The sequence below is a fragment of the Desarmillaria tabescens genome (assembly GCF_030435595.1).
Source record: "Desarmillaria tabescens strain CCBAS 213 chromosome Unknown EV420scaffold_1, whole genome shotgun sequence".
NCBI lineage: Eukaryota > Fungi > Basidiomycota > Agaricomycetes > Agaricales > Physalacriaceae > Desarmillaria > Desarmillaria tabescens.
Genome location: NW_026848300.1, coordinates 1123843 through 1331301, shown reverse-complemented (window position 1 = coordinate 1331301; position 207459 = coordinate 1123843). Strand labels below are relative to the sequence as shown.

General features: G+C 49.3%; 58 protein-coding genes and 1 non-coding gene across 59 annotated transcripts; 26 read left to right on the top strand and 33 right to left on the bottom strand.

Annotated features, from left to right (window-relative positions):
• Window positions 1-8776: 8776 nt before the first annotated feature.
• On the top strand, window positions 8777-9409 carry EV420DRAFT_1243324 (uncharacterized protein; the record flags this gene model as incomplete). The annotated part of the gene is made up of 1 exon (XM_060466659.1): window positions 8777-9409. A coding segment is annotated over one exon (633 nt), but the record flags the coding sequence as incomplete, so codon positions are not given.
• Window positions 9410-11906: 2497 nt separating this feature from the next.
• EV420DRAFT_1472691 (uncharacterized protein) lies at window positions 11907-13346 on the bottom strand (the record flags this gene model as incomplete). Its single annotated transcript, XM_060469076.1, is given in 6 exon segments — window positions 11907-11989; window positions 12009-12116; window positions 12259-12386; window positions 12463-12687; window positions 12775-12943; window positions 13052-13346. The coding sequence occupies 6 exon segments, from the start codon at window positions 13344-13346 to the stop codon at window positions 11907-11909; spliced, it is 1008 nt and encodes a 335-aa protein (XP_060339257.1).
• A 1268-nt stretch (window positions 13347-14614) lies between these two features.
• On the top strand, window positions 14615-15626 carry EV420DRAFT_1472690 (uncharacterized protein; the record flags this gene model as incomplete). Its single annotated transcript, XM_060469075.1, has 2 exons — window positions 14615-15085; window positions 15141-15626. The coding sequence occupies 2 exons, from the start codon at window positions 14615-14617 to the stop codon at window positions 15624-15626; spliced, it is 957 nt and encodes a 318-aa protein (XP_060339256.1).
• Window positions 15627-17196: 1570 nt separating this feature from the next.
• Window positions 17197-18021, top strand: EV420DRAFT_1472689 (uncharacterized protein; the record flags this gene model as incomplete). Its single annotated transcript, XM_060469074.1, has 5 exons — window positions 17197-17388; window positions 17448-17576; window positions 17632-17709; window positions 17764-17919; window positions 17974-18021. The coding sequence occupies 5 exons, from the start codon at window positions 17197-17199 to the stop codon at window positions 18019-18021; spliced, it is 603 nt and encodes a 200-aa protein (XP_060339255.1).
• Window positions 18022-18382: 361 nt separating this feature from the next.
• Window positions 18383-19901, bottom strand: EV420DRAFT_1633884 (uncharacterized protein; the record flags this gene model as incomplete). The annotated part of the gene is made up of 6 exons (XM_060476245.1): window positions 18383-18732; window positions 18805-18885; window positions 18932-19278; window positions 19329-19568; window positions 19717-19746; window positions 19804-19901. The coding sequence occupies 6 exons, from the start codon at window positions 19899-19901 to the stop codon at window positions 18383-18385; spliced, it is 1146 nt and encodes a 381-aa protein (XP_060339254.1).
• Window positions 19902-20077: 176 nt separating this feature from the next.
• On the top strand, window positions 20078-20931 carry EV420DRAFT_1472687 (uncharacterized protein; the record flags this gene model as incomplete). Its single annotated transcript, XM_060469073.1, has 4 exons — window positions 20078-20141; window positions 20190-20388; window positions 20491-20847; window positions 20898-20931. The coding sequence occupies 4 exons, from the start codon at window positions 20078-20080 to the stop codon at window positions 20929-20931; spliced, it is 654 nt and encodes a 217-aa protein (XP_060339253.1).
• Window positions 20932-21550: 619 nt separating this feature from the next.
• On the bottom strand, window positions 21551-21769 carry EV420DRAFT_1244567 (uncharacterized protein; the record flags this gene model as incomplete). Its single annotated transcript, XM_060466668.1, has 1 exon — window positions 21551-21769. A coding segment is annotated over one exon (219 nt), but the record flags the coding sequence as incomplete, so codon positions are not given.
• A 57-nt stretch (window positions 21770-21826) lies between these two features.
• On the bottom strand, window positions 21827-22108 carry EV420DRAFT_1256931 (uncharacterized protein; the record flags this gene model as incomplete). Its single annotated transcript, XM_060466799.1, has 1 exon — window positions 21827-22108. A coding segment is annotated over one exon (282 nt), but the record flags the coding sequence as incomplete, so codon positions are not given.
• Window positions 22109-30939: 8831 nt separating this feature from the next.
• Window positions 30940-31185, bottom strand: EV420DRAFT_1243120 (uncharacterized protein; the record flags this gene model as incomplete). Its single annotated transcript, XM_060466653.1, has 1 exon — window positions 30940-31185. A coding segment is annotated over one exon (246 nt), but the record flags the coding sequence as incomplete, so codon positions are not given.
• A 558-nt stretch (window positions 31186-31743) lies between these two features.
• On the bottom strand, window positions 31744-32166 carry EV420DRAFT_1258580 (uncharacterized protein; the record flags this gene model as incomplete). Its single annotated transcript, XM_060466899.1, has 1 exon — window positions 31744-32166. A coding segment is annotated over one exon (423 nt), but the record flags the coding sequence as incomplete, so codon positions are not given.
• Window positions 32167-32490: 324 nt separating this feature from the next.
• EV420DRAFT_1245575 (uncharacterized protein) lies at window positions 32491-33435 on the bottom strand (the record flags this gene model as incomplete). The annotated part of the gene is made up of 1 exon (XM_060466684.1): window positions 32491-33435. A coding segment is annotated over one exon (945 nt), but the record flags the coding sequence as incomplete, so codon positions are not given.
• Window positions 33436-33561: 126 nt separating this feature from the next.
• On the bottom strand, window positions 33562-33897 carry EV420DRAFT_1258614 (uncharacterized protein; the record flags this gene model as incomplete). The annotated part of the gene is made up of 1 exon (XM_060466903.1): window positions 33562-33897. A coding segment is annotated over one exon (336 nt), but the record flags the coding sequence as incomplete, so codon positions are not given.
• A 9533-nt stretch (window positions 33898-43430) lies between these two features.
• Window positions 43431-44216, bottom strand: EV420DRAFT_1257275 (uncharacterized protein; the record flags this gene model as incomplete). Its single annotated transcript, XM_060466822.1, has 1 exon — window positions 43431-44216. One exon carries the CDS (start codon window positions 44214-44216, stop codon window positions 43431-43433), a length of 786 nt encoding a protein of 261 aa, XP_060339246.1.
• A 2168-nt stretch (window positions 44217-46384) lies between these two features.
• On the top strand, window positions 46385-48818 carry EV420DRAFT_1494612 (HCO3 transporter family-domain-containing protein). The gene is made up of 7 exons (XM_060470811.1): window positions 46385-46817; window positions 46868-47148; window positions 47197-47666; window positions 47719-48089; window positions 48134-48321; window positions 48371-48492; window positions 48544-48818. The coding sequence occupies exons 1-7, from the start codon at window positions 46564-46566 to the stop codon at window positions 48571-48573; spliced, it is 1716 nt and encodes a 571-aa protein (XP_060339245.1). The 5' UTR covers window positions 46385-46563; the 3' UTR covers window positions 48574-48818.
• A 32-nt stretch (window positions 48819-48850) lies between these two features.
• EV420DRAFT_t33 lies at window positions 48851-48981 on the top strand. The gene has a single exon. It is a non-coding gene; the product is annotated as a tRNA-Leu (tRNA).
• Window positions 48982-50149: 1168 nt separating this feature from the next.
• EV420DRAFT_1633871 (uncharacterized protein) lies at window positions 50150-50898 on the bottom strand (the record flags this gene model as incomplete). Its single annotated transcript, XM_060476244.1, has 4 exons — window positions 50150-50295; window positions 50344-50391; window positions 50440-50593; window positions 50779-50898. 4 exons carry the CDS (start codon window positions 50896-50898, stop codon window positions 50150-50152), a joined length of 468 nt encoding a protein of 155 aa, XP_060339244.1.
• Window positions 50899-52362: 1464 nt separating this feature from the next.
• EV420DRAFT_1257274 (galactose mutarotase-like domain-containing protein) lies at window positions 52363-54028 on the top strand (the record flags this gene model as incomplete). The annotated part of the gene is made up of 9 exons (XM_060466821.1): window positions 52363-52425; window positions 52481-52534; window positions 52586-52742; window positions 52797-53131; window positions 53178-53255; window positions 53312-53438; window positions 53491-53667; window positions 53724-53831; window positions 53883-54028. The coding sequence occupies 9 exons, from the start codon at window positions 52363-52365 to the stop codon at window positions 54026-54028; spliced, it is 1245 nt and encodes a 414-aa protein (XP_060339243.1).
• A 286-nt stretch (window positions 54029-54314) lies between these two features.
• EV420DRAFT_1659822 (Galactokinase) lies at window positions 54315-56530 on the top strand (the record flags this gene model as incomplete). Its single annotated transcript, XM_060478897.1, has 10 exons — window positions 54315-54481; window positions 54534-54541; window positions 54593-54876; window positions 54928-55098; window positions 55148-55235; window positions 55291-55306; window positions 55358-55833; window positions 55886-56137; window positions 56190-56348; window positions 56399-56530. The coding sequence occupies 10 exons, from the start codon at window positions 54315-54317 to the stop codon at window positions 56416-56418; spliced, it is 1641 nt and encodes a 546-aa protein (XP_060339242.1). The 3' UTR covers window positions 56419-56530.
• A 33-nt stretch (window positions 56531-56563) lies between these two features.
• EV420DRAFT_35272 (delta 9-fatty acid desaturase protein) lies at window positions 56564-58358 on the bottom strand. Its single transcript, XM_060481809.1, has 6 exons — window positions 58002-58358; window positions 57926-57937; window positions 57467-57876; window positions 57050-57410; window positions 56821-56996; window positions 56564-56770 (listed from the first exon to the last, which is right to left on the bottom strand). The coding sequence occupies exons 1-6, from the start codon at window positions 58168-58170 to the stop codon at window positions 56642-56644; spliced, it is 1257 nt and encodes a 418-aa protein (XP_060339241.1). The 5' UTR covers window positions 58171-58358; the 3' UTR covers window positions 56564-56641.
• A 1800-nt stretch (window positions 58359-60158) lies between these two features.
• On the top strand, window positions 60159-61439 carry EV420DRAFT_35087 (Plectin/S10 domain-containing protein). The gene is made up of 4 exons (XM_060481808.1): window positions 60159-60425; window positions 60483-60550; window positions 60603-60789; window positions 60841-61439. The coding sequence occupies exons 2-4, from the start codon at window positions 60499-60501 to the stop codon at window positions 61040-61042; spliced, it is 441 nt and encodes a 146-aa protein (XP_060339240.1). The 5' UTR covers window positions 60159-60425; window positions 60483-60498; the 3' UTR covers window positions 61043-61439.
• EV420DRAFT_1659816 (Clavaminate synthase-like protein) lies at window positions 61259-63068 on the bottom strand (the record flags this gene model as incomplete). Its single annotated transcript, XM_060478896.1, has 11 exons — window positions 61259-61533; window positions 61592-61704; window positions 61757-61819; window positions 61870-62041; window positions 62090-62171; window positions 62231-62338; window positions 62389-62465; window positions 62521-62573; window positions 62628-62670; window positions 62731-62962; window positions 63015-63068. 11 exons carry the CDS (start codon window positions 63066-63068, stop codon window positions 61424-61426), a joined length of 1107 nt encoding a protein of 368 aa, XP_060339239.1. The 3' UTR covers window positions 61259-61423.
• A 222-nt stretch (window positions 63069-63290) lies between these two features.
• EV420DRAFT_1494581 (MFS general substrate transporter) lies at window positions 63291-66236 on the bottom strand. Its single transcript, XM_060470810.1, has 25 exons — window positions 66048-66236; window positions 65903-65995; window positions 65826-65850; window positions 65769-65774; window positions 65688-65710; window positions 65629-65637; window positions 65508-65579; window positions 65420-65453; window positions 65276-65369; window positions 65129-65223; window positions 65033-65077; window positions 64929-64977; window positions 64817-64882; window positions 64646-64761; window positions 64551-64596; window positions 64488-64498; window positions 64306-64441; window positions 64189-64253; window positions 64055-64138; window positions 63935-64007; window positions 63834-63883; window positions 63772-63785; window positions 63694-63723; window positions 63597-63643; window positions 63291-63540 (listed from the first exon to the last, which is right to left on the bottom strand). The coding sequence occupies exons 1-25, from the start codon at window positions 66107-66109 to the stop codon at window positions 63398-63400; spliced, it is 1488 nt and encodes a 495-aa protein (XP_060339238.1). The 5' UTR covers window positions 66110-66236; the 3' UTR covers window positions 63291-63397.
• A 422-nt stretch (window positions 66237-66658) lies between these two features.
• Window positions 66659-68325, bottom strand: EV420DRAFT_34781 (carbohydrate esterase family 4 protein). The gene is made up of 11 exons (XM_060481802.1): window positions 67865-68325; window positions 67789-67811; window positions 67666-67733; window positions 67536-67608; window positions 67438-67484; window positions 67355-67381; window positions 67181-67304; window positions 67024-67130; window positions 66945-66954; window positions 66775-66895; window positions 66659-66719 (listed from the first exon to the last, which is right to left on the bottom strand). Exons 1-11 carry the CDS (start codon window positions 67985-67987, stop codon window positions 66702-66704), a joined length of 741 nt encoding a protein of 246 aa, XP_060339237.1. The 5' UTR covers window positions 67988-68325; the 3' UTR covers window positions 66659-66701.
• Window positions 68326-70161: 1836 nt separating this feature from the next.
• On the bottom strand, window positions 70162-73993 carry EV420DRAFT_34775 (uncharacterized protein). The gene is made up of 5 exons (XM_060481801.1): window positions 73243-73993; window positions 73012-73186; window positions 71252-72957; window positions 70791-71199; window positions 70162-70734 (listed from the first exon to the last, which is right to left on the bottom strand). Exons 1-5 carry the CDS (start codon window positions 73809-73811, stop codon window positions 70483-70485), a joined length of 3111 nt encoding a protein of 1036 aa, XP_060339236.1. The 5' UTR covers window positions 73812-73993; the 3' UTR covers window positions 70162-70482.
• Window positions 73994-75150: 1157 nt separating this feature from the next.
• On the top strand, window positions 75151-76673 carry EV420DRAFT_1742143 (ribosomal protein L4 domain-containing protein). Its single transcript, XM_060480040.1, has 6 exons — window positions 75151-75223; window positions 75278-75352; window positions 75407-75549; window positions 75603-76168; window positions 76220-76413; window positions 76472-76673. The coding sequence occupies exons 1-6, from the start codon at window positions 75181-75183 to the stop codon at window positions 76561-76563; spliced, it is 1113 nt and encodes a 370-aa protein (XP_060339235.1). The 5' UTR covers window positions 75151-75180; the 3' UTR covers window positions 76564-76673.
• A 112-nt stretch (window positions 76674-76785) lies between these two features.
• Window positions 76786-77274, bottom strand: EV420DRAFT_1257827 (phosphatase inhibitor-domain-containing protein; the record flags this gene model as incomplete). Its single annotated transcript, XM_060466857.1, has 2 exons — window positions 76786-77012; window positions 77064-77274. 2 exons carry the CDS (start codon window positions 77272-77274, stop codon window positions 76786-76788), a joined length of 438 nt encoding a protein of 145 aa, XP_060339234.1.
• A 101-nt stretch (window positions 77275-77375) lies between these two features.
• EV420DRAFT_1659790 (uncharacterized protein) lies at window positions 77376-78713 on the bottom strand (the record flags this gene model as incomplete). Its single annotated transcript, XM_060478895.1, has 4 exons — window positions 77376-78106; window positions 78170-78438; window positions 78494-78511; window positions 78570-78713. The coding sequence occupies 4 exons, from the start codon at window positions 78711-78713 to the stop codon at window positions 77821-77823; spliced, it is 717 nt and encodes a 238-aa protein (XP_060339233.1). The 3' UTR covers window positions 77376-77820.
• A 1559-nt stretch (window positions 78714-80272) lies between these two features.
• On the top strand, window positions 80273-81007 carry EV420DRAFT_1494529 (uncharacterized protein). Its single transcript, XM_060470809.1, has one exon. The coding sequence runs from the start codon at window positions 80404-80406 to the stop codon at window positions 80638-80640; it is 237 nt and encodes a 78-aa protein (XP_060339232.1). The 5' UTR covers window positions 80273-80403; the 3' UTR covers window positions 80641-81007.
• A 455-nt stretch (window positions 81008-81462) lies between these two features.
• EV420DRAFT_34724 (Indoleamine 2,3-dioxygenase) lies at window positions 81463-83227 on the top strand. The gene is made up of 3 exons (XM_060481800.1): window positions 81463-81591; window positions 81650-82035; window positions 82086-83227. Exons 2-3 carry the CDS (start codon window positions 81742-81744, stop codon window positions 83160-83162), a joined length of 1371 nt encoding a protein of 456 aa, XP_060339231.1. The 5' UTR covers window positions 81463-81591; window positions 81650-81741; the 3' UTR covers window positions 83163-83227.
• A 65-nt stretch (window positions 83228-83292) lies between these two features.
• Window positions 83293-84360, bottom strand: EV420DRAFT_1257048 (uncharacterized protein; the record flags this gene model as incomplete). The annotated part of the gene is made up of 5 exons (XM_060466808.1): window positions 83293-83362; window positions 83411-83507; window positions 83557-83653; window positions 83699-83900; window positions 83945-84360. 5 exons carry the CDS (start codon window positions 84358-84360, stop codon window positions 83293-83295), a joined length of 882 nt encoding a protein of 293 aa, XP_060339230.1.
• A 34-nt stretch (window positions 84361-84394) lies between these two features.
• On the top strand, window positions 84395-85187 carry EV420DRAFT_34295 (PIG-X; the record flags this gene model as incomplete). Its single annotated transcript, XM_060481778.1, has 1 exon — window positions 84395-85187. A coding segment is annotated over one exon (697 nt), but the record flags the coding sequence as incomplete, so codon positions are not given.
• Window positions 85188-85640: 453 nt separating this feature from the next.
• Window positions 85641-87494, top strand: EV420DRAFT_34317 (Indoleamine 2,3-dioxygenase). The gene is made up of 3 exons (XM_060481780.1): window positions 85641-86224; window positions 86284-87296; window positions 87349-87494. Coding segments are annotated over exons 1-3 (1230 nt in total). The 5' UTR covers window positions 85641-86008; the 3' UTR covers window positions 87350-87494.
• Window positions 87495-87840: 346 nt separating this feature from the next.
• On the top strand, window positions 87841-90183 carry EV420DRAFT_1494510 (chaperonin GroL). The gene is made up of 5 exons (XM_060470808.1): window positions 87841-87984; window positions 88210-88369; window positions 88426-88476; window positions 88532-88592; window positions 88648-90183. The coding sequence occupies exons 2-5, from the start codon at window positions 88210-88212 to the stop codon at window positions 90098-90100; spliced, it is 1725 nt and encodes a 574-aa protein (XP_060339227.1). The 5' UTR covers window positions 87841-87984; the 3' UTR covers window positions 90101-90183.
• Window position 90184: 1 nt separating this feature from the next.
• EV420DRAFT_34215 (uncharacterized protein) lies at window positions 90185-92071 on the top strand. The gene is made up of 4 exons (XM_060481775.1): window positions 90185-90457; window positions 90507-91292; window positions 91339-91834; window positions 91911-92071. The coding sequence occupies exons 1-4, from the start codon at window positions 90236-90238 to the stop codon at window positions 91913-91915; spliced, it is 1509 nt and encodes a 502-aa protein (XP_060339226.1). The 5' UTR covers window positions 90185-90235; the 3' UTR covers window positions 91916-92071.
• Window positions 92072-101200: 9129 nt separating this feature from the next.
• EV420DRAFT_1472666 (uncharacterized protein) lies at window positions 101201-103505 on the bottom strand (the record flags this gene model as incomplete). Its single annotated transcript, XM_060469071.1, has 7 exons — window positions 101201-101282; window positions 101334-101857; window positions 101909-102039; window positions 102116-102238; window positions 102270-102399; window positions 102447-102883; window positions 102935-103505. The coding sequence occupies 7 exons, from the start codon at window positions 103503-103505 to the stop codon at window positions 101201-101203; spliced, it is 1998 nt and encodes a 665-aa protein (XP_060339225.1).
• Window positions 103506-104442: 937 nt separating this feature from the next.
• On the bottom strand, window positions 104443-105651 carry EV420DRAFT_1633848 (uncharacterized protein; the record flags this gene model as incomplete). The annotated part of the gene is made up of 2 exons (XM_060476243.1): window positions 104443-104861; window positions 104913-105651. The coding sequence occupies 2 exons, from the start codon at window positions 105649-105651 to the stop codon at window positions 104443-104445; spliced, it is 1158 nt and encodes a 385-aa protein (XP_060339224.1).
• A 186-nt stretch (window positions 105652-105837) lies between these two features.
• Window positions 105838-106437, bottom strand: EV420DRAFT_1257401 (uncharacterized protein; the record flags this gene model as incomplete). The annotated part of the gene is made up of 1 exon (XM_060466828.1): window positions 105838-106437. A coding segment is annotated over one exon (600 nt), but the record flags the coding sequence as incomplete, so codon positions are not given.
• Window positions 106438-115311: 8874 nt separating this feature from the next.
• EV420DRAFT_1472664 (uncharacterized protein) lies at window positions 115312-118582 on the bottom strand (the record flags this gene model as incomplete). Its single annotated transcript, XM_060469070.1, is given in 6 exon segments — window positions 115312-115362; window positions 115382-116615; window positions 116670-116871; window positions 116929-116971; window positions 117432-117664; window positions 117829-118582. The coding sequence occupies 6 exon segments, from the start codon at window positions 118580-118582 to the stop codon at window positions 115312-115314; spliced, it is 2517 nt and encodes an 838-aa protein (XP_060339222.1).
• Window positions 118583-118781: 199 nt separating this feature from the next.
• Window positions 118782-122839, top strand: EV420DRAFT_1633843 (uncharacterized protein; the record flags this gene model as incomplete). The annotated part of the gene is made up of 6 exons (XM_060476242.1): window positions 118782-119631; window positions 119688-120083; window positions 120783-121076; window positions 121130-121491; window positions 122387-122589; window positions 122638-122839. The coding sequence occupies 6 exons, from the start codon at window positions 118782-118784 to the stop codon at window positions 122837-122839; spliced, it is 2307 nt and encodes a 768-aa protein (XP_060339221.1).
• Window positions 122840-131856: 9017 nt separating this feature from the next.
• EV420DRAFT_1633840 (uncharacterized protein) lies at window positions 131857-132894 on the top strand (the record flags this gene model as incomplete). The annotated part of the gene is made up of 5 exons (XM_060476241.1): window positions 131857-132220; window positions 132282-132434; window positions 132489-132626; window positions 132681-132756; window positions 132810-132894. 5 exons carry the CDS (start codon window positions 131857-131859, stop codon window positions 132892-132894), a joined length of 816 nt encoding a protein of 271 aa, XP_060339220.1.
• A 540-nt stretch (window positions 132895-133434) lies between these two features.
• On the top strand, window positions 133435-135020 carry EV420DRAFT_1472660 (uncharacterized protein; the record flags this gene model as incomplete). Its single annotated transcript, XM_060469069.1, has 4 exons — window positions 133435-134323; window positions 134473-134602; window positions 134639-134926; window positions 134975-135020. 4 exons carry the CDS (start codon window positions 133435-133437, stop codon window positions 135018-135020), a joined length of 1353 nt encoding a protein of 450 aa, XP_060339219.1.
• A 113-nt stretch (window positions 135021-135133) lies between these two features.
• Window positions 135134-137273, bottom strand: EV420DRAFT_1472659 (uncharacterized protein; the record flags this gene model as incomplete). Its single annotated transcript, XM_060469068.1, has 9 exons — window positions 135134-135369; window positions 135419-135550; window positions 135630-135768; window positions 135789-135850; window positions 135929-135992; window positions 136098-136254; window positions 136304-136630; window positions 136675-137181; window positions 137236-137273. The coding sequence occupies 9 exons, from the start codon at window positions 137271-137273 to the stop codon at window positions 135134-135136; spliced, it is 1662 nt and encodes a 553-aa protein (XP_060339218.1).
• A 2289-nt stretch (window positions 137274-139562) lies between these two features.
• Window positions 139563-140315, bottom strand: EV420DRAFT_1472657 (uncharacterized protein; the record flags this gene model as incomplete). Its single annotated transcript, XM_060469067.1, has 2 exons — window positions 139563-139636; window positions 139913-140315. 2 exons carry the CDS (start codon window positions 140313-140315, stop codon window positions 139563-139565), a joined length of 477 nt encoding a protein of 158 aa, XP_060339217.1.
• Window positions 140316-150018: 9703 nt separating this feature from the next.
• Window positions 150019-151874, top strand: EV420DRAFT_1659747 (uncharacterized protein; the record flags this gene model as incomplete). The annotated part of the gene is made up of 4 exons (XM_060478894.1): window positions 150019-150046; window positions 150161-150480; window positions 150540-150708; window positions 150763-151874. 4 exons carry the CDS (start codon window positions 150019-150021, stop codon window positions 151872-151874), a joined length of 1629 nt encoding a protein of 542 aa, XP_060339216.1.
• Window positions 151875-157281: 5407 nt separating this feature from the next.
• On the bottom strand, window positions 157282-159030 carry EV420DRAFT_31998 (uncharacterized protein). The gene is made up of 3 exons (XM_060481701.1): window positions 158502-159030; window positions 158243-158420; window positions 157282-158186 (listed from the first exon to the last, which is right to left on the bottom strand). Exons 1-3 carry the CDS (start codon window positions 158668-158670, stop codon window positions 157631-157633), a joined length of 903 nt encoding a protein of 300 aa, XP_060339215.1. The 5' UTR covers window positions 158671-159030; the 3' UTR covers window positions 157282-157630.
• Window positions 159011-159190, bottom strand: EV420DRAFT_1224039 (uncharacterized protein; the record flags this gene model as incomplete). Its single annotated transcript, XM_060466493.1, has 1 exon — window positions 159011-159190. A coding segment is annotated over one exon (180 nt), but the record flags the coding sequence as incomplete, so codon positions are not given.
• Window positions 159191-162910: 3720 nt separating this feature from the next.
• On the bottom strand, window positions 162911-165012 carry EV420DRAFT_1472653 (uncharacterized protein; the record flags this gene model as incomplete). Its single annotated transcript, XM_060469066.1, has 11 exons — window positions 162911-163137; window positions 163174-163270; window positions 163515-163633; window positions 163680-163931; window positions 164042-164149; window positions 164193-164278; window positions 164303-164374; window positions 164499-164630; window positions 164773-164802; window positions 164870-164934; window positions 164974-165012. 11 exons carry the CDS (start codon window positions 165010-165012, stop codon window positions 162911-162913), a joined length of 1227 nt encoding a protein of 408 aa, XP_060339213.1.
• Window positions 164892-166880, top strand: EV420DRAFT_32924 (uncharacterized protein). The gene is made up of 4 exons (XM_060481725.1): window positions 164892-166016; window positions 166066-166205; window positions 166265-166388; window positions 166449-166880. Exons 1-4 carry the CDS (start codon window positions 165328-165330, stop codon window positions 166528-166530), a joined length of 1035 nt encoding a protein of 344 aa, XP_060339212.1. The 5' UTR covers window positions 164892-165327; the 3' UTR covers window positions 166531-166880.
• Window positions 166881-167711: 831 nt separating this feature from the next.
• On the bottom strand, window positions 167712-169391 carry EV420DRAFT_1257137 (farnesyl-diphosphate farnesyltransferase; the record flags this gene model as incomplete). Its single annotated transcript, XM_060466816.1, has 5 exons — window positions 167712-168026; window positions 168078-168203; window positions 168255-168840; window positions 168891-169105; window positions 169161-169391. The coding sequence occupies 5 exons, from the start codon at window positions 169389-169391 to the stop codon at window positions 167712-167714; spliced, it is 1473 nt and encodes a 490-aa protein (XP_060339211.1).
• A 208-nt stretch (window positions 169392-169599) lies between these two features.
• Window positions 169600-173031, bottom strand: EV420DRAFT_1494471 (fungal-specific transcription factor domain-containing protein). Its single transcript, XM_060470807.1, has 12 exons — window positions 172810-173031; window positions 172676-172705; window positions 172570-172619; window positions 172486-172516; window positions 172119-172435; window positions 171464-172067; window positions 171258-171349; window positions 171106-171208; window positions 170852-171055; window positions 170598-170803; window positions 170410-170541; window positions 169600-170359 (listed from the first exon to the last, which is right to left on the bottom strand). Exons 1-12 carry the CDS (start codon window positions 172916-172918, stop codon window positions 169727-169729), a joined length of 2511 nt encoding a protein of 836 aa, XP_060339210.1. The 5' UTR covers window positions 172919-173031; the 3' UTR covers window positions 169600-169726.
• A 2009-nt stretch (window positions 173032-175040) lies between these two features.
• On the top strand, window positions 175041-177572 carry EV420DRAFT_1659690 (BRF1-domain-containing protein; the record flags this gene model as incomplete). Its single annotated transcript, XM_060478893.1, has 7 exons — window positions 175041-175043; window positions 175100-175277; window positions 175329-175400; window positions 175451-175659; window positions 175710-176673; window positions 176726-176766; window positions 176843-177572. 7 exons carry the CDS (start codon window positions 175041-175043, stop codon window positions 177197-177199), a joined length of 1824 nt encoding a protein of 607 aa, XP_060339209.1. The 3' UTR covers window positions 177200-177572.
• On the bottom strand, window positions 177356-178229 carry EV420DRAFT_1633827 (inorganic phosphate transporter; the record flags this gene model as incomplete). The annotated part of the gene is made up of 7 exons (XM_060476240.1): window positions 177356-177429; window positions 177479-177677; window positions 177726-177794; window positions 177843-177862; window positions 177920-177956; window positions 178009-178118; window positions 178181-178229. 7 exons carry the CDS (start codon window positions 178227-178229, stop codon window positions 177356-177358), a joined length of 558 nt encoding a protein of 185 aa, XP_060339208.1.
• A 124-nt stretch (window positions 178230-178353) lies between these two features.
• Window positions 178354-182046, top strand: EV420DRAFT_1494430 (CAS/CSE protein). Its single transcript, XM_060470806.1, has 12 exons — window positions 178354-178612; window positions 178667-178837; window positions 178889-179293; window positions 179351-179413; window positions 179465-179581; window positions 179635-180195; window positions 180250-180383; window positions 180438-180553; window positions 180607-180763; window positions 180817-180908; window positions 180961-181264; window positions 181318-182046. Exons 1-12 carry the CDS (start codon window positions 178409-178411, stop codon window positions 181949-181951), a joined length of 2958 nt encoding a protein of 985 aa, XP_060339207.1. The 5' UTR covers window positions 178354-178408; the 3' UTR covers window positions 181952-182046.
• A 726-nt stretch (window positions 182047-182772) lies between these two features.
• Window positions 182773-184434, top strand: EV420DRAFT_1494424 (uncharacterized protein). Its single transcript, XM_060470805.1, has 4 exons — window positions 182773-183154; window positions 183205-183268; window positions 183319-183889; window positions 183938-184434. The coding sequence occupies exons 1-4, from the start codon at window positions 182999-183001 to the stop codon at window positions 184365-184367; spliced, it is 1221 nt and encodes a 406-aa protein (XP_060339206.1). The 5' UTR covers window positions 182773-182998; the 3' UTR covers window positions 184368-184434.
• Window positions 184435-184454: 20 nt separating this feature from the next.
• On the top strand, window positions 184455-185427 carry EV420DRAFT_1659658 (uncharacterized protein; the record flags this gene model as incomplete). Its single annotated transcript, XM_060478892.1, has 4 exons — window positions 184455-184797; window positions 184849-184962; window positions 185025-185104; window positions 185158-185427. The coding sequence occupies 4 exons, from the start codon at window positions 184455-184457 to the stop codon at window positions 185278-185280; spliced, it is 660 nt and encodes a 219-aa protein (XP_060339205.1). The 3' UTR covers window positions 185281-185427.
• Window positions 185428-185945: 518 nt separating this feature from the next.
• On the bottom strand, window positions 185946-187799 carry EV420DRAFT_1633823 (uncharacterized protein; the record flags this gene model as incomplete). Its single annotated transcript, XM_060476239.1, has 7 exons — window positions 185946-186311; window positions 186369-186782; window positions 186842-186919; window positions 186968-187120; window positions 187187-187249; window positions 187296-187442; window positions 187494-187799. 7 exons carry the CDS (start codon window positions 187797-187799, stop codon window positions 185946-185948), a joined length of 1527 nt encoding a protein of 508 aa, XP_060339204.1.
• Window positions 187661-189579, top strand: EV420DRAFT_31109 (26S proteasome regulatory complex ATPase RPT4). The gene is made up of 8 exons (XM_060481654.1): window positions 187661-187879; window positions 187932-187974; window positions 188024-188143; window positions 188203-188438; window positions 188489-188824; window positions 188876-189225; window positions 189284-189351; window positions 189406-189579. The coding sequence occupies exons 1-8, from the start codon at window positions 187808-187810 to the stop codon at window positions 189426-189428; spliced, it is 1248 nt and encodes a 415-aa protein (XP_060339203.1). The 5' UTR covers window positions 187661-187807; the 3' UTR covers window positions 189429-189579.
• Window positions 189580-191531: 1952 nt separating this feature from the next.
• Window positions 191532-195729, bottom strand: EV420DRAFT_1258099 (phosphatidylserine decarboxylase-domain-containing protein; the record flags this gene model as incomplete). The annotated part of the gene is made up of 15 exons (XM_060466872.1): window positions 191532-191668; window positions 191719-191908; window positions 191965-192271; window positions 192323-192347; window positions 192399-192536; window positions 192588-192618; window positions 192669-192767; window positions 192813-193062; window positions 193177-193767; window positions 193820-194195; window positions 194255-194419; window positions 194468-194915; window positions 194968-195152; window positions 195200-195453; window positions 195518-195729. 15 exons carry the CDS (start codon window positions 195727-195729, stop codon window positions 191532-191534), a joined length of 3408 nt encoding a protein of 1135 aa, XP_060339202.1.
• Window positions 195730-196245: 516 nt separating this feature from the next.
• On the bottom strand, window positions 196246-197556 carry EV420DRAFT_1257482 (uncharacterized protein; the record flags this gene model as incomplete). The annotated part of the gene is made up of 5 exons (XM_060466836.1): window positions 196246-196771; window positions 196821-196906; window positions 196959-197200; window positions 197252-197375; window positions 197428-197556. The coding sequence occupies 5 exons, from the start codon at window positions 197554-197556 to the stop codon at window positions 196246-196248; spliced, it is 1107 nt and encodes a 368-aa protein (XP_060339201.1).
• Window positions 197557-207459: the final 9903 nt, after the last annotated feature.

Sequence of the window (207459 nt, the reverse complement as noted above, 5' to 3'; positions counted from 1 at the left end):
TTCGATATCCGTGACGCAAGGGGTTTCTGGTTCATGGTATGTGGTCCCAGCGTTTCGGGGTATCTTACTGTCTATTCCGACCGTTTGCCCGTATTTATTAACTTCCCATTGAATCCTCTGAAGGCGAGCCTCGTACTCATCTACCAATTCTTCAGCGTTAGCCATGTCGGAACGTTTGACCCAGGAGTTCTCCTCTCTTGGGTATCCCTTCCATTTTACGAGGTATTCTGTTATGGTGCGACGGGTTCGTCCGTGCCCTATAACTTTATCTTGTTGCTCCATGATTTCCTCAATCTCGTACTCTTCTTCATCGTCTATTAATTCTGGAGGTGGCCATTCGGGGCATGGTTGATTTGGGAAAGCAGGAGCCACGTAAGGCGTCAGGAGTGATTCATTGAAACGGTTATGAATCCTCCATCTGACGGGTAGTTTTAGTTCATAAGCCGAGGCCCCCTTCTTAGCGATGATGATGAAGGGGCCAACACGACGGTCCCCAAGCTTCTTGGTAGGACGAGGGAGGTTTAGGTTGGTTGTGTCTAACCAAACCTTGTCCCCCGGCTGATACTCCGCTGCCTGGCCCTTGTGTTTGTCGTAAGCCTTCTTCATTGACTCTGCCGCCTTTTCCAAGGAGGCCTTCGTCTCCTTCTGCGCTTTCTCCATCTCTGCTACTAGTTTTGCCGCTGCTGGAACTACCGTTGGTTTTCGCGAGGCGGTGATAACCTGCCCATCTCTTCCAAACACCACTTTATACGGGGAGTATCCAGTGGACGAGTGCTGGCAATTGTTGTGGGTGAAGGCTGCCAAAGGTAACCACTCGCTCCAATCGTCCTGTCGGTCGTTGACGAACATTTTCAGGTACTTTTCAATTTCCTGATTGACCCTCTCTGTCTGTCCATCCGTCTGTGGGTGGTACGTGGTTGAGGGATTCCCTTCGACGTGAATGAGAGTATAAAACTCCTTCATAAACTTGGAGATGAACACCGAGCCGTGATCCGAAATGACCTTCTCGGGCATTACCCCGTAGGGCACGTAGATATAATCCCTTAAGATTTTAGCGAATCCCAAGGAGGTGAGCTCTTCAGTACATGCAAGAGGGATAATTGTCTTGGAAAATCAGTCGACAATAACTAGGATGGAATTGAATCCTTTAGAGTTCGGCAGTTTGGTGATCATATCCACCGAGATGTGAGTCCACAGGCGATCTGGAACCTCATTGGGGTGGAGGGGAGCTCTTTTTGGACGATGATCGACCTTGGTTCGTTGGCAAGTGTCGCATCCTTTGATATAGGCCTCTATGTCTTGGCGCATTCTGGGCCACCAGTAATCTCGAAGTACCAGTTCTTTGGTCTTCTCGATACCCGGGTGGCCAGCTGTGATATGATCGTGCTTGAAGGCAATAATCTGCCCCCGCAGTTCGCGGTGTAGGGGTACATAAATGCGTCCGTCGTACCAGAGCATTCCTTGGTCACGGGAGATTCCTTTCTCGTGATTCAGGGAATCGGAAATCCCTCTATCCCAATGTCTAGGATCGTGCATTGCGACTTTGATCCTTTCATGTAGCTCCTCTGCAGTAGGCATGATTAGTGCTCTGAAATGCTCGGCTTTTAGAATTACGACGTCCCGATTATCCTCCTTTCCCTGATTGTGGTCCGCCCTCCGCGACAAGAGGTCTGCCTTGCGGTTTTGAGCGCCGGGCTTATGGTGCAGAGTGAACTGGTATTCTGCCAGTTCAGTTACCCACCGCGCCTGCCGCCGATTAAGCTTCTGGGGCTTCCGGAAGTACTGGAGATTGGAGTGATCAGTCCAAATCTCGAAGTTCTCCCTTGCTCCCATTAGGTATTGTCGCCATTTGTCAAGGGCAATCATGATCGCCAGGAGTTCCTTATCGTAAATTTCATAGTTGCGCTCCGTTACCGATAGGGCTTTGGAAAGAAACGCGACCGGTCGCCACTTGTCGTCTTGCCATTGGGATAATACGGCTCCTATCGCTCCCTCGCTGGAATCGGCTTCTATGCGGAATCGCCCCTCATCCAGGGGAATAGCGAGCACTACATCTTCGCGGAATAATTCTTTTAGCTTGTCGAATGCCTTCTGTTGGGCCTCTCCCCACTGCCACTCCTGCTTTCCAGTGAGGGCGGTCAGTGGTTTAATGTGCTTGCTGTAATCCCAGATGAAGCATCGGTAAAAGTTGCAGAACCCTAGAAAAGACTGTAGTTCTTGCTTCCTACGGGGAATCGGCCAGTCTAGGAGTCCTGCAATCTTCACCGGGTCCATGCGAATTTTTCCTTCACTGATGATCACCCCTAGGTACTCCGTCTCTTCCACTTCAAACTCACACTTCTCCACCTTGAGGAAGAGTCGGTTCTCGCGAAGGATCTGGAGTACCTTTCACACAATACGTCGATGCTCCGTTTTGGTCTTGGAGGCAATGAGAATGTCGTCTAAGTATACAGATACTTCTCCCGCTGCTATGAGGTCCTTAAAGATGTCGTTCATCATCCATTGGAACGTTGCGGGAGAGTTGGTGAGCCCGAAGAACATCACCAATGGTTCGTAGAGGCCCTGATTGGTTCTGAATGCGGCCTTCCATTCATCCCCTTGTTTGATCCGTACGTTGTTGTACCCCCACCGAACGTCCAACTTAGTGAAGTACTTGGCTCTTTTCAGTCGGTCCATCAGTTCCCCTATAAGCGGCAACGGATAACGATTCTTGATAGTCATTTCGTTTAGCTTGCGGTAGTCTTGTACTGGGCGAAGTTTCCCATCTTTCTTCTTTACGAAGAAGAAGGGGGAGGCCATAGGGGATTTCGACACCTGAATACGTCCGGTGGACAGGTTCTCGTCAAGGAACTTGTCTAGTTCCTCTTGTTCGGTAGGGTTGAGCGGGTAGACTTTACAGTCTAAGTTAGCATTGGCGTTAGGGGTGAGTTCGATGGCGTGGTCCCAGGGTTTACGCGGGGGCAGCTCATCGAAACTCTCCTTATCGAAGACGTCTTTAAACTCGCGATACTCCTCCGGCACGATTTCTTCAAAGGACTTGGTGGCTTTCTTGGCATTAGCCTGGGCCGCTAATTCATTGGCTTTAGTCCCCATAGCCCGTACATGAAAGGCTTCTTCGAAATCAATGACCAAAATGGTATCTCCTTCCTCGTATTCCTCCCATCGTGACGTCGGGTCGGTGTCGGGAAGGGAGAACGGGATCTTCTGACACGTGCATCGGGCCAAGGTAACGGCCCCGGTGTCCCAATCTATCAGGGGGTTGTGGCGTTGGAGCCAATCATGTCCTAGAAATAGAGGTGTAGAGCCTAGATCGACTACGGCTAGTTCGATCCACTCCACGTGGTCTCCAATGTGCAGCCGTACCTCGGCATACTCCGTGATATCTCCGCCTTTATTCCGGGTGCCGTCGGCATTGTACACTGGAACGGGTCGCGCCGCTTTCTTCAGATTGAGGTTATGGGTTCGAGCCCAGGCGCTGTCTATGGAGCTTCCCGTAGCGCCACTATCTACTAGTGCGCTCACGGCGTGGGTTTCCCTCATGTCCAGAGTTTCTAACTGTACTTTTATTGATACGTTTTGTCCCTTCCTACCTCGTATATACATCGGGGGCTTCTGCAAATCTTCCATCCATTGCCACTTTTCCCTTGCTTGTGCCGCTGTCTCTGTCTGCTCCTCCAGCTGATAGCATAGCTTGTCCGTCACCTCTCCATGTCGTTGGGGGTGTACCCATCCGTTAAGAACGGCGCGGGCGGCCGCGTCCCCTTGGGCGATACGCAACGCCCGACGAGTCCATAAGATGCCATGCGGTTCGTAATACATCTCCGCGATAACCTTCTTGTCGGTGGGGGTCGCTGTGAGTGACACCGCGGGAGTTGTCACGCTCCTGGGGGTCACGACCGGTATGTCGGACCGTAAGTGGGCTTCTTCATCTTCCACTTCTTCCAACGTTACCTGGGGGTTCTTTCCTCGAAGTGGCATTTGGTCACCAGGACGAGAAAGGTCCCGAGGCGGCACTTGGGCACCTTTGGTAATCGAGGCGGTGGAGGAGGGCTCGCTGCCCTGTGTTTGGCCCTGGCCACAGGCGCTTGTGCGCGGCGTTGTAACCTCCACCGTGGATCCGTACTTACTGCTCTTCCTGGACCCGGCGGTACTTCGGGTAACCCTTCGCGGAGGCACACATGTTGGCTCCCTCGAAAGGTCCTCACTGTTTGCCGGCGTAAAGGCTACTGGGTGAGGGTGGTCATCCGAGTTCATCGCCTCAGCTGCTTTTCCGACGCCTCCCACTGGAACAGACGCCCCCACACACGAGGACGCAGGCCCAACGGGCTGGGTTGTCAGCCTTTCTCCCTCTCCGGGGTGACCTCCCCACGTCTGGGGTGCAGTCGAGACTCGACCTAGGGGGCTCCGCCCTCGAGGGGCTTTCCCTGTACGGTGAGCTGGGGGTTCCTGAGCTCGGACGGCCCCTAGGGGTTCAGTACTGAGCGCAGGCTGCGCGGAGTGGTGGAAATCCCCTCCTACGCCGTTGGCGTTGTGCGATTCTTCATCCTTAGTTTCTTCGACCGGTAATGCAGTGAAAAAGTTGGTATATTGTTCATACGGAGTACCTACATACGTAGTATAAGTCTGGCTAGAAATACATGAGTGTGTACCAGTAGAAACTAAGTCCTTTGCCGACGTCGTCGAATCGCTTATTTTGACGCCGGCTCGTCTTTTGACGACTTATTGTCCTTGACCTCCTCGATCTTTGTCTCCTTTCCGTTCTCTTCTTTCTCTGCTTCAGCAAGTAGTTGGCGGAGTCGTTGTGCGGGGATCTTCTTGTGAGGTGGGAGTTTGACAGGTAGCCACTTCGCTTTGTCGGTGGGGCATTTATGTTCTCGGCTCCACCCCGTATTCCCACACTTGAAGCACTGCTTGTCGCTTCGAAGCTTGTTGATTTCCATCGGCTGTCCGGCACCACCATATGTAGTCCCCATGGCATCCTTCTTATCACCACTGGACCCTTGGCCGCCGCTCTTCTGCGATGATTGATTGCCTCGACCCGAACTTCCTTGGTTCGAGGAGGACTTATTGCCCAAACCTTGGGCGACTCCGTATCGATAATTTGCGTCGATGCGCAACACTTGTGCCTTCCACTCGGCATAGGTTGTGGGGCGCTCATTGTCCCCATGCATAACCGTGTTGTGTACCATAGGTCGTATCGCCACCTCCACGGCCTCGAACATCTGCTTTTCGTCACCAAATTCTTCGCACTTGTGAGCCAGCCGTTCGAACTTCGCGAAGAACTCGACAGCTGACTTGAAGTCCGATTGACGGACCTTCTTCCACTCGGCTTTCCATATGGTCAATTCTGCTACTTCGCGGAACTGTACCGTGATGTCATGGGAGAACTCCGCCCATGTGGGGAATCTCCAATGCCCCTGTGGGTCTCGGTAGCGATAGTATTGGTCGACCCACCACTGCTGGGCCTCTCCGCGAAGGTAGCCTTGCGCGAATGTAATGCGATAGGGATTTTGTCCCTGGTCGTTCATGGTGTAGTACATTGGGAACACCTGGAAGTACACCTCGCAGTGGTGTAAAAACCTGGTAATGTCCGAGGACACCCCCGTGAAGTACTCTGGCTGGGTGATCAACTTGGGCTTTACGTCGTTCCACGGGTTATTGACCGCCCCGGGCGCGAGTTGCCACGGCGGGATTGGGTCCGGTGGCGATGGTACATGTGGGGGAGCAGGCGGCTTCGGAGGTCGCGAGAGTGACCATAAGTGTCGGTTTTCTCCAGGCGGAGGGTACCCCCCAAAGTCCCGTCCAGGCGGTATTACCGGCGGCATTGGGGGTACCGTAGAGCCCTTCCCTTTATCAGGGTGCGAGGGGCCTGCCCCAGGGTCGTCCATGTCGCCGTCGTCTTCCCCGGCGCCTGCAAAGAAGCCCGGACCGAAGAAATCCTCCGTCTCCAACGGGTTCGGCATGGGTTGTGGTTGTCGATACGGTTCGCACCCTTGCCGCGGATCTTCGGGGTGGACCTGACTCCACACATCGGCTGCTCGATGCCAGGTCTCCACCTCTAGGATGTTCTTCATGAGATATACATCGCCCATTCTGCGAGCGTGTCGATAGTCTTCCCCCGCCTCCGTGAACAACCACTGCGGGTCCTTCTCCATGTTCTCCATCATTATTTCATATAGGCCGTGCCATGGTAGGAGGTCGAAGATAGCGGGCCTCGGGTTAGGTCCGTTAAGAAGGACCTGCTTTACCGCCGCCATCACCGTCGGTTCAAGGGTGCGGTTGGGCGGACGACTCAGCATCCTTACCCTCCTCCCTCTCTCTGGCGAGGCGGTCGATCTCTCGGTTCCTTCTCCACCTTCCGATATCTGAGTCCTCGTCGGTGATCTCGCTCTGGTAGGCATTCCAGGCCCTGGTTCGGGCCTCCAGATCTGTGCCAGCTCTTCTTGCTGCTCCTGTGTATCGGACGGCAGCGGCTCGTATTCGGTTTTCAACCTCGGCATCGGTGGCGTCGGGCTCGAGGGGTAGGTCCCACCAGCCTCTGGGTCCTTGGAGGGCGTCCTCTTCTGCTCGACGGATGCGTGCGTCATGCGCTCGGCCTCTGTCCATTCTGGCCTGGACTTCTGGGCGCTCCCGGGCAGCTCTAGAGAGTCCGAGGGACTCGACGTACGTGTGATAGAGGAGAGGCCACGGACGCTGAGAGGCGGGGGACGGGTGTGGCGAAGGCTCTTGACGGGACCGACGGCTCCCAATTGGAGACTCCAGCGAGACGCTCGGAAACGGTAACTGTTCCAAGTTCTTCGGAGTCGTACTCTGGGAACTCGCCCCAAAGCTCCCCATTTGTTGGCTCGTGCGAGGGGACAGGGGGAGCGACCGTTGAGGCCTCGGCCCTCTCAGGGACTGGGTCGGGCTCTGATCCTTCCGCGTCTCTGGCCAAAGGAGTCTCTTGCCGGTCGTCGGCGTAGACCCAACTGGTGTGGGGGTACCAGGCGACTGGCTCCCCTCTATCGGTTGGCCAGGGGCCTGAAACAAGGTGTGGGCTAGCTGTACTGGTGGTAGCTGCGGAGGCTCCGAGGCTAAGCTCCCCAGAGTCCTCGTCGAAATCGTCTCGGGCTTTTCCCTTCTCGTATCGTCTTTTTTCTGATCCCCACTCTGCATCTGTCCACCGGTTTTGGGAGCGTCCGCTCCAGTTATCTCCGGTATAGGTTGCATCTTCCTCCTCGTTCGGATAGAGGTCACCGAGGAGGGCTTCGAGTCGGACTCTTTCGAAGTCGGTGAGCTCGTCGCCTTCGAACTCGGTGTCAGAGCCTTCTTCGCCCGGCTCCAGATGCCTGGTGCCTTGTCTTCGGCCTCTGTCAGCACTTGACTTGCCCTCGACTGGAGACTGGTCGAAGAGGCCTGGTACGGGCGAGTCTCCTCTGTCGAGGAGTACCCCCCGGGTATCTGTGATGTCGACTGATTCGTCGGACTCGGCGGTGGCGCTTCTGTAGGAGTCTGTGCTCGACTCTGAGGTTCGTGAGCTGGATCGCGACGATCTGTAAAGGGATCCTCCAGGTCCCCTGGGTGTGATGGGTCGGCCATCGTGAAGAGTTTGTTGAGACGCTGCGGGAATGAAGATCACCGGCGGCGGGTATGCTGGAGTCGCTGGAACGTAATGGAAGGGTAACTGCGCTCGTACTCGCCTCTGCTGGCAGCAGCACCGTTGGAGGTAATACAAGGAGGTGAACAATAAAAAGGTGATGAAAAGCGTGGAGATTATGGGAATGGCGTCGGATAAGGGCATCCGTCCGCAGGCTTATTTTCGTTGATAGCCGGCAGTAAGGATTGACCATACGACGGTCAATGCAAGGAGTGTAAGAGCTGTGAGGGTCACAATAATCAGGTTGAGGTCGGTCTCGTAGTCGGGACCGGTCATCAATATGTTATCGTCGTCGAAGGATGGGTCAGTCAACGCTAGCAGTGTGACCGCTAGCAATGAAGCTAACTTTAGGGATAGATTAAAAAGGTTCGTGGTGCCTCAAACAAGGGGGAAGTATCCGCCGTACAAAGCTGCTAGCAGTCCAGCTAGGAGGGGTGCGGCGATACAGACTCATATGAGGGCCAAGGTAAGGAACACAGTTACTAAAACTGCGAAGATGGGGTCGTTGATGATGTAGGGGACGATCCAGGTGATGACGGCAGCTTGGAGCAGTAGGTCGAAGGGTATTACCCAGAGGGCCACTGCGACAAGGAAGTGTATCGGGTGAATCTTGATAAATCGTTGGTGAGGGTTCGCTTGTTACGGCCAGCAGTATTACCACTTGGTATCGCAAAAAGGAATAGGCAGAACAACAGTATAACCGTTGGTTCAAGTGGGGAGTTATTTCTTCAAAAGGTTGGGCAGCGTTCGTTCTCGGACGTAGCGCTGAGCAACGTAGGTCAAGCTTCGGCTAAATGTTAGCCACTAACTCTTATCGACTTAGATCAACTCCAGATCGCCACTCGCACTTCGGTGGACGATACAAGAGGGGTCAAAGTAGATGGAAGAGAGCCAGTCGCGAACTTAGATAGTCACGAAACAAGGAGCTGTGAGTTAGGTAGATTAAACCTTAGCCGAAGCTGGGGTTTAGGCCAGCTGAGGCTCTACTTAAATACACGTTCTGTGAGCTAAAAATAGTACTGTGAGAGTGTCCGATAGGAATCGCATCATAGGATAAGCGTGAACATGTAAGAAAAGAAAAAGAAAAGAAAAGAAAAGAATAAATCGTAACATTTTCACCCTATCACCTCATTAGCAGCGGTTCTTTCAATGGGTCAGTCCACCATTCATTACCATACACCAATTCTCACGAGCCTCTTCTTAAGTATTCTACATAGCTGGGATCTTAGATTCCTATCCGCGATGAACTTAAAAAATGCCAACGTCAGAGTTCAGCCTCTCTTTAGATCTTGCCACGATCCTACCATTGCAGGAAAGAGTACTAGGCCTCGTGGTATTGTCTCTATCTCTCAAGGGAATATGGCTACAGCACCGGTATTCTTCGCTCTCGCCATGAATTCCGAGATTCAGCTTTATTCTCGAACAGGGTTAGAGCCTTTGGGTAATCTGTATCGGCACCCTAACATGACAGCGAATTCGTTTGATATCGGTCTATCCTCATCTCCATGTGGTCGTTGGGTGGCAGCTAGCTCTTCACAATCAGAAGCTCGAGTGTATCTCTTTGATGTCGAGAATACTACTAGAGCATGGGAAACAAGGCACATCAGAGTACAACTATGGGCACCCTTCCAACGCTACAGGAAGCTTGATTGGAGTGGGACGTCGCTAGCTATCTGTAGTACAGCAGGACTTGTGTTGGTATGGTATCCTGACATTGAAGTATATCGCAACTGTCAGGAAGCTCCAGTACACGCTTCCACCAGATGGTCTTGGTATTCTGCCGAGTAAACATGTATCTATTCCGAATGTCCGCATTGAACCTGACTGAATATACGTCAATCTAAAGACTTCCTATGGTGAACCAAAATAGCGGATAGTCGTTTTTCCTCTTCCTTTGAACTATAACACACTAACCCCCCTCGAACAAGTTTTGATTTCAAGATCTCCCATACCACCGACACCATAGAATGGGATCAATCGCAGCTCAGCAGTTTCTTCAAGCAGAAGAACTGGTTCTTTTGACTATGCATCACTGCGACATCATTATGCTTGTTTCCTGGTCTCATATTGCCACATCCTTTCACCGTATCGTGCAAGGCGTCATACATACCCACATTACCTGTCTCTTGACCGACGTTATTCCCTCAGAACATCTCCTCGGTTTCTTCTGCATGCTGGATAAAACGGAAAGCTTGATTGCTGGCTCATCTGCACTCTCCGTTTTGACTCCCCATTGTTACTGGAAACTGGCAGATGTGAATATTATCATCTCCCGTGAACAAATTGGGAGGTGGAAAAATTTTTTCTCCCTTCTCCGCTACAGCATTCATGTCATCGGAAGAAAAGATTCCATCGTCCACAAATGTTACCCAGTGAAGCAGAAGGGTGTGGTGTCTTCTGTCATGATCTTCTCATCATCAAGTAATGTGAGTACAGCTGTATGTATTATTTGTGTTAGCTCAGTCTTTATTCCTGCAGCACGAAGTCATCGTCCTTGAGAGCGTCGATCATTCACCATTCAGGCCACTCTTACATTCTCAAGCGACATCACAGATGAATGCATTATCAAGCAGTCATATATACTGTTTATACCCCTCCCTCACTGTCAACAAGGCTTCATTCAAGGCATACGTCGGAGATCCTACATGCAGATCACTGACTGCCGTCGCGGATCTACTACCATCCCGTAAAACGCGACTTCAAGAACAAGGCCTCACTCTTTATTATAATGGGGAAGGCTACCCATATCCATGCGGAGGAGCGTGTGTAGAAAAAGAGCGGTCATTGGTGGGATATAGGGGAGTGGGGATTTTTCAGTGGGGAGGGTATCTTAAATCACAGGCTTCAGAGAAGGAATTATTACCAAGCAGCATATGTGAATTTGTGTGGAGGTTAGGGAATTCATGCAGTAACAGTAGATGCTCGTTATAATATTCTACATATCTTCTACCAGATCAGCCACAGAGGATAAGATAAAAATTTGATGACTAGGCGTAAAGAATTTGAAGACGATCTCCCTAAATGCAATGAGAAAACATTTTAATATGAACCATACAAAGACTTACTTCATGATTAGTTTATGAAACACATCATTCATAATCATCGGATTAACATCACTGACTACCTCATCATCATCATTTTTGACAACGAGCACGTTTCCGCGTAGCTTGATAATCCCTCGAGACATCTGTCATAGAAGGTTGTTCGGTTGACTGTTGCCGGGAAACATGAATGGGAGGTGGAATACAGTATACGAGTCTTCCAACACGTCATCTATTTCAACAACAAAATATGTAGTCTGGGAAGATCGGACACTGCCAATGCGAAGGTACTCCGGGATCCAAAACGGAATATCACAATCTTGCACGGATCTAGGTATCCCATCCCTCACCGATCGGAGTAGCGGTAAAGGTACTAGCTGGGGTGTACTGCAATCCATGCCGTACAAGACAGCTCGATGCAAAGCCCAACCCTATCCCCGCTGTAAATATGTGAACAACATATACACTCGAAACTTACATTAGCAATCACTTGCAATGATTTTACTGACACTTGTGCTTCGCTGGTGTTCATAGTGATGACGGACAGTTTATGGTTAATTCAGCAGTTGAAGTTCATTTATTCACTCGTATCTCGTGATCATGAGTACGTTCTTCCCTCTTTGGCATTGTGACTGTGGCATGTCAAACTGAACTCAAACAGAGCATATCCACATGATAAGATAGCCATAACAACGATATAAAACAGCGTGACACTCTTGGGGTTTTACAGGTCAAGGATCCTAGGAAACTTCAAGCTGCCGATCAGAATACCAGGGAGAAATCTGAGCATTCTAGGAACAGGTCGACGGGAAAGGTGATGATGATGAGAAGGATTAAAGTAAATGTGCCCACAATGACTGAAATATCTGACTTAATAACCATCGTGTAACAGCAATTGACACGTCTCTTCCTCTACGTCACAGGCCTACTTTACTTCTTTTTTTTTTTTTTTTTTTTCCCGACAGGCACCTGAAAGTGCGATACATTCGAGACTCAGCCCCTACCCTCAACATCTGAAAGTCAGACGTACATGGAGATACCAAAAAACTGATTCTATAAAACGTGTGTCTATGTATACATGAACTCTAAAGAAAAAGAATGGAATCGTATGCAGTCAGGATTACTACACTGCGGACTCAGTTGCCATGAATACGCCCATGCCTGGTCTTCCCCATCCTCCCAGCTCGCTTCCTCACCGGAAACTCATCAGTTTTGGTATAGATCCCATTTTAAAATATGTTGAAATCCACACACATTCCGATGGAGTGCAGGGCACCGGTTGCCACAAGGGCTTCCTTGAAAGTGCCCATTGCTGTAATGAAATGTAATACCGTAACGCTCCAACGCCATGATGTAGTGAGGGTTCACCTCCCACGGGCTACGAGCTATGGCCTGAGATTCTGACATGAAGGTGGGATAGAAACAAACAATTGAGGAGCCTGTAAAACAATTCATATCCAACGTCGACATTTCAGAAAAGACTACACCCAAAGGTGATGGGCGTTCACAGAAGAACAAGCGTAGGGGCAACTTATTGTGTTAAAGTATTAGCTATAGCATCACATCATAATCGAAACCTACTCACAAGATTTCCCATAGCCCAGTCTTCATACGTGACAGTTTCCGTGGTACTGAAACTTAATTGATGGGACTCCAAACCCCCTCGGGGTCGACAGTTATTGTCTTTTAAGTATTCCGTCCAAGCGGTACTGAAAAAAATAAAATATAATAAAGTAAAAACAAATCAATTATTTAGCAAGAGAAATAGACGAGAAGAAAGCTGACCATTTTTCATGTGGGACTGATATGCAAAGTCGAGGAGGCATAGGCCAATCTTGATTATACCGAAGAACGGAGGTGATAAACCCCCCAAAAAGAATGGATTTGAAGGTGTTCAAAGCAAGAATAAAGTTTCTGATTTCTGATCGCGAGATATACCGAGAAAGACCTGACCGAATGCGAATCCTGATCGCTTCATGGACGTATTGTTGAAAGCAACGTGCGCTTTCCCTGAGAGTGACAAGGGATGGAAAATCACAATAATGGAAGATGATCACCATTACCGGTCATATGTATGCGATGCAGTATCCCGATGACCATTCAGCACCTCTCTGAGCAGCAGGAACAGCGTTGCTGACGGTTTCCGAACTATGGCCAGCCAACGATTGACAGAAACAGGTTTCTTCGTTAAGGCTTGTCCCCTCATGAGTTAGCGGTGAGGGTGGTGCGAGTATAGGCTTGAAGGCTGAGCCGGTGTTTTCGAGTACTTGAATCATAGTGGTGATATATCTGTTACTGAAGTCAGCTTTGTTGGACAAGGGTGGAATATGCCATTGTTACCTATGAACTCCAGCCTGTACAAACGATAAAATACCTTCATTGATATCAATCAGACGCTCCGCCAATGTGGTATGTGCTACCACCATTAGACTTCCTTGCCAAGAAACTCTGGGCCAGAGTTTTGCAATGGTGTTGTTGTGAGCATACGTATCGATTCTGGTAATGAGACGATAGAAGCTCAAAGATATGTCGTCACTGAGATAAAAGGTGTGTCGGAAATCCGGGAGGAAAAGAGGATGCCTTTCCATAATTTCCCAGCCAAGGAATGGGATGTCTAAGTCGTCGATAGTGCGAATATTGGGGACATAGTTGACTTTTGAAACTTTCATAGTGAGATTTCCGAGGTAATCCACCGGAAGAAATAACGTGATGACACTATTCTGAAACCAGATAAGCACTCAGAAAAATTGAATATGTAGACCAATATACCATGTCTTTTGATTTTTGTTCATGTTCCGTGCGAAGAAGTGGTGCATCAGAACTCTTGATTCAGTCTGATCCTGAAGAGAGGTTTTGGCGTCTTATGTATCAACAGTGTAGAGCGGTGACCAAACCAACATTATTCTTCGGATAAATTGACCCGTAGCTCGACATGCACCCCAGAATATAGGAACAACTTACACACGTAAATGATTGTGGACCATAGCAACTCAAGAAAAGGTGACAAGGCATGCAGTAGGATTCATAAGAAATGATACATGGATAAAACAAGAAAGTCGGAATTCTCAGAAGCCACCAGAATATCATCTGGTTGAATTACGTTTATAGCCACCGCGAGGTCTGTGACTAATGACAGTCCCCTACAAATTATTTTATCATGTTTTATTTGCAGAGTGATCCTCGGCACAGACACGAGTAGGATATACATAAATGTATTGAACACAGAGAACATGCATAAATCAAAACAACGTTCCAGCCTGAATTTACTGTGAGATTGTAACTGCCAAGATTAGATGGCCATCACTATCCTCGAAGACCATTCTAACATCTATCTCAATGTTAATTAACAGTGGCAAAATGACACTTCGACCCATTTTGATTGGAGTGCATCGGTTAGCCGTCCGTAGTACAGGTATTTATTAAGGTACCAGGTTTTAGAAGTTTCGTCGCTTTGATGGTGCTGATTTCATCTATGCTTTTCATCCTCGAAAGGGATTCAATACATTATGAAGCACGAATCAGATGCCACTGCACACTGTCAATTTTCTTTAGGTAGTCGCTGCATGTATTCCTCACATGAAGTTGAGCACAGATGCCTCTAGAGGAGGAATGAATGACATACCTCAGTACGTGTGGCGTTACCATCACTGGACACAATGGTTGAGCCTTCGTAGAAACCTGCCTCCGACTTACCGCATACCTCAACCAATGATGCTGCGTCATATGTACACATGTCTGATTGACAAAGCTGCTGCAGGAAACGCCCTACGTAAGTTGGGTCCAGAAGGTGAGTGGAACGATTTGCTGCCGGCGAGATTTGGACATGTTAATCCCTGCGTATTGTCGGATTAAGTTTTGCTGGTACAGAAACCCAATCCTGACGTGATATTGAAGACGTACATTTGTTCTACAACTTCCCGAAACTCCACAACCCACCATGGAACAACCATCCGCTACCAAGCAATGGCTGATGACTGAGGAACTCGTCCATGCAGCCATGTCCATTGCCAATATCACCGAATTAGCACGCTGGGCGTCAGTCAGCACTCGTATCTGCTCCATTGTGAAAGGGATTCTTCAGACACGCATGAAGAAACAAATTGATAAATTTATCCCTCATTCCGACCTCCTCGCCTTCTTTGTCCTGCTCGACAAAACGGATAGTGCAGTCGGAGGTTCGGTTGCTCTGGCAGTCCTGACACCCAAATGCAACTGGGAGCCAAGGGATTTGAACATCGTGGTGCCCCAGCATGCTGCCGACCGCTGGACAGATTTTTTCGGTTATCACGGGTATGACGGCGGAGAAATCTGCCTGCACGAGTATGGCACACGCGAGCATCCCAGATATCCCATCCTACATACTGTTGTAGCAAAGACAGTGTTTCTCTTTACGCACCCAATGCTGAAGGTGCGAATTCTAGGCTAACGTATCGTGATATACACTGACAAGACTACCTTTACAGCAAGATATCGTTATCATTGTCAGCAATAGCGACACATGCATGACCCCCATTATCAGAGCACAGACTACAAGCCAGATGAATGCTATCACTAGCAGCCATGTCTACTGTCTCTACCCATCTCTAACCGCTCAAAAGATCGCGTTACGCGGTTACTACCCCCATCCTTCCGACAAATATTTTCTGACTGCCCTCCTTACCAACCATCACGACCAACTCAAAAAGCAAGCCCTGACATACTATGAATCCAGTGCTGGTACAGGACAAAAATGTGGCCTTGCATGTGCCGATATAGAGCGTACTCTTCACGGATGGAGGGGCGTCGGAGTAATTCAGTGGGGGGGGTATATGGACTCCAAGCGATCGGAAACATCCCTTCTACCATCCAACACCTTGCACGTTGCATGGCAGCTGGGAGAATGGTGTGATAATGTCTTGTGTGACATGGCTAGATCTATCGTAGTACCGTCCATTCCTCCAGTTTTGTAACCAGTTCAACATCGCTCAAAGATAGCCACTTCTCCCAAATTTCACCAAAAATAAAATAAAACTCTGCCGTGAATTCACAAACAAGATTCTAAGATATGTAGTCACTGGGCTGTAACGTTCTTTCCAACTGACACCCACGAACCACCTTTCTAAGTAGACCAAGGAGTTGCTCCGGAGTTCTGGAAATTCCGTCAACAGGACAATTCCGAAACCGAAATTCTATCACTCACAAATTTCTTAGCGATGATGATCCCAGATGACGCATCATTGAGTTCGTTTTTCCTTCCACAAAACAAACTGAAGTCTCGGGGCAACGAAGATGTCGTAGGATCTGATACCTGAACATGAATGCTGTTTCGGGTTCAGCGAGTCCCCACGAGTTGGCAAACACCAGGTCAATTTTTGGGGAGCGAGGCAGTGGCTGCAATGTATGCAATGGCAGAATCCAACAAAATCTATCCCCAACCCGACGCTGGAACCTAAACTCTGGCCTATTCAGCGCTTCATCCCGGCCAATGAACGAAAAGCCTCTGTCGGAATATTTTTGCAGGGCAGCGCTGTCTGTGGGTTTAGTGGGAGTATTGTGATACGCAACTCCGTCAATGAAGGTCGCATGCAGGTATAATGAAATCGCATGCACGTAAGTGATCACGTTCATAACACATGCTAACACAGAATAAGTTAATGTTATTAACAATAACAGAAGATCACACACTGCTGTGAAAGCCGAGAATGCCCTGAAAAGCAGTGTACACTGTTGTAACCACGTCTATCTTCAAACCACCAGCTCTTTTGTACGACAACACCGCGAATATCGCTGGACCAGAGTAGGTCCACCCCTTTCACCTGTTAAGCGGGTTCCTACTGTTGAAATCCTTGTCTAAGCAGTCCTTAATGGAGGCGTATGATTCCCCATCGATCTCTTTGTAGATGTATCCAATTCCTGTCAGGAATTGGTTGATCTCGAATAGATAATGATGATTAACGTAGAGATCCAAGTTGGAATTTTCGTAGCGAGAACGAGCGAAGAACTGTAGGGCGGTCGACCCCGATATGAGCATTCCAGTTGCAGCCTGTAAACTACGAAACTGAAAGTACTCGCTCTGCGTAAAGAATGGAGACAAGAATAACTCTATTCTATAAGAGCACCTGGTAAAGCTTGCAACAGCATCGCGACCTTCATGACAGGAAATGGATAGTCTATACAGATCTCCTGGAGATAGACAGCTCAGTAGATGATCACTGGTAGGACCTAATCTGAATACAGCGTTGACTTCAACTGATACAATAACATTCGCCAGATACTCACAACAGGCTTGCGCACACCATTTGTGTCTAGCAGTTACTGCGAACCAAAGAGTCAGTGTACAAGACAGAGCGAGAAACTAGACCGATTCTATCCAACGTAAAGTCAGGATCGGGACGTCGATATTCCTCGACAGGGCATCCTTCCTCCGAACATTTCATAAGAAGAAGCCTCACGAATAATAAGCGACGTCAACCGGTTGCCTTCCTCCCCTCCCCCAAAACCTTATAAGATGCCTGGCCTCGCTGTAGAAGCATTACCATCATGCAACAGTTTGCATGCAACCTCTATGATCTTGATGGCGAGCGTGTCCTCACCCATGTCGTCTCATCTCTGCACATTGTACGGCCCATTCAAGACAACGAGTTTACATTCCGAGATGCCTATATCAACAAGAACAGCGTTGTTATTTTCGGACGCATGGAACCTAACACGTCTGTCGCTCTACATTTATTGGTGAGTGCCTTTTACGTTTTATAAGCCACACCCACTGCATCAAACTCATTTCACCTCAGCGCCCCGACTACAAGGCCCACGGCTGGTTCCGTCTGACGTGGCCTATGGAATGTGGATTTGGTGCAGCCCGTATTTTGTATGACACCCAAATACAAGTTTTGAAAGAATTTGTCGCCCGAGATGCAAAGGTACGTATCGGAATATCCGACACAAGATATCGCCCTCTCACACCAGATCTCACAGGATACCCAGAAAACCTTAAGCTGGATTGCAGGAGAGACGGAGAAAGATGTACTGATGTACATCGATTTGGAGAGAGTCGTGCGTCATACTTGTACTATCATTACTTTCAAATACTCAGATACTTTATGACAGAATGTCTATGCCCCATGGGAGGAGGCCAGCGGTATTGGTTTACTTCCTTCTGACAGCGTCAACATGCAAGATAAACTGCTTCGCCAAGCCACACACCATCCAGTCCAAATCACGGCGATGTTGCAGCATATCCCCGACTTCTTGTCAGGTATAGAGGTGTGTAAAAAAGTTTCTGTTCATTACTTATCAACAATAAGCTGACGTTCGTAGGCATTTATCGTCAAGGCAAATAGGGTGGACATTATTCCGGTAGCATAGTTACAGATTTACCCATATTAACGTGTGTAACCAAATAAATATATCATTGTTAAACATGCGCACAAGTTTATCGGAGTTTCTTAATACCGACAACAAGGCTTCATTGAACAATGGTATGTGCTCGTTTACACTATGCGAGTTCTTCCCATGATATGTTTAAGTTAAAGAACAGGCAACAATGAGCTCTTGGTTTTTAAAATTGACCAGCACTCGGAATTAGTGCAATCGGCCCCGAACATACCACAGAACTTTCCTGCCAATTCCGATACAAGTTTACCTCATGGAAGGAAGAGTAACGTGAACACAGGCAACGATCACTGTTAGAACAATATACCAAGATTAACAACACGATGAGAAGTATCTACAATACACCAACATCACTGTCATCTTCATCCGACGGCTGTCCCTCGTCCTCATCATCCTGAGTGAAGTCGTAATCCACCACATGCGTGACTCCCAACGCACTCTCATCCATCATGCTCTCGTGCCACTTTGGATCTAGATCCTTCGTCCAGTCAGCAGAAACCCAGTCCACGAGAGCAACAACACTCTGAACATTAAATCCGATGCGCATCCCATGCTTCAATTTGAATTTGGATATAGTGAAAATTATGACAGCGGTCGAGTACTGGGCAATCTCACCACCACGCAACTTCGGAAGAAGGAAATAATCCTTCAGCCTGAAGTTTGCACAGCCATCAAAAGCAGGTACTAGAAATTGAGATGAATGAATAAAACACCAACGTAAATGGAGTCGTGTTCCACGGAACAGAATATACTTACCATTACTTTTCCAGCTTCTTACATCCAGACCATGGTCACCTTTACGAGGGAAACACTTAGAAGACTTGTAGTCCACGATTCCTGAGATATGTCAACACCACAAACCAAAGGAAAGACGATGCATTACCTTTTTTATAAGTGGAAAAGCACAAACCACCGTCCTTCATGGGTACCGCAAGAATGTCTACATTGGCAACTTCCGCAATAAACGCGGCGATTTGGGGCCAAAACCGTTCGATGATATGAATACTGATGGTTTTGGTGTCATCATCGAGTGTAAGGTTACTCTGAAGGATGCGTCCAGTCACATAGAAAGTTGCCGTATGGGAATCAGATTCAGTGGTACCAATATGCCAACTCTTGTTTTTAGAATTACGTCCAACGACGTTAAGCTGAAAGTCTTTGGGATTGGAAGTAAAGATATTGCTGAGCGTGGGATAGGATGGCATCAGGATGTAGGAGCTCAAAATCCGTCTGTGTGGCGAGAGTTAGATTCCATGCATGATCCAATGATAGGCACTCACTTGATTTTGCTCAGAGTGGCGGCACAATGTGTTTTCATAGGAACGGTGCCAACCGCCACCTTCTCGCCAGTGTCGACATCTACCCCGTAGTAACTGACTCCGGGAAGGGCTGTCACTTCGACAGGCAACTGCACACCCGTGACGGCAAAATCGACAACCTCCTTGCTTGGTAAAGCTGACGGTTTCATTGGCGTAGTCTTCGGGTTCGAGTTCGGTGTGGTCTTCGAATTCGACTCCACCCTAGAAGACATGTATGAGAACAAGAAAATAAAGCAAGACGAAGAAAAGGAAAGAAAATGTTCACTTATCTCCGTTCTTACTAGGTCTGAGACATCGGAGAGTGTGCTTATTCTTGAAAGGCTGACGTGGACAAAAGAAATGTACTTACTTTTGGTCGGTGTCCTGTTCATCACCCAGGCTGTTCGCAAACCCAATCAGTTTAAATCAAAAGACAAGGTCGCTTGGGATAACATACATTTTCGGCTTTTTCGACTGTCCTCCATTCTCTGGCTCTTCGAGAGTCCTCTTCGCCACAGAGCGAAGTTCCCTTGGATCTTGAGAATGATGCACCATCTAAGGATGAAGAATGTATTTCTATGACTGTATGGTCAATCTGTCCAGTTTTAATAGACGGAAGAAAAGAATTCTGATGGAAAATCCAGCTTCCAACATAAATCCAAAGCCTCATCAGCACTCCAGTTTCACACAGTCTATAAAAAGAGAAGCAGCAGATTTTGAGGCTCTGTAACATGCCTCTCAAACTAGCAGTCGCCGACTGTGATATTTTGAACAAAGTACTTCCCGAGTGCAAGGGTAAGAATTTACCATGACGGATGGCTTGTGTTCACCCCCAGACTCTAGATGCCATCAGAAAAGCTCAAGTCCTAGCGCAGAGAAACGAAGAAACCCAAAACATACAGCTGTCTCGCTTCGTCAACGTCGTTGATATCGAGAGATCATTCAGCGTGGAATCCTTCAATCGCAATGATCGGAAATACCTCATGTGGAAGGATGATGGGGAGGAGGTGGTATTGCATTTTCAGGGTATCGTATCCCAGGTGTGCGTAACACCGTACATGCCAGATACACCCGGTTGATCATACACAGATCCAATCACTCCTCCGTCTCTCTTAGAGGTGCTTATGAACACAATCTCAACCAGGTTACGACCAGCAAATATCCGACAGTTCATCCAAGTTGTTTCTGATGACGCAGACGGGGTATTCGAACAAGCCCGGGCAGCTGAAAAGGCGTTACAAAAATTTATGTGGCAGTACAGAGGAAATCCCGAATGGCTTATCTTGCACGACAGTATCTTTGGAGGAATCCATGCTCTGATGGCGGATAGCAAATTATTAACAGCACCTTCCCAGCCTGTTGGTACAACTGTTCCGATTACAGCTGACATGGAGGAGAGAGGAGCTCTAACTCGCATATGCATGGATTCGAAACACAGATATACCGATGACAACGCTGTCCAGTTTTTGGAATGGCAGTTCCTGGACAATAAAACCATGACGTGAGCTTTTGACTGTCAAGTTGGATATTTCACTGACACCTTGTTCATAGATTATTACCTCGAGAAAGCGGTTGCGTGCTATGACCCGGACACTTAGTGGACGTTGGAGTATCCTTCCGCCTCCTGTTTGGCAAGCGAGGTGACGCGCGATTTGTATGCAAGCTGGACAGCGTAACAATTGTGGACCGCAGCCAGGCAGATGTATGTCAAAGTGTTCATCTCCACTTCAATGTTCTCATCGGCAACTGCATCAGAAAATGGATGAAATGAAACGTGCTGATCATTCCACCGCTCATCAAAGTGGTCCAAAGAGAAGGAAGATTGTGACAGAAACGATCGACACGGAGATGTTGTTTACGGAAAATCAAACTTAGATGCACGTGATTATCTAGCTCTTCTTGTGACGCTTGTTTGGTACCTTGATAGCTCTATCAAAGGCCTCTCTTGTTCGTTTACAGACATAGGACCCATTTTTATTCTATGAAAACCCTTCTGCATTACTGCTGGCTCGCAGAGTAGCATGCCATCTTTCAGTGTCCTCTTGTAGCTTTTCCAGCCTGCGAGTGCTGATGTCCATAGTGGAACTCTCACTCAACTCAACTCCAGTCATCAGGGAAGTCCAAAGAACAGGTCCACTGTCACCCAAAGACTTTAAAAACTGACTCGCAGCCACTTTCTCTTCGTCAGTGCCATGAACTAACTTAGTCTGCTCACAAAAGACTCTGAGGCATGTGTTTTCAACACGTAGATCCTCTGAAGGTCTGACCTGTATCTTCTTCTTTGGGAACCAGCGAACAACTAGCAAGCCTTTGAGTGATTTTACACGAGATGCCATCACATAAGGAGCTTCAGTACCGGTACAGGACTCGAAATCGATGATAGCATGGCTTAATGTTTGACCTTGAGATTTATGAGCAGTCATCGCAAATGCCGGGCTCACAGGAATCTGGGTGCGTCTTATCATACATTTCTTTCTCATGTACTGATCTGTGAATGTCAAGTCGACATCATCTTGAAGGGCAACAGCCTGACTGACACTGAGACCAGGTAAAGGCTCAGAATTCATATCGCTGACACAAACCACACACAAAACAGCATGCCTCAAGCCTTGGTCGTCTACCCAATATCGGATTTTTTCCAGGATACCAGAAGTGCCGTTCACAACACTGCCATCGACATCATAGTTGTGTGCAAACATGACTGGCATGCCAATGATGAGAGGAATTCTTCCTAGACGATGCTGTGTTTGTCCTGAATTCATGGCCCATAGACGATTCTGTAAGTTGACATCCGTAATCCTCTCACCGCGATGCTTATCAACAGAATAATACCAGTGCAACGGTCTCCCTGTACTCTGAGCAAAAGAAACCGCAGCCTCCTCATTAATGGCATCTTTAATCGCGTTTTCGTATACGATAACCGGTGCGTTTTTCCATTCAGTTGCAGACCAATCCAGTTTAACAGAAGATACGGTCCTTCCTAATAAGGCTTCATAATCACTGTCAGTGCATTTTCCGACGCGTAGATGACCAAGAAGTTCCACAAATGTTTCATTATCTCTCCCAGACTGACGCATAATCTCATGAAGCAACACCATGGTATCTACAGAATTCCATAATATTTTGCCGATTATATTTATCTGCTGCAACTGACCACTCGTTCGCGTGTTCATTTTTGCATACAGCCTGGTCTGGCCGACAGGGGGCAATTGAGCAAAGTCTCCCACGAATATAATGTTAATCCCACCAAACGGCTTATCATTTTCTTTCACCACCTGCAACACTATTACGATTTCGCGCTTTATCTTATCTTATCGAACTCATCGTAATCCTGCTATGCTAACTTTCCGACTCTGATCGCATTATACCATGTTGGTACCGTGTGCTTACCGCACCGTTACAGACTCTTGTAGTATATTTAGAACAGTCCAAACTGTATTTAAGTAGCTCGACTGCAGGTCTTACACCTCAGTCTCGAACTAAAGTTTATTCACCCGATAACTTAGTCTGAACTCACTCTCGCTCACTAAGCGATAGCTCCCTGCACATAAACCTGCGAGCAACATAAGGCGCCTGACCGAAGTGCGAGTCACACCTAGTTGTTTGATCTTGTTTGTGTAATCGGTCGCTAACAATTAGTTCGAGACTTTCTTGCTCTTCATCAACGACCCCGTTGTTGAACAGTAACAAATGAACCCTATCGAACAAACTATCACCGACTTCATCAGACTACAAGGCCTGTGCGCCCTAGTCTATCTCGCGTTCCTATATGGATACGAATACCGACGAAACCAGGAGCCAGCCTCCGAAGAAACTATCCCCGTCGAAGCCCCCAACGAGGAGGCTAGACGACCGAACACACCCCCTCCCGAATACGTCGATGACAGGGACAGGGGAGACCTTACCTTCATCCAGTTCATCTACATCGCTGACGAGTCCGACTCAGACTCCGACATGGAAGGATGGCCCACACAAAGAGGCCCAATCATTGAAGACGAAGAAGAGCCAGGACTCTACGAGCAAGGGGTGGACCAGCGTGTTCTCTCTCCCATTACCGAAGAGGAAAGCGAAGGGGAAAGCTCGGGAAGCGATCCCTGGAACGCTCCCTCCCCCACATCAACCGAGAACTCCGCCGCCAACCCTGGGTATGATTCAGATGGGCAGCGCCTCTATCAGAGAGGACTTAGATACCGTCTGGGAGAAAGAAGAGCGGCTGAAGATGGAACTGGAAGCAGTTCAGATGAGGAAGGCAGCTATTCAGAAGAGGACAGTGACAGCAACGAGCTCCCGGGACCACGAAACCATTGGTCCCCTCCAAGGCTCGACTCCAGAGGCGAGACGTGGGGCTACTACTATGCCCAAAGCGATTCCTCAGATGACGAAGGGCAGTACCTCCACCTCGTCACCCACCCTAACACCCCAATCATCATCAACGATAGGGCTGGGGAAGCCACTACCGAGCTCGACCAATGTGAGCCCACGTACGACGCCGATGCCAGCTGCGATATATGCAGACAAATACAGGACTACGCCGACGCCTGGCTCATGTACGAAGGCATCGAACCCCCTTCCTCAGTCATCCCCTACGCCATCTACCCACTTGCCCCAGAACACCCCCTTGCAGCCCCCGTCCCCTTCATTGCACCCTGGGTATGGGACAGACCCCGCCGACCTGACTTCGACCTTGTCGTTCTCAGGGTCAACGAGTGGGCATGAATCATTCGCAACTGGAACCGAATCGTCACAGGAAGCGAAGAGCCTTTCGAGCGAGTCCGACCAATCGGACTTAGAAGAAGGAGAAATTTATGAGAACCCTGGAATCGGGCAGCCCTCGATCTGGAGCGGCTACACTGGGCAGGAGAGTACGGAGACGAGGACGTCATCCCGGAATTCGTGGAAGGATCTAGCTCGGGAGCCTACTGAGGCCGAGCTCGAGAACATGACATACTTAGAAATGCTTCACTGGACAGAAAAGAAGCTGCCACGAGAGATCTCGTGGAATGGATCGCCTCAAGGAAGGCATTACTGGAAGAACAAGCAGAACCCCGTCGGTGGCCAAGTGCTATACTGGGAAACCATATTCCATACCAATATTTTGTGGAGCCAGGTACACCCCGACGACTACACTGATCCAGGAGAACGGTACCAGGTACCAGAACCATCGGAAACATCCCATGGAAGCACGGTAGACTTAAGTCACCTATCGATTTTACAACGAACTGGGTATGTGGACCCCAGCCGACTATTCGCCGCCGCAGGCACACCAGGAAACGGAGGAGCAGCAGCGGCACCTGTACCTGCAGCCCCCGCAGCACCCGCAGCACCCACGGGACCATTGTCCCCGCATCACAACCCGGCCCTGAGGTCACTTCCACAACCCGCGGCAATCCCCATACCCGCAGACCCAGTACAACCACCAAACACACCGCCTCCATTCCTAGTCGGAACCGCGAACCCCAATCCATGGGCACTAGTAAAGCCACAACTAGCCGACCCCCCAGAAAAGTTCGCAGGAGCATCCAACGATGTAGACAGGTTTTTCAATCAGTGCGAAGACTACTTCACGGTATTTCCCCAGTTGTTCACAATGAACGCGCATGGACAAAGCCCGAGCAGGGTCGTGTTCTGCACATTCCGATTCACAGACAAAGCACTGCATTGGTGGAATCACGCCAGGGACAAGTACTATGACCCCGTCTGCGATCACCTGAGGTACCCAGCCTATCATGTATTCAAGCAAATCGTCGAAGACCAATTCCGAACCGACGCGGAGGTAGAACTCAAGCTACAGGAGTTCAAACGCCTCCGCCAAAACACGTACAAATCGGCGAAAGAATTCTTCCACGACTTCGAACGACTAGCCAAGGAATCCGGCAAACGCCACAACGAGGAATACATGATCGAAATCCTCAAACCGGCAATCCGGAAGAATGTGAAGACGGCGATACATGCCACGGGCACCGCACTACCTCGCACATATGCAGAATGGAAGTTCAGGGTGGAACAAATGGACTATAACTACCGCGTTGGACTAGCTGAAGATGCGGGAAGGAGCCAAGGGAATCAGGGGCAGCAGAACAAGGGAACGGGAAAAGCCGGAAGTTCCGGGAATTCCCAGGGTGATAAGAAGATGGGCACTGGCACCACGTACGGGGGTCAGGGACAACCTATGGAAATAGACCACCTCCGAAAGGAAGGGCGATGTTTCCGCTGCAGTCACAAAGGGCACCGAAAACAGGACAACAAATGCCCCAAGGACCAAAGCACTTGGCTCATCAAACACCAGCCCAAGTTCTCGTGCGCTGAGATTCGAACAATGTACCAGCAAGTACTGAAGGCCGAAGAAGAGGAAGCGTCTACATCGAAAGTCGAGGAGGTAAAAGACGAGCCGGCGGCGTAAGCAACAAACGCACGTCGGCTAAGGACTTAATTTCATTTAGTGGTGCGTCATCAGAACCCGCAGGCCGGACTAATCTACCGCATGTAGTATCTCGAGGCAATGGCACAATTTTCACGCATTCACAAAATGAAATTACTCAGTCGCATAAAAGAAGGAACGGTGTACAGGGGATTACCACCGTGCTCGAAGAAGAACCCCATTCAAGATCCTTGGCCACCGGTGCAAAAGCACAAGCGGCTAACGCTGCGCAAGGCAGCGGGACACTTGGGATCAACCTCACTCCGTCGAGGGCAGGTGACGGCACAGGGAACAGAGGAAGAGCGGCCGAGCCCAAGGCGAGCAGTGAAGAACCCCACTCGGGGGCGGAATGTACGTGCCAGCCACGAGTGACCGACTGCCCTCATCGAGGAACGGAGCCGCAAGAGGGAACGCAAATCCCCAGCAACAAAACCGCTGCCCCGCAAAGAACAGTCCAGACGAACGGGGACCCCATCCTTTCCGAATCCAAGTATACGGTGCGTCTTCCATCCTCATCGCTAACACATAATGGCACCGAGGGCTCGTGTTCCTCGGTGGGCGGGTCGGTGGGACCATTATGTGCTTCTCCCCCTATGACCAATAAAAATACCGTTTCTCTTGAGGAAGTGCCCGATGAAGAAGACGACTACAGTTACCAACAAAGCCTCAAAAATCAGCCAAAAGGGGAAGACCCGGTGGTTCACACCGAGGAGTACCCAGAAGATTATGAAGTAACCGAGTTGGAAAACGAATATTACAACGACAAATGGGACCAAGGATGGATGAAACCCCACAGCGCTGAGTGGGTACGAAGGAAAATGCATCAAGAAAAAACCATGGACGGGCGACTCGCTACCCTACGCATGTGGGTTCACCCCAGATGCCTGATTGAGGTAGATGAAGACCTGGTCTTAGACCTTATAGGGTCAACTCAGGAAACCTACCGACAACGAGAAATGTGCCTGCAAAACATGCAGGACCTCTGCGTTCCGCCCCAGTACATACAAGGAGGGAAAGAAAGAAGTGTCAACATCAAGGTACAACTAGAAGCCTTAGACATGGGACGGGAATACGCCACCAATGCCCTTGTTGACAGCGGCTGTACCGGAAGCTGCATCAACAAATCCTTTGTACACGAGCACCAACTCAATATGGTAAAACTAGCCAAGGCGCAAGCAGTCTACAATGCAGACGGAAGTCGCAACAAAGGAGGAGATATAACCGAAGTAGTGGAACTCTGAATGACCATCGGAGATCACCACGAAAAGGTAGACCTCGCCGTCGTCAACTTAGGAAATGTAAACATGTTCCTAGGCCACGACTGGCTCAAGCGACACAACCCGATCATTGACTGGAAAACCGGAGCCGTGTCTCTAGCACAATGCTCGTGCCGTAAAATCCCTTTCTTGTTACCAGACGAAGACCCGGAGCAAAACTGGGGGACGGAGGTGGAGGAAGGAGATACCATCCTAATCATCGACTTCGAGGAAGCATTCCATGTTCGAGCCATGGGAAGTAAAGCCAACGAGCTGGCAGCCAAAGCCAATCAAGCCAAGGAAGCAAAAACGTTCGAAGAGATGGTCCCCGAAGCATACCAGGACTTTCAGGACATATTTGCGAAAGAAAACTTTGACGAACTGCCACCCCGCAAACCATGGGACCACGCAATCGAATTGGTACCCAATGCAAATGCCAGTCTAGACTGCAAAGTCTACCCCCTCAACCCCAATGAACAAGAAGAGTTAGACAAGTTCCTAGACGAGAACTTGGAATCGGGAAGAATCCATCCATCCAAATCCCCGATGGCCTCTCCATTTTTCTTTGTCAAAAAGAAGGATGGAAAGCTTCGCCCTGTACAAGATTATCGCAAGCTGAATGAGATGACCATCAAAAACTGATACCTGCTCCCGCTCATCGGCGAGCTGATGGATCAACTCAAAGATGCCAAGTACTTCACCAAGCTGGATGTGAGGTGGGGATACAATAACGTACGAATAAAAGATGGAGACGAGTGGAAGGCGGCTTTCCGCACCAATCGAGGACTGTTTGAACCAATGGTGATGTTCTTTGGACTCACCAACTCCCCGGCCACCTTCCAATGGATGATGAACGACTTGTTTAAGGAGCAGATTGCACGAGGAGACGTCACTGTGTACCTAGACGACATCCTCATCTGCACCAAAGACAAGGACAGACATCAAGCCATTGTACGAGAAGTATTGGCCATTCTTCGTGCCAACAACCTATTCCTAAAAGCGGAAAAATGTGAATTTGAGGTACTAGAAACCGAGTACCTCGGAGTAATCATTAGTCAAGGATTGATCCGCATGGACCCCGTGAAGGTCAAAGGAATCACGGAGTGGCCGCAACCGACGAAGAAAGGGGAACTACAATCTTTCCTGGGCTTTACCAACTTTTACCGAAGGTTCATCCGAGATTATAGCAAACACGTACGACCTCTAACCCAACTCACGGGGAAGACCGAGTGGACATGGGGAGCAGCCCAGAAACACGCATTCGAAGAAATCAAAAGGAAGCTAGCAGAAGAGGTAGTACTGGCGATACCCACCAGAACTGGAAAGTATCGCGTGGAGGCAGATGCAAGCGAAGGAGCGGTAGGGGCAGTCCTATCCCAGGAACAGGAAGGAAAATGAAGACCGGTAGCGTTCCTGTCCAAGGCCCTAACCGTCACGGAACGAAATTATGAGATATACGACAAGGAACTCCTAGCCATCATGCTGGCACTGGAAGATTGGAGGCACTACCTTATGGGGGCCCATCAAGACTTTGAGATCTGGACGGATCACCAGAACCTCCAATACTTCCGAAAGCCACAAAAGCTCAACCGTCGCCAGGCTAGATGGGTAACCGAACTCGCTGAATATCAGTTCACCCTCCATCACAAACCAGGTACCGCCAACAAGAAAGCGGACCTGTTATCTTGTAGAGCAGACCACGACCAAGGAGGAGACAACAATCGAGAGGTAATAGTGCTCAAACCCGAACACTTTCGTGCCCTCATCATGCCAGGAGTGGAAGAGATACACAAGAAGATCCGAACGGCACTAAGAGATGTTTCCAAATGGGACAAAGGGATAGAAGCGTCCCTACATCACCCTCGCGGCGTAACTCAGGAGGACGGACTAATGTACTACGACGCCCGCCTCTACGTACCCCGTGATGCCAAGTTACGAGGAGAACTGATTGTGTACCACCACGATCACATCACTGCAGGACATCCCGGGATTGAAAAAACCAAGGAACTCGTACAAAGAGAGTACTGGTGGCCCAAGCTCAAAGCCAATGTGGAAAGATACGTCAAAGGATGCGAAGCATGCCAGCGAACCAAGACCAACACCCAGAGGAAGCGGGCCCCTCTACATCCTCATGCCGTACCCACCAGACCATGGGAACACATCACCATAGACATGATAGGCGAGTTACCAGATTCCAATGGGTACAACGCCATACTAGTGATTGTGGACCGATTTTCAAAAGAAGTCATCCCAGTACCATGCTCCACCGAGCTGACCTCCACCGGGTGGGCCAGAATTCTCCGAGATCACGTATGGGCAAAACATGGCATGCCGCAGAAGATAATATCTGATCGCGGCCCACAATTCGTATCCAAGTTCATGAAGGAGCTGTATGAAATGTTGAACATTCAGGGGAACCCCTCTACCGCATATCATCCCCAGACCGACGGACAGACGGAGAGAGCCAACCAGGAGATCGAAAAATATCTCCGAATCTTCATCAACCATAGGCAAAACGATTGGAGCGAATGGTTGCCACTCGCCGCGTTTCAACACAACAACCGAAAGCATTCGGCCACCGGGTACTCCCCTTTCGAGATAAACCACGGACAGAAACCTCATCTCGCACCCCTTACAATCAAAGAGGGAACCAACCCGGCGGCCCGAGACTTCGTTGCGGACATACAAAAAATACATGAGCAAACAGCCCTAGCCCTGGAGAAAGCAGCAGAAGCAATGAAACGGCAGTACGACAAACACCAGAAGCCGGCCAGGGAATACCAACCAGGCGACAAAGTCTGGTTAGATTCCACCAACTTACACCTCCCCCGTCCCATGAAGAAACTCGGAGACAAACGCGTAGGACCTTTTGAAATTGTATCCAAAAAGGGGATTTCTGCCTACGAGCTAAAATTACCCCCCGCTTGGAAAATTCACAATCGGTTCAACGAGACACTTCTTACTCCGTATCATCCACTGGAATTTCCAAACCAAGAACAACCTACAGCACCACCGCCGGATCTGATAGACGGACAAGAACAATACGAAGTAGAAGAAATAGTAGACCGCCGAGAACGTACAACAGGAAAAGGCAGGCGAAAACGCACAAGGACCGAGTACCTCATCAAGTGGAAAGGATATCCACGGGAGGAAAACTCCTGGGTAAATGAAAAGGAACTCGACAACGCCAGGGAGGTGATAGAAGACTACAAACAAGTCTCCTTCATCACACCGCCCCCAGCGGATTGGTGGGAGGACAAGGACGAATCCGACTCTTGGTCAGAAACCGAGTCCATAACCGAGTCGGAAGTCGATCATCCCCTGGTACAAGCAATACAAGAGTACCTGATCAAACCAAATCCCGAGACACTAGTAGGCGCCTACCTACCAAAGTCAAGCCGTATCGCAGTCGGGACGACTGCCTTAACAGGGGGGTAATATTACGATTTCGCGCTTTATCTTATCTTATCGAACTCATCGTAATCCTGCTATGCTAACTTTCCGACTCTGATCGCATTATACCATGTTGGTACCGTGTGCTTACCGCACCGTTACAGACTCTTGTAGTATATTTAGAACAGTCCAAACTGTATTTAAGTAGCTCGACTGCAGGTCTTACACCTCAGTCTTGAACTAAAGTTTATTCACCCGATAACTTAGTCTGAACTCACTCTCGCTCACTAAGCGATAGCTCCCTGCACATAAACCTGCGAGCAACATAAGGCGCCTGACCGAAGTGCGAGTCACACCTAGTTGTTTGATCTTGTTTGTGTAATCGGTCGCTAACAAACACCTCACAAATATCATGCAACAATTTGCAGCCTATCATCGAAACTTCATCAACAAACAAATAATCGACACCTTGCCACATGGTTATCAAGTCAGTGGTCGTCTTTGTTGGCCTTCCCCTCCAGGGATGCTGGGAGAGCATTAGTAGTGCGTGCAATGTCGATCCTGATATATTTTTAGCTGCAACACCAGTGAATGACGACAACCTGAAACATCTCTCTTGCTGGCGACGAGCAAAAAAATCAGTCAAGGCTTTGATCACAGTGGATTTACCTGTACCACCAGGTCCACCCAAAAACATGTGCAGCTGATCTGGGCGATTCTGCAAACTATGCTCAGCTACAATAAAGAAAGCCCACCTCTGTTCTTTATTCAGATTATATTCCGACGTGATGCTTTCCAAATCAACATCATGGTCTGGATTACACGCTTCAACATCCTGTCTCATTTCAGTGCCCGCGAGTGGAACAGACTCGTAATCATCGGTGTCTCTCATATCCTGACCATCCGAAATATCTGCGCCTAAATCTGACTCACCGATACCTCGCCCGGAATCTCCATTGCCTTGTCTGTCAACTTCCATGGCTAATTGGTTTTTATGACGCCAATCAGAGCGACGCTGCTCATACGTCTTTTCCCAAATCCGCTCCTCGGGCGGTTGTATACTGGTCACTAACTCGCAGGCGTCAGACGGAAATTCTGCACTCTCATGATGTTCAGTTGACTGGCTAGGCAAAGAAAATAGCCCCGCATTAGCAAGGGCGTTCAAGCACTGATTAACCCCTTGTTCACGATGCTCTACTCTCTGAGTCCTTTTAGTATCAATGGTATCCAAATGGTCAAGGATATCTGTCTGTATATCTCCTTCTCCACTAAAGTCATCGTCAATTTCCTGTCGACGCGCATGGACCGAATCTGTATTTAGAGCAGCTTTTCGCCTCCGCTCCTCAAAATGATCATTCCGACTATCTCTACATTCATGCAACATCTGCATATTATCCATCTGATCATTCCACCAAGGATGTTCTTCACAAAACAATGAAAAAACCTCTGACCAACTTAACCCAGATACTCGTAGGTCTTTCCCGTGTTTCCACGGCTTGAAAAAAATTAACATCAACCTACAGTACCTTTGATACATGCTTGACCTGTCTCTCCTAGGAAGACTTCCTCCCCATGGAATGGGGACCAATTTTTTACTCTCTGGTAAAAGAACTTGGGTATGTGTTTGAAGCTCTTTGTGTGGCCATTCAAAGGGCACATGTACGACATCTTCAATATTATCGTCTCCTTCATCGTCGACACAGTCATCGTCTTCATGATCATTACGGCTCTTTCGTTTTAAACTGGCCTTCATAACCTTCCACACTCGAGACACGTACTCCCATACAGACATGTGACCTAACTCCGATCCTCTGTGTATATAATCCTCAACCAATGACGATCTAGCTACCAAGGAACCACTGCGATTTTCAGAAATATAAACATCCTCATTTTCATCCAGAACAAACAAGCCATCAACATCCTCCTCGTCGGGTCCAATACCATTCTGCTCGTCGGCACCACTCACATCCTCAACAGCATTTTCTGTTGCACCACTCCTCGCAGTATCGTCATCTAACAGGGAGTCACCCCCTTCACAAGCAACACCCTCACCACTTCCCATCCTTGCTTTGGTATTGCATTCAGGAGACAGATCCATGGTATCAACTGCCTTCTCGAAATTAGCCCAGTAAACATTGCGAAACAAATGGCTGGTGTAATGATCCTGGAATCCGGAAAGATACATGGCAACCTCTTGTCCTGACAACTCCTGCTTTGATATCATGGAGTATGCGCACCTTTGCAGCAAACACTTCGCTCGGATAGTCACACTATCCTCGTTCAGATCGAATTGTCCCGGCTTCTTTACTGATAACTCTAAAGCTGCGTAAGCCACATTAGCCTTCAATCTAGACTTCGTAATATAATCTGTGATATAGTATAGCACAGCTTTCGTGGATGCACCTGACCCTATGAATTTTATATCCATGTTACATCGAATACTCCTAATCATCGTCTCATTGAAATTGTTGACCCACCCATCAAGCCGTTGCAGGTGAATTTCTCCGGTTTCACGATTGACGATTGTTTCTGGATGTCGCTTGTCCTCGCCAAGTTCAAAATGACACTCCAGAGACGTCCCCTTACAATACTTATAGCATGTATTGGAATGTTTGTGCAACTGAGACTTCACTACCAGGTTTCGAAAATCTTGTTGAATTGTATGATCACGCATATCCGACAGAACTGAATTCTGGATGCCTCGGACAGAACTCAGGTGATACTTTGACGAAGGTACCTTAACTCTGACTGGCGGGGGATCCGGTATGCATGTAGAAATGGTATCGTCCAAAAATTCCACAAGTCTCTTCCTAAACTCATTTTCATCGTCTTTCATTACACAATCCCTGATTTTATTGGGATTCAAACCACCTTCAACCCATACGAGCATGTGGCAGTGAAGAGTACCTCTGCCTTGGGCTTCAACACATCCATAATAAGCTTGTACCACACCAAGCGCACCACCCTCCAGATCTACATTGTCGGGATCATAACCCAAAACAGTCTTGATAAAGGTCTTCATATAAATATCAAAAAATTTCGCTGCTATAAACGGATTCTTAGACACCAACAAACTCTGTTGCCTGTATCCAGACATCTGAGACGGTAGTATGTTATCCACATCGATCTCATCACCCGCAAGGAAACGAACCACTGGGTTGAACACATCCACAGGATTTATAGTGATATAGAAACTAGGCATGCCCTTTTCAAACATCAAACCACGGATTTCATTTCTCATCCCAGATTTCGAAGAAGAAGAGGCTGCAACATGAGAAGTCACTGCTCTCACTTCATTCATAAGGGTGAGCACTCGTTTCTCTTCTGGAGAATACGAACTCTTATAATCACCACAGGAAATACATTCGAGCACAATATGAACCGCTTCCGGTGACACATCTGCAAAACGAGATGCCACAGATGGAAATGCCTTACGTTTAACCTTTAACCCTGTATGCAAAAGCATTGCTCGGCATTGGAGCATGTTAAACACGGAAAAAAGAAACGAATGATGTTCCTGAAACCGTCTATCTTGAAGACGGAAAAGATGCTTCACTCCCCTCTCAAAAGAAACAACCTGAGTACGACCCCTGTCCTCCAAACCACCGACGCCATATGTGTAAGCCACTAACTCTATCGACTTAGATCGTGTTAGGGTCGCTACTCGCACTTTGGTAGACGACGCTCTAACAGGCCAAAGGCGATGAAAGTCGATGGGACAAGTAGTCACGAAGAACGGAGTTCAAGTTAGGTAGAATAAACCTTAGCCGAAGCTGGGGTTCAGACCAGCTGAGGCTCTACTTAAATACACGTGAGTATTCTAAAAATACTACTGCGCAGTCAGTCCGTGATGATCGTGCACCGCGTAATCCGGCTGACTAAAGAAAAAGAAAAGAAAAGAAAAGAAAAAAGAAAAAGGAAAAGAATAACCGTAACATTACCCCCTCCTTAAGACTCATTCGTCCCGAATGAGAATATGTCTCCTTCCTTCCACACAAGCGAGTTGAGGGGCTCCCTTCTGCTTTAAAACAGGATCGATTGGGCCTCCGCTACACCTGAAAAGAGTCACTCCGTGTGTTCGGCTTCCGACCCGCTCTCCCCCTGGACTCTGGCATCCGTTAGAGAACCAGAGCCACCTTGCGCCGGTTAGGCCTCAACTGTCTGTTGGGATCCGCGATCCCTAAGGGTTCAATGCTCGTAATTGAGCGGTGGAAATCCCCTTCTACACCGTGAGCGTCGTTACGCTTAATTTTCGTTCGTGGAGAGTGAATTATTGGAACAGGCGTCGTCACTGGAAGCCGAATGGTTTGATTCCGAATAGAAAGACCAGGTATCATCGTCGGTGTCTTCCTCGTCGTTGGTATCTGAATCCCAATTTTCTCGTATGCGTCCTAGGTTCTTTAGATTTACCTCCTCTTCTTCGTCTGGACGGTCATCGGAGAAATGAATAATGTCGACGACCTCGGAAGAGGCATGGGAATTCTGTTGAGTATCGGAATGTTTTGGATTCGTACACTCGGACGAGTAAACCGTTTCAATATCAGTGACACACGGGGTGTCCGGGTCATGGTATTTGACTGGCAGATTACGAGGGATTTTGTCATCGAACCCAATAGTCTTCCCGTTCTCGTTTACTGTCCACACGATTTTCTGGATTCGTGCTTCATAGTCGTTGACAAGTTTCTCGGCATTAGCCATGTCGGACCGCTTTACCCAGGAGTTTTCCTCCATCGGGTATCCTTTCCATTTTACCAAGTACTCGGTAATGGTACGGCGGGTGCGTCCTCGGCCAACGACGCGGTCTCTCTCTCCCACGATTTCTTCTATCTCGTATTCTTCTTCATCGTCAATGAGTTCTGGGGGTGGCCGTTCCGGACGTGGTTGATTGGGAAATTCTGGAGCGTGGTACGGGGTGAGTAACGACTCGTTAAATCGGTTATGGATACGCCATTTAGCGGGGAGTTTCAGCTCGTATGCTGACGCTCCTTTCATGGCCACGATTGTGAATGGTCCTACTCGCCTGTCCCCTAGCTTCTTCGTTGGACGAGGAAGGTTTAGGTTGGTGGCGTCCAGCCACACCTTGTCGCCGATTTGGTATTGTATTGACTCCCCTTTTCGCTTGTCATAAGCTTTTTTCATCAAGGCGGCGGCTCGTTCAAGGGACTCCCTTGCCTTCTCTTGTATCTCCTTGATGCCTTGGACCAACTTGGAGGCGGCTGGAACCGTGTCTGGGCGTTGAACGGTTTTGATTACTTGTCCGTCGCACCCAAAGACTACTTTATACGGGGAGAAGCCCGTGGCGGAGTGCTGCCGATTGTTGTGAGTGAAGGCCACGAGCGGTAGCCACTCGCTCCAGTCGTCCTGGTGATAGCTGACGAACATCTTCAGATACTTCTCAATTTCCTGATTAACTCTTTCGGTTTGTCCGTCGGTCTGCGGGTGGTAGGCGGTCGAGGGGTTCCCTTCAACCTGAACGAGAGCGTAAAACTCCTTCATGAATTTGGATACAAATACGGCTCCTCTGTCGGAGATGACTTTTTCGGGCATCACCCCGTACGGTACGTAAATGTAGTCTCGCAGGATCTTGGCGAACCCAAGGGATGATAACTCCTCGGTGCACGCTATGGGAATGATGGTTTTAGAAAACCTGTCGACGAGGACGAGGATTGAATTGTTGCCTTTGGAGTCCGGGAGCTTAGTGATCATGTCGACCGAAATATGTGTCCATGGTCGGTCCGGGACCTCGTTCGGGTGAAGTGGTGCTTTCTTGGGGCGACGATCTGCCTTCGTCCGTTGACAGACTTCGCATCCTTTCACATATGCCTCCACTTCAGAGCGCATTCTGGGCCACCAATAGTCTCGAAGAATGAGCTCCTTTGTCTTTTCTATCCCTGGGTGTCTGGCGTTTGCGTGATCATGCCGTAGGGCAATGACTTCACCTCGGAGTCGTCTGTCTCGGGGTACATAAATGCGCCCGTCGTACCACAGTAACCCCTGTTCTCGAGAAATTCCTTTCTCATGATTAAGGGAATCCGAGATCCCCCGATCCCATTTACGAAGATCATGAGTAGCGAGTTTGATCTTCTCATGTAATTCCTCTGCTGTAGGCATAACGAGGGCTCAGAAGTGAGCCGGCTTGAGGACTATAATATCCTCGTTGTCCTGCTTCCCTTGGTCATGGTCCGCTCGTCTAGAAAGTAGGTCCGCTTTGCGATTCTGCACTCCTGGTTTATGGTGCAGGGTAAACTGATACTCGGCCAGCTCAGTTACCCATCGGGCTTGTCGTCGGTTGAGTTTCTGAGGTTTACGGAAGTACTGGAGATTGGAGTGGTCCGTCCAAATCTCGAAGTCTTCCCGAGCGCCCATTAGGTATTGTCGCCACTCTTCCAGCGCGAGCATAATAGCGAGGAGCTCTTTGTCGTAGATCTCGTAATTACGCTCCGTGACGGACAGTGCCTTGGATAGAAATGCGACTGGTCGCCACTTCTCCTCTTGCCACTGGGACAGTACGGCTCCTATGGCTCCTTCGCTGGAGTCCGCCTCCACTCTAAACCTTCCCTCGTCGAGGGGAATGGCCAACACCACATCCTCGCGGAAAAGTTCTTTGAGGTTCTTGAACGCCTCTTGTTGGGCCCTACCCCACTTCCACTCCACCTTTCCCGTGAGTGTAGTAAGGGGCTTGACGTGTTTACTGTAGTCGTGAATAAACCGTCGATAAAAGTTACAAAAGCCCAGAAACGACTGGAGCTCCTGTTTTTTGGCGGGCACCGGCCAATCTAGTAACCCGGAGATTTTAACCGGGTCCATACGAATCCTCCCTTCGCTAATGAGAACGCCCAAGTACTCTGTCTCCTCTACCTCGAATTCGCACTTCTCCGCCTTGAGGAATAGTTTGTTCTGGCGAAGAATCCGTAGCACTTCCCGTACGATACGTCGGTGCTCCTTCTTGGTCTTCGACGCAATGAGTATGTCGTCGAGATAGACTGATACCTCCCCGGCGGTAATGAGATCCTTAAAAATGTCATTCATCATCCACTGGAAAGTAGCGGGGGAGTTAGTGAGACCGAAGAACATTACAAGGGGTTCGTAGAGGCCCCGATTGGTTCGAAAAGCGGCCTTCCATTCGTCCCCTTGCTTTATCCTGACGTTATTGTACCCCCACCGTACGTCCAGCTTGGTGAAATATTTGGCTTGCTTCAGCCGATCCATCAATTCCCCGATAAGAGGCAACGGGTACCTATTCTTGATAGTCATCTCGTTGAGTTTTCGATAGTCCTGGACTGGGCGCAGCTTACCGTCCTTCTTTTTGACGAAGAAGAATGGCGATGCCATGGGGGATTTGGATGGTTGGATACGCCCGGTAGATAGGTTCTCATCAAGGAACTTATCTAACTCCTCCTGCTCTACGGGATTAAGAGGATAGACTTTACAGTCCAAGTTGGCGTTGGCGTTAGGGATCAGTTCAATAGCATGATCCCACGGCTTTCGCGGCGGTAACTCGTCGAAGTTTTCCTTAGCGAATACATCCTCAAACTCCCTATACTCCTCGGGTACTATTTCTTCGAAAGACTTGGTGGTTTTGCGAGCATTGGCCTGGGCGGCTAGTTCATTGGCTTTAGTCCCCATGGCCCGTACGTGGAATGCTTCTTCGAAGTCGATTACTAAAATAGTGTCCCCTTCTTCGTACTCTTCCCATCGGGATGTTGGGTCCGTATCAGGGAGTGAAAAGGGGATTTTTCGACAGGCGCAGCGGGCTAGAGTAACAGCCCCGGTATCCCAGTCTATCAACGGGTTGTGCCTTTGTAGCCAGTCGTGCCCGAGGAAGAGAGGAGTGGATCCTAAGTCCACTACGGCTAGTTCGATTCGTTCCACGTGGTCCCCTATGCGAAGCCGCACTTCGGCATATTCGGTGATGTCACCGCCCTTGTTTCGGGTGCCATCCGCATTATAGACGGGAACTGGTCGGGCCGCCTTTTTGAGATTAAGGGCGTGATTTTGAGCCCAGGTACGATCTATAGAGCTGCCCGTGGCTCCGCTGTCCACTAGCGCTTTTACGGAGTGTGCGTCTCGGGTATCTAACGTCTCCAATTGCACGGTAATTGATACATTGCGCCCTTTCCTCCCTCGTATGTACATGGGCGGCTTGGTGAGATCCCTCAACCATTCCCACCTGTCCCTGGCTTCCGTAGCAGTCTCGGGTTGCTCTTTAAGTTCTTCCCACAACTCCGCCGACACTTCCCCTACGCGTCGGGGGTGTATCCATCAGTTTAGGATGGCATACGCGGCCGCCTCGTTGGTGGCGAGTCGCAGCGCTCTTCGGGTCCAGTGCGGCCCGAAGGGTTCGTAGTACATGTCGCGAACGGGAGTCCGCTTCGCTGGTGATGACTTCGGATCTGGGAGTCTGGGGGACTTTCTTGTCGGTAGTCGGACCGGAATGTCGGACCGCAGGTGAGCTTCTTCGTCCTCTACTTCTTCCAATAAGACCGATGGGGTCTTCCCTCGAAGTGGCATTTGGTCACCGGGACGAGAAAGGTCCCGAGGCGGCACTTGGGCGCCCTTGGTAGTCAAGGTGGTGGAGGAGGGCTCTCTGCCCTGTGTTCGGCCCTGGCCATGGGCGCTTGTGCGCGGCGTTGTAACCTCCACGGTTGTCCTAGACTTACTGCTCTCCTCAGACCCGGCGGTACTTCGGGTAGCCCTTCGCGAGCGCACACATATCGGCTCTCCCTCGGGGTCCGCACCGTTTGCCGCAGCATTGTCCTTGGCTACTAAGTGCGGGTGGTCCCTCGGGTTCACAGCCTCAGCTGCTTTCTCGACGTCTCCCGCTAGAACAGACGGCCCCACAAACGAGGACGCAGGCCCAGCGGGCTGGGCTGTCGGCCTTTCTCCCACTCCGGGGTGACCTCCCTTCGTCAAGGGTGCAGTCAGGACTCGACCTAGGGGGCTCTGCCCTCGAGGGGCTTTCCCTGTGCGGTGAGCCGGGGGTTCCTGAGCTCGGACGGCCCCTAGGGGTTCAGTACTGAGCGCAGACTGCGCGGAGTGGCGGAAATCCCCTCCTACGCCGTTGGGGTTTTGCGATTCCTCATCCTTAGTTTCTTCGATTGGTAACGCGGCAAAAAAGTTCGTGTATTGTTCATATGGAGTACCTACATACGTAGTATAAGTCCGACTAGAGTTACAAGAGTGCGCACCAGTAGAAACTAAGTCCTTAGCCGACGCCGTCAAATCGCTTATTTCGACGCCGGCTCGTCTTTTGACGACTTCTCCTTGTCGCCCTTGACCTCTTCAACCTTTGTAGTGGGGGCCAATTCTTCCTTCTCAGCGTCTGCGAGTAATTGGCGAAGGCGGGCGACGTTGGGCTTCTTGCGAGGGGGAAGTTTGACGGGGAGCCACTTCGATTTGTCCTCGGGACATTTATGCTTTGGGCTCCACCCCGTGTTCCCACACTTGAAGCACCGCTTGTCGGACCGCAGCTTGTCGATCTCCATTGGCTGCCCGACGCCCCCATACGTGGTTCCTGTGGCGTCCTTCTTATCGCCACCGGAGCCGCTTCCCTTTGATTGGTTGCCTCGACCCGAACCACCTTGGTTCGGGGAGGTCTTACTGGCGAGGCCTTGGGCCACGTCGTACCTATAGTTGGCGTCGATCCTTAGGACTCGCGCCTTCCACTGTGCGTAGGTGGTGGGACGTTCGTTGTCCCCATGCATCACCGTCTTGCGCACTGTCTGCCTTATCGCCGCTTCGACCGCTTCGAACATCTGCTTCTCGTCTCCGAACTCACCGCACTTGTGGGCCAGCCTCTCGAACTTCGCGAAGAACTCGACTGCGCTCTTGAAGTCCGATTGGCGGACCTTCTTCCATTCCGCCTTCCAGATGGCGACTTCCGCTACTTCTCGGAATTCTTGCGTGATGTCGCGAGAGAATTCCACCCAAGTGGGGAATCTCCAATGCCCCTGGTCGTCCCAATAGCGATAGTACTGGTCGCCCCACCATTGCTTTGCCCTTTCTCGTAGGTACCCTTGCGTGAACGTGATGCGGTAGGGGTTTTGTCCTTGGTCGTTCATGGTGAAATGCAACGGGAAAACTTGAAAATACATTTCACAGTGGTGGAGGAATCGATTGATGTCCTCCGACTCCCCTGTGAAGTATTCGGGCTGAGTGATCAGCTTGGGTTTGACGTCACTCCAGGGGTTATTATCTTTTCCTGCCGCCAGAGCCCACGGTGGTATGGGGTCCGGGGGTGACGGCATAGGAGGCGGTACCGGGGGGTTCGGTGGTCGCGGAAGCGACCGTAGACGATAATTGTCCCCAGGCGGGGGATAGTCGCCTGGGTATATGGGTTTCCGTGGCGGTTGCATCGGTGGTCGTGGCGGAACGGTGGACTGTTTCCCCTTGTCCGAGGGCCCAGCTCCTGGGTCGTCCATGTCGTCGTCGTCGTCAGGACCGGCCCCAGCCCAAAACTCTTCGGTTTCGAGCGGATTGGGCATTGGTTGGGGGCGACGATAAGGCTCGCACCCCCGCTGAGGCATGTCCGGGTTCATCATGTTCCAGATGATGGCAGCCCGATGCCATGTTTCTACTTCGAGTATATTTTTCATGAGGTAGACGTCCCCCATGCTTTTCGCGGCTTGATAGTCGACCCCCGCGTCAGTGAATAGCCACTGGGGGTCCTTTTCCATGTGTTCCATGATTATCTCATATAGTCCGTGCCAGGGGAGAATGTTAAATATGTCCGGTCGTGGCGTCGGACCCCGTAGCATGACCTGAGTCACTGCTGCCATCACCGTCGGTTCGAGGGCCTGGTTGGGCGGACGACTCGGCATCCTTGGCCTCCTGCCTCTCTCGGGCGAGTCGGTCAATTTCTCTATTCCGCCTCCACCTCCCGATGTCGGAGTCCTCATTGGAGATCTCCTCCTGATAGACTCTCCAAGCTCGGGCTCTGGCCTCGAGGTCGGTTCCCGCCCTTCGGGCATATCCTGTGTAGCGGATGGCGGCGGCCCGGATTCGGTTGTCCACCTCGGCGGGGGTGGCGTCGGGCTCGAGGGGGAGGTCCCAGAAGCCATTGGGCCCGTAGAGGGCGTCCTCCTCGGCGCGTCGGATGCGTGCATCGTGCACTCGGCCTCGGTCCATTCTGGCCTGGATTTCTGGGGACTCCCAGGCATCTCGAGGGAGTCGGAGGGACTCGACGTACATGTGATAGAGGAGCGGCCACGGACGCTGTGATGGAGGGACGGGATCGGCGAAGGCTCGCGACGCGACAGACGGTTCCCAGTTGCTGACTCCGGCGAGTCGCTCGGCAGAGGTAACTGCTCCAAGTTCCTCGGAGTCATAATTTGGGAACTCGCCCCAAAGCTCCCCATCCGTCGGCTCGTGCGAGGGGACGGGGGAAGGGAGTACTGGGGCCTCGGACCCCTCAGAGATCGGGTCGGGCTCTCCCCTGGTCGACTCTCCGGCCACAGGAGCCTCTTCCCCGTCGTCGGCGTAGACCCAACTGGTGTCGGGGTACCAGGCGACCGGGGGTCCTCTATCGGTTGGCCAGGCCCTTGGAACAGGCTGTGGCTGAGCTGGACGGGTGGTAGCCGCGGAGGCTCCAAGGCCAAGCTCTCCGGGATCGTCGTAGAAGTCGTCTCGGCGACTCCTGTTGCGCGCCATTCTTGCGCGATCTCTTGCATTGTCGGCCGCGATCCTCCTGTCGCGGACCTCCTCCCATGTTCCTTTGTGTCCCCACCCTGAGTGGGTTCTCCCACTCGAAGAGCCTCCAGTATCGGTGGCATCTTCCTCCTCACTCGAGTAGAGGTCGTTGAGGAGGTCGTCGAGTCGGGTCCTTTCCCACTCGGTGAGCTCGTCCCCTTCGAACTCGGTGTCAGGGCTTTCTTCGCCCTCGACCAGATTCCTGGTGCCTTGTCCTCTGCTTCCATCGTCGCCAGACTCACCTTGGACTGGAGACTTGTCGAAGAGACCTGGTAAGGGCGAGTCTCCTCTGTCGAGGAATACCCCCCAGGTATCGGTGATGTCGACGGAGTCTGCTGGTGCGCTGGAAGCGCTTCTGTAGGAGTCGGTGCTCGACTCTGAGGATCGCGAGCTGGGTCGCGACGATGTGTATAGGGACTCTCCAGGTCCCCCGGAGGCGTTGGACTCGACATCTCCTATCGTCTGTTGGGAGGCCGAGGGTATGTCGATTACCGGTGGTGGGTACGCCGGTGCGCTGGGAATATAGTGGAACGGAAGTTGCGCGCGGACTCGTCTCCGCTGGCAGCAACGGTGAAGCTGGTACAAAGTAATGGAGCAGAAAAAGAGTATGAAAGTCGCGAAGACGGCGAGAATGGATTCGGACCAGGGCATCCGTCAGTGAATCGATCCTTGGCGTAAGTCGACGATTGACCATGCAAGCTGGTATACAGCGAGGATGGTGAGGACAATGAGAAGAGCGATAATCAAGCTAAGGTCGGACTCGTAGTTGGATCCGCTCATTAACTGGACTTCGCAGGTTTCGTCGGAGGGAGAGCTCGTCACTATCAACAATGCGATTGTCAATAGGGACGCGAGCTGGAGGGCGAGGATGAAGGGTTTAATGTTTTTAGAAATGGCGTAGAAATCCGACCCAGAGTAGCAGGAGGAATCCTGCAAACACTGGAGATGGGACGTATACGCAGGCGAGGAACACTCGGAGGATGGTTACGACAACCAATCCTAGAGGGTCGTTCAAGAGGAATTGCAGCACGGAAAGTGCCACAACGGTGAAGAGAATGAAAGGAAATATGTTGGGCAACGACACGTCGTTGGGCAACTAAAGACGAGCTTCGGCTAAATGTAAGCCACTAACTCTATCGACTTAGATCGTGTTAGGGTCGCTACTCGCACTTTGGTAGACGACGCTCTAACAGGCCAAAGGCGATGAAAGTCGATGGGACAAGTAGTCACGAAGAACGGAGTTCAAGTTAGGTAGAATAAACCTTAGCCGAAGCTGGGGTTCAGACCAGCTGAGGCTCTACTTAAATACACGTGAGTATTCTAAAAATACTACTGCGCAGTCAGTCCGTGATGATCGTGCACCGCGTAATCCGGCTGACTAAAGAAAAAGAAAAGAAAAGAAAAGAAAAAAGAAAAAGGAAAAGAATAACCGTAACAATATGGAAATAAAGTCGGATACATCTTTGGGAGCAAAGTCGGATTGTTGAACTCGTTACTCGGATCTGGATCATGCGGAAAACGAACATACCCGAGGCCATTCTTCTTTACGTGATTCCACGCAGCAAGTTTCAGGTCAGCATACGACGCGTCACCATCCATGTCAGAAATAACGACGTTCTGAAAAGGGACTTTGTCTACAGGAATGGCTTGCGTATCGGGCGCTTCATTTTCTTCAGGATGCTGGTTGTCATATCGAGACGTCGAATCCAAAGTAGCTTTTGTTGGTATAATATGCTGGATGTGTATAGGCAATACGGGATCTTCATCCAATCGTTCCAATACCTCCTCGTTCAAATGAATGTCTTTATACAAAGGATTATTAGCACGCAACCAATTCAATGCTCGACGAACACGACCACCATTCACCCAAAGAGGCTTAGCTTTATCTCGCAGCCATTCCTTGGACGGAAGCTTAGAACCAACGAAAATTACACACAAGGGTGAAGTAATCTCTTCAACACTCGGGGGCAGCATCTCAGCAATATTACCAGGCCTCTGTGGATACACGATCATATGCCCCTCAACACCACGCTGATAAACCGTACCTTTAGAATCAGTCTCTCCCTCGTCTTTTAACTGAACCACGAGACATTTTGTACAACACAGAGCCACCATGGACTCTTCTATAACAGTAAATGAAGATAATTCATCCGGGATTGGACCATAATAATTCATATTCGCCGTTGACAAGGGCGGCATTTTACCTTTCTTGAGACTAGTCTTACAAGACTTACACAACAAAAGCTTAGGCGGTTCTGCAGTCGCATCATCCACGATGCCATCCGGATGCAATAACGCACCACCCCACGATTTGTGCCCTTCAAATCTCGGAATATCATCAATCGGTCGACACGGTCTAAGAAGCTCTAGATTGATGTTGCTAAAAGCAACAAGTTGTTTACTAGTACAAAAATGTTCTTCGCCACAGGATGCACAAGTAAATCGAGCCAACGCTTGAGAACTAGTTTGTTCTTGGAACAGACGAATGATCCTCTCCTTGAGATCTCGAGGAGGAATGTGAGGCCAGGTATCCCTGATTTCTAACAGCTTCTCATTCCTTTCCCGTTCCAATCGCTGCTTAGCTTTATCCCGAAACGCACGACGTTGTTCGTTCACGAAGTCGTTACTGTGCCTGTCCTCCCACGTTCCGACCACACTATGCAACGCAACATCCTTCCCCTTCTCAATCCGACAGATGTGTCTCTGTAACTCCAATCTAAGCTGCCCCACTGATGACTTGTGTTCAAACGGAAGCCTTAGGATGGAGAGAATACACCGCAATAAATGCAAGCTCCCTTTCTTCTGCAGTGCGCATAAAAGTTGAGTCTGATAAGATATATCAGGGTAAGAAGGCGACTCGTGAGCTGTGGATGTTACGGGCTCGACAGGTGTGTGGGTACACAAACCTGACAAAAGATGCTCTAATATCAGCTGCGTTAGCACATCAACCCACGCCTTCGCATCAAACGCAAGTCCGTGAGATTTACATAGAGAAGCCAAAACAGATCGTTTAGCAGAGTCCAAGGATAACATTAAGGTGACTATACTCTCGGAAACAGAAGTCTGACGTCAGTATAGAAGTCGACGTAAATGACCTTCCAAATTCAAACAAACGGATACACTGTCAAAAATACCCGACAAAAGCTGTAAAGTCGGAAGACTACCGATCTCATTGTCGACAGAATGCGACATAACAATATCCACAACATCAATAACAAAAGCGTGCGGGGATGAATAATGCTGAGCCAATGCTACACAGGCGGGATAAGACTCGGCACGATGCTGAAGCAGACAGGCACCGGTCAATATGTGTGATGCATAGACCAAACGACACTCTTCCATCGAAAGTCCTTCACAATCCAACCCATGAGAATCAAGAATCTCATGAAACACACTCTGAGAAGACACAAATAGATGTGGTATGTGCTGCGACAAACCAAACAGAAGATCTCGCAGAAACGCCAGATGCGGTCTCTCCTCATACGGAAGGTTTAGACTGCGTGAAAAATCGGTAGCATAATCATTTTCATCTTTGGCATCGAAGGGCAGTGGATCAGACTCAACAGGAGCTATCGTAGCTGGGTTCCGCGGTGGAAAAGAACATCGTACATTGTCGGAATCGGGACAACGAGACATAGAATGAGACGAGGAATAAAAAGAGGCTGATGTCATCAACAATACAGCAACACCTAGAGCAAAACAAAAACTCACCAGGCAAATTTATTACATCATCCAAAAATAGTCCCCCAGAAAGAACGATATCTTTATCAGGATCATCTATCCACGAATCAGAAGACAAAACACGCGTTCCCAGGAGAATTGTAGTCACCATGCAGGAAACAACAAGGCCCTCGAAACCACATCAGTAAACGAAAGCGAAATAGAGGGAAGATTTACCCATCGGATGCAAACCCGAAGGATTCAATTCACAAAGAAAGGTGAACCAGTCAGACCCAAGACAGATGTCTTCAGGAAGATCTTCGGCCACAAAGAAATCGATGAAAGATACACCACAATTACAGCCACTTTCATAGGCAGCGACAAGAAACCGATGACGAGTGCTCGGCGATATGCCCCGGGAATGGAGCAAGCGAGTAGACACGTAAGAAGAAGACGTTCGACGAAAGCGAGTCGAATGGACAACAAAACCATCCATGTTAACACTGAACATCACGAAAGACAGAAAACAAAAAAAAACATCCTTTTTTTTTCCGACACTACCCCAGCATCACAAGTAACACGAGTCACAGTAAACAAAGTGACAAACAAAGAAACTGCCACACCGAGAATCTGACTTTAACAGAAATTTATGTGTGGCGCGCCGTTCAAATTTACCACACATAGAAAGTCCGATGACATTCGGCTCGGGGAGCTGTCAAAAACTCGGCTACCATCCATCCCCTATAAGACCTTCTACTAACGTAGCAGGAATACTTTAAATTTCATCGGTGTGCGGTAGACCATGTATAATCAAGGACATACTGGAGTGACATCGAGCGTTGACTCGCATTCAGTACATGCAAACGAGGAGGAGGGGCGCAGTAACACCGTAGGGTCAACAATGGCTATTCGCAACCCTATCCTTCGCTGGTTAACGACATTGGGCTCCGGTATTATTCTTGACATTCGCGCCCGAGCACCCCATTTCGCCAGCGACTGGACCGATGCTTGGAATTATCGAGTTATTCCGGCCACAGCGTTGATATTCTTCGCCAAGTGCGTATCCAGTGTAGTCTGCCGATTGTAGAACGTTGACGGCGGTGTAGTGTTCTTCCCGGAATTGCTTTCTCTCTAGATCTTATAGAAACCACTGGACAGTATGGCGTCGCCGAAGTTCTCATCTCGTCCTTCATGGCCGCATTCATTTTTTCCGTTTTCGGTGCTCAACCCCTCACGATTGCAGGCGTCACCGGCCCCATCACGGTGTTCAACAAGACGATTTATGACATTATAGAAAGACAGGCCGATGCTCCGGTATACCTTCATTTTATAGGATGGGTTTACCTTTGGGCAGCTATCATCCATTGGGTCACCGCGATTCTCAACTGTACGTCACTAGTCGACCTCCATAAACCTTGCTCCCAACGCTGAATAGGGTGTAATTTCCTCAAATACGTTACTCTCTTTTCCTGCGATACTTTTGGCTTTTATGTCTCCTGGGTGTACCTCCAATATGGCATACAAGTCATCACGAGGCAGTTCAAGGATAGCACCTCATCCTCTGTGCAAGGGACTTTCGTCTCCATCATCCTTGCTCTACTTATGCTCGTGGTGTCTTTCTTATTCCAAATGCTCTCCGATACGACATTATTCCATCGCCATGTTCGCCGTTTCTTAGCAGACTATGGCATGCCTATCTCCTTGGTTGCAACTTCTGCCATGGCGTACTGGGGGAGGTTCAATGCTGCTAATCCGTTGACCCTGCCCATCAATGGCGCGTTCGAAGCCGCCGGTGGGCGAGAGTGGCTCGTAGCGTTCTGGCAGCTGGAAGGAAAATGGGTGGGCATCGCACTTCCATTCGGAATCGTGCTGTGGATCTTGTTCTTTTTTGACCATAATGTTTCGGTGCGACATCTCTCATAATTTACCTTGCCTGCATGACACCAATGTTCATTAGTCTCTCATGGCGCAAGGTTCCGAGTTTCCCCTCCGCAAGCCTCCCGGTTTCCATTACGATTTTTTCTTGCTGGGAGTAACGACGTTCATCGCTGGACTCATTGGTGTTCCAGCTCCGAATGGGTTGATTCCTCAAGCTCCCATTCATACGACGTCGCTGATAGTAATGGGTCGGCCGGTCAAGAAGGCTGATGAGGAAGAGCCCTACAACGAGAAGAGTCGAGCATTGTCTAATGCAGTCGAAGTGCCTGTCGCCGTTGTGGAGCAGCGAGTGTCCAACCTTGCTCAGGGCGCCCTGTGTCTCGTTCTGCTCACAGGCCCGTTCCTTCACATACTGAACCTGATTCCTCGAGGAGTTCTTGCTGGACTCTTGTGAGCATTCGACTTGACCGTGATGATCCATCTAATATGTGTAGCTGGTTCATGGGTGCAGATGCCCTTCGTGGAAATGGGATTACACAGAAAATCCTGTACTTCTTCCGGGACAAGACTTTGACTCCTCAAGACGAACCTTTGCGTAAAGTCAGAAAGTCGCGCATCCTCATGTTTGTTGCTATCCAACTTGGTGGTTTTGGGGCAACGTTTGCGATTACTCAAACGATAGGTAAGCTCTGGTCCATCTTTGTTTCTTCTCCGGTGCTAATGCCCCTCAGCTGCCATCGGATTTCCGGTGATTATCTTGCTGCTCATTCCTTTGCGCACGCTGGTCATCCCACGATTACCCTTTACAAGTGAAGAGCTAGCCATTTTGGATGGGCCAACGGCGTCTCCGTTCGTGAGTCTTTTGTAGCTCTTAGGCCCTCATCTTGTTTTAATCATGGTACAGACAATGGAGTCTGTTGGGGGTTCGCTATGAATGGTGATCATAGAAGAACATTTACTTGGGCGTCTGCAATACATCTTGCTCACCTACTCTTACTATTTAGAGCTCATTGTACAACGCAGGTAGACTATCACTATTAGAAGCTTGTGTCTCAAGTTCAGCGCCTTGTCCAATTCAGGGGAACATCCATCGATCGACATTCAGAGTATCCACTTTTCACTGAGCTTCAATTTTCAACATTCCTACTGTGACGGTTTCTTCTCGATGTGGATATTCACAACATTATGATTCATATCTCATTACCTTTCATGGCGAGATGGCCGAGCGGTTAAGGCGTGTGACTCAAGAAAATCTAAAGCGGGCTGACCGCCGGGTTGTCTTACCCTGATTAGGGTTTCTCATCATCGTATGATGGCAGGGGTTCGAGTCCCCTTCTCGTCACTCTTTTTTGGCGTCTTCCTGGTGACTCGAGTCTTAAGAAAACCTGAAGCGGGTTTCCTGCCGGGTTAACTTACCCTGACTAGGGTTTCGAGTCCCCATCTCGTCAAGCCTTTCTTTTGTTTTTCCCTTCCGTCTCCCGGATCCCCTTCCCCAAGAGTCAGGACCCAGACCTGTACCGGTTAAGGTTGCGCACGAAACCTCCAGGTAAGTTACGGTTAAAAACAGTAACGGCTTCTTATCGACCTTTCTGCGAAGGATGTTTTGATACGGTATTTTACTGTTACTTACTTACCATGCAGAAAAGGGCACATATGCAGTGCCGAATTCAATGTTTTGTTGAACTTGCCATCACATAGCGACCGGTATGTAACCTGGGTATACTATGAAAACTTAGGTTTCGTGCATAACTACTAACCCTAGTATCGATAAAGCTAGCTAGTACTAGCCACCACGTATACGCAACGCCTGACTTAATACTACAGTGGTGTCCAAGCTGGCTTTGTATAATGTAGGGACCACGGTACGATAATCCTCCAACTTGACTCATGTTCCCTAAGTTCTCTTGGGAGATTTTCAACATACTCTAAATCGTGGCAAGTCTAATCTCTGGATTGGATGGTACCTAGATTGTACAATCAATTAATGCACACCTTGTTGTTTCTTACTACGTCCCGACAATCTGCAGTTCTCTATGGGGATCTCAGGTCCCAGTCTTATCATTTTGAGAGGGCAATACCATTTGGAAGTGGTTAGACAGCACGGTGAGTCGCGCTCGGATATCTCACCGCTAGCACATAACGTCGACTTTCGTCTGTAGTCTGTGAAAAAACCGATATAACTTTACATCTTAATGTCAGACTTGAAAAGCTCAAGAAAACTTGATTAATTGCAAGAATTATATATTAAGCGCTCCGATTTCATTACAAGTGTACTTGTAGCCAAGCAGATCCAAGTCATCCAAACTGAAAGATGCCTTCAAGTTCTGTCTACATGCACGCAAGTGGCACAGCACAAAGTCAGGTTAACCTCGTGTGCGTTCCCTTGAGAAAGGTCCATTTTCTTTCCTTTTCATTGAAACGCCTGACAGCAAAAGGGAATACGCGGTTTGAATTCAAAGAGACAACAAGATATACGAAATGTCCTATAACATTCTCATTGCATCTCACACTTAGAACTGAACGTTCCAGCAAGAAGTGTCGTAGTACTTCTCGCCACTCTTATCATCATCACAATCGTCCTCCCAAGTCGAAATGTCGATGATTTCCTCAAAGAGTGCACAGATGAACTCCTCTGCGGCTTCCTCGAGTGAGAAGGCTAGCAATGCATCAGAAAACGTTAAAAAGCATATGTCATTTATCGTACCTTGGCAAGAGCTGCATTTCTCGTGAGCCAAGCAAATATTCTTACAGTCTGATTCAAAATAAGCGAATGGAAAAAAAATGAAAGTGGTGTGCTCACCGAGCTCAAAGGTATCCTTGGAAACGTATCCAGTAGTGACGGGGGTGTACTTGCCCGACTTCCATCCACTCCAGTCACTCTTGTTCTCAAAGACTGGCTCCCAAGTAGACTCAGTGTCAGGCCATTGTTGGGGGCACTTGAATCCGCACTGGGACTATTCAAAATCAGCCAGAATTCGCTCCAAAGTAAGGTTAGGAAGAGGCGTACATCCGTCAAACATGGGCAGTCCTTTTTGACGTCCGAAGGACATGGTTTGCCGCTCCCGAGTCAAGTCCATGTGGGCTTCCAGGGAGTGTTATCCCCGCCGTCGTCCCTTCCCTTATGGTGGTGTCCCTTGACGTGCTTGTCTCCCTTGTGTTCGTCTTTGTGTTCGCCCTTGTGTTCAGCCTTGACGGCGCCGGAGAGCACCGGGGCGACGAGCACAGCGAGAGGAATGAGAGCAGCGAGTGAGAAACGCATGGTGATGGAAAGCCAAATAGGTAGCAGACGAAGATACTGAGTTGGTCTGGAGGAATTCTGGCATTTATGTAGACTCTTATCCTTCAGCGCGAGTAAGCGTTCAGCAGAGATTTACGGTCATGGGTGTCCATCGGCAGCCTTTGACTTAGAACTGCGGTGTCAGAGCTGCGCGACGTAGATGAGGAGGTTGCAGTAAAAGACACTTCACGCATTCTAGTCGCACTATAAGAGGCTTACGGGTCAACGTCCATATGGTGAAGTAAAAAGTCGGTAGATTCGCCACCATTCTCATCTAATAGTATAGCGCAGCTTGAGTTGATATGCCCTTGTTCGAAGGAGAACAGCCCAAAGTTCAAATCACGACGGTGGATTCAACGTCGAATTTTACAATCGTTAGCGGCAGAGTCAAGTTTCAGTCTGAGCACGTAAGATAGGGCCCAGGGAGATGAAAGCTGACATACGTCCGGACGATATGGTTTCTGGCCATGAAATGATTAGTGACTTGAAGTCGTTGAAGAGAAAAAGTCAGACCGGCAACTACTCGGCAAGCGGAAACTTGATCGGCAAAAGCCGTGATGAAAACTCGAAGTTCGACAGTTTCGTCGTCTCAAGCAAGTCTCTAGTGGGGGGTGGAACGTCTTTCCATGTAATCATCCATTCTCTCGCTTCTTCTGAGACCAATTTCAGTCGTTCTTCATCTTGCTTCCCTCCTTTGAGACAGACGTCGCTGGCTGCATCGTATCTGGTTATCATCACAACTCGAGACAGGTTTACAGGTCTTGGAGTTACGCATGGCCGCTCAGTATAAGCAAGATTTATAGGTAATCCGATGCCCTTCACTACGAAAATGCTTCTCTGCACCGCTCTTCTGCTGCTTTTGTCATTCTGGACTGCGTGTAACTAGTTCCAAGCTTAATCAACAGCTCTGGCAGCTCCTCAGCAATAGGCCATATCAAACTATGTGGATCTCGTTGTCTTACCTATCATGGTTCTAACGTGGATCTATGAGGTAGCGGACAATGGCTGACGAATCTGTTCGACACTGAATTCTGCTATCAATAGGTCAATATATTGACTGTTGTTATGTAGGTGGGATGCGTGATTAGTCTGTCTCACTGAATCCTCGTGACGACCCTACGCTGCCAACGAGGGGTCACAGTTATCAGAGGAGTAGCGGCATCTACAGCTGACGGAGAAACAATCCGGATGATACGGATGAAAGTATGCTCTTTCTGGGACAGGTACACTCATTGATAACAAAAACCTTCTGGACATGCCATGCCGCTATACCATGAGTCGATGATCCGGTCTAGCGAGGTAATTTTCCGTCTACTTTGCGTCCACCCAATTCGTTCAATTGAAGCAAATCGGAAAGACGGTCCGGCACAAGAGTGATCAACTGATCACCCCGTCCTAGCGAAAATGCACCCGGTTTCCTTTGTTGCTAGCTTTGCTCCGACGTCCATGGCTGAATTTACGCCTCTTCTGTTGACTTTGCCCTCGTTCACCCCTTCGCTTGCAGTTGAGGTACGGTTTCGTCCAATAATTATCTAAGTACGATCACTAACTCGCCCTGGAATAGGTTCTGCCTCACGGTTTGACCATTCATCGTTTCATCATACAAGCTGACGGTCGAGTGAGTTCTCTCTAAGGTTTCCCTAGGCATGGCTCGACCTTTTCGTATCAGACTCACGACATCGTGGTAGGCCCAGAGGCACCTGAAGACCACACCACGCAGAAGTATACTAACACGATCATTGGTCGTTACGCGAACCGCGTGCCTACAGGAACACATAAACTGCAGCGGAATGGATACGAAGGTGTTCTTGTCGCTCAGGCAAACGGTCTGTCTCCTTCGTTACTGCTGCGGTTCCCGATTTACCAACTATCTGCCACAGAAAGTGCCAGGGTATCGCTGCACGGCGGTCCGATCGGATTCGATTCACTCCCATGGACACTCCTTTCTGCAGATATGCCGCCTACACTCTTCTCCAAGGCGGAACTCGGACATTTTTCGGGGGAAGAGAATAACTCACATGCTGTATTCCGTCTAGTATCTCCGGACCGCGATCAAGGCTATCCAGGCGAGCTTACTGTTGAGGTTTTGATTGCCCTCCTTGCTCCATCGGAGTCTCAGGTGGCGGAGGCGGGCAAGGAACTCAATTTAGGGAGCCTAGTGTACGTGTACAGAGCAAAGGTGAACAAGGACGTGACTCCAGTCAACTTGACGCAGGTGAGTGACTTTAATGCGGCGGGGATTATATCCTCAAGAAGCGTAGCACTGGGGATTCAATCTCGATGCTAGCATGAAAGAGCGACCGGGATCTGACGTCAAGAATCATTATTTGACCTTGAAGGTACGCGCGTTTTGCGCATAGGTTGTAACGACGTTTTGAGGAATATGATGCTACAGGCCGACCGGATCGTCCACCGAGATTCGGATAGTCTTCACAGTGGGAACTATATTTCAGTCGCATCAGCACCTGAGCACAATCACTCCGGAAAGAAGATTGGCGACAAGTATCCCGAACCGGGTTATGGTGGGCATATGCTGCTGCAGCTGTAGTTTTCTTGAATCTGATCGGATACCAGATGACTTCTATGTCTTTGAATCTCGACCCATCGATGTTCCCAAGCGCGTACCAATCTCAACGTTCTCGGATGATTTTGACCTCGTCAAGGGCATCATTACACCTTCCAACGTTCATTCCCCTGTTGCCCTACTTTCGTCTGAAATCTCCGGATTGAGCTTGGCGTTTGATACCAATCGTGCGTATTTCATTACCATCTCATCAATGTAAGGCTTTATGTAGTGTGCGTTACAGAATCTGGGGTAATGTTTTATACCAACATCGGTGCAGCTCCGGAAAGAGATGCCAGGAAGAAGATACATGGAGGGTCTGGACTTAAAGGCGATGGCCTAGCTCCCGGAAGTGCGTTATTACCTCCGCTCCAAGTTGTCTCCCATTAAACGATGTATCCAGCTGCGGCATTCCTCGAATTCCACGACGTCCTGAGTGCATTCCTAGAACCTTCGAACAAAGATGGAGAGGATGGCCTACTAACCCAGGATGAGTTGTATAATAACTACGTCCGTTGCGACGTGCGGTTCAAGGCGCCGGCGAAATGAAAATGAATATGTAACACAGATGTATTGTACCTACAAGCTTGGATGTAACCTTTGAAAAATACCTGAAATGACGACCTTCGTGATTATCGCCCTGATCTTTTTCATTACCACGACGTCCACCTGGTACCGGACCGCAACGGCATGAAAATTACCGCTTCGCAGACTTATCTCTGCACCCCAGTCTGCTTTTCTCGAGGGCCGATAAATGGCATGGAGATCACATGGCGACGTTGAAAACGGAACTTGGGTGCCATAAATCAGCATCCGCAATCTAGTACACCCATCGATGGCCGCCCTCGAACCAATCCCAGTCTTCACCCAGTTGAACGACCTATACGGCAATCTAGGAACGACGATAGACCATGCTGCCCAGTGGAATAATCTAGCAGAAGAGTTCCAGAAGAGATTTGGCAGGAAACCGGCATACATTGCCAGAGCACCAGGCAGGGTCAAGTGCGTATTGTTACTATTCTTGTATCTTTTGCGGATAGTAACACTCTTCTAGCTTGATAGGTGCTTGATGTCAGTATCAAAGGTAGACCATTTAGTGACCGTTGCTGCTAGGCGAACATATCGATTATTGTCTCTTTGGTGTCCTTCCAGCAGCGATCGAGCAGGATATCCTCATTGCATGTGCCCCCAAGACTCATGCAGATCCGGGCTATGTCGTAGCAGATAATTTACAAGAGAAGTATACTAAGCAGTCCTTCAAGCCGTTGTCTAAACGCAAGGACAGTGTGTCGAGCATCTCGAGTATAGACGACGAGGATGTTCATGCAGAAGAGTGGCATTTGGAGATCAATACGACAGAACTGAGGTGGGAGAGTTACGTGAAGGCGGGATATTATGTATGACATTGTCTTTGCAAGTCCGAGTGTGAACTGATATTTTGAATACAGGGCGTCCTCAATAACTACTTTACTCCATCCCAAAAGGGAGATTCCGACTCTGCTTATCCTGTTCCTGTCGATCTTCTAGTCACTGGAACCGTTCCTGCAGGATCAGGACTTTCATCGAGCGCAGCTATGGTTGTTGCCTCCACCTTGGCTTTTTTGGCTGTCAATGGAAAGGTCTGACTTTGTACACGATCAATAACCGCTCTTCTGATCGCGATTTAAGCTGGATGCCAACATCGCAAAGGACGGTACAAACAAAATCAGCAAAGGTGATTTGGTGAAACTGGCGGTAGCCAATGAGAAGCGCGTCGGTAGGTCTTTGTTTCATTGTTTCACTCGGGGCCTATCTTGATTTATGCGACGTAGGCGTGAACAGTGGAGGGTATACACGCACAACCTTGATTCTCTCGATAGGTTCTAATTGATATTCCAGGATGGATCAGGCGGCGTCGGTAATCTGCACTCCCTCCTCCGCTCTCTATATAAGTTTCTTCCCTACCCTGTTCGCATCTCCGGTCCCTTTACCTTCGGGCGCCGTCTTTGTCTGTGCAAATTCTATGGTCGTGTCGGACAAGGCCCTTGGCGCAAAGAAAGGTTATAACCTCCGCGTGGTTGAGACACTTGTAGGGGCCCGTGTCCTGGCTCGACAGTTGGGTCTACCTCTAGGCGAAGGAGAGAGGATCACGTTACGCGAAGTCGCCGGACGGCTTGTGGGTGAAGCGGCAGACCAGGAAATGAGTATCGAAAAATTGAGTGAGGTGTTAGAGAGGATGGATATGGAAGTAGATGGATTGAAGCCAGTAGGCCGCGATGAAGCTGAAGAGCTTGGTGTTACGATGGAAGAGATGATTCGTATGTCTGGGCTGTCGGAGGAAGAGTTTCATGAAACATACTTGTCTTGGGTTACAGGTATGTGACACCGATAATACTGGTATCCTGATTGACATCTTTCCTTCTCTAGTGGAAGCAACGCACTTCCAGCTGTACAAACGAGCTAAGCACGTCTTCTCTGAAGCGTTGCGCGTGCTCAAATTCCGCCAAGTATGTCTCGATGCTGCGTCTTCACCACCGGAAACTGTCATGCAGACATTGGGGGACTTGATGAACGAGTCTCAAACGAGCTGCCGGGATTTGTATGAATGTTCATGTCCTGAACTTGACGAATTAACCCGATTGGCCCGAGAGGCGGGTGCAGTAGCTAGTCGCTTGACTGGTATGCGCAACCTGCTGGATACATCTTTTGGGAGTCTCACATCATTGATTAGGTGCTGGATGGGGCGGATGCACTGTTTCGCTCGTTCCCGAAGGACAAGTTGATGCGTTCATCCAAAAAGTTAGGAATACCTACCCGCCTTATCAAGCCTTGGAAGGCGAGAAACTGAAAGAAGTCATCTTCGCTACCAAACCAAGTAGTGGTGCATGTGGTATGTTAACTATCCTGTGTCCTGCTGCAATTAACAATTTCTTTTTTCAGTTTACAAGTTTGATGACTAGTCCTAGCCTCAGCGTTATAAATTATGTGTGCAATGGATGCGCTTATCGTTTCCTTGCACTATGCTAGTCGTGATAAAACAGTTTTCGATTGCCGCAGATTGGTGGTGGAAGACAAGAAATAATGGAGTCGAGCAGCAACTAGGTACTACCTGCCAGACCGTTTCTTTCATCGATTCTATACTTTATTCACTGCATTCGATGCATGAGAAGTTCTGTGTCGCTTTTATATGCCTTGACGACGTGTAGCGACATACAAACTCTGCGACGGAGGGATGGCGTGCTCGGGTTTGACGGGTTCTGCTGGTGTTTCTACACCATTTTCCAGAACTCCAACGCGTAACATGGAAAGCAACTGTAGAAGGATTAACAATAATTCAACGACAAGTTGAAGGATCGGCATACATTATGCGCTGCGTTTGAATGGTTGTAGACGCCACCGAAGAAGGCGGGGGTCATGTCTTTGCCTGCACTTTGATTCAGAATGTCCGAACCCCCGGGATGCTCTTTTATGAAAGAAGAGACGTCGTGGATGAAACCAGCAATCAGAATGAGGGGACAATTCTTTGATTCTTTTTGGACTAAAGATTTTGGGGTCAATGAGATAAGAAGGAAACCGATCGTACAGACATACACGTATCCCAGGTGATAACTGGAAGCTTTTCGGTCGGCGTAGGCCAGGTGATTTCTTCCTGGACGCGTTTGAGGTCCTTCAGCTTCATTGTCAATTGACCCTTTGCGATCTCGTTGCCAGAGAATGTGCGGAGATGACTAGCGAACCCAAGGACTTTACAAGCCGCTATGAACCATTTGGTAGGGTCGAACTGATACCACTGAATGGCATTGCGATAGTCCATGGGGAACTGGTGATGAAAGTTGTGATATCCCTCACCCATCGTCACGATGGCTGTGATGAAATGGTCTCTAGGAGTCAACCTGTCGTCGAAGGGGGCTGTTCCTAGGTAATGGGCAACAGAATTCAATGCAAAGGTACTCTGTAAAATGGGGATTGGTGAATTCCCAAATAACTGCAACTGGAAGAGAGACTGACATGGTGAGCGAAGGTCATGCGGAGCATCGTCGCGAAGCAGAAACCGCCTATCCAATCGCCCCAAAAATATCCAGGTACCACAGTAGGTACGATGATAGCCCAGATTGGGAGAAGGAAGAAATACCACGAATGTTGGAGCTGGAGGAGCCTGTCTTTCTTTAGATCAGAAGAGTCTGCGGCGCCGGAATGCAGGTCGGTGACGAAAACCATCCAGCCGAGATGGTTCCACCAGAATCCACGGTTAGCGTTATACGGGTCCTTGTCGGTGTCGGTATAGCGATGGTGGGAGCGGTGGGAACGAGCCCAGAAGAGGGCTGATCCCTGGGCCGCGCTTGTACCGGCCGCGAGCAAAAACAGCTGCAAGGGAATAGACGCATTGTAGGACCTATGGGACCACAAACGATGATAGCCTAAAAATAGTCAGCCATCAGTACCTAAGTATGGGACGGGGCAACGAACCGGCTGTAACACCTAGAAGAAGCAAAACAGGCGTGATTAGAGGAGAACCAGCAGACTTGAGTGCGCGAGAGCATACCTAACATGGAGAACACATAGTACAGAGCCGAGAATGCCGCCGTCGCACGAGACGATGGAGCGTAGAAGAATCCTGCTAGTCCCAACAGTGGTGTAAGGATGAAAACCCAAACGTTGAACCATCGGACGCCTTTAATGGGCGGAAAGTTGTCAAATATAGTGACCCTCATTCTGAACGAAGTCCCCTGTTGGACCGTCAAGGTAAAGCGTTCGGCGAAGTGTTCTGAAGGAGACTTGTGCTGAGAACGGTGAGGCTCTCAGTTGTTGGAACTATCTCTCCTTTCGTTTGTGTCCTTTTATCCTCAGATTACCCCAAAGTTTGTGCTGATGAGCCTCCGGGAAACCCGCGTGGCAACCCTTTGAGGAAGCACCCATAAACGATTGAATGGCGAAGCACGCACCAACCCTTCTTGCGGGTCGACCGCAGAGTTGATGGTCAAAGTGTGTTTGATAACAGACTGAATGACAGCGTGTCCAAAATCGGTATTTGAAACCGGATACCACTCCCGAGACCTGAGGCCTGAGCGCTCAGCTTTCGCAGGGACAGATGTGTGTGTGCGTAGTATCGAGTGTTAAGGCCAGGAGCCCGAAGGCCAGCGACTCTGGTCCATTATGGGATATTGGTTATTTACCTCCGGCGGAGGCGGATACATACGATTCTTATAATCGTATTTCTGACACCGCTACCGGGTCCATCCGCGCTTTAGCTTCTTTACAAGAAGCATGAATTTGGTATGTCATCATCAAAATTACCAGTTCGCGTTCATGACTCGGCTGCAAGAACCCGAGCATTCCCGTAAGTCGTCACCCTGACCGCACTCAGAGTATTGAACAATCATTTCGTGATCTAGAACTGGCTGATGTTAATAAAAGGATAGAAATTTGGAAGTTATATTTGGATGCATAGCATCGGCCATGGCCTGCAGGGAAACATAAAAGTATTCTTACGATTAAGACAACAATCGTCCAGCTTTGAATACGGGTCTTACTTGCTTAAAATAACTCGTTATACCAAAACCTACGACCTTCGAGTTCCTGTCGATAGCATAATTATCGTTCTCACTGGAAAACGTGCAGGCGATATTGGCGTAAAACAAATATAAGAGACCTGAATCGGAGGTATGAATGAATGGGTTGTCCAATTTCCGGCGTGATATAGCGTAAGAACCAGGGCGAAGTCCCACTCCGCAGGGACCTGAACAATACAATGATATGGCCGACTGACAAGACCTTGAGTCCTCCACACGATGATAGCAGGGCTGCCATGCTCTAGAGCAGACGGTGTTGATGTGTTCTGAACTGAAAGCACTGCAACATGAATACAACATTCTTTAATCATGCTCCAATACAGGTTACTCGACAACGTGCTCCTAAGAATAGTGCAGTTAAAAGGGGGAAATAACGTTACCATATACCCCAGGTGATAAAGCAAACGTTCCGCCGAACTGATATTATAGCGCTGTCGGCACTTGATTTATAGGTGTAGGATTTTCGTGGCGCTGTCTGGGCACTCAAGGTACGTGAATTGTCGCTTTGAATACGGGAAAACGCCGTTTCGAGAAAAGGTTGCGTAGACGAACTCTGTGATAAATTTGTCAAATAAATTGGGGTTACTAGCAAACGTTCATAGAACCGCGGGAAATGTGGGGTTATGTAGCGGATAGATGTTTGGTAGGCGGCGCGACGCATCAGAGATACTGTTCCGAATATACGGGTGAGCCTTGGAGTTCGTCTACTATCTGTGTGTCGAAGAATCGCATTTCAGCTACTGTTATGGCAAGTGCATTAGGCGGTGACAGTCAAGGAGTTTCGCATTTTGGCACTAGACCCTGGCAACGTCAAATTCTTGGAATCCCATATCGCTCCCAATGGTGACCCTTAGTGAGTGGAGTCACCTATTAAGCGGTGGATCAAGTGCCAAAGTCCAGCACGTAAAAGATTAATAGCGTCGGCGCCTTGTGCACATCAGAAGGCATCACCCCAGGTTGATGCAGCCTCGCAACAGATAAGACTGAATGATGTTATCAGCAGTCGCATAGTACTAGACATTCACCTTTGGACATATGTACTGCAATCTTTAGATGAACTTCTGCAACCGCGAATGGTTACCATTGGTGGTAAAAACGAACCGTTCTTGAATATCGGAGCACCGGACCGAGAGTATTGTGGCTTATTGACATCTATTTCCCTTTGAGGTTCCTGAGATACCGCCCGTCGTTGAATCCTCGTAACATCGCTCGCGTTCGCCGTCAAGACTAGCGGTTCAAGCCACATCAAGTGAGTGTTCCGTCGAAACTATGCACCTTTATGTATGCCATCCAGGCTTTTTGAAAAATTCCCGTCGAGGAATGATGCTGGATGCGCTCTTGAACTTTTGGATGACGCTAATACATACCCTTTTTCAGCCGGCCCTCTCGTTTTAACGGTGCGCACCTTTTCAACCGGAGGAAGACTATGTTGCCTGATAGTAATCGTGATATAGCCTTCACTCGACAAATATGATTATTTCCAAGGAGAACCGCCGAAAGATCTATGAGAACCTCTTCAAAGGTGCGTTGACTTTCAAGTCAATGCCATCGAGATTTACGATCCTTTCTTCTAGAGGGTGTCCTTGTTGCTAAGAAGGACTACAATGCTGCGTCCCACGAGGAGCTCAAGGACGTTCCCAACTTGCAAGTAATCAAGGCGCTTCAAAGCCTTACCTCGCAAGGCTACGTTAAGACCCGTTTCTCGTGGCAATGGTACTACTATACCCTCACACCCGAAGGTGTTGAGCATCTCCGAGAATGGTATGAAGTCTTCTTGGTGTGTCAAATACTTTTTTTCTCAACCACGTCTAGGCTGCACCTTCCCGCTGAAATCGTCCCCGCCACTCACAAAAAGGCCGCCAGGCCACCCCGCCCTGCAACTGTTCGTCCAGGAGGAGGAGAGTACCGTGCGCCTCGCGGTGACCGTGATGACTACCGCAAAAAGGAGAGTGCTGGAGGTGATTTCAGGCCCTCATTCGTCGGCGGCGTTGGTCGTGGAGCTCCCAGGGAGTAAAGGGCGGATCTGTGGTCGTATCTCTTCCTTATTACATGCAATGCACCTTTGACCATCTATGTTCTTCTGGCTGTCTCTAAGGTATCGCGGGCCACCTATGTAGAATGCCAGAAGTCTTGAGACTCGAAATACCAGGAACTACGTCTTGCTGTCTTGCCAATGAGGGAGAACCCGGTTTTATTTGCCGGTGCCCCAACGAAACCTCTAGGGTATTCAGACTACCAAAAATACAGAAATGTATGAGTTTGGCGCTACAGGCAATGTCCCAGCATAAGTGATGTACTGGGGGTCTATGAATTGGAAGTACGATGGAGGCATAACGCGAAAAGAAAGTTCGAAGTGTACAATTTCATTCTGATACAATTTATATCTACAGTTAAACTATGCGTACACTTTCTCCTTGAAACCCGGAAGGATGGTGGCCGTTCGGTATTCGATGTTGTCTTGGTATCCTTTTGTCCTCTGCCATGTTTGTTTAGCAAAGGTCCATTCTGATAAAATGGTTGCTCCAGTTAATAACTGGAAGGCGTGTTGGGGTGCATAACTAACCTTCCATCGTTGGCACCTTGTTGCCACTAGCCTCGAACTGGTTCTGGGTATACCCTTCGCGTTGCAGAACAGGGGATTCCTTGATGGTGGATAGCTTAACGTCGTTGTGAGGCCTTCAAAGACACCATAAGCATTTGAAGAGATGGAACTAGTGGATAATTGCACCTGGAGAAGTACAACAGACCGAGACGGTCAACATGTTGCTGGTCTTTAGGTGGGACAGTCACTCTAAAAAACACGTCGGTTAGGGACTCAGGAAAATAGAGGAAGAAATATACCGATGGATCGTGCTCTTGACGTATCCTCCAGTCAAGAACGTCAACGCATCACAGGCATTGACAGTCAACGTGGCGTCTTGAGGCTTCACCCATTTCCACTCGTTTGTCGAGTGGTAACGGATCTGAAGTGCTGCAACTGGTTGACGGAACAAGAGCGTGAAACTACCAAGGTCTAAGCAAACGTAAGTATACATCGTAACGAAGGCCGATTAATATTTACCGGTATGGCCAACCGACCAGGTTTTCACCTTCTTGTTTTCTTCTTCTGTGTACTTCGAATACTTCATGTATCTCAGGTGGTCCTACGTATTTTTTTGAGTACCATGATTGACGCACAAATCGTTTCAGAAAGGAGCCGTACCTCGCTCTTAACCTCGTATTGGTGGATTTTGGTGAAGTAATCCTCAGGGAGTTCCAATGCAGTCGCCAAAAGCACATACAGAGGGTCCAAGACCTCAGTGTGTAACGACTGAAAGAATGTGTAAGTTTATATACCAAGCACAAAAATTTCGCTCTAACCCTCGCAAACTCTTCAACTTCCTCGATATGATCCGCCACAACGGGTGGGTGTACTTGGGGGAAGAAGCCATTAAATTCTGCCAAGGAAAGACCTCAGGATAGGACAACCAATATGAATGAATGAAATCGTACTAGGAATATTGTAAATCTCCGTGTGGTCCTTCAATCCAGTTTCAGGGTCAATGCTATAGGTGGGACATCAGGCCGAACTTTTTAGCGTCGAACAAGGTAAGACAAACATCCTGCGACCCGCCGGTACGTAACCGTTGAATTGACCCTTATCTGTGAATCTGTGAAACGACGGGTATTAGCACGGCATCCCTTGGAGTATTATAGTCTAACCTAATCCCGCGGGTGTATATTGTGATTTCTCCTCCAATGGGAGCTCATAAAAGCGTTTGCCAAGTGCAAACTGCCTGTTCACGCGCTCTTGAGAGATCCCGAAGTTCTTGACATAGAAGAACCCCTTCTCGCGTATAGCGTCAATGAGGGTCTTCGCAAGCTCCGCGCGGCCCTCGGGAGTGTTATACAAGCTCAAGTCGACAGTGACAAGCTCTGCCCAATCCAAGTTTTCCTGTTATAGCTTCATTAGAAAAAATTGTTCGACAAAAGGGCGGTCGTCAAACCTTCGTCTCGGGGACATATTGAAAAGATCCGAGCTGAGGTGTGGCAACTGGCATCGCGAGATAAGTGTGGTGCGCAGAAAATAAAGACACGTTTTTATATCTAACAAGACCCGCGAGTTTCCGGTAAATTCAACTGTATGAGTGCATATCAGTGAGGTGACTCAGCTGGACAATCACCTCATCGCGAACCGACATGATGTTATATGCCTATGTGTCAGATGATGGGCGATACCAATCCTATCGGAATCTCAGAACCGAAATTGCCCATGGCCAACGTCGTTGAAATATCCATTGCTATATTCGCATCCTCTCGAAACATTGGAATTAAAATTTAAGCCCAATACGAACGGTCTACACTTGCATAACCATGAACGGCAATCCTTTCATTCTTCGTCGGTCTCCTTCTCCACTTTTGAAGTCACTGAATTCGAACGTCCAACGTCGCTGACGCTACCATCCTTCAGCTCCTTACGAGCTCGTTTAGCGTCGCGGTTCTGGAAGTACAGCGTCGCCAATGCCGCGCAAACTATATAAAACCGCATAAGAATCACGAAAAGGGGATTGTCGTGTCTCGAAACTCACTCATGCCGAAATTAATGCAAGCGGTTGCTACATTGCCCTTAAAGACGCTACCACGATATTAAATAACAACATGGAAAGTCTAGACACTTGCACATACCGAGGTTGCTCTACTTGCGGGAATATCAATCTATATAGGTGTCAGATACACGAGAGGAACTGAAAAGACAGGAATCACATCGGGAGCCAAGCCTGGAGCGTTTTTAGTTAGCATAAATGATAAAATCTAAAGCTGCGCACCTGAACTGTATATGCAAAGGTGTTACAGCACGCGACAACGAATGATCTCTCTTCAGAAAGCCTTGAGTATATTTATGATCAGATTGGTCCCGAAAACCTACTTTCATTATCATTACTGGTAAGCTCGTTGGCCCAGGCAAGTATGAGACCAGACAATCCACCGCAGACAGAAGTCTAAAAAGTATCCAACAAGGATTCTTCTGGGTGGTAGGGCAACGTACCATGTAATAGAATGCCCAACGCCTGGCGACATGAGTGTAGAGAGGTGTCGCTGCGAGCACGATACAGACTATAATGTTCCATGTCTATGGCACAGCGTGAGGATCGTACACATTTAAATAATGCGATTGTTTACCCCAGCAAAAAGCATCGGAGGCCATCGCTTCTCAATAGCGTCAGACCACCATGCATAAACCAAAGCTAAGGTTTGCGTTCAAACAGGTTGATGTTCGACGATTTTTAAGGAACATACTCGTGATGACTTGCACTACATTGATGCCAAGAGGATAACAGTTTATTTGACCGACGGTATATTTCGTATGAGTTTTGGTGTTGAAGCTTTTGAACCAGAAGATCATAGAATTTGTAGGGCCGTTGCCATTGTTGAACTAGATCGAGATCAGTGAAATCAAAAAGGGAGGTGACACTACTGACAAGGACGTAGACTATAAGTCGATCAATTCAGCTGCTCGAAAAATACCGGGGGGGATTGCTCACGAGGCACGAGTGTGTACAGGTGCCAGGTCTTAAAAAAGCCTAGGACCTGGAGGGAACCTTAGGAGAGAACTCCGGTGACGCAAAAATGAGCTTACTTTCGCCTTAGTAAACTTAGTGGGAGGCTTCCTTCCAATTTCGTCCATGCGCTTTCGAGCTAAAAGTAGTTGGTGTTCGGTGTAAAATATGGATGGCTTCGTATTGTGCGGAAGATCTTCACAAAGTATTGGAGGATGAAAATATACTTGTGAAAGGTCTTGATAACATACCGGGCATTATCAAGTATCCAAGCAATGCGATGGGAATCGTGATGATGCCATCAATGATAAAAAGCCCTACTAGATTGAGTCTCATTGACATGTCAGAAACCTGTAGACTCACATTTCCAGCCCTCAAGACCATGAACTCCGTTCAAGCCGTTGTAGGCCGCCTGCGACAGACGAGTAAGATTATAAATGACACCTCCGTTGAATACTATACCGTACCGTCTGTAAGAAGCCACTAAACATGGGTCCAATCGCACTGGCGGTCTAGTAAGGCGTGAGACCACCGGATTCACTCCATTTCGAAAAGGTTCATACGTGGAAGATGCAAGCACGTTTGGCCAATTCCTCGGGTCTGTACCAGCTCCCAATGACGTACTGTATGGCAGGATAGAAGGTCGACTCGGCCAAACCTTGCTGGAGCTTAGTCATCGGATTTGAAAAGTGAGTCCATATCCTCCTCACCGACGAAAAACCGTAAAGCACATATTTGGGAAAAATTCTTGGATGTTGACAGAAGCATAGTGAGGACACTCCAGATAATCTCCATGGTGGGAATCTGACAAGAGACTATGGATTTTCCTAGTACGGTAGGTGAAGGACACGCACCCATATCGAAGGCCTGATCCTAGTTATTAGGAGACTGTGATTTACATTAAACTCGTCTGACGGTAAGCAATAACAATCTGACACGCACTTGGAAGGAATCTGTCCAATGACATATCCGCAAGTCCAAGCTGTCGTTATATAGTTGTATTCATTCCCGTACCTAGATATAGTTAGAAACCGAGTTGTTTGACGTGTGAGAGAGACTAAACAGATTCAAACTGTAGAGGTATGAGATATCGGCGCTTTAACAACGGAACAAGGAACATACTCTTCTTTCATTCCGGAGACGTACTTCGACGAAAAGACAGGTAAATTTCTGCAAGTGTACAAGCAATAAAAGCGAACACACGGCATTCTGATGCACGCATCAGGATAACTGACTAGCATGAATCCGCGAGATACGTACCGTGACATTTTGTTGATCTAGATACGTGCTGACGCAGGAAGTAAGAATATGAAGGCGAGTTGTACATGATGACTTATTTGCTGAAATACGACAATGCTGCGTAGGTTAGCAAGCAAGCGTCAAGTTTCCCAAGAAACTTTCGTTCTTCTGGCGACTTGTCCCAGGTATCCCTATAGATCGTCAGATCAACGTGTATACACATTAAGGAACACCATAGCTCACCAGATGTAGCTGCGAAGAGGTCGTTTCTTGGCACTAAGCAATTCCGGAGCCATGATGATCATAATTCAGAGCAGCATTCCTCGGACGTTAATTATATACGTCAGACTCCCTTAACCAACCCTTATCGATTCAAGGTCCCCAATCATATGGACGTAATATGGCAATTAAGGTGTAAGTGCGTGTCTCTCTGGCAAATCTGCGCTGTTTGAAAAATAAATCATATTATTGGAGCTGCGCGCAACGTACCTCTCGTTCTAGATACGAGAGATGCAACGCGAGAAACTGAAAAGAGGGACGGCATCCGGCTGGTTGCTGTCTAGCCAATCTCTGCTATCTTCCCGCGGGCTGGAAGATGGGTATAAGGCGGAATGTGCAACAAAACGCGATGATGGCACAAGAAGACGTGCCCAGGAGAGTAAGAATTCGTCATCTTGTCAATACATGATGGAATTCAGAGAAGAAGACCTCTTGTTGACGAGTGTGTACTGAAAGTTTTCGATCGCCGCGGGCCGCGGCATTACTTTACAAATTCATGTTCCTTTCAACAAACGACGTGTCTTGTTAAATGATGGTATCTGCAAAGCAGTGGGTACTAGATAAAAACAAGTCCATGTAGCAAGAAGTATGAGATAGTCCGTCTAATACAATGATTGTTCAGCAGGCCCACGAAGCCTTGTGGCAGCCGAGAGTTAGTAGTCAACTGAGGAGATCTAGGTCAAACACGCACATCTTTTGTACCAGCCTTTCCAACGCTTAAATATGGGGGAAGGCCAAGACATTCAGCAACCGTTACGAGTTTGTAGCCTGCACCTTGTAAAACCTCAATGGCGTGGGGGAGAACGGTGGAACTATAAATGCGTCGATACCAGCTGCATTATGGTGATAATAATCACTTACCCAGTAGATTCTAGATTATCAAGGTCGACAAGATCAACGCAGTGAGATAAGATTCGCCAGTGGAAGCCCAACCACTGACCGACAGTTTCATGATTCAGAGTCAAGATAGTATTAGGACGTGAAGCCACAAAGCCGTCATATTGTGAATTGCTTTGGGTAGCAGCTTCTCCAGCAGAATCCCCGGAACTAGGGGCGTCAGGAAAAACTCGTACTGGAAAGAGGGAAGGCGGACGTACTCGAAATCCCAAATAATTACACTTTGATTGTGTGCAGCAGCGACCTCCACCACATCATTGTTGTAACTGCCGAATGGAGGTCTCATAAATGCGATCTTGACTCCGAGTATTGACTCCAAGGCCTCTGCAATAGCATTGAGATGGCAATCTGTTATCACTTCACGGGCAACATACTATCGACGCCGGTGAATTCACTGTCAACTATCAGTATCGAGTAGTCAGAAATCTACTCGACGTTATGACGTTGAGCCACATACTTTCGTCGCGGGACAGCGTAGCTAGATCTTTATGAGCCCATGTGTGCCTGTATTCAAAGTTAACTAAGACTATATTCGGAGAGTAGATCATGACCCACGAAGCAATCTGATGACCCTTTGAGTATGCGTTTGTAATTGCTTGCACCTGAGCGTCCCCGTATATACAACCATCTGCAAGGTATGTGCATGAGCGCTGGTAATACCATCCGCCATTCATGCAAGACTCACAGTTGTTTCCATTAACGAAGAACGTGCCCTTGGCCCTCTTTGCATCAAGGGTATCGACAATTTGTTGCCTAAGGACCACGAGTAAACGGTGCGGTCTTACATTGGAGATCAGATGTGACGTACGAATAGATATAAGGCCCATCATCCTAAGCAGCGTAGTCAGTCATTTGCATCTAGTGTGATGTAAAGTTATACATACGAATGTAAGGGCAGCCGTTTTCGGAACTGTACAAGAGGTGATTACGCCACCGGACTGTCGTTTCGTGGGGTGCGAGAGAACTGTAGCAGCCAATGCGATAGTAAGGAAAGTGGAAGACAACATCTCGATATGGAGAATGAGTATAGGCGCACAAAGGAAAGGATGGATACAAGCATAAAAGAAGGGAGTCTCGCTTTTTATATATCATTACTGCAAGCACACCGGTTTCTGCTGGACGCTAATGAGCTCAGACAGACAAGGCGGTGATCACGCTTAGGCGAAACCATAGGGCGTACAGCCAGATGTCCTTGCCAAGGTCGACTCAATTGTTTCAAATTCCGAAGGGGCCGTCAATAGGGGCGCTCAGAGTGGAATGTCTGATTATGAGACTATTCAACTTGCCATAAGGATGATTATGGTTCCGTAATCGTGGGAGATGAATCCCATAGAACTCTAACCATCCTGGTTTCTTGGCGATTCCGTTTCAAAATCGAGAATCGTTACCAGTCTGACCCCCCTAGTGACTTGTTGAACCAAGAACAAGACATGTCTTTGACCAAAGAGCCAGGTGGTTGACAGTAACAAGTGGGACCAGAATGTAAATCCAGGAAAGTCGGTGTCGTCTCTTGGCCAAATTGCTATCACGTAGCCAGAGTACACTAGTCCTAATCGACCTGTGAAATGCTAGTACCGTGGACAGCCACGTTTCAGGTAAAACCTGAATAAGAACGTATTGAAAACGAATGTCTGCGGGAGGGGACCGGAATGATCCCAGTATGGATTCCTGCGTGCCAATGGAACTAAGGTTGAAAGGACCCAGAGGCGTATGAAAATAAGATACACATTTTCAAAAAAACCAGAAGATGCCTATAAGAGGTAGCCAGCCGTACCAGATGTAGCAAGAGGTAGCAGGTGTTATCTGGATGTCGTGGGAAGAATTTTGGGAAACAATGAAAATTACGGAGGCAGTGCAACTGACCGTTTTTGTACATGAACATCGACCAGGTAACTTTTAATGAGCGACTGCAGCTCTTGCACCTCCTGCAATTCTCTGATCATTACTATTCTTCCGATTTCGCTGCAGATGAAGACACAAAAGAAACGTTACGCGCTCTTGACGTGATCGCGAGCTGCATCGCCACTGGCTCCGAAGGCGAATCATTCGCCGCGTCCCTCGATCCAACCACCATTCCACCTACCATTATTCTGTCTAAAACGGGCGCCATTACAGAAGAAGACAGGAAATTTGTCTTGTCGTTCCTTGACGCGTTTACCAGTACCGACACACTTGATTTTCGCCAGGTGTTCCCCATTCTTTTTTCCCGTTGTTTTACAAGCATGAAAACACGCATGGAAAATCTCTATGAAGCAGCACGTCGGTATCTTATGCATCACGCTACACTACTTGATTCGTACCAGCCACTGTCCTTCAAGGAGGAGTTGCCTCATTTTCACCTTCTCCACCCAGATCATGAGGACCGTGAATTTGTGGCCACTTTTCGTATGCTCTTCAATGACATCGAGAAAGTCGCGTCTTGTCCCTTTCACCGTGACTCTCCGACGCTGTCTCAATATAATTATACTCGGCTTCATGTCTTGAGCGTTGTCATCGCCTCCTCGCGCTTCATATCGATCCAGACTGACCGCGTATTCTCGGAGAAAACCAAAGCTGCAGATGGGCTGAGGAGGTGTTTGGAGAGGATCAAGCAGTATGTCGGTGGCGTGAATACGCTGATTCGTCGAAGTAGACAAGTCTTCCCCGATGGTAATATACCAGTCAGATGGGTTTGGAGTCCCAGTGCGGCTTCTGTCAATATGGCTGCGACGCCATGGATAGCCCTGGAACGTTTGGGGATTACTTTCGACGTAGGGAGGCAGCAAAATATCATTGCTCAGCTTCCTTCGTTTGAACTTGATTGGCAAACCGCTTGCCGCCCACGTATGCATGCAAAAATTGCTCTCCTCAGGTATTTTCATGAGCGGAGTCTGATGCCGCTAGGCCGATGCATCATCGGCTGTAGTGAGGAATGCTGTTGGTGCTGCGACCAATGGATGAGCCGATATAATTCGCTCTATACGACGCAATATATCGCGAGTGGCGCATCAGTTAAAATTGGCGTAGATTGGGAGATGTCTGGCCTGGTGTCAGTTGACTTTTTTTTTCATGAGGAGCTGGGCTCTTCCATCAAGGACCATAAACTAATCACAACCCGACGTCGTAAACGGAGCTCAACGACGCCGCCGCCGGGAATGAAAAACACTTTGCAAAAGATCGAGGAAAGCCAGGAAGACGGTGGTTAGGTGCGGTGATGCTGTAGATTAATATTATGTACAAACTGGGTCAATACAGAACTACTATTCAGCGCGGCGAGGACAGTAATACGAGTCGCCCGTGAATGCAACGACCTCTGACCATAATTAATGAAGACGCGAAGAGACTACAAGGACTCTATGTATACAGACAGAAAGTATGAAGACAAACGGCAGAGAAGTTCAAGCGACAGATTTTGGTGATGATACAAGTACAGATGCTAAATACAGCGCCAAGAGAACCCGCCACGAAACCGTAAAGAGACAAGGAATGGATCATGATGAGAGGGACGATGAGCCGGACGTGTTCAGTGAAGGTATTTTTCATTCAGCCGATGAACCTCCCTGGTGAGATATGGCCAGGATAGTGCCCTGGAAAGCTCTTCCTTCAACTTGTTCCCGTCGTCACTCGCGCGTTGCTTAGCAAGCTTCACCTCCCATCCGCACAGGTTGTACAACAATCTCATGTTCGGTTGGATCAGTACGGATAAACGTCGGGACCGCACGATGAGGTATGCTTCAACCAGAGATATTCGAAGGTGCTTCATCACAAAGGCGATCTGTCGGACAAAGTGTTACTCAACCGACAATCGAAGGCATGATCTGCAACACTTACGGTTACGGTGGCACTCCGGGAGACACCGACACGACAATGTACTAGCACTTTACCACCTTCTTTCCTAGCAGTATCAATCCACTGGCATATGGGTTCCAACTGCGGCTCGAGGGTGTCTATCCCGTCGTCACATACACCTTGAATGTCCAAGACCTTGATGCGCCCCGCACGTTCTTCGATCCACAGAGAACCGTGCTTTCCGAAACCTTTTCCTGGTACAAAATGCCCCGGAACCTGAGAGGGCGAATTTATAAAGTGCGTGGTTAAAGGATAACCATTCTCAGGATCAAAAACATGTTCGCCATCGGGATGATGCACATGGGGAGGCGGAATCAGGGCGCATTCGCCAACAGAGACGACATGGGTTATACCGAGCGCATGAAGCATATAAACATTCGAGGCATGGTTCCTGGCACCAGCATTAGCAAATACTGTCACCGGAAAAAAGCGCAGATACTTACAGATTTCCCAAATACAAGAAAGGCAGCACTCTACTAGGAAAGCTTCCGTCAAATCTTGGGTCATCAAACCAAGTCTGGTGATCCCAACCCAGCAGTGAGGAGGCAGGCAATGTGCTGGCCCGGGGGCGCCGTCCCGGACCAGGCTTGACATTTGAATCGTGGATATCGAGATCATTGGGTACACTAGCAGAGACAGCACCACGTTGCGACGGAACAACCGTCGGAGATGGTGCATCGCGTTGATCGGTAACTCCCCATCCGGCGATATATGGATTCATACCAACGCCCACATGGCCCTCACTAATGGATAGGTGTTCGCGGTGATTAGAGAAGTATTTCATCCCACGCACACCCCGATCCCGTTCTTTGCCACGCTCCTCCATTTCCCATCTTCTTAAGATTCCTAGGTCTGCTCCATAGACGAAGAAGCTCCGTTCCTTGGAGACTTGAAGCTCCAAATATGCTTCAGGGAGCGACAGGTTCTTTAGTGATATGAGCAAGCATAGAGCGAGGACAGATGATTCGGTATATCCATCAGATGAATAGATGAGGATCTTTAGAGGCCGAGAGGGATGATGCAGGGGAGTCGAGCCATTATGTGCTGTTGATGGTGGAGGTGATGTGAACGATCTAATGCGGACATTGTTGGAAACAGAGGTGGTGGCGAGAGCTGGTGGATGGAGCAGAGGAAATGACGGTGCAGATGACAACAAGGACCAACGCCTGCCATCGGCTTCTCTCGTCCCGGGTTTCTTGCCCTTATCCTTGGTTGCTCCGTCCTTCGGCGAAACAGGTGTGAGCCATTTGTCAAGGAACCGGACCAGTGCTTTCATAGAAGCGGTATTAGAAGGCGACGATGGAAATGGAAGGTGAATTATGGAATTGGCATGCGGGGGAGGACGAGGAGGAATTTCGGAATCGTCATCTATGGAGGCATTACGCTCAAGAAGTACCTTCTGTCGCCAGCGCGCTTCCAACCCATGAAGTTTGTCTTCGGCCGCTCGTATATGTGCAGGGCTGGGGAATGGGGCAAGATCATGACATTCAATGCAAATGTCGTATCCCGGTGGATTGGTGCGATGGCGCGCCTTGTCTTCACTGACACCGAATCCATAGTCGACGTCGTATTCATCCCCGTCACCACCTCCAATGGGTGTCGGCACATCATTGGAATTTCCAAGAAACACTTGCCCAAATAACCTCGCTGGATGAACCTCAACGGAAGCCTTAGCTTTATCTTGGTCGTCATGGTGTTCTGGTATAGAGTCGGCGCGCGAACGAGGGCCAATCCGTAGTATCTCGCTTGCTGTTGTAAGGTCTCGCATTTCTTCTTTCTCACGGACAGCGAAGTTGATAGTGTTGGGTTGCAAAGGAGAAGATTCGGACGGGCATTCTTCAAACCATCGACGCTGACTATCGCATCTTCGAACAAGATGCGTCAGCGCCGAGTTCGGGTTCGTAAAATCCTCAACTGTGGCGTCAAGAAGAAAGACATTGTAGTCTAAGAGGCGGTTTGCAGGAGATTCATTGGAGTCTTGACCGCGTCTCGTTTTCTGATCGAATCGAAGGTTCCCCACTCTCTCCGCCTTTTTACGGGCGATGGCAGACCTAAATCGTTCCGCTAACCTTTTGGCGTTCTCCGAGTTCTTTGCACCACCGGGAATTGGCGAATAGATCACAACATCAGACAGAGTGGCTAAGATTGGCTACACGAACGATTCGATCAGCACCCAAACTCCGGAGAAGAGAGGGTCACGTACAACTTGAATGCCGAAGTTCCTCAAAGAGATGCCTTCTGGAACGCAAAGCGGTTGGAACTGCCACTCTTCGGTACTTGATTCTGACAGGACGGGCGCGATAAGCTCCGCAGGTCGAAAAGTCGAAGTCAGGACAGGAGGCGCCGCCCTGCGTCCATGACTTCGGTGGGGTGATGGCCTTGTGACCAACTATCAATATAAAAGCATAACCGACAAGAGCGAACTAGAACATACAAATCTGATATGGGAGAATCGGGAGGCGACTTGAGAGGAGGCGGAGGTTTCATGACCACGGGATGCATATGCTGGGGCTGACTTTTATCCTCCTTCTTATCTGGAACGTCAATGCCAACAATCTCCATTACTTCGTCCTCAGCATGCACAGCAACGCCGTCCATTCCGTTGGACATCTCCACGTCTATGTCGATATCTAAATCCATATCATCAAGCTCGTCTGACGATGTATCAAGGTCGTCGTTGTCCTCATCCGTGTCCTCATCCGCCGACATGCAAAGCCCGTCCAAGTCGTCCTCGCAGACGACGGTCATGAGACCACGGTATCTTGGCACTTCGCCAATGGACGAGAAGAACATGTTCTGAGCAGCATTAGAGCCTTCAAGGCCGTGTAGAAAGGGGAAAAGGACATTGTCTGGGGCATGAGACACGAGATGGTTGTGGTGAAGCTCGACGAGCTGCTCAGGGGTCAAGAGGGGGATGGGAGAGGAGCAAGTGACCGGCGCAGGCACGGTTGGGAGACTCATGAGGAAAGACTTTGAGTAATCCAGACCATGAACTGCCGTCATCGAGGAAAGGCGGTCGTCGTCGTGGGGAGCGATGAGGAAGAAGGTGTAGCCAACAGGCCAGACAGCTTGTCGTCGCCGTTGTCGTTGAAGGATAAATTAGATTCAACAGCCAGACGTGAGAAAAGAAGCACAAGTGAATTTCATCACCATCAAATTGTGTATGTCAGCAGGCTTACTTATATCAGCTCCTGATACGTATGTCTCGATCGATCATTTTATTCCCCACCCAATACCTTCTGTTCAATATGGATCTGCTAAAATAGGCTGGTATCCTCAAAGGTCTCAGATCAATCTCCCACTCTTTACCGCGCAAGCCACCTCTTTTTCCATCAATTCATCCTGCCTCTCTCACGCATCATCTGGCATCACCTCGAGGCCTGTCCATAAATACATCCGTTCAACGTTACCGTAATTGGCGTCACCTGTATCTGGCTAATGATACTCATCTCGTACACAACTTTAGAGATCTATATTTTACGACATGTGGGTTTGATGCTAACATACTAGTAAATAGTTGAAGTGGTGTAATGCTAGTCATTGACTCGGGCCCTTCTCCGTTATTGCATCGGCCATTTCAAGGGCACAAGATAAGAAAAGATCATATGATATTTGTGACGATCGTACGAGCGGATACTGATCGCGGAGTCCCCTGAGAGGGCCCCGCATATGTCATGAGAACTCGGAGCACAACTGACCTGGTAACTATTTAATTCTTGGGAGTCCCCATCAAGCTTATAACATCCTGCGTACTTTTATGCCCTTTCCGCTATTACTAAAACAGCGGGAATACTTGGCGAATCTAGATGCGATTCATCTCTTCATCTTTCAAATACCAGCTTAACAAGTTCGCCTAATGATGTGACATCGACTGTGCAGGTGTCCAGATTTACGGTCGAGTCTTCGTGATGACCACACATCCTAGCTAGAACCCTTTCCTATGGCAACATTGCGAGTCCATCAGAACATATGTAGTGAAGGTCGACTGTGGAATGTCAAGATGACATTTCCCTGGACACTTGTATACAAAACAAATATTATCCTTGCATCAAAAGGCGACTGCTTGTCCACTAGCGCCTATATTCAACGTAGACAGTGAAGAAGTAAGTAGGCTGCATGCGCACCTGCCTACAGATAACCCATCCATTTCATACTTATCTATGACATACTTGGACGGCCATGTACGGAGACTTGCAAAAGACACCCACTGTAATTTATGATCGAGGCACACTAGTCCCAAAAAGGAGCAGTATTGTTTGTTCGTGTTAGTCACCAGCCAGCTGTACAGTTTCTCGGCAAAACCCTAAATCTGGCCCCAGCGAGGGTTCTCCAAAATTATCGGCAACGACATCAAGCCCTCAAGACTCAAGACATGGCCTCGAGACCCACTGTCAACGTGCGCTCTCCATCCGGAGGTCTGTTGCGCTTTCGCTGTCGTCGTGGATTGTAGCGCTGAATATCATTTTCAGAGGCCTCTACCTCCCTTCCCCTCCCTGCCGTTTTGACCGCCCCAATCAGGCTCGATGTCGTCGCTCAGGTGCACAGTGAGTAATAGCATTAACTATACGAAAGCTGTTTTCTGATCCAGTTGACTTCAGAGAGTATCGCCAAGAACAAAAGGCAGGCATACGCCGTTAGCGAAAAGGCTGGTCACCAAACTAGTGCAGAGTCTTGGGGTACTGGACGAGCTGTAGCTCGTATTCCTCGTGTTGGTGGTGGAGGAACCCACCGCTCTGGACAAGTGTGTTACACCTTTTTTCTGTATCTTTTCCAGCAGATTTACCGTCGTTTCAGGCTGCTTTCGGTAACATGTGCCGTGGGGGTCGTATGTTTGCGCCCACCAAGACTTGGCGCAAGTGGCACGTCAAGGTGAACCAGAACCAACGCCGCTTTGCCGTTGTTTCCGCCTTGGCTGCCTCTGCTCTTCCCTCCCTTGTTCTCGCTCGTGGTCACCGTATCGAAGAGATTGAGGAAGTTCCCCTCGTCGTTTCGTCTGCTGCCGAGTCGTTCAAGAAGACCAAGGAGGCCGTCGCCCTTCTCAAGTCCCTCCATGCCTACCGTGACGTGGTCAAGGTCTCCAACTCGCGCAAACTTCGAGCTGGTAAGGGAAAGATGAGGAATCGCAGACACCGCCAACGCCGTGGTCCTCTCGTTGTCTACAACGAAGACAATGGCATTGTCAAGGCCTTCCGCAATCTCCCCGGTGTCGAACTTGTCAATGTCAGGCGCCTAAACCTCCTCCAACTGGCTCCCGGTGGTCATCTCGGCCGTTTCGTTATCTGGACTGAGGGTGCATTCGGCCTCCTCGACGAAGTTTTCGGAACCTTTGACAAGGCTTCCGTATTCAAAAAGGATTACTTGTCAGTTAATATCTATATCAAGACCTTCATATTCTCATTGTGTTATTATAGCCTCCCCACCGCCAAGATTACCAACCCCGACGTTACCCGTTTGATCAACAGCGACGAGATCCAATCTATTGTTCGACCCGCCGGCCAGAAGGTCCAGAAACGCCCCTGGACTCAGAAGAAGAACCCTCTCGTCAACAAGGCTGTACTCTTCCGTCTGAACCCTTATGCCAAGTCTCTTCGCAGACAGGAGCTTCGTAAGTCGCACCTTTCATATCTACGCTAATCCTTATTCACTTATGTGTTCTCTTCCAGTTAAGCAGGAACGCCTGAAGAAGAAGGGAGTCAAGAAGACCAAAGGTACTGCCGCTGGCGAGGCTTTCCTCACCACCCTACAGGCTCCTTAGATAGTTACTGGGGTAGTCTGATTCGTGGTCACTGTTCGACGGTATATGCAGCTTGCTATAAGCCCCTCATTATGTATTATGCACCATGCTATGAGATACTTGTCGTAACACTTGTGGAACGGAAGCCTTGCCTACTAAAATGTCCAAGTACAATGGTATAAAAGTTCAAGTATGATCTCTAACTGCCGTAGGACCTATGGTATTATCTCCCTCAACTGACTGTCAATTATCTACTCTTCCCTTGTCTTTCGACGGGTTACTTGGCATAGATTCATAGGCGTTCGATTCTGAATGGTCCGAGTCAGCTTTCTTGATGTTCCCATTCTTTCCTTTATGCGAATGGTTGGGGTCTCCGCATGAGTGGCCCTCGTCAGAATCGCTCTCGTCTGACGATGAATCTTCATCCGATGACTCGTCGAACCGTCTCGGTTTGTGGTATATGCAACAGACTGGATACAGATCAGACACACGAATGATGAAAGGGAGCGACATGGACGTACTCTTGCTCTTCTTCTTCCCACAGCCTTCATTATCAACTACATCCTCGCTCCAAGCAACCCTAGGTTTGCGACGTGCACCCCGGAGGCGGAGGGAGCCAACGGCGGGGGTGCTCGAGGAGCTTTCGACGGGCGGCGCATTGGTAATGGTAACAGTCCGTGACCCGTCATTTGGTGAAGCAGTGGAAGATCGCGTTTGTGTTCTGGACGACATGGATCAAAACTCTACTTGTGGTGGTCGATGTTTTAGTCAACCGCAAGGTGTACTGACGGTGCTGACTAAGCGAACTTTATATGCCGCCGGCAGAACAACAAAAATTTTCAGCCTCGTTTTGGTCTCGCTACCAATCTTGTCGAGTAAACTTCACCGCAACATGGTACGATTGCCTCTAATCGTGGACTTATCATGACACCTATCAGATCTATGCGACTCTGTGAATCGTGATTTGAAATGGAACTAATAAGACAACAGTACAGTGAATGCGAAAGCGAAACGATGACTGGGGGTATACATGCAAACGAGGCCGAAATGAGAATAAATAAACAACAAGGCCCATGAGTAGGATAGCCGCCCGCGTCATGATGATAATACAAGGCAAATGCGTCGATGGGCACATGTGACATGAAAAGGCGCTGTGGTGAATCTAGACGCCGAAAACGAAACGAAACGAAAGCTGCGGAAGAGAATGCTCGTGGTTCAACCATAATACACCCTGCATCATTGATGAATTTCGCATCAAGACAGCAGCAGAAAGAAAGCTCACCCTCGGGATGTTGTTGATATCGGCTGGAAATCTGTCCTGCCCGACTCGACGAAATGGTTAACCGTGTCTAACCAGTCCCCTCGCGTATCCCAAGATATTTTCGAAGGAGGGTCGACTTCGACAGGCATCACTTGACTGACACCGCCGCATTGGATGATGACCACAAGACAGCCAATACCCCCGCCGTGACGACAGCGGTCTTCTCGTCGCTGGATATCGGATATCACGAGGGGGTCGCGGATATACGACCGTGGGACGATGTGAGCGTTGGAAACGGAGAACCTAGCATCAAAAGTGAGCAATCAGCCTTGGTCCGACAGGACGGAGAAGATAAGGATGACTTACCGACGATGTGACTCACTGTGGCTCCGGGGGGAAAGTTCGAGTAGGAGGCAGCTTTGTCGGATATTAGATGGAAGTCGCTTTAGCTGAAGCGCTTGGAACCCAGCCCATCCTAGCAAAGCACTGTGGGCGGAAGTGAACTTCCTTAGATTACGGGCAATGTTTTCGTCGCCATATGCGGCAGCAGCCTGCTTCGTGGAAGATATTTGACCGGCGGTATGCTGACATATGGGTTTGTGGGTAGGCCAATGGATCTTCTGGCATTCCGGAGACTAGAGAAAGACGTTCAGAAGGATGATCATGTTCCGATATTAACTGAAGACATACGCAGTATTGTGTTACGAGCTAAAGCGCAAACGATAAGGTCAGCAGGAAACATACGGAGAATAGATAGACGACATACGCAGCCTCCGCACAGCCGAAACTTAGGACCAGCAGGGGACTCGACAGCACGACACTGGTCACACATACGATAGCCGCGGGCCTTTTGATGGTGGGTAGGAGGGGTGTTGTAGTTGGCAGCAGCGGGCTGAGAGTAATGAGGCATGGCTAAGAAGGCGACTGGTACGACTGAGTATGTGACTCACTGAAAACCATCGCTACCGTTGGAGATTATATAGGCAGAGGGGAAACTCGTGTCCAAGTTGGGAGGATAGCTGGAGGGGTAATAGATCGAGGTGGAGAACAAAAAAGTAACCAAAAGGGTGGCCGGGGCTGAAATTCTTTTTGTTGTTTGAGACATTGGAGATACGCGCTGATACAGACCGGTAAGTGCAAATGCTTCCAGAATGCTAAGACAATACAGCCCCTTCGAAGCATCACGACATACCACAAAGACAAAAAACAATCATTTTTCTCACTTGCCTCTTTCGGCCTCTGACACAATAAACGCGCTTTACCAAATTGTCTGCTCGACACTCCAACAATTAGCCTCAATTAGCCTACAATCCAAGCACAATTGGCGTAGACGTATTCGACTTTCTTTCACATTACCCCAATTAAACCCGCTCAAAGCAATCGACCAACTTGGATGTCCCTGCGAATCGTTCCGTTGGCGACCTCATTGTCTTCACCCCCTGGTGTGGTCCGATGCGTCATTAAATACGCCCGGTCGGTCTTGATCTACTCACGACGAGTTCTACCGTTGGATCCGCTTCCTGTTCTCCCAGATGCCTCATGGTTGCTCCCTGAACACGTGGGATGTTTAAAAACATTCCTTTGTTAACATCTTCCCTTTCTTCTGCTCCCCGTATTCATCTCTAATTGACCTGGTCACCTTTACTTTCTTTGACTCCCTTTCAGATGGTTACCTCGTTCCGTTTAACTATCACGATTACCTGCCGTGTGTGCCAGGCTGTCGGACGAACTTAGGGCCTCCAAGATAGTTCCATCGGACCATCGATCATCCAGTATACATTCGCGTTTTTTAAACTACCCCATTGGATTCGGATACGATCCAGTGCATCAGGTTCTCACCTTCCTCTCGCTGGCCTGAGAAACTCTGTCTTCGGTGTACCTAGACACGCACTGTCGTCAGTCGAGAGCTTGGTCGTAGACTCGCCAGCTCTTCTAGGCGATATTGCGTCTGAACCGGCCTCGTTTTACGTGTACGCCTATCTTTCCGATAGTATCTACTCACGGAGCATGTTACTTATCTCTCTCGGAACGCTGGCTGAAACCATCTCGCGCGAAGCTCACCAGCTGCCGCTGCCTCCTTCATTCATCATCAATCCCTTCAGTCTGTCCCTTTGTCCTATTTCTGACTTATCGTCAGATGATGGTGTAAACGCCTCGTTGCTGGTCTCTGCGAGATTGGCGGAGTGATTGCTTGCTGAGAAAACGAGGCCCAAGGATACCATTACCTTGAAGCGCCAGTTACAGGGACTCTAATTGATTGGTCGGAGTTTCTTAGGGAATGCTGTTTCAAATGCTGTGTGGAATCAAATAGCGGTGGATCATCTGCCATTGTAACCTTGAGAATATCCTTTTGTGGGTCCGATGTGTGGTGTGGGTGTGTTGCGGTCTGTGCCTCAGCGCTAAGGGTACTTCCTGGTACGTTAAAATTGAACAGCAGGCTCCAAGTTTTTTGACCGGCCATTCGCTCAAGTGACTTCGTGCACTGGTTTCTCCACTACCTTACGAAAGGGTGCCCTTCGGCTTTGAATCATTGCTCCGCTTACTAACTTAGTGGAGATCAACCAGTCGGAACTCAGCGGAACCGGACTACGAAAGTTTAAATGATCAACGGGTTCGGAACTCTTCTCTTCGTCTATATCTTACAATCTGACTTTTTTTTTGGCTTAGGCATCAATCTTTGTACTCTACCTTCGCCGGGAAATTGTTGGATGCAGTATCGGGGCGCATGGACATCGGCAGAAGGATTGACGAAGTTGGTAAGTCAGCTTATCTTGCAGAGCCGCCAACTGTACAGCCTGCTATCTTTGCGCTTGATATCATCCTTTCAGTCTGGATGATGTATGATTTCTGATGACACTCAACGACGTTCCTCGCCGACCAGTTCTAGGAGATCAAGATTCTCCGGGCATCATATCCTCGAATTGGAAGTTTGAAAGTGAGATAGCATTGTAGGTACCATTTATGCTATGAGTGCTGTAAAAAACTTCATGTGCTATAAAATCCTTCCATTCTTACTTCCAGTAAAGGGACGTAGTTCGAGAATCCACATACGACGATACTCATACTCCCACCCTTGTTCTGGTTTGGCATCTGCCCCAAATTTGCCATTCCATGATGCATCTATAGAGAAGCTGTACAAAAATTCAATGTACCCATTGTTCTGTCACGCCAACATAGGCTTAATTTCGCTTAGACAAAGCACCACTACCGACGCATCAATTCTCGCCACAATAAGTGAACTTCAAATTCGCTGTTACGTTAGGAGGTCCAAAGGTCTAAGATGGAGAACAATGAAAGAATGTGAAGGGCCTGATGAAATAACTCCTCCGCCGCCGCGAAGGTAGGCCATCGATGACAATTCTATGGTGTGGCCAAATTTGATACGAGAATGCGATTAGCGCTTTGTAGGTGGGTAAGTACCTTTATCCTCGTGCCTTTTCCTTGCATTGTGCAAACTGCATCACAGCCACCTGTCGGATATTAACGGGCCTTTTTGATTAGGTTACGGTCGCTCTTATCGAGAATCTCGGTTTCCCATCTAATGACCTGCTCTTGTCTTGCAAACGTTTCTAGCTTTCGTTAACTTGATATTTGCCTGAGAAATACGGACGCGGCGATAATCTGCATAATACACACTCAGTCTAGACCGATGGTCCGAAATGATATCACGCGACACCTGCGGCAAGGCGTATTATAAACCCCCTTTTTGTAAATTTCCGTTTCGTCCCTCTTAGGCTCTTTGGCATTTGCCTACTTCGTCAGACTCGGAGAGCAAGAAGGACATTACTGTAGGTTTTCTTTCCTCTTGAAATGTTACTCAGAGTGATCTTTCGATTTTTCTAAGAGCGAGTAAACCGGCAGAGAAATCACGTCTTTTATCACCAATCCCCTCCTAGTAACTCAACTACTCCCATCCGTAGCTCATCGATAATCGCACCATGGACCATCTCCCCCCAGACCACTTCCTTTCTCTTCCTCGCCCTGACATATTAATTGGATCACCGGGTGGTGTTGTTGATACCACCACACTTGCCGCCCATGATTTCGACGTAGATAATCGGACCGGTTTTATGCCCCCTCAACCTCCTTTGGAGCGTCTTCCGGGGCAGTGGGAACCCTGGGAGGCGATATTTCAGGAAGCGCAAGAATCCGAGCTTCAATTGGGGGACAAGCCAGGACTCACGGATGCTCAAAAAAGCGTCTCGGAAACCTGGCGGTCCCGAGTCCGTAATGCAAGTTGCTTACTTATTTTACCACAGCCCCATAATGACTTGTCATTAAGCTTCCCTTGCTTCCGATTGATGATCTGAAGTCGTCCGAAGTTATGCTCCGACGCGGTCGACATGTCCTAGCTTGGATCATGCATTTCTATATCCACTCGCTTCCCCTAAATGCATCCATCGTAATACCTAGACCCGTCACGATACCCCTCCTGAAAATTTCTGCGCAGCTTCAGCTTCCACCCGTTCTCACATACTCCGATGATGTCCTATACAACTGGGACCTCAAAACTCCTTCCGAGTCCCCGGTCCCGGCTTTGGATAATCTTCGCAGTCAAAGTCTTTTCACTAATACAAATGACGAGCAAGAGTTTTACCTCACCTCTGCTCGCATGGAATTGCGTAGTGTAGAAGCGCTCGAGCTAATGCGAGCTACTATGGATGAAGCTTTCGTAGGCGACGACATCGCTATGCGGCGTATTACCGGATTTTTGCACCGCCTATCGACAGTCATTGACGAGCTTAAAGCACTTCTCCTTTCTGTTCGTGACGGCTGCAATCCAGAAGTGTTTTATCACGACATTCGTCCGTGGTTCAGAGGCGCTGATTCAGATCCTCAAAAGCGTGAGTGGATCTTTGAGGGTCTGGACGAGCTAGATATAGCCTATCCTTCCGAGCTCTCCGGCCCTAGTGCAGGCCAGAGTGCGCTCGTCCACGCTCTGGATATTTTCCTCGGTGTGGATCGCTATTCCCATTCATCAGACATAACTGGCGGAGGATCTGACGTGTCAGCAAAAAAGGCGTTCCTCAGTCGGATGCAATCATACATGCCGCGCCATCATCGGCACTTCTTGAATCATCTTTCCAATAACCCGCGGCCACTGAGAGATATCGTGATGGGTGGAAGGGACCAGAAGCTACTGGCAGCATATAATGAGGCTGTTGGGTCATTGAAGACTTTCCGGGACGCTCACATAATTATCGTAACGCTGTACATCATCGGCCCCGCAGGTCGCGCTAGAAGCCAACAAGAAAGCGAGACACCGTTGAAGGGAACCGGAGGCACCGAACTTGCGAAATTCCTTAAAGACGTGAGGGACAGTACAGCAGGAGCTCTGTTGAACGTTGAAACACCGTAGGCCATAGGCGTGTAGCGAAATACTGTATGTGTACAGCTTACCAGGGAGAAGAAAGAAGCAGAAGAAACATGTATTTGAACTGTTATGCCGAATCTGATGACGAGGTGACAGTACCGAGATAAGTACAAGGCTACAGTGTCTTGTCTGAATACACTTCAAACGCAGCGGCGGAATGTAGAGAGACTATAGCACGGCGAAGGCTAAGAAAATGAGCATTAGTTTTCGACGCCAAATGCAGCTTGACTGACCCTAATTGTTCATCGTAGTACTCTCGAAGTGCTCGATAGTGCTGCAAACGGTTACGCTTATGGACAAGAGCAAGCAGCATGACCGTGACAACTAGGACTATTATGGGATTTATAAAAGGACCCATGGAAATTGTCAAGACACCCACCTCCGATGATACAGACGGCCGTTAGAGAATATTGCCAAGACTGTATTTTCAAGGGAGCCTCAGGCGGGTCGGCACAGAATCCTCGATCACAGTTTCTCTATTAAGATATAATAAGTGTTCCACCTATACCTACATGACATACCGACGTGCATTCTTCCTGCGCTTGACAAGGATACCGAAGAGCCCTAGCAGCTTCGCAGACCATGCTGACTTGACCGCAGTAGTAATCAGGAGCCATGCAGTTGTCTCTGATTATCGTGTTGGTATATTGTTGCCCATTGAAGCTGTCTTGATAAGTAGTGTTCTCCGCGATGCAGGGCTGTCCGAGGGTCCTATTAGTGTACCTTCAAAACATCAGTAATAATCGATTGAACATTAGTCGACGAACATGCATATTGACTTCAAACAGAGAGAACCATACAAATCAGATGTAGGGTCTGTCGAAGTACCTGGTGGTGCGCACTGCTCGTCCCTGTTCAGCTGGCACGCGCCTCCAACAGTAGCTAGTGGCCAGCATCCGCTTCCTTCGTCAGGACAAAAAGTTCCTGCAGGGCACAGAGGCGGAAGCGCATCTTTTTCAGAGTATCCAAAGGGAAATTCGTCACGTCGACAGAGTCTAGGAAGGCATGTTCCGTTTTGTGCTGCCGAGCAGTAGGTCATGTAGGAGCATTCCGAGATGAACTTGAGAGAGACTGGATCCACATGATCGCGAGAGCTTGAGCAATTGGAACCAGATCCGAGAACACTGCCAGCCAAGAAAAGGCGAGAAAACAGGAAAGCGAAATGAGCGAAGTACGACACCATGGCGGAAAGAAGCAAGTCGCGACCGCACAGCCACCATGGCCTCTCTTTCATCAACCATTCACCCATTGTACGGCTTTCACCCTATCGTCACCACCAGCTTCCATGGCATCACCGTAGAGCCTTCGTGCTCCCTTTATCTTTTGCTCACCCTTCCACCTCTCGTTTTTGTGGATCCTTATGAGCTCGCCAACTACAAGGACTCTTACACATTTCGCCATGCAGGCCCGTCCAACCTGGAACTTCCTGTCTCTGCTATTGGGCCAAGCAACTCACACGTACTCATGAATGTATCGCGCCAAGCCATAACGAAAGGTGCGGTCCAAATACCGCTGCACCTGCGATACGGCGAAGTCACCGTGTCCATGGATGAATTCCAGGCGGTGGATATTTCTAAGCCAGAAGGATACGTGATTTGTGGTGCGTGTATAGTGTCGAAACCATGTCCATGTCCTAAACTTCCTTCAGAGGGTTGCACTGATTCCGATGCTGAATTGCATATACCTAAGGAATTCACAGCGTTGTTTCATCAGTCGAATATATCACGTCTCTCGCCGTCACCTTCATCAAAGACTGTCTTTTGCTACCAAGTGCCAGTTGGTAGAGCTGGAGACGTTTCTCAGGTCGAGCTAGGTATCGCAGTTACCATTCTGTTGTGCTTTGCCTACCTCGTTTATACGTTGTACAAATCTGCTATTCGGTTGGACGACCAAAAACACCCAAAGTCTTCATAAATCATCATCCCAAATTCGCTGTATGTTATGATCTCATGAACAGGATGTGAACAAAAACAAATAATCTATTGCAGCTACGTATGAATGTAGGACAGTAATCCGGTATAGTTCTCCAGAGTCATCAACTACTACTCCGAATATCCGATCATTACTCGCCATCCATTCGTTGATTAGGCGAACGGAGGACATAGCTATAGGCGCATCACCAGAACCAAACTAGCGTGGAGGCGTAAAAGCACTGTTTGGGCAGAAAGTGGCCAGAAGCGAAACCAAACAAGGGTGATGAAGTAGGTAATAAAAAATGAAGCTAAGGGTAGATTTATTTGACGAATAGGTCGGTTGTCGTCGTGGTTCAAGACAAACCATGGTGGCGAAATTTTCTTTATGAAGGATGCGCTATTTGTGCAAAGGCTTCTGGAGATAACAATGCGCACGGACCTTTTACTTGATTTCACTGGCACCTTCATTAAATCTGCGTTTCTTTAGCGACAAAAAGGCACTACTGCGGTGGCAATCTCTGCATATTCCATCCAGTTATTATCCATTAAAAGGCGTCGTCTTCGGCAGTATACAGAGTAGGACATGTTGTCACTGGCCTGAAACTCGATAATCAGGGTCCCCCCAAGTGAAGCCGAAATAAAACCATTTCCTTCTGCACCCCGCGGCGAACACCTTCGGATTCCCGACTGTACTTCTTTCCCATGAGGCGGCAGCTCTCCTCCGTGAGAGATCTCTTGTCATAGTCTTGGGGGGTCCCCAATAATCACTTCCGGATTGTTCCAACGTAAAGTCACGAGAACTCTTTAGGAGCTGAAAAATCCATGTGGGTCAAATGAAGAGGTCGGGTAAGACCCGGCCGTCTCACATTTGAAACGTTATAAAACTCATTTCTGCTTCGAAATAACCGTTCTGCGGCCATGAACACTGCTTTGATTCGCTTGGAGGACTTTGATATATCTCCTGACATTGGCTTTCTTGGCAGTCAGCCCCATCTTCATCTCACAGGTGAATGGAAAACATGGGAAGACCTACTGGGAGATGCCATGGAACAAAAGCTCGTTCTGGGCGAGAATCCTGCTTGTTCTGAGGCAACGTTAGCTGAATCTGCTCGTTGGCGCGCGCGCGTTTGTGAGGTATGAGATATCTCTTTGCTTTTCAGCATCCGTATTTTATCCTACTTCACTTTCGATAGGCGCCTCTGTTGTCAGCTACCGCGCTCGACGATTCAGTTCCAGCTCTCAAACGTGCCCACCATGTACTATCGTTCATTCTACACTTTTATGTACACACCTTACCCCACGAAAGTGCCATCTATATACCTCCCTCGTTGTCTGTCCCATTGGCGTACGTCTCTGACGTCCTTAATATACCCCCGGTGATCACATACTCTGATCTGGTCTTATACAACTGGACGACGGATCCTTCCACTGGCAACACCTACTTTCCTTCCGCATTTTCTGGCAAGGCTGACGAGCAAGCCTTTTACCGGGCGTCAGTCATCATTGAATTGCGGGGTGCCGAAGCACTTGACCTCATTCGCCAAATTTCAGACAATATTCTCATCGGCGCCGACGCCCAAATCACCAAGTTACTAACACGCATATCTGTTCTTATTAACGACTTTAAGAAGGTACTCCTCGACCTGCGGAAAGACTGCGATCCCGAAGCGTACTACCAGGAGGTGCGGCCCTGGTTGCGGGGCGAGGATTCGCTGCCTAATCGGAAGTGGACGTTCCAAGGATTGACAGGTGATTCCGGCGAGGCATTCAAGGAGCTTTCAGGCCCAAGTGCGGGCCAGAGTACGCTTATTCATGCACTGGATATATTCTTGGGGATAAATAACCATCTTGCGAATGGAACTCCATCGCTTTTTGGGAGGATGCAACGTTACATGCCCCGGGAGCATCGACTGTTCCTGTCTCATCTATCGTCCGCCCCTCGGTCTCTGAGAGATTTTATCACAGAGTCAAATCATCGAGAGTTGACGGATGCGTACAATAACGCAGTCTTGGCGTTGAAAGCATTTCGGGATACACACTTGATCATCGCGACACTGTATATCGTTGTTCCAGCCAATAGGGCAAGGGAGAGAGCTTCGATGGATATCGAATACGTTGGAACGGGTGGCACTGGGTTGGTATCATTTCTGAAAGGAATCAGAGACCGTACGAAGGAGAGTGTGCTGCCTACTGAACAAGGATCGTAGTATGTGACTTTATTCGTTCAGAGGATACGTACTCAACACTGTCTTTGTCAGATCATCTCATCAACTTTCTTGCATTTCCATATTGACGTGTTATTTACATGGAGCATCTATTGGCGTTGGGAGATGTACGACTTAGCAACAATGTCGCGTCGCCCTCTTTCATGGTATGAAACCGATGTGGTCCTTGAGTACCTCTTACAAACAAATGCTAGTTGATATTCTTCTCTCTTCCGCGGTCAGTTTCACCCGGGCCAATGCCTTGTTTTTTGCCTGAAAATCCGCTCGCCGAGTCAAGGACCACGAACTTGTAACGCTCTATATTTGAAGCATCATGGGGCCAGTTATGACCATTCTAAGGCAAGAGGAGTGGGTGTATTATGTGACCAATAAGCAGAGACAGAATTGAAGTCTTGATGTAAACCAAAGAAATAATAGAATGCGAAGCAATGCTGAGATCAAGCGATCACCGCTGGGATAAGGACAGGACGCAACTTTAACGCGTCCTCGGCCCGACGGCCCCACGTGCATTGCTTATGTAAGACATTTTCAGAAATTTTATGCCGGGGACATTCTGGTAATTTCCTTCACCTTCCTTTTCTTTCGTCTCGTTTACTTGAGATTGAAACTCTCACCTCTTCCTTTCCTCCAGTTCTCTTTCTCTCTACCACTAAAAGCTCTTGTTGAAAGGTGCGTTGGTGTCTTTACCAACTGAAACCGTCTGGCAAGTTTGCTGACGAATGGTTCTTGTTCTTTTCACCTTAATTCTTCTCGCGACAATGGTATGTGGTATGCTCTTCTGTATGCTGGTGTCTATCTCCGCCTTCCTATGCTTTGTGCCGCATACCCATGGTTCATTCTTCCCTCCTTACACCGGCATACCTCCCGACAATTTCCATTCAACATCACATCCAGATGCACCGTCTCTCTTCCACCGCCCGTCTTTCTGCACGAAAAATCAGCGGTGTTCGATACGCGCACAAAGAGATTAAATTCAGTAACGAAGGGCGCGCGGCAATACTCAATGGTGTCAACATCCTCGCCAACGCTGTTAGCGTAACCTTAGGACCCAAGGGTGCGTCTAAACTCGTAACCTTGCCGAGACAAACTTTTGATGCAGGTTGGTTGCAGGCCGTAATGTGATAATTGAGCAGAGCTTCGGCGGCCCAAAGATCACAAAGGGTGAGTGATGGCCACGACTAAAGATATACCTACGGTGTGCTGATACGGTCATTAGATGGTGTTACAGTCGCTAAGGCCGTCACACTAAAGGACAAGTTTGAGAACCTAGGTGCTAGGTAAGTGTTCTGAGCATACGTAGGGATGTGATAAGTTAACGCTTACGCTTTGCAGACTTGTTCAGGATGTCGCACAAAAGACAAATGAGATTGCTGGTGATGGAACAACAACCGCTACCGTACTCGCGCGCGCTATCTACGCTGAGGGTGTCAAGAATGTTGCTGCTGGCTGCAACCCAATGGACCTTCGCCGGGGTTCGCAGGCAGCAGTGGAAAAGGTCGTCGCCTTCCTTGGAGACAAGACGAAGACGATCACAACGAGTGAAGAAATCTCTCAGGTCGCAACGATCAGTGCAAACGGCGACGTTCATGTCGGGAGCCTGATTGCGCAGGCGATGGAAAAGGTCGGCAAGGAGGGTGTCATCACAGTCAAGGAGGGCAAGACGATTGAGGATGAGATTGAGATCACGGAGGGCATGCGCTTCGACCGGGGATTCATCAGTCCGTATTTCATCACGGACGTAAAGGGCCAGAAATGTGAGATGGAGAAACCATTGATCTTGCTCAGCGAGGGCAAGATCAGCGTGCTTGCTGATATCCTGCCGTCTCTGGAGATTGCCGCTCGGGACAGACGGCCATTGGTTATTATCGCTGAGGATGTCGATGGCGAGGCATTGGCAGCTTGTATCCTCAACAAGCTACGTGGTCAATTGCAAGTCGTCGCAGTCAAGGCGCCTGGCTTTGGGGACAACCGCAAGAACATCCTCGGCGATCTGGCGGTTCTTACTGGCGGCACCGTGTTCAGTAATGAAGTTGACATTAAGCTCGAGAATGTCTCACGGGAGATGCTTGGCAGCTCCGGTAGCTTGACTGTAACGAAGGAGGACACAATCGTCCTCAACGGTGAAGGCGAGGGTCGGGCCATCCAGGCGCGGTGCGAGCAGATCCGAGGATTGATTGATGACAAGGGTACGAGCGACTATGATCGTACACGTCTGCAGGAGCGTCTCGCCAAGTTGAGCGGCGGTGTCGCCGTCATTAAGGTCGGTGGCAGTAGCGAGGTCGAAGTTGGAGAGAAGAAGGACCGGTACGATGACGCTCTTAACGCGACTCGTGCTGCCGTTGAAGAGGGTATCCTTCCTGGTGGTGGTATTGCACTCCTCAAGGCCTCGCAGATCCTAGACGGCGTTGCGACTTCCAACTTTGACCAAGAGCTAGGTGTCAACATCATAAAACGCGCCCTCGCTGGACCAGCACGCACAATTTTGTCGAACGCTGGCGAGGAGGCAAGTGTGATCGTCGGTAATGTGCTAGAGCGGTATGCGAGCGAAGACAAGTTTAGCTGGGGATACGACGCGAGCAAGGGCGAGTATGTTGACATGGTCAAGAGCGGCATTGTCGACCCGCTCAAGGTTGTACGCACAGCGCTGGTTGATGCATCCGGTGTTGCTAGCTTGCTGACGACTAGCGAGTGTTCTATCGTCGAGGCAGAAGTTGAGGAGAAGGGCGGCGCACCGATGGGCGGAATGGGCGGAATGGGCGGCATGGGCGGAATGGGGGGTTTCTAGGCCCTTAAAAATATTACTAATATTGTATTTCACCCCACTCAATTTAATCTCATCACATGACTTTACGGCCCTGAATTTCGTTATACGTCACGTCACACTCCCGACAACTTTTGACGACCACGAAAAACGAACGCGATGCCCGCCCCAACGTCGTCTCCCGGCTTGCTATCACCAATTCCAGCCCTATACTTGTACCCTCTGAATGATTCGTTTGTACCGAAGCATATATCACTACAGTCGAGGGTGAAGATTGGACGTCAGACGAATGCAAAGACGACACCTGGAGAGAGGAATGGCTATTTTGACAGCAAGGTCTTAAGTCGACAGCATGCCGAAGTGTGGGAGGATAATGGCAAGGTACGTATACTACCGTCGACCACCTATGCAGCTACTGAGTTAGTGGCAGATATTCATCAAAGATGTCAAAAGTTCTAACGGGACCTTCATTAACGGCGAACGACTGAGCCCTGAAGGTGTGGAGAGCGAGAATTTCGAGTTGAAGAGTGACGATATCGTCGAGTTTGGAATCGATATTGTCGGCGAGGATAACAAAACAATCGTGCATCACAAAGTAGCTGCCCGAGTCGTGTGCGTGTATACGGAGCAGGATGCAATGGTTGCTGCACGGTCAGAGCAGGCATCACATTCATTAGGGCCCCCCCCAGTATCCTCATTTAACACACCTGCACCCCCCGGACCTGTAGCAGGACGGCGACCGGGCGGGCTACAAGCCATGGGAATGGGTGGAATGGGTGGGAGTATGCGCCCACCCGGGAAGAGTGGTCTGACTTTCGAGCATATTTTGAGCAGATTGCAGGGGGAACTCCAGAAGAGCCGGGAAACTGGGGCGGAGCTAGGGGCACTAACGGGCGCTATGGGGGACATCGGCGAGGTGTTGGGTGGCGGGGCGGGAAGTGCAATGCCGGTGAACGGTGCTCTACCTCCGGTCCGGCCTCCCGTGCAGGTGGTCGAGGAGCGTGCAGAAGAGAAGGAGAAGGAGAAAGAGAAGAAACGGGAAGATGAAGGTGCAGCGGTCATGGGTGAGGTCCAGAAGCAACTGGCTGATACCCAGCACGCTTTGGATGTCCATGTGGAGAAGGTCAGGGAACTAGAAGAAAAACTGAAAGAGCAGGAAAATATGTGGCGAGAGATTCGTAGTATGATTGTCGATGGCATGAACAAGCGAAACGAGGTAATTCTCACGACTTGGTTCTATATGTTTTTTCTAATGTTCTTAGGTCGACGACGATGAAGATGATACACAAAGTGTCACTACGGTTACGGAGAGAGAACTTGAGACGGTCGAAGAGGTTGACGAGCGTGAAGAAGATGAGCCACCGCAGGAGCGAGTTCGCCCCAAGACGCCGGAACCAGGAATGATGGACACGACGAATACAAGACATGACTGGTCTTCCGTTATTGACGAGCTCAGCCTCAAAGTAGGACGGTTAACTGACCAGCTAGCTGGGACACTCGAAAGCGCGGGCGTACTACGGGCCCAGCATGAAGCCGCACAAGACGTTATTCGTGGTCTTGAGAAGAAGGTTGAACGATTGGAGGGTCTGCTCACCGAGCGGGACAACGAGCGGGAGGAGCGGGAGCGCGAACGTGCTGGTCGATGGGAGGATATAATACGTCGAGTAGAGGAGATCGAGCGGCGGCAGAAGGAGGAGAAGAAACCAGAGGCAGAAGTTGTCAAGGTCTTCCAGGGTGACGGGCCTCCGAGTCCTCGAAGTCTTAGCAGTGACTCTGATGGACAGGACGGTGGGGGCAGCGGGAGACCAAGAAGGCGGGGGCGACGGGGGCGAAGCTTGAGTGCCCCGCCGCCAAACGACACGGAAGTGGATGAGGACGGATACGTAAAGGTGGAGGATCAGCCAAAAAAACAGAAATTCAAAGAGACCAAGGGCAGGCAGGAGATGTTGACTGCCTTTGGTGTGCTTGTGGTTGGGCTTGCGGTCGCTGGCGTGGTTTGGAAAGTCAAGGAGTAGCCGCTTACTGGGAACACTTTCACTTCTGGTATTTATTATTTATGTTTATGCACGTTACGGCTACCATACCTTTAATCTTTCACTTTGACGACTTTGCCTTCGAGTTCCAGCAATCAGCGGTACGCGGCGTTGAAGATGCAGTACTGTATCCCAGAAAGCTGTAACATTTATGGCACACATGTCAGCTGCAACCACAGAAGGAATCGAGGTACGTGCGCCGGTTTGCCTGAGAGCATTCATGCTAATGAGAATGATAGCATTTTTTTTCAGAGGCGTTGGTGACATCACTTTCTTTTTGCAGTCGTGCTATCATCGTAATCATGGCCGATTCCGACTCTTTCACCAATCCCCTTCACCCTCCAAAAATATAAAAGATTACTCGCTCACTATGCATGGAAGAGACTCTTATGCTGCCCTTCTCCAGAAGACAAAGAGCACGCCCTTAACATTCCCTCATCTGCTCGCCAGTCATCCTCAAGCCTTTCTGATATGGAACGACAAGCACAGGGTATTCCTGGCTCTAGACTCCAAAACGAATCTAAACTAGAAAAGATTGGCTTCGAGGCTAGAGCTGTCATCCATTCTATCCGAACCATACCAGATATGCTTCGAGAGATTTTTATGCACTGTGTTGACAACCATGGCTGTTGTGTTTTTCAGCAGGGTGTGTTTCGACGGCACAGGTCCGAAGGGCTGCCGGTGGATGTTCTCCCACACCTACCAGCATTGAAGGAGCATGGCGCTGGAAACCAGAGAACCTTGGCTAGCCGTTAGGGCTATTCTCCACTTTCATAGCGGCGCTGTGAGTTAGAATGTGCTCCGCCTCTACCCGGAACGTCACCATAATCTTTCGACCTACATATAGGGCAGAGATCTTTTCGTCACCTGGTACCAATTCTCTCCTCTCCTCTTATTCTCGCTTGTACCCGTATTCAGTATCTCATGGCGGTCGGTCGTCCCCTTCACATTCTTTGGAATAGACTTTACTACGTTCAGAGGATCCTTTGATCCAACGCAATTCTTGCGACGGAATGCGGCAAATCATTTATCCACAAGTCACCTGAACTCGATAAAGCTGCGGTGAAAGTTTTCGCGACGGATATTGAGTACTTCTCTTAAAGGAGGTTCGCAATGGTTTGCGCAGCGCACTTTCAGTTACTGCCCCTCTCGTAGACATCTTTATTTCGGTATTCGACACGACAAATAACGACCTCCAGATGTTGTCTCTGCAGCATATGCCCCATTTACGACGCCTGTATTCCAAGACTGGCCGGGAATGCCAAGTGATAGGTACCATTACGCTTGCGGTGCTAGCTCTGCAAATGCTCCAGTTGCTATCTTCGCGGCACACATCAACTCGAATTCCTCACCACGATTCCAAACATGCTCACATTTATAACAGTAAATTATCCAGAGAATCTCAATAAAAGTGCGCACCTGTCCTAGAATTCCTACGTGGATTAAATATTCATCACCTGGTATTTGCAGGACATTCCCCAGGTATATTTCTACTAAATTTGATTTTGAAGATGTCCTCCGAATCAACATAACACTTTCTTTCATACTTGCAGAATATCAATCTACGCATTGGCACGTACGACGATAATGGTATAGTAACTACCATCGGGTCCTGTCTCCCTCATGCCGTTCCCAGGAGGAGTACCAGTCCAGTCTAGCTAGCTGACAACTGGGCACCTGTGGCCAGATATATACACCTCCGGCAAATCTACTACAACGTTACCGTGCTATAGGTTGGAATGTTTCAACTTCACTGCTTGAAGGTTAGTAGATGATATCGATGGAGATTGTTGACTTCGGATTGCTCTAATCCTGTTTCAGATTTTAAACGACGTGCATTTATCCAGAGTTCCAGTAAACGGTTCAATCGAAAGGAACAATGAGAATAGCTAGCCGCACCTTGTTTGATTGAAATTGTATGCTAGTACCAGTTGAGACATGTAGATGGACGTCACGACGGAATTCTCGTCATAGTTGGCAAGCACCTATGAATATCAATAAACCGTCCAAGCCTTATTTGGAATACTGGATAACTTTCCATAACGATTTGGAGTTCCAAATGGACTTTCAGATATACATTAAAATTATTTAGAACCCACATATCGTAGATTTTCAAACCATAACACCATTATCCTTGACCTCGTAGATTCTGAGATAAACAGTTCTTGGCCTGATCTCAATCTGTTCCACTTTTGGATTCGAGCAAAGGGGATCACTAAATGAATTGTTATTGGCCAGCAGACAGGACAAAACCGGAGAAACTGACAGGAAAGTGACCTGAGGGCTGAATTGGTGAGCATCCTCAACATTTTCGCAGTCCAGCAGTGTGTTGGGAGGGCGGAAAAGTATAAGTTAAGTTAAATTATTGCCAGCTAATTAAGGAGCGCATCGTTGTGTCTGATCGGAATTGAAAGGAAATTGAAATAAAGCATCCAAAAGAAGAAAAGCTGGCATTTGGAACAGGTTTAGATGACGGTTTGAAGCTGGAAGAGGGGTCCGAGGCCTCATCCAGATGGGTGGTTTGGAAGTGGGTTGAACAATCCTGAAATTTTTGAAACAGCTTACCAATCGCGCCGGCATGTCGGCAAGTCACACTCTAGAATGAAATCTGAATTTGGAACCCGTTCTAAATGTTATGGAAAGTCATCCACTGTACATATAAGCAGCATAGGACGGGTTTAAAAGTTTACCAGTGAACTTCGGAAGTCTCCTTCACGATCGATGATCGATCCTCCAAGATGTTGGCATCATTTTGATTTGTGCTACAATCCGACTTGTTACCTTGCTGGTAAGCAAGGTCTACCCGACCCGAAACTTCCCACCCATGTTTTCTCCCGAAATCTGCCAATTTCAAACTGATGTTTGTTTCTCTTTGTTCCTTTGGCCAGGTTCCTCCCCCCCTTGTCGTACTCAAAACCTGCCAATTTCCAATTCATATTTGTTTCTGTTTATCCCTTCGGTCAAGTTGCTCCCAGTCTTAAATGCTCGAAATCTGCCAATGTAAAATACTTTACCGTCTCGGCTGGGTGATCATGATTGCCACCTGCTGGTATGATGAAAACGTTATTATATGTGGGCTTTATTTTAGTCATCTATGTACCTTACATAACTGTCAGCCATTTCTACCTAATGTCGTGAATTCTATTCTTCTGTATCGTTCTTCAAGCTACAAGAATGACTACCATACGAATGCTCCTTCCTCATATCTCTTCCTTGTCATCTCAGTTAATTCATCCAATCGGACATCTTCCGCTTGAAGTGCAATAGATGGGCAGTTCGTGAATAGAGAATCTTCTCCCCGCCTCAACAACCTTATAGTTCCTCTTCCCCGACTCCTTGATAAAGCGACATAAGCGTTGAACGGATCCAGCTTCCCTGATGGTGGTCGGCCTAAATCCACTACTACATATTCAATCGTCTGGCCCTGACATTTGTGATGTGTAAAGGCATATGCTGCTGTTAGGGCAAACTGTCGATGATGAATCCTAACACTCCTTCCTTGATTGATCTCCACCGAAAAGGACCCCTCGTTTGCGACAAGAGGAATTAATCCTTTCCCTAGCCCAGGAAAGCAGTATTCTTCGGAAGGGTTGTCCGGTCTGAATATGATGAGCGCTGGAGGGTACTGCAGCTGTATCTCCGTGCTCAGTAGCTGGTCCTTCGTGAGACGTTCCCTATTATCCAGAACAATGTCCTCGATCACTCCATGGGTACCATTTGCTATGTCTGCCTCCGTTGCAATGTTCATCATCACCATCACCTTCATACCAATTGCTATATCCAATTTGTCTGCCAGCCGAGCCGTGTTTTGAGTTCTCATACCCGCAACAGCTACCCTTTCCTCCATGGTTAATGTTCCCCGATCACGTCCACAGGCATCTTCTGCCGGACACTTGTAAAGTCTTTGTCCTGAAATACGGCAGTGACGCTTGATAGCACGCTTGTTCCATTCCTCCCGAGGTCCATGTCTAGATGTGACAAGAATTGCATCCACCCATGGTTTGACAGAAAAATCCACTGTATCCGGCCTTAAGACTAGGTTGTCCAGTTCTTTCAAATCGTCCATAGTACAAGCACCAGTCCTCAGACGATTTAGCAGACAGTTCCACCCTTCATCTTGTGCACGGTTCTGCTTGACCAACGTGATAACGGTGGTGAACATATCGTACAGGGCTTTGCCAATACTTGCACGATCACTAGTGCAGCGTGGGTCATACAGAGCGGTGTTGCTCACAGGCAGAAATTGATGAAAATCCCTGAATAGAATGACACACATTCCACCGAAAGGCCTTTCTCCATGACCACCTTCTCTTGCTCGATACCTTGAGAGAAGCTGAGACACAATGGCGAGCATCTCTTTCGTGAGCATCAAACACTCATCGATTTCAAGATACTCTTTGCCTCCAATGTTCCGTTCCCTTTTCGTGACAATCTCCTTGCTACTTCGCATATACCAGTCATCGTTCTTTCCTGGGTTGACAGGAATTCCCCCAAATGAATGTAATGTCTGACCACCAATGAGACTCGCAGCAACCCCGAATGTGGCCATTTTGGCTAACTTGTCTCCTGCATGGTAGTAGTCGAATGTTTCGGATATTGCGTTGATTAGAACGGTTTTTCCAGTCCCACCTTGTCCCTGGACTTGCATATATAGGGGACGAGGATTTCGCCCTCCCAACAATGCCTTTAGGTGATTTTCGATGATATTGTGAGCTCTCCTTTGTTCCGCGTTCAACTTGGCTAAGAGAGGGCATGATTTGTGAGGAAGTTCCTTGGGAATGTCTCGACTACCTCCAGGTTCTGAAGGTCCTGCCATAGGGAGAGTCATAAAGCGCTGATCTGTGAGGCTACTTCCCTGCTCTTTCTCTCTGTTCCTTGTAATGGCTTTGAGCTGCTTGTTCCACTCCCAGAACTGAACAATATCCTCAGCATCAGCCACATTTGCCACTGCCGCAAGAGCAGTGTAGATGACTTCATCTCGAAACACTCCAGCCATCTCCGCAACATCCATGGCTGCCACCCCAAACTCAAACTCCCTGGCTGGATATCTGAGAGTCTCTGCAATTGCGATATCAACTTCTGTGAAAGGCTGTTGTTCCCAAGCTTCCTGCATTGGCAAATCTGCGTTCGAATCCCCTGCTTCATGCTCTAGTCTCTCCTGGTCTTCCAACGTCAGCATCCCACCAGCTAGAGTAGTAGGCTTGGCAATGTGAGCTTGATCCGAAGCTTCGTGAAAGTACTGGATGTTGTCCAAGATGTTGAGCTCCTTCCCACCCAAATTCGCAACCATGACTTCAAACACCTGTGCGAATGTCCCAAATCCTGCTTTTAGGTCCCTCATGGATCGCCAAGGTTTCAATAAAGCCAGCATTGAAGCGCAGTAGAATTCGTAATGATCAGGCCGGTCCTGCCTTGGAAACCAAGTGCCTACAAACTGAATCAATGTTTCATGCCCTTGTTTCATGCCCTTGTGATCTCACCACCCTACAGCGGTTTCCGTGACCAGTGTCGGGTTTGTATGGAACTCGGGTACTCCTTGCTGTACCTCCACTGCCATCGACCTTTGCCTTTGGCAGGTCTCCATCATATGTCTCCGTGAAAAATTCCATGAAAGTCATGTCCTCCAGAGCTTCACCTCGATCAGAGTACTCTCTTAGCTGATCCCTCAACTTTACCTCTCCCACCACAACTTCAAGCGTCAATGCGATTTCCCCGCTGTTTTCTTCGACTGAGGTCCCATTGGTGTCCCGTACGACTTCCTGGGTATAAGATCTAAACAATTAGTAACTTTGTAGATAACAAAGCGCAAATGGACAAACTTTTTAGGCCTCAAGTCCGGATACGCATCAAGTATTGCAGCAGTTACAGGGTCCCAATATACTGTAACATAATGGTGGGATACAAATCGGTCCCCCCAACCCATTAAAAGAGAAATGGCTTCGCAAGCCCCGAACTCTTGCTCTTTGTTCATAGAATGTGCGAACTTCTGAACCAACTTTTTACCCAAGTCTCTGCACGCCAGAACATTGTCGTTCATCTTCATTTCGTAGGCCAGAGTTCAGGCAAGCACAGCAGAGGTGTTCCAAGTAGCCGCCTGCTTTTTCGTTGCATAGTTTGTGATATACCAAGTGATATCCTTCGTATCCACTGAGTTGGTAATGATCTTGATGTCTTGGTTGCTTCGAACACATTGCAAGAGCTCTGGACTCCATGCGACCATTTTCACAGACAAACACTTTGGACCCCATTCACCTGTAGGCAGTACCCATGCATCGGTCGATAGTGCAAATGGAGCTTGTCTCTTGCAGATGATTCGATTGTTACGTGCTTTCAAGCACATGCCCATTTTGCATTGGTGGTGCTGAACGGTCCGTGCTACTGATATTTGATCTGCGGCTTGTACGGCTTGATAGTCAGGAAGCCCAGGATGTGGAGGTCTTGAGTAAGAAACCTCACGTATCTTTGGCATACTCTCTATAGCCTGACTTGAAGCACCTCCCAGATCTGCTGTTATGTTTGCTCGGATGAACGCTTTCACCTTATCCCTAAACTTCTCGGATTGCAGTGCTGCTCCCATCCGCTTTGCCAATGGTGCACCTTTTAACCACAAGAGCATGTGCAGGTGAAGGGTACCTCTTCCTTGAGCTTCCACTGTTCCGATGTACGCATTGACCACTCCGAAGATCCCTTCCTTCCTGGATATCAAAGATCGAGTCCCAGAGACACCCTGTATCCCAAACAGCTCCTCCAGAATGACTCTGATGACTAAGTGAAAGTACTGAGTCGCTGCAAATGGATCGGCTCCCATGTTTTGCCCTCTCCTTTCCGAATTTGGTCCAGCAGTGGAAACAAACTTGTCCAAGTCAATTTTCTCCCCAGCTAACACCTGAGCGATAGGATCATGAGTATCGGATGGATTGATTGTGATCCACAAACTGGGTGGATTGAAAGTCAAGTTTGTGCTCCATATCTTCGAACGAAGTCCCTTCCTGGATTCATCTGTACCTGGAACCCGAGCTCGAACAGTGGAGAGCTGCTTTCGCAAAGCCTGGATGCCAGGATGACTGAAAGGCACATGTCGAGTCTCTTCTTCACTTGCTTTTCGTAAAACATCGGGTGTGAGAGTCATGATGGCTGCACGATTGTGGTGGAAGCTGGACCTTTTGATTTGGAGACAAGCAGATCTGCATATGCTATGCTTGTGTATAACGCCATAGATCTGGAAAAGGAAGTGATAGTCCCTTCGAAATCTCTTATCAGCATATTGTAGTGCCCATCTAGAATGAACCTCATAGGGAACATTGACAGGTCTTTCGACTTTGAATCCTCCGCATCCGTAGGGAAATAACCAAGGAAAACACCCCAGCAAATGGTTAGGGTTTGATGGTCCCCCATCTGTACGCTGACCAGTGTGTTCATTGACTCTAGCGTACTCATTGACAAAGGCGCTGCCTCGTCTGATGAAGTACTTGTCCTCTGGTCCTAAATGACTGTTTTCTCCAACATCGGCCAGGTTGGTCAGAGCATGAGTCATGATATCAGTGTCCGTTATATTGTCACCGTTCACATCAATCATCCCATTCGCTTGGAGGAAAAATACATCTACATAGGACTATAAGCAAGATAATAACAAGACCGTGTTTCTCTGAACTTACCAGGCTCTGTATCAGGCTCCCTTTCCATGTCATTGTCAATGCGGATGATGTCTGGCCTGTGGGCTGTGGTTTATGTTAGCTTACCGCTCCTGTAACCTACATAGGAAACCAAGTTTTTACCTATGCTCTCTACTTGATCCTGCTCTGGAACATAGCTGTCCTGCTCGCCGGCCAATCCAACCATGTCATGCGAAGTCCTAGCTGTAGACAAGATTTCCTCTGGAACCCCATCAACAGGAAGCTGGCTCAGCGTCTCTTCGGAAATGATAATGTCCTTGTAGAGAGGATTGTTCCGCTTCAGCCACAGCAAAGCTTCATGTACCTGACTCCTTTGCACATGAAACATCCGTGGAAGCTGCCTCTGCTTTATACCACTTGGCGTAATGAAAGTGATCCCGATTACTGTGGCCAATACACGAGCTTGCGGAGGCAAAACCGTAGATGAAACCAGTCCAGCAATGTGATCGGTATTCAAAGGATGGGTGGAGACATTTCCTTTAAGCCCATAGTACAGAGAGTCCTCCTTTGCCCACAGTTCTGCATTCTCCGCCTTTGGATACAATTTCACCAGATAGGAGCAGGGAAGATGTCTTGCAACCAAAATTCTTTCTGGCAATGTTAAAATCACCAGCTCCCTAGGGATTTTCCTGATCCACAGGTTGTTGGCAAGCGAAAAAGCAGGTAGCCTATTCTTTTCCAAGTTCTTGAGACATTCTCTGCAAACATGTCCTTCTCCGTTGTTTATCCCATCTTTGTAGAGCAGAACGCCTTCGAATAGAACTTGATGCGGATGGGCATGCCTCAGTTTGAGTATAGACTTATTTGGTATTTGGTCGACTGACATCACCTCCAGATCTTTGGTGAACAGCAGTCGGGCACAAACCATGCAGACACCTTGACAAAGGCTAGCGTTGGAGGTACGAGTGATATAGTTCTCCACACACATAGCGCAAATCTCAGACCCAACGGTGTTGAAGAACGGGCCACTAATGAGGTCGTCAACCAGTGTGCCATCAGATCCTGCAGTCACACCATCAGAACGGTTCCAATACAAGTCTGTACTGGAAGGTTCATCTTCGGTATCAACCCTTCGCCGCTTTCCAACTGCTCCTACAACGTCCTTTCGCTTCCTTTTCCTCCCCTTTCCTGACTCCTGATTAGCCTCCTGGCGAATGGCATGTTGAACTTTGAGTGACTGCGTTGTGACAAATTCTAAAAGCGGTCCTCTAAGGTGTTTGGCAGAACGAGGCAGCTCAACAACCCTCTGTACAATGGTGATAAGCTCAGGAACGGTAAAAAACTTAAGCTCATTCTCCACAGGGACACCATCGGCGAACGATATATGTAGATGCTTAGGCATGGAGTGGGGAACGATTGAAGAAGGAGGCTGATTTTATTCGTCCCAGTCGACTATGTATTATATATGGAGTAGGAAGCTAGTGACCCGCATTTAGAAAAGGTAAATTGAAATGACCGAAACTAGAATATGGTTCCGTATCCAAAGACATCAGCAGGTTCCTGAGTGCCCAAATTAGACAAAAGTAGAGCACAATGCAGAGAAAGACATACGCTGCAGTACGCATGGCATTGGAATAGTTTCTAATATTCAGACCACCTGACGTCCTACTCGCATCCGTTCCAAGATGCATTCGTGTGGGATGGGGGTAAGAAGTTTCTGATGCCCTGGTGTCAGTTGGCACGGAGACGTCGGCCTTGATAAGTAATATGGCGGTGCAGTATGGGGTCTCCTTGCTTGACACTGTCTCATAGGCTAAACCGTGGAGGGTGACACCACGAGTTAAGTGAATTTGCGCCCATTCGACAAGGACATGGCTGAGTGCTGTAACAGGGTGGTCGTATCCAGGTAAGAGGAAGGTAGTCAATACGACTACATGAGTGACCTGTTGGAGGCCCTCATGAATGAAGATCGGAGTGTTGGTGTAAGCAATTGACCCTGGTCTCAGGTATGGCTCCAACCAATCGAAAGGGAACATGGTTCTAGCCTCGTACCAAGCTTCAAACCAAGGTACAGCAGCAGAAATATGGATGAGGTATTCGATATCGGAACTTTTTGCGTGGTATGTGACAAAGTCCTAGGAAAGCATGGTTAGACAGCGGGCGACACCTTTGATGAAGATACTTACACTCAAATAGACGACGAGTGAGACCTTCATTTTGAACACGGACTTGGCATCCTCCGCTATCTCAACCACATGAGCCAGAAATGAGATCACGCTCAAAGGAACGGAGCCGGTGCGTATGTGGACAATAGAACCTAGTTCGGGAAAGGTGCAATACGCTGCCCCCAAAAGTCAGTGCTTGGTACACGCAGTCACATTGATAGTACGTACCCGATTTTTGGAATGGGTGCAAGGCTACAATCTCGGTGATTGGCCGAGGATGAGGCTTTGGCACAAAAATCGGTGGTTCATTGTGATTGTACACCGTAACTTCGTTCGAAGCCATACTGACAACTGAGCGCAGCGAACACAGAAGGGGATGAACATAGTGATATAGGAAGGCATAACTTTTCCTCCGTATTTACATCTGTAGACAGATCTAGATGAAGGAGTCCCTCGATTCCATGGAAGCTTTTTTCGCCAGATACGAGACTGCCATTTAGGGAACACGCAGTCTGCAACATGACCCCAATATTCAGTACGATTGAGGAACGTCGCACACTCTAAATTTGCCACAAATTTTGATAAATTTAGATGTATTAAAAAAGTGCCAATGAAATAGCAATTTAGAGGGCGCCAAGCTCATAACATTGAGCATATTAAGTCGGACAAAAACAGCGACCTCATCATCCTTCTCTACCCAGTGTGAACCCAGCTGAAGCCTTAGGAATATGAACTTTGAATGGTCTATCAGTCTGAACAAGTGTGCATCGAATTCACGGATGGCCGAACTGTACTTCCACCTCCCCGTCTTGTCCGCCCAAGATTTGACGTGAAACCCGATTGTCACGATCTCCAATTGTCTTGCAGGGAACGTGGCCAGTGAGGAGGTTAAAGGAACCAATTCCGTATCGCGGCATTGAATATTCAACTCTGTCAAACGATGACAACTTTGAAAATCAAGAATACTCGCGGTCCAAAGCGGATTTTCACAACAACCTAGTCCTGAAATCAAATTTGATTATGAAGCTCATGAGAAATCTTACACACCTGCTTGGATCATTTTGAAGCGCTTGATATCAGAGTACCATTGATCCAGAAAGCCTTGAACAATGACCGTGTCCATGTCCAACTCTGCACGCACATAGAGATTCCTAACTTTGCTAGCGGTACTAAGCCAGGAGTATAAGGAGTATCCGAAATGGGGAGGAATGTCCTGGAAATCGATGTATAACGTTTGCAGTATAAGGTCTTCCGCGTCTCTGCTTGGTCCCACAGTCGCTCTTGTCCTCCCACCACTGATCGAGAGAGAACCCCAGGGTGTCAACAAACCCAGGAGAGCCTCCTGCGTCATCGAACAGTCCAAAAGGACAACCTCCTGAACCGTGGTGTTCAGAAGTGAGATAGGGCCGGAAAGACATGTGTCCCAGAAAATAATGGTTTGCACGTTGGCAAGAAGACCAATAACTGGTCCAAGAGTCGACGGATCAGCGTTTTCGTGCTGCCACTGGATAGTCACTGGCAAGGCACGCGAATCATGATGAGCAGGCGATTGGAAGTGAGTAATGACAGAAGGCAGGTCGATTACAGTAACCTCAGTGATGTGCCAATCAAAGTTCATGGAAGTGAAGCGTTGCAGATTCTGGCTACCAAAAAGGGTCTTTGAAATGCGCATCGTAGAGTCGTCGCCCTATTTATTGAGGTGGGAGACGCGTCCAATAATTTGCGTGGATGTCAGGGAATAGCTCCGGCAGATGCCTGAAGCATTCCATCGTAATCTGTACACCCAAATGGACTAGGACCTTGAATCATCTACTTATCTACAGAGTCAATTCAAATGCTGGCCAAGGAACATAATGTAACCTACCGGGTAGCTGAAACAGCAGTAAATTGGCAGGCGGTGTCCATGAGTCTCTAATCTTGATCTTGAGCCTTACGTTGCGATGAGCTTGGTTGCAGCATCCGTGGAGGGAAATATTGCACCATTAGTTCTATGTCGAACACAGAAGATAGCAACAGATCCATGTAGAACACGGATGAACGTTGGAGCCTGAACAAAACCGTGGCGATGCCATATTCATGTTGTGGTTTATTTGTCATCTTTTGATTATCACTTACGTCGGCAGTTTTCGGCCGATATGCTCCGACATGAAAGTAGTACCAGGTTCGAGCTGTAGTTATTTATTAGTACTTCGTCCACTCTACCTACTTCCACTTGTATGTACATGGAAAAAACCTCCCTAATTTGCAGAAAACAAAAAAAAAACTTGATACTGTCAATCACTGTGTCAACTGTGATCACTTGCAACGGAATCCCAGGGCAGGAATTCCATCTGGTTCATCACAGACGCCTGCACGGTGCCTAGGTTGATGGTGATAGACCCATTTGCTTTTAAAATCAGTCTAATATTCTTATATGGAATCCATGCAAGATGTCGATATTTTGGCATCTTTAAAATTAGAGCGTCTTCGTTTCTTTTTTAGTTGTGAAATACATCTATAGGGAACCAATTCCAATTGTGCAATAATTCTCTCCCACAGCATATATTACATATTGGTCAGACATATTCCTGGTACATGTGACAATCTGTTGCAGCTGTCCATTCTACTGACAACATGCCACCCTTGATCGAGCACGCAAGAAAGCCTTCCACCCAGTCCTTAACAAGTCGGAGCTGTCGTTCGCCTTCCAACCGAATATGTAATACCAACTTTGTAGAGGCCAACTTAGAAATAGAGATGTCGAAGGCACGAAATCCTATATCCTCATTGTTCAGATAGCCACGCCATAATGCGCCCCTGATACAGTACACATGGAATTCCATACGCTTCACCGATGAACGAACTCCGCTTAGCGTGGCAGCAACGCCCTGAATATTGACATGAAAGCAGTGAACAATGAGGTCTGCAAGCATAGCACATTTGCTGAGCAACAGCGGTTGGACCCACGATGAGTTCAGGTCATATTCATCGAAGGCTAGACAAATGGATATCAATAAACGGAGAATCATGCCGTGAAGAAACGCACCCTCTTGCCATATACTCAGAGACCTGAGAGTATTCACATTCTGCTCAATGATTCTGTTCACATACAGAACTATGTCCAGTGTAAAGACGACTTCGAAAGTGACCAAGGACCGCGCTCGCTCAAGGAGCAACACGAGCTCGTTTAGAGGTGACTGTATAATGGGGTAATACCGGGGAGTGCTCCACTGGAAGTTGGATAGATCCAGACTTAGCCCCCTTAATCTTGCAAGTGGTAGAGGTGATGTGGGACTGTCGCTCTCCCCATGGCGATGGAGACCTGCATAGCTTGTCAAGGACCATTCCTCAATACAACTGTTACCCAGGATGAGTCGTAATGCAAGCCTCGAAAAGTCGCACTGGTCCATGGTCACGATCTTGATACGGCCAAGCAATGCAGGTGCACCATCCTCCACCTCCATTGACATGGAACGAAACTTCAACTTGACCACAGAACCCAAAGTATCCAGTAACATGCGCAAGACACCGTATTCGAATACGACGTTTTGGAAGGAGAGTGTGGTGGCTTTGCGAACGATATTGGGATGTCTCCTGCAAAATCCGGCCACGTCCAAAGGAGGATGCGATGGGTTGATATGGATGGTCCGATATGTCCAAGGACGGCAGGCTTGCTGTAGTGTCCTGCAGGAGAGGGAGAGTGACAAAAGGGTCTCTAGATCGCTTCCTCCGACGGTGTCTGCGATCTTGAGAAGAACATCTTCACACAATGTTGACGATGTCATTGAGAAGAGGAACGAGGCCATTTCCAATATATGAGCATAGGTCGTGAAGTCCAAAAGAGGAACGCCAAATATTGGTCCATCGTCATTACAATGATATAGTACAGATAGGTACAGAAATTGATTGTACAAGCATCTAAATCCAACTGGAGAGAAAACACGACTAAAGAAACTGCAAGATGACTGTATCTAGGGAACTTCGTGATTGAGTACATGCTTTTCAACGAAACACTTTGAAAGAGCCTCCAGACCTTGTGACATTTTAGTCGCGGCATGCCATAACCTGATGCTGCGCCTCCACTCTGTCTGGTTTTGACACCTTCCTTTGGGATGTCCATCGCGGTACCATTTGACTCGTCGAAGGTACCAATGTTCCGCATCCGCACTCCAAAAGCCAAGATCCAAACCCGAGTTCTTGAAACTGCCTTCTTTGGGAAACCACGACACATCTTGGGTCATACTGATACACTTCGATGAATGGTTGTAGACTTTGTAGGTGCCGCATATGATATCTATCTGGTCCTCTCGGAGTTCTTCTGCCCAGATGGGTGAGCTATTTCTTCGAGACCTGTCCTGCAGAACGTGGGTAGAACCTTCCTCAAAGACACCTTCGCCTGGCCCTGACAGCACGAAGCTGGAGCTCTCTACATGGTCCATCGCGATACGCCAAATCAGTCCACCGTGCATTAACGCAGCCCTAGCGACAGAGGGATTCGCCAACAAGATAGCTCTCTTCCATACATAGTATGCGTAGTCAGATATGTCTGTTCTGAACCCTAGCGGTCTGTAAGGAATAGGTTCAGCATAGTGTTTTTTTGGTCAGGTGTTGGAAAGGGAAGCATCGTCCGAGGTAGCACCCATTGTAAAGGCAATCCCATGGGAGCAGAGCTCTTCAACCAAGTCATCCAACGTCGCCACATTATTCAACCGAAGGCAATGCAAGACGTCAGTAGCCCGATGAACAACGAGCTTGTACAATGGTTGCTCCTTGGTTGCCACTCTGATAGCATAACCGTCGATTTCACCATCAGATGATTTCACGGCCTCCACCTCCAAAAAAGATCTGTATCTTGGCAAATAGTGGCTTGTACCTGAGCACAGATCCCACCAACCTTCAGGAAGACGAGGACTTGCCACCAAGCTTTCACCGTGTGTTTGTTCAATGTGCCACTGTAATCCACTTGACAGAAGAATGAGGTCCGAGTCTGATGCAGCAGCGTTCGGATCCTGAGGCGTGTTAAAAGAACCTAGGCCTTTGCAACATTTGTCTCGCTTGGCCTTGTCTATAGAAGTCGTGGAGGTTGATGATGTGGCTGAGGACGGGAGAATGATGCCATAACGGTAATGAAGAACGGCCTCTAAGGTCCAAGATACTATTTCCTTCGTATTACGATTTCGCGCATTATCTTATCTTATCGACTCTCTCGTAATCTCGCTATGCTAACTCTCCGGACTTGATCGCATTCTACCATGAGGATTCAGTATGTTCACCGTACCGTTGCAGACACTTGTAGTATATTTAGCACGATCCAAACTGTATTTAAGTAGCTCGACTGCAGGTCCTAAACCTCAGTCTCGAACTAAAGTTTATTCACCCGATAACTTAGTCTGAACTCACTCTCGCTCAACTAAGCGATAGCTCCCTTAACGCAAACCTGCGGACAACACAAAGCGCCTGACCGAAGTGCGAGTCACGCTTAGTTGTTTGATCTTGTTTGTGAAATCGGTCGCTAACAATTAGTTCGAGACTTTCTTACTCTTCATCAACAACCACATTGACGAACAGTAACGAATGAACCCCATTGAACAATACCTCACCGACCTCTTTGGACTACAAGGCTTCATTGCCATAGCCTACCTCGCATTCCTATATGGATACGAGCACAGACGAAACGAGGAGCCAGTCTCCGAAGAAACTCTCCCCGTCGAAGCCCCCAACCCAGAGGCTAGACGACCGCACACACCCCCTCCCAACTACATTGACGACCGACCAGAACCCATCATCCACTTCATTTTCATCACAGACGACGAGTGGATCACAGAAGACTCCAGCACAAGCGAGTCCAGTGAGTCCGACTCCGAGGTGGAAGGATGGCCCGCACAAAGAGGCCCAGTCGTTGAAGAAGAAGAAGAGCGAGGAATCTACGAGCAAGGGGTGGACCAGCGTATTCTCTCTCCCATTACCGAGGAAGAAGGCGAAGGGGAAAGCGAAGGAAGTAATCCCTGGGACGCCCCCTCCCCCACCTCAACCGAAAACTCAGCTGCCAACCCTGGATATGATTCATACGGCCAGCGCCTCTATCAGCGAGGGCTTAGATACCATCTGGGAGAAGGAAGAGAGGCTGAAGATGGAACTGGAAGCAGTTCAAATGAAGAAGGCAGCGATACAGAGGAAGACAGTGACAGCGACGAGCTCCCAGGGCCGCGCAACAACTGGTCCCCTCCACGACTCGATTCAAGGGGAGAAACGTGGGGCTACCACTACGCCCGCAGCGACTCATCAGACGATGAAGGCAGCTACCTCAACCTCGTCACCCGCCCGAACACCCCAATCATCCTCAACGATCGGCAAGGGGAGGCAACTGTCGAGCTCGACAACTGCGGACCCACATACGACGCAGACGCCAGCTGCGATATATGCAGACAGCTGCAGGACTACGCCGACGCGTGGCTCATGTATGAAGGAATCGAGGCCCCTGCCTCCGTTGTCCCCTACGCCATCTACCCCCTTGCGCCCGAACACCCCCATGCGGCCCCCATCCCCTTCATTGCACCCTGGGTATGGGACAGACCCCGGAGACCAGACTTCGATCAAGTCATACTCAGGGTCAATGAGTGGGCAAGAATCATTCGAAACTGGAACCGTATCGTCACGGGAAGCACAGAGCCTTTCGAGCGAGTCCGACCTATCGGACTTAGAAGAAGGAGAAATTTACGAGAACCCTGGAATAGGGCGGACTTCGATCTACAGCAGCAGCATCGGGTCGGAGAATACGGAGAAGAAGACATCATACCAGAGTTCGTGGAAGGATCTAGCTCGGGAACCTACTGAGGCCGAGTTAGAAAATATGACTTATTTGGAGATGTTGCGATGGACTGAAAGAAAGTTACCACGGGAGCTGTCCTGGAACAGTTCGCTGCAAGGAAGGTACTTTCAAAAGGAAAAAGATTCGCAGATTGGGGCCCAGGTGATCTACCGAGAAACCGTGTTCCACACAAACATTCTATGGAACCAAGTACACCCGGACGATTACACGGACCCTGGGGAACGATACCAGGTGCCCGTCCCATCAGAAACAAGTGGAAGTACGGTGGACTTAAGTCACCTATCAATTCTCAGAAGGACAGGGTACGTCGACCCTAGCCGGCTATTTGCTGCCGCAGGGACCCCAGGAAGCGCGGGCGCAGCCGCAACCGCAGCTGCAGCAGCAGCTGTCCCAATGGCACCAGCCCCGGCACCGCAAGGGCCCATGTCTCCACATCACAATCCCGCTTTACGATCGTTACCACGCCCGGCAACAATCCCTATCCCCGCAGAACCCGTCCAACCACCAAACACGCCCCCTCCTTTCATTGTCGGAGTAGCGAATACGAACCCGTGGGGGCAGGTAAAGCCACAATTAGCAGACCCCCCCGAGAAATTCAAAGGAGAATCCAGCGACGTGGACCGATTCTTAAATCAGTGCGAGGACTACTTCAACGTATTCCCTCAGCAATTTACCATGAACGCGCACGGACAAAGCCCGAACCGGGTAGTGTTTTGCACGTTCCGACTCACGGACAAGGCCCTACACTGGTGGAATCACGCCCGGGACGAGTATTACGACGAGACATGCGGATACCTGCGGTATCCCGCATGGCATGTGTTCAGACAGATCATTGAAGACCAGTTCCGAACCGATGCGGAAGTAGAACTCAAGCTACAAGAGTTCAAGCGTATCCGCCAAAACACGTACAAATCGGCAAAGGAATTCTTCCGCGACTTCGAGCGACTAGCAAAAGAGTCCGGAAAGCGTCACAACGAGGAATACATGATTGAAATACTCAAACCGGCAATCCGCAAAAACGTAAAAACCGCCATACACGCCACGGGCACTGCGCTGCCCTGCACGTATGCCGAATGGAAGTTCCGAGTAGAGCAGATGGACTATAACTACCGTGTGGGGTTAGCCGAAGACGCGGGCAGGAATCAAGGGACGCAGGGACAACAAAACAAGGGAACGGGAAAAGCCAGAAGCCCCAGGAATTCCCAGGGTGACAAGAAGACGGGAACAGGCACCACGTATGGGGGCCAAGGGCAGCCTATGGAGATAGATTGTCTCCGCAAGGAAGGCCGATGTTTCCGCTGCGGTCACAAGGGTCATAGGAAGCAAGACAACAAGTGTCTGAAAGACGAAAGCACTTGGCTCGTCAAGCATCAGCCCAAGTTTTCACGTGCCCAAATTCGTGCCATGTACCAACAAGTATTGAAGGATGAAGAAGGAGAAGCCTCCACGTCGAAAATCGAGGAGGTAAAAGACGAGCCGGCGGCGTAAGCGACAAACGCGCGTCGGCAAAGGACACAATTTCATTTAGTGGTGCGTCACAGAACCCCGCCGGTCGGACTAATGTACCGCATGTAGTACCTCGAGGCAATGACAAACTTTTCACAACATCACAAAATGAAATTACCAAGTCGCATATAAGGAAGAACGGTGTACAGGGGATTTCCACCGTGCTCGAAGAAGAACCCCATTCAAGATCCTTGGCCACCGGTGCAAAAGCACAAGCGGCGCATGCTGCGCAAGGCGGCGGGACACCCGGGATCAAGGTCAACATCGCTCCGTGGCGGGTAGGTATCGGCGCAGAAAACGGAGGAAGAGCGGCTGAGCCAGTAGTGGATGATGGCGCCTCCAGGCGGGAGAGGAACGATGCAGGGCCTCGCCCGAAGGCGGAACGTACGCACCTGCCCTATGCGGCCAACTACCCCGACATGATGGAGCCGCAAGAGGGAACGCGAATCCCCATCAAGAAAACCGCTGCCCCGCAAACAACAGTCAAGACGCCCGGGGACATCATTCACCCCCCTCCAATCACGGTGCGTCTCCCCTCGTCATCACTAACACATAATGGCACTGGGGGCTCGTGTTCCCCGGTGGGCGGGTCGGTGGGACCATTATGTGCCTCTCCAATTTGTAATAAAAAGAATGTTTCCATCGAAGAAGTGCCCGATGAGGAAGACGAATACAGCTATCAACAAAGCCTCAAAAAGAAAGGGGAAGACCCGGTGATTTACACCGAGGAGTACCCGGAGGACTACGAAGTCTCAGACTTAGAAGAGGAGTACTATGACGATAAATGGGACAGAGGATGGCTTAAACCACACAGCGCCGAATGGGTAAGGAGAAAGATGAGACAAGAGAAAACCATGGACGGAAGACTCGCCACTCTTCGAATGTGGGTACACCCCAGACGTCTCATAGAGGTAGATGAAGATCTCGTCATAGATCTTCTCAGATCCTTGAAAGAAACGTATCGCCAACGGGAGCAGTGCCTGCAAAACATGCAGGACCTGCGCGTTCCCCCACAGTACATAAGAGGAGGCAGAGGGAGGAGCGTAAACATCCATGTCCAACTCGAAACCCTAGACACCGGACAGGTACGAGCAGTAGACGCTCTAGTAGACAGCGGATGCACCGGAAGCTGCATAAACCGAACGTTCGTACAGGAAAACGGCATGAACACTGTGCAGTTACCCAAGGCACAAGCGGTGTATAATGCGGATGGAAGCAGAAACAAGGGAGGAGATATTACCGAGGTGGTAGAACTACGAATGACGATAGGGGATCACCATGAAAAAATCGACTTAGCCGTCGTGGACCTAGGGAACGTATCGCTATTTCTAGGGCACGACTGGCTCAAAAGACATAACCCTATCATCGATTGGAAAATGGGAGCGGTAACATTGGCCCGATGCTCCTGCCGCGAAATACCCTTCCTTCTCCCTGACGAAGATCCAGAACAGCAATGGGGAACCGAAGTAGAAGAAGGAGACACCATTCTCGTTATAGACTTCCAAGAAGCCCTCCATGTTCGGGCTATGGGGAGCAAAGCAAACGAGCTAGCCGCCAAAGCCCACCAAGCCAAGGAAGCAAAAACGTTTGAAGAAATAGTACCGGAACCATACCGGGAATTCAAAGATGTTTTTGCGAAAGAAAACTTTGACGAGCTACCACCGCGTAAGCCGTGGGACCACGCAATCGAACTGGTACCCAACGCGAATGCTAGCCTAGACTGTAAGGTCTACCCTTTAAACCCGGCCGAACAGGATGAACTTGATAAGTTCCTGGACGAAAACTTGGAGTCAGGAAGGATCAGACCCTCCAAGTCTCCCATGGCCTCACCCTTCTTTTTCGTCAAGAAAAAAGACGGTAAACTACGACCAGTACAGGATTACCGAAAGTTGAACGAGATGACCATTAAAAACCGTTACCCTCTCCCGCTCATAGGAGAATTAATGGATCAACTCAAGGACGCCAAGTACTTTACAAAATTAGACGTCCGGTGGGGATACAACAACGTACGAATCAAGGGAGGAGACGAATGGAAGGCGGCCTTCTGAACAAATAGGGGGTTATTCGAACCCATGGTGATGTTCTTCGGACTCACCAATTCCCCGGCTACATTTCAATGGATGATGAACGATTTGTTCAAAGAACAGATCGCAAGAGGAGATGTCACCGTATACTTGGATGACATCCTGATCTGTACCAAGGACGAGGACAGGCATCGCGAGGTTGTTCGGGAGGTCCTATCTATCCTCCGGACAAACAATTTATTCCTCAAAGCGGAGAAATGCGAATTCGAGGTATTAGAAACCGAATACCTCGGAGTGATCATTAGTCAAGGATCGATCCGCATGGACCCCGTCAAAGTCAAAGGAATCACGGAATGGCCCCAACCGACCAAGAAGCGAGAACTACAATCGTTCCTGGGTTTCACCAACTTTTACCGAAGGTTCATACGTGACTATAGCAAACACGTACGACCATTAACCCAGCTCACGGGCAAGGCAGAATGGACATGGGGAACATCGCAGGAAAACGCGTTTCGAGAAATCAAGAGGAAACTAGCAGAAGAAGTGGTATTAGCCATACCAAATCGGACAGGAAAATATCGCGTGGAAGCAGACGCAAGTGAAGGAGCAATAGGGGCGGTTTTATCTCAGGAACAGGAAGGAAAATGGAGACCTGTAGCATTCTTGTCCAAAGCCCTCACGGTAACGGAGCGAAACTACGAAATATACGACAAAGAACTTTTGGCAATCATGCTCGCCCTGGAGGACTGGAGACATTACCTCATGGGGGCGTACCAAGACTTCGAAATCTGGACAGACCATCAAAACCTCCAGTACTTTCGGAAGCCCCAAAAGCTCAATCGTCGACAAGCCCGATGGGTAACGGAGCTCGCCGAATACCACTTCACTCTACATCACAAACCAGGGACAGCGAACAAAAAGGCAGACTTGTTATCCCGAAGGGCGGACCACGACCAAGGAAACAATGACAACACCGAAGTAGTGGTCCTAAAACCAGAAATGTTCCGAGCCCTCATCATGCCCAGCGAAGAGGAGGTTCACAAAAAGATACGAACCGCTTTGCGTGATGTGACCAGATGGGACAAGGGGATAGAAGCGTCTCTTCATCATCCCAGAGGAATCACCCAACGAGAAGGCCTAATGCATTATGACGGACGATTATACGTTCCCCGAGATGCCCAGTTACGGGGAGAACTTATAGCCATTCGTCATGATCACATTACGGCGGGACACCTGGGGATTGAAAAGACCAAGGAGCTAGTCCAACGGGATTATTGGTGGCCAAAGCTGAAGCAGGATGTGGAAAAGTACGTAAGGGGATGTGAGGCTTGCCAACGGACAAAGACGAGCACCCAGAGGAAGCGAGCACCCTTACACCCCCATGCCGTACCTTCCCGACCATGGGAGCACATTACGGTCGACATGATAGGCGAATTACCCGATTCGAATGGGTACAATGCCATCCTCATGATAGTCGACCGTTTCTCCAAAGAAGTAATCCCAGTACCATGCTCCACCGAATTAACCTCAGCGGGGTGGGCCAAGATTCTCAGAGACCATGTGTGGGCCAAGCACGGGATGCCGCAAAAAGTAATCTCGGACAGGGGACCTCAATTCGTATCCAAATTCATGAAAGAGCTATATGACATGTTGCATATCCAAGGGAATCCGTCCACGGCCTATCACCCGCAGACCGATGGACAAACGGAACGGGCCAACCAAGAGATTGAAAAATATCTTCGGATATTCATCAATCACAGACAAAATGACTGGAGCGAATGGCTGCCGCTTGCGGCCTTCCAACATAACAACCGGAAACATTCCGCCACCGGCTATTCCCCGTTCGAAATCAACCATGGACAAAAACCACATCTCGCCCCGCTCACGATCAAGGAAGGAACCAATCCGGCTGCCAGGGAGTTCGTGGCGGACATACAAAAGGTACATGAACAGACAACTAAGGCACTGGAAAAGGCGGCCGAAACCATGAAACGACAATACGATAAACACCAACGAGCGGCAATAGAGTACCAACCAGGAGACAAAGTATGGTTAGACTCTACAAACCTATCCCTTCCTCGACCAATGAAGAAACTAGGGGACAAACGCGTAGGGCCCTTCGAAGTGATTTCCAAACATGGCGCGTCTGCATATAAACTACGACTCCCTCCTGCGTGGAAAATCCATGACCGTTTCAATGAGAACCTCCTTACTCCATATCGTCCGCCGGAGTTCCCAATCCAAATACAGCCTTTACCTCCTCCACCGGACCTTATAGACGGACAAGAACAGTATGAAGTGGAAGAAATTGTAGACAGAAGAGAAAGAGCAAGAGGAAGAGGACGAAGGCGCGGTACCGGAATCGAATACCTCGTCAAATGGAAAGGGTATCCAAGGGAGGAGAACTCTTGGGTAGACGAACAGGACCTAGACAACGCCAGAGACGCAATTGAAGACTTCGAACAAGTCTCGTTTATCACCCGACCCCCAGCAGAATGGTGGGAAGATGGAGACGAATCAGACTCTTGGTCCGAACATGAGTCCGTAACAGAGTCAGAAGTCGACCACCCATTGGTACAGGCAATTCAAGAATACCTGATAAAACCAAAAACACCATCCCTCGTAGGAGCCTACCTTCCAAAACCAAGTTGTACTGCAGTCGGGACGACTGCCTTAACAGGGGGGTAATATTACGATTTCGCGCATTATCTTATCTTATCGACTCTCTCGTAATCTCGCTATGCTAACTCTCCGGACTTGATCGCATTCTACCATGAGGATTCAGTATGTTCACCGTACCGTTGCAGACACTTGTAGTATATTTAGCACGATCCAAACTGTATTTAAGTAGCTCGACTGCAGGTCCTAAACCTCAGTCTCGAACTAAAGTTTATTCACCCGATAACTTAGTCTGAACTCACTCTCGCTCAACTAAGCGATAGCTCCCTTAACGCAAACCTGCGGACAACACAAAGCGCCTGACCGAAGTGCGAGTCACGCTTAGTTGTTTGATCTTGTTTGTGAAATTGGTCGCTAACACTTCGGTTTGAGTTCATTCACCAGTGTGCCGTACATCTTAGCATGCACTACTTCCCACTCTCGGGCACTTCGCTTGCGGAACAGGTCCGGCACTGGTTCTACAAGAGCCGGTCCTACAGAGGTGCTTGGTCCATCATCCCAATCTTCATCTTCCTCGAACAACTGCTCCGCACTCTGCTCTGCGTCTGGATCAAAGGCATAGTTTAGGTCCCATTCCTTCCAAAACGAGGAATATCGTCGCTGAGATGGGGCGTAATCATCCCAAATGTCTGGAACATCGCGATGAGGAACATGCTGTCGCACCAGATAATCTTTGCCTTCCACGGCGTCCCAGACAAAGATGTTTGCACTGCGAGCTGGACAATGCTGCTTCGCCGCATCAAGTTCTCTTGCCTTGCGACTCTGCCTTTCTCTCACAGATTCATGCTCCTTCTTCTGAGCCACGGCCTCGTCACGCCGACGAAAGAACTCCTGCCATGTTTCCCCCAGACACTGATGAGTGGCCACGTTTGATCTTGAATCTGCTACTCGGGGCTCTAGTTGACTATTCTGAGCCTTTGACTGCGGAATGGCAGCGTCATCATTTGGCTGGGGATCCTCTTGTACAGAAATCTTTTTGGGTAGTTGCGCATTATCTTTTTGTATCCATCGCAGTGTAAACCTCTCCCCAGGCAGTCTCTGCCTCCATTTGCCCTTGTCCAACTCGAAGATAGTTGCTGGTAGAGCAGGTGGAGCTGTAATACGATCGACTGTGCGGGAAGGAGGGAGGTGAAAATAATAATCTTGCAATTGTTCAGGTTGGCCAGCCCGATAAGGATCTTTCCATGGTCCCCAGTGTATCCAAACAGGTATCTTGAAGGCGTAGTAGGCTCGAAGAAAATAACCGAAGTTGCAGTTACGGGGATCTATGAAAATTCCGACACGTCTGCAGGCGGATTCTTTCCCTTCCTGATAACCCACATCGTATTGAACTAACCATGAATCCCGGATCATATCAACCCACTTGCCGCCAACCTCTCTTGTTAATACGGCGGACCAATTCTGGAATCGACGGTACCCATCGTTCTCCAAAGCCAAAGCCAGAAGATATGATATCTCGGCAGCCATTAAAATGAAGGCATCTCGGGAATGAATGGCAGAGTACACCATGGCTTTCTGACTGGACTTAGCATGGTGGTATCCATATTTCCAAGGCAAAGGAAACTGCAAATAGTCCAGATTTCGATTACCAACATCTGATTCCAAGATCTGCCTCAGCCTTTCCAAAAGAGCCTCCAAATTCCGCCAAGATTCGATTACTTTGGCACTCAAAGACCACAATCCACGACCCGAGGGCTGAACAGGGAAAGAACTGATTGTATAGTTGAGGCACTTGAATAGCTCGCACTCAAAAACATCGGCTCACCATACAGGCAAGAAACCTTGGTAAGGCATAGTGTTTGAGGCCCAATGCCGGGCTATGTAAATTTCAGGATCTGCTGGCCACCTGAGTGCGGGTTCTTCGAACGGAGGGGTCGAAGAAGGAATGGGAGGAATGGTATCCGAATTCGAGCATGCATACAGATCTCCGTGGTTGTCCTGAATTGTCGTAATTATGGGACATCCAACTATACCAAGATGCGTTAAACACGGAACATTATGGCCTGAATTGTCAGGACACTTACACATCATCAAAGACACCTTGTGAGTGTATCCAGGAAACCCAATCTGATAAGTACCAACGAGCCGTTAAAGCAATGGTCGAGGATTTGAGTAGCTACACTCAATGGAGTAGCAGCAACAATGAGATAAAACCCAAGAGTAACTCAGGTGATGACGCGAACAAGACCTAAGTATAACTCAGGTGAAGTGGGAGTAGTTGCGTGCCGTCGTCGCTGCAGGCAGGTCATTGCAGCTCTTGACGGGTTTGTGCGATCAGCCAGATTTGGAGTCCGCCCTCGGAGTTTGAATACATTCTGATTGCGGCACTAAGTAGCATTATTGGCTTAAGTCACTCCCATGCGTCATCGCTGTCGCAGCCTCATCTTCATCATACGAGGATTATCTCAATGCTATACATCTTCGTTATACGGGGATTCAAATATTTCTAGTCCAATTTCTTTGCACATGTCACCAGGCTGAATCTCTCCTCGCCCAACCTCGCCAGTCTGTAACACAACGCTCTCACCCAATCGCCGTACTGCTTCTCATCCTTGTACCACTTCCCTTCCCAGACGAAGTGGGTATCAAAAACGAGGTGTATTTTGATCGCACACGCTTCCACTTTCGATCCAATACGATGCAACACCAGATCCAGAGCATGAAACGTCTCCGTCACTTCCTCTACCATCACCAGACATGCAAATCGACGAATATACACAGATATCCACAGTCGTTGTAACAAAACACAGTCTGCCCTTACTGTATTGAGTGTAAGAATCAGCGCGTCGAGATTGATGTCGTGGGAGCCCAAGTTGATGGTTCACAGAACGCTACACTCAGAGAGGTCGAAAGGCAATATCCAAGGATCGATCTCTGAATGACTGTAAGCATGGCTTGGCCAACAATTGTATCAACTGACTTACTCATCACTGCTACCCTTAGTTTCAGGAGCGATCTCGCATTCGTGAGGATCAAAGCCTGCACTGCACCAATAGTATCGTCTTCAGCTGTGACCTTCAAGATCAACCTCTCCAAAGCTACAAGGGGGGTCACCCACGCTCGTAGTAGAGCCAGCTGGTACGATGGCACATTCAACAAATCGAGCGCCAAAACTCGTATTCCCTGAACCATCACCGGCTCCTCAGGCAGCTTCAGCACTATGCTACTACCGCGTCTAGGACTAGTGACCCAATCTCCTATAATACTCAACGCCTTCACATTCTGCGACGACGTCAGGAGCCTTGACATCCCCTTGTGCATAATGTAGCTGTCCCTGAAATAGAGATTACGGAGGAATGGGGACAAAGTGGCCAGTGCGAATATGTCTGTGTCGCTGCCATCAACGATCAATGTATGGACCCTCGTCAGGTTGCTCAGCAGCCTTCTGAGTCTGGTGACACTGACATTAGGATTGGCACGGTAGAAAAGCACTCGAGGAAAGCGAGAAGTATGGGGACTGTCGTGAAAAAATTTGAGGGCATGTGACAGACTGTGCCAGATTTGTCTCGACGATGGATGTCCGGAAGCGTAGTCGTGAATGAAGAGTTTGTAGAACATCTCTTTTTGCATGGTGCGTACAAATGCCTTACAGACCAGAGTGCAAGTCAGAGATGTCGCCAAATTGCCTTTGCACGCCAATCCGATGATGATGTCAATCAGCTCCTGGGAGATCGGCATAGTTATTCAAGGCAAATGGGCCGTATATGACCTCTTATTATACAAAGCCTGCTAGTTGGTCACCCTAGCCCGTATCTCCTTTAGGCAACTCAGCCGCGGAAGTGCTTGTTTTGCCGAACATCCATTTTCAATTGTGCTCTCAGTTCAAAAGGGTATAAAGTGGAACCGTTGACAGTCGTGCGTGTCCTGTGTGCCGGCAATGGATGACCTCGCTCCTGAGCTGAAGGACAGGATAGTCTGGTTTGCATCTAGCAACCACGCTGACGTTTCAGCACTGTCTCTCATCAATCATTCTTTCTTGCATCCTTCTAGACGCCATGGTCATCGAACTCTGCGCATCAAAGACAGTGTCATCCCACTGGGTCCATACGACATTTACACTCCTGGTCGACAGGCATACTTGGCCAAGTGTAATCGGCGAACTCCCAGATCACTCGCTCGCGCCCTGCAAGAGGACTTTCCTCAAGTCGGAGAGTATGTTCATCGCATCATCTTTGATACGACGTACTTCCAGACTGCGGACGTGCTCGCGATGTATGACCTCATTGATGAGCTCCCTCGACTGAGCGAGGTTGTTCTCGAAAACACCGACCTTAGTTTTTTTACGACATCGCTGTGTACACTTCTCAGCGCTGTGGATGGAATATCAACGCTGGTACTGAGATCGTGCTGTGTTGATACCAAATCCTTGAATATTCTGATGAACAGTGCATTGATCATCCTCTTAGCAGAATGCATCCTCACGTACCATGATTTAGCGTTGGACCTGCGGGTTCTTGGTCTCTCGTGCTGCAACGAATACAACATCGTCATGGCAGACTTGAAACCTGAAACGTTAGGCGCCATTTCCAAACTGCAGAGTTTGACTATTGGTGCAAGGACAGTGGGATGGGAAGGAGAGGCTCTTGCCTATGAATGGTTCGGAGGGCTGCAGTTTCAAACCTTGCGATTCCTGACGCTTCATGTTCATCACGAGGTCGACGCAGACGTTGTTGAGATATTGCTGCTTAACTGTGGTTGTATCACAGAGCTTGCAGTCCAGTTATCTAGTGAGTGGACATTTATTTCTTCTGGCAAGTTTCTATGCATTAATGAACACTGCTAGCCTTTCAGACATTGAGGCATTCTACTGGAAGACACAAGCTGAACCTTTCCCGACTTATCAACTTAACCAGTCTTGCTGTGACAGTCGAGGGTCAGGATGCTTTTAACTTCTTTCTGCATTCTCTAGGCACGCTTCCTCGGCCTTCTTTGCTTGCTGTCGACTTGGTGTTGGTGTATAGTCCTAAAGACTGGCCCAAACCAATGTCGGAGAGCGCCAAAAGCATGGACAACACGCTGTGCAAGCTAATTGATTCGGGTCGGTTTGAAAGGATGATTGTGGGATTCTGCCGCAATCATAGCGGCCGACATGTAGAAACATTAGCCAGAGACTTCATTAACAATGGTCTGCGGGAGCTGAAGGCTAAAGTGGGGGGGAGACTTCTTACTGAACAAAACCGTCCGTAGTACCGAATTCCAATAGCATCAAAATTTTTTTGTGCAAATCATTGTGAATTATGGATCGGTTCTCATCAACGTCTCCTTCGCCGCATACTGCCATGGCTATGTCCCTATGTTTTCTGTATATAAGAGGACGTGGAGCTTCGGGTCTTCAACGACCACGCTTCATGGATAACCTTGCCCCCGAAACCATCGAGCATATCCTATCTTATGCAAAGCCAAGGGACTTGAGAAGTTGCGCCCTTGCCGGACGTCGCTTTCTTGCTCCTTCGCGTAAAGGCCTCTTCTACTGTCTTCATGTCATGGAAACACTTCCCAACCATTCTCTCATATGCTGCACTACCTACACCCGCCCCTCACCTATCGAGGCCGCTCGCGATCTTCAACGTCACTATCCTAACATCAGATACTACATACGTGAATTGACATTCTCCGGAGCGACCCTGTCTGAGAAAGACATTTACGGACTGCTAAAATTGCTAATGCAACTTCCCCTACTCAGATTGTTGACGTTGAGATCGATACGGTTGGTGGATCGTGGAAAACTCCTGGACAATCTGTCCAAGGCACTGCGAAAAGTGGAGTCTCTGAACTTGATGTCATGCGATATACATGCACCGGCCCTGAACGGTATTCTCCAACATGAGATCTCTTCACTCAACCAATGATTACCCATTACTAATGCCAAAAAATGCAGATATGCACGCTTTGGTTCGCTTTTCCGTTGACAGCGAAGGCCATCTGTGGCGCATGGAGGATAACATGCACCTATGCACTGACAATGCCATTTCTCGACTTACCCACTTATATTTGGAGACGCCCTCTTTTCCATTTGAATGTGAGGCAACGAAGCTGGACTGGCTGAAACGGATCACCTTTCCCGAGCTCCAGGTCCTACAAATCAGCATAAGCTATGATTTTTGGTTGGACGATGTACAGCTCCTGTTAGAACGTGCATTTGAGGTAAACCATTTAATACTCAATGTGTGTCGTGAGTGCTCTCTTATTTCTATAACTATGCCTACATTGACACCGCCCTCTCAGCTTATCATTGCATCGAAAACAGATGCGCAGAACATGCTAGTGACCACAGCAGATGTCTCCTCTCTTTGGCCAATCTTGGTCGTCTGCAGTCCTTGTCAATTATCACAGGAATACGCGCACTGAAAATGGTAGAGCGTACTCTTGGTACTCTTTCCAAGGTACCATTGTGGATGCTCAGCCTTGAGTTTGCGTATTTTACCAAGAGATGGTCACAAGGATGGGTAGAAGAACTTCGAGGCGTGGATGAGGCCATCATTAGTGCCATAGACCTGGAGAGGCTAGACTGCATGAAGGTGTTCAGTCATATGCACGACGGATCGGAGGAGTCGTTCTTGTGTGCACCCTCGGTAATGGCTACTCAAGTGGGTCTTCCGAGGACTAAAGCCCTTCTCAGCCAGAAAATTGTTTACTCCATGTAGTTTCCATATGGGCTTGTATTACAAATTTTAACTACGATTAGATATGACCAAATGTTATCTGAAAGCTCGGCTCATAATCTTAATGGCTTACTTACTCCATTTAGACAACCAAGTTTCCGTAATATAACCTCTCACCCTTCAGTCTGCATAAAGTTCCCATCCATGTCCTTGCCACAGAGTCCACTCGAAGTCTTGGAATATATTCTACTTCTCGCCATCAGTCACAATGGCTGTGAAGGTCAATTACCTTTTATGGGAGAAAGCTTGGTTATTGACGCATTATTAGGTGGGAATGTGCACTGCACCAGTTGTGCGAAATCTTTTTCGCTCGTCTGCCGATCGTTTGTTGTTACGATTTATTCTTTTCTTTTTCCTTTTTCTCGTAATCATGCTTATGATACTATGCGATTCTGATCGGACATTCCCACAGTACTATTATTAGGATACCCAATGTGTATTTAAGTAGAGCCTAAGCTGGACTGAACTCCAGCTTCAGCTAAGGTTTAATCTACCTAACTCAAAGCTCCCTGTTTCGTGACTATCTAAGTTCACGACTGGCTCTCTTCCTTCTACTTTGACCCCTCTTGTATCATCCACCGAAGTGCGAGTGGCGATCTGGAGTTGATCTAAGTCGATAAGAGTTAGTGGCTAACATTTAGCCGAAGCTCGACCTCTGTTGCCCAGCGCTACGTCCGAGAACGAACGCTGCCCAACCTTTCAAAGAAGTACCCCCACTTGAACCAACGGTTATACTGTTGTTCTGCCCATTCCTTTTTACGATACCAAGCGGTAATACTGCTGGCCGTAACAAGCGAACTCTTACCGACGAATTATCAAGATTCATCCGATACACTTCCTTGTCGCAGTGGCCCTCTGGGTAATACCCTTTGACCTACTGCTCCAAGCCGCCGTCATCGCCTGGATTGTTCCCTACATCATTAACGACCCCATCTTCGCAGTTTTAACAACTGTGTTCCTTACCTTGGCCCTCATACGAGTTTGTATCGCCGCACCCCTCCTAGCTGGACTGCTAGTAGCCCTGTACGGCAGATACTTCCCTCTTGTCTGAGACACCACGAATCTCTTTAGCCTGTCCCTAAAGTTAGCCTCAGTACTAGTGGTCACACTGCTAGCATTGACTGACCCATCCTTCGACGACGATAACATATTGATGACCGGTCCCGACTACGAGACCGACCTCAACCTGATTATCGCGACCCTCGCTGCCCTCACTATCCTTGCCCTGACCATCGTATGGTCACTCCTTACCGCCGGCTATCACGGAAAATAAGCCCACAGACGGATGCCCTTATCCGACGCCATTCCTGTCATCTCCGCGTTTTTTATAACCTTTTTCTTGTTCACCTCCTTGTACTACATCCACCGGTGCTGCCGCCAACAGAGGCGTGTACGAGCCCAGCTCCCATTTCACTACGTTCCGGCGACACCAGCATACCCGCCACCGATAATCTTTATACCCATGGCCTCACAGCAAACCCTTCACGATGGCCGACCCATCACACCCAGAGGACCTGGAAGGTCCCTCTACACATCATCGCGATCCAGCTCGGGATCCTCAGAGCCGAGCACCGACTCCTACAGAAGCGCTACCGCCGAGTCAGACGACTCCGTCGACATCACCGATACCCGGGGGGTACTCCTCGACCGAGGAGACTCGCCCCTACCAGGCCTCTTCGACATCTCTCCAGTCGAGGGCGAGTCAAGTGCCGACGGAGCCCGAAGACAAGACACCAGGCATCTGGTCATGGGCGAAGAAAGCCCTGACACCGAGTTCGAAGGTGATGAGCTCACCGACCTCGAAAGGATCCGACTCGAAACCCTCCTCAGCGAGCTCTATCCGAACGAGGAGGAGGATGCAGCCCATACCGGAGACGGTTGGAGCGGGCGCTCCCAAACCAAGTGGACCGATGCAGACTGGGGAAGTGAGCAGAAGAGATACGGAAAAGGAAAGGCCCGAGACGACCTCTGCGATGATTCTGGAGAGCTTGGCCTCGGAGCCTCCGCAGCTACCTCCCGTGCAGCTGATGCACACCTTATTCCAGAGTCCTGGCCAGTCGATAGGGGACTGCCAGTCGCCTGGTACCCCAGCACCAGTTGGATCTATGCCGACCCCGGGGAAGAAGTTGTTGTGGCCAGAGACTCGCCCAGGTCAGAGTCTGACTCAGTCATTGACGGGTCCGAGACCGCGACGCTCCCTCCCACCATCTCTGCGCACGAGCCGACGGATAGGGAGCTTTGGAGCGAGTACCCCGACTACGACCCAGAGGAACTTGGAACAGTTACCGTTTCCGAGCGACTCGCCGGAGTCTCCAACTGGGAGCCGTCGGTTGCCGCGCAAGCCTTTGCCGACCCCGTCCCTCTCGCTCAGCGTCTGTGGCCGCTCCTTTATCACACGTACGTCGAGTCCCTCGGACTCCCTCGAGCTGCCCGGGAATCCCCAGAAGTCCAGGCCAGAATGGACCGAGGAAGAGCGCACGACGCACGCATTCGTCGAGCAGAAGAGGATGCCCTCCAAGGACCCGGAGGCTGGTGGGACCTCCCCCTCGAACCTGACGCCACCGATGCCGAGGTTGAGAACCGGATACGAGCAGCCACCGTCAGATACACAGGAGCTGCAAGACGAGCCGGAACCGACCTGGAGGCAAGAACCAGGGCTTGGAACTCCTACCAGTCGGAAATCACCGACGAGGATTCAGACATCGGGAGGTGGAGATGAAACCGAGAGATCGACCGCCTCGCCAGAGAGAGGGAGGCGGCAAAGGATGCCAAGCCGCCCGCCAAATCAGGCTCTCGAACCAGTGGTGATGGCAGCAGTAAGGACGGTCCTGCTTAGAGGACCCAGTCCACACCCTGACATCTTTAATTTACTCCCGTGGCACGGACTGTACAAGATCATGATGGAAGACATGGAGAAGGACCCGCAGTGGCTATTCACCAAGGCGGGAGAGGACTACCGAAGTGCGAAGACTATGGGGGACGTATACCTGATGAAGAACATCCTGGAGGTAGAAACGTGGCACCGGGCAGCGATCGTATGGAATCTCATGAACCCTGAGATTCCTCAACCCCCCTGTGAGGCCTACCGACGACCTCAACCGATGCCTCACCCCGTTGATACGACGGGGTTCTTCCTGGAAGGCTTCTTCGGCGGAGCAGCGGGGGACGACGACGACTACGCGGACCCAGGGGTGGGCCCCTCTCACCCCGACAAGGGAAAGGGATCCACAGTACCACCGGTACCCCCTGCCAAGCCACCGCCGCGCCCGAACTTCGGAGACTACCCTCCCCCGGGCGACAATCGGCACTTGCGGTCCCTGTCGCGACCGCCCAAGCCACCCATACCGCCTGTACCACCTCCGCCTCCTGACCCAATCGATCCCTGGGTCTTAGCGCCCGGCGCCGCCAATAATCCGTGGAACGACGTGAAGCCAAAGTTGATCACGCAGCCCAAATACTTCACCAGGGTGTCCTCCGACATCACTCGGTTCCTTCACCATTGCGAAGTATACTTCCAGGTGTTCCCAATGTATTACACCATGAACGATGAAGGGCAGAACCCCTACCGAATCACCTTCGCGCAGGGGTATCTACGTGGGGAAGCCCAACAATGGTGGGTGGATCAATACTACCGATACCGGGACCCGCAAGGCCATTGGAGATTCCCCACATGGGCAGAATTCTCCCATGACCTCACCGCCCAATTCCGGGAAGTAGCGGAGTTGACCATATGGAAGGCAGAATGGAAGAAGGTCCGGCAGTCGGACTTCAAGTCAGCAATCGAGTTCTTCGCGAAGTTCGAACGATTAGCCCACAAGTGCGAGGAGTTCGGAGACGAGAAGCAGATGTTCGAGGCGGTAGAAGCCGCGATACGACCGACGGTGCGAAATACGGTTATGCATGGGGACAATGAGCGCCCCACAACCTACGCAGAATGGAAGGCCCGCGTCTTGAGGATAGACGCGAACTATCGATATGGAGTAGCCCAAGGATTGGGCAGTAAGTCCTCCTCGAACCAGGGAGGTTCGGGTCGAGGCCATCAATTGTCACAGAAGGGTGGAGCGTCGAGTTCGGGTGGCGATAAGAAGGACGCCACGGGGACGACCTATGGAGGAGCCGGGCAGCCGATGGAGATCGACAAGTTGCGAAGCGACAAGCGATGCTTCAAATGCGGCAATACCGGGTGGAGCCGAGACCATAAATGTCCAACGGACAAATCGAAATGGCTCCCCGTCAAACTTCCACCCCGCAAAAAACCCAACGTCCAATGCCTACGACAATTACTCGCAGAAGCAGAGAAGGAGGAAAACGGCAAGGACACGAAGGTCGAAGAGGTGAAGGAGGAGAGGTCGTCAAAAGACGAGCCGGCGTCGAAATAAGCGATTCGACGACGTCGGCCAAGGACTTAGTTTCATTGGGTGCGCGCTCTTGTACTATTAGCCGGACTTATACTACGTATGTAGGTACCCCGTACGAGCAATATACCAACTTTTTCGCTGCACTACCAATCGAAGGAACTAAGGAAGATGAATCGCAACAGCTCGATGGCATAGGAGGGGATTCCTGCCGCTCCATGCAGCCAGCATCCAGCACTGAACCCCTAGGGGCTGTCCGAGCTCAGGAACCCCCGCTTGACCGCACAGGGAAAGCCCCTCGAGGGCAGAGCCCCCTAGGTCGAAGTCCGACCGAACCCTTGACGAAGGAAGGTCACCCTGGAGTGGGAGAAAGGTCGACAACCCAGCCCGTTGGGCCTGCGACTTCGCCTGTGGAGCCGTCTGTTCCAGCGGGAAGCGCCGGAAAAGCAGCTGAGGCTGTGAACCCGAGGGACCACCTGCCCTTAGTAGCCAAGGACAATGCTGCGGCAAACGGTGCAGACCCCGGAGGGGAGCCAACATGTGTGTGTCCGCGAAGGGTTACCCGAAGTACCGCCGGGTCCAGGAAGAGCCGTAAGCACGGAACGACGGTGGAGGTTACAACGCCGCGCACAAGTACCCTTGGCCAGGGTCGAACACAGGGCAGCGAGCCCTCCTCCACCAATTCGACGGAAGGCGCCCAAGTGCCGCTGAGGGGCCCTTTTCGGCCCGGTGACCAAATGCCGCCTCGAAGCAAGACAACCTCCGTTTCGTTGGAAGAAGTTGAGGACGAAGAAGCCCACCTGCGGTCCGACATCCCGGTCGTGGCCCCTAAACGGACACCCCCGCCTGCGCCCTCACTCACCACGACACCTAACGACAGGAAAGCAATCACGGAAATGTACTACGAGCCCCACGGCATTTTATGGACCCGCAGAGCGCTACGTATCACCCGGGGAGACGCGGCAGCTTGCGCCGTACTTAACGGGTGGGTGCACCCGCGATGAAGAGGGGAAGTCGACAACCGTTTATGTCGTCAGTTGGAGGAGCAAATGGAAACAGCCGCCCAAGCTCAGGAGAGGTGGCAGTGGATGGAGGATCTTCAGAAACCACCAATGTATATACGAGGAAGGAAGGGGCATAATGTTTCAATAAAAGTACAATTGGAGACCTTAGACACAAGGGAGATCCACGAAGTCAGCGCCCTGGTGGACAGCGGGGCCACGGGCAGTTCAATTGATAAAGCCTGGGCCCGATCACATGACCTCAATCTCAAAAAGGCCGCTCGACCCATGCCCGTCTACAATGCCGACGGCACTAGGAATAAGGGGGGCGACATCACGGAATACACCGAAGTAAGGTTACGCATCGGGGATCACGTGGAACAGATCGAATTAGCCGTGGTCGATCTAGGCTCTACCCCGCTGTTCCTTGGGCATGACTGGTTACAACGCCATAATCCCCTGATCGACTGGGACACCGGAGCCGTTACCTTGGCCCGATGCACCTGTCGAAAAATCCCGTTCTCTTTACCAGACACGGACCCCTCTGCCCGTTGGGACGAATACGAAGAGGGGGACACCATCCTCGTAATAGACTTCGAAGAAGCCTTTCAGGTACGAGCCATGGGCACTAAGGCCAACGAATTAGCAGCTCAGGCTAACGCCAAAAAGACGACCAAGTCGTTCGAGGAAATAGTACCGGAAGAGTACCGCGACTTTAAGGACATCTTCGATAAGGAAAACTTGACGAACTTCCCCCGTGTAAACCCTGGGACCATGCCATCGAGCTCATCCCTAATGCCAATGCTAACCTAGACTGTAAGGTCTACCCCCTCAATCCAACCGAACAAGAGGAACTGGACAAATTCCTCGACGAAAACCTATCCACCAGCCGCATTCAAGCCTCCAAGTCCCCGATGGCCTCCCCGTTTTTCTTCGTTAAAAAGAAGGACGGGAAGCTACGACCAGTCCAAGATTATCGAAAGCTTAACGAGATGACCATCAAGAATCGTTATCTGTTACCGCTTATCGGAGAACTGATGGACCGGCTAAAGAAAGCCAAATACTTCACCAAGTTGGATGTACGATGGGGATACAACAACGTACGGATCAAGAAGGGGGACGAATGGAAGGCAGCCTTTCGAACCAACCGGGGGTTATACGAGCCCCTAGTAATGTTCTTTGGACTCACTAACTCTCCGGCCACTTTTCAATGGATGATGAACGACATCTTCAAGGATCTCATAGCGGCGGGAGAGGTGTCGGTGTACTTGGATGACATCTTAATCGCGTCCAAAACCAAGTCGGATCACAAACGAATCGTACGCAAGGTACTCCAAATCTTGCGCGAAAACCACTTGTTCCTCAAAGCGGAAAAATGTGAATTCGAAGTAGAAGAGACGGAGTACCTGGGAGTGATCATTAGCGAGGGGAGATTGCGTATGGACCCCGTAAAAATCGCGGGACTACTCGAGTGGCCAGTCCCCTGAAAAAAGCAAGAGTTGCAGTCCTTCCTAGGATTTTGTAACTTCTATCGACGATTTGTCCGGGACTATAGCAAGCATGTGAGACCCCTGACCGCCCTCACCGGGAAGCAGGAGTGGAAGTGGGGAGCAGCTCAACAAGATGCGTTCAACAAACTCAAAGTGCTGTTTCAAGAAGACATAGTGCTGGCCATTCCCCTCGACGAGGGGAAATTCCGCGTAGAAGCAGACTCCAGCGAAGGAGCAATAGGGGCGGTACTATCACAGTGGCAGAACGAGAAGTGGCGTCTGGTGGCCTTCCTCTCTAAGGCCTTATCCATCACCAAACGCAACTACGAAATCTATGACAAGGAGCTCCTCGCCATTATGATTGCACTGGAAGAGTGGCGTCAGTACCTTATGGGAGCCAGGGAGGATTTCGAGATCTGGACGGATCATTCCAATCTCCAATACTTCTGCAAGCCTCAGAAACTCAATCGACGACAAGCGCGATGGGTAACAGAGTTGGCGGAGTACCAGTTCACATTGCACCATAAACCGGGGGCCCAGAACCACAAGGCGGATCTCCTGTCCAGGAGGGCGGATCACGACCAAGGCAAGGAAGACAATCGGGACGTGATAGTCCTCAAGGCAGAACACTTCAGGGCCCTGATCATGCCCACTGCCGAGGAGTTACATGAACAGATTAGGGTAGCAACGCATGATCCCCGAAGGTGGGATAGGGGGATTTCAGACTCGCTTAATCATGAAAAGGGAATCTCGCATGACCAGGGCCTCTTATGGTATGATGGACGCATCTACGTGCCAATAGACCGTGATTTACAAGGACGGATTCTTGCCCTCAAACACGATCATGTTACAGCCGGGCACCCAGGGATCGACAAGACCAAGGAACTGATACTTCGGGACTACTGGTGGCCGCGCATGCGCCGAGATGTGGAAGCCTACGTGAAGGGCTGCGACGTCTGCCAGCGGACCAAGGCAGACCATCGCCCGAAGAAGGCCCCTCTTCACCCCAACGAAGTCCTGGTGCGACCCTGGACCCACATCTCCGTCGACATGATCACCAAGCTCCCAAACTCCAAAGGGTTCGACACCATCCTTGTCATTGTAGATCGATTCTCCAAAGCCATTATTCCTATTGCCTGCACCGAAGAACTAACTTCCCTTGGTTTCACCAAGATCCTTAGGGATTACGTTTACGTACCCTATGGGGTGATGCCGGAGAAGGTCATTTCCGACAGGGGCTCGGTATTCGTTTCAAAATTCATGAAAGAATTTTATCAACTCCTACAGATTCAAGGAAACCCTTCCACGGCCTACCACCCGCAGACGGACGGACAGACCGAGAGGGTCAATCAGGAGATTGAAAAGTACTTAAAGATGTTCGTCAACGACAGACAAGATGACTGGAGCGAGTGGCTGCCATTAGCGGCTTTCACACACAATAACCGACAGCACTCGGCGACGGGGTACTCCCCTTACAAAGTTATATTCGGCAGGGACGGGGAGGTCATAAAAAGGGCTCAGAAGACAACCATGGTCCCGGCGGCAGGGAAACTAGCAGCGGAGATAGAAAAAGCGCAGGAGGAAGCCAAAAGGTCGTTGGAAAAGGCGGCAGAATCCATGAAGCGGTCCTACGATAAACACAAAGGCATCGCAGCGGAATACAAGCCAGGAGACAAGGTATGGTTAGACACGACCAACCTAAACCTCCCTCGCCCCACCAAGAAGCTTGGGGACCATCGAGTCGGACCCTTTGTTATTATCGCCAAAAAGGAGGCCTCGGCTTATGAGCTAAAACTACCCGTCCGATGGAGGATTCACAACCGATTTAACGAGTCACTCCTAACGCCTTACGTCGTCCCTGCATTCCCAAATCAACCGCATCCCGAACGACCACCCCCGGAGTTGATTGATGACGAAGAAGAATATGAGATCGAAGAAATTGTCGAACAACGAGACAAAGTTATAGGTCAAGGCCGAACTCGTCGGACCATAACTGAGTATCTCGTCAAATGGAAGGGATACCCGAGGGAGGAGAACTCCTGGGTAAAGCGCTCAAACATGGCTAACGCAGAACAACTGGTCAACGAATACGAGGCTCGTATCCAAAGGATTCAGTGGAGGGTTAACAAACACGGAAAAACGGTCGGAAAGGATACCAAGGTACCCGATGACGCCGTAGTACCTTTCCACGAACCCGACACACCCTGCCTCACTGAAGTGGAAACCGTCTACTCCTCTCAATGCTTGGCCCTGAGACACTCCAAGGAAGAGATCGACGTGATCGGGGAGGTGGCTGCCTCAGATGCGGGACAGAACAACGGACCTGTATCGACCATGTCGTCCTTTCAGAGACTTGTGGTGGACATCTCTGAATCGATGGATCGGGCCTTGCAGGAAAGGAACGCAAAATGGTTAAGGGACAACAAAGTCCCTGAAGACAAATGCTGGAAGTACACCCCACCGAAAACTGACCCACGTTTCGATAACCCCAGAGTTCATGACTCCTACCTGCGACGACGTGCCCAAGAAATTAAAGACTCGCGGCGGGAGAACAGACCCTACAAAAACCCTCCAATCATGCTCGACCCCCCTTCTGACGACGAGACCGACGTTCATAATCTTCAAAAGGTCATGGAGAATTGGGACTTTGATAGTGAGGATGATGCCAACGATGATGAGAGCGTCATATCCTTCTACAGTCAATCACAACAAAGCGGAGAGGAGACTGAGGACTCATTCGGGATGAACGAGTCTTAGAGAGGGGGTAATGTTACGATTTATTCTTTTCTTTTTCCTTTTTCTCGTAATCATGCTTATGATACTATGCGATTCTGATCGGACATTCCCACAGTACTATTATTAGGATACCCAACATGTATTTAAGTAGAGCCTAAGCTGGACTGAACTCCAGCTTCGGCTAAGGTTTAATCTACCTAACTCAAAGCTCCCTGTTTCGTGACTATCTAAGTTCGCAACTGGCTCTCTTCCTTCTACTTTGACCCCTCTTGTATCGTCCACCGAAGTGCGAGTGGCGATCTGGAGTTGATCTAAGTCGATAAGAGTTAGTGGCTAACATTTGTTCGTGTCGTCAGGCCGAAGATATGGTCCCATCTTCGCATTCGTTGCGGTAGTCATAGTCTGGAATCTAATCTCCACCTCCCGAAGTATGACGCTGAAGATGCTCTCGACTTTCTCACATTGCCGACTCAGGATCACCTGCTTTCCTATGTTCGGTCGCTCACTGTCATTTCCCCTTCCTTTCCTCCGCCAGATCCATTCGAGTGCAGCGCCCGGGACCGTGTACCCGAACTCATGGCCGTGTTTCTACATTTAGAGCGCGTGGCTTTATATGATGTCGTCCTTGATACTCTCCCTATGTATCACCGGAGATGCAATCGAGTCAAATTCCTGGAGATGATGTTCTGCAGTTCGTCCTTCTTCAGCATGAACGCCTTCATCAGCCATTTCTGTGATCTTGACGTCCTACGTATTTCTTGGCCTGGCATGCCTATCGGGCCTCGAACCTTTTTTGAAACGAGAAGAGTGACCGGTCACCCGCCTTTGCCACGACCCATCTCTGACCGACAAAAAGCACTCAAAGGGACACTACCATCATTCAAAAAAGTGTACATCAGGAATGCCACGGGCTCCAACACGTTTGAGTGGTTCAACAACCAAGCTGCATGGTATGATCCTACTGCTGTATGTTCGTTGCAGTACCATGCAGAAGTTGCGAATGTGACAGGCCTTGATGCCTTCTTGGAGCTCTGCAGTAACTCGCTCAACAAAGTGGTGATCCGAACCATGGGTCAGTAGTTTCCCATCATCCCCTCATTTATAGTCTGTTGTTTAGCTCATACATGTTGCAGAGACCATCAGGCCATACGTATTTCCCAGGATGGCCAATTTATCTACCCTCAGTCTGACCACAGACATCACCAACATGGAGCAGACCTACCACAGCCTTCAGTCTCTTTCAAGCCGGTCGTCTATCTATACACTGACGATCACCGTCCGCGGATGTGAATTTCAACCCAGAGTTCCCAGGGTTTTCGAGTTCATACCTGCCCTTTTAGCCAGAGTCTGCCCATGCCTGCAAGACTTCGCCTTGGTTTATGAAGCCGGGGCCTACAACCAGCTCGACTTCGCCAGGCTTACCTGGATTGTTTCCACCTTGATGCGAAACACACCTGTCATTTTGTTCATGCAACATCGTCAGTGTGTTCGACGTAGGAAATCATTCTCTGACCTGGCGTGACCATACCAAGACTTGGTGAAGGAAAATGCGAACCTTGTCTTCAATCAATTTAATTCGGAAGCAGGAGAGACGACGGTCACTGGATTGTAAGATGCTTTATTACTATCTCTAGTGCGCCCAACTAACATTTGTAATGTAGAGATCAAGGATCTGAAGATCGATTGGTGAACACAGCACTGGGATTTCAGACGTTCTACGATATGTGGACCTGTGTCAGTTTATAAAGTAATAAAAAATTTATAGTCAGTCGGGAGAATATCCGCCATCAATCCACAGCCAACTTGGATTCCTCGAAGTATGACCATCTGAGAAGATCATTCAGGATTGCTGCCATCAAATCAGGGTGCATTCACTAATCTAGTATAACGACGAGTTTGGACACTCAAATTGCCAGTTCCTGCGTATCCCCTCAGGGTCCGATACATTCTGACAGAGATGAGCGAAGCGAAGAACCCTCCGTGGTCAGGGAACGACACCACGTGGTAACTCGTTGCAAATTTTATCAATATTTCAAACCCCGAAGTCAGGACTGCCATATCTATTGCGACATGTCCCATCTTTCTCTCCCATCTTTCTCACCGGAGTGGCAGACTCTCTGACTGGAGTGGGTTTCAGCGGTGTTCAACATCGCTTATACTGGAATCCCTTGAGTAGACACGGACATTGCGCGAGGGAGCTGTTGAGGCATCGCCTACTCTACTGCAAGCCGCAGCTTTGTTATACATAGCTTTAGTACTAGATACATCGCATATGGAGTGAACACGATGGCCACTTTATTGACTCTACCAGATGAAATCCTCGGAATCATCATAGAATGTGTCTTGGAAGGCGTAGAGCCGAGCAACAAAGCCTGGATGGCTGCGCACCTCCAGCTCGTCTGCGAAAGACTGAGGCCTGTATTCGAACCTGTGGCATGGCGGACATTGGTTGTATACTGTGGAAGACCAGGAAGATCTAGAACCGATCCATGGGAGTACGTCAGGCACAATAGCACCGACGCTCTGACAAGCTTTCGCAAATACAGGGAGGGTTCGCTCTTCGCGTGTGTCAAATTGCTCAAAATCGTCTGTCCAGACCGTCTCCCAAAGTATGCGACTCATTACCCTGATTCCGACCAAGTGTATGAGCCCATTTCATCCCTACCTTCTCTGAAGAACATCATTCTAGTCGATGTTACACTCGATGCGCTCCCAATACCAGAACACCACTGCATTGTTCCTCGCCCCCTCCTGTCGTTGCACCTCAAATTTTGTCGCACCACGATTAACGGCTTGAATACGCTTTTCCAAAAGTTCACTGAGGTGTCAGAGGTGACTGTGTGTGCAACGGGTGTGCCAATGACAGCTGTGGCAGTACTTCCATCAAAAGCTGGAATGATCTTGAAGGGAGACGTTTTGTGGCCGCAAACCATTGAACGGGTTCCTGTAGCTGGGGGGAGTGCACCGAGGACCACAATCCACAAATTTACAGCATGCTGCACTCAATTCAGCAACATCTTTGATTGGCTGAACAGTGAGGATTCGTGGTACGATCACAGTGGTATCAAGAATCTGAGGGTTGATGGGGAGGTAATGCAAAATGACTCGGTGGGGCTGGACAAATTTTTACAGGGATACGGACGTGATCTGACGACGCTAGCCTACCAAACACGATGTGAGTGTGGCAAACGTGGTGTCATCTCCATGCTAACATCAAAATCTTTACAGATTGCCGTACCGTCGTGAAATTGCCTCGCTTGGATCTTTTATGCCATCTGTCCCTCAGGTGCGACATAATGAGGCTATCTAAAGTCTGTCAGTCAGTAAGGACTCTGTCTCAGGAAGGCAATTGTATCCTGGAAACATTGGCCATCTCCTTCGATGCCGACGCTTTTGGCGAGAACGGAACACTGCCGTTTGGTCTGCAGGATTTGGTCGGTCCCATACGCACATGGTGAGACTCTTTACGACTCCTGACATTCACTTACAGCCTTACGAACTATCAGTCCATCTACCACGCAAAACTGCACTGGATCACTCGTTTGATTTTCGGAAGCTTTCCATTAGCAATTCAGTGCAGGCTTCAGACAAGTCATCACGCCGAAATGTCTGAATGCTTAGACAATGCACCTGACTCGGTAAAAACCCGGGACCTCTTGTCGTTCGGACACCTGTCGACCGAGATCAGAGATATAGTCCAAAGTGATGGATCAATTACAAGAGTCGACAGACAAATTGAAATATTGCAACATCTGGGTATCATGTCATACATAACACTGTACGTCCCATTTTGAACGTGTTGGTTTCAGATTTGACTTTTCAATAGGGACCGCCATTCAGAAGAGAAATTGCATAGAGCCTTCGGCTTTTAGTATTAGAGTGGGTATAGATAAAATCATGGAAAAACATTGGTAGTACATGATCTGTAATCAGCTTCTGATATCGAAGAATAGACGAAGATACAGGTGTACACTCCTGATTGCAATTACGTGCCATGCTCTGAGAAGAGACTTAGATGGCTGTCTACATCGAACTTTAAGTTTTTTTTCGCCTTTTTCGCCGCCTTCATTGTGGTGATATTCAGCTCAGAAGATTGAAACATGGTGGCTTGATTGAACCAAACACAAGAACCACGGTCTTCATCTGCTGCCCACAAAGATTCCGCGGTATCTGGAGTAGGACGTGCACCATCCTTTGTGGTAACAATGTGGTTGTCCAGATCTGGGATGACATTATCATGACTGCAATATTAGGCAGAGAAAGACCGTACGTTGGATGTCAATGTTAAAATGGTAAAACAGAGATGATGGATACACAAGAAACACGCCAGGTGGTAGCTGAAAGATAATGGGCCCAGCTTCCCATATGACAAGCCAGCAGAATTGTCGATGGTCAAATTTTCCTGGCGCACAATTTCCATTTGAAATCAAGCCAGGTTAAAAAGACTGGATACACACCGTAGATAAATATAACACACACACCAATTGCCAAGTTCACCTTGTCAACATGAGGCCAACATTGCACTCGACATACTCCTTGCCCGCGACGAGAGTGGTTGAGGCAAAAGTTGAAGAAAATTCCAAACTTTGCTTCGACTTTGACCTTCCATTTCTTGTATTTCTGAGCCATGTAGCGCACACAGTTGCTGAATCATCGGAATATACCGGGAAACTCGAGTCGTACCATTGAACAAGCACCTTCTCTGTTCACAGAAAGAGCATGAAGATCTCAAACAATGTGGAGAAGGTAAGTACGTATGTTGCTAGGGAAAAGGGTGTACCTTTGGCAAAAAATTCCTCTATCAAGGCTGAGTTGCAAACATGCCATGGAGATAATTTAGGCACCTAAAATTAGTTCAGCGAGCACAATATCAGAACTAGGATAAGAAACCCAGCCTTCTTATTTTGTCGATCATGGCCAGCTATGCAGAAGAAATGATTGCCATGAACATTGGTCATGGTATCAGCTTCCGTGAATGGGCTGCAGCATTGTACAAAGACATTGGCAGCTGCTATGAAACGTTCCATGTCTACCCAGGGGTAGATGGTAGACCGGTAGATGACAAGTCTGCCTTCCCGGTCCAGTATTCGGGTTGGTCGCTGCTCACTGATAAGAGTGAATGAACAAAATCTGAAAACAGAAAATTACCACTCACTTGTCAGCAAATGGAATGCGGACAGCGTCTGTTAGCAAGCTGGCAAGGCCCGCTGGCCATTGGGTTTTGATTTGCGTAGCAAGTTCGCCATTAAAAGGCCTTCCTGCCCAGCCTGTGGAAGAAAACGACAGATTGCGTATAGAAAATGATGTTCCAGTGGCAGCATAAGTCTTGACACCACGTTGTAGAAGGTGTTCATGTCGCCGAGTCCAGTTACGAATTTTATTGCGCGTGCGCTTCTTATCCTTACCCGCTAGTCCTGACAACTCAGAAGCGTCTTTGGCCCAATCATGTTTTTTGCCAGGTTCCCCGAAGCTGATTCTGATTCTGAGATAAGTCGTGTTTCGAACAAATAAGCAAGAGGGACACACATGTGGTGTGTATATGGGTTATTGTCAGAGACAGCTTCACGAGGTGGACCAGTAGTGATAACGTTAGAAGGTGGGTCGATGTCTAAGAAGTACTGGTTGCTAGTTATGGGCGAGGCGTAGTCATCTTCTTCGGAGGAAGATAGCGGAGTTAATGGACCATAGAATAAGTCGGAGTAGGCATTTTCGAAGCCAGTGTTGATCTCCGTGTTGCTTTCAGAAAGTTCTGTCAGAGGGGAGGATTCTCTGTCCACAGCGTCCGCCATGATTGTGTCATCAGCATTGTGAATACGACAAGTAAGGTTTTGGTGAGAAACATTGGCTGTGCCAACATCGTTTTCGTCATCGGATTGGTCGCTCTCTTCAGGTCCTGAAAGGAGGCCTGGATCGATGTTGTAAGCCTCGGAATCGGTGGAAGTCGTTCGAAGGTAAACCAGACTCTCTATATTACAGGGAATGCGCAGATTATCACCAACAGAAAGATGTCTGTTGTGGCGCGGATCTGTAAACCTAAAGACGTGCTGTTCGTTGCATCGAATTCCAAAATAAAGGAGGGTCGCCTACATAGTGTCCACAGCATATTTAATATTCTCTGGAAGCATCGTAGATAAGACTCAAGAGGACGGCGCTAGTCAGTTCACGTCTTGGGGGTTATGAGAAAAAAGCACCAGTGTATATATGTCACTGATATTATACAAATCAGTCCGTCTCATGATTAAATGGTGTGGACCGCACATAAGACGATAGAGGGATGTACTGAGGTAAGTTGTTCTGGCGGTGTGGGGCGAAGAACCCTTGTAATATCATGACAGCGCGAAGAGGACTACACAATGTGCAGTAGGCCGAAGCGAAGTGATGATTATATTGGGCGCTTGTAGGCGACCAAGTGTCTGGTAGATATGAAGCGTCGGATATGGATAGCACCACATGGTGCACAATTAAACGTGGCACTCATGACCTACCGAGGGGGACCGCGGACCTTAGCGGTATGGACGATTCCTAATTACTCGTCACTTGCAATTTGAGACGTGCTATTTTGACCAGGGCCAATGGGAATGCCGCGATGCCGCGGCATGGCAAATGAAATGAAATTAATCAGGAGCTATAAGGAACTGAAGGATAAGGATAATAATGCAGTCGTTGCGCTGGGATTTCAGCGCTTTGTCGAGGCATGAACAGAGACGCCAGTATCCGAAGCCGTTTAATGGCAGGTAGCTCATCCCGCCCCTCTTTCCCTGGTTCCCTTGAACTTCTTTGCATCACGGGGACACAACGCAAGGAGATCAACAGATATTTGGACACGATTGACATGGGCTTTCGCCAAGACGTCCCGCTGGTAGTTGAAGATGCCGGAGAAATCAGTCATTCTAATAACCTCGCTCCGGACCGTGCGTACCCGTAACACCATTATACAGATTACGAACTTATCAAGAATATATAACAGTGCCTAATGACTACGAGTGTCCCTGCTGCAGCCTACTGATGTGGATTCCCATGAGGTATGCATGCCTACAGCACTAGACCAGAGCCACGTTACTCATGTATACCCCTCAGTCCCGGGTGTGGACACAATTTTTGTCTGAAGTGCATCATCCGGCATATTCTCAAGGTGCGTACTAATAATGAAGGAGCGCTGCCGAGCGGGTGTCCAATGTGCAGTTGGAAAATTCGTAGTCCCCCGGGCATTAATCTGTTTGCGAAGGAGGCTATCAGGGAGTGGGCTAAGGCGAACGGAGTAGTTCCAGAGATGTCTAAAGACGTAAAGTTGAATGGCATCGAAGCTGTTAGAATGGTGGCGATGTTTTTCAAAACGGAAGTTGAGAACTGATGTCATGCCAGGGTGTAACGCGTAAACCCCAGGACCGTTTCAATATTTTAGTCTCCGAACGAATGATAACACATGTGATGAGCGTGTCTCGCTTGCGCACTTTCGTTTACTTCTCATTGGTTCACTTGCTTCGTCTGCTTCCCATCCATGTCCACTAGCGGCGGATGGACTGAGGGTATGTACAGTGTCAAAGGACCCGCTCCGACAAGTGCTTCGTCCCTCCCTCCCTCCCTCCCTCATGAAATCTCGCTTGTCACTTCCATCGCGGCTTCTCATAAGTAGCTATCCAAGAATCCACCAGTGGTATTGGGGTATTGGTATTGCCTCGAAAGGTTTTGAAGGAGGCATGGTACGGTATTTACTGGTTTGCTTTGTGAATCCACTAATAGTTCTGTCAGGACATGAATACGCCATAATCTGCACATTCACGCCCACCAGTGTCTCTTGCTCTGTCCACTGGCTCATCCGTGTCATACATGGATTTTCTGGCGTTATACCTATTCATCTGTGTTCTACATGGATGCCGGCTGTCTGTCGGTGGTACCTTGCAGGTGTTTTGGCTAAGGTCAACTCAGTTTGGCATTGCATGCTTACTCTTCGCGAGCTACGTACTTGCATACAGTGGGGTTATAGGATCTTGTGGTTGAAAGAGCTCTTCATTGAAGAGATTGGTGATGTCCCATGTCAACTGCCAGCGACGATGTCTTTTTATGATTTCTCGTCATGCTCATCTGTGTTGAACACGGATTTTTTGTTGCGATGTGTTTTGGAGGCGTCTTCATCGAAGGAGCTCTTCTTGAAGGGTTCATACAGTGGTGTTACAGGATGTCTGGGGGATTATCATTGAAAGAACTCTTCCTTGAAGAGATCGGTGTCGTCCAATGTCAGCTGTCAAGGACGGTGTTTTTGTACGATTCCTCATCATGCTCGCCTGTGTTATACGTGGATATTTTGTTGCAATATGTTTTGGAGGCATCTTCATCGAAGGACCTCTTCTTGAAGAGTTCGGTGCTGTCTTGAGTCAGCTGTCGACGAGGATGACTTCCGAACATGTTTTATTCGCTCAAGGCTGGTGTGTCCTGCTCTTTTCTAGTTGCTGGGAAAAGCCAAGAGGCGCCAATGCAGCCTTCTTTGAAGCTGTGGTGCTGTGATGTCAGCTGTCAATGAGGAGAGGTCTCATTGGTGCCACGGGACACTGTGGAACTGCAGCTCGCAGCTGAAGACATTCAATTCGGCATAACGAAGTACTATATTTGTATTGAAAACACAAGGTAGTTTATGACTGCTGGAAATCAGGTGCATCCCATGCGACTGGAAGGTATGTTAAGTTTCGTTTGCTTGAGTCATAACAAAGCACTCACCAGAGACAATTAAAAACATCAGTGATCAATATACGGTCTCGGAAGAACGCACGGACTGCAGCGGTATCAGGAGTCATCGAGACTGGAGTATGGAAACATGGTTCCGCATGCAATGCCGGGTGTTCTTCTGCCCTCTCCTTCGCCTTTTTATACACGTTTTGGTACCCTCTATCAAATAAGAGAATGGCAAACGCTCCAAAACCGTTGATCTCATAAGCTACGGACACCACCTTCCCACCTTCCTGCTGGCAGTCCTTCATCTTGCCGAGCATCGAAAAAGCTAATGCCAATGAAGAGTTGTAGTCCGAACGGTCGGGTATGAAGATGCATGTTGCAAAAGCCGCCCGATCGATACTGAAGGTCATGACCTGTTCTGGTCGCAGGTACAAGGTCAATACACTATTATTGGCATATATCTCCTCCTCCTCCTGGTCCCAGTGATCTTGAATGGACATGTTTTCAGGCTGCTGGAACATCACATCAAGCACTGACTATGGCCGAAAATTGAAGGTACTTCCCAAGATCGCAGAGATAAGCACATGCATGAGGACAAGGGGCTTGTCCATCCCGATGGCGGCGTTCAAAATATTGACTAGAACCGGGCGCATTTCCAGCGTACTGTTAGCGACCGATTACACAAACAAGATCAAACAACTAAGCGTGACTCGCACTTCGGTCAGGCGCTTTATGTTGCTCGCAGGTTTGCATGCAGGGAGCTATCGCTTAGCGATTCGAGAGTGAGTTCAGACTAAGTTATCGGGTGAATAAACTTTAGTTCAAGACTGAGGTTTAAGACCTGCAGTCGAGCTACTTAAATACAGTTTTGGGTCGTTCTAAGTATAGTACAAGAGTCTGTAATGGTGCAGTAAACACACGGTACTGGCATGTAAGAATGCGATCAGAGTCGGAGGATTAGCATATAAGTATTACGAGGAGTCGGATAAGATAAGATACGATGTGAAATCGTAATATTACCCCCCTGTTAAGGCAGTCGTCCCGACTGCGATCTGCTTGGGCAAATGTGCTCCAAGTAAGGACGGTGCCTTTGGTTTTACCAGGTATTCTTGTATTGCCTGTACCAAGGGGTGATCGATTTCGGATTCCGTTACCGACTCTGTTTCTGACCAGCTGTCGGAGTCGTCATTGTTCTCCCACCAATCTGCCGGTGGTCTGGTGATGAAGGAGACTTGTTCAAAGTCTTCAATGGCCTCCCTGGCATTGTCGAGTTCTTGTTCATCTACCCATGTATTTTCCTCCCTTGGATAACCTTTCCACTTGATAAGGTATTCGGTTTTTGTGTGACGCTTGCGTCCTCGCCCTACTGTCCGTTCCCGTCGGTCTACTATTTCCTCGACCTCATATTGTTCTTGTCCATCTATGAGGTCTGGTGGAGGTGCCATGGGCTGTATTTGGGTTGGGAACTCCGGGGAATGGTACGGGGTGAGCAGGTTTTCATTAAACCGATTGTGAATTTTCCAAGTGAGGGGTAACTTCAACTCGTACGTGGAGGGCCCCTTCTTTGAGAGTATTTCAAAGGGTCCTACTTGCTTGTCTCTGAGTTTCTTCATTGGTCGTGGGAGATGAAGATTGGTAGAGTCCAGCCAAACTTTGTCGCCTGGTTGATACTCTACGGCAGGGGATTGGTGTTTGTCGTATTGGTGTTTCATTGCTTCTGCCGCTTTCTCCAGCGCCTTTGCCGTTTGCTCATGTATCTTTTGAATGTCCGCTACAAATTCTCGAGCGGCTGGATTGGTTCCCTCTTTGATGCTGAGAGGTGCGAGATGGGGTTTTTGGCCATGATTGATCTCAAACGGGGAATATCCGGTAGCAGAGTGTTTTCGGTTATTGTGTTGGAACGCTGCCAGAGGTAGCCAATCGCTCCAGTCGTTTTGTCTGTGGTTTATGAAGATTCGGAGGTACTTCTCAATTTCTTGATTCGCCCTCTCGGTTTGTCCGTCAGTTTGTGGATGATACGCGGTGGACGGATTTCCCTGAATCTGCAGCATTTCATATAGTTCCTTCATGAACTTGGATACAAATTGGGGCCCTCGGTCAGAGATGATCTTTTGCGGCATGCCGTGTTTTGCCCACACGTGGTCACGGAGTATCTGGGCCCATCCTGCAGACGTCAGGTCCGTGGAGCAGGGGACTGGGATTACTTCTTTTGAAAAGCGATCCACGATCATGAGTATAGCATTGTAACCGTTGGAGTCTGGTAGTTCGCCGATCATGTCCACCGTGATGTGCTCCCATGGTCGAGATGGTACGGCGTGTGGATGCAGGGGCGCCTTCTTCCTCTGGGTGTTGGTCTTTGTTCGCTGGCACGCTTCACATCCCTTGACGTACTTTTCTACATCCTGTTTGAGTTTTGGCCACCAATATTCTCTTTGTACGAGCTCTTTGGTTTTTTCAATCCCTGGATGTCCCGCCGTGATGTGATCGTGGCGATAAGCGATAAGTTCCCCTCATAACTTGGTGTCACAGGGTACATATAGTCGTCCGTCGTAGTACATTAACCCGTCCTTTTGGGTTATCCCTCGGGGATGATGAAGGGAGGCTTCTATCCCTTTATCCCACCTGGTTGCATCTCGTAAGGCCGTCCTGATCTTCTTGTGTACCTCCTCCTCCCCTGGCATTATAAGGGCTCGAAAATGTTCCGGTTTGAGCACTACCACCTCTTGGTTATCGTCTCCCCCTTGATCATGGTCCGCCCGGCGAGATAGAAGATCGGCCTTCTTGTTGGCGGTGCCCGGTTTGTGATGAAGGGTAAAGTGATATTTGGCTAGCTCAGTTACCCATCGCGCTTGTCTGCGGTTGAGCTTTTGGGGTTTACGAAAGTATTGCAGGTTTTGATGATCCGTCCAGATTTCGAAATCCTGCTGGGCACCCATGAGATAGTGTCTCCAGTTGTCAAGGGCCAACATGATGGCCAATAGCTCCTTGTCGTATATTTCATAATTGCGTTCCGTGACTGTTAGGGCCTTTGACAAGAACGCTACTGGTCTCCACTTCCCTTCTTGTTCTTGGGACAAGACTGCTCCTATAGCTCCTTCGCTTGCATCTGCTTCCACGCGATATTTTCCTGTTTGGGTAGGTATTGCCAGTACCACTTCTTCGGCCAGTTTTCTTTTTATCTCCTTGAAGGCATTCTCTTGTGCTGCTCCCCATGTCCACTCCGTCTTTCCCATGAGTTGAGTTAGCGGTCGTACGTGCTTGCTATAATCCCGGATGAATCTTCGGTAAAAATTGGTGAACCCTAAGAACGACTGTAACTCCCGTTTCTTGGTGGGTTGGGGCCATTCCGTGATTCCTTTGACCTTTACGGGATCCATGCGAATGGATCCTTGACTGATGATTACCCCGAGGTATTCGGTTTCCAACACCTCGAATTCGCATTTCTCCGCTTTAAGGAAAAGATTGTTTGCGCGAAGGATGGCCAGTACCTCTCGGACGACAGTCTGATGCTTGTCTTTGTCCTTGGTGCAAATCAGGATGTCATCTAGGTACACGGTGACATCCCCGTGAGCAATTTGCTCTTTGAACAAGTCGTTCATCATCCATTGAAAGGTGGCTGGCGAGTTGGTTAACCCGAAGAACATCACCATTGGTTCGAAGAGGCCCCGGTTGGTGCAGAAGGCCACCTTCCACTCGTCTCCCTGCTTGATTCGTACGTTATTGTACCCCCACCGCACATCCAGTTTGGTGAAATACTTTGCATCCTTGAGCTGGTCCATAAGCTCCCCGATTAGCGGAAGCGGGTATCGATTTTTGATTGTCATTTCGTTCAGCTTTCGGTAATCTTGGACAGGGCGTAGTTTTCCGTCTTTCTTTTTGACGAAAAAGAACGGGGATGCCATAGGGGATTTGGATGGTCAAATTCTTCCAGATTCTAGATTCTCGTCTAGGAATCGATCTAACTCCTCCTGCTCCGTTGGGTTTAACGGGTATACCTTGCAATCGAGGCTTGCGTTTGCATTTGGGATGAGTTCGATTGCATGGTCCCATGGTTTGCATGGTGGTAGTTCGTCAAAGTTTTCCTTGGCAAATACGTCGTGAAAGTCCCTGTAGGCTTCTGGGACTATTTCCTCGAACGTCTTCGCTTTCTTTTCCTGGTTTGCTTTGGCGGCTAACTCATTGGCCTTGCTTCCCATGGCCCGAACATGGAATGCTTCTTCGAAGTCCACGATTAGGATGGTATCCCCTTCTTCTACTTCTGCTCCCCATGCTTGCTCCGGATCTTCATCTGGTAATGTGAATGGTATTTTGCGGCATGCGCATCGTGCTAGGGTTACAGCTCCCGTCTTCCAGTCAATGATTGGATTGTGTCGCTTGAGCCAATCATGGCCCAGAAACATGGATATGTTTCCTAGGTCTATGACGGCGAGGTCAATCTTCTCATGGTGATCTCCTATTGTCATTCGGAGTTCCACGACTTTGGTTATGTCTCCCCCTCTATTCCGACTTCCGTCCGCATTGTACACTGCTTGAGCTTTGGCCAGTTTCACCGTATTGAGTTGATGCTCCTGTACGAAGGTTCGATTTATGCAACTCCCAGTGCATCCGCTGTCTACGAGAGCGCTAGTGGCGTATTCGCGTCCCGTGTCTAGGGCTTCGAGCTGTACCCTGATGTTGACGCTCCTTCCCTTCCCTCCTCATATGTATTGCGGTGGTATGCGTAAATCTTGCATATTTTGTAGACATAGTTCTCGTTGTCTATAGGTTTCTTGTGGGGAGCCTATGAGGTCGAGTACCAGGTCTTCGTCTACTTCGATTAGACATCGGGGATGTACCCACATGTGTAGGGTGGCGAGTTGTCCATCCATGGTTTTCTCTTGCCGCATCTTTCTTCGTACCCATTCAGCGCTGTGCGGCTTCATCCATCCTTGGTCCCACTTGTCATGATAATATTCGGGCTCTAGGTCGACTACTTCGTAATCTTCCGGGTACTCCGCTGCGTGTTCCACAGGGTCTTCCCCAATTGGCGGTACCTTGATGCTTTGTTGGTAACTGTAATCGTTTTCCTCATCCGGTACTTCTTCAACACGAACGGTTTTTTTATTAACAATAGGAGATGCACATAATGGTCCCACCAACCCGCCCACCGGGGAACACGAGCCCTCGGTGCCATTATGTGTTAGTGATGACGATGGAAGACGCACCGTATACTTGGATTCGGAAAGGAAGGGGTCCCCGTTCGTCTGGACTGTTCTTTGCGGGGCGGCAGTTTTGTTGTTGGGGATTCACGTTCCCTCTTGCGGCTCCGTTCCACGATGAGGGCAGCCGGTCACTCGTGGCTGGCGCATACATTCCGCCCCCGAGTGGGGTTCTTCACTTCTCACCTTGGGCTCGGCCGCTCTTCCTCTGTTCCCCGCACCGTCGTCTGCCCTCAACGGAGTGAGGTTGATCCCGGGTATCCCGCCGCCTTTCACCGTGTCAACGGTTTGTGCTTTCGCACCGGTGGCCAAGGAGCTTGAGTGGGGTTCTTCTTCGAGCACGGTGGAAATCCCCTGTACACCGTTCTTCCTTTTATGCGACTGAGTAATTTCATTTTGTGAATGTGTGAAAGTTGTGTCATTGCCTCGAGATACTACATGCGGTAGATTAGTCCGACCTGCGGGTTTTGATGACGCACCACTAAATGAAATTAAGTCCTTAGCCGACGCGCGTTTGTCACTTACGCCGCCGGCTCGTCTTTTACCTCCTCGACTTTTGACGTAGATGCTTCCTCTTCTTCGTCCTTTAGTACTTGCTGATACATTGTTCGGATCTCCGCACGCGAGAACTTGGGTTGGTGCTTGACGAGCCAAGTGCTTTGGTCCTTTGGGCATTTGTTGTCCTGTTTTCGGTGCCCCTTGTGACTGCAGTGGAAACATCGCCCTTCCTTTCGAAGGCGGTCTATTTCCATGGGTTGTCCCTGGCCCCCGTACGTGGTGCCAGTGCCCGTCTTCTTGTCACCTTGGGAATTCCCGGAGCTTCCGGCTTTTCCCGTTCCCTTGTTCTGCTGCCCCTGATTCCCTTGGCCTCTTCCTGCGTCCTCTGCTAGTCCGACGCGGTAGTTGTAGTCCATTTGTTCCACCCGGAACTTCCACTCGGCATAGGTGCAGGGTAGCGCGGTGCCGGTTGCATGTATCGCCGTTTTCACGTTTTTCCGGATTGCCAGTTTGAGGATTTCAATCATGTATTCCTCGTTGTGACGCTTCCCGGATTCTTTTGCTAGTCGTTCGAAGTCCCGGAAGAATTCCTTCGCCGATTTGTACGTGTTTTGGCATAGGCGTTTGAACTCTTGTAATTTGAGTTCTACTTCCACGTCGGTTCGGAACTGGTCTTCGACGGTTTGCTTGAATACGTAGTATGCTGGATATCGCAGGTGACCACATGTGGGGTCATCGTATTTGTCCCTTTCGTGGTTCCACCAATGTAAGGCTTTTCCCATGAATCGGAACGTGCAGAACACGACCCTGTTCGGGCTTTGTCCATGTGCGTTCATAGTGAATTGTTGTGGGAACACCGTGAAATAGTCTTCACATTGGTTAAAAAACCTATCCACGTCACTGGATTCTCCGCTGAACTTTTCCGGGGGATCGGCTAGCTGGGGTTTTACTAGTCCCCATGGGTTGGTGCTTGCCGTTCCGACCAGGAAAGGGGGGGGCGTAGTTGGTGGTTGTACAGGGTCGGCGGGAATAGGGATTGCCGCAGGTCGTGGGAGTGACCTCAGGGCCGGGTTATGATGCGGGGACAGTGGTCCCGTGGGTGCTGCGGGTGCTGGCGCCGCAGGTACTGGTACTGCTGCTGCTCCGCTTCCTGGGGTTCCTGCTGCCGCAAATAGTCGACTTGGGTCCACGTACCCGGTCCTTCGAAGGATGCTTAGATGACTAAGGTCCACGGTGCTTCCGTCTGAGGTTTCTGATGGTTCAGGTACTGGGTACCGTTCACCGGGTTCTGTGTAGTCTTCTGGGTGTACTTGGTTCCATAGAAGGCTGGTGTGGAAGATCGTCTCCCGATACAATACTTGGCTTCCCACCGCTGTGTTCCTCTGTGTTTGGAAGTATCTGCCTTGCGGCGATCCGTTCCACGATAGTTCTCGTGGTAACTTCTTTTCGGTCCAGTGGAGCATTTCTAAATATGTCATATTTTCGAGCTTGGCCTCAGTAGGCTCCCGAGCTAGATCCTTCCACGAATTCTGGGATGATGTCCTCGTCTCCATATTCTCCTGCTTGGTGTAACCGCTCCAGATCGACGGCTGCACGGTTCCAGGGTTCTCGTAAATTTCTCCTTCTTCTAAGTCCGATTGGTCAGACTCGCTCAAAAGGCTCTTCGCTTCCTGTGACGATTCGGTTCCAATTTCTGATGATTCTGGCCCACTCGTTGACCCTAAGAATGACCTGTTCGAAGTCTGGCCTTCGGGGTCTATCCCATACCCAGGGTGCGATGAATGGGACTGGGGCTGCGAGGGGGTGTTCGGCTGCAAGGGGGTAGATTGCGTAGGGGACGACTGAGGAAGGGGGTTCGATTCCTTCGTACATGAGCCAGGCATCGGCGTAGTCCTGTACTTGTCTGCATATATTGCAGCTGGCGTCGGCGTCATACATGGGCTCACACTGGTCGAGCTCGGTAGTGGCTTCCCCGGCCCTATCGTTGATGATGATTGGGGTGTTAGGGCGGGTGACGAGGTTAAGGTATTGCCCCTCGTCGTCCGAGGAATCGCTTCGGGCGTAGTAGTAGCCCCACATTTCGCCTCTGGAGTCGAGCCTTGGAGGGGACCAGTTGTTCTGGGGTCCTGGGAGCTCATTGTTGCTACTGTCCTCCTCTGTACCACTGCTTTCTTCATCTGAACTGCTTCCAGTTCCATTTTCAGCCGTTCTTCTTTCTCCCAGATGGTGTCTAAGCCCTCTTTGATAGAGGCGCTGTCCGTCTGAATCATATCCAGGGTTGGCGGCCGAGTTTTCTGTGGAAGTGGGGGAAGGGGCGTCCCAGGGGTTACTTCCCAGGCTTTCCCCTTCGCTTTCCTCTTCGGTAATGGGAGAGAGAACACGCTGGTCCACCCCTTGCTCGTAGAGTCCTGGCTCTTCTTCTTCTTCAACGACTGGGCCTCTTTGTGCAGGCCATCCTTCCATTTCGGAGTCGGACTCGTCTGAGTCGGAGTCTTCTGTAATCCACTCGTCGTCAGTGATAAAGATGAAGTGGATGACGGGTTCGACTCTGTCGTCGACGTAGTCGGGAGGGGGTGTGTCCGGTCGTCTAGTTTCCGGGTTGGGGGCTTCGACGGCGACAGTTTCGGGGGAGGCTGGCTCCTGGGTTCTTCGGTATTCGTATCCATATAGGAATGCAAGATAGACCAAGGCGCACAGGCCCTGAAGTCCAATGAAGTCGGAGATGGTTTGTTCGATGGGGTTCATTCGTTACTGTTCAACAACGTGGCTGTTGCTGAAGAGCAAGAAAGTCTCGAACTAATTGTTAGCGACCGATTACACAAACAAGATCAAACAACTAAGCGTGACTCGCACTTCGGTCAGGCGCTTTATGTTGCTCGCAGGTTTGCATGCAGGGAGCTATCGCTTAGCGATTCGAGAGTGAGTTCAGACTAAGTTATCGGGTGAATAAACTTTAGTTCAAGACTGAGGTTTAAGACCTGCAGTCGAGCTACTTAAATACAGTTTTGGGTCATTCTAAGTATAGTACAAGAGTCTGTAACGGTGCGGTAAACACACGGTACTGGCATGTAAGAATGCGATCAGAGTCGGAGGATTAGCATATAAGTATTACGAGGAGTCGGATAAGATAAGATACGACGTGAAATCATAATACGTACGTGTCACGGTGATCTGTAAACTCCCATCATCATCATCGACCGCTGGATATATACGCAACAGTGCTTGAGTATCTGGCATACAATATAAGAGCGGGAGACCGAACACGAATAATCAGAATGAAAACGAAGGCTGAAGATGCATTCAGGACGGAAAGCAGGGGGTGTCGGAGCTATGGTGCCCATGACTGATGGGCAGGTGTCGAATGTTGGGCCATATATATAGGGATCTTTCGGAAAGAAACCACAGCGTTAAAAAGGCGGGAACGGGTTAGACGATATCATCATAATGGCCTGCCCCTCTGGAACTTCCACCCCCTTTCTCTCAGAGAAAACATATCATTCGCTTGCGGTCCTTGACTCTGTGAATGGTAAGTCTGGATTTGTTCCTACACCATCCTCACAATCTCAGATTATTGACAGCTACGCATCAGATGCAAGGACAACAAGGGAATTGCAGACCTGTCAGTAACAAGCAGGCCCTCCTTTACATAGCAGCATATAGTGCCAAGTACGTGTCTTGGTCTGGCGCCCTTGATATTTCGGCTAACAAACCATACAGAAAGGCTGCCCTCAAACAAAAAGACTCAACCATGTTCATATCCAAGGAAGGAAGTGCTCCGTCTCCAGAAGGGATGAGCAGTCCACCTGCCGGGGATGTGTCAGGGCAGAAACGAGTCTGGAATAGGACGGCTTAGATAAAATTACATGTTCCCGTTCTCTAAGTTTGGAGAAATGTGGATAATGGCAAATAAATGAAATGGAGATGGAGATGTCGTGCCCCACGACTCTGGAATTCTGGTCTTCCCATCAGATTGGCTCGTACAAACAAATAAGTGGACCAGAATCACCAATTGTGAATAGGGTCCATTTGGGGAGTTGTAAGTGCAAGAATTGCGAGTATGTTTCGCGACCTAGAAACATGCTAATTGGGGATACTATCAGGGAAGGGCGGTTAGAACTTACTCAGTTCCATTGACATGTTGGAGGGCATTTCGACTTGAGCGTTGAACGTCGACATCCCACTGCCCAGGTGAAATACCATGGCACTTTACCGCGTTTGGGCGGGATAACACAAAGGCTGGTGATGATCGGGCTGAACGCACATTTACTCCATACGGATTTATCCCCATGGAGAGCCTGCTACTCTTTTTCCTTTATGGATTGGTCCCCATAAGGTATGCAGGCACAGTTTGGAGTGTGTTCTCCATATGGACTAATCCCCATATAGTATAGAAGAACTGGTTTCTCGACTTCAATTTTTTCCGAGATGGACAAGGAGAAATTGAGATATAAAAGCAGGGAGAAAAGCGAGGAAGTCAACTGCATAGATCATCTTGCTTTACTCCACCATGGCTCCATTCCAATCTGCTACCCACCGTCGCCGCCTTTTTAACTATTGAGAGTACGTCGCCGGCAACTACTTTTCTGAGGCCTTCGGGTGGAAGAGTTATTCTGGGAATGGCCACATACTTACCCCAGTGCATGCATCAGAGAGTGACTCTCCTGAGGCGGTTGCAGAAGCTTCGCTCATTGTTGTTGGCGAGATACTGCCGTCTCGTTTCTGGGTAGACAAAGTCGGTGGTTGGAAAAAGGAGTTTGGTGCCCTGAGGGGAGCTAAGTTCTCCCTGGCTCTAGGCGAACCTCAGGACCCTGCATTTGCCACAGATTGGGCGAATGCTGTCGGCAGGTTGAATAGCACTATTTCGCAGTTATCTGGACCCGGATCTAAATCGGAAAACGTGCGAAGCTGCATTCAGACGGAGAATCATTCCACTCAAATACGCTTCTCTGCTCCTGTTTTCGAACCTTTGGTACGTCTAAGATAGATTTGTGTTAATGTGCAGTGTTTTTGACTCTGTTTAACGTACAGGAGCCTGGAACAACTGTCCTGGACAGCCTTATTCAGAGATGGAGCGTGGACCCAGAGCACCAGGAAGCTTTGAACGCCTTGAAGACTGGTTTTCGAGTCACACCACTCAGGGTGTTTGATATTGACGACAATCCGGTCAGAGCTGAGAACATGGTGGGTCTACTCAAAGGTATATCCACCATTCACTTAGTGTAAATGACGAGACTGAGGGAATATACCTCAGGTGCACTCGCAGAAGTTCACTTCTCGATCCGCCATTGGAATATTCAAAGGGCAGGCCAAGTACCTCAACAGTCTTTTTCTTGCACTATCAACCAGATTTGCGTGCTGAAAAGAGCACCACCTCCTCCACCTAGTCCGTACAAAGGATCTTCACGTCCATATCGCCCAGTTCCTATCCAGCCAGGACCAGCACCTTTACTTCCTGCGGCAGAATTACCGGTAAACGCAGCAGCATCTGCGAGCGTTGAGGTTGATCCGCTTTCACCAATCCCCAATCGCTGCGACAACCTGAGTACGGAAGCGGAGCCTCGTACACCGACGCCTACATCCACCAGTCGGAGGGCAATGGGTTTTGGGACGAGGCTGAACTTTATACAGCTGCCCACTCCGCCGACAGACACTACACCTCCTGGCGTTGGAGTTTCTGCTAGCCACGTTCTTGGTAATCACAACATATCCCCAACACGGTCTCAGCCTCAGCACACTCGACCTATCCCTGTCGATAGTCCAGGCCAGGAAAACATACCCATTCCTATGGTTACAGCCCCTAGCACTGGCACTAGCGATAGCGCCGTCTTTGCAGACCCGAGGAGAAGGGCTATGACATTGGAACAGATTGGTGCGAGGACGGGACGCGGGGATCTTTTCACGCGGGATTTCGACCTTAGCGTGCCCATTCGGCCCCAGGGCGTTCAACTAGAGGAGGAAACATCGGGTGCACCGAATGCGATTGCAGGCGCTGACGGGAATGACTTACCAGAAGTGGTGTTGGGAGGGGAGTCAGCTACGAGGACTGCCAGTACAAATACTAAGGTGGGAGTAATGGATGTCTTAGAGAATACGGATGAAGCTCTAGCTACTGGTTCGCATCCGCCTTCTCCAGAAGTCCCACTTCAGGAGGCGACAGTTCCTCTTCATCCTGTTGTTGCGTTGGCCAATGCGACTTCGGAAGGGGGAAACGGTCAGAACGGCTTAATAACTATCCGATTGCCAGCCAAGAAGCAGCCTCAGGGGGTAACAAAGGAAGGAGGGCCGAGGAGTGCGGCCAAGCGAAAAGCAGACTCAGATGCAGATGGCTGGCCAGTGATGAGGCAAAGGACTGCTGCCACCTAGGTTCATTTGAAGTGTTCTATGCCTTGTATACATCAAATCTAAGAGCTTGCTTCTGTTCATTGAAAAATAACGCCAAAATTGTGTTGAACGTACTAGATGCAAAAACAATACAAGCTGCAGAGGGAGTGGTTCTATTGCCACAAACAAGTGTAAGTACCGTAATCTATTTTAAATGACATGACAACCTTGCTCATATTTTTCTAGAATTATATTCTTCAATGGCCATTATCCTTGCACCGTGCCAGTGACACCAGCGGCAAGTCGCCGGTGGGAAGGCACGGGATCATGCCGAGATTACAATGCTGGCGGGAAGATAAATGATATCAGGAAGCTGGTGGCAGGCCACACGGTTATCTCGGCGTCGTGTGGAGAGGAGGGCTGCCATCCATCGCTGTCCCGTATGTTCCAGTCCCCACTTTCATGCCCTGGTCAGTCACGGACAACCAACAATCAGTTCTCGACAGGCCGAGAGAATTGTCATCCGGTATAGACATCGTCTACAGGAGTCAACGTGTTCAGGTGAAAGTCACTACAGTGATCGGCGGAATCGAGGTGAGTCTGTGGAGAAGTCCAGTGTCCGAACGCAAGCAGTGCAAAGACGACTTACTGTTAATACAGTTACAAGTCAAAAAGAAAAATTGAGCTGAAAATCGTCGATTTGACACGTAATCGAACACTGAAAACAACTCAGTTCCACCGAAAATGAAGAGATAAAGGATCCGGGACTTATCACGCGAGATATCAGCTTCTTCAACTATAACACGTCTGCAATCAATCTTGAAATCCTTGAAGAGTCGACCGTGAGCCCGAAAACGCTAGAAATCCCGGCCATGGTGGTGGCTCACAGTGAAGGAAGAGACTTCGCTTTGACTCTCATGCCCGGACCGAGACCGGCCCAGGAGAGCCAACATGCAAAGTCGGTCACCCATCTCCTCAGGCGCGTGCATACTGACGACCGTGCTCTATGACGCGCAACACACGCATCAAGATTCTCCAGGGATGGACGAGATATGGAAAAACACGGTCAGGAGTCGACATCGAAGGGAAGAAGATGCTGATATTCGTCTCGGTCGACCGTCCGCCTTGACGCCCGATAGTTGCCAGGCCTTGTCCACCTCACAACGGGTTCGACACGCGCATCTTCAAGTATGCATTATTCCTTGCTCACCACAAGCACCTCCCGTCTCCGTAGAATTGTCACTGTCCCGAGCGCACCCACTGGTCCTGAAGATTGGCCTCGACTGTCACCCACCCACGATGGCGATTTTTGCGTGACTGCGACGTTGGATATCTGGGGAACTGGGTACGGATGTGGAGTGTGGAGAGCAATATCGACAGCGTCGGGGATTGATGCGATGTTGTGATGCGAATGTCCACAGGCTAGTTTGCGCATGTGCGGGAATACGGTATTGATGTTCAGCATCATCGCAGAGGAAGTTATGATAAGGTCACCGGTGCAAAGAGTGAGAAGGCTCGAATGTATGTCATGAAAATGATTATTTTTTTTTTCAATTCATGTATTCGGAAAGCGTGCGTCAATACAGAGTGTTTAATCGAGGCATTTGTCCACGTTTGTGTTTGTACGCATTGTTTTGCTCTTGATTCTGTACTACCACCATCAAGGGAATTCACACGTACTCTGTTCTGGCCTCTGCTATCCTAGGCTCTACAACCGCCAAAACTTGGGTTAGGTTACACTGAGTGACCAATTATTTCTTATTTTCACCTTGCTTACCGTTCTCAGATGATAATTAACGTGTATATCTCTGATGGAGCGGAACCGTCGTTCGAACGAGGTTTGGTCGATGAGGCCCAAAACCTATTCAAGGCCTTAGAAGAAACCATGGGCGATGTAGATGGGAGCTCCTCTTCCTATCGCGTTGATTGTGTCGTATGGTATGTGCATCTTTCGAAAACTGTAACATTTCTCACCTTGAACAGCAATCTAATCGTCGATGATTATCTGCGCAACGTAGCAAGGATGTTTTCCACCGGTGGTCGCTTGCTTGGTACTTTGTACTATTCGGCGGATCGCAGAATCTCAGAATACATCGCGGAAAGAAGAGTTAACTATATGAGTAGCAGGTCCCACCGTCCCCGCTGCTACCTGGGCAAGTTGTAGGTCATCATGTTGTTGCTTAATGGCATATATTCTAACGCCAATAGAACCAGCGGCTAAATTCCTTAATTATCACATGTACACCCAGGCTTAACGTACTTTGTGTTTTCTTGCTGTTTTTCTTGTTGTCACACTCGCACATAGAATATATCGCAATATTTGTCGTATTCCCTACATCTCGCTCGTACATAGAATATATCACAATATTTGAAGTATTTCATACATATACGTTTTCTTGCCGTCTTGCTAGTACATACAATATAACCCTCCATATCTTGCAATATCATTGAAAGGTTATAGAATCTAAAACTATAAAGGCACTACGACTTGGGCAAAGACCAGCAAGGTCGTACACGCCTCGGCACGTGGCGGGCCCTTGTTGCGAATGAATGCGAAATGACGTTTTTGATCAGTTCGATGATGGGTCAAGGGGGCCGCAATCAATTTTGATTATACTAAGTCGCTCCTCTCTCCCTCTTCGACGCATAGAAGATTGCGCTACGAAGATCGCCAGAAACCTGACTATTCAGGATTTCCCTACTGTGTCACAGAAATTTGCCTCACCAGTTAAGTTCGAGCCCCTCGGCTCACTAATCGCTCCGAAATATGAACCTGTGAACTTCTGCCCGGTCTGATATGCGGTACCAAGCAGAGTGTGACAGCCAGTCAACTTGAATGATGCCTCACGAAATACCATGTGAGGCGTTCAGCATTTTTGGATTAGAGAGAGCTTTGTAAAAAAAACTGGGGTAACGACAAGTTAATCTCCGCTCGGAAGGTCGGTAGGGCAAGAACGCCGAATCTTTTATGAAGGCTGATATACCGATAGATCAGCTGAAAGACTCAGTCACATTGGCGAAGTAAAAACAAACGTATTCTAAGACCCACCAAATCAGAATTTCTAGCAGCTACTCATTAAGGAGCAAAGTGAACATGCTATTGACTGTAATGGCGATCAGACTGACGAGAAACAGGGTGAAGTCCAAACCCGACGTCGTTGCTATTATTAACACGACTACTACCTGCGGCCAAAGTTTGAAGTTTGGAAACACAGATATTCGAAAGAGTCGCCTGGAATCCATCGAATAGTCTCTTCATCACATAATACTGACATCAGTGCGATGAGCACCCTTGTAAATGTGCGACAGGCAGCAAATATGGAACATAATTGGCCTGACGAAAATGATATACATTGACCCGCAACATGCGTCTGCTATATGTATGGGACCTCGCTTAGGCCTATGGCTCAGGCCACAACTCCGTAGTCGTCTATTGAAGTTGATAGCGACGCAGCGAGAATCTCTCCGTGTTAGTAAGGGGGCTATGATCAGTTGACATCGAAGGATCGCAATATACGAGAGATAACGATGCATCATCTAGGAGGGCGACAGGGATATTCCAGCGACAACCACTCAAGCAAACACAGAGTCAGAATGTGCGCCAAGTTATCGGAATGAAGCTGATACTCGAGTCTGTTCCAGTGTGCGAATCGACGCGCAGATGCGGCGATACACGACCGTGATCCTCACTGTTGATCTTGAAGACCAGGGTTCACAAATTGGCTTTTAAAGACATCGTTGGTGACCGTGTCAAAGTGGGAAGGACGGCGAACTGTGCGTGTGAGAGAGTAAGAGGAAGAAAAACAGACTGTCTGACCCCGTCGTGTCTGCCGTGAAAGTTACGTGAAGAGTTTGGGCTGACTTTAAGTGTAGGTTCAGCGGCAGCCGACATCAAAGAAACCTAGCCGTAAGGCGGTCAAGACCCAAGGCACCACTCTTTGAGCGACAGAAGGCCCGGGTCATCAACGATCTACAAGGAGAAAGGAATCAGATGGCGGGAAAAATAATCATACGAGTAAGAGCGGCTGACCAGTAGATCTTTGAGCGAGAGCGTCTTTTCAGACAGACGGGGACACGACACCGATTTCGTTTTCAGGTCAGATGAACCTCCGTTGCTGTCCGATTTGGAAGAGAAATTTTTACAAATGTACAATGAGTCCATGAACAACACCGATGGACCCGGGTCATTTTACATGACATCGAAGCGGGCTTTTGAAGGTGGGGAATAATTTTTTTGCAAACGACATCGACTGAGGCCCCGGGCTGAGATAGACGAGTCTCGTCTCGTCTGGTAGGAGCTTCAAGGGTCGGGGGCGGGAAGACCGTGCTAAGCGGAGGATCCCCAGGTCATTAGCGTGTAAAAGTGATCGAGGCCATTTCTTTCATGTACTTCAGATCGCAGTATAGTAGAGCCTTACGCATGGAAAAGTTTACGTCAAAAGCTTTGAGTGAAATAGTACCGCCACTAGAGACCTGGAGAGCTCATTGGTCGCCGAGTCGCATACCTTCATTTCTTATCTGGGCGCCATCGACGTGGGAGTGAATGTGGGTCTGCGCCGCGAGGCAGCATTCCAGAATCCATTTACGGGCCGAATCTTACTATTGAAAGGTCAATACTCAGCGGCGAACCAGTAAGAAGGCAGGACGCAGGTCCTCGAGGACCTTCCTCAGGTCCAGGTCAAGTTACCCGTTACTGATACGGCCTCCTCCTCCGTTGAGCTGAAAAGGAAGTCTTGATGACAAGCTAAGGGCTAAGTTTAATTCTTGCGCATCCCATTGTCGTGTTGGTAACCTGTATGATTCCTTGTTTGTCATCAAAAAACCTCAGGGACAATGAAGTTCGTTGCTCTCATTACCTCCGTCGGGCATCCGTGTCGGCTATTACGAGCCATCCGAAGTCTGTGCTGTCCTCGGTGTTAGAGCCAGATTTCTGCGCAATGGTAGCGAAAGGTAAGAATTCCACCAGATAATAAAAATTTGCTATGCCGGGAGGAATGTTCTTGGCTCCTGATGTCTTCGAATTGAGTCTGACAGCAATAACGAGGCTGTCGGCGATTTCCTGGGTTCCTCTTGGACATAAACCAGCTGTAGTCAACTTCATCTTTTCCCCTTGATGCGGTTCCTTGGCGCATCGTCCTTTACAAGGGTACGTCGGTTGATATCTTCACCCTTGGCGATCTATCCATAACCAATGATGCGCTCGTCGGGCAACCCGTTTCGTTGCGACGATCGGATGGAAGTGAACGCCTGCATTCAGAGTGATTTGCCGCTTTGGTGGAATACTTGGGTGCCTTCGAATTCGATCCAGAAAGGTGGTTGACAGACATGAAGCCTAGGAACTGATGTGAATGCCAACATGAATGCGTGTTTGCAATCGGGTTTCTCCCATGAATTCGTGGTTTCTATCATGTGCCAGTGAAAGAAGATATGGTCGGTTGCTGCTTGGTTGTTGGCTGGCGACTTCTGGCGTGTTCGGGTTGATGCGAGATTGTGTTCGGGTGCTGTGAAGCATGATAATTATAACATGCTCCGTAGTCAGGTCTCACACTGAACGACACCTCGATATCCACGCCGCGCAATCACATCTGATGCGGTGCGTTTGATGCACATGGGACTTGCACATCGGGTCCAGACGGTGGGACATCGAGCAGCAGAGATATTGGCCTTGTACGTACAACAATTGTCACACTAGAAACACAAGAAACACAGCACAAACACAGTTAGACAAACAGCATGTAACAGAGAAGAAGAAAAAACAGAAATAAGAGTAGAGGAAGAGAGAGGAGAAGAATAGTTCATCAGCCTCTGGCTTCGGCTGCATCTACAGCTTCAAGCAGATCATCTACGACACTCTCTTCAGGCTCCCCAGGCTCTGCAGCGACAGCGTCCTCGCTCTTCGCTCGATCCTTATCTGTCTTATCTGATTTGTCAAGCCCCACAGTTCGAACCTGTGTCTCTCGCATGTCGATATCACCATCGGCATCGATCTCATCGACCTCGCCGTCAGCGTCGGCATCGGCATCACTCTCCTTGCCGGAGCCGTTTGAGTGAGAAGGAGTAATGCGGCGTACAGAAGGCGTATCACGCTCGACTGCGATGGGAGGCAAGGAGGGAACGATGATAGTGTCGGAGCGGTGCACGCTGGAAGGAGACGCGCGATGGGTGGTTGGAGAGTGGTGAACAGATGAAGAGGAAGAGGAAGAAGGTCGCGGCATGGGATTGGAAGGGTGTGAAGGCGATGGTGAAGGGTGCAGTTGAGGCTGGGGAAGGTTATTTCGCGCGAGTTGAGGGTTGAGGGTTTGGGAAGCTCCAAGGGTGCCTCGTCGTTCAAAACGTTTCATTTTTTTGCGACATCTAGTGTGGTGATAGTTAATGAAAATGGTATGCGCTGTTGGCTAGAAAGGACATACCGGTCACATACGGTTCCAGGGCCCATTGGCCCCGGACCCCATTTCTCGACACACTTGTCTTCTTTGTAGCGGCCTGGCTGACCGCAGCTGCGACATATTCTCTGACCTTGCTCATTGGTTGGTGGATAGATCTTCTGTTCGATGCCTACAGTGATAGAAGGATGCGCTGAGAGAGAGGCTGGATGAGAAGAAAGATGCGAGGAATGGGTGAGAGATGGTTGTTGAGTTTCAAGGACCTGACTGCCAGGATTGTACTTGCCCTTCTTAGTAGGTGCGCCAGTGACGACTGGAGCAAAGACATGTGTCTGATACTGTTGTTGCGGGAGAACACCATCGGGAACGAGCTTTCCGGTGCCGGCGCCATTTCGGCGAGGCGGTGGGTGCGTGTACATGGCGCCTTCGTCGCGGTCAGCAGCCTGCAAGATCATCTCATCGATGGATGAATGCGATGATGAGCGAGAGTGAGACCGGTGCGGACGCTAACGGAAGGAGTCAGGCATAGAGCGGGACATCCCGGAAGACGCTCACAGATTCATGACGGCTCTTCTTTGCAGCATGTCCGCCCATTTCCATGCTGTCTGACCTAGGTCGGACTCGACCGACGCCCGGCGTCTGCTGGCCCTTGCGAAGCATATGAGTGCCTACAGGCGGCAACATGCCCTGGCTGGAGTAGACCTTATCTTCACCGCCAGCGATATCACCGATAGAGGGTACAGGGATGACAGGAAGCTCGCGAATGAGAGCGCCGCCACCAACGCCCTTGCTGACGATGTCGACACTCCTGTCTAGGGCGACTCGCGCGTCCTTGCTGTGGGCGTCGAGGACGGAGAGGTAATCCCGTAGCTGGAACCAAAGATCGGTAATCGCTACTCTTCGTGCCATCTCCTCATCTCTGAGACATTCTGCGCTATATGCACGTTGTTCGAGGGCCCGTATCTTGTCGTGAAGATCCTGCGATGAGCCATTGGGGGAGGCAGCGTCAAAGGCCTCTGCAAGACTTTTCCAGTGATCTGCGCGTCGTTTTTCCTCTGCAAGTGAGTGGCGCAAAGCCTCGATTTCTTTGTAGCTTTCTGTCAAAAGGCCTGCTATCTGGCTGCGAGAGGAAGGCTGAGCATCTGTACGGTCGCGGTCGCGGTCACGGGCAACGATATGATTGGTAGAAGGAAGGGAGGGAGGCGGAGGAGGGGACATTGGGGCGAAAAAGACGGGGCGCGGAAACCGGGGCGCATGGTCTTTATAGGCGCCATCCGCCTTCGCGTCGTTAAAAAGTCGGCCCGTCGTCACATGGCCGACCGGGACCCCGGATACCCCAACCCGCCTCCGACTTCTTCGACCCCATCCATCAGAACACCCTGCCTCGAGGCGTTCGCATGTACTCTCTTGCCTGATCCATCGAATTCAACTGATTTCACTTGATCAGTTCGTTACTTTCTCCGGCTCCTGCTCCGTCTTGCGCTTGCTTTACCCCGACAAAGCAGTTCGTCCTCATTGGCCACCGTTCTCACCGGCCCGCCTCCGAGATGTCTTAGCCAAAATGTCTCATTCATCCCTTGGTCTCCCCCCCTTGAGCTTGAGATCCCAATATTCGATGCCGACAATGACATCAGAATTTGGCGTTGCATTTGACTTTATCCTCCATCCAATTCAGGTCCCGCTGAAGCCGAGCAGTACGCGAATCATATAAGTAGGCTGGACCCTCATGCCCCAACGCCGATCCCGGTCAACTATCTCATTGTTAAATGGTAAATCCTGATCAACCTGAGCAGTTCCACGTACCACGCCAAATTCAAACTTAGGGGACGCCTTCGTATTCAAGGTACGCGCAGTTTAGCTTGTTCCATGATCGTGAATTTCTCTGAATAAATGAAATAAGGCTCCGCACGGCGCGTCGAGGTCGGGGGGGAATATGTAGAGCTGATTCGACACGACCCCAAGTTCAAGTGGCGTGTACGGAACTCTGTACAGTTAGTTATCAGACAACTTATACAGGACTGCGACCATGTCAATCCAACTAGGGCCTGGGCGCACAGAATGGGCGGGCCGTCCGATGGGCGTTCCGGTGCTTGCCAGAGGCTTGGTGAACAAATAATAATGCGTCATCGATCGAGATTCGTACTTTAACCAATTACAGCTTCCTTTGACTATTAATTGTGATTCTACGTGAATCGACTCCGGGTGAGGTGCGAGTTTTCTGGTGATAATCACAAGTCGGACGCTAATCTTGGCTTGCAGAAGAACTATCTTCTTTCATTTTACTTTTGTTTCATCGAGTATTTTAAAGACTCGAACAGGAAGAGTATTTTGCCTCTGATCAATGTCCCTGGGAGCGAGTCCGACAACAGTCCGGCGGCAATTAAGGAAGGTTGGCCTCTGATTAGGTTGCGGTCGAGGATGTGCTCTCGCTGTGGACTTTTAGAGACCCTAGCGGTGTACGTGTATTTCACACCAGCTGGGGTCGCGACTTGTCGTCTGTCATCGCGGATTTTAAAGACCTCGGATGGACGTGGTCTATGGAAGCTCATCGTACATTAATTCCAAGCCACCCTGATGCTTCCATATCAACGACCAGCACTGGAGGGCCAAACGAACTCATAGTGGATAATCACACTCATTTGGCTCTACCCATCTCTCCCTTGCAATCGCGCTTCGCTTCAAATTGAAATACCCCAGCCATTACCTCCAGCTGGACGCCGCATCACTTCTATGATATCCCTAATCCCGCCTTTGACAAAGGATCTTCCATTTGCAGATATTCGTGCGCCGAGATATCGATAGTACTCATGGTTCCCCGGTCCCCGCGTTTACATGTCCTACGAGCGTCCAATCCGCGACAGATTACCGCTCCTCGCTTGGGACCGCACTAGATGTGAATAGCAGTACCTGCAGGCTATGGTTAAAACGCGGCGCGGCAGCGTGAAATGGAAGGCCCTCGCTATTGTTGTTGGTTCCCACCTACCTATCTTCCTTCAACAACCATCAAATGTGGCCTTAAACTTCTTCATGACGCTGTTAACGAGATACTGAGTGAGGGTCGCATTGTGGATAAACGTGTTGCTAAATGTGACATAAACTTCGAGTTCACAAGACTACTACTCTCACTCAGCCGTAGATTCCGTATGGCCGCTGTATTGCAGATGATTCGGCCTTTCATCTTTCGTACCTTAATTCTAGCGGGAAGATGAGCCTATGCCGGAGCAGAAGGGTCGTGTTTTTCTATAGCACTACTGAATCACTAGTCTAGAATGGTGCGGCTCCGCTTTAAGTTGGAGACCAGGTGCTGTAATAACTGCGCAGAATGAAGACCCCACGATCAAGCATGTTCGCAGTCCAAAAGTGGTATGAACGGCGGGAATTTGCGCCATGATAGGAAAGACACGGGACCGCCGGCGCAGTCGACGGGACACCGCCTGTTAACTAGCAGGAAAATGCTGACGCTGTGCTGCTCATGTAAGGATGGCGCCGGCGGAATGTCGGGTGCATTCTCCCTCTTTTAAGGCTATGGCGCCACCCAGGGACAGCAAATGACGAGTCCCATCGATAACAACCTTGCGCCGTGATTTAGGAAACGACGTGGCGCCTACAAAAGTACAAAACACACGTCCGACACGTCGGTCAGGAGTGTCGATATTGCCGTGATCACCAATAACGAGGGGGGTACGAACATGGCAGTGTCAGAAGTCCCCAAAGGTGGCCGCTAATGGAAACAAACACCCATGTGCATGCGCGCGACGCACTGATGGGGATATCCCCCCACCGTGAGCGGGTGAGTCCGCTACCCATGACGAGAAAAGCATCAACGTGAGGCTGGAAAGAAGGTGGGTACTTGGCGACTTTGAGAAACGGATCTGGCACGGGACGGTGGCACCCCAAAGCCGTTAAATTCACAAGCCTCCCGGACCCGACCTGTGTCGCGAGAAAGGCAAAAAGTGAACCACGGGAGGAACAACACAAGGAACAAAATAAGTACGGGCCAAGCTCGGAAGCGGATTTTGTTATCGTTAGTGATCCATCTTCTTCTATGATATCATATCCTGAAGGCTGATTGGTCCAGGAAGGTAAGGCGCATACCTGACCGGGCGCTGTACCTTCAAATGACGTGAAGGTGGAGCATTGGTCTTTGCGGGAGAGAATGAAAACAGGTATGATAACATCCCGTGGGTGATAGGTGGGTGACACTGACGTTAGCCCTCACGTTAATCGTAGGGGGAACGAGCTCTTCGCATCATGACGCATGAGCTGGGGCGCCAGACGTACGGGGGTTACCATTCACCCGCCCGGACGCTTTACAGCGAACGGACGAACCAGACCCGATCTGGCGAAAAAAGCTTGTCGTGAGAAGGGTCGTTCGATTTCGTAGCATTGTGAAGAGATAAAAGATCCTCTTGGTTTTCGCTTCGAGCAGTAAACTTGATGGTATGATTAACTAGAAAGTAGGATGAGGTGCAACAAATCCTACCGGACAATCATCTATAAGTGAAGGAGATAGAAATATCAAGCTCGACAGCTCAGTAATCAGGCTGGACAGCCTCCAGCCTCGATAGCGCCATCCCGGCCTATCCGCCCTGCCCGTCACATGAGCGCTCAAAATTATCCCAGGACCCCGAAGAGCGTTTAATTGCCAAGACTGATCTCTACGGTCCTTTCCCCTGACGTCGGGGTCTTCAAAGATCAGAATGCCTCGTGTAGAGCGCCCGCCCATCTGAACTTGAACTTCAATCTGATAAGTAGCTTGGAAGCTTCCCAGCGAGGAGGCCGAATAAGAGACGGCATTAAACGCATGGTAATCACGTTCACTGCCGTCGCCATTCTATTCAGCTTGATAGGACTATTTTCATTTTGGACACCCAATGTCTTGGTCAGTCGGAGTGCAAAGTTGGCGCACGGGAACAGCGTTTCTATTAGACGTTATTTCGAGAGACGGAACAACGTACTAATGTGATAATATGTCGTCCAAGTGGCAGTGGGGTCGGCGGATCGGGAGTAGAAGGAAACAGTTTGCCGTGCTTCAGGCGGAGGCGTGCGATTCTTCTAGGATCAATTCCAGTTGTCCATCAACGTCGATTACTGAAGAGGAAAGAGCTGGCACTGTGCAAATACGATCCGGAAGCTGGAGCGAGAAGGCGACTATGGACAGGGTAAATGACGGTCCCGCGTCTAGATGGGCGTCGCAAAGCCGCTAGTCAAAGCTCGACGTAGTGAGGGCAGTTGTCACGGCCCTATCTAAAAATCCCGACTACATGATCCTCTTCGGTCAGTGAACTGAAATACGGACAAGTAGCTCAAAAGCCTCATTACGTGACGGAGCGTCGACAAAGATCCCAGTAAAAAGGAAGGCTAACATCCGGAAATGAAGAGGCCTGTTCTCCAGGCCGCCGACACTGGCGGTTCGAGCTATTATGATTGGTAAGTACGACTTTTTAGAAAAGAAAAGGTTTACTCGCCGCGAACTTGACGAATGCAGCGAATTCGACCGTTTTACCAATGGCTCCGAGGGAGACAGGTCGACGTCGTGAAAGTAGCACAAGTGGAGACAAATGGGCGTTTGGGACACGTCGTACTGTGACGTGGAAAGGCGGAAAGGCGCGTTTACTGAAACGGCGGAGGCCAGCTTTCGGCCGTATGTCCCGAATTTGTTCTTCAGAATATTCAGAATATATATCTCTACGGCTCCGGTGCTTCGATTCTTCACCTATAAATGAGACCCGGTACCGCAGGATTGCCACTTGAAATCCATCTCCTTCCCACAATTACATCCACTCAAAGTTTTTCCAAGCTGACCCTCTGTGGGTTACTGCGGACCGGCTGTCGTATGTCTTTTGGAATTCGCCAGCCTGTTTATTGTTTTTCTACTGCTCCGTCTGCCACGGAATGTAGTCGACGTCTTGAAAGCTTGAACAGCGGCCAACTCTGCAGAGGAATGGAAGTGCAAATCATTTTCAAACGCTGCTACTGGCGTCGGATGTTCCCGTCATTCTGTTGCATAGGCGCTTTGTCCAGGACTTGTCACCCTCGAACGGCGGTCGCCCGTCTCCGATGCTTAACCGCAAGGGTGATACTTACAAGTGACGCCGCAGCGCGTGTACTACACCGACTGTCGAAGCATGCTGCGCCGCTTTCGGGAGATTCCAGTTGCTGAGACAGGGTCCGTCTTGTTGCTATACAGCATAGTATCCCCTTTACTTCACCTTCTGTTAAGCTTCGAGATTAGGAGTTCTACCGAGTCGGTGGGTACAGTCAGTTTACCATTGTCCCTTACCTCAGCCCCCGTAAGTGTTTCGAACCCTTTGGATCGTCGACATTTCCCGCGCGTACGGTTGAGATCCCATCAACGACTTTAAAAAATTTCCAGAGTTCATGTCCGAAACTGGTGAGCTCGGCGATGGATATACTATTGAGTTGATGATGTGGTAGAAAAGTATAAGATAAGTATGCTCGTGGGGGACTTGCTATTGTGTTCCTCGTGGTGCAAGGATTTGCGGGGATGCGACTTGATATATGAAGGTCTCGAACCTTGTGCCGGCAGAGAATACCTGGGTACCCAATCTAAGGAGTCTGGAATCCTGTATTGTCAATAGTCAAGAGTTTGATACTCTGTTCTCTTCGGTCAAGCGTCAACTTGTGACTGACTCAAAGTCTCTTTCAGCCCCACCGTGACCAGGAACATTCAAATTGATGATGGAAAAGGGTTTCTTCTATAGACCAATTTGACGTAGAGGTACCTCAATACGTACCTGGATTCTGAGGAGCGTTATGTAACGGTCATGGATCATCGCTACTACACAATACCACACTACCACTGTAGTTTCTTGTAGTCCATGGAGGTGGGCTGATAACCGGTCGGCTATGGTGATAGAGCGCCTTGAAAGCGCCTCTGGTTACAAGGCAAGTAACCGAATTCGATAAAGTCCTAGAAACCGTAAAAAAAAATCGAGATACTCTTGTGAAACGAGGATTGTATATGGGGTAAATTGGACGACCAGGTTTAGGGTACTAAGCTTGCGAAATTTGGTGCGAGTGGCATGGGCTAAATTAAATGTGGAGTGTGACCGTGACTTGGTCACCCTTTAAGTCTGCGGTGGTCAATCATGTCGAAGAAAATGGCGCTGGAAGCCCTGCTGCTCGAGTCGTTTCCGGTGCCGCCTTCATTCATCCCACCGACGCCGTCGACGTCGACGAGCTTTAATAACCCACCGCCATCCCGTCCGCCGGCGACGCCGCTACCGCCTGTGCCAGGTCCCTCTCGCTTCTCTTTTCAAGAGACCCAACGCATTCTTGGTGCCCGTGATGACTCCCTTGCCAGCATTTCCATGCAAGACCTTCCTTCAGATGATGACGACGACCTCAACGCGATAACTACCTCTCGTATTCTCCCTAGCCCCCGGTTGTCAAAGAGAACGTCGGCCCACTCTTTCAAGAACACTACGCCAACCCGTAGCACCAAGCCTCTATCACAGTCTATCGCTGCTATTTCAACCAGCGATCCCGCTAGAGCTACCTCACCAGACATTACGACCATCATTTCTCGTACGCCAAAACCAAGGCGGAGCGCATCCACCACTTTCTCTCTTCGTTCCAATTCCACCTCCAGAGCTCCGTCATCGACCTCTACAAGTAGAAGGACCTCTTCGCCAATAGGGCTGCCATACGACCGATCCAGTAGAGCGACGACCTGGGAGGAGACAGACTTCATTGACGATTATGGAGAGTTGGAACGACAGCTTGACGGCGAAGGTACTGATTCCGATTCCAGCTTGGACTTGCATACCCCACTACCGTGAGTCGAGTGCCCGGTCTTCGGTCCTTCTATCTGAGCTTTTTAATAGCCATCTCATGGTCAAGCACGGCCTGCTCTCACCCAACTCGACACTCTTGCCTCGTGCCCAGTCCATGAATTCGGTTGATTCACTATTGATGAGTGAAGATGGCGTCATGATGGATCCGCGAGCGAGCATGGTTAGCGTTGGTCAGTTCGCGAATCATGATTGCTGGCTTGTGCCTGACAGTAGCTGTCATTTCACCTAGATACGACCAAGTCTTCGATTTTGAAAGATAATCGGGATACTCCCCAACGCAGAGTTCGACACAGAGACGGTAGGCTGTTGAGGGGTGGTATCGGTTTGACTACAGGCCTAGGCTGGAGCGATAGGTACTTGTCTGGTTTACGCTTCCATTGCTGTCATTTTGACTTTTTCCTGTATTAGCGAAGACGAAGACGCGCCCTCGGAACTGACAAGGAGAATATCGTCGTTGAACTTGTCATCCCGTCGTCCATCTTCGACACTCTCTGAGAAGAACCTGCGTACAGTCAGATCTTCGACTACCAGCCTAAGTTGGCAGTCTACGATGTCATCGGGAACGGTGGCCAGATCTTCGTCGACAAGTTCCTACTACCCCCCGCCCTCCTCTTTCGGCGTGTCGCTTCCAAGGTCTCGCGGCTCGTCCACGTCAACCTCCTCATGCAACCCACCGCCGGTTTCATTACGAGGTTTCGATAAGGCATTTCGAGGGGGGCTCATGAAGGAAGATGAACTTTACTCGCCTACGAAAAGCACAACTAGTTCGAGCCCGCCGTCAATAAAATCGACTTTCATTGACCGCGATAAATCGCTGCCGTCTCTTCCTAACCCCAGAACTGGCTCAATACGGCGACCTGCAAAGACAGTGACGGTAACGCCCCTACCTGCGAAGGGAGGAGGAGAAGGAACACGGAAGAGGACGCAGAGCCTGTTTAACGGTGCGCCAAAGGCTCTGCAGTTGCCCAGAGCTGTAGTCGGACGAGATCGACCTGCGGTTCCCGTCCCGCGCGTCATGGGTGGATCGTTGAACGGCAAGCCAAAACCGAGAACAGGGACGGGGATGGTGTATAGGTCAAGCGGTATTGCCCTCTAACGCCTTTATATTTCATTTCGCTATACCGGGGTCGGTTTGATTGTGATCCCATCCATCATTTTAGTCTCTTTCTCTATTTGTATTTTTTCGTCATAGGTATGTATTGTCGCTTGTTATATCTAACCAACCACGTATACCTCCTACACTTGGATTCCTCGCATTTTTATATCCTTCTCGTTCACTCTACTACCACAGTTTTTGTCCCCTGCGATCACATTCTTTTTGTACGTATAAGCCTATATCTATACGGAACCTGTAATACTTTCATCTTCAAGTCAATATATAGACGAATGGGCTTACTAGAGAGCACTTGGTGTGGCGATTGATGGAGTATCACTTACAATTGGTGGCGCTTGCATCACTGTCCGCCGTTTGTCGTTTCAGGATGAATGACGAGCCTGCGACTCAATCATCTAACCGCACTTTACATCCCTTACCATTCCCCGATATCTATCTTTGGCAGTAAAGTCCTGCCGACCTTCGCAAGTTCTTCCAGACCGGTGTGCTATCTAGGGTTTGTCCAAGCATGAGAAAGTCGTATTATTACACAGGGAATAAGTTAGTGGTATATGGGTAGTCCTTATCGCGAGTCGGGAAAGAATTTCAGTACCGCCCAAATCACACCCACCGACAACCCAATAATCAACAAGACGACACCACCCAAATACATGAAGAGCTCCCATGGTAACCCCTCCGGCGCTTGGGGTGCTTGTACAGTTAACCCGGCGCGTATATCTTCCATTCGCTTCTTCCTAGATAGCTCCTTCTCTAACTTACTCTCCAACTGGACAATTCGTGACCTGGCATCCTCAGGATCCAGCTGATGAGATGCCCCACCGTTGGAGTAACTGATTTGAACGAAAGAGGGATAATGATGTTCACACCACTGCTCAATCTAAAGAAAGGGTGTTAGGGAAAACCATAGACGAGGGGGATTATGATGTACCTTTCCGCATGCCACAGATATCCTCAAGAAATTGGGATCTTGGGGTACTGCCTTCGTGTGAATTTTACGGCAATAATCCCGGAACATATAAGCCACTTCTCGTGGATTTGTAGACCGCATGATGAGCTACGCCGGAGTCAAATATGTCAAGAGCTGAAGACATTCGGGACGACTTACAGAAGCAGCCTCCGCCTTACGAATCTTGATGTTTCGTTGGAACATTTCCGCGTTCATGAAGCATAGCTCGAGGGTCGCGATAGCCATGGTAGCAGGTATGGCGCAGAAGTTGAATACCGTCTGATTTCGCAACACTCGAAGGTAGTCGAGCGCGTCAACCAGGTGACGCATCGCGTCTAGGATCATGGCACTCTGAGCCCACTGTGCGCGTTCCTTCGTTGATCGATCCAAGGCGTACATCTCGTACATCTCGTTGAATCCATACTGGCCCCAAATCTCCTTGGGCCAGAAGAACCGTTTTTCCTCAACATCTTCGCGATAATCACGAATGATGTTGGTTTTTTGGAGGAGGAGACCCATAGAGTTTGACATCTCGAGCTGAGACACGAGCCAGGGTGCTTCCTTCTCTGAGGCAGAAAAGATACGAGACAGTCCTTCGCCCACGAGACCCGCGACGTAATGGCAATAAAGATCATACTCCTCCGTCGTCTCAAGGTAAATTTTTCCCGTCGTAGCAGCCTTGTGTGCGTAATCTGCCATACCGTTTTCCATCTTCTCGGTTATATCGACTATAACAGCCTTGTACCTATGGGGAGTCGGAAAAATAGTGGAAAAACGAAAGACCATGGAGCTCACGCTGGCAGTAACAAATTCACCTCCTCCACAACACAGTCATATTCAACTAGCAACTGACGATCCTTCTCCTTGGGTCCACATCCATCATATTTCCAACCAGGCGTAATAGTATGCTTGTGGAACGACCTTAACATAGGTTGTTTGACATCGTCAGGGATAGTCATGTCGTCCTCAATAGTGTCGAGACCGCGCAGTACAAGATAGAACATACATATCTGAAGTGTAGAAATCAGTGAAAAGGCGGTATACTGTAATTGGCAGAATACTTACTGTTCTCGCCAAGTCACCGTCAAGTTCCTTGACGACCGCTGAAAAACTTCTACTTGTCTGATCCAAAAACTGCCAACACCTGCGCATGTTTTCTCTGTCCCATCCACTTGTTGCGTGCTCCTTCACATGGGTGATATCTCTCTTCTGTTCGTGATACAACTTGAATTGTAGGAGTATCCGGAACTCTGTAGGATGTGTGAGAAGCAAAGCAAGCCACGTCGCAATACCCATGGTAGTGAGTCGAGTAAGGCGGAAGGAAAATGGATCAATAAAAGAGAAGCGTACGATGTGGAAGGATAAGGAAAGGGGCAAGGCAAAGGATTTTTTTCCAAAGGATGGTACGATTGAAATTTCGCCTCGCGGACCGCCGAACCGGACGCGTCGCCTGGTCAGGAACACTGCCACGCACCACAATGATATTCCAAGCAAGTGACATCACTTCTTCTCAGCTCTACCAATGTTCATTCTTCCATTTACAAAATAAAATACAAACACGAAAGCAAGACTATTATGCAAGACCTAATTTATCAACTACTTGTGTCCATAAAATTTCATCAGTGGTCATACTAATGGCCCCTAAACCCAACATCGTCGAGTAAACCTGAATCTTGCATAAACGAACTCCATCGTTCGTCAAGTCGCGAATCCCGCGCCGCTAAACCCAAATCGGCTAGTGCAGGGTTGCCTGGTTGGACGCTGGGTTGGGAATTGGAACCAAAAGGCGGCTGATACATCTGTGGGAACTGCGAGGGTGGATTGTACTGGGTACTTCGGTAAGAAGACGGATATCCATATCCAGGATCGGACGGAGCTGGACGACTCCGGTCGTATGAATAGGAATACTGAAGGCTGCGGTCAGCTGCAGGGATATACCCTGTTTCCCGCGGAGGACGCTGGGTGCTCTGCCTAGACCAAACCTGAGTTCCAGACATCGATGGTACTGAGGTAAGCTGAGCACCATCGCCTACATTCGAGAACTGAGAGAAAGGTGCACTAGGCTCAAAATCCCTCGTTGACTTCGTCGGTCTCTTGGCAGAAACGAACCGAGTGTGCCCTGCGAATATAGACAGCTCGTCATCCGCGTCTTCTTGCTTGATATTCCACAAAAGACCGTCTTTATCAACAGAAAGGGGCATGGGTTCATTTTGGGCCGCAGCCAGGGCATGTCGTGCCTTTTCACTAAGCTTAACGAGGATAGGCTGGGATAATCTAATCAGAAATATCCTCCCAAATCATCATATTGACTCACGAGTGCTTTTGCAGCTCGCCTGCTATGTGTAGCCGCCTTCGAGAAGAGGATGCAGGCTTGTTCAAGCTCCGTCATGGCAGAAGAAGCCAGGGGGGACCTGGGGCCTCTGGTCACCACGGTACCGAAAACCACCTAGGCAACGAGAATTCAATGGTCATGGGTATGGAGAGAGGTAACTTGGTACATACAGCCGCTGAGAAAGCGAAAGTCCACATGGTCCAGAACCTTGCGCATGAATTTGGCCACATGGTGAATTGTTCACGAACGGATTTAAGTATCGTCGCTGAGGAGCGATAGGCTGCCAAAAAAGATGGAGCGTAGGTACTTTTAAGAGGATTGACAGGCTGCTCAATAATAGCCTGGGCGAAAAAACTTCGATGAATATACATTAGAACTTTGAACACGGTCAGCTTCGTCCTTGTATGCAATCAAACTAACACACCCGTTTCACGTATATGATCGAGGACGCAGCGTTGAAATGATGCCCCAAGATCGTTTTTCTCTGCCATTCCTGTTGGCAATGGAAATTCGCGCACTTTCCGATCGAGTTCCATTATAGTATTATAGCTGGGAGCCTCGGCAGTTAATGTCCGTGCGGTTACTTCCGCAACACACTCGGACGCGAAACGGAATTGCCAGATTTCAACTTGCGACGCAGGTTATCAGATAAACCCAAGGGTATACGAAGCCACTTACATTCCCAGCCAGGCGAACCACCATCTTTTTGATCATCATATTGGGGAAAACTACAGTCGATGTATGCGAGAGAAAATGACGGCGGTCTTCCCGTGTTGAGGCTCTGCAGAGAGAGAATAAGAGCTGTGTGATAGTCTCGGATTGTTGCCTACCTGCCATACGTCTGCGACGAAGAGATCCCAAAATAATATTCGGCGACGTTGGACCATCTTCGCTGGCAAACCCCAGCGCTCACTATCTCGATCTAAGAAGTTGTAAAGATTGATCAATTTCGTAGCTGGGAAGTGTATGACTACACGCACGTAACCCAATCTAAGAAGAAGTTCAGCACAGAATCGTGAAAAAAAGCGCTCAGGACCGACCGTTTGAGATAGATGAGCAGCCAGAGTAATGAGAGACCAGGTCATCTCCATATTTGGTTCGCTAGTGGTATCACTCCCACTCATAGCATTATAAATGCTCATAAGGTGTAGACACTGGATAGTGACAATAGAAGGCTTTTCTAACACCGGCTGTAGGGAGATAGCCGCCCGCGAGATTTGATGGTAATGCTCAGCGTGAGCAGTTGAGGGTTCGTTTTCCACGAGTGCACCAATGGCAAAGACCATAAAGATAAGAGATAAATCATGCGGGCCACCGAACTCTTCAGAAGATTGCTTGCGATATATCGCAGGTAGCATGTCGTCAATGAGCTGCTGACGGGTAACACCTCGGAATATCCAGGCCACCTGCTCAAAATACGTTTCTCCGAGAGACTGAGCGCGTTCCCAAGGAGGTAGATGGGTACGAATCATATCTTGAACGTCTTCGGATCGACCCATCGGAGTAAAAGGGAAAGACTGCGAGAAAAGAGAGAAATCGGTCGAGTGGCCAGAATTGGTAGGGCTGACTGAGGCATGCTTCGAGCCGGGGCTGGGGGCGCTACTGCTCGGAGAGATTTGTGACGAGGCTATCAAAAGACTCTATGCTCGAGTGAGATATCAACGACAATGGTGAGAAGGTAAACTGCTCACCTCACACCCTCCCGTGGGCCCAAAGAACCGTGATATTCCGTGGTCAGAGATAGACAGTGTTCCGAACGCGTCAATGACATCTGCGGGTGGTTGTGCCGTAGCATCATCTGAGGCACCGTTCTCTTCTGCTGTATGTTCTTCATTGAAGATGAGCTCGTCTTGTAAGAGTGGGTGCCGGTCGGTTGAATGCTGCGAATGTAGCGACGAAAGGGCATCCTCTAACTGTCGTATTCTGCCGCTTAGCTTGGCGATTCTGCGATGGAGGTGCTCCGTAGCTGCAAGAACAAAACGTGTGCCCTGCCCAGTTGCCAGACTACCTATACAAAACTGAGCGTTGGAGGTAACTATGGCGGCTGCAGTGGCTCACCATTAGGGCATAGCGCGGCGCAGCCCCTCCGCTACGAAGAAAATGAGCGACAATTGGCATAATAACGAGGACGAGTGAGCATACCTGACAAGACTGACAGGGGATTTGCTTGTCGCATTTTATCTTGAGCCTGCCTACAGTAAGAATTAGACTCAAGTGCGATGATCGCAATAAAGGCTGGAATCCGTACGACACTCGGCACACGAGACCTGATAATTATCTGTGAGATAGACGGAAAATAGTCGAGATAAAGGACGTACCTCTCCTATAAGATGCGGTAGCACGGTGAGTACTGCGATACGACGGAGTCGCCCTGAGACACACCTCGGTTCCGTTTCTGCTCTAGCTCCCGTGCGTGGGTACCGTCGAATTTGAACTCGTCAACTTCTCGGCGACTGGCGCGTCGTTTTAGTTTCGTTTTCTCGGCGGGCATTCTTTGAGGACAGGAGGAGGAAGCAAAGTGCACCTACCCTATGGCTTCTTTATTTCACACTTGTATGGGAAAATAATAACACAAAAGGAGCCAAATGTATATAAGGGCCCCGAATTCCGTTCTCAGTAACTTTGTTGACATCCAGTCCTCATACGTCTTTCCATCACTCAATCCTATCTTTCGTACATCTCTTCGCATCGTTCATGTATAACTATTGATTCTTTTTCTCCAAAATCATGACAATATTTCTCCTATAACAGGTTCCCATTTTCTTGATGAACACCTCAACACATGCTGCGGAGACACTTTTTGACGTCTTTCGGCAGTTACACCGCCTTCCTGTTCCCCGTCGTCTTTCTCCGTGCTGTCCAGAGGCGTTCAAAACCTTCATTTTGACGGCTCCGCCCCATGTGCGCTCCCTGTCAAAGCCGTTCACCAGTTGGTTTGACTCCGTAACCAACCTACAGGTCCATACTTCCTTGTTGATCCTTTCCACAGGGCGTGATTTAGCTGCGGATAACGTAACTGTTTTCCGTCCGGTTCTGATCCCTCAGCAACTGACCCAATGGCATTCGCCAAAGCTTCACATGTTGCAAGCCTATTTCCACTATTAGCCAGGGGGTTGAGAAGATTGCTGTCTTGACGACAATCGAATTTGCGTTCATACCGTCGTTTTTCGTATCATTGACGACGTCCGCCCCAATAATTATGAGCGTTTCACTTTCGGAAGACGGGTATGGTCTCACCGAATTTTCTTGGCCCGGGCATGACTAGGGTTGCTGTATGCCCAAATGACCTTCCTTCGAAATGCTTTGTCGTATACAGCCCCGTATGACAAAGACCCCGGAGATTGGCTTATATTGGAGGAAGACAAAGTCTGACCCTGTTGTTGCAATGGAGTATGTAAACGACGGTCTCATAGCGCCTCTGATCCAAAACGACAAGGTCACGGCCTCACAAAAGACACCGCTGATGACAGGTAAAGGTATTCTGGGAGCTCATAACACTGACGTGTATCCTAAGATATGAACCATGATATGATGGCTGTCCGGGAGGGTGGGCCGAAAACATAAACGCCTTCTTCGAGCTAGGATGGCATCGCTTGGAGCACCCAAATACTTGGTCAGAAAAGCCATCGTACATGTGGCGATCAGTTCAAAATTTGAGTTTCCTCAGAATGGCTCAGAGCTCGGGTCAGTGGCGTAAGAATTGGGGATTCGATTGGCGGTCGCAGATATCCGTGCCCCCCCTGGTGCTCAAGGCTTCTCTGCAGGGTGGGTCAGGCACGGAAACACTTCGCGCTCGTGGTAATAATACGCACATTTCTGTATGTCATCGTCGATCCAATGGATTGGTATCGAGATAGGAATGAAGCTAAATATAAGTCAGCACGGAGGTTCGGGATACCCTCGGATATAGGAAGGATCCACCAGGTGATTGCCATCTTTCAGGAAGATACTGGTCAAAGATGGCAAACGACGACATGGAGGGTATAGTGGGGCGCAATGTGGCCACGGCCAATGAACCAAATCCTCCGATGGCGTGTTCTGACCTCACGGAAACAAAGCTGACGTAGATCAAGAGAAGAGAGACGAATTTCATAGAGAATCCAAGTATAGGGTCGCTGAACAAAGGATACACGTCTGCATGGCGCCATCGGGCACGGCACATTGCTTAACCATTCACCAAACGAGTAATCAGAAATGCATATGTAGAATGAAAAATGTATCGCTCAGCTCAGCATTAATAAAGACCAAATTCTGGCATGACTTCCATCATGCATCAATTTTGAATCAATTCTAGAATTAGGTGCAACGTGTCAAAATAGAATCGCTTTATTCGAGGGACTATCCGTTAACAAGAGCGAGTGCCAATGGATGTTTTTTGAAGGTGTTGGTTTTCACCGAACTTGAAGGGCAAGTTCAAATCGATCATTGTGGTTAGACGGCAGGCAGGAGTCGTGACGTGACATTTCGTGACTCACATAATTCTTTCCTGTACTACTTTATGGCCCAAGCGGTACCGCGTTTTCTCGTTTAGTCCTGTGTTCGTAGCTTCGTCTACGCTGTTATACGATACTCATAAAGAGCATATATTCACCTTATTAATTATATATACTTAAATGGTCTGTGAATCTCTTTTTTCAGTTCTGTATACACTGACATCTTTCATTCCGTCCAGCCTACTTGCACCGATTGCGGAGGAACTGTTATCGAGTACGATGCAGCTGCAGGAAATGGATTCTGTGTTGCCTGTGGGACTGTTGTCGAGGAGAACACCATCGTCAATGAGGTCGTCTTCGGGGAAACCAGCTCGGGAGCGGCCATGGTGCAGGGTTCATTTGTCGGATTGGGTTCAAGTAAGCACTCCTATCTATTATAACAGGGTTTGATTAAATGTGACCATGTAGCTCACGCCAGGATGAGTGGTCCGTATGGCAATAGGGGAAATTCCGAGAGCAGGGAACAAACAATCGCCAACGGTATGGTTTCATTTCAACTTTCTGGTTCTTCCATTGCTCAACTTCCTTAGCTAGCAAGAAAATACAGAGTATTGCGAATGTCTTACGGCTATCAGAGAGCGTCTGTCTAGCCGCGACTAGAATGTACACGCTTGCTGTGGAGCACAAGTTCACCAAAGGTCGCAAAAGCATGAACGTCGTTGCTGTGTGTCTGTACGTCGCGTGTCGACAGAAGGAGACGCGGAATTACATGCTCATTGACTTCTCCGATCTACTGCAAGTACGTGCTTCGTATGATGTTGCCGTGTGTGACATTGACAGTACATCTAGGTCAATGTATTTGAACTCGGTCATACATATCTCCAATTGGTGCAGACATTGAATCTTCGACTTCCTCTTGTCGATCCATCTCATTACATATCCCGCTTCTCTGCATTGCTCGAATTTGGCGATGAAACTCACAAAGTCGCCACTGACGCCGTACGGCTCGTGCAACGGTTCGACCGTGATTGGATGACTCGTGGACGGCGGCCCGCTGGTATCTGCGGTGCGGCCCTGCTACTGGCTGCCAGAATGAACAACTTCCGGCGAAGTATGGAAGAGATCGTCCAAGTCGTAAAGATTGCCGACACAACATTGAAGAAACGCTTGGACGAATTCAAGAACACACCGAGCGGTGAGCTGACTGTCGGTGACTTTCGGAGCGTGTGGCTGGACGAGGAAGTTGATCCACCCGCTTTTACGAAGGGACGGGAAAAAGAAGAGGAGGAGCGATTGATCAGAGAGGGCGACGAAGAAGCTCTCGAGAAATTGAGAAAGAAGAAAGGTAGACGAAAAGGGAAAAGAAAAAGAGAAGAAAGCGATGAAGAAGTAATGCCTGATATGTCTGAGCAGGTTGCCAAAGGTTTTGATTCGTCCCTCTTGAACGAAGGCATTCTCTCTGGAACAACTGTAGGCCCAACGCCTCTCTTCTACCCTGCTCCTGATGATGTTCCCATTGATCCTGCGTTTCTGGATACATCTTCGATACCTACGCCTACGGCCATCGACGAGACAGTATCAACTGCGGTGGCAGAGGAGGTGTCGGCATACCTTCAGAACCCTCAAGGGGCCATGTTAAGCGGGGCTCTGGATGAGGCAGAGCAGAGACGGTTAGCAGGTATCAGTGTTGTCGACGAGCTTACGGGACTTGACGAAGAAGAGCTCGATCGGTTCCTGCTAAGCGAAGAGGAGGTAAAGATTAAAGAACGCGTATGGGTGGAGTTAAACAGAGATTATCTGGAAGCATTGGCAGGTGAGTCTTCGGCTGTCGTTATCTTGTCTATTATGCTGAACGGATGTTTCAGCTAAAGGCGATCAGTCAAATACCACTACCAGAAGCAAGAAGGTGGGTTGTACCCCGTGGTGGGAGGAATGTTTTCATCCATCGCGGTGCTTATGAAATCTTCATCACTTTTTTACAGCGCCGAAAAACGAAGCCTCGGGACTCAACCACCGCTCATGGGGCAACAACTGCTGAGAGCGTGAAGAACATGATCAAGAAGAATCCTAAATATAGCAAGCGTATCAATTACGATGCTTTAAAGGATTTGTTCGTGGACGGTGGGGCTGTCCCGACATTAGACGAAAAAGACGAAGCCAATTTGTACACCATGGACGACAAGAGTGATGGAGAAGGTGGCGGGGCGCTTCTGGTCATTGAAGAAGATTCGGCACCTCCTCAGCCGCCGCCTGAGGATGACAAGGATGACGACAAAGAAGGTGAGGACGCCGCAGCTGACGACATTGGTTGGGACGACGTCTACGAGCAAGAAGTCTAAGATAACATGTACAACGGACATCAAGTTCACTTGTATAATTAGCTTGCTTTGATGTATTCGTAGATTATTCTGCTCGCACACTTGTAATGAAGGGGAATCAGGGAAACCAATATGCATTATACTGTATTTTATCACTGAAATAGCAGGGGGAAGAAATTATTCTTCCTTCTTGGATCCGACACGCTTCTCAGCCTCAGTAATGGCGGCGTTGTCAGTTTGAGGGCCGGTAGCTAAACGTAATGATTGAGCACAAACAAGGTTTGGAAATTTGACACTTACCTCCGAAAAACCCTGGAGGCGATTTGAAGGGGCGCTTCAAGTCACCCTCGGCTGGCTTGCCAAAGATATGGATAGCGACGAGCTTGGCATCATACAAATTTTTAAGACCCATGAGGGACTGAATGAAAAGCGGCTGTGTGAACTTCATGTAGCCATGCAGGAAACCCATCATCGCAATACCCATGTACACCGACCGCAGCTATGGAGGGTGGTGAGTCCCAGAAGTCAGATTTGTAGGTGTAATTACCAGCTTGGACGTCTCAACAAGATCATAGTCCCGCACGGTCGTCGTCACTAATTTCCCTTCTTCTCCAGACTAAACGGGATGAGACGCGCGTCTCTTGACTTTGATGAAGACACATACCATCGGGGTCGAGGGCTCCACTGTTATCTCTGTTTCAGAAACCCAAAAAAACAACGAAGATAACGGAGTGTGCTCACCGTACTTAAGGACAGTCTGGTCATTCTTCCGCTTAACCTGCATCACCAAAAGCTCAGTGGAATTGCTGGGCACGCAGCGTACAACACACCGTCATGGAAATATAGTAGTATATGCCCAAGATGATAAACTGGGTCACAAGGTATCCAATCCGTGCGTAGTTGAGTACATCCGGATCGTCAAAGGGGATTTTTCGGGCCACTGGACAAGAGATAACCGGGTTTGATCTAGGGAAGCAGAAGGCAATAGAAGTAAAGAAATACCTTGCATGGCCCCGAGGGATATAACGAGATTCTGTATGCCAGCATTCATTATGGACCACGAAGAGAGAGAAAAGAGGGGCGACGACGGCAGCGGTGATGACGGTCTACCAGAAAGCGTACGTGGAGTTGTCGTTTATTTGCATTTTTTCCCAAACGCGGAAATGATGTCATCAAAGACGAGGACGTTCCTTTTGCGCTTGAGCCTCTTGAACTCGTACAGCTTCCTCCATGTCCGAACTTCCTCAGCTCCTCCTCGCCTCACTCAATCCAGCCACCAGAAAGCAGGCTGAACAAAGTCTCGACGCGTTCAGCGCTCAGCAGGGATTTCTTTCCCATCTTCTCCGCCTAGTTCTCGACCAGTCGCAAGAACGCGCCGTCAGGTTATCGGGGAGCGTATATCTCAAGAACATCGCGAAATTGAAGTGGGAGGAAGTAAGTATCCTGAATTTTTTCTCTGATTCGTGTTTTGATCCGTCTTCTTTGCAGGATGTTCAGCCACTTGCAGAGCAGGACAAAACTGTCTTGAGGTCCGAGTTGGTGCCAGCCATGCTCGCCCTGTCTAACCCAACAGACAAAGCAATACGCGCCCAAGTTGCCGAATCCGTATCGCTCATAGCAGAACTGGATTTTCCGGGAAAATGGCCAGATCTCATTGATGTGCGTCTCTCTTCAGGCTCATGCTGTCGCGTATTGATCGCGTACATACAGCAACTGGTGTCATCATTATCTGCGACGGATTATAACGTAAATGTTGGCGTTTTACAAACAGCGCATTCGATCTTCAACCAGTGGCGCGCCCATGTCCGCTCCGATCAACTCTTCACCGAGATAAACTTTGTATTTTCAAAATTCATGGATCCATTCCTCCAGCTATTCCGGCAGACTGCAACCCTCCTTCTCTCAAATCCCAGCCCGAATCCAGCTTTGACAACTCCCACTTCCAACTACATGACATTAGCACAAAGCATGGTGCTGCTCATTGAGATCTTCCACGACTTCACCTGTCAAGATCTGCCGCCAGCCATAGAAGATACCCATGCTGAATTCTTTGGAACAACACAAGGCTGGTTCCACAATTTTATGCCTTGGAATCCACAAGAGCTCAGGGGAGACGTAAGTCAGTTTCAATGGGGCGATTCACATACTTACTGTTTGCTCGTATATGATCAGTCAGACGACCCTACTCCGTCGCTTCCTTCGCAGATAAAAACCAGAATCCTAGAGATTGCAGAGGCAAGTATTTTCGTCAATCATACGCTGACGCTAGCTCATTGAGTTTTCCAGCTCTTCCTCAAACTCTACCCTGAACAACTTCAACAATCCGGAGCCGTGCAGACTTTGGTGCAAGACGTGTGGAGTTTAGTGGGATCGAATCAGCTACCAAACATAAGCGATGACCAGGTAGGTTCTTTCCATGTTTTTTATTGATTGATGTTGACTGGAAATTACATTAGCTGGTTTCTCAAGCGCTCCGGTTCATCTCAACTGCTATACGATCGGGTCACTACCAGTCTCTTTTCTCCTCGCCGAACATTGTTTCCTCCCTAGTGGAAGGAGTAGTTGTTCCCAACACTTCTCTTCGCGAGCACGATGTTGAACAATTTGAGGATGACCCTCTGGAGTACATCCGTCTTGACCTCTCGCTTTCCTCTGCTGGAACCGATCTTGCCACGAGGCGTCATTCAGCGGCCGATGTGCTGCAAGCCCTGGTATCCAGCGGGTACGAGACGGCCACCACTGAAATTGTCGGAAAATGGATAGAGACAGGTCTGAAACAGTATGAAGCTAACAAGACTGAAAATTGGAGAGCCAAGGATAGCGCTATCTATCTACTAACGGCTGTTGCAACGAAGGGGTCCACGACTCAACAAGGTGTAACATCGACGAACACACTTGTCGACGTGATCAAGTTCTTTTCTGAACACGTTTTCCAAGACTTGGAAGCATCTGCGGGCTCTGTCCACCCTATTCTGCAAGTTGATGCCATTCGATTCCTCTACACTTTCCGAAATCAGGTAGGCCTCATATTATTCTGATACGTACATGTTCTTGAAGGATTTTTTTTGCAGTTAACGAAGCCTCAACTGATGTCTGTATTGCCACTTCTCATACGCCACCTTGGGTCAGCCAACTATGTTTGCTGTACTTACGCCGCGATCACTATCGACCGGATTCTTTTCATCAAGCAGGGTGGTCAGCTACTGTACGTCCGGTTTATGTCGTATCATACGAATACTGACAATGGCCACCTGCAAAGATTTACTCAAACCGACATCCATGACTTTGCTGCTGATCTTCTCAATGCTCTACTGACAAAAATCGAATCCGCCGGAACACCTGAGAAGGTGGCGGAAAATGACCACTTAATGAAATGTGGATTGTTCCTTTGATCGTTGCTTGTAGTTACTGACGTGTCGTTGCCGAAGGTGTTATGCGGGTAATATTCACAGCTCGTGATGGTCTGACACCTGGATATGAACAGACGCTTGCTCGTCTTGTTGCCATTTTGGGGGTCATCTCTAAGAACCCTAGCAACCCTAAATTTGACCAGTACATCTTTGAAAGCATATCCGGATTGATCAGGTCTACTTTTTTCTTCTTCTCGGCTTGGCTTGCACCATCTGACACCTCGTTAGGTTTATAGCTCCGGCAACTCCGACCAACTTAACAACTTTTGAACAAGCGCTATTTGGTCCCTTTACAATTATCCTGCAACAGGACATCGACCGTGCGTGAAAATATACTTCTTTGACTTTGCGATCTTAATTGCTTCAGTACAGAGTACATTCCTTATGTCTTCCAGCTTCTCGCTCAAATGCTTGACATGCATTCAAAGGAGGTGCCCACGGAATATCGAAGCTTACTCCCTTTCCTGCTCATGCCTGCTATTTGGCAACAGAAAGGCAGTGTTCCGGGACTTGTCAAGCTGCTGAGTGCATACCTCTCGCACGACAGTGCTCAAATGGTTGCGAATAGACAGATTGCAACAGTGCTTGGTGTGATTCAACAACGTCTGATACCCTCGAAACAGAATGACGGTTGGGGTTTCGAACTCTTGCGAGCAGTCGTGCGATACGTTGATGGGTAGATACTTGTTCACTTGTACCCCTTGCCCGATTACTGACAAAATTTAATAGGGCCAGCCTTCAACCGTTCTTCAGAGACGTTATCATGACAATACTCAAGCGAATGCAAGCGACCAAAACGGACAAGTTTATCTACCTCTTCGCCCAATTCCTACTTTTCTCCTTCGCGATCGAAGTTCCGGGCGGTTTAAACTGTGACTTCATCATCAGCACCATTGAGAGCATTCAGGCCAACTTGTGGTCACAGATCCTCATCAACTTCATTCTTCCGGAGGCCTCTAGAATTCCTATCAAGGACCGAAAAGTCGCTGTAGTTGGACTTACTCGCTTGCTTACGGGCACGCAGTATATGTTGGTTGAACCAAGCATTCGGACGTGGTCCCCGCTATTCACTGTCTTGGTCAAGCAATTCAACGAGCCACAGTATCTTGAAGGTCCGAAGGATGATACTGCCGTAGGTTTGACAGAGATTGATTATGAGGAGGCGACGGCGGGCTACCAGGCCGCTTTTTCGCGTCTCGCTGCGTCGGAATCGGCGCCCGAGGACCCTGTTGCATATGTGAAGAATCCCAAGCAATACCTTGCTGAGCGTCTGATGGCTATGGATAGGCAGAAAATGGGGGTGCTTGTGTCTTCTGGAGACCGGGAGGTTGTTAAGCCGTTTTTGCAGAGTATGGGTTTATAGAAAGGTTAGCTGTGGCATTTAAATGTGAATTGGTTGAGGGGCGAAGTAATATCATGTGTATGCACCAATCAGAGTCTATTAACTAACCAACAGGTACATATAATTGTGTTCTCGGTGCAGGAAAAACCATCCCAGTTTTGAGTAAGAAAACGCAACAACCTGTGTTCATGATGTACCTCCATAGCATCACACTCGAATGCTTTGTCGTTTCATTGATGTCTAAGCGGGAAGATGTATCATCTGATAACAGGTCGCGATTTATGAACCACGATAAAAGTGTATTGAGAAATATGATGACAAGTGGAAGCAAGAATCTGTGGCAAAAAAAAATTGTTAGCGACGGTAGGAGCAAAAGGTACACCATGAAAATAATCAGAATGGATCTAGCGCAGCCGAGCTGCGAACAAGATAAGCCGGACATAAATCAAACAACTTTCCAAGGACCTGAATGAAGCCCTTCAAAGAGTCATATGGCCCCGGCGGTACTTCATCACTAGGAGGAAGGCGGGAATGGTCGAGTACATACCATTTGAATCAGAGAAAACTTTGCGCTGAGAGAAAAGGGCCCATTGCAGTCCGAAATGCGGGCTAATAGTCGAGAGTCCTCCATCCTAGGCCTACAAGCGCCGACGACGGCCACGTTCATTACTAGTCCTAGATAGACCTCTGACGGAGAAAAGCACATCTCCGCTCCGCGGATTTAAGGCAACAGTGCTAAGCATCTTCAAACTTGGTTGCTACCATCACCATTGACTTGCAGCATGTTGCCAGAAAGAACGGACGCTCTACAGAGGTGGAAGAGAAGGAGAACTTGTTGGAGTAAAGGAAGAGTTGATTTTTCCCACGAGACGCGCCTCTCATGCTTACCGCCATGTTACCTCGGACCACCCCTTGCAATTTCTTGGAACAATGTGACGGCGGCTTGCAGAAAATGCTGCCGCTAATCATTGCTTTTCGTTTAAGCGACGACAGCTTACCCCGAGCCTTGTAACCTGGGGCAACTTTATAAGGCGTCGACATGCTCTTGTCTCTATTCCGACCACCACCATGCCTTCTGCAGTTAACAAACCTGCTCCTGGAGTCTCTTTCTTCTCTCCTCACCAGGAAACCCCATCTGGTACGGCCTTATCCAATGACAAACCAATTCCCAGTCTCTTCCAACCTCTCACTATCCGCGGAGTTACTTTCCAGAACAGAATCTTCGTATGTAATGTCATTCTTATCCAGATCTGCTTGCTGATGACTGTTTGAAGCTGTCCCCAATGTGCCAGTACTCTGCTGTTGATGGGCATATCACACCCTGGCACATAGCCCATTGTACGCCCATTGCCTGATGTCCGCCCGATTAGCACTTAGTTACGTCGCAGATGGCGGTATCATCACCCGTGGACCAGGCCTCTCTATTATTGAAGCCACTGCGATCCTCGCCAACGGACGTACCTGCCCAGAAGATCTGGGTATCTGGTCTGACGAGCACGTTCGCACCCTCATTCCTCTTGTCGAGCTCGCCCACTCTCAGTCTCAGAAGATCGGTATTCAGCTCGCCCACGGAGGTCGGAAATCATCCACTGTCGCTCCTTGGCTTTCCGGTCAGGCTCTGGCTGAGGAGAACGTGGGCGGATGGCCCAAAGACGTAGTTGCTCCGTCACCTATTCCTTGGGCAGCGGATTATGCTACTCCCAAGGAACTGTCCAAAGATGATATCAAAGATCTACTCCGAGCATACAGAGACAGTGCACTGAGGACTGTGAAAGCTGGTTTTGATGTTGTTGAAATCCACGCAGCCCATGGATACCTCTTACACGAGTTTTTAAGCCCAGTGAGCAACCAACGTACAGACGAGTACGGAGGATCTTGGGAAAACCGTGTCAAGCTGATTCTTGAGGTTGTCGACGCAGTCAGGGAAGTTATTCCCCAGAATATGCCTCTGTTTTTCAGGTAGCACGCTGACTATTTTCATATGAAATGTAACTGACGCGCTTGCAGGATATCTGGCTCTGAGGGACTAGAATACCTCGATATCCCATCCTGGCGCTCTGAAGATACTGTCCGTCTCGCACCCTTACTCAAAGAGCATGGCATCGACTTACTTGATATATCGTCTGGCGGGAATTCATCGAAGCAGCGCATCAAAGGCGCTCCGGCGTACCAAACTCCCCTTGCTCACGCCGTGAAGCAGGCAAACGTCCCGGGGCTTATTGTCAGCACCGTTGGGAGCATCACCGACGCTACGCTAGCTCAGAGTATATTAGACGAGGGCAGGGCAGATGTCATACTTGTTGGCAAGGGGTTCCAAAAGAACCCAGGTTTGGTATGGGCCTGGGCAGATGAGCTTGGGGTTGACATTGCCATTGCGAATCAGATCTACTGGGGATTTTATGGGAGGAGAAAGCCTAGAAACGTATCAAGCGCTTGATTTTTTTGGATACTTCTAGACAGAGTGAATTCCACTACAAGAATTTGAACATTGATCTGTGACGCGTTTGCCACGCGACCCTTTTTGATGTGGACCTTCAGGACAACTCAACTGCTTTTGAGGTGTGCTGCTCTTCGCTCAACTCCTTCACTTGCTCGTCATTATTCTGCGCCTTTACGATGTCGAATACCACGCCAACACTTTGACCAGCGACGATACAACTCGAATTCACCTACCCAGTCATTTTCCGATCCCACCCGCCCTGACCTCTTTTACCACCTCAGCTACCCAAATTCCGGCTCGCCACCTATATTTGCTGTATCATTTTTGCCTCATGCACCACCAACACCTGATTCGCCCACAATTATTGGCTGGCTACCCGCGCAGGGAGCTGGGGAAGAAGCAGGGCTCAATGATTTCACTGAGAATCGTACGCCTCGATCTTTTTACTCTGTTTACTAGAGGTTAAATGATTGCGTAGAAAAATTCCGGGACGTGCTGCATCAGGCTATACAGGACGGTCTACGTGAAGGTGTAGACGAGGTGCAGCAGAATGGTGCGACTCAGCTACAGAACGGATGGATGCACATACATGGTATGTACTTCAAGGTCTGAATGTCCCGCCTTCTTCGTTTTCTCACAAAGTCCATTCCTAAGACGAACGGAATATCCCGCCATTAGGACGCATCGGCGACCCAGATGACATTCTTGCCTCGGTTCTCGTCGAGAACGGGAAAGTATGTCATGTCCAAGATCCCATTGTAACGCGTTCCGACTGATATTTTTGTAGATACTGGCCAATACATACCAGCCCATGCCAGCCTATCGGTTCTGCACATCCCACGGTGTCATCCAATTAACACCTGGCTTGAGTCAAAAGCTTAGGACTCTCCTCGAACAGCTTAGCGCGTAGATAACGCGTACCGTAACCAGTGCTGCGCGAGGTCCAAAAGGATACAGACAAGTGATTGCCAAGTTATAAATGGTGTTCATTCGGTGCTCCCTAGTTGGTGCAGTCTCTGGTCATTTACAGCTGGTAACCCAATCCGGCCATGCTTGAGTGTTAGTCACGCTTCGGAAACTGCGCTAAGGATCCTTTTCAAGAGATATTACCTTCTCCCACCCGTTTTCAATCCGGAAGGAATACCGTGTCTTGCCGGACGGGTTCTTCTAAGCTATTTACGCGTATCGTCAGCTTCTTTGATCAGACCCCAAAGCAATTGGTGTCTCTGCGCATCTTTTACAACCACCATCTACCGTCTGTCAATCCTCAGTATCTCTATGAGACTTCTCAGGTGTTGCAAAGTGATTTGCAGCTGTGCGCGGAGGACAACACATCTCCGGTTTCTGCGTACCCCCGCTGATGGAGTTGAACGCAATTTTGCACGATCCATTGGATATGTGTTACGTTTTCGATGCCCTGGCTGCTTCTCGCTTGAACCTCGTCACCCTTTTACTTCCATTACTGATACATTCATTGACAGTCGAACAGCCTTCGATCAGGCCTCCAAGATGTTATCTACACACGGTCCTCCACCGGTACTTAGTACTTTAAAGTAATGCCGCGACGTGAATTGATTATGCTTCAACGGAAATTATGCGATCGTCTTCAGATTCGGATTCTGTGAGTTCTGGTAAAGGTCCCTCGAATGCCTTCCGAAAAAGCCCTTCTCTTCTAATATCCTCCACCAATGAATGGTCAAATCCCACGCATTCTAACCGAATGATTTCTAGACCTTCATCTCCACGAACTAGAGCGTCAATGACATCTCTAGTTTTTAGATTCTGAACGTTCTTCGGCATTGTCTTCAGCCGATCCATCTCGTTCTTGACATTGGAGTCATTGATGGATTGCCCGTCCTTTCGCAAGCTGACCCTCGCTTTCACAGAAAGGTACTCATCAGATTTCTGGACTAGAATCTTTTGAGCCCAGTCTTGTTTCACCTAAAAATGGGCGTTAACGATACCGATTAGATAGAAAATCGAAAACGCATGACCAACCTCTTCGGCCTGGTCCATGAACACCTGCCCCGTTACCTTACCACAGAGGACGTCCTTATACTCACCATAGTAAGTCCACAGTGCTTGAGTTCCTTCTTTGACGAAGAGTGCGACGGTCTGACCCACAACATGATGTCGCACCGAAAACAATAATCCATGTGCTCCCGGCTGGGAAGGTAACGCTGGATTATATCTTTTCTGAGGCAAGACAACCATCCGCCCGCTGAGAGATGAAGTTTGACTAGGCTTGAGATATCCCAAGAATGCTCGGGATGCCACACTGTACTTCTCCAGTAAAAGGCGGCGAGTAACGATGCAGCGTGCATGAGGTGGAGGATCAACGGTGAATAACGGTATGCTGGAGATGAGCGAGGTGACGAGTGCTTGGGGCGGAATAAAAGTGGATTTATCTTTCTACATTGCCTGGTGTCAATGCAATGGAACCAGAATTTACAGAAACAATAAGTGTTTACCTTATTCTTGGGTAAAATATGTTTTTCAGCGGTAGGAGAGTGCCTTCTTTTGGTAGATCTACTTGAAGGGATTGAAATCTTAAAGGCTTCAGTTTTGGAATTTTATACCCGCGACATTGTACTTACCGTACGTTTCAGCTTACATCTTTGACCAAACAAGTCACCATTGGATACATCTCTCGAAGAAGTGGAACACCGAGGGGACGCTGGTATCTCCACATATAGCCTGCGACGGATAGACGGTTTCACTTCGACGGGAGAGCTGTGCGCAGAAGGTGGCTAAGATGATATTCATCAGAAAAGATTATTCATGGTTTTATAATGATTTCGACAATGCAGACTGACCTGTGATGGCGGAGGTGTCCTCGGAAGAGAAGACACGGGCACTATCAGAGGCTGCGGTTTAGTCTGGCTTTCATTAGATTATGCCCCAATAAGTTGACAGTCAACAAACCTGCAGAGCTGATGAGATGGCTTTGAATGTCGTGCGTGATGTGATTGCAGGAGAATGCAGCACAATTTCATTGTCCTTGTCTTGCTTAACGAGGACGTTGGAACCGTCCGCGTGGATTGCGGCATTCAAGTCGTTTGGCACGTTTCCCTTCACCAAAAGATGGGCAGGATTTACATGGTATAACAGAAAAAAACTCACTACACCAGCATCTTCATGATACCGCCTCAGTTGCCTCCTAAGGTCTTGGATTTCGCACCGAGCACTTTCTTCCCGTGTCTGCGCCTCTACCAACTCTATTCTCACATCATTATACTTTTCTCTGTACCTATCACGCTCTTCCAAAATATCAGCTAATTCGCGCTGAGATCTTGCATACTTTTGCTCCAGTTTACCTAAATGCCATTTCAGTGCGGAAGTGGTAGAAAAGACAATCGGAGCACCGGCCCGTCGATCCGTGACATCGCGGTCGACCGACGCGTCATCAACTTTCTTGGTAAGTTCCATCGACAACAATGGAGGCACCCTCGACGTCTTCTGGCAGCATGGACCAGCGGCGGAAGGATGCATTGCAGAGCTATCGTGAGGTAGCTGCTTTATCTTGCTCTTGAAGATTCTACTGAAAATTCCTTCGGTCAGAAAATGCGACACCACGAATCGAGTAGCGAGAATCTGAAAACTCGTGAGGCTCAAGTATCTTCGCAGCGTGTATGGTGGCTGATGTATATCAGTCCGTTTTTCGCTCAAGGACTTGGAGAAGGAATACGAGAAGACTGAGGACGACATCAAAGCCGTACAATCTGTAGGGCAAATAATTGGCGAGGTCATGAAGCAATTGGATGATGACCGGTGTAAGCCAAGTCTACATGGGCCCGTTATCTATGCTCACCATCTCTGTGCCATCTTCCAGTCATAGTGAAGGCCTCATCAGGTCCTCGTTACGTCGTTTCGTACCGCCCAGCCTTACCCGCCGCCAAACTCAAAAACGGCACCCGTGTATCTCTTGACATGACAACTCTGACTATAATGCGTATCCTACCCCGTGAAGTCGATCCTCTTGTGTACAAGATGAGTCTGGAGGACCCTGGTGGAGCCTCGTTTGCCGGCATCGGTGGCTTGGGGGAACAGGTCCGTGAATTGCGTGAGGTAAGGAATCTTATTTTGTCGCGCTCTTTTTCTGAGCTCACGCGTCACAGATAATCGAGCTTCCCCTTCTGAATCCCGAACTCTTCCAACGTGTCGGAATCAAACCCCCGAAAGGTGTCCTACTCTATGGTCCTCCCGGGACTGGCAAGACTCTTCTGGCACGTGCCGTCGCAGCTACCCTACAAACGAACTTCCTCAAAGTCGTCTCATCTGCTATAGTAGACAAGTACATCGGTGAGAGTGCCCGAGTTGTACGAGAAATGTTTGGGTATGCACGAGACCACGAGCCTTGCGTTATTTTCATGGACGAGATCGATGCTATCGGTGGAAGACGGTTCTCCGAAGGTACAAGTGCAGACAGGGAGATTCAGAGGACTCTTATGGAAGTGAGTTTCCGTATCACTTGCATGCTATTAATATGTCTGATAAATTAATAGCTGCTAAATCAAATGGATGGCTTCGATTCCTTAGGACAGACGAAGCTCATCATGGCTACGAATCGACCGGATACATTGGATCCTGCCCTCCTTCGTCCAGGTCGTTTAGATAGGAAGATTGAAGTGCCGTTACCCAATGAGCAGGCAAGACTTGAAATTCTCAAAATCCATGCCGCCCCCGTAAACAAGGGCGGTGAGATCGACTACGAGGCTATCGTCAAGGTACGTTCGGGTGCCACACTGAGGTCTGCTATTAATACCAACCTTAACCAGCTGACGGATGGATTCAATGGTGCAGATTTGCGCAATGTTGTTACGGAGGCGGGGATGTTTGCCATAAGGGATGACAGGTAGGCTTTCAGTTTCCTTGTTTCTACAATTTTGATTATAATGCTTACTCTTTCTTAGAGAATTCGTGAATCAAGAGGACTTGACGAAAGCAGCAAGGAAAGTAAGCGACGCGAAGAAGCACGAAAGTTAGTTCTTCCGTTTTCTTTTAGGACATATTTACTAATTTATGGATTTCACAGCCAAATTGGAGTATTCTGCGTAGATTCTTCCTATCGTCTGTCCCATGTTCCTCGCATCCATCAGTACATTATTTTGCGAGTGTGACTACATGTAACGTCGACCTTTTTACCCACTTGATGGCTATACATTATGATTGACGCAAGCCGGGAACATGGTCGACTCCATTCCCTCCATTCTAAGTCCTTCTCAGACACCGTCACAGTGGAAATTACGGTATTCAAGGTCCATCAACGAAGCGAAAGCATAGTGCGCGTGGATGATATTGACCATATCCATCAGAACGAACAGAACGAAGGCACTTATGTGTGTACAGTTGCGGGAAAATGAATCTTGCGACGAACTTGTGCGGGAATATAGCGATGGTAAGTAAATACAATGTCATGGAACCACGTCAAGCGAACTGTGATTCCACTTCGATTTCGATTGGTGAGCTTCACTCCTTTGTCCCTAGCAATCAAACAGGTGGCGGTCCAATGAGATGCAAAACAACGCGGAACTCGCATCGACGCGGCGAAGTTCGCAATTACGGTTATATGCCAAGAACTCCTGGTTTGCGCTCTCAGGGACACGAGGCAAAAAGGCCGTCGAAAGCAGAAAGAATACGCTTCAGACAACTTATCTATTACATCTCAGGGGATAGCTTCGGCCACGATTTGGGGTGACGGACATCCCCGCAGAACGCTGGAGCCATACCGTTGGCAAGATACTTTGAACCATCATACTTCTCAGCCAAGGGACGACTCAATTGAAGAAATGATACCTGTTTTCAACCCCGCACGATGGTGCCACTGTTTTCTGGAAAACTCACCTCCCCCTTTCTCACTCTTAGACGGCGTCAAACGGCCATCTATCTTGTTCCGCTCTTCGAGGAATAGGCTGGTGATGATGATGAGTTGGGATTACTTAGTAAGGTTTAGTAGTGGCGCTGGTAATGAGTGAGATATGGACTTGGGATATCTAAAATTACACCGGAAGAGACGAATTTGTACCGAAGATAGCCACCGCCCACCCCAATAGTCCCATAGAGGAACTTTCTGATGCAGACGTTATTTTCCAGCCGTAGAAGGTATGCGCTGACTACCGGGGGAGCATTAGACCAAAAACGATGCTGTCCCGTACCAAAGCTCGCCGTGAGACATGGTATATTTCCTTGGCGTGTGGCGCTGTATAGTAGCAAGGGAAAAGAGATTTGTGCTAGTATTCCTGCCGTTCAAGGGTTCATTTTATACTCGGATAGTACCTTAACCAAGACCCGAAAGTCAGCTGTATTTATACCCGTGAGCGTCAAACTTGATTGGTGAGATAGAAAAGCGAATATCATCCTGGCCAATATCGTCAACTTGTTGATCGAATCTTAGATAGTTAGCCAGACAGAAAGACGGGGTACAGTGCCAGGGCAGCCATTGTCTGGTTACCCAGACTCGCTGTTTTAGTTGTTCCAATATTCCCGGATTAACCATATGGATATGTGCTATTGCAGCGCAGTCCAAGGCTTCTGGTAATGCATTGAATGGGGACTGTCGAGTAGACTTATAACATCGGCCTTGGAGGCTCACCGTCACACATTGGAGTTTTGTGTCTGTGGGTCGCTTGGGTCGTTGGGTCGGGTTGGCCCTTACGAAGTCACGGCAGTTCGCAAATTTTAATGTAGCCCTGATAACTATGACATGTAATGCATAAACAGATTCACTGTAGGTAGCATTAAACCATCAAAACTGCCGCGACAGCCATCCAAAATTATATCGAGTCACCGCAGTTCCCAGCCATATATTACGGTTTCGATGAGCTCCGTGTACTAAGGAAGCTCGACGTCCCTTCCTTATCATGATGAAGAACTTCCCGGGAAAGATCCTAATGGCTCTTGCAATACTTATAAGGCTGATTTTTCATGAAAGTCGTTGCCGATCAAGTATTCCAGTTGACGATCATGCGTCATGATCGGTGGAGCCATAACACGACGTCATACATATACCTGAAGCCAGCTTTCCTTCACACTTCGCACGCAGAAATTCGAAGTCCCACCACCTGTCTAACATATCTCAGGTCGCAAAATCCATCCGCAAATTTGAATCATCCGGAATAACTACTTATATATACCTCTCAAAATATATTCAGAAGTTCACTTCTATCCCCTCTTGACACCCGTGCCGATACCCATCCCAACACGAACAAGAGTTTCGAGGGCGGCCCGACCGTTGATTAACAGATCTTCGTCCCACTCCACCGCACCCTTTTCAAACAGTATAACAATGGTTGATCCACCTAGGGGGGATAAGAAGTGGTCCAGTGACCGGCTAAAGATAACAGCTTACCAAAAGCAAAATACCCAAACTCTTGGCCTCGCTGAACATAATCACCTTCGTTCACAGTCGTCGCGATAGTCCCAACCATCATAGCACCAACACAAACAGCCATCACGCGGCCGAAGTGAGGACTATCGATAGGAACAATCTTACGCGCATTCTCTCCGTAAACATCCAGAGCCGTTCTGATCGCTTGCGGCTGGTAGAAACACAGTGAGCGCCCGTAACCCATAGGAGATGTCGTTTTTCGCTTACATTGACTGTATAATACTCGCCGGCAATATACTTCATGGGTCCAATCTTACCTTCTACAGGTGAGTGGAATCGGTGATAGTCTTGAGGCGCTAGTCGGAAGATGGCTAAAGCACCACCATTGTATCGCTCTGCTTGATCCTTATACGCGTCGCCTAGCAGTCGGGAAACAGTGAATTCACGACCTTTGATCCACAGGCGAGTCGCTTCGCTGACGGTTTCAAACGCCATCAAACGACAGTCAGCTGCACTGACAAGCCGATAAGGATCTTTGGGCTTCTCGATAGGCCTCGCAGAAGGTTTTAATTTCCTTCAAAAAGTCGTTGTAACTGACTGTATTGTGTAGGACAGAGAAAAATACCTATAGAAGAATTCGTTGAAGGATTCTTGAGAAACGATTAGGCACGCGATCAATCATTAGAGAGAGGCCAACGTACTGAATGAACCCAGGGGATCTAGAATCTCATCCACCTTGAGTCCGTGGAATTCAATGAAGGTAGGAATGTCGCGGGCAGATTCAGGCGCATCATACTTAATTCCTTGTTTGATTGACAAGGATTTTAATAGACGCCGGGCTGTTTGCAGAGACATCAAGGTTAGTTCGAACTGAGTGAAACAACACTTACCTCCGTTGCCTTCCATTCGACCTTTAGCCCCCTGACGTTCGTATGAGCATCACATACTATCAGGATCCGAGCTAAACCCACCTTGTATAACAATCGAATACCTAGCCTTACGTATACCTGCATCTTCTCCTCTTCTAACTGACCCGTCATCCTGTTTTGAACGATAATATTGGCGGAGTTCTGCAACCTTTGAGTAATGCATGGATATGGTGAGGAGATACTTACAGCACCAAGCTTGTAGTCGCCGCTCGAAATCTTGCCGATGATCTTCGTATACCATTTCCGCTGAGCTTGACTGGCAGTAACGAAGTTGCCTACAACAATGCGGTCAACCTTGTTCCAGTCCTGGCTTGCACAGACGGCAAGGTGGGTAATGATGTCAACTTCCGCCTTCGAATTGAGCCTGGGTCGATGGCACAGTGGACAGTTCTTGACATTGATAACACGTTCGAACGATTCATCGGAGCCTGAGGAGCTAGCAGCGGACAATGCAGACCCAGTCTTTGGTTTGCATTTCGTCCCTCTTCTGAACTTGGACCTCTTCTTCGCCGGGACGGCCTCCGATTCGGGGGTGCCGGAGCCGGAAGACTCATCCTCCGGTTCAGAAGATGAATAAGAGCCCTGCCTAGCCATTCCGCCGATAGGGTCGGCGATTTCACCCATAGGCGTCCCCGAAGCAGCATGCGCAAGAGGCTGCTGTGCAGGCTCAGTTGTGTATGGCCCTGAAGCACTTGGTTGTGCCTTCATTTCCGTGCCACTAACCACATCGTTGGTTTCCGGACCCACGGAGATGCTCATTGGTGGCCCAGAAAAGTCAAGATGGTCCAGTGGTAGTTCATTACCTTCCCTGTCCGATATCATGATCATGGGCGTCGCACTAACGCTACTGTCAAGAAGGGCGTCATCGGCGTCTAACCTCTTCTTTTCACTATCAGGTCGACCTAATTCCGCTTCCAAACATTGGATGGCTTCGGCGATGGTTAATTCGTCCGTATGAGAATTTTTGTTGAAACGCGTCCAAAACGAGTTGACGGTCAAGCGGGTGAGGGTCGAACCAAGAGAATCGAGCATGGAAGTTATCTCAATGTGAGATAGCGTTTCTGTATCATCAGTGTCGTATTGCTTAAGGAACTGTCGCCAGAAACGTTGACGAAGAGCGGCATATGGCTGATACATAGCGCTATCGTCCAAAACCCCTTAGTCATGAACGTAAGACAAAGGGGATCACATACCGAACAGAGATAACTGGGGCATGCTTAGACTCCCAGGGCATATCTTTGCCGGTTGTCAAAGGCAGCTTGAAGTCCGACATTGCTTGATCTTCATCAGTGAAAGGGTACAGCCCAGTCTCTTCGTCGGCCTGAGGTGCGTTATCCAACAATTCCTTGAGGTCAAAACTGGCGTCTCCGATGTGATCATTCGACGAAAGTTTGTCCCAATCTAAGATGGTGAGCTGGACTTTAAAAGCCGTCTCATATCGCCGGACATGGAAGAGCAGCTTCTCGTCCCAAACAGGGCTGAGCGAATGACGAATAACACGAGTCCGGAAAACTTTCTTGCCAAATGAAATGACGACAAAGGGATCCATATCCCATCCTGTACGTGTCACTGTGAAAGTGGAATCACATCGGATCAGTGCTTTCCGATGCATACGTGGTTCTACTTACTGTTTTTCAATTTTGGCAGATCTTCGGCTGACTTGATCTCCAACATAACGATTCCGACGATATCATTTGGCCCGCTGAAGCTATACGGTTGCTTCTTCCGTTTCATACGTCCACCAGCACCTTCGTTACCGCTGCCACTGCTTGTGCCCGGTGTGCTGCTAGAACCTGTGCCCCAGTGTTTCTTGAAGCGCTTCTTCTTCTCTTTTTCCAAACCTGAACCTGGTGTACCTGGGGGCGTCCCTGTATCAGAAGTCTCACTGGTAGGGTTTGAAGTCGACGTCGACCGTCGTGAAAACTTCATTCTCATAAAGCTGGGAGAAGGTGTCCCAATTTTTGGTGAAGGAAGCCTCTTGTTTGGGGGAGACGCGACTGGTGTAGCTGGTGTCAAATTGAGCTGAGGAGGGGAAGCACGAAATTCAGCTTCCTGTGATGCAGGGGTATTGGTAGGGGTAAGAGGCGAAGTGAGACCAGTGGAGAAGCTAGTCGCTGGGGTTGAGGACGCGGTGTTGACTGTGGGGGTTAGGACGGTATCGTTGTCGTCTAGAGCATCGGCAAACTCCTCATCGTCAGAAGAGTCAGAGTCAGAATCCGATGAGATACCGCCGTCATCTTCGTAGTCAGCCACTCCGGCGTGAGAGCGCACAGTGCCAACACCTTCCGTCTGCAGAGTTATATAAATGAAGTACATACTTCGGCGAGCTTCCGAGACTTACTGGTGGTGCAGATACCAAAGAAGGCCGAGATCGTCTGATGAGTTCTGAGAAGATCTCATCGAACTCAAGAAGATTCTGTGTCTTGGGCGGCGAGACGAAGCCCAGTTTAACTTGCACAGACCCGGCGGCTTTTATTCCATCTCTTGTCGAAACAAGGTTTAATGAGAATGGCTGAGTGTTTGTGGCTTTGGGACGCGTTTCTGATAAGAAAACAATTGACGTACAGTGTTACCTGGCTCATCAAAGCCATACGGCCTGTCATCTGTGAACCAATCCTCCAGGGGCAAAGCGACCTCGCCCATGTAGTCCTTCTTCATCAGCATATCCTTATCCCAGGCGACCATCTCTAAGACACCCAGCCTGTCGGCCAGGGAGAGATAGATGGGAAAGTCAAATGTCGCATCCTTGGGCGCATAGATTGGCTGAAGTGTCTTCTTCGCCACGGGAGTCTGGAATCGCGAATTCAACATAGACACAACGATGAATCTACCGGCGCATGTTATGAGTTCCTATCGCACAGCAACCGAAATGAAGGTATGTATATACGTACGGATCGCTTGCTCCGTTTCTATCCTTGGCCAACATGCCCTTGCAACCGAGAATCTGCAGCCTCAGGATCACTATGGGGTCCTCTCCTGTGATAGGCGAAAGCGTATTTCGCCCGCTCCCGCGGCCGCCACCGACGAGAGTACCAGCACCGCGCACAGGGAAGCGTGCAGCGCTCTTGAGCGCGCGCCTGAACTTCATTGCCTTGGGAGCCATTTCGTGTCGTGCGATAGCGAGTGTTGGAAAGAGAGTGAGAATTGGACTGCAGTAGAGTTACGTGAGACGCGCCCAACTGCAGAATCGTTACAGTTAAATGTACGATGCTAGACAAAGACGTACTCGGCCGCAAGACAAAGGACGACAAAGGAGTACTTTCAGTGGCAGTGATTGGTAGGAAGGCTCGAGAAGCACTGGAACAATATGGGCGGCTCCGCACAGCGCAGGGTATTCGATCACGTCACCCCACATGTGTCTCATCGGCCGGCACCACAGCAAATTACGTTCGTAAATCCAGCCCGTGCCGAGGAGGATTATCCAGGTTACAACTGCCAACTATGCCAAGTAGAAAAATCTGATTAACACTGTCCTACGCGACGAGAAACGCTAGTGGTCCATGTGTAGAATACGGCCAAGTAAACAAAGTGAATCGATGACAGATAAACGAGTGACTATGGTCTGAAAGTCATGAGGCAACAAATGTCTTTGTCATAAGAAAGGGCGAGCGTGCAAAACTCATGAAAGGTAGAGAGCAGACAGAATAATGGACAACAGTGCAATGCCTGAAATTGTTACCTGAGTAGCACCATTGCCAGTCGACGCTGCTCCAGCACCTGACGCGGTGCCGGTAGCTGTACCGCTGCCGCCAGATCCACCGGTCGAAGCTCCTCTCGATGTCGAGCCCGAGGTACTAGCAGAATTCGATGCGCTACTGGTTATAGTTGGTCCGTCGGTGTATAAGGCTGTGCTTGCGAAGGAGACACAGTTGCTGGATGCGGGTATCCTTGCGGTGTAGGGAATGGAGGTGATGGCGCCAAGGGATTCGGCAGGCTGAGTATAGGTCATGACAACACCACCCGAGGTATAGACACCAGGAGGATCCTGGTTGTCACCCTGGCAAGCCTCGAAGACGCCTTCTTGAGCGTTGTTAGGCGCATTGTATGCACAGCCGATACGGTCGTAGATGTGTTGACAAAGGTCAGCTGGGTTGGGTCCAGAAGGATCGCAGACCTTGAAACAAAACGCGTTGCCACCCATGAAGCTAGTAACGTTTCAGTAAGAAAATCACAGCAGCTTCAGGAAATGCGCACTTGTGCCATTCAATAGCTTGGGTGTATGTGTTGTTATCAGCGCTCCAGCCCGTAGAGTACACCAGACCACCCATAGGGTTTCCACGCTGAAAATAATTATTAGCATCAAGAGATTTTGTGAAGAATGAAGGGACCTACAAGATCAGCACCATGAGGATCAAGTTCACCTCCGAAATCGCCATCTTGAAGGTTGATTTTTGTCTGGTCAATGAAACCGACAACCTGAAGATATCCAGGAGTCTTCATGAACTGAACGCCCTTCAAAGTACCCTCCGGCATCAAACGTGTCCCACGGCCCTTTTTGGTACACCACGCCACTTCCTCGCCTTCAGTGTCGGCGATAGTGCTGTTGGGCTGGGAGGGAGCCCACAGGCAGAAGTCTTCATATGACGCTTTAACAAAGGAAAAAGGAAAGAGGGAAGAGATATTACCATCAAGAGCGTTCAAAAAAGAAGTTTGGCAAAGCGAGTTTTGGTTTTCCGTGGTCGAGTTGCACAAATTGTAGCCAAACTGCGTTCCTCGAATCAGGCCTTCGTCGGTATCAACTTTATAGGGCTATGATTTGCACTCAAAATCAAAAAGGCAGGCCATCAAATGCGCAGCGTACTATTTCAGAAGGGTAAGCGTAATGCTTCGATGCCAGGGGCGTTGCTGGAAAAGTCCCAGTAGCAGCTTGGGCCTGAACGGAAGAGGCCGAAAGCGCAGCGACTGCGAAAGAAAGAACGACGGCGGCCATGCCAAAAAGAAAATTGCCTCGAAGGGAAAAAGTAAATGCGAGTGAGAAATATAGGACCCGAAGGGGCGGGCGTTACTGCGTATGTCGTTGCGCAGTCGAGTTGAAATACTGACATCAAGCGGACTTTGAATTCCACGTGCTGCGCACAGACCACCTCGACTGTCAGGCGCGTGATCAACTTGAAACATTTGATAATCATCCAAGATGGCGCGCCATTTATTATTTAACGCGTCTCAGATTTCCTTGACCTCGTACCACTATCATCTCTTCAGCTGTCTTAACATTGCGTCAGTTATGCCGAAAGCTATCAAAGGTATTATTTTATGTCTTTCTTGACCAACGGATTATTCACATTCCCTTAGATTCCTCCGCCAAAGCCGCCTCCAAGGCCTCCAAGACTAAAAATGGTGTGTATATGCGCCTTTCACATCTCTTCAGAGCCGCCAAGCTGATTTAAGGGTGTATTGATCTGGATAGAATTTCGTCAAGCGAATTGTAGTAATGAATGAGGATAATGGCACAATCATTGAAAAAATTCAGAATGAGAGACATCCCACAGCGCGTCGAAGTCGCATCGCTACCTGTATCTGCAAGAGGTAACCGCGCTTTCAGCGCATTCCCGTTTTGGATGCTATATCTATTTAGGAAGGTGCGTGGTCAGCAAAAATGAACCCGCCAAACCGACGCTACACCAACGCCAAGGTAGTCAAGGAAGGAAAGTAGCCACGCGAACCTACCAAATACCAACAGTTCGTGTCGGTCCAAATGAAGCTTTGGAAAGCACAGAATCCTGATAGATCCGCCGCGGAGGCGATGAAGGAGGTTCGTTCTTAAGTATCTTCGCGTCCAAACCCGGTTATATGTGCATACATCTAGGTTGCTGTGCTGTGGAGAGAGTCCCTGAGAATCCCAACCGAGGCAAGGCACCAAGGCCGAAGAAGAAAAAGGCTGCTAACCCTGGTTCGTCATCTGAGCCTTCGTCGACGTCGCAACCTCGTTCATCAGACAAGGAGGGCGCCCCCAGTAGCGACTTTTGATATTCGTCTACATGACGCTCTTTGCTTCTGGACCCTACTGCACGCTGTGTTTCTTGCTCCGTAAACTCACGACATTGCCTTTGTGCTGGATTCTGGTCTGCTGCGTTGGACTTTTTAGCTCTTTCTTATCGTTGTCTGCTTCATGCTTTGGTTGGAAGTCTCACGAACATTGTCTGTGTTTGTGTGGTCAATTATCCTATTACTCATGTCCGAAGCTGAACTTCAATGAAGTAGTATTCGTCGTTATTCCATATTTCTCGGGCTGAGCGTTGGCGTTGAGCCTGTAAGGGTCTCTTCTTTCGGATTCCGTCTCTAGCGGCCGATGGTGCAATATTTCTCGGTATCAATATATTGCTAGGTCGGACGTTTTATACCTTCCACTATATTGACACCTTTATGATCGTGTAATAGGAATATATAACTCTGATATCCACAGTTCCAGAAGGAAGCGCATTCGTTACAAATGATCCTTGAAATGTGGCTAGACATGCTAGCGTCGAAGAGTAGAAGGTGTAAATGTCAAAAATTGGTATCAATCTCTCAGTCGTAATGCTCCAAATTTGTCGGGTTTAAAGAAATTTGTTTACACAAGTCTAATTGGTACGGGTTTCTCGTCACTCGGGTCTCCCTCTGCTTCTCACGCTTTTCTACAGGCGTCGGCCGCTCCTCAGCGCGTAATTCCCATATCTATGATGTGCGGTTTCAGCCTCCCCACGGGAGCCTCCCCCCGGGAGTCTCAGCCGTCTCACCAGTGAGTGCGAGCCACAGTACTACTGAGGTACAGCGGAAGCTAACGGGCATCTAGCTTCCTCGCCGTGTCTCATTCCAATGGACTATATCTACCTGGCAGAATCGGCGAGAATCCTTATCGCTCTCGTTGACCTGCCAGGTACGTTTTCTCTTTCTTTCGTAGTGAACCTTAGCTTACCATACGCTCTCGTTGACCTGACAGAGCTTTCCGTGTGTTCTCGCACTACTGAATAAACCCTGTCTATTCCATCGTCTACTAAAGACTCACCTCTAAGACTCCCTAAACGTACTATCTGGCTATGTCCTCTGGTTCTAATGGATCTTCGCAGGCCTCTAATAACACGCCTGCCTCTGGAGGCTCGACTCAGCAGTCAGCCACTACTGGAGGAACCAGACGTGCCCCCAGTCGTGAAGGATGGTAACTTGGTGTTACGGTTATTCTTTTCTTTTCCTTTTCTTTTTCTTTTCCTTACGTATTCACGCTTACTCTATGCTGCGATTTCGATCGGACGTTGCTGCGGCACTATCTTTAGCCTACGTAACGTGTATTTAAGTAGAGCCTCAGCTGGTCTAAACCCCAGCTTCGGCTAAGGTTTATTCTACCTAACTTGAACTCCGTCCTTCGTGACTATCTGTCCCATCGACTTCAGTCGCCTTTGGCTTGTTGAGCGTGGTCTACCGAAGTGCGAGTAGCCACCTTAGCACGATCTAAGTCGATCAGAGTTAGTGGCTTACATTTAGCCGAAGCTCGTTCTACGTTGCTCAGCGTCACTTCCGAGAAAGAGCGCTGCCCAACTTCTTTCCGAGAAAATACCCCGCTTGACCAGAGAGGTCATCGCTTACGCTCGTGTGGACAACCCGGTGCTTGTCAACGTACAGCGAGTGGACCAACGGAAAAGCACTCACCGTCACCATTCATCCGATACACTACATCGTTGCACTAGCCTTGTGGCTAATACCCCCTCGGCTACTCCTCCTGTTGCTAGTAACCCGGTTGATTGTTGAATCCATCTTCTACGACGACCTACTCCTCGCAGTCTTTCTGACTGTATACTTAACCTTTCTCCTAATCGCGCTCGGAATACCGGCAGTGTTGCTAGCAAGCTTGCTGGCCGCCCTGTACTCGCTATATCCCCGCCTCGTTTAGGAACCACGTATCCCAACACGAAACCTTTCGTACTCGCCCTCCAGCTTGCATCGCTATTGACAATCATCTTGTTGATAGTAACAAGCTCCCCTGATTCCAACGAGTGTGAGATCCTGTTAATGAACGGCTCAAACTACGAGACCGACCTTAGCCTGATCATCGCGCTCCTCATCGTTCTCACCATCCTTGCGGTATACCAGCTTGCATGGTCAATCGTCGACCTACGTCAAGGATAGACATCTATACTGATGCCCTGGTCCGACGCCATTCCTGCAATCTTCGTAATTTTTATCGCCTTTTTCTTGTCCATTTCTTTGTATTACACACTTCGCTGCTGCCGACAACAGAGAAGGGTTCGACCTCAGCTTCCCTTCCACTACGTGCCCAGCGTACCCGCATACCCCCCGCAGGTGATAGATATCCCCGCGGCTTCACAGCAAACACTACCCGTCCCAGAAACTCCACGGCTAGAGCTACACTCTCTCTATGGAGAGTCCCTCTACGGATCGTCGCGACCCAGCTCGCGATCCTCAGAGTCGAGCACCGACTCCTACAGAAGCGCTACCGACGAGTCAACCGACTCCGTCGACATCACCGATACCCGGCGCGTACTCCACGACAGAGGAGACTCGCCCCTACCAGGCCTCTTCGACCAGTCTCCAGTCCAAGGCGAGTCTGGCGACGACAGAAGCCGAGGACAAGGCACCAGGCATCTGGTCACGGGCGAAGAAAGCCCTGACACCGAGTTCGAAGGGGATGAGCTCACCGAGTGGGAAAGAACCCGCCTCGACGACCTCCTCGACGACCTCTACCCGAATACGGAGGAGGATGCAACCTATACCGGAGACAACTGGTCCGGAAGGTCATCCACAAAGTGGGTTGAAGCCCAGTGGGGAGATTCCGACCTCGGAGCCGAGCGCAGAAGATTTATTCAGAGGCAGAAAGATGACTTCGACAGCGATTCCGGAGAGCTTGGCCTCGGAGCCTCCGCGGCTTCCACCAGTACAGCTCACCCACAGTCTCTTCCAAGGGCCTGGCCAACCAATAGAGGACCCCCTGTCGCCTGGTACCCCGACACCAGTTGGGTCTACGCCGACGACGGGGAAGAGGCTCCTGTGGCCAGAATCGAGACCGGAAGAGAGCCCGACCCGATCCCTGAAGGGTCCGAGGCACCAACGCTCCCTACCCCCGTCCCCTCGATCGAGCCGACGAGTGGGGAGCTTTGGAGCGAGTTCCCAGATCTCGACGCCGAGGAACTTGGGATAGTTACCGCCGCCGAGCGCCTCGCCGGAGTCTCCGACTGGGAACCGTCAGTCGCGTCGAGAGCCTTCGCCGACCCAGTCCCTCTCTCACAGCGTCCGTGGCCGCTCCTCTATCACACGTACGTCGAGTCCCTCCGACTCCGAGGAGATGCCCGGGAGTCCCCAGAGGTCCAGGCCAGAATGGACCGAGGACGAGCGCACGATGCACGCATCCGACGCGCCGAGGAGGACGCCCTCTATGGGCCCAATGGCTTCTGGGATTTACCCGTCGAGCCCGACGCCACTCCCGCCGAAATCGACAACCGAATACGAGCCGCTGCCGTTCGCTATACCGGATACGCCAGGAGGGCAGGCGCCGACCTCGAGGCTAGAGCCCGAGCATGGAGAGTCTATCAAGAGGAGATCACCAACGAGGACTCAGACATCGGAAGGTGGAGGCGGAACAAGGAGCTTGACCGCATCGCCCGAGAGAGGAAGGAAGCAGAGGATGCCGCCTCGACCCCCAAACCAGGCTCTAGAGCCGACGGTAATGGCGGCGGTGAGGCAGGTCCTTCTTCAGGGCCCAGTGCCTAGACCAGGCGTATTCGAACTATTACCATGGCACGGACTATATGAAATCATGATGGAAGACATGGAGAAAGACCCGCAGTGGCTCTTCTCCGAAGCAGGGCAGGATTACCGTCACGCCAAGGGCATGGGTGACGTGTACCTAATGAAAAATATCCTCGAAGTAGAAACCTGGCACCGGGCGGCTGTCGTCTGGAACCTGGTAAACCCCACTGCCCCGCAGCGAGGGTGTGAGCCCTATAGGCGGCCACAACCAATGCCTCACCCGACGGACCCATCGGACTTCTTTCCCGAGGGGTTCTTCGGTGGAGCAGGCGAAGACGATGACGACATGGACGATCCAGGTGCCGGACCATCTCGCACCGACAAGGGGAAAGGGTCCACGGTACCCCCGCTCCCCCCAAAACAACCGTCGTACCCGGATCCCGCGGGGTACCCTCCCCCGGGAGAGAATCGAAACCTGCGGTCGGTATCGCGACCACCTAAGCCGCCGGTACCGCCGCATGTACCGTCCCCTCCGGATCCCATTCCTCCCTGGCAACTCGCGCCGGGGGCCGTCAATAATCCGTGGAATGATGTCAAGCCCAAACTAGTAACTCAGCCCGAGTACTTTACCGGGGTTTCCTCGGACATTACCCGATTCCTACACCACTGCGAAGTTTACTTCGCGGTGTTCCCCATGTACTATACCATGAACGATCAGGGACATAATCCCTATCGTATCACGTTCGCGCAAGGGTACCTGCGAGGGGACGCGCAGCAGTGGTGGGTAGATCAGTACTACCGATATCGGGACCCGCAAGGTCACTGGAGATTCCCCACGTGGACGGAATTCTCCGAGGACCTCCGACGCGAGTTCCGTGAGGTGGCGGAACTTACCATCTGGAAATCCGAATGGAAGAAGATCCGACAAGCGGATTTCAAGTCCGCAGTCGAATTTTTCGCGAAGTTCGAACGACTAGCCCACAAGTGCGAGGAGTTCGGAGACGAGAAGCAAATGTTCGAAGCGGTGGAAGCGGCAATCAGGCCGACGGTACGCAACACGGTTATGCATGGGGACAACGAGCGCCCCACAACCTATGCCCAGTGGAAGGCGCGAGTGTTGCGTATCGACGCAAATTATCGATACGGAGTAGCCCAAGGACTGGGCAGTAAGTCCTCCTCGAACCAAGGCGGTTCGGGTCGAGGCAATCAATCGAAGGGAAGCAGTTCCGGTGGCGATAAGAAGGACGCCACGGGAACAACGTATGGTGGAGCAGGGCAGCCAATGGAGATCGACAAGCTGCGGTCCGACAAGCGCTGCTTCAAGTGTGGGAACACTGGGTGGACCCCGAAGCACAAGTGCCCTGACGACAAGTCTAAGTGGCTCCCCGTCAAACTCCCACCACGCAAAAAACCCAACGTCGCCCGCCTCTGCCAGCTCCTTGAAGAAGCCGTAAAGGAAGAGAACGGGAAAGAGACGAAGATCGAGGAGGTCAAGGACGACGACAAGTCGTCAAAAGACAAGCCGGCGTCGAAATAAGCGATTCGACGGCGTCGGCAACGGACTTAGTTTCTATTGGTGCGCGCTCATGTAATTCTAGTCGGACTTATACTACGTATGTAGGTACCCCGTATGAACAATATATCAACCATTTCGCTGCGTTATCCATCGAAGAAACTAAGGAAACCGAATCGCAAACCGCCAATGGCGCAGGAGGGGATTACCGCCGCTCGTCGCGGTCTGCGACAAGCATTGAACCCCTAGGGGCCGTCCAAGCTCAGGAACCCCCGGCCGACCGCACAGGGAAAGCCCCTCGAGGGCGGAGCCCCCTAGGTCGTGTCTCGACTGCACCCTTGACGAAGGGAGGTCAGCCCGGAGTGGGAGAAAGGTCGTCAGCCCAGCCCGCTGGGCCTGCGTCTTCGTATGTGGAGGCGTCTGTTCCAGTGGGAAGCGTCGGAAAAGCAGCTGAGGCCGTGAACTCGAGGGACCACCTGCCCCTAGTAGCCAAGGGACACCCGACGGCCAACAGTGCAGACCCCTCGGGGGAGCCAATATGTGTGCCCCCGCGAAGGGCAACCCGAAGTACCGCCGGGTCTAGGAAGAGCAGTAAGTCTAGGACAACCGTGGAGGTTACAACGCCGAGCACAAGTGCCCGAGGCCAGGGCCGAAGAAAGGGCAGCGCGCCCTCCTCCACCACCTCGAATTTCAAAGGCGCCCAAGTGCCGCCTCTGGACCTTTCTCGTCCAGGTGACCAAATGCCACTTCGAGGGAAGAACCCACCGGTCCGACTGGAGGAAGTAGAAGACGAAGAAGCCCACCTTCGATCCGACATACCCGTGGTAACCCCCAGGCGATCAATGTCGCCTGCCGTATCTCTCACCGCAAACGCGAACGACAAGAAGGTGTTCGCGGAAATGTACTACGAACCCCACGGGATCCTGTGGACCCGCCGAGCGATACGCATTGCCCGCGGGGATGCGGCAGCCAGAGCAGTTCTCAATGGATGGGTTCATCCTCGTCGCCGAGGAGAGGTCACCGACCAGCTGTGTCATCAGTTGGAGGAACAGACGGAGACCGCCGCTCAGGCCAGAGAGAAGTGGCAGTGGATGGAAGACCTGCAGAAGCCGCCCATGTACATAAGAGGAAGGAAGGGGCGTAACGTGTCAATAAAAGTACAGTTGGAGACCCTGGACACGAGAGAAACCCACGCCGTAAGCGCCCTAGTGGATAGCGGCGCTACTGGAAGCTCGATAGATCGAGCGTGGGCCCAGACTCATGACCTCAACCTGAAAAAGGCGGCCCGACCCGTCCCGGTCTACAATGCCGACGGCACCCGCAACAAGGGAGGGGATATCACCGAATATGCCGAAGTACGGCTACGTATAGGGGACCACGTGGAGCGGATCGAACTAGCCGTAGTCGATCTAGGCTCCACCCCTCTGTTCCTAGGGCATGACTGGTTACAACGTCATAACCCCCTGATTGACTGGGACACCGGAGCGGTGACCCTGGCCCGATGCACATGCAGAAAAATTCCATTTTCCCTCCCCGATACCGATCCCTCGGCACGATGGGACGAGTATGAAGAAGGGGACACCATCTTAGTAATAGACTTTGAAGAGGCTTTCCACGTACGCGCTATGGGAACCAAAGCCAACGAACTCGCGGCCCAGGCCAACGCTAAAAAGACGGCTAAGTCGTTCGAAGAAATAGTGCCGGAAGAATATCGAGAGTTCAAAGATATCTTCGACAAAGAAAACTTTGACGAATTACCCCCGCGGAAGCCGTGGGATCACGCCATCGAGCTTATCCCCAACGCAAACGCCAATCTAGACTGTAAAGTCTACCCTCTTAACCCAGCCGAGCAGGAAGAACTAGATAAGTTTCTCGATGAGAACTTGTCTACGGGACGCATTCAAGCCTCCAAATCGCCTATGGCCTCTCCATTCTTCTTCGTCAAAAAGAAGGACGGGAGGTTACGCCCTGTTCAGGACTATCGCAAGCTCAACGAGATGACCATCAAGAACCGTTATCCGTTACCCCTTATCGGGGAGCTGATGGACCGACTGAAGGAGGCCAAATATTTCACTAAGTTGGACGTACGGTGGGGATATAACAATGTGCGGATTAAGAAGGGAGACGAATGGAAAGCGGCGTTTCGGACCAATCGGGGCCTCTACGAACCCCTGGTCATGTTCTTCGGGCTTACCAACTCACCAGCAACTTTCCAATGGATGATGAATGACATATTCAAAGACTTGATAGCCGCGGGGGAAGTGTCCGTATACTTAGACGACATCTTGATTGCATCCAGGACCAAGGGGGAACACAAGAAGATCGTACGAAAGGTTCTCCAAATTCTCCGCGAAAACAAGTTGTTCCTCAAAGCGGAAAAGTGCGAGTTTGAAGTAGAAGAAACCGAGTATCTAGGGGTGATCATCAGCGAGGGGAAAATCCGCATGGATCCCGTCAAAATTGCGGGCCTCTTGGACTGGCCAGTCCCACGAAGGAAGCAGGAGCTGCAATCCTTCCTCGGGTTCTGCAACTTTTACCGACGCTTCATTCGTGACTATAGCAAACATGTCCGACCCTTGACAATGCTTACGGGAAAGCAGGAATGGAAGTGGGAGAAGGCTCAACAGGGAGCGTTTGAGAAGCTCAAGGAGCTATTCCGCGAAGACGTAGTACTTGCCATCCCGCTGGACCAAGGACGATTCCGAGTCGAAGCAGACTCGAGTGAAGGAGCCGTAGGGGCGGTACTTTCTCAGTGGCAAGATGAGAAATGGAGGCCTATAGCTTTTCTCTCCAAGGCCTTATCCGTAACAGAACGCAACTACGAAATTTACGACAAGGAACTCCTCGCCATTATGATCGCCCTAGAGGAGTGGCGTCAATACCTGATGGGCGCCAGGGAAGATTTCGAAATATGGACGGACCATTCCAATCTTCAGTATTTCCGCAAACCTCAGAAGCTCAACCGGCGGCAAGCCCGGTGGGTAACTGAGCTCGCGGAGTATCAGTTCTCTCTACATCACAAACCTGGAGCCCAGAATCGTAAGGCCGACCTTCTGTCCCGGAGGGCGGACCACAACCAGGGGAAAGAAGACAACAAAGACGTCGTTGTCCTTAAAGCCGAACACTTTAGGGCCTTGGTGATGCCCACTACGGAAGATTTAAATGAACGGATCAAAGTCGCTACTCACGATCCTCGTCGTTGGGACCGGGGAATTTCAGACTCCCTCAACCATGAGAAAGGCGTCTCCCGAGATCAAGACATGCTGTGGTACGACGGGCGGATCTACATTCCAGTAGACCGAGAACTTCGAGGGCAAATCATCGCCCTAAAGCACGACCATGCCACCGCCGGACATCCGGGTATTGAGAAAACCAAGGAACTCGTACTCAGGGATTACTGGTGGCCACGGATTCGACGGGATGTAGAAGCTTACGTGAAAGGTTGCGACGTTTGCCAACGCACGAAGGCGGACCGTCGCCCCAAAAAGGCGCCCCTCCACCCTAACGAGGTCCCTGTGCGCCCTTGGACTCACATTTCGGTAGACATGATCACGAAACTGCCGGATTCAAAAGGTTTCGACTCCATCCTAGTCATCGTCGATCGATTCTCAAAGACCATCATTCCTATTGCTTGTACTGAAG

Excerpts from the sequence above, each read along its gene's own strand:
- EV420DRAFT_31109 (XM_060481654.1), top strand. The coding sequence starts at position 187,808 with ATGGAGGCACCCTCGACGTCTTCTGGCAGCATGGACCAGCGGCGGAAG. Across the intron at positions 188,439-188,488 it reads AGGTCCGTGAATTGCGTGAG|ATAATCGAGCTTCCCCTTCT; the intron begins GTAAGGAATCTT and ends CACGCGTCACAG. Across the intron at positions 189,352-189,405 it reads CGACGCGAAGAAGCACGAAA|CCAAATTGGAGTATTCTGCG; the intron begins GTTAGTTCTTCC and ends TGGATTTCACAG.
- EV420DRAFT_1494581 (XM_060470810.1), bottom strand. The coding sequence starts at position 66,109 with ATGATCATCATGGCTCCGGAATTGCTTAGTGCCAAGAAACGACCTCTT. Across the intron at positions 65,370-65,419 it reads GGATCAGGCCTTCGATATGG|ATTCCCACCATGGAGATTAT; the intron begins GTGCGTGTCCTT and ends GTCTCTTGTCAG. Across the intron at positions 63,884-63,934 it reads TACCAGTAATGATAATGAAA|AGAGATCATTCGTTGTCGCG; the intron begins GTAGGTTTTCGG and ends GGCTTTCTGAAG.
- EV420DRAFT_1742143 (XM_060480040.1), top strand. The coding sequence starts at position 75,181 with ATGGCCTCGAGACCCACTGTCAACGTGCGCTCTCCATCCGGAG. Across the intron at positions 76,169-76,219 it reads GTATTCAAAAAGGATTACTT|CCTCCCCACCGCCAAGATTA; the intron begins GTCAGTTAATAT and ends GTGTTATTATAG. Across the intron at positions 76,414-76,471 it reads TCTTCGCAGACAGGAGCTTC|TTAAGCAGGAACGCCTGAAG; the intron begins GTAAGTCGCACC and ends GTTCTCTTCCAG.
- EV420DRAFT_34724 (XM_060481800.1), top strand. The coding sequence starts at position 81,742 with ATGGACCATCTCCCCCCAGACCACTTCCTTTCTCTTCCTCGCCCTGAC. Across the intron at positions 82,036-82,085 it reads GGCGGTCCCGAGTCCGTAAT|CTTCCCTTGCTTCCGATTGA; the intron begins GCAAGTTGCTTA and ends CTTGTCATTAAG.
- EV420DRAFT_35272 (XM_060481809.1), bottom strand. The coding sequence starts at position 58,170 with ATGAGGGTCACTATATTTGACAACTTTCCGCCCATTAAAGGCGTCCGA. Across the intron at positions 57,411-57,466 it reads GCATGACCTTCGCTCACCAT|AGTACCTTTGCATTGAATTC; the intron begins GTCAGTCTCTCT and ends CCCATTTTACAG. Across the intron at positions 56,997-57,049 it reads AGTTATCACCTGGGATACGT|TCCAAAAAGAATCAAAGAAT; the intron begins GTATGTCTGTAC and ends CAAAATCTTTAG.
- EV420DRAFT_32924 (XM_060481725.1), top strand. The coding sequence starts at position 165,328 with ATGTCGAAGAAAATGGCGCTGGAAGCCCTGCTGCTCGAGTCGTTTCCG. Across the intron at positions 166,017-166,065 it reads GACTTGCATACCCCACTACC|CCATCTCATGGTCAAGCACG; the intron begins GTGAGTCGAGTG and ends GCTTTTTAATAG. Across the intron at positions 166,206-166,264 it reads AGCGAGCATGGTTAGCGTTG|ATACGACCAAGTCTTCGATT; the intron begins GTCAGTTCGCGA and ends CATTTCACCTAG.
- EV420DRAFT_34317 (XM_060481780.1), top strand. The coding sequence starts at position 86,009 with ATGAACACTGCTTTGATTCGCTTGGAGGACTTTGATATATCTCCTGAC. Across the intron at positions 86,225-86,283 it reads GGCGCGCGCGCGTTTGTGAG|GCGCCTCTGTTGTCAGCTAC; the intron begins GTATGAGATATC and ends CACTTTCGATAG.
- EV420DRAFT_1494471 (XM_060470807.1), bottom strand. The coding sequence starts at position 172,918 with ATGCCCGCCGAGAAAACGAAACTAAAACGACGCGCCAGTCGCCGAGAA. Across the intron at positions 172,068-172,118 it reads GGCCCACGGGAGGGTGTGAG|AGTCTTTTGATAGCCTCGTC; the intron begins GTGAGCAGTTTA and ends ACTCGAGCATAG. Across the intron at positions 171,350-171,463 it reads TCATCTATCTCAAACGGTCG|ATCGAGATAGTGAGCGCTGG; the intron begins GTCCTGAGCGCT and ends ACAACTTCTTAG.
- EV420DRAFT_1494612 (XM_060470811.1), top strand. The coding sequence starts at position 46,564 with ATGTATAATCAAGGACATACTGGAGTGACATCGAGCGTTGACTCGCAT. Across the intron at positions 46,818-46,867 it reads GCGTTGATATTCTTCGCCAA|TGTTCTTCCCGGAATTGCTT; the intron begins GTGCGTATCCAG and ends ACGGCGGTGTAG. Across the intron at positions 48,493-48,543 it reads GGCCAACGGCGTCTCCGTTC|ACAATGGAGTCTGTTGGGGG; the intron begins GTGAGTCTTTTG and ends ATCATGGTACAG.
- EV420DRAFT_1494510 (XM_060470808.1), top strand. The coding sequence starts at position 88,210 with ATGCACCGTCTCTCTTCCACCGCCCGTCTTTCTGCACGAAAAATCAGC. Across the intron at positions 88,370-88,425 it reads CGTAACCTTAGGACCCAAGG|GCCGTAATGTGATAATTGAG; the intron begins GTGCGTCTAAAC and ends GGTTGGTTGCAG. Across the intron at positions 88,593-88,647 it reads TTTGAGAACCTAGGTGCTAG|ACTTGTTCAGGATGTCGCAC; the intron begins GTAAGTGTTCTG and ends TACGCTTTGCAG.
- EV420DRAFT_34781 (XM_060481802.1), bottom strand. The coding sequence starts at position 67,987 with ATGTTGTCTTCCACTTTCCTTACTATCGCATTGGCTGCTACAGTTCTC. Across the intron at positions 67,734-67,788 it reads GATGGGCCTTATATCTATTC|GCAACAAATTGTCGATACCC; the intron begins GTACGTCACATC and ends CGTGGTCCTTAG. Across the intron at positions 67,305-67,354 it reads TGAATTCACCGGCGTCGATA|AGGCCTTGGAGTCAATACTC; the intron begins GTATGTTGCCCG and ends ATGCTATTGCAG.
- EV420DRAFT_34775 (XM_060481801.1), bottom strand. The coding sequence starts at position 73,811 with ATGACGGCAGTTCATGGTCTGGATTACTCAAAGTCTTTCCTCATGAGT. Across the intron at positions 73,187-73,242 it reads GATTCTCCCATATCAGATTT|GCCATCACCCCACCGAAGTC; the intron begins GTATGTTCTAGT and ends GTTGGTCACAAG. Across the intron at positions 72,958-73,011 it reads GGAACTTCGGCATTCAAGTT|CCAATCTTAGCCACTCTGTC; the intron begins GTACGTGACCCT and ends TCGTTCGTGTAG.
- EV420DRAFT_35087 (XM_060481808.1), top strand. The coding sequence starts at position 60,499 with ATGATTATTTCCAAGGAGAACCGCCGAAAGATCTATGAGAACCTCTTC. Across the intron at positions 60,551-60,602 it reads CTATGAGAACCTCTTCAAAG|AGGGTGTCCTTGTTGCTAAG; the intron begins GTGCGTTGACTT and ends CCTTTCTTCTAG. Across the intron at positions 60,790-60,840 it reads GTTGAGCATCTCCGAGAATG|GCTGCACCTTCCCGCTGAAA; the intron begins GTATGAAGTCTT and ends AACCACGTCTAG.
- EV420DRAFT_34215 (XM_060481775.1), top strand. The coding sequence starts at position 90,236 with ATGCCCGCCCCAACGTCGTCTCCCGGCTTGCTATCACCAATTCCAGCC. Across the intron at positions 90,458-90,506 it reads TGTGGGAGGATAATGGCAAG|ATATTCATCAAAGATGTCAA; the intron begins GTACGTATACTA and ends AGTTAGTGGCAG. Across the intron at positions 91,293-91,338 it reads GCATGAACAAGCGAAACGAG|GTCGACGACGATGAAGATGA; the intron begins GTAATTCTCACG and ends TAATGTTCTTAG.
- EV420DRAFT_1494430 (XM_060470806.1), top strand. The coding sequence starts at position 178,409 with ATGTCCGAACTTCCTCAGCTCCTCCTCGCCTCACTCAATCCAGCCACC. Across the intron at positions 179,414-179,464 it reads GAATCCTAGAGATTGCAGAG|CTCTTCCTCAAACTCTACCC; the intron begins GCAAGTATTTTC and ends TGAGTTTTCCAG. Across the intron at positions 181,265-181,317 it reads GTCGTGCGATACGTTGATGG|GGCCAGCCTTCAACCGTTCT; the intron begins GTAGATACTTGT and ends AAAATTTAATAG.
- EV420DRAFT_1494424 (XM_060470805.1), top strand. The coding sequence starts at position 182,999 with ATGCCTTCTGCAGTTAACAAACCTGCTCCTGGAGTCTCTTTCTTCTCT. Across the intron at positions 183,155-183,204 it reads CTTTCCAGAACAGAATCTTC|CTGTCCCCAATGTGCCAGTA; the intron begins GTATGTAATGTC and ends GACTGTTTGAAG. Across the intron at positions 183,890-183,937 it reads AATATGCCTCTGTTTTTCAG|GATATCTGGCTCTGAGGGAC; the intron begins GTAGCACGCTGA and ends ACGCGCTTGCAG.
- EV420DRAFT_1494529 (XM_060470809.1), top strand. The coding sequence starts at position 80,404 with ATGATCAACGGGTTCGGAACTCTTCTCTTCGTCTATATCTTACAATCT.
- EV420DRAFT_31998 (XM_060481701.1), bottom strand. The coding sequence starts at position 158,670 with ATGATCTTGCAGGCTGCTGACCGCGACGAAGGCGCCATGTACACGCAC. Across the intron at positions 158,421-158,501 it reads TGGCGCACCTACTAAGAAGG|CCTCTCTCTCAGCGCATCCT; the intron begins GCAAGTACAATC and ends CTTCTCATCCAG. Across the intron at positions 158,187-158,242 it reads CCTGGAACCGTATGTGACCG|ATGTCGCAAAAAAATGAAAC; the intron begins GTATGTCCTTTC and ends TCACCACACTAG.